Source organism: Tachyglossus aculeatus, chromosome 19 (assembly GCF_015852505.1).
Source record: "Tachyglossus aculeatus isolate mTacAcu1 chromosome 19, mTacAcu1.pri, whole genome shotgun sequence".
Lineage (NCBI taxonomy): Eukaryota > Metazoa > Chordata > Mammalia > Monotremata > Tachyglossidae > Tachyglossus > Tachyglossus aculeatus.
Genome location: NC_052084.1, coordinates 28,287,973 through 28,576,330, shown reverse-complemented (window position 1 = coordinate 28,576,330; position 288,358 = coordinate 28,287,973). Strand labels below are relative to the sequence as shown.

The 288,358-nt window shown below is 44.7% G+C and overlaps 3 protein-coding genes and 1 non-coding gene across 6 annotated transcripts; 1 reads left to right on the top strand and 3 right to left on the bottom strand.

Moving 5' to 3' along the window:
- Positions 1-77,969: 77,969 nt before the first annotated feature.
- Positions 77,970-222,927, bottom strand: COL12A1 (collagen type XII alpha 1 chain). Of its 3 annotated transcripts, none has more exons than XM_038760746.1 (65): positions 222,842-222,927; positions 211,194-211,310; positions 210,079-210,222; positions 209,036-209,095; positions 206,606-206,869; positions 206,285-206,449; positions 203,204-203,377; positions 200,847-201,137; positions 200,054-200,656; positions 196,980-197,252; positions 192,017-192,289; positions 189,796-190,068; positions 176,787-177,059; positions 170,315-170,581; positions 168,889-169,081; positions 166,845-166,966; positions 163,647-163,796; positions 163,442-163,561; positions 161,056-161,220; positions 160,327-160,473; positions 156,503-156,642; positions 155,288-155,417; positions 153,287-153,429; positions 152,664-152,793; positions 151,303-151,442; positions 149,904-150,033; positions 145,445-145,584; positions 145,160-145,292; positions 145,027-145,053; positions 143,904-144,046; positions 141,159-141,288; positions 139,263-139,402; positions 138,963-139,092; positions 136,516-136,658; positions 134,695-134,824; positions 133,329-133,471; positions 132,339-132,468; positions 130,553-130,672; positions 128,955-129,101; positions 127,756-127,872; positions 127,451-127,597; positions 125,118-125,192; positions 123,742-123,881; positions 120,474-120,597; positions 119,956-120,099; positions 115,601-115,765; positions 114,684-114,722; positions 114,427-114,565; positions 108,486-108,628; positions 108,075-108,184; positions 107,164-107,313; positions 104,182-104,259; positions 103,019-103,105; positions 101,331-101,384; positions 100,890-100,985; positions 99,557-99,610; positions 98,925-98,978; positions 93,020-93,073; positions 91,722-91,793; positions 86,729-86,764; positions 86,571-86,637; positions 85,041-85,229; positions 84,057-84,125; positions 81,298-81,468; positions 77,970-79,085 (listed from the first exon to the last, which is right to left on the bottom strand). In XM_038760746.1, exons 1-65 carry the CDS (start codon positions 222,912-222,914, stop codon positions 78,901-78,903), a joined length of 9,375 nt encoding a protein of 3,124 aa, XP_038616674.1. In that variant the 5' UTR covers positions 222,915-222,927; the 3' UTR covers positions 77,970-78,900. The 3 variants fall into 3 exon arrangements, with proteins under 3 accessions (XP_038616674.1, XP_038616676.1, XP_038616675.1); XM_038760747.1 differs by having other exon boundaries at positions 78,892-80,300; XM_038760748.1 differs by lacking the exons at positions 166,845-166,966; positions 168,889-169,081; positions 170,315-170,581; ... (10 more) ...; positions 210,079-210,222; positions 211,194-211,310.
- Positions 129,346-129,418, top strand: TRNAF-GAA. Its single transcript has one exon. It is a non-coding gene; the product is annotated as a tRNA-Phe (tRNA).
- Positions 222,928-251,877: 28,950 nt separating the features above from the next.
- On the bottom strand, positions 251,878-260,705 carry LOC119940846 (cytochrome c oxidase subunit 7A2, mitochondrial). The gene is made up of 4 exons (XM_038761193.1): positions 260,606-260,705; positions 255,925-256,014; positions 254,075-254,159; positions 251,878-252,077 (listed from the first exon to the last, which is right to left on the bottom strand). The coding sequence occupies exons 1-4, from the start codon at positions 260,621-260,623 to the stop codon at positions 252,019-252,021; spliced, it is 252 nt and encodes an 83-aa protein (XP_038617121.1). The 5' UTR covers positions 260,624-260,705; the 3' UTR covers positions 251,878-252,018.
- Positions 260,706-262,875: 2,170 nt separating this feature from the next.
- On the bottom strand, positions 262,876-288,081 carry TMEM30A (transmembrane protein 30A). The gene is made up of 7 exons (XM_038761423.1): positions 287,828-288,081; positions 274,769-274,879; positions 271,505-271,612; positions 269,796-269,883; positions 268,832-268,975; positions 268,010-268,216; positions 262,876-265,294 (listed from the first exon to the last, which is right to left on the bottom strand). The coding sequence occupies exons 1-7, from the start codon at positions 288,077-288,079 to the stop codon at positions 265,101-265,103; spliced, it is 1,104 nt and encodes a 367-aa protein (XP_038617351.1). The 5' UTR covers positions 288,080-288,081; the 3' UTR covers positions 262,876-265,100.
- Between the last annotated feature and the right edge of the window lie 277 nt (positions 288,082-288,358).

Below are 288,358 nucleotides of genomic sequence, written 5' to 3'. Positions count from 1 at the left end.
GACAAACCTACTACGGCTCTTTCTGACAGGAACAGACTCTTACTCTGAAAGTGCTAATGTTCCTTTCAGGCTACTGATAACAGTAACAATGCTAATAATAGTATTTGTTGTGTTTACTATGTGCTAGGCACTGTACTAAATGCTGGAGTGGAATGAAGTAAATCAGACTGTATATAGTCCCTGTCCCAAATAGACTTTAGCGTCTTAATCGCCATTTTACAGATGAGGTAACAGACACAGCGAATTAAAGTGATTTGCCCAAGGTCACACAGCAGACAAGCGGAAGAGCTGGATTAGAACTCAGGTCCTTTTGACTTCCAGGCCCGGGCTGTATCCACTAGGACACGCTGCTTCTCCCTTCTTTGAAATTATTGGTTTCTTCAAGAGCACTCTGAAGTCTGCACTCCCCTCGAAGCTCGGCTTGAGCTTCTGTCTTCCAGTCCCAGCTTTTCTCAACAAAAGCTAAGAAGAAATAAATACTCTGGCCTTTAACGTGAATGATAAATCAGTCAAATTGTTGGACGTCTCTAAAGTTCTGTGGAATTCAAATCAGTTGCTTCCAGACCCACTAGATGTCACTGTGTGTAGGCTTGAAACTGGACAACACGAAATATCGCTGTCCTGTGGGCTTTAAGATGAGGCTACTGATTGTGCGGTTTTCCTCAGTGCGTGTTGATATGGGCGTTAAGATGGAGGTCTGATCGACAATCCTTTCGACATTATGTAACTGTTTAGATTACCCCTTCCTACACTTCCTTATTTGTTTCCCTTCCTTCCTAATACTGTTTCACTTCTCAATCTTGGGTTCCGATCTTTCCAAAGCCTTTGCTTCCAATGGCAGCATGCCAAACTGCCCTGTCTTTCTTTCAGTAGACTACTTTTCCACACCACTGGAAGTTTCGCTGTGCTGTTTCTTTGAACTATTTCTTCTGATCATCTTTTTTATGGTTCCCCCAGTTCATCTCTCTGTAGAGCAGTTGTTTGGGTATCCTGTTGTCCTTCTGCATCACCTTCCACTGACCTCTTGGCTCTCCTCTTCTCTCATCCACCCATCATTTTACCACCGAGATTTTTTCTTTTTTCCCAGCAAACCTACTAACTGTGCCTCATTCTTAATCCCACCCATCTCTGACCTCTTCCTCCCTGGAACAACCTTCCTCTTCACATCTGGCAGACCACTGCTCTCCTCATCTTCAAAGCCTTAGGAATTCATATATCTTTCAAGAGGCCTTCCCTAATCAATCTCTCATCTCCCCACCTTGAATCTCCACAACTGTCACATCAGCATTTCTATATCGCCTATACATTCTCATGCTTCCTTTGAGACACTTTATCATTTCCTTTTATCTGGAATTTATTTTAGTGCCTATCTCTAGACTGTCGGGGTGATTGCCAGGGATTTTGGTTTATTGTTATATTGCATTCTCCCAAGCTCTTAGTACATGCTTTGCATACAGTAAGTGGTCAATAAACACAGTTGAATGAATGATAATAATAATAATGATAAGTATGATACTTGTTAAGTGCCTACTATGTACCAAGTACTGCTCTAAGCACTGGGGTAGACAAGTTAATCAGGTTGGACATAGTCCTTGTCCCTTGAGGCTCACATTCTTAAACTCCATTTTACAGATGAGGTAATTGAAGCCCAGAGAAGTGAAATGACTTGCCCAAGGTCACAGCAGACAAGTGGAAGGGCCAGGTTTAGAACCCAGGTCCTTCTGACTCCCAGACGTGTGCTCTAACCACTAAGCCATACTGCTTCTCAAACACAAAATCACTAGGACCCCGGAACTACCACGGGCTGTCCAGTCTCAAAAAGGGATTGGGAATGTCACACGTTTGTACTGATGCATCCAAAGTTTCTCACGGATTTCCCCGAAGACCACCAAGATGCTTTGTGCGGCTCTGGTCTAAAGGTGAAATGACAACACAGAGTTTAGAGAACTGCATACAGTGAAAGAGAATCAAGATTCTCTTGATCCATTCGAAAGAGAATCAATTTGCATTCTGCAAATTGAGGACTTAACTTCGGTCATTCTGTCTAGGCAACAAAGCTAACTTTGCTCACTCGGAATGAATTATTGGTAAACATTTTCCAACAGTGACTTCTAAGTCTTCCCAAGAATCTCCTGTTACTTTTTCCACATCTTAGCTCACCGTAAAGAGTTCCAGAGGCCTGTGAAATGCTTGGACAACTGATGATTTATTTATTGTTTTGTAGATGAGTACATTCTTGCCTTAAATCAGTCAGAGAGTGATTCAAAATGCTGAGTTATTATGGGCTAATTCAGGTCTCATATTTTAAGAGTGTTGTGTTGGCTCCCCATATGCAGTCTTGTACACACTCGTTTTTGAAATCGAAAACAAAGGTGACTTCTCACATTCTAATCTCCTGGCCTTGGGGAATATATTAAATGAATATTACATTTAAAATGAGACATCAAATCTAAACCCTCTTGTCTCATTGTAGAAAATAAAGCAGCAAATCATGCCTTGACCCAGCCTCGGGACTCACAGTACCACTGCAAACAGTATTTAGATGAGAACAGAGTCTCAGTATTTATCCAGCATGCAGTGGTAAATCTCAGCCTTCATTTTCCTTCAACTTTCCTCTTCTCTCGATATTACGAATCAGAGATTGAGCCGTGGGGACAGAAACAAGTAACTGCCTTCGACCCAAGTCCTGAAAGTCTCCAAATGCCCCCATTTTAAGAGAAGGAACTCTAGATGGGGTATCCAGGCCTTGTGCTTTGGTTGAATTCCTCTATACTATGAGCTCATTGTGGGCAGGGAATGCATCTGTTATATTGCTGTGTTGTCCTCTCCCGGGCACTTAATGTAGTGCCCTGCACATAGTAAGTGCTCAATAAATAAAATTGAAATACGATTGGTTGTTTGGCCCTATAACTGGGGCCAGAAGTAGCAGTAGTAATGAAATATATTAAGCACCTACTAAACCCTGGGCTAAGCAAGAGGGACAAATACCTAGGCAGTGATTCAGACGTGGCCCTGTCTACACAGGATGCACAATCTAAGGGACAAGGGGACAGATGCACAAGGAAAGGATGTAAAATTCAACCAACAAAATGAGGAATGATTAGCAAGATCAATGACAATGATAATACCAATCCAATATCTGCTGGGCAGGAATAGTCCTGACTCTCCTCCACATATATACAGCCAACCAACCTGAGGAGAGCAGGTCTTGTCCCAGCGGTGTCAATGTGGAATGAGCACTGGCTTGGAAGTCAGATGACCTGACTTCTAATCCTAGCTCCACAATTTACCTGCTGTGTGACCGTAAGCAAGTCACTTCACTTCTCTGTGCCTCAGTTCCCTCATCTGCAAAATGGGGATTCAATATCTGCTCTCCCTCCTACTTAGAATATTATCCCCTTGTGGGACCTGATTATCTTGTACCTACCCCACTGCTTAGTGGAGTGTTTGGCACGTAGTAAGCACAAATACCACAATTATTATTATTTGTAGTAGTAGTAGTAGTAGTAGTATATATACCTAAGTGCTGTGAGGATGAGAGTGGGGAGAAATTCTCCATAGGGTTTTAAAGGGGTTGTGCTATAAATGCTTAGTAGAGCACTCTGCACATAGTAAGTGCTCAACAAATATGCTTGATTGATTGACTAAACAGGTGGATGAAAACCTGGAGAGAGGATCAAGTTAAAGTAAGTTTTCCACTCCTTCAGCCCACCTCCCACCAGAAGCCAGGAAATGAGCTCAGAGTTCTTTCTTCCTAAAAAATCAGAGCTCAAACTTGGGGAAATTTAAGGATTGGAACCTACCAATCCCTATTCCAAAAAAGTTATCGACATCGCCGATCTACCCTCTGAATCAAGGCAGAGACCAGGAACAAAACAACAGCCTTCAGCACTTCATCATATTATGAACTTGTTTCCCTGCTGAGTTTCAGGTTTATTTGTTTTTTGACTCTTCTGAAGAATGAAGATATTCTTAAAACATAATAAAATGCCACGAGATCACGAACTTTTGAGAAAACTATTTACAGATGCTTATAACATCAGATCAGTTAGTTTTCAAACTGGAAATGGAAAAAAAATCCCTACATAGAAACCAAAAGGAAGCCATGAAACTTGAAATGGCCTGCCACCACATCTCATCATCAAATAAGACATAAAATTGTAATTTTAGTTTTCTGCTTGTCCTTTGTCATCATTACCAACATAGTGAGATTTTCCACAGGGTCATTTTATTTTTCCCTTCATTGTTTGACTTGAATTCATAATATTGAAGCTCTGATGGCTAGACCATCCCCAAATGACTTCATTTCATTGGATAAACTGAAAAACATCAATCCGCTCCGCAGTGGAAAAGTTCCCTGAGCAAATGCTTAGCAAAAATCAAGATGCTCAAAAGCAACTTTGAAAACAGAATTAGGCACTCCTCTAGACTGTAGGCTTGTTGTGGGCAGGGAAATGTCTGCCAACTCTGTTGTATTTTCCCAGGCACTTAGTGCAGTGTTCCGCACATAGTACAGAGAAGCAGCATGGCTCAGTGGAAAGAGCACTGGCTTTGGAGTCAGAGGTCATGGGTTCAAATCCAGGCTCCAACAGTTGTCAGCTGTGTAACTTTGGGCAAGTCATAACTTCTCTGGGCCTCAGTTCCCTCATCTGTAAAATTGGGATTAAGACTGTGAGTCCCCGTGGGACAACCTGATCACCTTGTAACCTCCCCAGTGCTTAGAACAGTGCTTTGCACGTAGTAAGTGCTTAATAAATGCCATCATCATTATTATTATTATAGTAAGTATGTAGCAAATACCATTGATGATGTATGAGACTAAGAAAGAGGCAGAACTGCTGGCTGGAAGCCAAGGCTGATGAGTTCTGACTCTTTCTTAGTTCGATCTCATCATGATTAGTGCTTCCGAAGATGTTCTTCTATTGTGATCCTGAAGAATAAATTCCTAATGACTCTTTCCTTAGAAATAGTAATTTCTTGGAAGTCCTTAACATTTTCAGAACTCTCTAATGAATAAGGAAATGGCTATACCTTGCAACGTTTCCTATTACCGGCTGGGCCAAAGATATGCAGGTACTTTCCATTGGTCAGTAGGTCAAGTTGTTACATAAAGGAATGGGGGAAAATGCAGAAGAATTTGGAATGGAATGGAGGAGCGGGGTGCAAGATAAGATGATAATGTCATTTTTCCTCTTCAGTGTTTTACAGATCTACCTCATTCTCTCCATCCTAATAGCCTGATACAGGTGCTCATCCCATCACAGCTAGAATACTGTTATCAGGCTCCTCATTGGTTTCTCTGCCTCCATCCTCTCCCCACTCCAGTTTGCCCCTCATTTTGCTTTCCAGATCATCTTCATCTTCTCCCCATTCCTCCCAAACCTTCCCTCTCCATGTCAAGTAAAAACTCTTGAACACTGGCTTTAAGTAACTATCAGCTCTTTCCCTCTTACCTATCCACTCACATTTCCTACTATTTGCCTGTTCTCACCTTGTTTCTCTCAAACAGACCACCTTATGGGGCGCCCCTTTTTATCTGAACCACCTCTAATACCTGGTTCCCTCCCCGTTTAAGTCTGCCAGAGGTTAGCACTACTTATCTTCAAAGCCCCTCCAAATCCCACCTCCTCAATGACCCTTGTTCCGTTTGATTTTCCTTTTACCCAGGATATATCCTCCCAACTACCAATCCAGCACTTTTGTATTTCCTTAGCACTTCTTCACTCTCAAACTTCCAGAGCACTTTTGTACACACTCTTTGATGTGCTTTACTGTTTAAGCACTTCTTCATCCTATGTAAATTATTTTGTGTCTGTCTCTCCCCACTAGATTGTCAGCTCCTGTGGTATTCCTTCATTTATTTTAGGGTATTTGTTAAGCACTTACTATGTGTCAAACACTGTTCTAAGCACAGGGGCAGGTACAAATTAATTGGGGAGATCCCACATGGGGATCACAGTCTAAGAGGGAGAACACTTCAATCTCCATTTTCTAGATTTGAAAACAGAGGCACAAAGAAGTTAAGTGACCTGCTCAAGGTCACAAAAGCAAGCATTTGGTAGAGCAGGTATTAGAACCCAGGTCCTTCAACTCCCTACCCAGTGGTCTTTCCCCTAGACCACACTGCTTCTAAAGAGTACAACAAACCAAGTATTCATAATCCCTGACCTTAAGGAGTTTACAATCTAATAGAGGACCTTAAAATTTAGTGGGGCAGACCTCTGAGGTAAGAGGACTTCAGTCTCTCTTGTCCTTTGCTAAGTGCTCTGCACAAACTAGTACTCAATAAATACTACTGAGTGATTGACTGATTGATGGACTGCTGGCAAACGTAAATGTCCCTCAGCTGCAGTCTTTGGGCTTCCCTACTGGAAAACACAATCTTAACTCTCCCCTAAAACAAAATGTGTTACCCAGTCATCCCATGAAGAGAGTCATAGATCAAAAATGTTCTCTCCAGGTTAGTTTCAGACAAGACTGTAACCTCCATCTTCAGCCTCCTATAATAGGGCAGATAGATTTGTCTAATAAATGAACTTCAAGCCTTGACTGAGTGCATTCTCTCCATTTTGCTCTCTGCTGACAATTTCCAGAAAGGAAGCTAGGAAATTATTCTGCAGTGAGACCACAGGTATGCTGAATAGATAGAAAGATCATGGAAACCAGTTCTGTGGTTTTCTGTACGTTGCCATGTGTGGAAAAAATGGATAATATTTCTGCTGAGTGAATGCCCAGAGTGGTTACCTATATAATTATTTTTAAAATTAAAACGTACTGTTGAAAACATGACATATGGAGACAAGGCCATAGGATATGGGCAAGCTTCTTTACCAACATAAATATGTATATAATATGTACCATGAATAATATAGACCGACAACCGGACTTTTTCAGTAAAAAGTAAAATTGCAAGAAGACTCCTAGCAGAATGTTTACAAATGTCCTAAACTACCAAAACAATACTGTTGAGCATTTGTTATGTGTCAGCAACTTATTTTTAGAGTTTGAGGAATACTTTAATTAGCAATAACTCATAGGAAACAAATGCTTCGGGGGTTTTTTCCCATTCAAACCACACAACAGTTTCACAAAATATTTCACTGGTTCATTTGAATTTAGACAGTCTGAATTGAATTTCAGAAGCCAAATATATTTTTTAATTTGAAATTAGAAGACTTAAGGTTTAGTCTCAATTCTGCCACCCCATCAATAGGTCTACACTCTACCTCCAATTCTCCACTTGTGAAACTGAAAAAACAGCACCTCACAGGATACATTGTTGGAGGTCAGCTAAACGTTTCAGAGAAACACAAAGTAAGTTCCAATTTATAAAATCTGCTCAACATTTTACTGCTATCAAAATATGGCAGAGCATGATGGAGCAGGCTTTTCTCCATTTCTCTTTTCAGATCACGCCTTTTATTGTCAAAATTCAGAAGAGTTCTCGGGCTCAACTCCTCAGTTTCAGACAGGTCTTTGTTCAAGTTGGACAGTGCCTTATTGTTCTCTTTTAAGACTTCTCTCTGCCAAGGCAGAATTTTTCCCTTCGGTGAGTTTGGATTTGATTATTTTTCAGTCTTGGGTTACTACCTCCCATCTTGACCAGTTATAAAGCCTCTTCAGAATAAGCTGGATTTTTCCATTTCACCCACAGGAAATGGGAACAATTTCCCTCAGTTTAAATTGCTCCAGTTATTCCTACTGAGACAGTATTTCTCCACGAGCCATGTCCCTCAAGAATACATGGACAGCAAAGATACATAATCCAGTGGGAGCTTCCCCGGCCTTATCTAGGGAGAGAAGAGAGTCATCTAAGAACACTGAGCATGGATACAAAACAGCATCCTATCCAGGGATCTTATCTGACTCCACTGGAAAGCCATTAAAGGTTTCACCTACGTGCACCTATCTTCAATCCAATTATGAACTAAGCAAAACAATATCTTCTCCAGATTCACCATTAGGGAAACATTAAATTTATTAAGAGCTTACTGTGTGCAGAGCACTTGGGAGAGTACAATATAACAATATAATAGAGTTGGTACACAAAGTTCCCTGACCACAAGCTTACAGTCTGGAGGGAGAAGAAGAATGAGGAGGAGGAGGAAGGGGAAGAAGAGTAGCAGGAGGAGAAAGAGGGGGTGAAGAAGAAAGAAAAAGAGCAAGAGTGAGTGCAAGGAACTGGGGGTAATAAATAAAGTAGTACAAGGTATAATCTTTACATACACATAATCCTGAAGGGATAGTCAACAATGCACTGTCATACCTACATATCAATTAAAATCACGCTATCCAGAGTGTCATCTTTGAACTCAAAGAACAGTTCTCTACATATAGCATCTTAGTATAGCCAGAGGATTTGTGACGTATAGTCTCATTTTCTTTCTCTAAATTATATGTGATATTTTACTTTTTATCAATTATTATTCTTGTCTACCACTGTTATATCACATCCCCATTTAAATATTACAATTATTAAAAATGTTAAAATATTTTTGAATGCTATTACAACCCACTTGCAGGTAAAATGCATGCACTCTTGAAATTCTTGACTTCCCTCCACAATCCTCATCTCTCTCTAATTACCCATTATAGACCTCTCTTCCGAATGCCTACTGAACTTGCTGCTATTTTCGGCCTGCCCAGCTTCCTGTGGTAATAAATTCCATATGCTTGCTACCTATTGGTAAAAGAGAGTTCCTTTTGGTTTGTTTTAAATATATCACCATCAAGTTTCAGTGGCTCTTATCCTGGTATTGTGGGAATTGCTAAACAATTCCTTCTTCATCCATACTGCACTGTGTGGGTTTTTTTTAAATAAAAACTCCAAGTATGTTTTCTTTCAGCATTCATCTGTAAGATTGAAGAATCCCTTCTCAATCTATCCTCCTTCAGAAGACATCCACTCCCTCTCCCTGATTTTCTTGGTTACTTTTCACTATACCTTCATTCATTCTATTATGTCTTTTCAAAGAGCTAGCACAGAGATCTGGAATAGTATTGCCAGGATGGGAATACCACACTTTCACATGGTGACAAAGCCCTATCTTTGGTTTTATTTCATTCATTCTCTGATCAGAGGCAGTTTTCACCATTCAGTCCAACCCTTCTTCCACCCATGCTTCTGCCCCTCTCCAAAGCTTAACACTACGACAGACTCATACCCCATTCTCACTCTGATCCTGAAACAGCACATTCTCAGTACCTTGTGGGCCCCATAATCTAAAGTGGTGGGAGAACAGATATTTCACCCCCATTTTACAGATGAGAAAACCATAGCAGAGAGGAATCAGGCCCCAGGTAACACAGCAGACAAGTGGCAGAGCTGGGATTAGAACTTGTGTTTCCTGACTCGGAGGCCTAGGCTTTTTCCACTAGGGCACACCGCTTCTTATTTTGCTTTGACAACAGTACTGACATCCTCAGATGTTGGAGCTAAAGTCACACCTTCACATTTTTGACTGGATCTCTATTCTTCATCATCCTTGACAGGATATCACTGAAGACTTATTTCCCCTTTTGGAGGACTCTCTTGTCAGTAAGAAAGGTGGAGACAGTACTATTTGGGGACACACTGATACGTGTAATGAACCATTTACTCATGAATAAACGTCCTTGCCTTGGTGGTGGCTAAGCAGAGTACTGGATCTTTCAATCATCGGCATCCCACTATTATACATGTTCCTTAAGTCCACATTCTCTGGGACCATGGAGAATCCATATGGTGTTTCAATGGCCACTAATATTCCCATCCATTTCATAAATCAGCATACCACCATGATCTCCTTGCAGAAAAAAAATATCAGTAACAGTTACATTACTGTATAACATATATCACCCCAAAGATAAACCAAATGAAATGAGTGCAAATGCAAAAAATTAACAAATGCTGTATTTTTCTCCCTCAACAGTGATGTCGGCCTGTTGTCTCTGAGCTTCCTCTATCAGCTCTTCTCCTCCTGGCCCCCTCCTAATAGATCCTGATATTTCCCCATGCCTTTTTAGGCCACGCTCTCCTTTGCTGCTACTGCCCTCATCACTTCTTCCACATCTGTGGCCTGTAGGCCCTAGGAGAGCTGATAAGGGGTCATCAAGCCATTATTTCCCAGTGTTCCCTTCCCTTGGACTCATTTCAGACATCTTCTACAGGCTTTTCCTCCCAGAGGAACCTGAAGGGCCAAAGTAGAAGAGACCATTATTTAGGCCTCTGGATTGGCCAACAGAAAAGAGCTGTGACAATTTACAGTTCTCAATCACCCCCTCCAAATGGATTTTCCCCAAATCCCCTGAGACTCATTTAAAAGCAGTTCCACTGTGTTATTGGACAAAAGCCCAGTGAAGTATACTAGTTCCATTATGGTGCAGATAAAGTGTTTGGTTACACTGAGTGATGAATCATCAATTTAAAAATGGGCAGGAATATGGTTTGAGCCTGGTCATTTGTTCTTTCTAGGAAACACTGGCTTTTCTTACATATTTCATCATTTTTATTATAATGATCTCAGAAAAATGGGCATATTTCAAAGAGTTAAGTTTGAGGATAGAAAAACAAAAGTCCCTTGTACAGAACAAGAGGAGATACTTTCATAGGTGAGAAATGAAAAATTAAGAGTTAGCTTCAGAATGGAGGTTTTTGATGCCATACGCAGGCAGATTCTGAAAAGTCACCGAGAGTTCCCAATGCTTTGCTGGTCACATAGTTCAAATGCCACATTTAATCAATAGGGAAAGAACTATGCCTGTAGAATTTGTTACCAGAGAAAATTAAGCAGGAAGAACATTTCAATAGACAGAGGTAGAGTTTAGAGAATGTCATGATGATAAACCAGGGATGAGTGAATAAAGACAGAAACAGGGATGTTAGAAAAACTAGAGATGTTAGAAACATCTAAAAGGTTTTTAGAAAGACATAGATCAATCACCACCATTGATTGACCATCACCATCACCATCTATGACTCCTTAAAATGGTATTTATTGAAAACTTATGTGCAGAACACCGCACTAAGCACTTTGGAAGGTCCCATAGAATTGCTACAGATGAGAGGTCATTGGTAAGACAGTAAGTGATGTTATTAGGAAAATTTCTAACCCTGTGGGTAAATGTCAAAGATAGCACCCATCATGTACCTTTTCCCAGCATCCTTGGGTTTTATTGTTGGATAGTTTATTGGGATTAATGACAAAGGATGGTAGTGTGACATCCATCCTAGAAGAGTTTTTCATGGCATGACCTTGAACTAATGTGGGTTGACACTGTAGAGCTGCTACTACAAAAAGGCTGTAATTCGCTGGGTTTGTCAAGGGAAGAATTACAGGCAAAACTCATGTAACAATTCAGGTATAATGGGAGGCAGGGTGAACGACCACAGGCCTAGGAGTCAGAAGACCTGGGTTCTTCCACTTGACTGATGTATGTCCTTGGGCAAGTCACTTAACTTCTTGGTGTTTCAATTTCATCTATTAAATGGGGATGAAATACCTGTTCTTCTTCCTTCTTGGACTGTGAACCTATGTAGGACAAGGACTTTGACCCAAATATTTTGTAACTATCCTAATGCTTGGTGCCTTGTAAGTGCATAACAAATATCATTATTATTACTATTCGCCTCTACAGCAGCATGGCTCAGTGGAAAGAGCACGGGCTTTGGAGTCAGAGGTCGTGGATTCAAACCCCAGCTCCACCACTCAGCTTTGTGACTTTGGGCAAGTCACTTAACTTCTCTGTGCCTCAGTTACTTCATCTGTAAAATGGGGATTAAGACTGTGAGCCCCCCATGGGACAACCAGATCACCTTGTCACCTCCCCAGTGCTTAGAACAGTGCTTTGCACATAGTAAGCACTTAATAAATGTCATTATTATTATTATTACAATCTGTACTGATACAACTCTTCTTAGACTACTCACTTCAATTTTAATAACCATAAAAGATTGAGATTGTAGGTGGGCTTAGAAGAGGGACAAAATGGTTAAAGTTTTCAAAAACAGGTTCTCAATCAATGGTATTTATTGCGTACTTGCTATGTGCAGAGCACAGTTCTAATCGCTTGGGAGAGTATGATACAGTATAGTCAGCAGACATCATAATCCCTGCCCACAGTGAGTTTACAGTCTAGAGGGGGAGGTTCTACAAGGAAAAGTTGAAGAAATTGGAATTGTAGTCCAGAAAGAAAAAGAGGCCAAGTCCAAGAAGGGATTTTAGGAAGAGGAACAGTTTTTCTCTGTGTTCACTGAATTTAAAGGGGATCGGTTTAAATTTAAGTGAGAGAGATTGTTAATTTGTTTATGTTACTTAAGCACTTACTTTGTGCCAAACGCTGAACTAAGTGCTGGAGTTATGAGATAATCAGGTAGGGCACAGTCCAGATGCAATATAGAGCTCACAGTCTAAGCAGGAGGGAATTGGATTTAAGCTGCAATTTACAGATGAGGAAACTGAGGCACAGAAAAAAAATTAAGTGACACATTCTAAGTCACACATTAGGCGAGTGGCAGTGCTTGGCAGGCATAAGGGTGATAAAACCCTGAATGGACCTCAAGGGAGGTTGTGGAGGTTTCCTCCCAGGAGATTTTTAAGGGGAGAACAGACAGCCAACTGTACTGGATGGTTTTGTCATTCACCTATCTGGAGTCAGGGGACTGGAACAGATGACCAGCGTGGAGAGAAGCAGCATGGCTTAGTGGATAGAGCAAGAGCCTGGAAGTCAGAAGAACATGGGTTCTAATCCTGGCTCTGCCACTTGTCTGCTGTGTGACCTTGGGCAAGTCATTTAACTTCTCTGTGCCTCCATTACTTGATCGGTAAAATGAAGATTAAGACTTTGAGCCCTGTGTGGGACAGGGACTGTGTTCAATCTGAATAGCTTGTATCTATCCCAGTGCTTGACACATAGCACTTAATATCATCATCATCATTATTATTATGACCTCTCCAATCCCTTCAATATTAGCCAGTCTGCCACTGGGTCCTTAACATGAACAGTAGAAGTGATTTATGAATCTTCAGGCTTATTAATTTCTTAGTTCAAAATGGTTAGAATATGAGAAAAAGGGTCATTTGCCAAACACACAAACTAGGGGGAATGTCTGATTCTAATGAATTCATTACCCTAATAGCAAAAGAATAATATATAGTCTATCTTGGTTCTGAAGGAATTCTTCAATGTGTTACCACTGAACGCTCTCACAGGTTGCCTCTACTTCATTTCAGTAGAGGGGTGGGGGTCAGGAGGGGGAGAAAAGTCACTTTCTAACTTGTTGATAATGAACACATGGTTCTGGTTAAATCCCTAATAATTTGTTTATTTGCAATTTGGATTCCTGATGTGGCCTCTGAGTCAGAATTTGAAAGGTTTCCATTTCCCAAAAAGGTATTTTAATAACTGTCAGTCCCTGCAGCCTGAATTTGTACATGCAACATTCTCACGTTTCTTCAAGCAATCTCATGGGGCCAAGCCGGACACCGAGTACTTTTAGCTGGGAAACCTCACTTCACAGCCACCTCCAAACTAAAGAAAATTGACTGCTCAATTTAAACATACTGGTTGAGAATGAGACAAAGGTAAGTGCTAAACCTGACAACTTCTGGAGGCAGGTAGTGAACAACAACAATGGTAAAATGTAATTCTTTTTAATCCCACTACTGTAACTTTTCCTCATAAAACCTGTGGGAAGCAGCATGGCCTGTGGGTTCTGCACACAGTAAGCACTCAGTAAATACCACTGACTGATCTCATCCAATCTTCCTGATTTGTATCCATATTCTTAGCATTTTCATATATGATAAAGGCTCAAGAAATCTCTGGCTTTTCCCAGCCATATTTCTGAAACCCTATTATTATAATTATCTCCTTCCCACAGGTTGTCAAACCCACGGTCTTCATTTATTAGACTGAAGATCATCTGTCCTTTTCACCAGAAGATTCCATCATCATCCATTCATTGGTTGAGAAATCCCACCAATCTACAGAGGAAATTAAATTACCAGTATGAAAAAAAAAGAATATCAGCTTGGTTTTCTGGTCCCAATTTAATGATGGACAGACTAGCATTGCTACTGAGTGAAATTCCAATGAAAACTCCAATGGCTTTATTTCTTTTCAGTCTTTCCAGAACCAGTCTCAGGAAAGTGTCTGGGAGACCCTGAAACTATAAGGTTTTTATGAGTAATTGCTTGTTTTTCAGTCAACACAGTTACAGTCCACCCAATTTGTCAATCACTAGTACCAGACTGACACTGGAGTAGATGTCATAAAATCTTAGGTCTTTGAGCTTGTTTTAATTTTTCAGGAACAAGTAGCTGTAGCCGCACTCCAGAGAAGAGAAAATGAAAAATGCAGGTTTGGCTGGATGGGAGGAAGGAATTCAGTACCGTTTTTAAACATTATTCTTTTAAAGCCATGGCCAACACTAACCATAATTTCTGCCTGGTACTATAATTTACAAGTCTTGGAAATAGAGTGGTAAGCATTCAAACGGCATGGTATTTCCTTTGAAATGCTCAGTGCGGGACTTAATGAGGGAGAGAGAAAAGTAGGGAACGCAAATCAGAATATTACCTTACCAAAGGAATTGGACAATCCAGTGGGAAGCGGAGAAATAGCACGGGGAAAGTCGTTTCTAAATACCAATGACTTTGACCTGAAATTCCCCATTCCCCTGTGTTGTTTTTCAGGAGAAGGTTATAAACTAGTCAGTAATTATTCCAAGTTTGTTCTCAACTAGAGCTATCTATATATTTGCTGAAAGGAAAACCCTACTCAGAAGAGCCCTGTGAAGTGAAACTATTCAAAAGCTAGCTTGAACTTGAAGAAAGCAAATGGGCTTGAATAATGCAAGTAATAATAATTGTTAATCACTTGCCATGTGTCAAGCACTCTAAGTGCTGAGGAAAATAAAAGATAACCAGGTCAGACATAGTCCCTTTCCCACTTGGGGTGCAAGTCTAAACAGGAGTGAAAACAGGTATTGAACCCCCATCTTACAGATGAGGTGAATGAAGCATAGAGAGGTTAAGTGACTTGCCCACGGTCACACGGCAGGCATGCGGTGCTGCCAAAATTAGAACCCACATCCTCTGACCCCCAGGCCCTCGCTTTTCCTCACTATATCACGAGACAAGAGTATCCAAAGTTCCAACATTTGCGCTCTTTGATGGCATTAGAAGGCATTTTCCTCCATGGGCATGCAGCAACTTGGAAGACGAGAAGTTGATTCTGGCCCAAAGCTCTGATTAAAATGCGGGAAAACTCCGAATGACATTCCTATCGGAGTGAGGTGGAGCGGGAGCCTAGGGGAAGAGTGAAGTAGCAAATGGGTGTCACCATAATCACAATCGCATGATTCAAACTTAGCCAAAGAGTTTCGTTGGAGTAGTCCAAGGTTACTTCAGTGGAAGCAAAACAGCTGGGAAAACAATACACTCGGGATAAGAAATTCTAGAGCAAAATGAAAAACAAAAATAAGCATGAACTGAAGCAAAATTAGAGAGGTCAGAAGCTTGCAATCCCAAGACAGTATCACTTGACAGTAATCACTTTGTACTGCTCAAGCAATCATGGGAGGAAAAAGTGTAGGGAGCACTTAGTACAGTGTTCTGCTCACAGTGAGTGCTCAATAAATATGATTGAATGAAATACAGTTGAATGAGTCAGGAGACTAAGATCCTAGTCCCAGTTCTGCTTTTGTCTGCTAATTAACTTGGACAAATTACTTAACGAGAGAAGCAGCATGGCTCAGTAGATAGAGCCCAGGCTTGGAAGTCAGAAGTCATGGGTTCAAATGCCGGCTCTGCCACTTGACTGCTGCGTGACTTTGGGCAAGTCACTTAACTTCTCCATGCCCCAGTTACCTTATCTGTAAAATGGGGATTAAGACTGTGAGCCCCAAGTGGGACAACCTGATTACCTTGTATCTACCCCAGTGCTTGGCACATAGTAAGTGCTTAACAAATACCAACATCGTTATTATTATTATTATTAGTGTGCCTTGGCTTCCTCAACTGTAAAACGGGGATAATAGCACAAGCCCCCTAGGAAAAATAAAACAATGTGGGAGAGTTTCAGATGACTAAAAGCTATACAGATTCAAGGTACTCAAGGCCCTAGATTCTAATCCCAGCTCTGCCACTTGTCTGCTGTGAGACCTTGAGCATGTCACTTCACTTCTCTGGGCCTCAGTTACCTCATCTGTAAAATAGGGATTAAGACTGTGAGCCCCATGAGGGACAGGGACTGTGTCCAACCTTATTAATTTGTATTTGTTGCAATGCTTAGTACAGTGCCCAGCACATAGTAAGCACTTAAATACCATAATAACAATTTTCTGCTTTCTAATGATCGCTACTTAAGAGCCAGGGATCAAATTAAAGGTTGAATCTGTTTGCGTGTTGCTGCCATTCTTGAAACTAGGGACAATTTCAGGTATTCGAGAAACTTACACAATCACTAGAGTTTCTTATAAAAGTACCATCTGCTGACCCTTCCTCATAGATCTTCATAACTGGAACAGGAATCAATTATCCTCATCTCCCACACAGTGCCGCCCAGCCAAGTTCCTCATCTTGTATCTTTCCTTCTCAGCCTTCCCTCTTCTGTTCCCTTTTACAAGTTAACGCTTAAGGCTCAACTCCTCCAGGAAGCTTTCCCTGAATTCCCCACCCTTTCTCCAACTTGCAAGTCAAGGCTTTTTTCTTTGAAAATGTGGATGTGTTGTGGGGAAGGTCTTCTTAGTCTCACAGCAACACAGTTCCATTGGGTGGGACAAAGGAGAATATGTAACAAGATATGCAAGTAACTCAGGAGGAAAAGACAGGGGTCACTCGCAGCTGACAAGGGCTGAAAATATATTTTAAAGGCAGGGTGAAGTACAATCTCAAATATTGTGACCATATAGTAGGAGATCGTTGGAGACATACAGACAAAACCTAGAGGGTAGAAAGTGGGACAGCAGCAGTGTGGCCTTGTGGAAAGAAAAGGGCCTGGGAATCAGAGAGTGTGGGTTCTAACTCCAGCACTGCCACACAGCTGCTGGGTGACCCTGGGCAAGTTGCTTAACTTCTCTGTGCCTCAGTGAAGGCTTGTTAGGGAAGATGGGATTTTAGGAGGTTTTTGAAGCTGGGAGAAATGTGACCTAGCATTTTGGGAGTGGGAGGGAGGCTGGGGGAATAATGATGATAATAAATAACAACAACAACATTTGTTAAGTCCTTACTATGTGCCAAGAACTGTACTAAGTGCTGGTGTAGATACGATAATTAGGTCCAACATGGGGCTCACTGTCTAAGCAGGGGGGAGAAAAAGTACTGAATCCCTATTTTACAGATGAGAGAACTGAGGTACGGAGAAGTTTAGTGACTTGTCCAAGATCACACAGCAAGTAAGGAGCAAAACCAGAATTAAAAACCAGGTCCTCTGAGTCCTAGGTTTGGGCTCTTTCCACTAGGCGACACTGCTTCTCAAGATAAACTCCTTGTGACAAGGGTCATTCATGTTCACCTACCTTTTTGTATAGAGAGTACCCTCCCAAGAGTTTACTACAGTGGTCTGTACATAATAAGTGCTCAGTAAATACCATCAATTAAAGAAGAGAAGAGCAAGCTACAGTTAAAGATGAGCTAGGGAAGAACAAAGGGGAAAGATGGAGGAAAAACAGGAAGACAGCGCCAGTATGCAACATGGGAAGAGTTGACGGAGAGCCTAGAAATCGATTAAGAATTGTTCTTGTTTGATATGGAAGGAAATGGAAAGCCCTGATATTTTACATCAGTTTCTGAATTATTAAAAAAAAATCAACAAGGTACTCACTGAACAGTCAGTACAGGGTGCAATGAACTCTTTGACATCTACCTCATCTACTTACACATTGAATAGCTTTCTCAGTTCAACAGCTTCTGCAGATATTTGCTATGGGGGTCTCTTCAGTGCCGAGAAATTCTGGCATAAGCTATAGGCAATGTTTCCTCCATGATGTATTCATTGCTCAGTCTAATCTCAGGGAGGACACAGAAGGGAAATGAGGAGGAATTTACTTTCCTGTTGTAGTTGATGGAAATATTGGTTCTTGGTCACATTTATGGGGCAAGGCAGAGACACATGGGAAATCCTTAGCGTTAGGATGGGGTAGGGGTGTCCTGAATTTTCAGGTAATTAACAGTGTTTGGTGAGCACTGTACTAAATTCTTGGGAGAGTACGCTAGTGTTAGGTAGACAATATCCCTGCTCTTAAGGAATTTACAATCCAGCAGGGGAAACAAAGTAAAATACATTACAGGAAGAGGCGAATGTGCAGTTTGTGGAGAATTTTTATTTCCCTGGTTTGATCTAATATAGCCTGAATCCCAACTGGGTAAATCAAGGGTGGGGAAGAAAGACACCAAAGACACCAAAATACCCCTCCTCAGACTTCATAAGCTAGGATTCTTCTGCAAATGCAGCAAAAAAACCAAACACACTACATCCAAAAGGACTGAAATATGCTTTCAATTGTATTTATTGAGCGCTTGTGTGCAAAGCACTGCACTAAGCACTTGGGAAAGTACAATATAACAATAAACAGACTCATTTAGTGCACTGTGCAAGTTAACCTGGTTGAGGAAAACTCTTCAGCACCCAAGTAGACTGAAACTGTTCGGACCTTTTAATCGGAAAGATGCAAGTTGAGAAGGGACCTGAATGAAGCTTATTCAGTCGTGGAGGGTGCAGACAAGGCAAAGCAGAATTTATTGTTCCCCAATTCCCATATCCCCAGGACTAGGGGGCACTCACTGAAGCTTGAAGAGAGTAGGGTCAAACCCAACAAAAGGAAAATCTTTTTTCTCATACTGGGTGGTAAACATATGGAGTCAATTTCCCAAGAAACTGCAGGCCAAAAATAGCAGCAGAAGAGTTAGTATCAATTCATGAATGAGGAAGCGTGTCCTAATGGAAAAAGCACAGGCTTGGGAATCAGGAGTCCGGTGTTCAAATCCTGGCTCCACCACTTGTCTGCTGGGTGACCTTAGCCAAGTCCCTTAACCTCAATTTCCACATCTGTAAAATGGGGATAAGATATTCATTCAATTGTATTTACTGAGCATTGACCCTATGTACAGCACTGTCTGAAGCACTTGAGAGAGTACAATAGAACAATAAACAGAAACATTCCCTGCCAACAAAAAGTTTATAGTCTACAGGGGGAGACAGACATTAATATAAATAAATTGCAGACACGTACGTAAGTGCTGTGTGTTTGGGAAAGGGGATGAATAAAGGGGTCAAGTCAGGGCAGGGCGGGCGGGGGTGGGGGGAGAGGAAAGGAAGGCTTAGTCAGGAAAGGCCTCTTGGAGATGTGCCTTCAATAAGACTTTGAAGTGGGGCAGGAGTAATTGTCGGATTTGAGGAGGGAGAGCATTCTAGACCTGAGGCAGGATGAGGGTGAGGTGTCTGTGGCAAGAGAGGTATATTGAGATTGAGGTATACTGAGAAGGTTGTGCATTAAAGGAGAAAAGTGTGTGGACTTGGATTGTAGTAGGAGAGTAACTTGGTGAAGTAAGAAGTGGCAAGGTGATAGAGGGCTTTAAAGCCAATGATGAGGGGTTTCTGTTTGACGTGGAGGTGGATGGGCAATAGAATGGGATAGATTGGGAGTTCTTTATGGGGCAGGGACCGTGTCGATTATGTTAACCTTGTATCTTTTTCCACATGCTTAAAACATGCCATAATAATCATGAGGAGGGCTAGGACAAGGTATTGACGAGAAAGGTTTTCAGGGCCAAAGCATACATCTGTTATTTAGAAGATGAATGTCTAAGATGGCAGCCATCACACTGTTCCTTCTAACATCCAGGATGGGGTTTCTTTTGTTCTCACATGCACTTACTTGTACCACTCTCGCACATATGGTTTGTTGATTTTTTTTTCCCCCATAACAAAGTGAAGATTTTGCTGACCTCTTACTGTCATCAGGGCTTGTATACTAGGGGATGACTTTCAATTCATCATCCCCACATGATGTCACCCAACCGCAGACAAAGTACCTCATCAGTCAAGGTTAGGTTTAGATGTCGGCCTCAGGCAGAGATTTTTCCCTACCTGGAAGAGTGGAGACATTTGGAAGCTGGTTTGTACTCTAGTGATAAACTTCACTAGGAAAGCAGCATGGTCTAGCAGAAAGAGATGAAGGACCTGCGTTCTAATCCCAGCTCCACCACTTCTTTGTGGTGTGACCTTGAGCAAGACACTTCTCTGTAGCTCAGTTTCCTCCTCTGTAAGATGGGGATTTAGTCCCCCTCCTTCCAACTTAGACACTGTCCCACACTGGGCTCACAGTCTATATCCAACCTACCTTGAATCTACCCCAGGGCTTAGGACAGTGCTTGACATATTAAGGACTTAAATGGACTTAAATACCACAATCATGAAGTATTTATATAAAGGGGTAGTGAAAGGAGGATTCAGACCAGCTGTTTTCTCTCTCCTCCAGGGTTGATGAGGTTGAAGTAACTCCTCCACTTATGTGCTGTGTGACCTTGAGCAAGTCACTTCACTGTACTTCAGTTACCCCATCTGTAAAATGGGAATGAAGATTGTGAACCCCATGAGACAGAGACTGTGTCTAACCTGCTCATATTGCATCTATCTCAGCATTTAGTACAGTGCCTGACACATAGTAACTCAAATACTGTAAAAAAAAAAATGGGCTCCTTTTTTTTGGCTAACATCAAGACAAAATGTACACTGTTTACCTGCTCCCTAGGGATGGCCTGTTGACAGATCAGGCATATTTCTGGGCAAGTTACAGTCCTTATTGATCTCCAGGTGAATAACCAATGGAAGTCTAAGGTAATTGCAAGTACTTTTACTTCCGTGGGAGGGAGAGGGCTGAATTCAAAGATGGGTTCATATAGACCCCAGGAACCCAGACCCAAAGTACACCAAAGGACAGGTCTTGAGGGGAAATAAATAATAATAATGGTATTTAAATGCTTACTATGTGCCAAGCACTGTTCTAACCACAGGGGCAGATACAAGATAATCAGGTTGTCCCACATGGGGCTCACAGTCTTAATCCCCATTTTACAGATGAAGAAACTGAGACACAGAGAAGTTAAGTGGCTTGCCCAAGGTCACACAACAGACAAGTGGTGGAGCTGGGATTAGAACCCACATCCTCTGACTCCCAAGCCCGTTCTTCTTCCACTAAGCCACGCTAATGATGGTATTTAAGTGCTTACTATGTCCTAGGTGATGTACTAAGCCCTGAGGTGGATACAAGTAAATCAAGTTGGACAGTCCTTGTCCCACGTGGGGCTCAGAGTCTCAAACCCCATTTTACAGATGAGGTGACAGGCACAGAGAAGTGAAGTAACTTGCCCAGGGTCACACAGCAGACAGGTGGCAGAGCCAGGTTTAGAATCCATGAACTTCTGACTCCCAAGCCCGTGCTCTCTATCCACTATGCCATGCTGGTAGCGTTCAATGTCACCTTTAGCCAGATTGGTCATAATGCTAACGTGCTGGAACCAGGTTCGACATCTCCAGCAGAAATCATCATGATTCAGTGTCAGACTCTCCAGAAGCAAATGTCAGCGTGCAAAAGGCCTTTCCCCCTTGGGGGTTTCCAGAAGAAAGAAATTATTGGAATTGGAAGGAGAGGACAGAGGAAGGGTGAGGAACGGGTGGAGGAACTCATTACTCAAAGGAATGGCTCTTTGCAAGTTGGCACTTCCCTCAGGCTAAGTCTACCTGCCAAGACCTTATTCGTGTCAGAAGTTATGTTTTTTTTTGTTTTTTTTTTTTTTAAGAGAGGCATCCACATGTGAAATGGAAATACCTGAGGTGTGAACACTTGGAGACAATCTGGAAACAGTGATTGTTCTCTCTTGATCAGAGGCCATGACTTCAACCCACAATTTCTAGCCTATAGTCTTGTCCAGAATGGAAGTCATCTTGGTCAAGACAGCTTTCCCTTATGCCTGGCTTTCACCATTTTGACTCCAACTGCCTGAGAGCTTAAAGCCCTCATCTTTCCTCCGGACCTGTGGGGTCTAATCCATGAGAAGGAGGCTGCAGTCAGCTAGAAGTGGATCACCATCTAATGCCTCCTCAGGCATTTATGGAATGCTACTGTAGAGTCCTGTACTCAAACATTTGTGAGAATATACAAAAAGCAAATGACACCATCCCCCCATCCTCAGGGTTTTACAATCAGGTTGAGGAGACAGGCAATGCCTTCTATCTATGATTTAAGGGAGCAGGAGGAGGAAGAAGGATACAGCAGGTATCAGGGTCAATTTCAGACCGTAAGCAAGGTAAGCCACCCCCTCAGCCACCTCCTCCTAGCACGAGAGAGCATGCCAGGGAGGAACGGCACATAACACAAAAGAGGCTTCACAGTCTTGAGATGTCTCTCTTCTTCCTTATCCAACAGACTAGTAGGCCTGGTTCTCCCCTACCCACGAGAGTCTGTCCTCCGGAGTTCCAAGGGGAAATGGCAAACATAGAACTTAGCCACTCAACCTTTGATCTGCTTTTGCTTGTATAATTTCCACACTGCTATAGAGGTGAGGGGGTCACCCACTGGTTATGACTTGTCAAGAATTTTGTAAGTACTTGAGTCAGATAGTGATGAGGACCTCTGTAAAGTCTGGATGGGCCCTTATGAGATATACTGAAACTCCAAATTCCACTGATTACATTAGCATGTGACTCAAAAGAAAATAAAATCTTCAATATAACCATTTACTCCAGGTTCTGTGTCTGTATTAAGCTTCCAAACCAATCTGTCAATCAAGGGGATTGAATGCTAGCTATGTGCAGAGCTCTGTGCTAAGCACTTGGGAAAGTGCAATCCAATAGAGTTGGAAGACCTGTTAGCTGTCTACATAGAGTTTATTCTGAACAGGGGGAGGCAGACATTTAAAAAAATTACCAGTAGGGGAAATAGCAAACCATAAATATATTTATATAAGTACTCTGAAGATGTCCAAAAAACTATCCCACAGAGTTGGGGACATTCAACTTTCCACAAAGTCTAGACTCTAGTCACAGTATAGTTGGGAGGATCAGACTTGGCTTAATGCTGGAAAACTGGCTTCCTTCTGCAATTATCCTTGTTGTTGGATCATGTTTTTGGACAAAATCCACTTAGCTAACAAGGAAGGTCATTCCATTCGTACCATAAGGATCATAAATAACAGTTCAAAGGTGTGGATGGCAAACAATGTTTCAGATAAAATGCAATCAATAGGATCATATGGTATCTAGTTACCTATTCCAGATCAGTTAATGCAATTTATTGAGTGCTTACTGTGTGCATAGTACTGTACGAAGAACTTGGGGGAGTGATGACCTGTTCTAGACTATAAACTCCTTATTAGAAGGGATCACATCTGCCAACTCTACTGTATTTTCCCAAGGGCTTAGTGCAGTGCTCTGCATATTTATTGAGCACTTACTGTGTACAGAGTACTGTCCTAAGTACTTCAGAGAAGACAGTATAGAGTTGGTAGCCCACACTGAGCTAACAACTCTAAATACTGCTGATTGAAACTATAGGAGGATGGCAAAGATGCTCCAATCTGAGGAAGTTTAAGGAAATATATCTCGAAAAAGACAATTTATAACTACAACTGCATTTCAACTACAGGATGGAGATCTTGCAATCATCCAAAGCCAGTCCCACAAATGAGTATCAGTCTCCTCTGTGAGAATGTAAACTCGTTGGTGGCGGGGAATGTGCCTCTTTTTTTTGTTATGCTTTTCCAAGTACTGAGTACAGATCCATGGGTGTGTCTCCAAATGTGTAGATGACAGAAAGGAGAGGGAGTAGTGGAAAGGAGGGTTTAATTGGGGAAGGCCTCTTGGGGGAGGACAAGGGGAAGGGATCGGTGGCAAGATAGATGGGATTGAGGGTAAGTGAGAGGGTTGGCTTTAGAGGACCCAAGTGTGCAGATTAAGTTATAGAAGGAAATCAGCAAGGTCACGTAGGAGGAGACAAGCTGATTGAAATTAAGGAAGCAGCATGGCCTAGTGGATAGATCATGGGCCTGGGAGTTGGAAGCATCTGGATTAATAATAATAATGGCATTTATTAAGTGCTTACTGTGTGCAAAGCACTGTTCTAAAAATAATAATAATGGTTTTTGTTAAGCGCTTACTATGTGCAAAACACAGTTCTAAGCGCTGGGGAGGTTACAAGGTAATCAGGTTGTCCCATGGGGAGCTCACAGTTTTAATCCCCATTTTACAGATGAAGTAACTGAGGCACAGAGAAGTTAAGTGACTTGCCCAAAGTCACACAGCTGACAGTGGAGCCGGGATTTGAACCCATGACCTCTGACTCCAAAGCCCGAGCTCTTTCCACTGAGCCATACTGCTTCTCACTGTTCTAATCCCCAGCTCCACCACTTGTCTACTGTGACACCTTGGGAAAGCCACTTCATTGTGTCTCAGTTACCGAGCAGCATGGCTCAATGGAAAGAGCACGGGCTTTGGAGTCAGAAGTCAGGGGTTCGAATCCCAGCTCCGCCAATTGTCAGCTGTGTGACTTTGGGCAAGTCACTTCACTCCTCTGTGTCTCAGTTATCTCATCTGTAAAATGCGGATGAACACTGTGAGCCCCCTGTGGGGCAACCTGATCAACTTGTAACCTCCCCAGTGCTTAGAACAGTGCTTTGCACATAGTAAGTGCTTAAATGTCATCATTATTATTACCATAGCTATAAAATGGAAATTAAGACTATGAGTCCCACATGGGACAGGGATTGTATCCAATCTGACTACCTTGTATCTACTCCAGGGCTTAGAACACTGCTTGACACATAGTAAACACTTAACAAATGTCATTATTATCATCATCAGATGGTGAACTAACATGCTCAGGAGGAGTAGACAGATTCTGTATGAGGAGTAAACTTAAATATATGGATGTGGACAGAACAAACAACATTCTTTTTCCATTAAAGACACAATAGCAGGATTGGTGGATGGCATGATTTACCCACTGAAGTTGAAAGATGGACACTTCCAGACAAACTAAAGGAGTTACTTTTTCCACAAAGTAGTGGTAAGCATATGGAATTCATTACCACAGGGAGCTGTAGTGGCAGAAACTATCAATAGGTTCCATGAGAGCTTACATTGATTCATGGCCACTAGAGCTATAAGGGGTCACTAGAGGGAAAGTTAGGGGTGTTAAATAATCCACTTTTAAACATGAGGTTGAATGTTAAATTGGAACATAGTGCTTAAATACCACACATCATAAAATAATGAAGGAAACAGAGAGATTTCTGTACATTTTTACTCTATTTTCCCTACCCTTACCTGGAGAAAATGGACACTAGACGACCTTCTTTTTTTTTTACGATATTTGTTAAGCACTTATCACATGCAGCCTGGATCGGTGAAAAGAGCACAGGCTTTGGAGTCAGGGGTCATGGGTTCATATCCCAGCTCCACCAATTGTCCGCTGTGTGACTTTGGGCAAGTCACTTAACTTCTCTGTGCCTCAGTTAGCTCATCTGTAAAATGGGGATTAAGACTGTGAGCCCCCCATGGGGCAACCTGATCACCTTGTAACCTCCCCAGCGCTTAGAACAGTGCTTTGCACATAGTAAATGCTTAATAAATGCTGTTATTATTATTATTACTGAGTGCTGAGGTAGATGTAAGATACAAACTAATCAGGATGGACACAGTCTCTATCCCACATGGAACTCACAGTCTTAATTCCCATTTTGTAGGTGGGGTAACTGGGCTACAGAAAAGTTAAGTGACTAGCCCAAAGTCACACAACAAAGTGGTGGCGTTGGAATTAAAGCCCAGATCCTTCTTACTGCCAAACTCCTGCTCTAGCCACTAGGCTATGCTGCTTCTTTACCCTGCATCCTCTGCTGAGGGGAGTTGAGCTGTGATCTCTTTCAATCTGATTGTTTCTTTCAGGGAAGAAATAGAAATAACAATAATAATAATAATGGTGGCATTTGCTAAGCGCTTACTATGTGCGAAGCACCATACTAAGCGCTGGAGAGGATACAAGGTGATCACGTTATCCCACGTGGGGCTCACAGTCAATCCCCATTTTACAGATGAGGTAACTGAGGCTCAGAGAAGTTAAGTGACTTGCCCAAGGTCACACAGCAGACATGTGGGGTAGTCCAGATTAGAAATCTGTGACCTCTGACTGCCAAGCCCGTGCTCTTTCCACTGAGCCATGCTACTTCTCTAATAATAATGATGGTATTTGTTAAGTTCTTACTATGTGCCAAGCACTGTTCGAAGTGCAGGGGTGGATAGAGGGTAATCAGGTTGTCCCACATGGGGCTCACACTTTTAATCCGCATTTTACAGATGAGTTAACTGAGGCGCAGAAAAGTGAAGCGACTTGCCCAAGGTCACACAGCCGACAAGTGGCGGAGCCGGGATTAGAACCCACATCCTCTGACTCCCAAGCCCGGGCTCTTTCCACTAAGCCACACTGCTTAATACCTTAGCAGACCCTACTCAATGCTGGAAGGAATTTATCAGAAGCATCCGAAGAGGATTTTCTTGGTCCCCCCCTTCACAAGCGATTAAAAATCAGAATTCAATTTTTTTGTCAGTGACTTTTCCTGATCAAGAGAGGAACTCAGCAAATGTTCATCTGAACATGAGAATTTGCCAGGTCACTTCTTCAACAGCCTTGGCCTGTGAACAGCCAGTCTAAATATATCAGTGACTAATGTTGCATCTGCAAACCAAATGTCATTGTTCTCCAGTGTCTTGGCAAAATGCCTTCTGGTGCAGGGAAGCGCTTTCCACCAATGGAACTGCATCTCCCATAAACATCAGCACCCTGAAAAGCTTATCCTGTTCATGAAAGCTTTGATCTTGTTGAGGAAGTTTACAATGTTGATCCAAAAACAACTCCAAGATACAAATTTAAGAAGGGAAAAGTCAAAGCATTTTATTGACTTCAAATTACCTCCCTTAGGTGCACTTACCAAAAAGTCTGGGTTGGGGGGTGAAATCAATCATATTTATAGAGCACTTGGTGTATGCAGAGCACTTGGGAGAAAATATACTAGAGTTGGCAGAAGTGTTCCCTGTCCACAAAAAACTTCCTGTGTAGATGAAGCTTTGCCTTGTGGATTCCACAAAGCAACTCTTGAAAAAAACTAGATTCCCAAAACATGATTTTCAATGCTTCCCTCGCAACTGAAAGCTGCTTCTCTCCTTGTTCCATTTATTAGAGTTCAGACATAGACGTTGGGCTCAACAGAGTCTCCTCTCCAAGGGGAGCAGGGGAGGGTAGTTATAGTGCAGCTGACTTTAGGATGGAGTAACCTGTCTGTGTCTCTCTAAAAACCCTAAGAGATGGCAACTGGCAGTGAGTCAGGGAAGAAAGCCACAGCAGCCTGCATGACAAGGTTGAAGTTGTGTGTGTGGGTGGCCAGCTATATAATAGGAGGATCAGATGCTACCACTTTCTGCAACTGAAAACCCAGGGTAGAGTCTGTTCCTTTCTAGTCATGCATTATGTTGTCTGACTTCATTTTTACTGAAGCAAGACCTGCTGGCTGAGCTGGAGGAGAAGCACTCGATAAATACGATAGAAAAATAATGATGGTATTTGTTAAATTCTTACTCTGTGCCAGGCACTGTAGAAATGAGAGAGAACAGGTACTTTCACCCTGTTTTACAGATGAGGTAACTGAGGCAGAGAGAAGTTAGGTGTCTTGCTCAAATAATGTAGCAGACAAGTGGTAGAGCCAGGATTAGCTCTATAGAGCTAATCTCTACTGAGCTCCCTTTTTCCTCTCCCCCTCCCCATCCCCCCCGCCCTACCTCCTTCCCCTCCCCACAGCACCTGTATATATGTTTGTACAGATTTATCGCTCTATTTTACTTGTGCATATTTACTACTCTTATTAATGATGTGTATATAGCCATAATTCTATTTATTCTGATGGTATTGACACCTGTCTAGTTGTTTTGTTGCCTGTCTCCCCCTTCTAGACTGTGAGCCAGTTGTTGGGTAGGGACCATCTCTATACGTTGCCAACTTGTACTTCCTAAGCGCTTAGTACAATGCTCTGCACACAGGAAGTGCTCAATAAATATGATTGAATGAATGAATTAGAACCCATATCTTCTGACTCCCAGGGCCCATGTTCTTTCAATTAAGGCGCACTACTGTGAAAAATAGTTTGGAAATGAGAGTCAAGAGGGAAGAAAAGTTACAAGACTTGAGGAGCAAAGGCTGAAATGGGGTATAATAGGAAGAGAAAGGTTAATGTCTTTCTCTCCCACCCCGTTCCCTCACCTAGACTATAAACTTCTTGTGGCGAAAAACATATCTACCACTTCTGTAATATTATACTATGCTAAGTGCCTAGTAATTAATAATAATAATGGCATTTATTAAGCGCTTACTATGTGCAAAGCACTATTCTAAGCACTGGGGAGTTTACAAGATGATCAGGTTGTCCCACGGGGGCTCACAGTCTTAATCCCCGTTTTACAGATGAGGTAACTGAGGCACAGAGAAGTGACTTGCCCAAAGTCACACAGCTGACAATTGGCAGAGCCAGGATTTGAATACATGACCTCTGACTCCAAAGCCCATGCTCTTTCCACTGAGCCATACTGCTTCTCACCGCTCTGCACACAGTAAACTCAGTAAATATGAGGATTTATTGTTTGAGATAAGAAAGTCAATTGAGTAATCCTTGTTTGAGATTATTGTTTGAGATAAGAAAGTCAATTGAGTAATCCTTCATAAACTCCTTTAGGGCTCACATAGAGTCTATCCATTCTATTGCTTTGGAACCACCCAAACACTGAGTATAGTGCAGTCCAAACAGTAAGTATTCAATAAATACCACTGATTGATCAATTGGCCCTACAGACTGTTTCCACTTTTCACTCCACTGCAGCCACTAATCTCCTTTCTGCCTTTACAGTCACCCTACTGGAGGCCAGAAACTACTGAAGCCAGTCTCTGAAAGTCAAACATCCCTACTGTGTTAACCTAGCAGATGATGCACAGAGTTGTTAGACTGATAGGCACCTGAAATCCCATGTTCATTCAGTCAGTCATCCTTACTGAGCTCTTACTGTGTACAAAGCACTATACTAAGCACTTGGGACAGTATGATACAACAATAAGCAGATACATTCCCTGCCCACAAGGAGCTCTGTGAACCAGTCAATCAAAAAACAATGTGATTATATTAAATTAGGCATGGGCAAATACTAAGTTAAAGAGTTACATTCCCCACCTATTAAAGACTTACAATGTACCATGACAGAGAACACGAGCCAACAAACCTGTTACAAGGCAGAAATCCAAAAACATGACATCTAGTATAAAACTTACCCGATACCAACTGAAAGGGTGCTGTCTGAATTAGTGAAGAATGTAGCTTTGTGACTGAATACTATTCAAAGCAGCATTCAGATGGCTTAGCATTTTGAAGTGGGGGGTGGGGTACAGAGAGAAGGAAGGAAGAAAGCTAGACCAGTGACAAGAGAAAGAAAAGCAGAAAGTCAGATGACTCTGGGCAAGCGGGAGAAAAAGGGAGGAGTTTTAATTACCCCTCTAACATCCACAGCTGGAGTTTGAGCCTGACTGAAAACTACAATCACATGCGCTATTCTAGCTTTCCTTCTTCTGGGGAAATGATTACTCTAGATTATGGCCACTGACATCATCCCAGCCCTTCCTAGGGCTAGTGATGCTGTTGGCCAGGTGACAAGATTTCACTGGGCCACAGGAATAGTAGCAAAAGCATTGCTGGGCAATCAGAGCATCATTTCTCCTGAGGACCCCAGTTAATGTGACTGGTGACTGTAGCAATGTCAGGGGATGGTTCTCCTTGGGTTCTGTCTACACCTCCAGACCCAGAGATTCATGACTGTCAAATTCAGGCCTACAGTCCTCATAAGGGACAGTCCTTGGAGCCAACAGTTATGGAAGCTGCCCATTCTCTTTTACCCTCAATCACTGGCATTCACTGAGCACTTAGTCTGTGCCAAACACTGTACTAAGAGCTTGGGAGAATAAGATAGTGTTAGGAGACACAATCTTCACCCTAAAGGAGCTTGCAGCTGAGTTTGTTTCCTCTTTCAAGGGCCTGTCTTCTTCTCTGCTTGCTGGTCATCTCTGTCTCAGAAATAATAACTGTCATTTTGTTAAGCACTTATCAGGTGCCAAGCACTATCTTTCCCAATAAGCCCTGGGGTAGCTATCATTCATTCATTCATTCATTCAATCATATTTATTGCGTGCTTACTGTGTGCAGAGCACTGTACTAAGTGCTTGGGAAGTACAAGTCGGCAACATATAGAGACGGACCCTACCCAACAATGGGGTAACAGTCTCAAATAATCTGTCCCTGTTCCACATGGAAATCAAAATATAAGTAAGAGAGAGAGAAGGCCTCAAATCCCCATTTTACAGATGAAGAAGCTGAGGTACAGAGATGTGCTTGAAAATAAATATTAAGAACTTGAATATATTTAAGAATATTTATATTTATATGCATCATTTATATTGAAATATTTATTAATAAACTTCAAGCACTTACTACAGTCTGTGCACTGGGTTCTACATAAGGTAATGAGATAGGTCATTGTCTCTGTCCCTCATGGGCTTTGCAATCTAATTGATTTCCATTTTACAGAAGAGGAAACTGTTCAAAGGCTTTTAAATGTCAAAATTTTCCAGATTTCAAATGGAGCAAAAAGTCCAGTTTTCCCTTTCAGTGGCTGGGCAGGTTGCAGTCTTCTCTCCTCCCATGAGCTGATGGAAAGGATTTGGGGAAGATATTGACCATGGAGAAGACAGAATGTTAGAGCTGATTATTTCCCTCAGCCAAATTCTGAAAACTCCAAGTATTAATTGGTAAGGTTTACTGAAAAAATATACATGTTTTGACAAACTATGGGACCTTTTAGTCTTGAATTTTTTCAATTTCAGGCCCTGGGAAGAAAAGATAGGAGTCTGCTAGTGAGAGTGAGAAAACTGGAGGGATTAACCCCTCATTTCCCCATCCCCACTCCCTTCTGCGTTATTCTTGCACTTGGATTTGTACACTTTATTCACCCCAGATCCAGCTCCACAACACTTTTATGTATATATCTGTAATTCATTTTAATGTCTGTCTCCTCCTATTAGACTGTAAACTTTTTGTGGACAAGGAATGTGTCTACCAACCCTGATGTATTGTACTCTCCCAAGTGCTTAGTGCAGTACTCTGCACCCAGTAAGTGCTCAATAAATACCATTGTTTGATCAACTGGATTATTAACAAGAGGGAGAGGCAGAAACATACCAGTCTTGAAGCCATGTGGCCTAGCAGAAAGAGCACAGGCCCGAGAGTCGGAGGACTTGGGTTTTAATCCCCACTCTGCCACTTGCCTCTGGGTGACCTTGGACAAGTCACTTAATTTTTCTATGTTTCTGTTTCTTCATTTGTAAAATGAGCAATAAATACCTGTTTTCCCCTTGCTGTCCTTAGACTGAGAGTCCTGGTTGGGGAAAAATCTGTATATGATGACTTAGCTCACAGTAAGCATTTAGCAAGTACCACAGTTATTATTGTGTTTGTATCTTTCTGAAAATATGTATGTGTCTGGGTGTGGCAATATTTCCCACGTTGGCACTTTTGTGCCAACAAAGCATTTCGTTATTCCCCGCCCTCATAGTAGGCATGTACATTTCTTAATACTCTATTTCATCTTTCTATCTGTAACTTAGTTTAGTGATTCCTGCCCACTGGACTATAAACTCAGTGACTTCTTAGGGAGGGCAGGAATCATGCCTACTATTGTACTCTCTGGAGTATTTGTACAGCATAAAAAAATATTGTAGTTTGATTTATCAATGTAAGTGTACGTTTAAAAGAATGTGTATATGGATATGAATCTGCAAATATGCTTTTAGAGCAGCATGGCTCAATGGAAAGAGCCTGGGCTTGAGTTCAAATCCCGGCTCCGCCACTTGTCAGCTGTGTTACTTTGGGCAAGTCACTTAACTTCTCTGTGTCTCAGTTATCTCATCTGTAAAATGGGGATTAAGACTGTGAGCCCCCCGTGGGACAACCTGATCACCTTGTATCCTCACCAGTGCTTAGAACAGTGCTTGAGTTCAAATCTCAGCTCTGCCACTTGTCAGCTGTGTGACTTTGGGCAAGTCACTTAACTTCTCTGGGCCTCAGTTACCTCATCTGTAAAATGGGGATTAACACTGTGAGCCCTCCATGGTACAACCTGATCACCTCGTATTCTCACCAGCGCTTAGAACAGTGCTTTGCACATAGTAAGCGCTTAACAAATGTCATCATTTATTATTTTATTTATTTTTAGGTACATTGTGTATGTGTCTATGTGGAGGTTTTATCTACACCTGTAGGAATGCAAATATTTAGGAATTTGTGTGCATATGAGTATGTGAGGGCTTGTGTCTTTGTGAAGGTATATGCTACAGTGAATTTGTGAATGCTGTGTACTGTTGAGGTCCATGAATATCTTATTCCCTTGCCCGGTTTTCTGCTTATGGTCAGAGATTATATGCCTTCCTGCTCATTTGCAGCCACAAATCGATCAATAAATGGTATTTATTGAGCACTTACTGGGTTCAGAGCACTGTACTAAGTGCTTGAGAGAGTACAATATAACAGATTTGGTAGACATGTTCCGTGCCCTCAAGGCATACTGTCTGGGTCAAGCAGAGAAACTGTCTCCATCCATTCCAAACTTCCTGATCCTGCAAGCCTGTGCCACCTCCCTTCCCTGAGAATACATTAATAGGGTGCCCAACACCCAGACCCCTCCAGAGAGAGCTCAGCCACTCAAAGAATGAGTGCTGAAGTTTGCCTGCAGGGTGTCAGACCGTGGGTGTGAGCCAGACTGTCAAACAGGCAGTGTGGCTCAGTGGAAAGAGCATGGGTTTTGGAGTCAGAGGTCTTGGGTTCAAATCCCGGCTCGGCCAATTGTAAGCTGTATGACTTTGGGCAAGTCACTTAACTTCTCTGCGCCTCAGTTACCTCATCTGGAAAATGAGGATGAAGACTGTGAGCCCCCTGTGGGACAACCTGATCACCTTGTAACCTCCCCAGTGCTTAGAACAGTGCTTTGCACATAGTAAGCACCTAATAAAATGCCATCATTATTATTATTATTATTATTATTATTTACCCCTTCTGTCATCAAGGCCTAGGACTTCTAGACTAGGGGATTGACATCCATCATCTGCATGTTTTGTTTGCTTTGGATCTTATGAAGACAAGATAAAGAGCATCCCAATACACCCGCTTCCCAATTTCCCAAAGTGGCAGGGCATGCAGGGGCACCTACAAGTATTTTCACACAATGTAGCTGGGGATTTTTACTGTTAGTATCATTTATTAAGCCCTTCAATGTACAAAACACCATCATTCCGACATTTACCTCTGCCCTTATAAACTTCGACCATTTTTAGTACTTATGTGTGTGGCCTAGTGGAAAGAACATGGGCCAAAGAGTCAGAGGACCTGGGTACTAATCCCAGTTCTGCCAATTTTGTGATCTCAGGCAAGGCATTTATCTTCTCTGTGCCACAGTTTCCTCAACTTGAAGAATGGGAATCTGATACCTGTTCTCCCTCCTGTTAAGACTAAGAGCCCTATGCAGGACAGCGACTGATTTTCTCGTATCTTTCCCAGCACTTAGAACAGTACTTGACACATAGTAAGCACTTAAATAGAGGGAGGAAAAGGAGGAGGAGGAGGAGGGGGAGAATGAAAAGGACCAGAAGGAAGAGGAGGAGAAGAAGGAGGAGGAGGATATGAAGGAAAAGGAGACATCAATGAGAAAATAAGGAAGATTGAACAGTGGAAGACAGATTTCCAGAGTGGTTTGGGATGGAGGAGTGTGGGGTGTTAGAGGATGGTACTGGAAGAATGTCATATTCCTAAAATTTTCGGCAGGAAGCCAAGGCCTTATTGATGTGTAGATGCTCTCATGGATTTCTGGCAGACTGGTAACGTTTTCTCACACAGGAAATTAATGATCCCAAATGATTTCTGCTGCATTACTGTCGGAGACAGGCGCTTAACTCCTTTCTGGAAAAAGAGAGTTCACACTGAAGCGGAAGAAGAACTGGTAACCTCTCAGGAGAAATGGGATGGGTTTGGAAAGCCAACCCATCTTTAGTGACTCTAGGAAAACGTGGTAATTAATTGAATGGTGGAGGAGAAAAATTCCTCTGAAGTCAGCCCCACACGTTTCCCCAAACTCCCCTAAGCATCCCATAGTTACCGCAAAAGGAAACACGTTAGTTTTGCACATTTTGGCAGCATCTTTCAGTTACTGAGCCAAACTTTCACTCAGAGCTGAGCCTGAAATTGGACCTTTTCTTCCTTTGGGACCCTTGCCTCAGCCTTGATCATGCTGGTGAGGTGGATTTTCTATTAGAAACACAAAGTTTCTGGGATGTCTGGGCTTAAGCAGATGATGTTTTTGTCAAACTATTTCCTCTTACTACTGCGTGTTGCTTCTTTGTCCATGCTCATGTTCTGAAGTTATTTCCCTTATTCTTCCTGGCTTCTTCACTACTACTCCATTACCAGCATCACCATCATTCTCATCATCGATATTTTCCAGGTCTCATTCTCAATCAGAGTCCTGTTGGGAAGAGACAAAACTATACCAGTCTCATAATAATAATAACAATGGCATTTGTTAAGCGTTTACTATGTGCAAAGCACTGTTCTAAGTGCTGGGAGGGGATACAAGGTGATCAGATTGTCCCACGGGGGGCTCACAGTCTTAATCCCCATTTTCCAGATGAGGTAACTGAGGCACAGAGAAGTTAAGTGACTTGCCCAAAGTCACACAGCTGACAAGCGCTTAGCGCTTAGTACAGTGCTCCGCACATAGTAAGTGCTCAATAAATACGATTGATGAAGTGGTGGAGCAGGGATTTGAACCCATGACCTCTGACACCAAAGCCCGTGCTCTTTCCACTGAGCCACGCTGCTCCGCCATCATCAGGGGATGGGGCATACACACCCAAAAATATAACCAGGAACAGCTAAAGAGTTCACTTGCCAGGGGTATAAAACTGAATCAACAGAAATGTAGATAAGCTCTAGAAAGCGAGACTAGAGGAAGTGCAAAGGGAATGTTTGATTAGAGGGCTATGATGGTGAATCAGGGAAGCCTTCTTGTACGAAGTGGGATTCTGGTCAATCCTTGAAGGTGAGGAAAGAGGTGGATTGGTGGAGAGGAACAAGGAAGGCTTCCAGGTAAAAGTAATGACGTAGGAGATGGATTAATGGTAAGAGTTAAGAATGCAGGTTGGCGTAGGTTGGTTGGAATGGAGATCAGCCTGGGGCAATTAGGGAAGGGGGTGCCAATCAATTAATCATATTTACAGAGTGCTTACTTTGGGTAGAGACAATAGATAGAGGCCCTCTAATCACCTAGTCAGCAGGTTGGATCTGATCCCAAAAGGTCCCAACAACCATTATAGCTCTGAGGAAGGCCAAGACATGAGTCCATCAAGAATTGAGCAAGATAATTCACCTCAAGAATAGACTGGAGTTGGAAGCACCTGGAAATGGGGAGAACAATAAAGAGGCTATGACTGTAATCTCATCAGGAGGTGATTAATGATGAAACTAGGGCTGTGGCTAAGGAATTTCCTCTCCTCCTACTCCTTTCCTTGTCACCTTTGCACATGGATTTGCATCCTTTATTCACCTCTCCCTTAGCCCCACAACACGTATATACATACTGATAATTTATTTATCTATATTAATGTCTGTCTATCCCTCTACACTGTAAGTTCCTTGTGGGTAGGGAACATCCCAGCTCCACCAATTCATTCATTCAATTGTATTTATTGAGCACTTACTGTGTGCAGAGCACTGTACTAAGCACTTGGGAAGTACAAGTCGGCAACATATAGAGACGGTCCCTACCCAACAGTGGGCTCAGTCTAGAAGCCAATTGTCAGCTATGTGACTTTGGGCAAGTCACTTCACTTCTCTGGGCCTCAGTTCCCTCTTCTGTAAAATGGGGATTAAGACTGTGAGCCCCACGTGGGACAACTTCATCACCTTGTATCCTCCCCAGTGCTTAGAACAGTGCTTTGCACATAGTAAGCGCTTAACAAATGCCATCATCATCATCATGTCTATCAACTCTCTTATACTGTACACAGTAGTGTGCTCTACACACAGTAAGCACTCAATAAATACAATTTATTGCGTGGAAAGAGTAGTTCTGTGAAGAAATGGCAGAGAAGCAGCGTGACCCAGAGGAAAAAGCACGTACCTGGGTGTCAGAGGATCTGGTTTATAATCCTGGCTCTGCCAACTACTTGCTGCGCGATCTTAAACAATCACTTAACTTTTCTGAACCTTGATTTCTTCAACCATAAAGTGGGGTTTGAAGATCTGTTCTCCCTCCTACTTAGACCATGGGCTCCATGCTGGACCAGGACTGAGTACACCTGATTAATTGCATCTACCAGAGAGTAGGTACACATAGTGTACACATGTTACACTATGTTACACATAGTTAGAGATTAATATCATAAAAAGAAAGTCTTGATAATGGACTCAATTTTGTTGGGTGATTGAAGGTGAGGAAACTGCTGCTATCAGTGATAGGAAAGCAAAGAAGGATGAGGAATTTCATTTTAGCTATGTCAAGTTTCTCAAATTAAGAAGGCCAGCATCCCTTGAGATTATCTTATTTCTTCAGAGAGTAGTACTAATGCTATAGATAAATCAATTAACAAATGGTATTTATTGAGCACTTACTGTGTGCCAAGCACTCTGTTATATAATCATACACAGGTCATGGCTTGTTTTGGGCAGGAATTTGTTTATTGTTATATTGTACCCTCCCAAGAACTTAGTACAGTGCTCTACACACAGTAAATGCTCAATAAATACGATTGATTAACTGAAGTGGCAAAATAGGAAGAGCTGGAATGAAATCAGTCTTCTAACATTGAGCTTATGCACATTTCCTCACAACTCAGCTTGTTGGGATATGTAAGGAAAATGAATGAAAGTGTGAAACCCAAAAACCTGATCCATGGGGAGCTTAAAATGGGTCAAACAAATGCCAGGGGGAGAGAAGAAACTGCTTTTAGGGTGAAATAAAGTGTATCTTCAGATTACTCAGCATCACCACTTGAATCAGTTCTTGATTTAGTGAGGCACTTGTGGCAGAGAAGTTCTTTTTTTAGTATAAAGGAGACAACCACGTGTGAATGTAGAGAGAAGCAGCCAGAAGAGAGGGAGTGGTCCAATATACCCATGAGAGAAGGGAAATGTGTGTAAGAACAAGGATTTTCTGAGATGGGAGGGGATCAAGTTGGACTCTGTCCCCTGATGGAAAGTTATGGATTAATCCTTTCCAGGTGTAAGGGTGGCCAGCTTTCTCCTACAAGGACAGGAAAATTCAGCAGTTTAGTCTAATTGCTCTCATCCGTTCTCTGTTCTCTAGCATCGGCTGTAGTTCCACTGATGTCCATTTAAATTCCCTTTGTTTTCCACTGGAAGGATAAAGAAACTTTTTTCAAGTTTTGTCCTCTCTTTTGGTGAATGCACACACTGGGGGGATGTAGGGAAAGGCATTGAGTGTCCGCCCATCACACAGAGCAGCCGTCTCTGAGGCGATGAAATGGAGCATTTGGAAATGCTCAAAATCCACAAAATCAACGATTGGCTTTTTCTACTTATCAAATAAATGCCCTAAGGAGACTGGCCTATGCTAAATTCGGGAAAGATGAGCCATTTGAAAGTGGGAAGGGGATAGATTTCTCAGGGATGTGTTTTCTGCCCCCTTTACCACAACACGGACTCCTTCCGAAAGGTCTCTGGAGATGCTGAATGGATGGAAACGTTTGGTGAACTTGAACCACACTGACTGAATTTTGTTTTTTTTTATTGTTGTTGTTGTTTTTCAGAAATCCCACTGTGTGGTTTCAATAACAGGGAAGATTTTACCATGTGTCCAAAATAACAGGCCTGTGCTACAGAGGGCAGAGAGAGAAACACATGACTGGCCAGGACGCACATTCATTCTCTGCGTGCCTAACATCACCCCATCAAGCCAGGAGAGGTTCTCTCCTGGAGAGTTGCCTTCTTGTCCGATGAGAATATCTGGTCCAGAAGCTGCTCCAAATTGAAATGTCAGGACAATTTAGGATGTGCCCATTCAACCAGGAGAATATTCCTCATTTGATTTCAAAAGGAAAAGCCTACAAAATTGCTGATCCTGGAGTCTGCATTTCATCGTTATTAACAACTGTAGTATTTGTTCAGCACATACTGGGGTAGATACAAGATAATCAGGTCAGAAGTAGTCCCTTTCCCACATGGGGCTCACAGTCTATGGGGGATGGAGAACAGGTATTAAATCCTTATTTTACAGAAAAGGAATCTGAGGCACAGAAAGGGTAAAAATGGTCAGACAGAAGACACGTGGTGAAGGTGGGATTAGAACTGCAGCCCTCTGCCTCCTCAGGTCTGTGTGCTTTCTGCTAGGCCATGCTGCTTCTCAACTGACAATGGACAGAGTATTGAGTCTGTTCTCTGCTCTCTTTGGTAAAGCCTTGGGATGCAGGGGTAGAGGGAAGGGAGATGCCTTCTGTATATTTACGCTGAAGAAGATGACCCACCTCCCCAGCAACTGAGAAGAGAGAGCTAACCCACCACCATGATTCCCCATGACAGGGGGAAGTCTGAGAAGTAGCGTGGCCTATTTCAGGGAGTGCAGGCCTGGGCGTCAGTGGACCTGGTTTTTAATCCCGGCTCTGCCATTTGACTCCTGGGTGACCTTGGGTAAGTCATTTAGCTTCTTCTGTGCCTTAGTGTCCTCATCTGAAAAATGGGGATCAAATACCTGTTATCCCTCTCTCTAATTATCTTTTATCTTATCCCCAGCACTGAGTACACTTCTGGTTCCATTTTAAGTGCTTAGGAAATACTACAATTGTTTTAAAAAACAAGAGAATAAAGTGGAATACTGGGCTCAAGAAGAAAAAAGCAATTTTAAATGTGCTCTAAATTAACCTCAGTGCATCTCCAAATTATCACATGACTCATTCCCTTGGGGATTTACTGCAATGCTGGAGTAGTCATTTTATGACATGATGAGGATTTTTATTTTTACTTTGTTTTTTAAATAGAGATTTAATTTGCTTTGGTAATTACCGATTTTGCCTTTTGCCTGGGACCCAGGGAAAAGTCATCCCCAACTTATTATCCAAGAAATCTTTGTTTCATCTTCTTATTTCCATACCTGCTTTTTCCATTAACTGTGGCCCTGGGTACCGTGTTTAACATTGGTCCATTTTGAATTTTCATAGCCACTCACATGGACAGCTGCCCAAGAAAGGTCAGGGGTAGCAGGCACGCTGCAACTGCTGCCATTTTAAAATATATTATTCCATAATAATAATTATTCTGGTATTTCTTAAGAGCTACTATGTGCCAAGCACCGTATTAGCTGCAAGATAATTAGGTTGGACGCAGTCCCTGTCCCACACAGTCTAAGTGGGAGGGAGTCGGATTTAATCCTCATTTTACAGTTGAGGCAGCTAAGGCACACAGAAATGACTTGCCCAAGATTACTAAGCAGACAAGTGACAGATCTGGGATTAGAACCCAGGTCCTCTGACTCCTGGCACTGTGCTCTTTCCAAAAAGCCAAGATCCTTCACATGTGATGCCTAGCTTCTCACTGTGAATTGTTCAGTTATTGAACAAGGGCCATCTGGGATTCACAACTAATTAAACAATCATATTTATTGATCACTTATAGCATGCAGAGCACTGACTAAGCTCTTGGGAAAGTATAATGCAACAGACTTGGTAGACACTTTCTCTGTCCACAATGAGTTGACAGTCTATAGAGGGAGACAGATATTAAAATAAATTATGGATATGAACATAAACGCTGTGGGGCTGAGGGTGGGGAGAAAATCAAGTGCTAAAAGCACACAGATCTAATCACCCTCAGTCACTGAATGCATTCCCTGTCATCAGCTTTGTCCTGCATTTCAATATTTTTCTTCCTATATTTGATAATTGATGTTCCTCCCTGTCCATTTCTTTGCCCTATGGTCTCCCTACTCCTCTCCATCGTTAGCCAAATATTTCCGCTTACCGGGAGATGACACACGCTTTGCTATTCTAGGCAGCAAGTCCAGGGAGGAAGTCCGAGTGATCTAGCGTGGGAATCACTAACTCTTCTGAGTCAGCCTCCTAAGAATTCTACCCCGTCACAAACGGAATACCCAAATTGGGCCATGTCTTGGGGCTCAAGACAAAACGGTCTTTCAGCGCCTTGTGTAGTTGATCTTAGCGGAACTCATCACTCTTCCTCAAAAAAAACAACTCGAGCATTCATCCTACTTGAGGCGAGATAACCTTGCCTGCCCTAAGCAGAAATTGTCCTCCAGGAGATGAGACCAGAGTAATGGCCACAGAGAAGTGCTATCTCAAGAGCCATATTTAGGAGCCCTCGGCTCCAACCCCTAAAGAGCAGTTCCCCTTAGCAAGCCCTGCCTCGGCAAACAAATCTCACCAGAGCACTGTAAGATGCATTTGAGGAACGATATTCTATAGAAATGTATAATAATGATAGAGTTTATTCAATTCTGCACTAGCCACTGGGGTGAATTCACGTTACTTTTCATTCATTCAATCGTATTTATTGAGTGCTTACAGAGCAGAGCACTGTACTAAGTGCTTGGGAAGAACAAATTGGCAACATATAGAGACAGTCCCTACCCAATAACGGGCTCAGCGCTTATTACAGTGCTTAGATCAGACCCTGTCCTTGACCGTCAATCTAAGAGGATGGCAGAACTGGTATTGAATCTCCATTTTACCCATGGGGAAACTGAGGCATGGAGAAGTTAAGTGACCTGCCCAAGATCACACAGCAGGCACAGAGGATCTGGGATTAGAGGTCATCTTTCCTGATGCCTGGAACTGTGCTTTTTTCCACTAGGCCCTACTGGTTCCTAGCCAACACACCATGGATCCATCAGGTCTGGAAAAATGAGGCCCAAAAAGTTAAGCTGCTTGCCCAAAGTCACACATCAGTCAGACCACTGGCTAACACCACGTTCAAATCCCTCCAAAAATCCCACTTCCTCCGACGTGGTTTCACTGATTCGTTGCCCAGCACTCTGAGCCAAATCATCCTTTCAGCCACCTCTAACCTATTTATCCCCTCCTTAGCCCTCATTGTCATGATTATTTTATTAGTTAAGTGCTTATTATGCTCAATGTATTTAGTTTGCTCTAGTGAGAAATATTTCATGCCCGTCTTCCCTGTGAGAGTGAAAGTCCTGGGCTGGAAATGCGTTACTTTGTCCTTTCCAAGAGCCTAGTACAGTGCACTGCATCCAGTGGGCAATGCATAGAGCACTGCACTGCTCAATAAATGCTACCACTTCAACAGCACACAACACACATACACACACAAAATACTACACATACTACTACACACACACACAAACACCACATTCCTTGCACACAACACAAGGTCACCCTGGCCACTAGTTGCTCAACCACTCCAGCCCGAAGAGCTTTGCTTCCTCTAAGCGCCACGAGGGCAGAGACCTCTCCTGCAATCTGGCTGGCATTTCTGCCCATGCCCCAGGAGCAGGCGAGAAGCAAGTCTGCTTCCGAGCTAGGAAGGAAGGAACAGCAAGTCTGTGCCCTCCCTTCCTCCTGTACCCACACCCCTTGGAAGAGAACCCGGGACCTCCTCCTTTCAGGCCCGCGGCTCTTCCACCGTACCACGCTGCCTCCCCATTTGTCTGCTGTGGGACCTTGAGCAAGTCACTTCACTTCTCTGCACCTTAATTTCCTCATATGTAAAATAGGCATTAAATCCTACTCCCTCCTATACAGACTATGAGCTCCAGGTAGGACAGGGGCTGTGTCCAGCCTGCTAAACATGTACCCACTCCAGCACTTTAAGCAGTGCTTGGCACATGTAAATATTTAACAGAAGCCGTCATTTCCTTTATTTTTTTTTTTAAGGAATGCCTAGGAGGTGAGGGATGCCAGGAGAATCCAGGAGGGCAAGGAACAGGAATCTCTTGGCTCTTTTTTTCCACAGAAACCATAAAATCAGCTGTGGAGAGAACAGCCTCGAACTCCACCTCCACCTCCAGCTGAGGGAGGGGATATCTATTCTATCTATTCTATTTATTTTATTTTGTTAGTATGTTTGTTTTTGTTCTCTGTCTCCCCCTTTTAGACTGTGAGCCCACTGTTGGGTAGGGACTGTCTCTATATGTTGCCAATTTGTACTTCCCAAGCGCTTAGTACAGTGCTCTGCACATAGTAAACGCTCAATAAATACGTTTGATGATGATGATGATGATGAGAGAATGGAGGGAGACAATGCCCTGGGCCTCTTGGATTTTGGAGAAGGGGTGACTGGGTAGAAACTCATCCCAAAAGCTCCATAACTGAATGAGCAGCTTTTAAAAAAATGGTATTTGTTAAGCATTTACTATGTGCCACGTGCTACTCACAAGCTAATCTGCTTGGACACTGCCCCTGTCCCACATGGCTCTCAAAGTCTTATTCCCCATTTTACAGATGAGGTAACTGAGGCACAGAGAAGTTGTGACCTCATCCAAGGTCACACAGCAGGCGAGTGGCAGAGCCAGGATTAGAACCCATGTCCTTGTGATTCTCAGGCCCATGCTCTTTCCACTAGGCCATGCTGCTTCTTCCGCTTGGACCATGGGGATCGGATTCTCCTCAGACCAGCAGTCAGCCAAACACCCACTTTCACAACACTCACACAGTTTACTGTCAAAGCTCAATAAGTCCTGACAGGCCTCTGATCAGGTAAGCCTCTGTCTGCAGTGAATCTCTAGCCTCAAGATAAGACACGTCTGACTGGGTTGGGAGAGCTGTAATGCCTCTGAATGATAAAATTGGAATTTCTTTTCCTTTTTCTTTTTTTTTTTCCTGGCTTTGTTTTTAGGTCAAAGGCTGCCGTTTGGAACACTGGTTTCATTTTTGTTCGATTATTCATCCACAGGCCCAGTCCTTGTTGTCTGATTATAATTAGTAGACGCCGCTAGAGCCACGTCTGGCTTGGGTAGGCCTGCCCACGCCCCTGCCCTTCTTCCTATCCCGGCTCCCACCAGGGTTCCTCCTGGTCCCACACAGTTCCTGCCCCTACTTCACCCTCGGCCTGATATCTCCCCGGAGGCTACTCTGCCGTGCTTCCCTCCCCCAGCTGCCCGATGACTTCAGTCTCCTTGGCCCCTTTCCTCTTCTGTCTTTCTGGCTCCTTCCATGCACATGAAGAAGCACAGCCTAGTGGAAAGCGCACAGGACTCGGAGTCAAAAGCCCCGAGCTCATAATCTTCTGGAGAAGCAGTGTGGCCCGGTGGAAAACAGCACGGGCTTGGGAGTCCCGAGGACCTGGGTTCTAATAATAATTACGGTATTTGTTAAGTGCTTACTATATGCCAAGCACTGTTCTAAGCACTGAGCACTGTTCTAAGCACTGGCACTGCTATGCCTCTTATCTCCTGTGTGAACTCGGACAAACTGTGAAAATGTGCCTCAGTTCTCTCATCTGTAAAATAGACGTCCAAAATCAGTTCTCCCTCCTACTTAGATTGTGAGAGCCAGGTGGGACAGGGACTGTTTCTGAACTGATTTACTTGGATCTTCCCCAGTGCTTAGAACAGTGCTTGATACATAATAACCACTTAAATAGGATTCATAATAACAATAATAATGGCGATGATGATGATAATAATAATAACAGTAATAATAATGATCCAAATTCTGCCACTTGCCTGCTGGGTGACTGTGGGTGAGTTGATTCACTTCTCTCTGCCTCATTTTCCTCATCTGTGAAATACCTTTTCTCCCTCCAAAATAGACCATGAGCCCTGCGTGGAGCAGGAACTGTAGCTGATCTGAGTGTCATATATGTACCTCAGGGCTTAGCACAGTGCTTAACACATAGTAACATAACAAATAGCAGTATTAATATCTTGCAGTGGGCCTCCCCCTCCTCTCTCTTCCCTATCATTCCTGCTGCAACTCCTGTCTGTTCTGTATCCCAACCTCCACAGCCCATACTCACCTGGGATCCATCTTTGTTCCAATCAGACAGCTCAGATAATAATAATAATAAAAATAATAATAACAATAATAATAATAATAATAATTCCGCTACTTGTTAAGTGCTTACTATGTGCCAAGCACTGTTCTAAGTGCTGAGGTAGATCCAGTCAGGTTGGATTCAGCCCCTGTCCCACAAGGGGCTCACAGTCTCAATCCCCATTTGTCTGATGAGGGAACTAAGGCCCAGAGAAGTGAAGTGACTTGCCCAAGATCATACAAGAGTGGCAGCGTCAGGTTTAGAACCCATGACCTTCTGATTGCCAGGCCCATGCTTTATCCACTTCGCCACACTGCTTCTCTTAGAGAAGCAGAGAAGTTAGATGGAGATGATAGCTTCTAATTTATATAGTTGGTTTACTTAAATGCAGCTCCGTCTACTAGTGGATCTGTCCTTAAATATTACTTTGCCGTAAAGCAGTCACACACACGCACGCAAAAGGAATACGTTTAACAAGGATGTCAAACTGATATAAACTGTGTGTTGTCCGAGAGGAGCTAACAATCTGGTAGATTAGTAGGGCAAGGTCTATATATGCATGCTCTCCTTTGAGATGCAGTATAGGCCTAGTGGTTAGAGCACAGGCCTGGGAATCAGAAAGACCAGAGTTCTAATCCCCACTTCACACTTGTCTGCTGTGGGACCTTGGGTAAGTCATTTCACTTTTCGATGCCTCAGATACCTCATCTGTAAATTGGAGATTAAGACTGTGAACCTCATGTGGGACAGGGACTTTGTCCGACCTGACTACCTTATATCCATCACAGTGCTTAGAACAGTACCCAGGTCACGTAGAAGTGCTTATCAAATAGCACACAAAGAAAGAAACTATGGAAAAATCATAATATTCCCTCAAACATCATCTGTCTTCTTTTCCCTTGGTTTTATGCCCAAGTCACATGATTAGACAAGTAAGGGGAACTGTTTTGAAATCAGGGATGTTTAGGCTTAAGGCCACTGGGTAACCCAGCAGGGCTAGTAAATGGGCCACTGTTAGAAATGGAGAAACTCTGGGCCTCAGTTAATGCCAGGGAATGTCAGACGTTGGCTCGACGGGCAATTAGTCATTCCCCAGCTATTTGGGAGATCCTCGGAAGGGGGCTGGCCCAGGGAAAGAGACGTGTGAGTAACCGAGGGAATAGGTTGTTCTTACAATGACTCAGTCGGTGGTCCTCGTGATCTTGCAGATGTTGAGTCCTCAAGAGGATTGTGACATCGCAATCCAGCAAGGGAGATCCCTGGAAAATGTCCCGAAGAACACAGGGAAAGGGAATCTTTCTGGCCTCATCTGGAATCCGAAGAGTCTTCCCAGAGCCGTCGACCTGTTGGCAAATGAAGCCCGAAACTAACCATATTGCCTGATGGTACTCATTAAGCGTTTACTATGTGCCAAGTACTGGGGTAGATGAGTCAATCAGGTTGGACACAGTCCATGTCCCACTTGGGGCTCACACTCTTATCCCCATTTTACACCTGAGGTACCTCAGGTGCAGAGAAGTGAAGTGACCTGCCTAAGATCACACAGCAGACATGTGGTAGAACCAGGATCAGAACCCAGACCCTTTAGCTTCCAGGCCCGTGTTCTGTCTACTAAGCCTCGCTGCTTCTAGGCAACAGTAGCACAGAAAAGGCCAACCTTCATTCCCACCCTTCTTTGTCCCTCCTACCATCCAGTCCACAGACACTGTGTCCTGAACTCGAGAAGACCGAGGCAGGGAGAGCTGGCTGGGTATCAGCAAAGCCTTTTGGATCAGTTTCCCTCATTTCCCGAGCTGCCACCTCAAAAAATGTCATTGCAGCAAGCATTCGTTCATTGGTGGCTACAAAAGCACACAAACACCAGCTCTGATACCACCCTTCCAATTGACCAGAACAGACGCCGGGTAGAACTGTGAGTCTTCTCTGCGGAAACATCGAAAGATGCCCTCTGTCATCCTCATCAACTGTGGCATTCAATGAGTTCCTACTGTTCTAGGAGCGTTCTGGAACAATCAAAGTAGAAGACTCAGTCCCCGCCCTCAGGGAATTTACAAAGGGAGACAAACCAGCACAAATTGCCCAATATACAATAGGTAAAAGTCTAAGAACATAATTACCAAGGATCAATCAATCAGTGGCATTTATTGAGCACTTGCCACGTGCAGAGCACTGTACTAAGAAGCAGAAGCAGCGTGGCTCAGTGGAAAGAGCAAGGGCTTTCGAGTCAGAGATCATGGGTTCAAATCCTGGCTCTGCCAATTGTCGGCTGTGTGACTTTGGGCAAGTCACTTAACTTCTCTGTGCCTCAGTTACCTCATCTGTAAAATAGGAATTAAGACTGTGAGCACCCCCATGGGAAACCTGATCACCCTGTAACCTCCCCAGTGCTTAGAACAGTGCTTTGCACATGGTAAGTATTTTATAAATGCCATCATTATTATTATTATTATTACTAAGCGATTAAAAGTACAGTAGAAAAGCACTATTGCCTAGTGGGTAGAGCACAGGCCTGGGAGTCAGAAGGACCTGGATTCTAATCCTGACCCACAACATTTGTCTTCTGTGTGATCTTAGGCAAGTCACTTCATTTTTCTGTGGCTCAGTTATCAAATCTGTAAAATAGGGATAAGACTGTGAGCCCCATGTGGGACAGGGACTGTGTCCAACCTGATCAAGTTGTGTCTACTCCCTCTCCCAGCTTATTTCTGAGGGGGAGGGAGAACATGTATTTAGTCCCATTTTAACAGATGAAGAAACTGAGGCACAGAAGAGTTTAAGTAAATTGCCCAAGTTCCTATAGCAGGCAAGTGGCAAAGCCAGGATGAAAGCCCAGGTCTCCTAACTCTCAATCCTGTGTTGTTTACTCTAGACCATGCTGATTCTCTAAGGTCAGGATCGTCACTGAGGTACAAAGCCTTTTAAGGACATTGCAGGAAAATATTAGAGAGAGCTTCCAGTTCCTTGGGGGAAGGTACAAAGTGTAATCCTAGTGCAATTAGATGATGACTGGGCTCATTATTTATATTTTATTACCAAGACACCTCAAGTGAAAAGGAAAACGGTTTCTGATTTCTTCCAGGTTTGTGACACCCAGACCGAGCCTCATTACAACCGTCTTCATTCTCCTGAGTCCTTAATGAGCCCTACACTTTTGCCCTTCTCAAGTAACACCATACGACTTGGGTGTCTTGCAAAAAGATGAAATGGGCAGGGAAAAGACTCAAGTCAGCTCGTGTTCTCCTCACTCTGGTCTAGGCAGATTGCAAATGAGAGAGTTTCGAGTTTATATGATGGAAGACCACCGCTTTCCCCACTTTTAAATCCTTCTTAAAAATCACATTTCCTCCAAGAAGCCTCCCCTGATTAAGCCCTCTTTTCCCCGATTCCCTCTCCCTTCTGTATTGCCTATGCACTTGGAGCTTTACCCTTTAAGCACTTGATAATCACCCCAGTTTTGTACACACTCGTAATGTAGTTTAATAGTTGCCTCCCCTTCTAGACTGTAAACTCGCTGTGGGCAGGGAACATTGGTATCAGACTGTAATACCAATCCTAATAATAATAAAATATGATTATCATTATTAGACTGTAAACTCAATGTAACCAGGGACGATATCTACCAACTCTGTTATATCATACTCTCCCAAGCACTTAATACAGTGCTCTGCACACAGAAAGTGCTCAATAAATATGATTGGTTGATTGACTGATGGAAGAGTTGAATGGGGCAGGAGAGGTGTAGGGAAAATTTTAGGGAGATCACACCTGATGGTTTCAATTTTACCAATGGAAAGGGTGGTAGACTGTGAGCCCACTGTTGGGTAGGGACTGTCTCTATATGTTGCCAACTTGTACTTCCCAAGTGCTTAGTACAGTGCTCTGCACACAGTAAGTGCTCAATAAATACAATTGATTGATTGATTGATTGATTGGTAAGGTCATTAGAGACAAGAGATGGGTGAGACAGGGAATTGAGGGGGAAAAGTCCTAAACAGCTGGAATGGGAGTTAATAAGAATGCAGAAGTAATGTTGCTAGGTGGAGGAGAAGTCAGAGAAAAGCAGTCTGGCATAAAGTTGAGATTGTCAGGGTCAGCCTGATGTCTTGATTTCCACCAGCAAAGCTCTGAAAGTCAAGCAAAATATCAGTGGAAGGGTGATCTATCAGGGGAGACAGAAACTGAAATAAATTACAGGTAGAGGGAAGAAACAAAGTTTAAAGATTTGTACATAGGTGCTGTGGGGCTGGAGATAATAATAATAATAACAATGGCATTTATGAAGCACTTACTATGTGCAAAGCATTCATTCATTCATTCAATCGTATTTATTGAGCGCTTACTGTGTGCAGAGCACTGTACTAAGAGCTTGGGAAGTACAAGTTGGCAACATATAGAGACGGTCCCTACCCAACAGTGGGCTCAAAGCACTGTACTAAGCGCTGGGGAGGATACAAGTTGATCAGGTTGTACCACAAGGGGCTCACAGTTTTAATCCCCATTTTACAGATGAGGTAACTGAGGCACGGAGAAGTTAAGTGACTTGCCCAGAGTCACACAGCTGACAAGCGGTGGAGCAGGGATTTGAACCCATGACCTGATGAGTGATACCCGACTACTCAAGAAGGTTCCAGTGCAGGTGAAATATTATAATAATAGGTAGTGGATGTGTCTGTTATATTGTTGTATTAAACTCTCCCAAGCATTTAGTACGGTACTCTGCACACAGTAAGAGCTCAGTAAATACAACTGACTGACTAATACTAATGGTATTCTCCGCAGCCACTGGCCACTAGATATCCCTCCTGAGATTCCCAGAAGCCAATACCAGGGTTGGGGTTTTTGTTCACTTGTCTTACGGTATTTCTCAAGCACTTAGTGTGGGTCAAACAGTGTTCTAAACACTGGGTAGATACAAACTTGTCAGTCCTATCCTACATGGGGTTCCCAGTCTAAGTAGGAGGGAGAACCAGAATCGAATCCTCATTTGACAGATGAGGTAACTGAGGCACAGAGAAGTTAAGTGCCTTGCCCAAGGTCACACAGCAGGCAAGTGGCAGAGCTGAGATTCGAACTCAGGTCCTCTGGCTTCCAGGTCATCGCTTTATCCACTGACCATGCTGCTTTGTTGGCAGGGAATCCCCTTGTGGAACCCAATCCTCCTTTGATCTCACAAACAGCTCAGTCTGGTGGAAAGAGCACCGACCTGAAAGTCAGAGGACTTCAGTTCTACTCCCGCCTCCCCCACTTACCTTGGACAAGGAACTTAACTTCTCAGTTTTCTCATCTATAAAATGGGGATTCAATACCTGATCTCCTATTCAGACTGGGAGTCCCATGTCGGGCAGGGACTGTATCCGATAACTTGACCCAAAGTAAACCCTTAACAAATACTATTCATTCATTCCTTCCATCATATTTATTGAGCACTTACTGTGTGCAGAACACTGTGTTCAGCGCTTGGGAAAGTACAACAATAAGTAGTGACATTCCCTGCCCACCAAGAGCTTACAGTTCTAGCTTACAATCTAATGGTACTACAGTTATCATTATTATTCCAAAACTCTTCAGGATAGCCAACACTGAGAACATGCCCAAGAGGGAAGGTATGTTTCAGAGTGAACTCAGTGGGATTGAAGAGCTAACCAGGATGTAACCAGGTTGGGCACTTTTTTTTTGGATGGTATTTGTTCAGCGCTTATTACGTGTCAGGCAGAGCTCAGCTAGACAGGAGATAATTAGATTGGAAATTTTCTTCATCCCACATGGGGCTCACAGTCTTCCATCAGAGTTCTCGTCAATGTCCATAGGAGGTGTCCCTGGTGACAGACTCAATGAGTCAAACTAGACTTCGTTGAATCATATGACCTTTGAATGTCCCAATTTCTAACAAGGGTCAAATATGGTAAAGTCCATCTTGTGCCTGCATTACAGTAGGAATGGAATTGGGCCCAGAGTGCAAATTGCTCAGTGAGCAGGATAGGTATGCATGAATAACGTATTAAGATGATCCAAACAAATATCCAGGGGCGTTACTTGACTCTTCTTCCCTCGACTTTGTGGGAATTCTCCAGAGCATTCATTAGTTCTTGGGAAAATTGAGTTGCATTCCTACCTCCTCATCTGGAGAATTCAGCCACCTGAACCCATCTTGGAGTCTCACGTTTTTACCCTCACTTGAACTTTCCATCTCCAGATCTATCAGTCAACTGATGGCATTTATTAAGGACTTATTCTATGGACCACAATACTAAGAGCTTGGAAGGGTACAACATTCATTCATTCATTCAATCGCATTTATTGAGTGCTTACTGTGTGCAGAACACTGTACTAAGCGCTTGGGAAGTCCAAGTTGGCAACATCTAGAGACAGTCCCTACCCAACAGCAGGCTCACAGGCTAGAAGGGGGAGACAGACAACAAAACACATTAACAAAATAAAATAAATAGAATAAATATGTACAAATAAAATAGAGTAAATAATATGTACAAATATACATATATACAGGTGCTGTGGGGTGCTGTACTCTACAACAGAGTAAGTAGACACAATCCCTGCCCTGAAGGAACTCACAATCTAGAATGCCCTGCTACACTTAAATAAATTCCCACTCCCCCAGTGCCCAAGCCACAGGGTTTCTCCTCTTCCCCAATGATTTATGCTCATCAGCCCTTCCTTTAATAAAAGAAGAACATTCCCAAAGAAACAGAACCTACCCTGACAGGGTGGGTCTCCAGGGGCCAATTTTTCTCTGAAATTTATCCCCTAACTAATTGATTTTGATAACCATCTCCCCCTCTAGACTGCCAGAACCTCCCTCCCAACAGGGGTAATTTTTAAACCCTTACTATGTACCTACCACTGTACTAAGTGCCAGGGTAGATAAGAAATGATCAGGTTGGACATAGTCCCTGCCACATATGGGGCTCCCAGTCTAAGTAGGAAAGAATACAATTTATTTCCCCTGTTAGAGATGAGGGAATTGAGGCACAGAGAAAGTAACTGACTTGCCCAAGATCAGCCAGCAGGCAAGTGGCAGGGCCAGGATTAGAAGCCAGGTCCTCTGATTACCAAGCCTGCTGTTTAAGGGACTCGCACTGTTGTTTAGTAAGCGCTTAGAACAGTGCCAGCGCTTAGAACAGTGCTTTACACATAGTAAGCACTTAATAAATGCCATTATTATTATTATTGTTATTACAGAGCACAAACCTGGAAGTCAGAAGGACCTGGGTTCTGGTCCCGGCTCTAACTTATGTCTGCTGTGTGACCTTGAGCAAATCATTCTACTTCTCTGTGCCTCCATTACCTCATCTGTAAAGTGAAGATTAAGACTATGAGTCCCATGTGGGACAGGGACTGAGTCCAACCTGATTAACTTGTATCTACCCCAATGCTTAAAACAGGGTTTGGCACATAGTAAATGCTTAACAAGTACGATTATTATTATTATTATTATTCCACTAGGCCACACTGCTTTCTTTGTGGGCAGGATTAGTGTCTACCGACTATATTTTACTGCTCTCTTTCAAGCGATTAGTACAGCGCTTTGCCTATAGTAAGAGCTCAGTAAATGCTACTGATTGAAAGAGTCCCTATTCTCCCTCAGCCTTGACCTTGTAGACATTACCTGTTTTTTTCCTTTCTTTCACTCCTTCATCCCAGGGGCCTGTTTCTGAGAGGGTGTTCTCCTCAACTTTCTTTCAGTTGACTGCATTTTTCCTTTCTGGTTTCGGAGGGAGAATTTTAATCACTGGAAAAAAACAAAGTGAACCCAGTACGAAGCCTTCGTTTATGACCCGAGATCAGCCCCAAAACCAGAGCAAGGGTTCTGTGAGTCCAGAGGCTCTGTTGTGAAGGAAATCACTTGTTAGACAGTTTCTGCTCTTTGAAAGTTTTCCAACCACAGCCTTCTCCGCCTTCCAACTGGTGTATTCCTTGGAGACCACAAGTAGCAAGCACACACGCAACACTTTCGCAACACTTGCCATCTTTTGAGGATTTCTGCTCCAATAAAATGCAGCCACTCAAGGCTGTGGTTCTGCTTTCTCCCTCTGTAGAGAAGCAGTGTCTCTTAGTGGATAGAGCATGGGGCTGGGAGTCCGAAGGACCCAGGTTCTAATCCTGCTCTGCCGCTTGTCTGTTGTGTGACCTTGGACAAGTAATTTCACTTCTCTGTGCCTCAGCCTCATCTGTGAAATGGGAATTGCGACTGTGAACCCCACGTGGGACAAGAACGGTGCCCAACATCATCTGCTTATATCCACCCCAGCGCTTAGTACAGTGCCTGGTACGTAGTAAGCACTTAACAAATACCATAATTATTGTAATTATTATAATGTGAGACCTTAGGCAAGAACCCAGGTCCTTTTGACTCCCACTAGACTTAACTTGAAAATGCATGTCTGACCTCAGGGGTTGACATATTAATGCCTGTATCCTGCTCCAGACCGTAAACTAGTTGTGAACAGAGAATGTGTCTGTTATATTGTTACAATATCTTCTCCCAAGCGCTTAGTACAGGACTCTGCACACAATAAGCATTCAATAAATATGATTGACTGAGTGACTGACTCTGTTGCAGGATTGTCTAAGGCACTGATAGTACTTAAAACTCAGCCAGTTTATGGACTCATGCTTTTAAAACAGCATTTTTTAAAAATGTTATTTGTTAAGCACTTACTTTGTGGCAGGCACTGTTCCAAGCGCTGGAGTATATAAGGTAATCAGGTTAGACACAGTCCATGTCCCACATTGGGCTCACAGTCTTAATCCCTTTTTACAGATGAGGTAAGCGAGGCACAGAGAAGTGCAGTGATTTGCCCAAGGTCACAGAGCAGACAAGTGGCAGAGCCGGCAATGGGACCCAGATCCTTCTGACTCCCAGTTCTGTGATCTATTCTCTAAGCCACCCTGCTCCTATTCGCTGACAATTGGATTGGGCTGAATTCTCTGGGGAAGTGAGTAAGAAGCATGAAGTAAAAATATAGATATCAGTCACTGATAACAGCCACACACAAAAAAAAAACAGTGGAAAACTGTAGCCCTCAATAACCAAGGCATCAAAAATGCAGTAGAAACCACTGTTACTGATGAAATAACCCAGAAAGAGCACTTCCAAGCTGTTTCAATTAGTTGCTGAAGCATTTGGAGAAATTGGGGGTTGCAAAGTTCAGTGAAAATAATCAAGACTTGGCGAGGGAGGCGAGAATTTAAATAAAAGTCCCCAAGGCCACACCAAGCAAGCATGTCAAGGCCTCCAGCAAGAACCTCAGATGAGAGAGGAAGGGCCTCCAGGTCTGCCTGAGATCTGGTCCCCAAGCAGGAATTATTCAGAGCTGCCAAGGCAGTCCTCCAATCTTGATCAGAGAAAAAGGGATTTCTCACTCAGCCCCAGAACCCAGGATATTTTCAAATGGAAAAATCCTGTGGTCGGCTCCCTGATTTGTCCAGGGAAAAATTCTGCCTCACGTTCCTAAGAAGAAACACAGTGCATGTCAACCATGAATTCCCAGGGACAGAATTTCCGGCTGGACTCAACTGTGTATTTGATGCCTCATCCGAGGGTCTCAGTCTGTCTGCTGAGAGAGGGTCTCCCACCCATCCACACATTCTAGCCCCCACCCTTTGCCCAATTGTCAATCCTGAATGTTTTTAACCAACACCCATAAAAGGAAATTTAGAGCACAGATTTATCTTTAAATGGCCATTCTCAGAAATATCTCCTCTGGTTGACTCTCAACTCTGATCTTCTACATCAGGATGTTCTTGGAAGTAAAATTGCAAGCTCCTCACTAGATTATAAGCTCCCTGAGGAAAGGGAGCATTTCTACCAACACTATCGTACTTTCCCAAATCCATTCCAGTGCTCTGCATAACAGTAAGCACTCCATAAATAACACTGATTGAACAGATCAAAAATGACTGGGAAGTCGGTGGATCGGGACAATTTAGAGAAAGGTTTCTGCGAGCTTCTTCTCACATCCGTGACCCAGGGGCTCCAAATCAAAACAGAAACTGAAGTCTTGATTTTTGTCTGTCAGACCGATGCACTTCACTAAAACCACAGTAATTATTATTATATCTGAGAGAGTCTGAGTCTAGAGCTGGGGTAGAACCAATGTGAACAGGGAAAGAGGCTGGGGCCCAACAGTCATTCATTCAATCAATCGTATTTATTGAGCACATACTATGTGCAGAGTACTGTACTAAACACCGGAGAGAGTACAATATAACAATAAACATACACATCCTCTGCCCGCAGCAAGCTTGCAGCCTAGAGGGGGAGATGGCCATTAATATAAATAAATTGTAGATATGCCCTTAAGTGCTGTGGGGCTGGGATGAAGGATGAATAAAGAGAGCAAGTCAGGGCAATGCAAAAAGGAGTGGGGGGTAGAGGAAAGGAGGGCTTCATCAGGGAAGACCTCTTCAATAAGGCTTTGAAGGAGGGGAGAGTAATTGCCCATGGAATATGAAGGGAAAGCGTTCCAGGCCAGAGGCAGGATGGGGGTGAGATAGATGAGATGGAGGTACAGTGAGAAGGTTCACATTAGAGGAGCGAAGTATACAGGCTGGGTTATAGTAGGAGAGTAGCAAGATGAGGAAGGAGGGGGCAAGTTGATTGAGTGTCTTAAAGCCAGTGGTGAGGAGATTCTGTTTGACGTGGAGGTAGATGGGCAACTACTGGAGGTTCTTCAACGGTGGGGAAATTTGCTGCAGAGAGGGAGATCATCCTGTGCCTAAAGATGGGTTGGAGGCAGGAGTCACACAGGTCTGAGAGAGGGAAGGGAGAGCCCGATGGATAAGCTGTATGCTAGATTTCCAGGACTTGAGGGAACCTGGATGTGAGGGATATCCTGCTCCAGACTATAAGCTCATTGTGGACAGAGAACGTGTCTAACAAATCTGTTATATTGTACTCTCCAAAGCACATAGTATGGTGTTCTGCATACAGTAAATGGTCAATGGGCTTAGCAATGCACTGCCATGTCTGTTCATTGCTCCGTGCCTTTATATTTTTAAAATAATACTTGCCTAGAACTTATTCTGAGCCAAGCATTGACTAAATCCTGGGGAAGATACAGGATAATCAGGGAGGCACTGTCCATGTCCTACATGGGGCTCACAGTCTAATTAGGAGGAAGAAGGATTTACTCCACATTTTACAGATGAGGTAAGAGGCATAGAGAAGTTAAGTGTCTTGCCTAAAGTCACACAGCAGACAGGTGGTGGACCAAGGATTAGAACCCAGGCCCTCAAACTCCCACTAGGCCATGCTACTTCCCCATGCTGCTTAATATTTATTTGTTAAGCACTTACTAAGTGCCAAGCACTGTTCTAAGTGCTGGAGTAGATACAAGGTAGTCAGGTTGTCCCACGTGGGGCTCACAGTCTTCATCCCCATTTTACAGATGAGGTAACTGAGGCCTAGCGAAGTGAAGTGACATGACCAAGGTCACACAGCAGCAGAGTCACCTGTAGATATAAAGTAATCAGGTTGTCCCACATGGGGCTCACGGTCTTAATCTCCATTTTACAGATGAGGTCACTGAGGCACATGGAAAGAGAAGCAGTGTTGCTCAGTGGAAAGAGCATGGGCTTTGGAGTCAGAGGTCATGGGTTGAAACCCCGGCTCTACCAATTGTCAGCTGTGTGACTTTAGGCAAATCACTTCATTTCTCTGGGCCTCAGTTCCCTCCTCTGTAAAATGGGGGTTAAGACTGTGAACCACCAGTGGGACAAGCTGATCACCTTGTAACTTTCCCAGTGCTTAGAACAGTGCTTTGCACATAGTAAGCGCTTAATAGATGCCATCATCATCATAATGCTATGACTTTTTCAGCTAAAAGCTGGAATAACACATTTGTGTCTTCAATTAAAAAAAAAAATACCAAAGAGTAAAAATCTGTCCAAACCCTGCTGAGCCTTGGGCTGGTCTTTTCAAGGCCAAGTTAAATGAATACCTCTATAGCTCATGGCACCAGACAGCAGATGAGTGTTAAACTGTCATCTTAGACCCCGAACAACCTCAGTGAAGAGCAGTGCCTCTCCAAAGCTATTTAAGACCCAAAAAAGACATTGAAATAACATTCATAAAAACGCTGATAAATTCAGAGTTGTGAGGCCCAAGAGCAGGATTGTCCTGAAAATGAGCATAGCAGAGGCTAATATACTGAATGAGGTCCCGGATCTCCGAATGTCTAGGCACTACAATCCATGCTGTTTAAATTAATCTGTTAAACTACATCTGGGTAGTTTTGTTCCATGCACACCCTGAAATAAAATGCTAATGCAAACAGCCACTAAATTCCCAATGTCTGTTAGGGATTAGAAATGCCTTCTTGTTGAAGCAAACATGTCCTCTGGGCTGTATCTCTCCATAATGGCTTTGTGTAAAGCACCCTGGAAAGTGTGGGAAAGAAAAATTCTCAACTTCTACTCCAGAAGCTCCTAAATTCAAAATAATAATAATAATAATGTTAGTATTTGTTAAGCGCTTACTATGTGCCAAGCACTGTTCTAAGCACTGGGGGGGATATAAGGTAATCAAGGTTGTCCCACGTGGGGCTCACAGTCTTAATCCCCATTTTACAGATGAGGAACTTGAGGCACAGAGAAGTGAAGTGACTTGCCCAAAGTCACACATCTGACAAGTGGTGGAGCTGGGACTAGAATCCATGACCTCTTACTCCCAAGCCTGGGTTCTTTCCACTGAGCCACGCTGCTTCTCATGTCTCATTTTCTTCAGATTGCTCAAAAAAGGAGGACAAGACAGCCCAAAATTGACCCTTCTCCCTGGAGAAAAGGGGTCCCCTCCACAACCCAGATCAATGCTCAATCAGTAATTTGATTGATGGTATTTACTGAGTGCTTACTGTGGACAAAGCACTGGACTAAGCACTTGGGAAAGTACAATAGGAATAGAGTTGGTTGACATGATCCCTTCCAGCAAAGAGCAGAGAGGTTCTAAAAATAGGAAATCCAAAGATTAATATCACAGTCCCTCTTTCACGGTGCAGAGGAAGAAATGCATTTGGAATGAGGCAACTAGCTGGTCATTTTCAGAGATCAGTGCTTCAGCTGATATGCAGGCAGCAGATGTGTGAAAACTAGATTTGTCCAGATTTGTAGGAACTAGAAAATAAATAAATAGGAAAAGTTGTTTTGTAACAATGAAACAGGAAAGAACTACAACCAAAATCAAAAGCATTAATGTTGGAAGACACTCGTTTGTCTCCTGCCAATACACAGCCCAATTTTGCATTCCCCAATCTTAGATAAAGTCCCGCAAAGAAACAAGGTTCCTACAAAACAATCTGGCGTTCAGAGAATTGCCAAGAGAAACATACAGGCAGCTCCTGGTTTACGCATGCCGAGGTATTCAACTAAGATAAGCATCAGAAGCAACAATATTTCATATGGCAGCATCTTAGAATGAAACCTTCACGGTCCTTAAAAACTGGCAACTGAAATCACAGAGCGAAAACCTCTCTGAGCTAAAATAATGTGCTTTGCTATTGCTTGGGACTTGGGAAAACACATTGGACTTTCTCCAAGGACTTTCCATCCTCCTCTCCTAATATCCAGTCAGGATCCAAGTGCTTAGTACAGTGCTCTGAACTTAGTACTCCCTCAATGCCATGGATGAGAAATGGGTTGGGGGTGGGAGAAAAGAGAAGAAAAGAAAGGGAGAGAGTTCCCTCCATCGATTAATCTATTGATCAATCAATAGCATTCATTGAGTGACTGCTGTGAGCCCTGTGATAATAATTATAAGAAGAAGAATTTCAGTATTTATTATTACTACAAATGCTGTACTAAGCAATTGCGAGAATACAAAAGAAGTAAAAGACACATTCCCTGTTCCTCAGGAACTTTCAATATAACAGGAAATACTAACAAAACAATTAACAGGAGAAGAGAATGAAAAGATAGATGAAGAATAATTGCTTAAATAGTAGAGTATTTCAATCATTATGTATATAAGTGTTGTGGGTGACAGTGAGTGGGGGTAATCAGGAGAAATATGACCTGCACTGAAGAACAATTAATTAGGGAAATCGTCCTCATGAATTGGGATTTCAGGAGAAGATAGGGAGAGATGTGGCCAGCTGACTTGAAGAGGAGAAAGAAAGAATGAGGAACAGCGAGAGTTAGCTTGGGAGAAATGAAGAGTGCAAGTTTTGGGTGTGGTAGGAGAAGACAGTCGAGAAGAGAAAGGGTGATGATGGCATCCCTTAAGGCTAATGATCAGGAATTTCCACTTGATGTGGCGAGAAATGGACCATCATTTTTGAAAAGTAGCAGTAGGGGATATTACCAAGACTTTTGGCTTTCGAGGAAGGAGGGTTGGTGATGTTGTTTAACGAACTGGGAAAGTTAAGGGGAGGACTGGATTTCAGAGGAAAGATGAAGAGTTTAATTTTAGACACTCTGAGCTTGTGATAGCAGCAGCAGGTAGATGGTGGAAATTTCCTGGAGATGAGGAAATGTGTGGCGAGGTAATAGTTTGGAAGTCCAACTTTTGGTGGTGGTAGCCAAAGCCTTGTAAGTAGTGAGATCCTCAATGGATTAAGGATAAAATGAAAAAGAGAAGAAGGACCCCAATACAGAGCTTCGAGGAATACAGTAAGGTATGGGATGGGAAGTAGAAGAAGAGCCAAAAAAAAAAAAAAACCAACTGAGAAAGGTGTGTCTGAGAGGAAGAAAACTCAGGAGAGGCCCATGTTGGTAAAATCTAGGTCGTGTAACATTTTCGGGGAAAGCAAGTGGTTATAAAGTGTCAAAGATGCCTTAGACATCAGGGAGAATTAACATAGGGTAGCATTCATTCGATTTGTCAAGGAGGAAGTCATTGTTGACCTTGTCCACTGGACAGTCCTCTGATATTCATCCAACTCCCAACCCCACAGCACTTATTCACATATCTCTAGATTATATATTATTAATTTCTTATCTATTCACATTTACATCCGTCTCCCCTTCTAGACTGTAAGCTCACTGGGAGCAGGGAATGTATCTACTAACTCTGTTTTACTGTGCTCTCCCTAGCACTTTAGTACAGTACTCTGCACAAAGTAAGCACTCAATAAATGCGATTGATTGATTGACTGATTAGAGACTGTGAGCTACGTGGCATGAAGTGGACGAACCCCAGATTTTACTGGTTCAAGAGGGAATTGGAGGAGAGGAACTGGAAGAAGCAGGTATAATGAAACCATTCAAGAAGTTTAAGCAAGAATAGGAGCAGGGAGATGAAGAAATACGTTGAAAGGGGCAGTGGAATCTGAAGAAATTAAAGCAGAACAGGGTAAATGCTTAGATTAGCGTGGTAGCAGTTTGGATGGAGAGGAAAGGACAGATTCTAACAATATTGTGAAGGTTGAACTGACAGGATTTAATGATAGATAGAATATGTGGGTTAAATGAGAGAGGGGAGTCGAAGATAATACCAAAGTTATGGATTTATGAAACAGGAAGGAGGAGGATGGTGCCAGCTTTAATTCTGTTTGTTCTGACGATTCTGACACCTGTCTACATGTTTTGTTTTGTTGTCAGTCTCCCCCTTCTAGACTGTGAACCCGTTGTTGCATAGGGACCGTCTCTATATGTTGCCGACTTAGACTTCCCAAGCGCTTAGTACAGTGCTCTGCACACAGTAAGTGCTCAATAAATATGATTGATTGAATGAATGAATGAATCTACAGTGATGGGAAAATCAGAGGAAGGGCAGAGTTTGTGTGGGAAGATAAGGAGTTCCCTGCCCACAACAAACTTTGAGTGCTTACTGTGTGAAGAACACTATACTAAGCTCTCAGGAGAGTACAATACAGCAGAATTGGTAGACACGGTCCCTGCCCATAAGTTTATCATCTAGAGGGGAAGACAGACATTATTATAAGCAAACAAATTAGGGATATAGACTTAAGCACTGTGGGGCTGAAGTTGGGGTGAATATCAAGTACTTTAAGAGAACAGATCCAAGTGTGTAGGCAGTGCAGAAAGGAGAGAATTAGAGGAAAAGAGGGCTTAAACAGGGCTTCTTGGAGGAGATGTGATTTTTATGGAATTTGCTAAATGCTTATTATGCGTCAAACACTGTTCTAAGCACTGGGGCTGATACAAGTTAATAAATATTTTAATAAGGCTTTGAAGATGGGGAGAGTGGTGTTCTCCCACTGCATAAACTCTGAACTCTCTGGGTTATAAATGATCCAGATATCCAGATGTAGATAATGTAATAAAGAGTCACAGTGAATTCCTCCTGTTGCAATAATAATAATAATATTAATAGTATTTGTTAAGCGCTTACTATGTGCAAAGCACTGTTCTAAGCACTGGGGTAGATACAAGGTATTCAGATTGTCCCACATGGGGCTCACAGTCTTAATCGCCATTGTCCAGATGAGCTGAGGCACAGAGAAGTTAAGTGGCTTACCCAAGGACACACAGCCACACCTATAGTGGATTGCGCCACATGGGACTGGGACTGTGTTCAATCTGGTTAACTTGTATTAACCCCAGCACATAAAGCAGTGCTCAGAACATGGTAAGTGCTTAACAGCAATAGTAATAATAATAATAGTGATAGGCTGAAGTCAGAGGTGTGACTAAGGTTGGAAGCATTTGCCACTTTATCTGTTTGTTCTGTTTTCCTCTCAACCTAGAAGATTGAATAGGAGATGATACCTTGTATACATACAGAAGCTGCCTCAGATTAACTCCCATTTTCGATTTGAAGTTCATGAAGGGCAGATGTCAGTGTGATTGGAAGATCATAGAAAGCTACCCAGTCCAGCCTCACTGGATCAAGTTTGTTAGGTGAAAACCAAGAGCAGAAATAGGAAGTGTGGAGGGGGTCGGGGGGCATGCTAAAAGCCACACGGAACAGATAGAAACTCAAACAATGAAAACTTGGTAAAATGTTGGTTCAGCCTAGATTTAGGGGGTTCAGCATGAAAAGCAAGGCCTGGGACAAATTGTTCTTCTGAAGAGATTTGTACCAACAGTGAGCAACCCTCTCAAAGCATCCTTGGCTTTACTGTGGAAATGGGAACAGAAGTTCCGACATCAATTCCAAACTCCATTTTAAAATCTTCTCTGAATTTTCCGCACACGTTTGAGCATTCTTCATATTTGAAGGGAACACTACTGATGTTGAGATCTCCTCATTGATCTCCTCAGCTTCTGTCTTGCCTCTCTCCAGTCTGAATCTGTAAAATGGGGATCACATTCCTGGTCTTCCTTACCTTAGACTGTGAGCCCTAGGTCGGACAGGAACTATGTCCTACCTGATTATCTTGTACCTATCCCAGTGCTTAGTACAGGTCCTGACAAATAATAAACCCTTAACATATTATTGTTATTATAAGTAGAAAGAAGAAGAAGGAGAAGGGAAAGGGGAAAGGGAAGAAGACACAGTTCTTAGAACAATGTGAGGCACATAGTAAAATGCTAAACAATATTGTTATTATATTATTATTATATTATTGTTGTCGATATTATCATTATCAGTTTTTATTTGCCTTACTTCTCCACAACACTGTAAGCTCCTTATGGGCAGGGCCAAGTTTCTTACTTTCATCAGATGCTCCCGAGCACCTTACTACAGTGCTCTGCAGACGGAAGACACTCAATAAATACTCAAGATGATATTGATGATAATACCACGGTTAAGAATGAGAGAAGAGACATAGAGGGAAGCTACTATGGAAGCAGCATGGCCTAGTGGATAGAGCCCGGGCCTGAGAGTCAGAAGGACCTGGGTTCTAATCCCAGCTCCACCATTTGTCTGCTGTGTGATTTTGGGACAGTCACTTCACTTCTCTGTGCCTCAGTTCTCTCATCTGTAAAATGGGGATTAAGACTGTGAGCCCTCTGTGGGACAGGGACTGTGTCCAACCTGATTAGCTTGTATCTACCCCAGTGCTTAGAACAGTGCTTGATTCACAGTAAGCGCTTAACAAATATCAATATTATTATCACTAGTGATTATGACTCTATATTTGTTTAAACAAAATTGTAGCTGGGTTTTAGATTCCTGCTTTCCAGCTCAGTTTCACTGGACATATGCTGGGCTTTGCTACTTCAACCTGGAGGGGAATAAGGAAAAGATAGGGATGGGAGACCAGGGAAGGGAGAAGGCATAATGGGCATTGCGGGGAGAAAGGAAAGGGAGAGGAAAGGAGGGAAGAAAATAGAGAAGCTGAAAAGAGGTTGTGGAATAGGTAGAAATGGGAGAGACAGGAAAGGGGAAAGGGGAGATTCGGCTGGGTAGGGAAAAGTACAGAAACCAAGAGGGAGGCAGGGAACCAAAGATCAATAAAGAAAGGAAAGGAGTGAAGAGAGAGAAAGAGAAAGAGAGAGAGAGAGAGAGAGAGAGAGAGAGAGAGAGAGAGAAAGAGAGAGAGAGAAGAAATGAGGAAAAGCCCCATAAATTAAGAAAGGGACAGAGAATAGAGGGGAAGAAGTTGAACAGAGAGGAAGGTGGCAAAGTCAAAAGGGAAATGGGGCAAGCAGAGAGAAAGAGAAAGAAGAAGAGACTAGCCTCTAGTGATGAACGGATATTTCTGTTAGTTCACCCTGCACTAAATCTTTGCTTTAGCACCTGGGCAAGGCTGCAAGCTACACAGAAAGGCTCAAAGAATCCTGAAGAGCCTCCTTAGGGTAATAGGCTCTGTTCATGCATATTTTCCACATTACTCTTCTCCCAGAGTCTGCGGCTGTGTTGCCAGCTGCACGTGTGGAAGAGTGCATTGGCGTGGTCTATTTGGACAAGATGTTTTTCTTTTCCTCCAGGAAGTTTCATTTCCCTCTATATGACTCTGGCCCATTGTCAGTGTTGCAGAGAAAGATCCGGAATCCGTCTTCTCTGATTGGAGCATTTTAAGAATCATCGCAACTGACATTTGACTCTGGTAACAGCCTGATTGTAGTTAGGTCTTTCCAGTCCAAGGGATGTGATATATAGGACTGTGGAGTTAGTCCTTAATCTTCTATTGGGGCTCTGTGCAGGGGGGAATCGAACGGGCAGAACGTGTCTATCAACTCTGTTGTACTGTGCTCTCCCAAGTGCTTAATACAGTGCTCTGCACACAGTAAGCGCTCCATTAGTACCATGGATTGATTTAGGCCAGGATGACCCAGCCAACATGCCATGGAGAAGCAGCATGGATTAGTGGCAAGAGCACGGGCTCGGAAATCAGAGATCATGGGTTCTAATCCCGGCCCCGCAACCTGTCAGTTGTGTGACTTTGGGCAAGTCACTTCACTTCTCTGTGCCTCAGTTGCCTCATCTATAAAATGAGGATTAAGACTGTGAGCCCCCCCAGGACAAACTGATTATCTTGTATATATGCCAGCACTTAGAACAGTGCCTAACAAATACCATCATTATTATGTGGAGATTCTAATTTTTTATAGCATTTTTAAGTACTTACTGTATGCCAGGCCCTCTACTAAGCACTGGGGTAGATACAAGCTGAAAGCTCACTGTGGGAAGGGAATATTACATTGTTATTGATATTGTTATATTGTATTCTGCCAAATAGCAAGAACAGTGATCTGTACACAGTAAGGGCTCAGTACAAATGACTGACTGAATAATCAGGTTGGACAGTGTCCATTTACCACATGGGGCTCAAAGTCTTAATCCTCATCTTACAGATGAAGTAACTGAGGCACAGTGAAGGGAAGTGATTTGACCAAGGACACACAAGTCACAGAGCTGGGATTAGAAACCAGGTTTCTTCTGACTCGAGGTCTGTGCTCCATCTACTAGACCATGCTGTTTCTTAGTTTGGGTAGCTTCACCTTAAGGTACCATGGTCTATTTGTGTCGGCTTATTGCTAGATGTTTAATGGACTGAAAATAAGGCATAAATCATTTTAGGCATGTTTTTCCCACAAAGCAGGGCCAGAATGGGCACTGTCATATTAAGGGTTGAAGGAGGGGGGTATGGGGCTGGGGGAGTGTGAGTGATGTGTATGTGTGTGTACATACACACATATGTATTTGATTTCTCAGTGCAAAATTTCTCAGTTCTTTAGCACTGTTAACTACAAACATTTCTGGGCACCAAGCCACTATTGTAAGATTCCCAGTGGTTAGTTTACAGGACAGTTCTTTCTTCAAAAATGGAACACAATGCGGGAAGTTTTTAACGTAGGCAGTAATTGCAGCAGTGAATCTGGAATCTGATAGCAATTTGGATCCTCGTTTACCTTCCAGGTGTTCTGTGTTCTACGTGCTAAGGATCAGAATGGTTTCCTCACCCCTATCCTCAGTCCCGGGGCATGACCTAATAGAATGTAGTTTTGGCCTTAGTTATTCATCTGCATAAATGAGTGATTTAGAAATACCCCACTTGCTGGATTACAGGGCTTTCCCAGAAAATGTTGTGGGGACTGTGAGCTCCTTGTAGGCAAGGAAAGATTCTATCAACTCTAGGTTGTTCTGTTTCGAGGCCCAGGTATGTTTGTAATTGACAGTGCTAAAGAACTGAGAAATTGTGGACTGAGAAATCACATACATTTGTGTGCAAGTATACACACACACACACACAAAAAAAAAAAACCCACCACTCTCTCTCTCCCCCTCTACCCCCATCCTTCAAGCCTTAATATTACAGAGCTTATTCTGACCCTGTTTTATGGGAAAGAAGGGCCTGAAATGATCAGTGCCTTATCTTCGGTCCATTAAATATTTAGCAATAAGCTGATGCGTTAGATGATGGTACCTTAAGGTGCAGACACCCAAGACTGAGAAACAGCATGGCCTAGTGGATAGAGCACACTAATCACTTCTATGCCACTTGTCTGCTAAATGACCGTGGGCAAGTCACTTCACTTTTCTTGTGTCTCAGTTATCTCATCTATAAAATGGGGATAAAGACTGGTCCAACCTGATTTGCTTGTAACTCCCCAGTGCCTGGCCCATAGTAAGTCCTTAACAAGTACCATTTAAAAAAAAAAGACTGATGGGATCATTTCTCTACCACGTGGGCCGGCTTCTTTCTGCAGGAGACTCAGAAGCAGCCAGGGAACGCAGCACAGGTTCCTTTGAACATAAGGAAGAGAATCATCTATATTCCCGATCCCAAACAAAATGATTTACAGCTAATGTATAAGCACGCTCTCCGTCCAATTCATATGTCTGCAAAATTAGTCATAAAGTTCCCAGAGATCCTCTTCCAAAAAGATATCTGGCACAATTTACATTTTAAAGCCATTTTTTAAAACTGGGGAAAAGTTAAACCTGTTGTTTGGAAAATATGAGCCATGTCACAAACAGAACCTTTCAACTTAATGGCGATAAAAGTAGATTCAGATGAATTACTCCATGTTTTCTGGAAATCAGCAGAGTTGACACACCAGGAAAGAGTAAAAATCTGGAAAAGATCACCTATTACTCACGCCATCCCCCCACCTTATCTTAGACAGAATTTTAAGTAATGATAAATCCCAAGGATGGAAACAAATCACTTTCTATTGAGCTACGTGAACTGCTTTCCATTCATGTAGATGTTCATTAGGAGATCAAGAACATGTACAGATTACAGATGTTTCAGAGAAGTCTTGGTCGTGTTCTTTGTTCATTCACTAGTGAAAGATGATCCAGGCCAGAGTGGTTTGTAATTTTACTGTTATTTGTTACGGTTCTGAATGTTCAACCTTTCTACTGTCATAAAAATACTGCCTCATCTAAAGGCTTACCCAATTTATTCAAAAGAACCGCCTACTAGTGGAGTACTGTTTCAGCCAAAGATGTTGATACTGTCTAAGATATTTAATAACCCAAAATCCATTGCATAATAATTTCCTTCCACTGATGGCAGTGGTGTCCATTGAGCACTTACTAGTCCAGAGCACTGAATTATGGGCTTGGGAAAGTACAGTACAATAGGGTAGGTCGACAAAATCCTTGTCCACAAGGAGCTCACAGTCTACAGCTGGAGATAGGCATTAAAGTAAATTACAGATAGGGAAATGAGAGAATACTGGGATGGGCTGAATATCATAAGGGTAGCAGAACCAAGTGAATAAAGGACACAAAAGGGAGGGGAAGTTAGAGCCTAATCAAGGAAGCCTTCTTGGAGGAGATGCGATTTTCAGAGAGCTTTGAAGTTGGGGAAAGTGGCGGTGTGTCAGATATGGAGAGGGCGGGAGTCCCGGGACAGAGGGAGGGTGTGGTGAGATAGACAAGATTGAAGTACAGTGTTTAAGCTGGTATGAAAGGAGTGATGTGTAAGGTCTGGATTGTAGTAGGAGATCAGTGAGGTAAGATAGGAGGGGGAGAACTGATTGAGTGTCTTAAACTCAGCCAGTCGTGTTTATTGAGCGCTTACTGTGTGCAGAGCACTGTTCCTAAAGCACTGATGACTCATCGGTTGTTTAGGAAAAACAACATTACTAGAAGAAAGAGAACAGAACTAGGAGTCAGGAGACCTAGGTTCTCATCACAGCTCTGCCACTTTCTAACTGCATGACCTTGGGCAAGTCACTTAACTTGCTGGATCTCCGTTTCCTCATCTTTAAAATAGGGATTAAATACATGTTCTCTCTCCCCCTTAGACTTTGAGCCCAATGTTGGATGGGGCAGTGTCTGATCTGATTATCTTGTATCTACCCCGGTGCTTAGTACAGTGCTTGGCTCATAGGAAGTTTTTAACAAGCACCAATCAATCAATCAAATGCATTTATTGAGCACTTACTAGGTACAGAGCAGTTTCCCTACCCACAAGAAACTTACAGTCTAGAGAGGGAATAATAATCATGTGCTATTCAATCAATCAATCAATCAATTCTGCTTCTTGAGTGCTTACTGTGTGCAGAACAGTTTACTACATGCTTGGGAGAAGACAATACTTATTATTAGTTGGTGAATGGCTAGGAAGTTCACTGGAGCCAGAAAATCAACAGCAGTTGAGTAATTAAATAGTACCCTTCTCACAAGAGGAGAACCACTAGAAAATCATAAAGTAAAGCTGAGGGTCCCTGGTAAAATTATTCATTTCTGGAGTGGTAGTAACACCCTCTGTTGGCAAGAAGTCCTTTTAGACGAGCTATTTATGATTATAGCAGGACTTGTCTGTTGTGTGACCTTGGGCAAGTCACTTTACTTCTCTCAGTCACCTCATCTGTAAAATGGGGATTATGACTGTGAGCCCCGTGGGGGACATGAACTGTGTCCAACCTGATTACCTTGTATCTACCCCAGCACTTAGAACAATGCCTGGCACAAAGTAAGTGCTTAACAAATACAATAAAAAACGCTCATAGGGCTCTTGCAGTGTAACATGGTAACCAATGGACATCTACATTCTCCTTTTAGTTTATTCAATCAATTAATGGTATTTATTGAGTTCTTGCTATGTATAGAGCACTATAAGAAGAGCTTCAGAGAGTACAACAGTATTAATGGACAAAGTTCCCTGCCCACAATGAGCTTAAGGTCTATATTCTACTGTTATATAATAATAATGGTATTTGTTAAGTGCTTACTATGTGCCGAGCACTGTACTACCACTGGGGTAGAATACAAGATCATCAGATTCCACATGGGGCTCACAGTCTAAATCATCATCATCAATCGTATTTATTGAGTGCTTACTGTGTGCAGAGCACTGTACTAAGAGCTTGGGAAGTACAATTTGGCAACATATTAGAGACAGTCCCTACCCAACAGTGGGCACAGTCTAAATAAAAGAAGCATGGTGGCTCAGTGAAAAGAGCACAGGCTTTGGAGTCAGAGGTCATGGGTTCAAATCCTGGCTCCACCACTTGTCAGCTGGGTGACTTTGGGCAAGTCACTTAACTTCTCTGTACCTCAGTTACCTTATCTGTAAAATGGGGATTAAAACTGAGAGCTCCCGGTGGGACAACCTGATCACCTTGTGACCTCCCCAGCAGTTAGAACAGTGCTTTGCACATAGTGAGAGCTTAATAAATGCCATTGAAAAACAAGTAAAAGGGGGAACAGAGATTTAATCCCCAATTTGCTAATGAGAGACCTGAGGCATAAGTGAAGTGATTTGCCCAAGGTCTCACAGCAGGTACATGGCAGATGTGGGATTAGAACTCAGGTCCTTCTGGCTCTTACTCTGCTCCTCTTCAATATGAATAGCTGGATAGTGGCCAATCACCAACCCCTTGGCCCAGAGATTCTGGAATGATGTAATTCAATCCCAGGGCTATTTATGAACAATGGATCATTAACTGCATCACTTTTTAAAAAGCCCTCCAACAGTTGCCAGTAGAACCATGTCTTCTTTTCCCCACAGAATTCCTCCAGGCTTATTCTGAAGGTGGCATGCAGTATGGATAAGGCCCATGGAAAACAGAGAAGACCACAGAGCAAAGATCTCTGAATAATGATGGTCTACATGCCAGAAAGACTACATACTCATTTGATGAGCTGCTTGAGTTCTAGCTGTACTCTGCCAAGGCCGAATTGATTCAAGCTGAGTCCTTTGGAGACTGGGAGAAGACGCTCCTGGAATAAACCCCACAACTAAAATCAAACTTAACTGATAAAAGCTGGGAGAACTTTCAATTGGAGCAGACATTTCTCCACCATACAAGCTGCAGGGTGAGGAACTTAACCTTCTCTTGCTGTGGATTCTAAAAACTATATCGACTTCTCCTTCCATATAAAAAAGTGGGGGAAGCAGTGTGGCCTAGTGGAAAAAGCACAGGCCTGGGTTCAGAGGATCTGAGTGACAATTCTGCTGATTGTCTGCTGGGTGACATTGCACTGATCACTTCACTTTTGTGTCTCAGTTTCTTCATTTGTAAAATGGGGATTCAATCCCTGTTCTCCCACCTCATTTAGACTGTGAGCCCCATGTGGGGCAGGGACTGTGTCTGATGCGATTGTTTTGTATCTACTGCGGCATTCAGTAGAGTGTTTGGCCCCTTAGTAAGAACTTAGATGAAGGCACAAATCCTCCAAGAGATGTTTCCTTACTAGACCTTGATTTCCTCACCTCCCACTCCCTTTGGCATCCCCCTTGTATTTGGATTTGTGCCCTTTATTCAACCCTCCCTCATCCCCACAGCACTTATATCCATATCCGTACACAGCCAGGATTAGAACTCAGGTCTCCTGATTGCCTATTCCATGAAGTTTCCACGGTTATGCTCCTTTTATAGCCTTTTATGCATTAAAAACTGATTGTTGCATAAAAAGCAATATTGATATACCAAGTATCATCGTTATCGAGTGCTTATTGTGTGCAGAGCACTGCACTAAGGATCTGGGAGAGTACTATTCTCATTTTCCTTCTGAGTCCCAAGCCCGTGCTCTATTCACTACACCAAGCTACTCCTCACGCACCATGCTACATTTCTGGTCCATCTCTCCAAAGCCTATGGCTAGTTCTTTCCCTTCTAATCCCTCAGTTCTGGATCCCAGAACTTTCAGAAGGTCCTTCTGTCATAATACCCCCGTACACTTCCCTCACCTGAACAGGAGAGGAGAGTAACAATGAAGTGTCCACAGCAATCAATCTATCATATCTACAGAGCATCTAGCGAGTGCCAAACTCTATAATAAGGTCTCGATAGAGTACAATAGATTTAGAAGACAGAATTCCCGTGCTCAAGGATCATACAATCCAGCAGGAAGACTGACAGAAAATAATTACAGATAGGCAGAAAGCCTAGTGGAAAAAGTTGCAAATGTTCATTTTCTTCTGTGGAAATCTCATCGAGAGCTCTACTGCTGTCTTTCAAGTATTTTATAAGGTTTTATCCTGCTGCGAGTATCTCATAAATGTGAAGTAACCGTGAGTCTATACTTTTGTAATGTATGTTTTCCTGCCAGCAATTCAATCCCTGATTTTTCAGTGGAATCCTTTGTTCCTGTATTTAGGAGCGTTCAAAAAGAAGCTGTCCATAATGGTTTTTCCCAAAGGGATTATTTACATTAACCAGAGATGAAAATGACAAAATGCATGGGAAGAGTCATAAATGTATAGGTACTGGACAGTACTATGGGCTGAAATAAAAACTGAATTTGTAAATGTGCACATATTTGCCCAGAGTGAGGGTGTGATGTATATTCCATTTTCGATTCTTTCCATAGAAAATGATCTCAAAGGGTAGTGCCCTGAGAGCAGCACATTTCACAAGGGTCATTGACATTTACTTCATTTCCCCAGACCATAAAGAAATTGAGTTGATTTTGTTATTTATATCTTTCCAATTGACTGATTGGTCTCTGCTTGTGTGCTGAACTGCACAATTCCACTGGAGAACAGAATATAAATGTTCAAACACTTTTGGGAGGATTTTTGCCAAACCTTTGGTGGGAACCATGGCCTCATTTCAAGAGTTTTCTCTCCCCCCGACCCTCACCCCCCACCCCACATATTCCAGGAAGGGACTTCTGGTTTTGCATGGAAAGAACATGAAATTCGGTGGTTAGAACTGTCTGCCCACATGAACAATATTCAGTTAGAGCTCCAATTTTCTAAGATTCTAGCCCCGCGACCTCACTCCCAAATGTCAGAGGGTCTCTAGTTTGACACCTGGTTGACAAGTGTTCTTCTCCAAGCGATTCAGTTCCTGAATGGGGAAATGATTTCCAGGGTCTGAGGTGTCCATGGTCTGAGAGGCTGCCAGAAATCATTCACTTGGTCATAAGAATGCTCTTGAGTTTTAAACTCACAGAAGCAGCCTCGTTACCCAGACCTCTGTGAGTTTTCTGACACAACAATCCCTAGAAGTCCAAATATACTTGAATCAATAAATGTTTAATGACTAGTTCATTCCAAAGAGCAACATCCTGCTGGGGAAGTATTTTGATGAGCTAATAAGTCGAGTTCCATACTAGTTCGACATGGTAGTTTTCAGTGCTTACGGTTTATATAATAATGATTATGGTACTTTCATTCATTCATTCATTCAATTGTATTTATTGAGCTCTTACTGTGTGCAGAGCACGGTACTAAGCGCTTGGGAAGTACAAGTTGGCAACATAGAGACGGTCTCTACCCAACAGCAGGCTCACAGTCTAGAAGGGGGAGACAGACAACAAAACAAAACATATTAACAAAATAAAATAAATAGAATAAATATGTACAAATAAAATAAATAAATAGAGTAATAAATACGTACAAACATATATACATATATGCAGGTGGTGTGGGGAGGCGAAGGAGGTAAGGCAGGGGGGATGGGGAGGGGGAGAGGGGGATACTTGTTAAATGCTTACTATGTGCCAAGTAATGTAATAAGTGCAGGGACAGTTACAAGATAATCCGGTCAGACATAGTCCCTGTCATACAAGGGGCTCACAGTCTAAATAATAATAATAATTATGGTACTTATTAAACACTTACGATGCACCAAGCACTGTTCTAAGTGTGGGGGTCAAAACAAATTAATCAGTTTGGACACAGTCCCTGTCCCAAATTGGGCTCACACTCTTAATCCCCATTTTCTCTGAGGCCCAGAGAAGTTAAGTGACTTTCACAAGATCACACAGCAGCCAATTGGTGGAACGGGGATTAGAACCCATGACCTTCTGACCCCCAGGCCTATGCTCTGTCCACTACACCAAGCTGCTTCATCTCAGTTTTACAGATGAGGAAACTGAGGCAGAGAGCAATTACGTGTCAGGCCTTGGGTCACATACAAGGATATGTAAATAAAACCACTCTTCATTCTCCTTCCCTCTAGAATGTAAACTCATTGTGGCCAGAAAACGTGTCTCTGGTATATTATGCTCTCCCAAGCACTAAGTACAGTGCCCTGCACACAGTAAGCACTCACAAAATATGATTGATTGAAGGTGACAAAACTGAGGGTGGGACCCTAACCATTTACTCTGCACACAATAAGTGCTCAATAAATACGATTGAATGAGTTTACTGTGTGCTAGAGAGAGTACATTATGGTGGAGTTGGTTGACAGGTTCCCTGCCCACAACAAACTTACAAGTGCCTGCAAGACACTGCAAGTGGTAACAGCCTATTGGCTGCCCTCAGGAATTTGAACGTTGTCACAAAAACACACACCTATGCACACAGACACACACAAACACACACAAACACAGAAGCCAATACAAGTATGCACAGCTTTCCTGATTCAAATTTCAGGCTCCTCAGAGGATACAGGGAGACGTAAATATCAGTCAAATTACAGAAAAACGTACCTCAGGTGAGAGTAGAGTTACTGAGGTGACCAAAGGATTGTGGAAACAGGTAGTAGCGGAGTTCATCTGGGAAGGTATCCTGGAAGAGGTGGGCATTCCACAGGCCTGTGAAGTCAGATAGCATTTGGGAGGAGAGAGGGCATTTGCGAGGGGTGTAGAAGGAGTAATTTGAGCAATGATTATCTTAATCTTATTTTACATTATCTTAATCTCCCACTCCGTTCTGCCTCATCCTGATTTGCTCCATTTAATCACCACCCCCACCCTCAGCCCCATTGCACAAAGAGAAGCAGCTTGACTCAGTGGAAAGAGCCCGGGCTTTGGAGTCAGAGGTCATGGGTTCAAATCCCGACTCTGCCCATTGCCAGCTGTGCGACTGCGGGCAGGTCACAACTTCTCTGGGCCTCAGTTCCCTCATCTGTAAAATGGGGATTAAGACTGTGAGCCCCCCATGGGACAAACTGATTACCTTGTAACCTCCCCAGTGCTTAGAATAGTGCCTTGCACATAGTAAGCGCTTAATAAATGCCATTATTATTATGCTGTACATACCCATCATAGTGACTGTAAGCTCATTGTGGGCAAGGAACATTGTCTACCAACTCTTAATTGCACTCTCCTAAGTTCTCAATACAGTGCTCTGCACACAGTAAGCACTCAATAAATATGATGTATTGATTACAAATGAAGTAAATGAGGCACAGAGATGTTAAGTGCCTTGCCCAAAGTCACCCAGCAAATACTTGGTAGAGCTGAGATTAGAACCCAGGTCTTCTGACTCCCTGGACGGTGCTCTTTCTACTAGACTACTCTCCGTCTCTGCGTCCCTTTTCCAGGGAAAGGGGAGAAAAGGGAAAGGAGAACCTTAAAGAGGGGCAAGACACTCAAAGAAAACTGAATGAAACGAAGCACATAGAAATGCCCTCGGCATATCCATGAAAGGAACTGAAACTGTCAATCTGAGCTGACAGTTGCCATTTTTCAGAGGCAGACTCTGAGCCATCTGAACGGGGAAACTCTCAAATTGATGACTATCTCACATCTGCTCTGATTTGGCAAGGGCCTGATGTTCTAATTAGGGAGTTATCAGTTAATTGCCTTGTTTGTTCTAGTTGAGGGCGAATCATAATCAACACCAAAGTCTTAGCTAGCCAAACACAGTCTCTGTTATCAAACCTCTCAATCACTCTCATGTTTGTTCATGGCTAAGGGCCTCTGGCCACTGAATGGAGAAAGATAAAACTTCTTCCCTTTTGTCTCTTGGGATATTTCCAGACCATGTGAAATTATTCTATTCTCATTTAAAACTGGAGGTTTAAAACCACTGCTGGGTTTTATTTTCTAATTTCATACCCAGAGGTTCATCTCATACCTTATCATCATTATAATTTTAATAATTACTATTACTATCAAACATTCATATTTATTGAGCTCCTACTGTGTGCTGAGCACTGTACCTTATCATCATTATAATTTTAATAATTACTATTACTATCAAACATTCATATTTATTGAGCTCCTACTGTGTGCAGAGCACTGTACCTTATCATCATTATAATTTTAATAATTACTATTACTATCAAACATTCATATTTATTGAGCTCCTACTGAGTCCAGAGCACTGTACTAAACACTAGGGAGAGTAGAATAGAGGGGTCGGTAGACACATTCCCTGCCCACGACAAGGCTGTAGTCTAGGCTATATTCTTGATAAAAATAAATGAATTACGGGTATTTATATGAGTGCTATGGGGCTGAGGGGGAGAGTGAATAAAGTGAGCAACTCAAGGTGTGCAGAAGGAAGTGGGTTAGGAGAAATGAGGGCTTAGTCAGGGAAGGCCTCTTGGAGGAGATGGGCCTCCAATAAGGCTTTCAAGATGGGGAGAGTAATTTCCCATCAGATATGGAGAGGGAGGGCATTCTAGGCCAGAGGCAGGACGTGGGTGAGAGGTCAGCAATGAGACAGATGAGGTTGAGGTACAGTGAGTAGGTTGGTACTGGAGAAGCAAAGTGTGCGGGCTGGATTGGAGTAGGAGATCAGTGAAGTGAAGTAGGAGGGGGATAGGTAATTGAATGATTTAAAGCCAGTGGTAAGGCATTTCCGTCTGATGCACAGGTGGATGGGCAATCACTGGAGGTTCTTGAGGAGTAGGAAAACATGGACTGAATATTTTAGTTGAAAAATGATCTGGACAGCAGAGTGAAGTGTGGACTGGAGTGGGGAGAGATAGGAGGCAGGGAGCTCAGCAAGAAGGCTACTTCATTAATCAAGGTGGGATAGGGTAAGTGCTTGGATTAACCTGGCAGCTGTTTGGATGGAGAGGAAGGGGTGAATTTTAGCAATTATCATTATCATTATTGTATTTGTTAACCACTTATTTTGAATCAAGCACTGGGTTAGATACAAGCAAATCAGGTCGGACACAGTCCCTGTCCCAGATGGGGCGCAAAGTTTAAGTAGGAGGGAGAACAGTTATTGAATCCCCATTTTACAGATAGGGAAACTCAGGCATAGAGAAGTTAAATGACTTGGCCCAAATCACACTGCAAGCAAGTGCAGGTGCTGGGATTAGAACTCTGGTTCTCTCACTCCCAAATCCAGGTTCTTTCCATTAAGACCACGCTGCTTCCCTTTCCTCCACTAATACATACCTTTAGGGCTTCGCCTCCATTTCCTGCGTTGTCTCTATTTCCTCTTTTTCCTCCTCTCTTCTCTAGGAATGAAGCGCTCTCACAGGGTAACCTGCATGGTCAAGCTGACAACTAATTTGAGGAAGCCACTGGGCCAGAAAGCCTCTTCACATCCCCCTGTCAGCTAGGTTTGTAGGGGGTGGAGAGGCAGAGGTAAGAGTTGGGCAGAGGCTGAAGTTAAGCCTAAAAAGACCCTCTGACCCACTCAGTGTGACTTCTGCCCAACTGAGAGATATTTAAAACCTAAATCATTACTCAGTCTCTGAACCAACTTGGCCTAGTGATAGGAACACAGCCTGGGAGTCAGAGGACTTTGGTTCTAATCGTGGCTCTGCCACTTGTCCACTGAGTGACCTTGGGCAAGTCACTTAACTTCTCTTTGCCTGTTTCCTCATTGGTTAAATGAAGATTCAGTACCCATTCTCCCTTCCCTGTTGACTGTGAGCCCCATGTGAACCATTTCAATGGAAGCCCCACCTCACTCTTCCCCAGCCCCACCCCCTGGTCAACCGATCAGGTGACTTCATCATTTAAACTATGAAGACAATCGATCAGGAGCCGATAGGAACTACTTACTTATCTGATCATCTTGAAGAATTCCACCCGATAAACATATCATAGTGCAAAATGTCGTGGAGTCTCTCCCTATCCCATCACTCTGAAATCATTTCTTCTGCTGTCCCTGGCCTCAGCCCCCTGTCCCAAGTTAGGATTAAGAGAAGGGTTTTGTGCTTGGCCTCCAATTCTGTCCATGGGAAGGAAGGAGAGAAAAAAGTACTTTTTCCCAGAGCGTTTGTCAGGCTTTTGTGTATTCCAAGCATTGGTGGAAGGGTGAGGTTTAAGACTTGGCATTTCTCTGTCAAGGGAAACCACCACGAGTGTTGGTATAGAGGACATCAAACACCCAACTCGTTCTAGTCCAGGGAACAAAACTAGGGCCGGGCTATGTCCTGACCAGGTCTTCCAGGGCAACTTCAGATAGGTTCTGCTCCAGTAGAAAAGGCCATCCCTGGGAGACCAGGCAGAATAGTAGCCTACAAAGAATGGAACTACTTACTGATGCTCAAGAGCCCATTGTTGGGTAGGGACCGTCTCTATATGTTGCCAACTTGTACTTCCAAAGCACTTAGTACAGTGCTCTGCACACAGTAAGCACTCAATAAATATGATAGAATGAATGAATATGTACATATGTCACTTATTTATTTATATTAATGTCTGTCTCCCGTCTAGACTATAAACTCACTGTGGGCAGGGTATGTGTTAATTGTCATACTGTACTCTCTCCAGAGCTTAGTACAGCATAGTAAAGAGTTAGTATAGTACATAGCTCATCCTCCCTCCCTTCTCCACAGCACATATGGATGCCCGGATCCTATTCCCCAACAATGCAACAGTTATTTTAGAGAAGCAGCATGGCTTGGTGGCAAGAGCCCGGGCTTGGGAGTCAAAGGATGTGGGTTTGGATCCCGGCTCCGCCACTTGTCTGCTGTGTGACCAAGGGCAAACCACTTAACTTCTCTGGGCCTCAGTTCATCTGTAAAATGGGGATTAAGACTGTGAGCCCCACATGGGACAACCTGATTACCTGGTATCTACCCCAGAGCTTAGAACAGTACTTTGCACATAGTAAGTGCTTAACAAATACCATAATCAATTACTGTATTTTATTATACATTTGTAATTTATTTATATTAATATCTGTCTCCCCCTTGGGATTGTGAGCTTGTTGTGGGCAGGAACGTGTCTGTTTGTTGTTATATTGTGCTCTCCCAAGTGCTTAGTGTACAGTGCTTTGCACACAGTAAGCACTCCCCTTCTAGACTGTGAGCCCATTGTTGGGTAGGGACCGTCACTATATGTTGCTAACTTGTACTTCCCAAGCGCTTAATGAATGAATAAGCACTCTAATAAAGATGGTTGAATGAATGAATGGAAGTAAGTGCTCATTAAATATGACTGATGATTGACTAACTGATGTAATCTCTTCTCCCCTCCTCACCTGCAGTTCGGGCTTCTGGAGTCATTGGTTCGAGAGCTGGTTTGTCGCCATCTGAATGAAGAACCAACTGACAGGGCAACACAGTTTTCATTATGGGGGTTTAGAACCGAGCTGACCTAAGGCCCAGAATGTATCCACCAAGTCTTGAAGTTCCATTCCAACCTAATCACACCCTTAGCCAAACACCAATGGGTACCCCTAAGACATAGTTCAGTGCTTTGCATACAATAAGCACTCAATAAATGCAATTGAATGAATAAATGACAACCCTGCATCCCATGGCATGGGCTTGAATTCCATAAAACCTTCTTTCTCTTTCCCGGAATCATCCAAATACCAACATTGGTATTGAAGCTCTAAAAAACCCACCCCCCAAAACACACAGTTCTGGGAGAGTAACACATCTGAAAAGTCAAGTAAAGTGTCTTAGTCTTTTCAATGCCTTTTTCAGAGTACGTGATCTTCTCCTTCCCAATGTGACCTCCTGCTTGCAGATTTGAGTATTTCATGTTTTGCTAGAATCCTAACCAGTTTAAGCGAGAGGCGGGCCACATCGCTGATCACGAGACTCAGTGTTAAAATCTAGGGTGAGAAACTTTCTCCTTCGCAAGATAGTTTTTAAGATTCGGACCAAGTGGCTGAGAGGGCAGAGCTAGCAAATCAGTTAAGAGTCCGGGAGGGCTGGGTAAGTGTGTGAGAGTTTCTGGTTGTTTGGTGTTTCCTAGGATACCCTGTTGTTTTTAAACCAGGCCCACACCCTCGACATTCCTTACAAATCCTATGGAGTCCCCTCTTTGATTAAGCTTCTACCCTACAAGGCTACCTCCATCACATTGGATCAACCAAAGAGAACTGTGTTTCATGTCACCATAAGTTTAGTTTCGTTTATCGTATTCAAAGGGTTTGAGAGAGACTCCAAAGTGTCAAATCCATTTGCTGACTGAACTGTATTACTAGTGCTTAAAGTCCCCCCAGGCATCAGAGTACAAAGTTAAATTTTCAGTAGTTTTATTGAAAAATGCCTCTTTTGTTTCAGAAATAAATAATATAAGGCAGTGAAATTCACAATTTGCAGTTAAAATATAAAAGCAGCAATTCTATATCCATAGCCTTGCAAACATTTTCCAACTGCTCATGATAACTAAGAAACATTATATTCTGAAAAAAAAATCCATACTAAATATACAACACAAACATGCAATTCCATCTCTGCAGGATTGTCTGCAATTTGGCATAAATGTTAATGTGTCTAAAACAAGGAGTTTAAGGCATTATTAAAACTGCATCGTCGATACAGTGTTTTCAGCTACATTAAGTAAGGTTTGTGGTTTTTAAAGGAGATGTATAAGAGCAGTATATGCCCTGAAATATAACTGAAGAGAGAGATTAAGCGATGAAGTTGATTGTTTTCTTTTGGTTGTCCTAGGCAACGCCAGGATTCGGGTCGTGTCTGAACTTCCAGAAGCATCCGAGAAAGAGGACCTTCCCAGAATAGGGGCCTCTACTATAACTAGCCCTCAGAAAACACGCAGTAGCCCTGGATTGGGAGACAGGAAACACTTCCTGGTGCTAATAGCTGAAGAAATCGGAAGAAACTAGTAGTAATAATAATATGTACTAAGTGCTTACTGTGTGTACAGCACTGTCCTAAGCGCTGGGAGAGAATACATAGCTGGGAACTGGACATGATCCCTGCCCCTAGACTCACAATCTAAGCTTGGAAATAAGAGTAATCTCCCAGCATTTCCAGAGCCAGCCTAGGCCACTTCAGTGAGGGGGCACTCGTCCTGATCGGAAAATGCCAGAAGGAAGCACTCCAGGATATCCAGAATGCTTCTGAAAAATAAAGCCACCAACCGCTCTTTGACACCTCCTCCCTTTCCCCGCTCCGACCCCCTGCCCCAAGAGTGACAAGAAGCATTTTAGGATTTGAGCTTCCTGGGTTTCATGGACAATGATCTCTTCCAGCGCATCGACGGGGAGTGAGCTTCCGGAGGCATGTCAGCACCATAGTCCTCAAATTCATCCTCTCTCCTTTCCGATTCCATCGGCACTATGAAAGGTTCCCTCTCGGGCAGATAGGATCCACTTTCGGGCACATATTGTTCTGGTTGAAAATAGTTGTCCGATTCAACGTTATAGTTATGTCATGCTTTGGAAGCCACATACACAATGAATTAGATTTTCAGTCTACAGAAGGTTAACCCGATCTCGATTTCACAATCATACATACAAACGTGAACAATTTTCTGGGGGAATCGTGGGAGGGGAAAATAAAATAAGGAGAAAGCCCGAAAATAGCTTTAGATGCTAAAGATCCAGCCGATAATAATACAATCATTGCACAAACACCGTGGAAATGGGGTAGGAAAAAAAAACTGTAAACGTTGGACCTAGGCGGATCGCTCATTAAATACCAAAATAACTGCCATGGTTTGGAATTTTTTTTAAAAAAGCACAAATTAGAAGAACAAGCTGACAAAATGGGGCAGGGGAGAATTGGACAGAGAGCTAAAATTGTACTTTTGAGGTGAAAAGTAACTGGACAAGTAATTATTATCACCAGTGGTAATATACAGTACATGTCATTTTCTGGGGCTGTTCCTCTCAACAGATTGAGTTACAGCTGATGGTCAAGGAAGACCAATGACTAGAGCGAAACAGAAAAGATGAAGTTATCAAACTTTGGTATTTAAAATTGCAAGTAGAAAACCCAAACGAGATTACATATACAAAATAGGCCCATGCCCTGAATCAGACACATGGCTACCAAGCGAGAGACCAAGAGGTTTCACACGGGGTTATTCTGGCACTCAGCAAGCAGCAGGCTTTGGTGAGAAGCTTATTGTAAAAAATGTTAACTGATTTTAGTGGACGTATTCCCGTACAAACCATTTACAAGCCACAATTAGTTCATTATTTACAGAAGACATTTCTCTTTTTACCAGGTTAAATTGTTTTCCTCGAAATGGTGTTACCTCCACTGGTTAGTAGTTTTATGGGGCCTCCATCGCAACTGAGGCATCTGACGGTTGTGTATCTGTCTGACTGTTTTTGGTTGTTGGTTTCTACATTATTACTGAAATGCAACAGGCTGAACAAGTCACTTGCATTGTCCATGGTCTCATTCCAGAGTTAGTATACAGGGTCTCCCCTTTCTACAGAGACCAACTTGGTGGTTCATTAACCATATCCGGGGTGAAATTTCCAGGCAGACTCATTCCTACTAAGCACGTGCGCAAACATCTCAGAAACAGGATTTTCATGTATCAAACTGTAAGCAGCACAGCACTGGCGACTTAGAGAATGGGTTACCCGGAACCTGAAACAGGTCAAACATGAACGTTTTTACAAGTCAAGTTGCTGTGCAGATATATTTTATCCTCTAAATATACACTGGTTAAATAGCATGTATATATCTATATAATTTTACACTTTTCTCACTCAGCGGTAAAACCAAGGAGTTTCACGTGGGCCACATTTCTCATTTTGGGAAGAAACGGAAATAGGAAATTTCGGCTTGGTCTGCGTGAGAAATTGATCGTTCAATTCATGGTCCCAAAGGGTGCGGTTGTGTACATGATTCTAGATTTCTATAGATATATACATACATATATAGTCTTCTACACATGCGCTGTATGCTAGTAGCAAATCATATCACCTTAACTACTTGGCAGATGATTAAGAGCACACAAATGAAACCTTTCACAATAACACGCCCTCGATACCTTTTCCACCAAGAAGCCATGCCCGGGTCTTGGTTTTAAAACGGTCTATAATCGGCAGCTGTTGTCGGCCCCGTGATTTTACCGAAAGCCAGATATTACACTAGGGGCAAAAGGGGCCGGTTGCTTTTAATGCAGTTGATGGTAGAGGAAGGTGAAAGAGTTTCAGTTGCCTGCTTTGTGTTACGGGGCATTAGATTCATAGTTTTGATTTCAGGTACTTCTTTTGTATAAATAATCCTGGTATCCTCCCATTTGATTTCTCAAACACCCACTGTCCCACGGGAAAAGAAAAAGTGGGGGTCAGCTGCAGTATTTTTTTTACATACTCAGGAGAAACAAGGGGCTGCCACCCTCACGATGAAGCTAACGGTATCATCAGCAAAAAGAGACGAAAAAATGAACCACTTCAATTTTAAATATAAGACATTTCCCTTCAAATCTAGGGATTGCTAAGAAACATTCCCCAAAGCTATTCACATTTCAATCTGACTCTATGTCGGATTCTAATCAACGCCTCCTCAATAGAGAACTAACATTTCTCCAAATGCTACGGCATGTGAACTCAGACGAATCTAGGGGCAACTCACATACCTGGATATCCTTGCCCATTGTATGGGATGCTTGCACACTGAGATGAATCACAGTATCCAGGCGGGCCAGATGGTCCCCGGATTCCTGAGTTTCCGGGACGTCCCGGGGGGCCAGGGGGTCCTCTTGAGCCTGTGGAACCTGGTGGACCCGTTCTAGACTCTCCTTGGGGACCTAGTTGGGGAATGAAATGAACAAGACACTTTTTTTTTTCACCCTCTGACGAACACCGAGCGAACCTAATGACCACGTAACTGGCATTCGCAGCGTCTAGACTCCGCACAAGTATAACGGTACGGAAATGTTTCCACAAGAAACCACCAGTGTGCACCAGAAATGCCATGTGGCCCCTTTGCCGGTGACTCAACACCGGTTAGTTCCCAAAGTGTGGCCAGATTGAGGTCTTGATTCACGGAAAACTGATTTGGCAAGAGCTGGCCAAATCCCGGATATCGCTAAATTCCGCAGTTGGCTTCCACGCTCAGAAAAGAGGAGAGGTGGCAAATCCCTCCGTTCCCCCCCAGCCCCCACCCCCATTCATTCAACCAGTGTTAAAGGTCCCAGAAGGAGAGCAAATCTTCAAGCTAGGAAAAGGGTCAGTGGAAAAGCAAAGTCCTAAAGGCCTTCCCCAACTCAGCCTTCCCTCAACAGAATTCTCCCCCGGCTCAGTTATGCAAAGAGCCAAAACAGGCCCAGAAGTCCTGTTTGTAGAAAATAAGAACTCTGACAATCTGGAAGGAAAGTTCTACAATATATCAGACAAGCACGCTGAATTTGCAGTTAAAACATAGGCATGCATTAACCTTCCCCGTCTGCAGCATCAGGAGGGATGAGGTAATGTTATTGTTGGACCGGATGGTCCTACAGTTCGCAGAAATGTATAGCTTTGACCAACTCGAGCTCGACTTTGCTGTGAGTCTCTTACGGACCTTCTAATGAAAAAGTCATGTTTAATCATGTAAATTGAAGGCAGAAACAACGAGACAGCTAGCTGCTTCTGCCAAGACATCTTAAAACATCAGTGAGTGGAATTGTGACATAGAGGGCCAACATTTTCCTAAGAACATCTTCTCTCCTAACACTTCGCTGAACAGAGTACCTGGAAGCAGTGGGACCATGTATCTGGACCCCAGGTTTTAATATAATCCTGGCAGGGACAGGAAATCAGAGTATCAGCCAAGGAGATTCTTTCGCCAGGTTGGGGCCTTATGAGTCTTAATGGTCCTAATGAAACCTGCCTCATTAGTCTGCTAACGATGAGGAGATCTGCTACCAAAATGGCCTCACACTTCCATGCAGTGGTGCGGGAAAGCGTTAGACTAAGCTTATACAGAAGGCAGCATGGTCTAATGGGTAGTGCACAGGCTTGGGAGTAAGAAGGACCTGGGTTCTAATTCCGGATCCACCACCTGTCTGCCGTGTGACCTTGGGAAAGTCACTTCACTTCTCTGAGCCTCAGTTGTCTCATCTGTAAAATGGGGATTAAGACTGAGCCCTATGAGGGACAGACTGTGTCCAACCTGATTAGCTTGTGTCTACTCCAGTGCTTAGAACGGTGCTTGACGCATAGATAAGGGCTTAACAAATACCATCACTATTATTATTATGATTAGAAGAGGGGCTTGTTTTCAGGAAGATGACATTGTTGGGCATCCGCCCTGGTCTGACAGTCTGCCTTGGGCTTGCTGGGGCTTGCTGCTCTTGACTTAATCCCTCTCCCCTTCCTGGCCATGCAGACTCCAGGCACAGAATACCATAATAATAATAATAATTGTGGTATTTGTTAAGTGCTTACTGTGTGCCAGGCACCATACTAAGCGCTGGGGTAGATACAAGACAATCAAGTTGGACAGAGTCCTTCTCCCACTGAGGGCTTCCAGTCTTGATCTCCATTTTGCAGATAAGGTAACTGAAGCACAGAAAGGTTAAGTGGCTTGCCCAAGGTCACACAGCAGACAAGTGACAGAGCTGGGATTTGAACCCAAGTCCTTCTGTCTCCCAGGCCTGTTGTTCTATCCACTAGGCCACCTAGCTCCTCAGTCCATCAGGCAGATAGACTGGCACCGGCATCTTGGGTTGGGCTCTGAGGTGAGACATGTAATCCAAAAGCATCCTTCTTGTCATTAGGTCCAACAATAAACTTCCAACCATTTTCCAAAGAATTCTCCCAGGCCCATGCCTTCTCACCTGAATGGATAAAGCCAAGCTGCTGCTCCTGTGACCGAGAAACATCCTCTGAGGGCAGCTCTTACACAGTAACGTTCAACAAGCAACAGCAGGGCGTAGTGGATAGAGTAAGGGCCTGGGAATCAGAAGGTCAAGGGTTCTAATCCCACTTCTGACATTTATCTACTGTGTGACCTTGGGCAAGTTGCTTCACTTCTCTTTGGCCTCGGTTACCTCATCTGGAAAATGGGGATTGAGCCTGTGAGCCCCACGTGGGTCCTGTGTCCAACCTGATTTGCTTGTATCCACCCCAGTGCCTAGTACAGAGCCTGACACATAGTAAGCACTTAAAAATATTATTATTATTATTATTAATTCTGCCACAAAATCACTCATTGGCCTTGAGATTCTAAAACCGGCCTGTAGTTATAGCAGAACAATACACCTCCATGCAGTTTCAGGATTTTTCAAAACCCTTCATGGAACATGATAGTATAACTGGATACCACATCTATTCACACCTCCAGAATCTCCCACGACTCAAAGAAAACTAGGATCGGACGCTTTTTCTTCTCTGTTGAAAGTAGTCAACTTACCAGGTGGTCCAGGTAGACCTCGGGGGCCTTGAGACCCAGCCCCTCTCTCTCCCTTCTCTCCTGGCAACCCTAAATGATGTAGGAGAGAAAGAACCAGCAGGAAATTAATAGTTTTGCAAACATAACCGGTAATGTTGAATTCAAATCACTTCTTTCCTCAGCTGAGGCGGAATCTAATTCTACCCCAGAGTCCACAGTCTGGGCTGTGTCCATGCTGGGACATTTATGTGTGGTCTCAGATCCCCATCCAAGTACGGCGTCTGGCCCCTCGGCCATGAAAATACTTTGAAGAGTGCAAACAGTCCCTAATGGGTAAAATGAGAAACGTACCGGGGAACAGTGTTCCTAGTGTGAGGGGGATTTAACTTCCAGTTGCCATCCCACCACCAAAAAAACCTCAGGCCAAGCAAACGGACAACTTGCCTGAGGGAAAAACATTTCCATTTGATACCCGTCCCTCGAAAAAAGTCATTCAGAGTCCACAAAATTACAGTGCCTCGAGACATCTGGAATCAGATCGGCGGGCAATTTATTTTTTCCCCCCTCCTTCCTCAATGATACTCATCATCCGTAAAATCGAAGTGAACTAGAGTGGCAGGATATGCCATAGGAGGGGTCTGAAAAATCTAGCTTCAGCCCCAAATCACACATCAGTTAAGAGGAAAGTTATGGCGGTTGGAGGCTCTCGCCAAGACATACTTGTCTCATGGACTAAAACTCTGCTCAAAAGAGCCCTTTCCCTTGACCCAGATAGCCGATAACCCTGCCCTGTTTCCCCACAATATGAATCGCTGTAACCTGATCGCTCCCCTAAGATGCTCTTCAACACCGCGGACAGCCTTTACTGGGTTTTCAGAACTTCTAGACTCACTAGAGAAATTTCCATTTTTGTGGGGCTCCTAACTCTGCATTCCTTCCTTCAGCCCCATTTCCTTCACCCACCCCCGCACCAACCCACTCCCTCCCAGAAACAACCCAACCTACCCCGGTCCCCGGGGGGTCCCTGCAGGCCGGGAGTTCCTGGAAAACCTGGTCTGCCTCCAGCACCGGGTTCTCCTCGTGTTCCCGCGCTTCCCGGGGGTCCTGGGGGGCCGGGTGGTCCTGGTTGATTGCGGTTGGAATGGTAATCATTGGGAATCTGATTCAGCATTTGATTGAATCGGCTCATCTGGCCTGGAGTGGAAAGGAGAAATTTCAATAAAAACTATGGAATCGCAATTCCAGACAAGGAAAAACAAATACTTTTGGATATTAAAATATGCTTTCAAATCTCCCTAGTCAGCTGATGCTCCCGTTCAGAATATTTTGAGAAAAGAAGCCTGATACATAAGGCCCTCCAGTGGGAGGGGACTTGCAGAAAACAATCGGGCCTCTCGAAATGAATTCCATAGTCCATCTTCATAAAGCATCTCCATTCCTCTTGTACCACTGGTCAGGCTGTGTTAATGGTGGTGTGGGTCCAAAGAAAAAGGGAACACAGATGCTTCCTCTTTCATGCTTCCCCTCCAGACTATAAGCTCACTGTGGGCAGGGGACATGTCTAACCATTCTGCTGCTTTATACTCAGACCATGAGCTCCATGGGGGACCTGATTATCTTGTTATCTTCCCCAGAGCTTACTTAGTACAATGCTTGGAAAATAGTTAGTGCTTAACAACTACCTCTATTATTATAATTATTATTATTATTCCTCTCCCAAGTGCTTAGTACAGTGCTCTGCACATGATAAGAGCTCAGTGAATACTGCTGATTGACTGATTCCATAGAAAAAGCAAAGCCACTATCCCAAAAGCCACCTCTTTTAGTCTTCCCCTCATCACCGCTGTGATAGGTGCTGGTGAGTTGAGTTGAGAATAGGCCTGGTAAGGCCATGGAGGGAGATGGTTAGGCCATCTATGTGCCCTGGGCAGGGGAATAAGGGGAAATTAACTATAAATCAATCAATCAAGCAAGCAAGCAATGGCATTTATTGAGCACTTAGTGTGTGCAGAGCACTATACTAAGTACTTAGGAAAGTCGGAAGATATATTCCCTGCCCACGAGAGTGGTCAAACAGGCTTGCAAGGACTGGGTTCAACAGGACACACAAACCAGCCCAAACAGTTCCAGAATATTATTATTACTGTATTTGTTAAGCGCTCACTATGTGGGAGGCACTTTACTAAGTGCTGGGATGGATATGAGCAAATCGGTTTGGACACAGTCCCTCTTCCGTATGGGGCTCACAGTCTCAATCACCATTTTACAGATGAGGTAACTGAGGCACAGAGAAGTGAAGTAATTTACCCAAGGTCACACAACAGACAAGCGGTGAAGCCGGAATTACAACCCAGGACCTTCTTACTCCCAGGCTTAAGCTCTATCCACTACACCATGATTTCTTCCTCAAAATCTGTAGGACGACTATAGCTAGCCAGGAGATCATGTTTCTTTGAATCCCAGAGCTTCCTGACTGTAGATCTTGTAAAACAACCAGAGAGGAAAAGGCTATTGGCATAGAAAACAGAACGTTACCATTTATCAATTGTTCACACACTTGTCTTGCAACCGCTCGCATCATGTTCTGGGAAGCAATATCTCCCTTAATTGAAACAAGAACAAGGTTAATAGAATCAAACTTCTAAGATTTAATTCATCAGATAAACAGAAGGTGGATTTTAAGTCATACTTACTCTATCTCCTTTCTCTCCTTTCAATCCAGATGGACCCTAGAAGAGGGAATTTTCATTGTTAGCATTTCAAGGGTCTGAATACATTCCTGGATTTTTATGACAGACCCAAATGAAGGGCTGGAAGAGAACCAGAAAGACCTTCCATGTGCCTGCCTGGAAGATGAACTGATATCAGAACATACTTTTGTCATTCCCAGCCCTTTTCATTGCATCTCCCCCTCTAGACTGTAAGCTCCTTTTGAGCAGAGAATAACTCTACCAACTCTGTCATACTTCACTGTCCCAGTGATTAGTATAGTCGGTAATCAATGAATACTATTGATTGATTAATCAAAGAGGCCCCCTCCATTTCCTGGGTCTTTTATGGAATGTCTCCATGAATGTACCCCACAGATTTTCTAAAATAAACTGTACATTACTGATTCAATTTCTCTCATCAAAACCACGCTCCCTTCCTCGACTGGGGCTAATTGGCAAAGCAACTTCATCATCAACATCATCATCATAAGTTATTGGGCACATACCATATGCAAAGCACTGTGTTAAGGAATCGGGAAATCCCTACCCTCAAGGAGCTTCCAGACCCAGCCAAATGATATGCCTTTTCCATAACCAGTAGAAGGGCAGTTTGCCAATGGTGACCCCCTCTCTGCAAACACCCAACTTCCAAGGCTTCTTACTATATTTTTTAAGCACTTACTATGTGTCAAACACTGCTCTAAGCAGGAAAATAGCAGATAGAACACGGGCCTGGGGATCAGCAGGACCTGGGTTCTAATCCCATCTCTGCCACTTGTCTTTTGTGTATACCTTGGGCAATTCACCTAACTTCTCTGTGCCTCAGTTATCTCATCTCTAAAGTGGAGATTAAGACTGTGAGCCCCACGTGGAACAGGGACTTTATCCACCCTGATTAGCTTGTATCTACCCCAGAGCTTGGAACAGTGCTTGACACAAAGTAAGCACTTAACAAATACCATCACTATTTATACAAGTTAATAAGAATAGAAACAGACCCTGTCCCACATGGGGCTCACAGTCCTAGTAAGAGGGAGAACGGCTATTAAACCTCCGTTTTGCAGTTGAGGAAACTGAGGCACAGAGAAGTGAAGTGACTTGCCCAAAGTCACCCTGAGCTGGGATTAGAACCCAGGTCTTCTGATTCCCAGGTCAGTGGTCTTCCACTCAGCACACTGCTTCTCTGATAAATGCCAGGTTCCAAAGAACAAACAAACTGTGCCCACTCTTTCCCTGACCCTGTCTGTTGGGGAATTTTTTGCGTCGGAGAATCTTAGTTAGGTGACAGCTTCTAGAGAATAAATAACAATAACTGTACACATTCATTCTCCAGGACCTGAAATAATGAAGGCACAATTTCTGGGAAGTTCTGTGTTTTGAATCAGTTATCATGGAAGCGGAAAAGAAAATTCCTAGCTCATTCAAAGGTTTTAAGAGCAACTTCCCATCTGCAATGGAGCCCTTGAGCCCTGCTATCAGCCCGGTACCCGCCAACACTGCTCCCATAATGATCCAACCCCAGACCCCACTGGGGCTTGTCGGAAAATCCACGCCAATCCAAATTATCTCTTATGAGCATTACTTGCATGGCCAGTGGCCTTCTGCCAAACAGGGAATTGTAGTTTGATTGACTAAGGATGGCGATCTGTCAACGCCCACCTCTGACTTCTGGCTCATCCCTTCCTCCTGCCTGGAACTCTCTTTCCCTTACAATTTGCCAGACCACAACTCTCCCCTTTTTCAAAGCCCTTCTGAAATCTCACCTCTTCCAGGAGGCTTTCCCTAAATGATTTTTCTTTTCCCCAGGACATTCTCCCAACTGCGACCTCAGGACTTATACTGAGAAGCAGCGTGGCTCAGTGGAAAGAGCCTGGGCTTTGGAGTCAGAGGTCATGAGTTCGAACCCCGGCTCTGCCAATTGTCAGCTGTGTGACTTTGGGCAAGTCACTTCACTTCTCTGTGCCTCAGTTACCTCATCTGTAAAATGGGGATTAAGACTGTGAGCCCCCCGTGGGACAATCTGATCTCCTTGTAACCTCCCCAGCGCTTAGAACATTGTTTTGCACATAGTAAGCACTTAATAAATGCCATCATCATTATTATTATTATTATCCACTCATAACTGTGAGAAGCAGTGGGGCTTGGTGGATAGATTATGGGTCTGGGAATCAGAAAGACCTGAGTTCTAATCCTGACTCCACTATTTGTCTGCTGTGTGACCTTGAGCAAGTCAATTAACTTCTCTGTGCCTTAGTTACTTCATTTGTAAAATGGGGATTAATATGGTGAGCTCCATGAGGGACACGGACTGTATTCAACCAGATTAGCTTCTATCTACCCCAGCGCTTAGTACAGTGCCTGGCACATATTCAACATTTAATGAATACCATAAAAAAGCCTTACTGTCATGCTTGAGTATATACTGATTTGCATCCTCAAGTATTTAAGTTCTTCTTCCCTCTCCCTGTAAGTGATTTTGCATCTGTCTCCCTTGGTTACATTATAAACTCTTCGAGGACAGAAACATGCCTCCAACCCCTTATTGCGCTCTCCTATGTATTTATATAGTGCTCTAGCACAGTAAACACTCAATGAATACTGATTGATGAATCATCTTTCTAGAATCCACACTACCCCCAATATCTTCTCTTAAAGGCGATGGTGATGTGATCGTCTGACAGTTTAAAAAGCTGTCCAAACTCGGAAAAAACCCAGGGCATAGCTGCATAATTCTACATTTCAGATTGCTTGTTTAACTGAGAGAAATGGTGACTTCAACCAGCACTGCAACATGTGACTACAGAGGGACCCAAAGAGAGACAGCATGCTGAAAATCATAACCGGTTGTTTCTAATAAGGGAAATGAACTTAATATGCTCAAGTTTGCTCCCTGTGAATAGTCATGTGCATGATAAAGGTTTTTCAAAACATATAATTATGATGACAAACACATGGTCTTTCCTGCAAAGTGACTTTTTGTGCACACTAAACATACACACACATACAAAGTTTGGAGAATTTACCCATGCCCTTACTTCAGGGTGCTGCAGGCTATTAAATACTACTGACTGATGAATGATTGTCTTCTTCTATATGCCAAGAAAAGAAGTTCACTCTCCTAGGAAATAGTGGCAATCTTGGCAATTTAAAGAAGGCGAAACATTATCTTCTGTGAGTTGCTCTCATGGAATTTGTTCCTCTCAAAAACCAGATAGCTTTAGCCACAATTAAAATCGAGAGTCTGTTTCAAAGTCCACAATTTAGAAGTGAAGTCACTTTTACCACAATGTCACTAGAGTACATGTTCTAAAGCCTGGAGACATCCCATGAAGGATTTTAGAATAATTCAGTTTTGTGCAAAAACAACGGACAATGGGTTTAAAGGGAAAAACAATGTTGCCCGTTGATGGTTTGATGCATTTTCATTATTTCAGATTAATTTAATGATTAGCTATGTTATGTATGTACGCATATCACATCAAGAATCTGCTCATTAAAACTTCCCTACTATCACAAACCGGTTGAAAGAAACAGCATGCAATCCATTGTCAATCTTTTTTTAAAAAATGACAGATTTAATTGCCTGGTAATCATTTACTTCAGTGGCAATCAGATTCCTATTTCTTTAAGTAAAATGTAGCAGTTTTGCTGGCCTAACATACCTATGGATCCAGCATCATATTCAATTGTGCCTTTCTGGGTGGTGTGGGGCAATGGGGGGGGCTATTTCATTTTTCTATGCAGTTTCTGCTTCATTACCAGCTATTGTCCATTCTCCACACGTCCCTCTCACCAAACTGCCTGTCTTTTTTCATTGTCTCAGTCTGGAATTTTTCTTTTTTTTTTGTTCTTTATGGTATTCGTTAAAGTGTTTACAACGTACCAGGCACTGCATTAAGCGCTGGGGTAAATACAAACTAATCAGGTTGGATATAGTCCAAGTCCCATAGAGGGCTCACAGTCAATGTCTATTTTTTACATGAGGTAACTGAGGCACAGAGAAGTTAAGTGACTTGCCCAAGGTCACACAACAGATACATTGCAGAGCCAGGATTAGAACCCTCGAATTTCATTATGGAGCTTTCACCGGTGGGCTGTCTTTTAAATAATGGTATTTGTTGCCAAGCATTATACTAAGTGCTGGGTGTAATACCCAATCATCAAACCTAAGTGGGAGGGAGAACAGCTATTTGCAGATTAATTTGCAAATCCATTTGCAGATGGAGGCACTGAGGCACAGAGAAGTCAAGTAACTTGCCCACGGTCACACAATAAGCATATAAATTTTTTATTTACATTAATGGCTTGTCTCCCCCTCTAAATGTAAGTTCATTGTGGGCAGGGAGTGTGACTGCTAACTCTGCTGTATTCTACAGCAAGTGCTTTGTACAATGCTCTGCACATAGTAAGCGCTTAATAAATACTGTCGATTGATTGATGTGACAGAGCCAGGAATAGAACCCAGGCCCTCTGACTCTAAGGCCTGTCTCTTTCCACTAGGCATTGCTACTTTTCAAACTACCAAAGCAAACTACTTACCTACAGTCCCTTAATAAATTTAAAATGTCACTGCTACAGAGTCAAAATAAAAAATAGCATCAATCCTTCATCCAGGTTTCTACTGCTTTAGTACCTGTAGTGCTCTAAAATTAAGAGGAACTCCTTCCACATATGCTGCTGGTCCTACTCTTGATGTTTATTCAGTGTAGAAATATGTTTCTTGGCAAAGAGGCCCTCTCTCCTTCCAGAAGAAGCCAGAGACCACAATGTCCACCCCCAGAATATTATAACCAAAGAGAGATACTTTTAACATGAAACGGCTGTAAATTCAGGCTGTGGGTTTAGCAAAGTTTCAATATAGGCAGCCACAAAGCCTGAGTAGGATAAATCTTCCAAAGCCTAGACGACTCTCTGAAAGATCTGAATTTCCGATGAACTGAAGAGCTGGTTTTGGAAATGAAAGGCACCATCTTACCTGTCTCCCATTTTCTCCTGGTTTTCCTGGTTTCCCACTTGGACCTGTTACTCCTGGAGATCCTGGGTTACCCTATAATAAAAGCAGAGCAAGAAAAAGAACTTAGAAGTGAAAATCATAGCATTTCAATTATTAGTCTCTGATAGACCATGTCTTAATTTACAGGTGTTGGTGGAGAGCCTGGCATAGTTATGCAATGACTAGTTATGGAAAAGGCTGAAATGCAATATTAAAAACACTTCAGGAAGCATTACTGCTTATTCTTTCAGTTGTGTTTTTTTTCTGAAATTCAAACTTGGTTTTAAGAAGTGTATTTTTAAGTTGACCCCTTCCTTAAAGCTCCATTTCTTTAATCAAAAACTGAAGTTCTTTTAGTGGGCTCATAAATGCTCTCTTAGTGGGCTCCTCTGTTTTTCATCGGGACCTCACAAACACATAGCCCTGACTAGAAATTCTTCTCTAGATCTGCCTGGAGGCAGAAACATGGGTAAAATGACCTCTTAATATTCCCTTCTGGTTCTTAGAGTCCTACAACACAGGACTCCAAGAGGCCTTCCCTGACTAAGCCCTCCTTTCCTCTTTTCCCTCTCCCTTTTGCATCACCCTGACTCTCTCCCTTTATTCACCCCCCTACCAGCCCCACAGCACTTACATACATATCTGTCATTTATTTATATTAATATGTCTCTCCTTCTAGACTAAGCTTTTTGTGGGTGGGAAATGTGTCTTCTACATTGTCATATTGTACTCTCCCAAGTGCTTAGTATGGTTGCTCTACACACAGAAAGCACTCAATAATATGTTCAACTGACTGACTTTTTTCTTGGTTCCTATAGTTTTCCTCAACCTGGAGGTACTACAGATTTGTCTTGGTTAGGACTGATGGATTCAATTTGATCGATAGAGGCGTACCCCACCCAGTTGTCCTGCATTTTTTGAGACAACACCTTACGTATTAAAGCCAAAGTTCGCCAGCCTGGTCAAGATTAGGCCAAGCCTTACATGATCAAGTGCTGACTATAAGATTCACAGAATGCCAATTTGGGCTTCAATTTCCCAATGGGATTTCAGAAAACCAAAGATAGTTAAAACAACCGCTCCACCTTTCAAACTCTCAGCTGGCACTTCCACTCTTCCTGAGGAAATAGGCTAAGTATTGGCCTAGTTAATAAGCTACAGGTGACATCTTCAGGAAGTCATGTTTCCAAGCTTTGTGAAGGGTGGCTTTCGTATGGAACTCTCCTGGATTTCCCACCTCACATTTCTCCAGCCCCACCGCCCGTCCCATCCATTCTTACCGCTTGTCCCGGCGACCCTCTCGGTCCCATGGGGCCATCTTTTCCTGTGAAACCCTGTTGAAAAAATGGCAGTGGTTACAGGGGGATGTGACATTGGGGGAAGGGGGGCCCAGGAGAGGGTTAGCATTAAGGATGACCTGTTCTCGGGGTAGTCATATTAACATTCTCCACGAGTCTACCTCCATCAAATGAATTTGTATCTGAAAAATACTCTGGCAAATTAACCATATTGTCCATCAGGAAAAGTAACGCCTTCTACTAAGCTATTACCGAGGGCTCGTTCTACAATGCAAAAATTGGTAAAAATGTAATAATAATAATAATAATGATTGTGGTATTTGTTAAGTGTTTACTATATGACAAGAACCTTACTAAATGCTGGGGAGGACACAAGCCAATCAGGGACCCAGTCCTTGTCCCATGTGGGGCTCACGATCCCCATTTTACAGATGAGGTAACCGAGGCACAGAGAAATGAAGTGACTTGCCAAGGTCACACAGCAGACAAGGGGCAGAGCCAGTTTTAGAGTTCGGGTCTTTCTGAATCCCAGGCCCGTGTTCTATCCACTAGGCCATGCTGCTTTTCAACCAAACCAAACAGTGGTCTCTGAGAAGGGTGATATCAAATTCCCTTCCTAAAAGAGATTTCTCCCTTATTTTGTCACCTCAGAGGCCAGACACTGTCCAGCACAGTTCCGCCCAAGAGGTCACTGGCAACAAGCTAGTGATGATGGGGAGCCCAGAGAATTATAACAGGGAGGAAGGAGGGTGACTGACAGTGTGTGATCTCAGTTCCATGACTGACAACTCAGTTTAGGAACCCATTGAATTCAAGTATTTTCTCCATTTTCCCCACTTCAAACTTCAAGGCCCAGAGGTGATTTAATCGAACAGCATGGTCAGCGCTTAGAACAGTGCTTTGCACATAGTAAGCGCTTAACAAATGCCATCACTATTATTATTAACTTAACTCCGTGAATTTCCCCCCAAAAGCAAACAAACTTCCCTCCACTACCTCTGTAAGGAAATATGGGAAGAGAGGAATTTCCTGCTATAACAGTTGATGGGATCGTTGGCCCATCTCTCCATTCCAACGTCTAATACAATTCCAAATGGGATTTGAGGGACAAATATTGAACAGAGAAGTGCTGAATACAAAGAACAGCCTCTCTGTCCAAGCTATGCTGTTACTGAGAAAATCCATAACATTCTTCCCTTTCTCCACGACCAGTTGACCCCTCCCTGGAATGGACTTCCCCATCAACTGCAGAGCACGGGCCCGGGAGGCAGAAGGACCTGAATTCTAACCCCAGCTCCACCATGTCTGCTCTGTGCCCTTCGGCAAGTCACTTTGCTTCTCTGAGCCTCAGTTACCCCATCTGTAAAATGGGGATTAACATTGTGAGCCCCATGTGGGACTGGGACTACGTCCAACCTGATTATTTTGTATCTACAAAGCGCTTAGTACACTGTCTGGCACATCATAAATGCTTACTAGATACCATAAAAAAAAAAAACTGTAGTCCACTACAACCTGTTGAGTGTTTCTGAGTCAAGCTATCTTCAAGCCTTGTTATCGGGCAGGTGGAGATGGAGAGAGAGAGGTACTAGCTTGTGAAAAATCCTGGTTAGCCAAGTCAATTCTTCAGCCAGAGCAGGCTTAGGGAATAACTCAGAGAAGGCTTTCCATAATGATATAGAGGGCTAATCATATTAGCAGATGTCTCACTCCCGGCTTAACCTGTTGTGGACTAAGTTAGCTCAGCTAGAGTTCTCTAGGGAGAGTCTTATAGGCATAAGGGGCTCATCTCTCTGTCTGTCCGTCTGTCTCTCTTTGGCTCCTGATCATTTTAAATTTCTGTCTGTTGGATTGATTTTCTCAGCCCACCAGAACTGCTCTACTGTTCTAGTTACTCAAGCTTTCTGCTCATTAAAGCATCACATCGTAACAAAGTTTTTACTGTACCATTGTCAGCAAATGCTTTGTCAATTATTTCACCAAATAAGGTTTCCTCCACTTTCCCAACAATGAGTTACTGTAACACTTAAAATCCATTCAGCTTATTTAGCCACTCGGGATAATGTCGAGTCCATCGACAATACAGATCCAGCTTTCTTTTTAGTAGGTGGGATTTTTCCACTGGAAAGAGATGCTTAGAGCCTTTGAAAATGAATTTGGAAATGGGTTAAATAGCTCCAGAAACTCTGAACCTATTTTCAGAGTAGCGATTTCACTTGAAAGGGTTGTGTTGTGGAGATTAAAAGTGCCTTTAGTCACTGGGTGTAATGAAAATGTTGCATCTGGATCTAAACTCTTTCCACGGGAAAATTCTGTGGCAAGGATGCCACTACTCTCAGAATGGGCAAGGCTGAGCTGGGGCTTGTCTCGCCCTATTCCTCCAGTTTGGGTTCTGGTCTTGAGTTTTCTGCTCCTTGCCAACGACTTTCCATTCAGAGAAGTGAAATGGGGATGTGTTCAGCACTCCTGCTCGGAAAAGGAGCCTGGATTCCCTCTTTTTGGCATCAATGCCCTTCCTTGTAGACATTCTGTTGTCCTGTGGGTGTAAAGATGCCCGGACTGACAGTGTCGCCCTTCACGGCAGAGGGAGGGGCAGATGAATTCCTTGCAATCTGTTCTTCCCTGGTTGTCCAGGGAGGCTTTGCTTTGGTCTTTGGGTTGAACCACTGTTTGCGGAGTGGATCGCAGTTTGAGACTGTGACCTTTGTCCCTTGAGTCTCCAGGACACTTGGCTCTCTCGTTTCCATTTCCCGCACACCAAGTTCTACACCACATCGTCTGTAGCTATTTCCCAGCTGACCACAGCTATGCTGGACACTCACCCTTCAGTGAGTCCTTATGATGCTCCTGTTCATCATGCTTGGGGGCAAAAATCAGTGGATTTGCACTAACAATGATGATAATGATAGTAATAATAGTTGTGGTATTTATTAGGTGCTTACTATATGCCAAGCATTCCAGTGGAGATGATACAATTAGACTGGATAGAGTCCCTGCCCCTCCCAGAGCTCTCAGCCTTAGGGGGGAGGGAGAACATGTATTGAATCCCCATTTTACAGATGAGGAAACTGAGGCAGGGAGAAATTAACTGATTTGTCCAAGGCCTCACAGCGGGCAAGTGGTATCGCAAAAGATTAGAACCCGTGTCTCATCCAGGGATCAGAACCCTTGGGAAAGTAGCATGGCATAGTGGTTAGGGCACAGGCCTGGGAATCAGCAGGTTCTAATCCCAGCTCCATCGCTTGTCTGTTTTGTGGCTTTGGGCAAATCACTTCATGCTCCTGTGCCTCAATTAGCTCATCTGTAAAATGGGAATTGAGACTGTGAGCCCCACATGGGATAGGGATTGTGTCCCACCCAATTTGTTTGGATCCACCCCAGTGCTTAGTACAATGCCTGGCACATAGTAGGTGCTTAACAAATACTATAATTATTATTATGTCTCCTGATTCCCAAGTGTTTAATACAGTGCTCTGCACGGAAGCAGCATGGCCTAGTGGCAACAGCCTGGGCTTGAGAGCCCATAATTGGTTCATCACTTGTCGGCTGAGTGATCTCGGGCAAGTCACTTAACTTCTCTGGGCCTCAGTTACCTCTTCTGTAAAATGGGTATTGACTGTGAGCCCCACATGGGCAACCTGATCACCTTGTATCTACCCCAGTGCGTAGAACAGTGCTTGGCACATAGTAAGTGCTTACCAAATATCATTATTATTATTATAAATATCATTGATTGATTGATCCCAGTCCTGTGCTCTTTCTGTGAGCCCACGCTGCTTCTCTAAGCATTTATTTGCCACAAATGTCCAGCCGATTCATGAACCAGTAGATAATATGTACATAGTATAACAGGCTCTTTGCATGAAAAAAAGCTTCAGTTGACACCAATCTACAGATCTGCGGTGCTTTTTCCCTTTCGCATCACACCCCGAATTTCCTGTTTACCTCTATCTGCAAGTTTGATCTGCCTGGCACTGAAGATTTCCTTTTGGTCTGGTTCATGAGCTGCTGCAAAGGTGTATACTTCTAGGTTTTGACTTAATCTTGGACCAGGCTGATTCTGCATTGGCAGAGCAAGGTGACAAGAAGAGATACAATTCCCCGGCTCATAATAATAGCTCACAAGGTCGGCAGTCAGTGCCAGGAGGATTCAATGCTTGTTATTTCTGTTGCAATTCAGTCCAGGAGGCCTACCAAGCATTCAGCTCATCCTCTAGACTGTAAGCTCACTGTGGGCAGGGAATGAGTCTGTTTATTGTTCTACTGTACTCTCCCAAGTGCTTAGTACAGTGCTTTGCACACAGTAAGAGCTCAATAAATACAATTGAATGAATGTATGAATTTGTGTGAGCCGGAGCCAAAAGAAAGGACGACTTTTCTAGAAAGGGATTGGTTTGAGCATGCTTCAGGGTTGCTTCCGGCAGCTGTGTGCCTCAGTCAACCTCCCTCTCTCAGTCGGGAACTTGTGTGAACTTGTGTCCTATCTAAGTGGGAACTGATCCAGCTCCATGTCTGACATCCAACTTGCTTCCTGTAGATACAGGCAAAACTGGAATTCTCCTGTAGAGAATTTCTCCCCGAAAATATGAGCCGGCTCAGGTGGAACCCGTCAGGGTGTCAATTAAAGAAAGCAGACAGCTGCTGTTGTCTCCTCGGATGGAAAGGGTTATCCCAGGATTGCCTTGAGGAGATCTCCCTCATCACCCTGTCCTACTGTCACAGTCGAAGCTATGGTAGGAACCAGCGATTGTGTCAAGATTAGGACTCCCTCCCCCCCGCCAGCTTCTAGACACCTAAAAGTTGGGACAGTGGAGTCCCTGTTCAGCCTTTAATGTAAAATTCAGTGAACATGTGTTACATCTTTACCATGCCCAGGAGCTGAATATACTCACCGGTCTAATGTTGGTCATTATCATAATTAACAATAATAACAGTAATAGTATTTAAATAATAATGATAGTATTTGTTAAGTGCTTACCATGAGTCAAGCACTGGTCTAAGCACTGGGGTAGATATAAGCTAATCAGGTTGGACACAGCCCCTGTCTCACATGGGGCTCACAGTCTGAATCAACATTTTACAGATGAGATAACTGAGGCCCAGAGAAATGAAGTGACTCGCCCAAGGTCACACAGCAGACAAGTGGTGGAGCTGGGATTAGAACCCTGGTCCTTCTGACTCCCAGGCATGGGCTCTCGCCAGTAGGTCATACTGTGGCTTTCTGTGCGCCAATGGCTAAGATACAATATAAGCAGATCAGACACAGTCCCTGGCCCTCATAGAACTCATAGTTGAAGGGGTGGGGCAATAAGCATTTAATTCCCATTCTACAGGTGAGGAAACACATATGGAAATGTGTTTTTTCTTCTATTTGTTAAGTGCTTACATTATGCCAGGCACCGCACTAAGCAGTGGGGTAGATACAAGCTAATCAAGTAGGACGCTGTCCATACACTCTAAATCCCCATTTCAGAGACGAGGTAACTGAGGCACAGAGAAGTGAACTGACTTGCCCAAGGTGGCATAGGTGGCAAGTGGTGAGAGAAGTAGCGTGGCTCAATGGAAAGAGCCCGGGCTTTGGAGTCAGAGGTCATGGGTTCAAATCCTGCCTCCACCAATTGTCAGCTGTGTGACTTTGGGCAAGTCACTTAACTTCTCTGTACCTGTTACCTCATCTGTAAAATGGGGATTAAGACTGTGAGCCCCACGAGGGACAATCTGATCACCCTGTAATCTCCCCAACACTTAGAACAGTGCTTTGCACGTAGTAAGCGCTTAATAAATGCCGTCATCATTATTATTATTATTATTATTAGAGCCAGTATTATTCTCTACTTTGTTAGGCGCTTGCTATATGCCAAGCTCCTAGACCCTCGGGCAAACTTACTCTGTCTCCTGGAGGTCCCATTGGGCCTGGAGGTCCTGGAAGTCCTGGAGTCCCCTGAAAAAAATACACAAACACATTTTTCACATATTAATTTTGAGCAAGGGGCAACAACTCCCATCCTGTCTTTTTCTACCACCGGGAAGACGATATGTGGACTGTCAGCTCATTTGCCAAGCTGCTTTTTTTGGGTTTTCTTTAAATGGCATTTGTTCAGTGCTTACTATGGGCTGGGCACCGTACTAAGGACTGGGGTAGATACAAGTTAGCCAGTTTGGACTCAGTTCATGTCCTACTTGGGGCTCACTCTTAATCCCCATTTTACAGATGAGGTATCGGAGGCCCAGAGAAGTGATTTATTTGTCCAAGGTCACACGGCAGACAAGTGGCAGAGCCGGAATTAGAGCTCAAGTCCTTCTGCCTCCCGGGCCTGTGCTCTACTCACTAGGCCATGCCCCTTCTCTCAAAGCCTTCAGGGCTCCAGTCCACAAGACAGATGGGTTCAGGGAAAGAGGCCTGGTTGATAACTCCTCAGCCCCGGAGAGAACGCTTCCTCCGGATGCTCCGGATGCTAAGCCAATCACCACTTGTCTCTTTGCAACTGACATAAAAACCACCCAAGCGGGTTATCTTACCGATCGTCCTGGCAGTCCTGGCTCCCCGGAATCCCCTTTGATACCTTGACGACCCTGAAGGGAGCAAAGACACACCCATTTTCAATTCTGCCAGTGACCAGGGAAAGTATTCCCCATTCAATCAATCCATGCTATTTACTGAGGTCTTATGATGTGCAGAGCACTGCACTGAGCCACTGGGAGAGGGCAATACAGCAGAATTAGTAGACACATTCACTGCCCATAACAAGCTTACAGTCTAGAGTGGGAGACGGGCATTAATATGAATAGATAAGTCATTTATGATAAAGGATGAAGGCCCAGCTCGTCGATTCAAAAATATACACACAACTGATGTGTTGACTGTAAGCTTGTTGTGGTCATATATCAACTCTGCTACATTGTGCTCTCCCAGGTGCTTAGTACAGTGTTCTGCACACAGTAAAAACTCAATAAATACCATTGATTGAAATGCAGGATGCACATCTCTCTGCATGTAAGTTCATAGTACCATGTTATTTCCTGAAGTTTCTGGGCTGATGGTAAATTTCATTCAGTGGAAATGTTATGGCCTGAGGCCTTTCTTTTTCCTTTTAGACCGTAAGCTCCTTTGTGGGCAGGGGATGTGTCTAGCAATTCTACTGTATTTTCCCAAGAGCTTAGTACAGTGCTCTGTACACAGTATTTCATAAATGGCATGGCTTGAATGATCTCCTTTCTTCCTCCTTCCACAAACTTCCAAATTACCCCCCAAAGGACAACATAGACCTAGTTTGGAGAAATTTGGGGAAGAAAGTCCATATCGGGTTTTCTAACCTGTGAACATCCATTATACCAATACATTCAGGCAGGGAGCAGGGATTTTGGGTGACTTCTAGTAAAGTTTTTTGGAAGCAGAGTTTTCCTTGTGACCAGTTTGAGAGGTGTCCCCTGGGAATTTGGGCAATTGAAAGACAGGTTCATCACTGAATGTTAAATACTAAAAACGTAAAAAAAAAAAACAAAAAAGCAACAACCCCCCCTCCCCCGCCCACCCCATATGCAGGTGGTGCTTCTTGGAGTATTGGAAGAGAAGTCTTTAAATCACTGCCTAGACATGTAGAGACCTTGGAGAAAATTGTTTTAAATTTTGCTGACAGACAAGTCCAACGCATACAGAGATGGGTAGCGCTCATTCATTTCATTCAATCGTATTTATTGTGCCCTTACCTTGTGCCCAGCACTGTACTAAGCACTTGGGAGAGTCTAATATAGTGATAAATGGACACATTCCCTGCCCACAGTGAGCTTACAGTTTAGACGGGGTAGGGGGTGGGAAGCGTGCCTAGTTAACTGAGGCACAAAGAACACTTACTTGTTCTCCAGGAATTGATAGGCCATTGGGCCCCTGAGGGCCTGGGGGTCCCTGAGGGCCTGGAGGACCGGAATCACCGCGAGGACCTGGAGGTCCCTGGAAAGGAGGTAGAGAGAAAGAAAGTAACATCAAGTCGCTGTGCAATTTCATCTCCCCAGAACATTCCTACACAGTCAGACTTTGGGTTTCATCACAGAGCAGCTCTGGCAGCCTGCTGTTGAGGGGATTTTGTGTGTTTTTATTCCTCAGCTTCCCAAAGAGAAAAGTAGAGGCTTGGTATTACGCCCAGATAGGTTAAGTGACTTTCTCAACATCATACAGCACAGCGGGGACTTTATCACTCTTGTTTATCAATTATGTTTGGGTTAGGACAAAGCAAATGCACCATTATTTGACACAGATACGATGCTCGCAGTAAACACGATCTGGATTCATACTCACAATTGGTCCGTTGATACCTCTTTCACCTCTGGGACCTTTAGAACCAGGACCTCCCTAAAATAGATTTGTAAAGCATTACTTTGTTGTGAGTCTAGAGTACATAACCAGAGGGAAGCAGACAGATGGTATTTGATATATAAATAATACTGAAATAAGCCATGTATCCTCAGGACACAGTCTCGTATTTCAAAACTCTAAACAAAAACCATCACATGGAAGTAAATATTTCATGACACACAAAAGCGAGGAAACAAACGTTTTGACACTATATTGGTAGCAGCTGAGTCCTTCAGTTCACTGTTTCACTTCTTGATAGTGCACTGCCATAATTGCAATGTGGATTTCTGGTCAGGAAAAATAAAACTGCTTGTAATCAAGGGATAGGAGGAATTCAGCGAAATCATTCGACGTTCCCTCTCCAGCCCCAGGTGAAAAGGAAATATGGGGGAAGTGGGGCCTGAGTTCAATCTCTGGTTAAGCAGATACAAGAGAAGCTCTGGGGAACTGAGTTTGAAAAGGTGAGAAGCAGCAGGGGCCCGTCTTCTGCACAAAATGGAGAATATTGGGAAGGTCCTATCTGTAGCTGTGACTGATGCTGCAATAGGCTCCGAGCTGTAAGATGACCCTCACTCTACTCTTCTAGTCCTGATTTGCTCCTTTTATTAACTGATCCCACCCAAATCCCACAGAATTTACGGACCTGTCCATAATTTATTTATATTAACATCTGTCTCCTCTTCTAAACCGTATGCTCATTGTAAATGGGGAATATGTCTGTTAGATTGTACTCTCCTAGAGCTCTGCACACAGTAAGTGCTCAATTAATATGATTGATTGATTGCCACAGTATCCTATAGCTTTTTTTTTTTTTGCACTTTTCCCAGTCCTTGCCCTTTTTATGTTTTTTGTGTTTGTATTCTTTTAACGTTTCCTTAAGTATCTGCCCCCTTTCCCTTTAATTCTTAGGCTGTGAACCCCTTGAGGACCAGAGACTCTAATTCTCACCCACGTGTTCTTTCCCAGCACTTAACCTAGTGCTGCACACAGTAAGAGCTTAATAAATGCCATTACTACTATTATTGTTATGAGCTACACTAAGCCACACTGGGCCACAGATTGCTTGGCATTTGAATCCCCATTTTACAGATGAGGAACTGAGGCACAGAGAATTGAAATGACTTGCCCAAGGTCACACAGCAGACAAGTGGCAGAGCTGGGATGAGAACCCAAATCCTCTGACTCACAAGCCCATGCTTCTCTATGATTTATGATGCAGTTGGGCTGGCCCTCTGGAAGAAAGACCAGAAGGAAACCCAGTGACCTTTTCATATTAGGAATGAGATTTTATGGTCAGTGAATTTGAAGTGAACTCTGATCTAGTGAATGTTCTTATGTGATGACCTACCATAAATGGCTGTATCCAAATCCCAGCCTGAAGTTTATTTTTGGGTTTTCTACCTGATTCCCTGAACCCATGTATGCCCCAAATCCCTCTGAAACTTAGGACATTCTCTACTTAAAAATTGACGAGCCCAGGAATGAGCTCAGGAAATGGGTTGCTTTCTTGAAAATCTCTTTTTTTTTCAAGGTGCTGACTCTGCAAATGCTCCCATCCTCTCCCTTTCTCCATATGAATTCAGTTTGAAACCTACAGGAGAGACACAAAGTCCTCGATGGCTTTTTCTTACCGCAGGTCCCGGGGGTCCTGGGGGTCCAACACTGTCCTGGGTACAAGTACACGCGTTTGGAAAAGCAGGACACTTCGCTTCATCTCTCTGAAATGTTCAAAACAATTGTTAGCTGCTCTTGGAAGAAGAAAGATTCGATTCGCCTCCGCTCTCCCACACACACAAAGCTGGCCTCTCTCCCTGAGTCTCCGACACTGGGGAATGAGATTCTCCAATAATCTCTCCCCTCACAAAAAAAAATAGACAAACAAAAAAATATATTTGAAATGCCTAATTAAGCTTCTTTCTGTAGGTTTCCTCTAAGATATATTACAAAGACATTTTTAAGCCGAAGACCTTTAGGGAAGACTTCTATAGTGAAAGATGTACCCGGAAATTCACATAAGCATGCACACACACACACAGACCCACTTTTCCCCCACATCCAGGAATGCTAGGGGCTCCATCCCCCCAAGTTTTTCTAGTCACTCCTATTTAGGTTAGTTTCTTCAAGAAGAGTGATTCCCACTGAATCACCTAATACATCCTGTTCCAGTGCAATGCTACCCTTCCAATGCCCCAACACCATGGACATTCTTAGACTCTCGCCCATTCGGCATCCCTCACCTTTCCAAGTCAAAACGGTCACCACCTGCCATAAGTCAACAGCGCTTAGTACAGTGCCTACCACATAGTAAGCACTTAACAAATACTATAATTATTATTATTATTTGGGATGGAGCTGATTGGACCAAATCAACACACATTTCATAACTCTGCACACAGTAAGCTCTCAATAAATTCGATTGAACGAATGAATGAATGAATGAATAACTATCAGGAATGCTGAGTGTTATTAGGACTTGGTCAAATAGGCTGATGGGGGAAACCGAGACTGCAGATGGTGGTTCTTTGCAAGCCTCCTACTCTCTCCCAGGGGACTCCAAGGGCCCCTGGGGCATCCTCAGCTTGAAAGAGAGAGGATCCGGGAAGGGTAACTAGAAACCATAACAACTGATAAGAGTGAAAGTGTTTACATATTCTTGTGCTTCACATTTGGAGAAACGGCTGCTGCTGCCAATATTATTTCCTCTCTTAAACTTCCTACTGTCAGCAGGTCGCAAGCTGGATCTGCTACCAGAGTAGAATGGCTCCTACCGCGCCCCTGCTTCATTTTCACTTACCCTAGATGGGATGTCACAGCAGCGATCTCTACTCGTCCACACTGGGCTACACACGATGTCGAAGTTCTGGATTTGGAACTGCAAAACAAAGGGTCACGAATGATTTGGAGTCACACCAAGGGGACGGGAATATCAAGTAAAATCCCACAAGGGTTTGGTAGTCAATAGCCCTGCTGGTGACATAGATAAAGGAATTGTGACCCTGATCACCGGGTATGCAGATGAAATTAAATAGGGGAAGGGTAAGCACTTTTGGGAAGTCTGGAATAGGTTCAAAAGCGTTAGACAAATTGGGAAAAGGGCTTTAAAAAAACAATGTGAACTGCAATAAAATAAATAATAGTAAATAATGATGGCATTTATTAAGCACTTACTATGTGCAATGCACTGTTCTAAGCACTGGGGAGGTTACAAGGTGATCAGGTTGTCCCACAGGGGGCTCACAGTCTTAATCTCCATTTTACAGATGAGGTCACTGAGGCCCAGAGAAGTTAAGTGACTTGCCCAAAGTCACACAGCTGATAATTGGTGGAGCCGGGATTTGAACCCATGACCTCTGACTCCAAAGCCCGGGCTCTTTCCACTGAGCCACACTGCTTTTCAATAGAGACAGATATCCGTAATTTATTTATTCGCATCCTTTTTTCACCCTACTCTCAGCCACAAGGCACTTCAGTAGATATCTGTAATTCATTTACTTTTATTAATATCTTTTCCCCCTCTAGACTGTAAGCTCCTTTTGGACAGAGAATGTATCTACCAACTATGTTGTATTGTGCTCCCCAAGCACTTAGTACACTGCTCTGCATGCAATTGATTGATTGATCGATTGATGTTGTTCCCTTAAGGAAAAGAACAACAAAATGCAGGTTGAGGAAAGGCCAGCCAGCCATGTGTAGAACAGAAAATAGCCCAGGAATCATAACTGATCCTAAGATAACAGAATTAATCATTTACTTGGCCCCAAGCTAATATGTGAATCAGTGACTTATATCATTATAAAAAGTCTAACATGATGATGGAGGAATCATTAGGATTATGACATGCAAGACTCGTTAAGAATCTCTTCAATGTGCTATGTACTGATCAATCTATCAGTGGTATTTATTGAGAGCTTATTGGGTACTGAGCACTGTACTGTGCCCTTGGGATAAAATAATCCAAACTAGTTGGTAGATAGATACCTTCCCTGCCCACAAAATTGATCAATCAAAGGTATTCATTGAGCTCTTACTGTGTGCAAAGCACCGTACTAAGTGCTTGGGAAAATATAATGCAACAGAGTTGGTAGATAGCTATCCCTGACCACGAGGACTTATCTTGTTAAAAACTTTACTTGAGTCTGAGTTCAGTTTTGATCACCACACCTTAAATAGGATGTGGAGGATTGAAAGCACCACAAAGGAGAGCGTGACCCTAATAGTCCTGTGAGGAAACATTAAAAGAACTGGAGTGGCTTCGCTTGGGAAAGAGAGAGCCGAGGGGATACGTAAACTGTCTTCCAGTCCACACAAGTGATTTCCCCGAGAAGCTGACCTGCTGTTCTCCAAGGATCATGGGACTGAGTTGATTTTTGTTTAAGCAACCTTGGAGGAAGATTAATTTGCAAGTATCAACCCACTCCCAGTCCATCTTATTGACCTGAGAAACTGATCTCCATGTTCAATGAAGACCAAATGAGAGGAAATGGACTTCGATGGAAACGGAGGCATAAGGAAAGGCTTTTTGACCATCAAAGAGACAAAACACTGGAAAGGACTTCAGAGAGAGACTGAGGGGTAAACACAACTAAATGCTCCTGTTTAGCTCCTGTTCCTGTTCTGGAACAAAAGAGATGTTGATTCTGGCCCACCACCAAAGAAAAATGCTTCTCACTGTGTAAAAAGGAGCTTTAATACCTGCTGGGTGCCTGGGAATCTTTCATTGGAGACCAGCCTGAAAACGCTTAAATCCTCTTTGAAGCATGTGTGCATGTGTTTGTGTGTGAATGTGTGTGAGAGAGAGAGATTTTGTGTGTGTGTGTGTGTGTGTGTATGTATATATATATATATATGAAGAAGGACCCCAATTCAATCTGCCATTTCACCCCTGTTTAGATTAGGGCTTTTGATCTCTTTCCTTGGGGCTACACTTTACCCTTTCATTTTACTTACAAGTTTATACAGCCTATCTTCTTTCAGAAGATACTTCCTGTTGCAATCTCCCTTTGCCCCCTTTAAGTTCAAGTTAATTCAAAACTGGTACTGGCCTCCAAAGTTAAACCTAATTATACAAGCCCAGAGCAGCATTATAAGGAGCAACAAGGGAACCAATGAATACAGGGCTGTGAATTCCTTAAGTCAGAGGAAAGGAATTAACTTCTGGCTGCTGGAGCCAATTTGTTTGAAGTAACATTCAACACATCATCCGAGAACATGATGTGTTAAAATGTCTAAGTCATTTTAAATGGCTAATGAAGCTTTATAAGCACACACATTTTATCCTAAAAGTATGTAATAAAATGATAATGAACAAAGGTTTCATCGGGTTGGAAAACAAAAGATTCTTTATTTAGTTTCAGATGATATGACAAATTAATACAGATTTTTGTTAATTCCAATTTTCTCTAGTTTTCCTTTCTGCACATGTTGAGGTGTCTCGGGGTGGTGGTGGTGGGGTGGGGGGGCTATGGGGCAGGAGAAGGGGAGCAGATCTCCATCTGCTCTGGCCTGGATTGTCCATGGAAGGAATGGCTGATGGTTTTAGGATTTTGGAAGTAGAACTGCCCCATGACTTTTTGATTTATGACCTTTGAAAATCAGTATGGAGGACAATCTAATCTCAGATTCATAAGTACGGTTTTGAGTTTGGGGCATCTAACTACTAAGAAGAGTGGGTTACACCGAGTGACCTTTTAGCCAATTTTACAATTTCGGAAGCAAAAGTAACATATTAAAGCTCATTTTGCTTGAAGCAAAAAAAAAAAATTTCAGAGTGACTTACTGTTGCTGTTTTCCTTTCGCCTTTCATGAGTTTTCCAAGTATTTCATAGCCATCAGTCGTGATGTTTCCAGCCTCCTTAATTCCTTTTTCTGCAATCTCATAGCAGTCAATGTAAATCTTAACGTTCTTGGAGGTAACTACAAGATGAACCTGAAAAATCAAAAATGTTATGGCATGAGCAATATCTCCATTTTTCTTCTTTGGGGAGAAAATGGGCTAGTATTTCATAGAGTTTTATATCCAGTCCCAGTGTCTTAAATTCTTTATGAACACACTAAATTAAGTTTTGATCATATTCAAGGCAGAAACAGCTATAATTTAAAAAAATGAGATACACTATATTATAGAACACAGCAGACAAAAATCAATCACTAATAATAATGATGGCATTTGTTAAGCGCTTACTATGTGCAAAGCACTGTTTGAGTGCTTAGCTTAGACTGTGAGCTCTATTTGGGATAGGGACTGTGTCCAATCTAATTCTCTGGCACCTACCCCAGTGTTTAGTACAGTGCCTCAGTTCCTTCATCTATAAAATGGTGATGAAGACTGTGAGCCCCATGTGGGACAACCTGATCACCTTGTAGCCCCCCAACTTAGAAAAGTGTTTCACACATAGTAAGTGCTTAACAAATGCCATCATCATCATCATCATCATCATCATCATCATCATCATCATCACTGGGCTAGATACAACCTTATCAGGTTGGGCACGGTCCCTGTCCCACATGGGGCTCACAGTCTTATTCTGCATTTTACAGATGACATCACTGAAGCACCAAGAGGCGAGGTGACTCGCCCAAGATCACGCAGCAGACAAATCGTGGAGCTGGGATTAGAACCCGGGTCCTTCTGACTCTCAGGCCCGGGCTCTAGGATAGAGTACGCCACATGTACCCATTTTCATTTACCTTGTGGAAACTTCCATAAAACAGGATCTTCACGTCGTCAGTATCAAATGTGACCGTCTGAAGTTCGCCTCTTGTGTCCTTGTTGAAGAATGATAATGTCTTGCTGGAGGCTGTCAATATAAAATGCAGCATAGTCTCAAAAGTCAGTAGTGATCAGCATAGCGTTTCTGCATTTTTCTGATCTCATTAGAGAGGACTGAGCAAAAACACATTCTTGAGAGCCATTGCCCAGATTTCTAGCATTTGGCTGAGGTGAAATCAAATTGGGTGATTCCTTTAGGTACTGAGGCAAAAATGCTCCATGCAAGGACATCTGGGAAGGTTTTGGAGGATAAAAATGGGAACAAGGGTTTAGCCATTTTAACCCACCACCCTCTCTCTGGTTTTATATCTATGTAAAGTTCTACTTACGATCAGCCACCACTCCAACCTGAGGCTTGTAGTCTCTATCCATGATCTGCCAAAGAGCGAATGGCTCACTGGGGGTTTCAGGAAGAAGTCGGAATAGCAGTATGATTGTGTAGGCCGGGGGCAGCCCGTTAGGGTGCAGCTCTCTAGGAAATGAAGAAACAAAGTGCTGCTCATCAAACAACATAGAGAAAATTGAAAAATCTGATTCGGATGAGACAGTTCAGTAAGAAAGACAGAAGAGAGCCAAGGCCCCTTTAAAATCCCAGGATTTCCCTGATTCATTTTTCTTCTCCTCATTTTGCATTTTCCAAGTTCCCATTCCAGCACTTACATCCTCTCAACCTCTCAAAATACTTTGGTCCCTATCAATTTACGTACTCTACTATCCAAGCACCTTTTCCTCCTAACTCTGTCTCCTGCACTAGATTGTAAACTCCTTGAGGACACGAATTGGGTCTTCTTTTTTCTAACGTGCTCTTCCAAACCCTCTGTACGGGGCTTCACACTTTGTGCCAGGCACTGCACTAACCACTGGGGTGAATACAAGCTAATCCTACTCCTAAGAAAAGGGGGTACCTTTCAACTTGAAAATCCTGTTTCGCCTTCCTAAAACGAAGCAGAAACCTTGCCTTATACGTGTCCCGTATAGCAGTTCGTACCCCAAAGATCTTCCCACCAATCAGCATCCCTAGTCCTATACGGGCCCCTCCCCTTCTTCTCCTGCTTTGGTCCCTGCTTTTTGGAAACATAAATCTTCACCTTCAGCACTGCTAGTGCTGGAGTGCTAGGTAATGAATAAGAGCTCAGTCAGAAGGGAACTGAAAAGGAGGAACAAAAAGTTTCAAACAGAGAGACCTCAAGAGCTGATTAATGTTTCTTTGAGGTAAGGGTACAATTAATTCTGAGCTCAGCAGATGGGTGATGAAGGGAGAGGAGTTTAAAGAACTATGTGGATGCAGTTATACTTCTTACAGAAACGAAATTGTATTTTAATGGAGCATGCCATAATCATAACCAGACCCAACTTTTTTTATTCCTTTTTATTTTATTTTTTATTTTATCTGGGTCAAGAGATCCATCCTCTAGCCGGAAGATGACACATCTCACGATTCTGAAAACGTATTTCTGAGTGTTTTGCATTCCCCTCCACTTGCTGAAAGTACATTTTTTCAACAAGAGAAACTTTTGATTTGAATAAAGGAGAAACCTGTTTTTAGTTATCTTACTCAAGGGCAGGCTTGCACTGAGTCAAATAATCAAATTCTCTGCTAACCAACAAATTGCTTTGCTCATGTCCAGCAGATAGTAACCACAGCATGTCACTCCAAAAGAGATCTAGACAACCACAGCTATTAGCTGTTGGGATGACGAAACACTGAAAAAAAACAAAATCCTGGTCTGTCGGAGGAGCCCAAATAGAAAAATCACTAAGTAGGAAAGGAAGGTAATAATTTAGAGTACTAATGTTGCACTTCTCTTCACACATCCATCCTCTAGACTATAAGGTCCTTAAGGGTAGGAATATGTCTATCTACTTTACTGTATTCTTCCAAGTGGTTACTATAGTGCTCTGCCCACATAAAATGTTCAGTAAATGTCACTGATTAATTGAGTGATCCATCCTGCACGATCTCATCAGAGCATGGTGGATTATAACCCTGGCTTCAGGTTGAGCTTTGATGGTATGAAAACTGAGAATGAAAGAAGCAAGGAAAGAATACCTCTCTTTGTCCATCTTAAGGGCCAAGAATGGTCTTCGGTATTTGCAGGTTTATTTATTTAGTTTATTATACTTGATTGTATTGTACATACCCCAATGCTTGGCACAGCATTTGACAAAGTAAGAGCTAAACAAATACCACATTATCATCATTATTAGTATTATTACACTTTTAAGAAAGAAAATGTTCCAGAGGCAGAAAGTGCTATGGAAAACCAGCACAGGGATAAAACCAGAGATCCTCTCAAGAACATAGTTATTTATCAATTAATTGCAGCCTAGTGAAAATAGCACAGGCCTAAGAGTCAGAGGACCTGGATTTTAATCCCAGCTCTGCCACATACTTATTGTGTGACCTTGGACAAGTCACTTACCTTTCTAGGCCTCAGTTTCCTCAACCCCATGTGGGATAGAGACTGTTTCTGACCTGAATCTCTTATATACACTTCGGCGTTTAGTACAATGCTTCATACACGGTAAGCACTGAATAAATGTCTAATAATAACTGTTACTATTAAATAAAACATGCAGAGATAAGTACTTCTTTTCCAGAAGGGTACACATCAAAGTACCAAGACTGAACTGAAATCATAGTATAGCTAGTGAATAAGGAACAAAACAATATAAAAATCTTTAAAGCAGCTAGATCACCTAAGGATTTATACATTAAGGAAAGCGTTGGGCTGGGACAATTTGCAAGTCTACTAAATAACAAAAAAATCCCATCCCTAAAAAGTGTTGGAGATAAGCACTCAATAAGTGCAATACACTGAGTTGCTTTTACTGCCTAAGGTTTAATCTATCAAATCCTGGAAAGGGTAATTCTGACCTACCTAGAGATTTCAGGATAATGGTATATTAGCAAATAATGAATTAAGGGAAAGATATCTGGCTGACCATGAAAACCTCACACCCTGACTAAAGGAGCTGAAGAATTTAAGTGAAAACTACAGTTTTGTCACTCTCACAGATTCCTTAGAGACCAAATAGGGGTTGAAATAAACAAGGGGGACATGCAGAAAAAAAACTCCTGAAAGTGGATGAACCGGTCTTAAACAAAACCACTCCGGCATGCCAAGCAGCTGAAATTAATTCATCACATATGCAATTTGATGGGTAGCAACAATAGGCCAGATCATGTGGCTGAGGGGAACCAGAATTAAGCTGAAGTGGATCAAATAAGAAAACCTGACATTAAAAGGAGAATGGAAATGAGGAAACAGTGGAGAGATGTGGAGTTGGAGTCCACAAAAAGTGCTGTGTTTGGGAAAATCTGTCTCTGTAACAATGGATACAATCATTCTGCATACAATGGATACAATCATTCTGCATTAGTAAGTAAAATCAGGAGGGACAAAGAAACTGAAAGGAAGCATTGCGTATGATCTATTCAGAACATCAGTATTTATTTATTTATTTATTCACACTATTAATGTCTGTCTCCCCCTCTAGACTGTAAGATGGTTGTGGGAAGGGAATGTATCTGTTTATGGTTATACTGTACTCTCCCAAGTGCTTAGCACAGTGCTTTGCACACAGTAAGTGTTCAGTAAATGCACTGAATGAATGAATGAGTGAATGAATGAATCAGCAGTATACTTGAGCAACCTACACTGAACAAGAAGACAACTGCAGAGGTGGAATGACAGGATACAAAACACACTTAGGACTGCTCTAGTAATAATAATGATAATAATTTGGGAATTTGTTGAGTGCTCACTGTTTGCCAAGCACTACATTGAACTCTAGAATCAGTATAAAGGCAAACACAGGGTCTGTCCCAATTAGGGCTCATAGCCTAATTTGGGAATGAAAACAGATATTTTAACCCCATTTTACAGGAGAGGAAACTGAGGCCCAGAGATATTAAGTGACTTGCCCAAGGTCACACAACAGGGCAGTGAGACAGCCGGGACTAGAACCCAGGCCTCCTGACTCCCATTCCCATGGTTTATCCGCTAAGCCATAATACACTCAGATGAAAACACCCAGCATGAGGAAAACAAGACAGAAAGATGAGTGAACAACCCAGTTCAATTGAAAAAATAAGGGCATAGACTTGGAAGAAGGAAACAGAAAAGGACAAGATGGTTTTAGAAGAAAACTTGAATGAGAAAGCTTGAAAGACTAATCGAAACTGATCAAAATGATATAACTGCTTGAATGTCTAAGATGTGCATATCTATTTGGAAGAGGCAGATGGTAATAATAGTAATAATAATAACGATGGCATTTGTTAAGCGCTTACTATGTGCTGAGCACTGTTCTAAGTGCCAGGGTAGATACAAGGTAATCAGGTTGTCCCACGTGGGGCTCACAGTCTTAATCCCCATTTTACAGATGACATCACTGAGGCACAGAGCTGGAATGCCTTTAGGAGAGATAAATTCTACTGATAGGAATTGCTACAAGAGTCAGGATATGGAGGAGGAGAGACCCTCTCTTCTACCCGGAGAAATCATCTGTTTTTTGTTGTTTCATAAAGCATGCAGCGACTGGTTTGGTTATCAGCAAAAACACACATCAGATATGTAATTGGGCTTTACAGTTCTCTCTTCAGCCCCCTCACTCTGGAATGCCAGCTGTCTATGATGGAGAACCTGCCTCAAAACAATAGACCCTTTGGTATTTTTGCCAGGCTTTTTTTGCACAATTCAGATTCCCTTAACCTGCTACAATCTTTCAGTGGTCGGGGCCTAGTTTCTGGATCACAGATCATGTGAAATTCAAACACAGCATTGCCAATTGGCTTGTAAATTTCCCCATTAACTTGCAGGCATCTTGATGGCAGAGATAAGGCCAATCTGATGCTAGAGGAGACTGGACCATGCAGTTAAGAACTACTTTGTTGGGATCTGAAGCCAGTGATCCCACCCCTGGCCTCATTCTAGGAATTCTGCCATCGACTCAATCCCCACTATAGATAGATATGATATATACGTCTCCCAGGTCTGGGCCCTGCCTCTACGGCAACCTTGAGCTGCTTGCTCCGAGGAAGTTGCTTGAGTCCAGGGAGCAAAGAACTCGAGAAGCAACGTGGCCTAGAGGTTAAAAGCACAGGTTTGGAAGTCAGAAGGATCTGGGTTCTAATCCTGACTCAGCCACTTTTCTGTTGCATGACCTTGGACAGGTCACTTCAATTCTCTGGACCTCAGTCACCTCATCTATAAAATGGGGATTAAGATTGTGAGCCTCTCAAGAGACATGGACTGTGTCCAACCTGATTAGCTTGTATCTACCCCAGCGCTTGGTACAGTGCCTGGAACATAGTAAGCACTTAACAAATACCATTTTTTTAAAAAAAGACAAGCCACAGAGACACAGCAGTTCTTGGACAGCTGACAGTCAAGAGGATGGTGGACTAAGAAGGGTAATAATAATTAATGATTGTGGTATTTGTTAAGCACTTACTACGGGCCAAGCACTGGGCAGATAGATGATTATCAGGTCAGACACAGTCTCTGTCCCACTTGGAAGTAGGAGGCAGAAAAGGAGGGAGAAATGGGGTATTAATCCCCATTATGCCAATGAGGAACCTGAGGTTCTGAGAAGTTAAGTGACTTGCCCAAGGTCACATTTCAGATGAGTGGTGGAACTGGGATAAGAACCCTTGACCTCTGACTCCAATTGTTAAGTGCTTATTTTGTGCCAAGTATTGTATTAAGCGCTGGGGTAGATACAAGTTAATCAGGTCAGACATAGCTCCTGTTCCACATGGGGTCACAGCCTACTTTCGGGAGCATGAGAAGGCAATCTCATAGAAAAAAGAGACCTCTAACTTTCACTTGACACTTTTGAATCCTACCAAACTTGTTCAAGACACAATGTTCTAATCAGCGCTTGGAACAGTGCCTAGCACATAGTAAGCACTTAGCAAATACTATTTAAAAAAATAATGAAAAAACTCTGATCAACTTCAAGGTATGAGGGGTCTTAAGGACTATTAAGATACATGCAGATACCATGAAAGCCTTTGTCAACTAGGCTCAGCCAATGCCTTATTTTTCTTTCTAGAACTTCACATTGTACCTGAAACAGTCCTCTGCATATAGTGGATGTTCAAAAGATACCACTGATTGTGTAGATTTGCAAACCTTAACTCAGAGTGAGTATCCACAGACTCCTAAAACAGGTGTTTACCCTTATACTTATGGTACATTTCCCCTTTCCTCCAAGAAGCTAAATAAAGTATTAAGGAAAAACTTTGGTCCCCAAACTTACGATGTAGGTTGATTCACAAAGGCATTTTTCTGGAGCCTATAAGCTGGATAACTGGGGAAAGAACCAGATTCCATTGATACTCCCTGTACAGAAGCAAAGTTCTTCTCTGTTAAGTTATAGGCTTCCAGCATCTTGAAGCCTTTATAGGATAAGAAAAACAATTAGTAAATGCAAGAAAAAATACCTCTTTCCCCTCCAAAATAACCCTTTAATAATATCAATAATATCAAATAATATAATGACGATGTAATTTTTACCTGGTGATGTGTAACCATCCAGATAAATGAGAGGGCAGCCTGAAATGAAAGAAAGTATGCTCTTATTAGCATTTAATGTCAATGATTGGACTATTGCCTTTATAAAAATAATAGTTCTGGTACTTAAAGACTTACTATGTGTCAAGCATGGTACTAAGCCCTGGGGTAGATAGGGGTTATTCAGGTTGTACACAGTCCCTGTCCCACATGTGGCTCACACTTTAAGTAGGAGGGAATAGGATTTAGTCTTCATTTTACAACAGAGGTAACTGACGCACGGAAATGTTCACAGCAGGCGGGTGGCAAAGCCGGTATTATAACCCAGGTCCTCTGACTCCCAACCTGTGCTCTTTCCACTAGACCACCCTACTCCTGTGAGATCCTCAGCGTTCACCCCTCTGAGTGAAACATGATTTCTTAAAGGCTTCAATTCCTAAAAGTACATAGGAATGAGCCCTCTTATGTGTAACTCGTGTTATTCCGTGCTCATCTGCAGCCCAAGGAAATAGCCAGTCTAATGGGGCAAACAGTACAGCTTTGTCACATTGTGAAAAGTTCTCTGCCCCCAGATAGACATCCAAATACAGGACAAGACTTCACATGAAACCCAGGATTTGGGCCTGTGAGTCAAGGATGTACAAAAATACATTTTTTTTTTTTTTACCATAAAAGGATCATTGCATCTTCAAGGCTAAAATTAGCCATTTGGATAGCAACAGGCTCAGCCTAATCTCAATAGGATAGATAGCGCATTCATCAGCTCCAATACGGACTTTTTTAGAACTCTTTGGATCCAAGAATGAACTATAAATACTGCACTATTAAGGTGTCTTTCTAGAGGGAATTTTACGTCTCATAAATGGTCCTGCAACTTAAATTCACAGCAGTGAGCAGAACTCTGCTAACTGGTTACTTACTCGAAGTGGCAGTTTCACAGACAAAGGTGATTAGGTTATCTTCGATCTTCTCAAAAGATTCAAAGTCATCGACGATGAAGACATGGCGTTCGCTTGGCTTGCTGGCAATGTTTGCAAGTTCATTGTAATCCACATCAGCGACACCAACCACAAAGATGCTGAAACCTGCAAGAAGAAGGCATCCACTCAGGAATTCTAGACTGTGAGCCCCTTGTTGGGTAGGGACCGTCTCTATATGTTGCCGATTTCTACTTCCCAAGCACTTAGTACAGTGCTCTGCACACAGTGAGCGCTCAATAAATACGATTGAATGAATTAATACATGATGTTCAGCCGTCATTGACCAATTCCAGTAAGAGCCCACTCATGAAAACTCATTGTAATTCCTTTGTTTTTAGGCCACTCTGTAAATTATTTCTCTTGAAATGGCATGATCTAATGAGAAATATGCACCTGTTCCAGATTTTTCTGCTTCTAGCATTTGATGGATTAGTTTTCCTAAACTGAAATTACAAAACCACTTTGGGCAAGAGAAGCAATTCTTTCTACAACGGATCTACCCTCCCTATTCCCCTGTGTAGTCTGCACTGATCTCAGATTGGGGGGTTGGGGGGTTGTTGTGCCAACCACCCTTTCTTTCCCCCTAAATTAATCCCAGCTTCTCTCCCAGCTCCTTTAGGAGCCTCATTCTCTCTCCCGATTGCCAAGAGTGGTCCTGGAGTCTCTCTGTGTCACACATAGCAGTTGTAGAACGTCTGAATTTATTCATATGCATGTCAATTTCCAGTGACCCTCTGCCTCAAATACCAGCCAAAATAACCACAGAGGTCACTTTAGGAACACCCAGGACTCCCTATAGCCTCTGCTAGGTCCTAAAACTTGACAGTTATGTCTTTTTGTTATGTGCTTATTGTATGACTGCCACTGTACTAAGCAGTAGGGTAGATACAAGATAATCAGGTTGGACTCAGTTCATGTCCCAAATCAGGCTTATGGTTTTAATCTCCATTTTGCAGATGAGGTAACTGACGCATAGAGAAGTTAAGTGACTTATCCAAGGTCACACAGCAGGCAAGAGGCAGAGCCACTTCTTAATCTTGTTCACTGTCTCCACTTAATGCCTTTCCATTTCATAACCATGAATGCCCTGAAAGGCAGTTCTGAACCTCCTAAACTTTTTTCTCTGCACTCACTCTCTCAAGGAGCTAATTTTTTCAAGGCTTTAATACTACTACTATTCCGATTACTAATAACAATAGTCGTGGTATTTGTTAAGCACTTACCATGTCCCAAGCACTCTACCAAACTCTGGGGTAGATACCCTCTACATAGATTGGATACAGTCCCTGTCCCACGAAGAAGTCACAGTCCAGGGAGGGTGGGAGAACAGGCTATACCTTTCCCAGGTCGGCTGGATTTTGGGAATCTCTCCATATGCACCCTAAGTCTTTGGACCCCTGTGACTGCCACCAAGTCAACCTCATTCCCAGGCACCTCTCCGAAGGTAAGGGAATCATTCAGGGAGTAGCCTACCAACTATTTTCCAGAACCAGCTGTAGGAAGCTCACAGAGACAAGGCTCCAACCTCCTTGCCTCCAAATGAGGTCTTTCTCACAATTATCTAGCCCTCTTTTTTATGGTATTTGTTAAGTACTTACTAAGAACCAAACACTGTACTAAACACCATGATAGACACAAGCTGATCAGGTTGGACATAGTCGATGTCCCATGCGGAGCTCACAGCCTCAATCCTCATTTTATAGAAGTGGAAACTAAGGCATAGAGAAGTAAAGTGACTTGGCCTAGGTCACAGAGCCGACATGTGGCAGAGCTGGGATTAGAACCCAGGTCTTCTGACTCCCACTCCGCTCCTCACAAACCCTTCCAAATCCTTCCCTAGATTCTTTAGACTGTAGGCTCATTGTGGGCAGGGACTGTATCTGTTCATTATTATATTGTACTCTCCCAACTGCTTAGTACAGTGCTCTTCACACAGTAAGTGCTCAATAAAAATGACTGAATGAATAGAAGGTACTAACAGCTTGTCCACTGAAAGTCCCCAAGGAGGGTCAGTTGGGGGTTCATCTTCTGGGTTCTTCTTTCTCTTCCTGAGTGTGAGGTTTTGGGTAACATCACATCCCAAAATAGATGTTAGCCAGGTACAGGTAGAAGCCGTTCTACGACACAGGTCTGTTGATTTCCCAACCAGTTCTCTGTCCACAGGCACATCAGCAGGGCTAGTTCTCCATACTGCCCCTCGTTATCGTTCATTTTGCTCTCCAATCCCGTCCTCCAAAACTGAGCTGCAATGAACAATGAAGCCATTCCATTCCAGAAATCTACTGAGATCCTACTTTCTTTCCAGTTGCTACTGCAGGGGGCTTATAAGTGACTTTGATGAAACTGTGCAAGAAGTCAAATGTTTTGCCTATGGTTGGCTTACATTGGATATTCTCTGTCTTGTGGCTCTCCGATTTATATGACGCTCTCCTGTTGCCATGTGACTGTTGGATAGAGTTCCAAAGAATGTGGTGGTCTTCTTGATTCTGTGGTCAGATTCTTTGTTGTGTGTTATTGGAAGGCTTGCTGCCAAGATAGCCGAATGCTGTATTGTGCTAGTACATACGAAATACTATTAGAATCTCCAGAGATGCATAGAAATGTTTGCTCTGGTGGTTGTCAATAGAGCCAGGATCTCTTAAATGTTGGTATATCTTCACTGAAAGGTTCCGTGAGCATAAAATTTGATGCTGACCTCAGAGGCGATTGAAGATCATCAATCCAGTCTTGGTGGTATTGACTAGAATTGGCTAGGTCTAATACATACATGCTAGATAATATTCCTTAGAGTCACCCATTCACGGATCCACTGGAAGATGTCAGTGGGATTTCTTGCTCTGAGAGGGATGCATGTTTTCACAAAGCTGGGAAGCTTCTTCAGATGTGTCACTTTCCAGAATTTGATGGTCAGCTGTCAGGTGTTCTGGATTCCCCTCTGGGATATCCTGGCTTTGTCATTAGCCACCTTTTCCAGCCATCCGTTTCGTCTTAACTTCTGAAATCACCTCCTTCCAGTTAGATTAGAGGTTGGCAAAAGGGGATGGGAAAGATAGCCTCTAGGGAGAAGAATAAGGCCCTAGGGTTCTTGGAGGCCAAACCAGCCTTTGACTCATTCCAGGTGGCTATTGTCAGATCAAACTCTGGCTCAGTGAGTCACCATGATGGCATTCAGGGTTCACATGGGGTCAAACATATTGGGTTTAGTGGCTCCCAGCAGAGAACAATCTCCCTGACTCTCTTCACTACTGCGTTTGAGCTAACAAGCTTTCTTCCTCAAAGCCAAATCAAGTCTATACTGTAAGCTTATTGGGGGCAGGGTGTGTCCATCAGATTGTTATATTGTACTCTCCCAAGCACTTAGTACAGTGCTCTGCACATAGTAGGGGCTCAGTGAATACGACTGACTGACTGACATTTGGAAAGCGTGAAGAAAATGATTGTGGGATGGTGAAGGAACATCAGGGATAATCCTCAAATGTGTAAAATGGAACTTCCCAATCCATATTCCAGAATTGGAGGGCAGAAATGTGTTCAAAGGACGGCATGGAGTTCAGCACCTTTGGGAGGAAGTGCAGGGTTTATAGCTACGTGGAGATTTGAGAAACAGACTCCTTGAGCATTTTGAAGATAATCCTCTGACTCACCCGTAATCACAAGCAAAATTCTGGCAGTCACTGCTCTTATATGCAGATGATCAATTCCTCGTAAAGAACAATCCCATTTTGGCATCACTGGCACGGCCTGCCCTAGAACTGTCTCTAGAGCTCTTTGGCTCAGCCCTTAGAGGACTGGGTCCCAGACCAGACCATGGGCGTGGGAAACAAAGATATTCTGAGCACTGGCTCCACAAACTCAACCTCGCATAGTTCCACTGAGAGAGGAAAGTATTCTCTTTCTTAGAAAATGGTTAGAACCATATATGGCAGCCTTAACCTTTTACATAAATTGACATTTCTAACTAACAGTGAAAATACCAACAGTATGTACTGAGTAGCTACTGTGTGCAGTGCACTGCTCTGGGTCCTTGGGCATATTACAAAAGAAATAAAAGCCGCCCTGTCCTCAAGGAGCTCACAACTGAATGGGCTGACGTATCAACTCTTGAATCTATGGCAATTCAGTGTAACGTTAAGCATCTTCCATAAGTTATGAAATAATTCAACCATAAATATTCATCATACAGACTAAAGTGTGTACAGGGAATTACAACAAGTGGCAATGCTTACTTGAGTGTTTGAAGTATTTAAGGAAGCGGTTAGAGGTTTAAATCAAGCCAAGCTGAAGCGTTTGCTTACCCGACTGTTGGATGACCAGAGAGGCTTTCCTGACTTCGTCCTGAGAGCGGCCATCTGTAACCACAACCAGGACCTTGGGGACAGCTTTCCTCATGCCACTCTCCCAAGTCAACACCTTCTCTTTGATAAACGTAAGGGCTTTTCCTGAAAACAGAATGCCAGACCTTAGGCTGGAAAACCAAGTGTTGACAATTCAAGTTTTTTCCATTCCCGGGAATAGGGCTTAAAGTATGGAACACCGGGAGTTGAGATGATGGTGACGATTATGGTATTTGTTGAGTACTTACTATGTGCCAGGCACCTTACTAAGCACTGGGGTGGCTATAAGCAAATTGGATTGGATGCAGTCCCTGTCCCACATAATAATAACAATAATAATAATAATAATAATAATAATAATAATAATAATAATGGCATTTTTAAGCACTTGGCTTCAGGTATGCAGTTTCTCCGTCCTGAGGCTATTTGATGAGTGACAACTTTCTAAAGAGCATGTATTTTGAAGGTACAGAAGATACCTGTTCGCGTGTTCCCTCCTCGGTATCTGATATTCTGCAAGGCACCAAGAGCTTGGGCCTTATCAGCGTAGGTGTTGAGTTTAAATTCCGATTTTGCCTCGTCGCTGTACTGCACAAAGGAAACCTGAAAGAGAAGAAAGCGTTGCAAGGTTAAACATTCTTCCTCGCTTTGAATCTGCCCAGGACCCTTTGAGATACGTAGGCGTTGGAAGGCACTGAAGATTCAGCAAAACAGCATCCTTCCACTTGTTACCCCCTGACCAAGTCTGAGTCATGGTAATAATCATAATCATAATAATTGTACTTAATAATAATAATGGTATTTGTTAAGCGCTTACTATGTGCCAAGCACTGTTCTAAGCACTGGGGTAGATACAAGGTAATCAGATTGTCCCACGTGGGGCTCACAGTCTTAATCCCCGTTTGACAGATGAGGTAACTGAAGCACAGAGAAGTTAAGTGACTTGCCCAAAGTCACACAGCTGACAAGTGGTGGAGCCAGGATTAGAACCCATGACCTCTGACTCCCAAGCCCGGGCTCTTTCCACTAAGCCACGCTGCTTCTCTTAAGCATTTACTATGTGCCAAGCTCCGCTCTAAGTACTAGGGTAGATACAAGTTGTTCAGGTTGGACACAGTCCCTTTCCCACATGGGGCTCACACTCCTATCCCCATTTTACAGATGAGGTAACTGAGGCCCAGAGAAGTTAAGGGAGTTGCCCAAGGCCACACAGCAGACAAGCCAGGATCAGAGCCCCCATCCTTCAGACTCCCAGGCCGGAGTTCTATCCACTAAGTCTCACTTCCACTTTTAATCACTTTCCTTTAATCACTCATGTCCATGGCGGTAAGCCTAGGCATGGACAGACACAGGCAAAATTATGGGTGAGGGGGCAACAAGGGGGTATGGGGAGAGGCAGACCAAGAATAATTTTGGCCTGAAGAATTTCCAAACCTTTTACATACCAGAGCCTAAATGTGACCCTAATAACTTCATTCTGTATTCTACCATCCAAATACCAATCCAAATATGAGCTATTCTTAGCCACACCATTCTAGCAAGGAGGACAGTGGAAACACTCCCTTGAAAAGGCCGTGATTTATTCAAAAAGCTTCAATGAATGGCTTAGCGGGCAATGGGGCACACTATAATTAAATTATGACCTTAATCTTTTCCCCAATGGCTTATTGTTCTGGATTTCGTGTCACTCATCATAGTTCAAGATCATACTAATTTGGTCACTAATACAGCTGGGAAAATATTACTGGGTCTTCTCCAAGTTCTTTATTTTTCTAATGACTGCTATTTAGGGAGAAGGAAGAAAAAATATCCAGAAACAAAACAGGATGCCAAAACTGAGAAGGGAATTCAGTGAGGAGGGGGTGGAAGGAAATAATGGAACTTTTTCCAGTTTTATGAGGTAAAAACAAATAATGCACTAGGCCTGTGTCCCTTCTAGACTGTAAACTCATCGTGGGCAGGGAATGTGTCTGCTAATTCTGTTGCAGTGTACTCTCTCAAGCTCTTAGTACAGTGCTCTGCACATAGTAAGCCCTCAATAAATGCCACTGATCAATTGATTCTAGGGCATGAAGGAGAAGATGAGAGAGTATCACTGTGAACTGACCTCCCACCCACAAGAGGTGGCTTGTGCAGCTTAAGGGGAAATCGCCAAGTTGAGAAAATGAAAAATTGCCTTTGAGGAAATAATAATCAACTCTGTAATGAAATAAGTACATGACACTTGCAATCCCCCCTCATTCAGTAACAGGCTCATCCACTATTCAACACAGGATTTCCAACTAAGCTGTGAAGCCGCATGGCTCAGTGGCAAGAGACCGGCTTTGGAAGTCGGAGGTTGTGGGTTCTAATCCCAGCTCTACCACTTGTCAACTGGGTGACTTTGGGCAAGTCATTTCACTTCTCTGTGCCTCAGTTCCCTCATCTGGAAAATGGGGATGAAGCCTGTGAGCCCCACGTGGGACAACCTGATCACCTTGTATCCGCCCCTGCCAGCATTTAGAATAGTGCTTGGTACATAGTAAGCACTTAACAAATACAATAATAATAATAATAATTGTGGTATGTGTTAAATGCTTGCTATGTGCCAGGCACTGTTCTAAGTCCTGGGGTAGATATACAAGATATTCGGGTTAATAATAATAATAATAATAATACTGGCATTTGTTAAATGCTTACTATGTGCCAAGTACTGTTCTAAGCACTGGGATAGATAGAAGGTAATCAGGTTGTGCCATGTGAGGCTCACAGTCTTCATCCCCATTTTACAGATGAGGTAACCAAGGCCCAGAGAAGTGACGTGACTTACCCAAAGTCACATAGCTGACAAGCGGTGGAGCCAGGATTAGAACCCATGACCTCTGACTCCCAAGCCTGGGCTCTTTCCAATAAGCCACGCTGCTTTTCGAGTTAGACACAGCCCCTGCCCCACATAGGGTTTACAGTCTTAATCCATGTTTTACAGAGGAGGAAATTGAGGCGCAGAGAAGTGAAGTGATTTGCCCAAGTTCACACAGCAGAAAAGTGGCAGAGCCGGGATTAGAACGCAGATCCTTCTGATTCCCAGGCCCGGGCTCTTTCCACTAGGCCACACCGCTGCTGAGCTCTAAGCCTGTTTGCGTCTTCTCCCTCACTAGCTGCCCACCAGAGTCAGGAGGATTTTCCAGTAATGGAGATGCTTCAGTCATCTTGTCGGCTTTCAGGAGACCCATTAGTGGAAATCCAAAGAACAAAATGTGTAGGAAAGAATGTATGCAGGTTGAGGAGGCAGGAAGAGTGAGGAGAAGAGTAAGAGTAGGAGAAGAAGATAAGGACTTGGAAAAAACAATAGTGAGTAGTAGCCGGGATAGTCAAGGAAAAAAAAACCCACTTGGAAGCCATTCTTGGTACACACATGAGAAAAAACATGCTGCCTGCTTACCAAGTTGCCTACTAAAATGTAGAGATTCATCCCCTTTTAGAATGTGAGCCCCCTTTTAGACTGTGAGCCCCCTTTTAGACTGTGAGCTCACTGTTGGGTAGGGACTGTCTCTATATGTTGCCAACTTGTACTTCCCAAGCGCTTAGTACAGTGCTCTGCACACAGTAAGCGCTCAATAAATACGATTGATGATGATGATCTTTTAAGGGAACAATGTAAAAGAGAAAGATGAGACTCATTTTTCAAGGGCAAATTAATTTGTGCTTATAGCACTATAAAACCCTCGTGTACCGGAGCAAAGATCCACCTTAGGGTTATAAGCTCACCTGAATTCCAGCAGGATTGATTAGGTCAAAGGCCCCCACTGTGTTGAAAATAAATTTCACCACCTTGTTGAAATTGTCATCACCAATACTCCAGGAAGCGTCAGTCAGAAACACAATGTCAGCCTTGGCATCTCTGCAGACTGAAAGACAAAGTCAACGTGAGGGCTTCCTTCTGAACAGATTTACAAGATAAGCAGAGGGTAGCCCTGGTTGGCTAGCTCTTCAGCTAACACAAATGTCTTCCTGTCTTTATGGCACTTATCAGTCGATTAATCATTGGTTATTTACTGAGCGCTTACTATGTGCAGAGCACTGTACTCAGCGCTTGAGAGAGTACAATACAACAGAGTTGGTAGACATATTCCCTGCCCTCAAGGAGCTTACGGCTTAGATTTATGCAGAAGTTAGATGAAAAGGGAGTCATTGTAAGCTAGGGTGTAGCCATTTTGTATCCAAACAATGACTGACCATTGTGTTAAGGGTAATGTTGGCTTCCATCTTGATTTAGTTTAGCAACTAAAAGTGTTCCTTAGGAAAAAAAAAATCACTTTACAATGAGAGAGACTCATAAAATTCTCAAAATTAAGTGAGGTATTTAAAACAGGCTAAACTCCTGGGAACCATTTGTTTCCTTGGGCGATTTGAAGATGAAAACCTGGGATTAATTCTGTTAGATTTAAATGAGAAATCAAGCTACGCTTTAGCTCTACTTTTAACAGGAAATATTACATAATTTTAGACTGATTTGCTTTATTCCAGCGGGCATTTGGGGGATATATCCTGCAATATCCCACTGTAACTAAAAGGAAAATGCTAATCCTTTATATAAAATAGGAAAAATATGAACTCTGGAGCTGGTCATCACAAAAAAATCCAGAACTGGGAATATAATCATATCAGATTCATTTAAACCTAATCTGAAAGGAATGTTTCAGAATCATCTCTAGACAATGCAAGGTGATGAAGGAAGATTTTTCTAGCCATCTCCGAGTCTGTGAGAATGACACTTGTGTCTCAGTCTTGGGAGAATGGAAATGATTTGCAGCACTGTGCAAGTGGGCTGGAGTCCAGACGCTGTCTCTGATCACAGGCCAGGGAATTCCAGAGGCCTGAACCTCAGGATTCAGACTCCAGCTGTAGTCAAATAAATTCACAGCTCCTTCATGTGCCAACCTTCTGTGGCACCAAATATTCCTTCCCATTCAACGTGGGGATGTTGGGAATGCTTCCATCTTTAATTCACATCTAGAAAGCTAGATAAAAGCATCCCAGAGCATTCCCTGGGGAGGTACTCTGGTCCGCATCAGTTTTATCAGTGATGGACAACCATCCTTCCAAGTTCACAGCCGTAGGGACAACCGAGGCACTGCACTTACCTTCCCGAGCTGGTGGAATTGTGGGAGGAGGAGGAGGGGTAGGAGGCTCTGTTGGTGCTTCTGTTGGCTTTAAAACTAAAAGGAAAGAAACAATTAAATGAGTCAAGGAAATTAAAGCACTTAAAGGAAATGAGCCAAGCAAACACAAGGAACAAAGGGAAGCATCCTACCACACAAATTGCCTGTCACGCCAATCTACTAGGGACACTTCAAGTCCAATGAACTACGAATTTTTTTACACCTCTGGTCTTCTTCTCCCAACTACCGCTGAAACATTCAAAACTACTCATGAGCAATTTGGTACGTATCGATTTGCATCCTCTACTCTTTAAGAATTTGTTTTTCCACATCTCCGTCTTTCCAGTCTCTTCAGTCAAACAATCAATCAGTATTTATTGAGAGCTTATTCTTAGTAATGATAAAAATAATAATGGTACTTATTAAGTGCTTACTATATATGTGCCAAGAACCGTACTAAGCGCTAGAGTAGATATGAGATATTCAGGTTAGACACGGTCTCTATCCCACACAGTCCAAGTAGAGAGAGTAGGATTTAATCCTTATTTTACAGATGAACTAACTTGAACACTTACTGTGTGTGTAGGGCACTGTACTAAGCGCTCAGCAACACTGTCTTCCTATTAACACACTGTGTCTTTAGTTTCCTTACATTTCTAGCATTACATTAGTACAGTGCTCTTCACACAGTAAGCTTTCAATAAATATGATTGAATGAATTTCTAGCCTTCCCATCAGTGTCAATATTTCCCTGTTAATGCTTATCTCCCAACGCTCATCTCCTCTGCTCCCCAAAGTGCTTAGTACAGTGCTCTGTACACAGAAAGAGTTCATAAAGATTGTTGATTGATTGAGCCAAATCCCTAGAAGTAAGTTGGCTATAGCATTGGAGATTCAATCATTCAATCAATTAATAAATAAATCAAAGGTATTAATTGAGCAACTATTAGGTGCAAAGCACTGTACCAAGTGCTGAGGAGAGAACAACAGAATCAAGACTCATTTCTTCCCTAAAAGAGATTACTCTCTAATGGGGGAGACAGAAATTATTGACAAATAGTAGAAGCAGTTGGTAGAACAAGGTGAAAACAACATGGTTTAGTGGAAAGAGTATCAGCTTGGGAGTCAGAGGACATGGGTTCTAATCCCGGCTCTGCCAACTGTCTGCTGTGTGACCTTGAGCAAGCCACTTAACTTCTCTGTGTCTCAGTTACCTCATCTGTAAAATGGGGATTAAGACTGTGAGCCCCACGTGGGACAACCTGATGACCTTGTATCTACCCCAGGGCTTAGAGCAGTGCTTGGAACATAGTAAGTGCTTAACAAATTCCATAATTATTATTATTATTAAAACAGGTAGGGGCATAATAGGGTCAGAATGAATTAGCTAAATAAGCAATTGAATATGCCAGTGAATATCTACATATATTCATAAATTCTGAGCATACAATTATCATCCTGGGGCTGACTATTGGGTTGACTTGATTAGGGTGTTGTGAATTAATCAGAGAAGCCTTCCTGGAAGATGGGGGATTTTGAGAGGACTTTGAAGATGGGGAGTGTTGTGAACTGGTGGATTCAATTGGAGAAGGAGTTCCAGGCTAGGATAACAAAGTAAGTAAGGATTTGCTGGCATCAGTAAATTCAACAAAGCTGGAGAAAGTAAAGTTTACCGGCTTTTATGTGGTGAAATTTCAGAATAGGTTTTATTTTCCTGAAAAATTGTGCCTTCTCGCCTAATGAATAGGTAAAATAACAATAACTTTCAAAAAGATTCTGTCCATGAGAAGGCTGAGTCATTTACAGATGAATAGGTCCCAATGAGAAGTAAATCCATAAACAAAAATAGTACAGGGATAATTTGCTAAGAGGTCAGAAATTTTACAGCTGGGCAGTGATAGAGAACAGGCCTGCAAGTCAAAATGTCCTGGGTTCTAATCCCGGCTCTGCCACTTGTCTGCTCTATGACCATGGACAAGTCATTTCACTTCTCTGTGCCTTAGTTACCTTATCTGTACAATGGGGATTAAGACTGTGAGTCCCATGTAGGACAGAGACTGTGTTCAACCTGATTAGCTTGTATCTACCCCAGCACTCAGAATAGTTCCTGGCACATAGTATGCACTTAACAAATACCATTAAGAAAATCAATCAATCAGTGGTTTTTATTGAGTGCTTACTGGGTACAGAGCACTGTATTAAGTGCTTGGGAAAGTAAAATTCAGTCAATTTGGTAGAAACAATCCCTGCTCTTGGGGAGTTTACAATCTAGTGATTTCAAGTCCTTTCAGCCCCTTATTTCCAAACCCACTTACCTGTTCGGTCTTTCACAGAGACTCCAGGACCCTCAAGATTCGGGGTTTGAACAAAAACAGTTACCCCATACTCGGTGTCTGGTGAAAGGTCGGTGAAACAGTGACTGGTTTCTGAACCCCGAACGGTGATTTCTTGTCCTCTTGTTCCTACACAGACACCACAAGAACAACATCAGTGTATCTTCAGGTTGAGGATTCGATACGGTTGACTAATTTCATGAAAACCAGAGAGAGTGCTAGGCCCGCATTTTATGTAGAGGATTCTCCCTTGACCAGAAAAATACTCTAAAAGTCAATCAGCTTACCGTCTGCGGGATTTAGCTTCAGTCGGTATGAAGTAGCTGCACGGTGAGCAGCCCATTTAACACAGAAAGTATCCCATCCTATGTTATAAGGTACCAAGTCAGTGACGTTCAAATACACTGTAAAATTAGGGGAAAAAAAAACCATTGGAACAAAATCCTCAGTGTAATTGTGTCCTTTTTAGAACTAACCCAAGGACTGTACTCTGACTCTGTACGATAGCTCCAGAGAAATCAAATGGAATTCATCACCCTAGGATGGCTTGCATGCATCAAATTAGAACAGTTTTTAAAGGGGTTCAGATCGATATATGGGCAAGAAGCCCATGATAAGTAATTAGAAGAATAAAATTAAGGATGCTAGACTATGTGAGCCATGAGGATGGATGCCAGCTACACCACTTCTCGGATCCCAAAAATTGACTTCTCCTGATGGGATGCTCTAAAAAAATGGGTTGCCCAAGACTTGGGACCACTGTTCTTGCTTACTCCTAAATCTTCTAGACTGTGACCCTGTTGTTGGGTAGGGACCGTCTCTATATGTTGCCAACTAGTACTTCCCAAGCACTTAGTACAGTGCTCTGCACACAGTAAGTGCTCAATAAATATGATTGAATGAACAAATCCATTAATCTCTCCCACCTCTGTCAGTTCTTGGAGATGGAAGAATCACAATGTGAACAGAAAACTAAACAACAAATCTACCACTGAACTCCTGAAGAGCCAACAAAGCTCAGTCACAAATTGATCTGCCTGTGAAACACTTGGAGTCAGTAATGAAGAAAGATTGTCCTGGAAATCTGAAAGCACACACAATTAGAATTAGTAACATTAGCTCAAGCCCCGTGACTTCAAATGTCAATGAACTCTGGAGGACCGCAGGAATCAAGGCACGTTTGCCCTCTCCGAGACGAGTCATCTAACCTTTCCCTTTTGGCAGTCAGCCTACCACCCCCGTGTGACGTGGTAAAAGGAATTCCCAGCTTTTATTTCAGGCCACACAACCTCCTCAGTTGTGCAGATGGCCATATTTGCTAACCAGAACAGTGAGGGAAAGAGAGAATACAGTTACGCACGAGCAATTGCACAGAAATAAATCACGAATGCCAAAGACCAGACCAGATTTCCACAGCCTGGCCCCATATGGTCTGAATAATTACATTCTTTTCCCCTCACTCCCAATAAAAATATTTTTGACGTACATGTGGTGCCTTGATCAATCAGTGGTATGCTGAGTCCAGAATCGTATTGAGCATAAACACTGACATCGTATGTAGTGCTAGGGTTCAGATTATGCAGTGTGTACGATGTCACTTCTCCAACGAACACTTCCATAGGCTCATTGGTACCTTAAATACAGAATATTCAAAGTTACAACAGAAAAAGGCATCACATCTTAAAATTAGCCTCAAAATTCATGCAGCTTCTCAGCTGAGCAGTTTTTGAACACCTTAAAATCACTGACTACAGATTCCTTTATCTTCACATTGGTTTTTAAAACTCTTTTAACTGGGCATATATGTGCATGTAAATATATAGTTATCTGTCCTTTGTATAGGAATTCACTCTCAAGCGTCCGAAATAGCTGACTTGGACGAAATAGCTCAGTTGGGAGAGCGATAGACTGAAGATCTAAAGGTCCCTGGTTCGATCCCGGGTTTTGGCAGAGGGTTTTGGGTCACGATTTAGAGAAGCAGCATGGCTTAGTAGAAAGAGGCTGGGCTTGGGAGTCAGAGGTCGTGGGTTCTAATCCCGGCTCTGACACGTGTCAGTTGTGTGACTTTGGGCAAGTCACTTCAGTTACCTCATCTGTAAAATAGGGATAAAGCCTGTGAGCCCTATGTGGGACACCCTGATTACCTTGTATTTACCCCAGCTCTTAGAACACTGTTTTGAACATAGTAAGCGCTTAACATACGTGATCATTATTATTATTATTACATGGCTGAAAAGGCCACTGTGGGACCCACAGACCTGGCTACATTGTGCAAATAAAATGGTTGTCTTCTGCTGCGCTATCAGGCTTACTGTTTTTTCTTTTGTCTTCTTGTCTTTCATTCCTTACAAAGCTTTTGTTCTCCAACAGCCATACCTTTCTAGATCTGTTCTTTAAAATTGACCATCGGTTTTCAGCTGAGATTTAAGCTCATTGTGGTCAGAGGATGGGTCAGTTTATTGTCATATTGAACTCTCCCAAGAACTTAGTACAGTGCTCTGCACACAGTAAGTGGTTAATAAATACAGTTGAATTCAGCATTAACTGAGGCTTTGTTTTACCTTGTCCTGAAAAAGATTTCCTCTGCCTTCCTGGCTTTCGGTTAGTGGGATTTCATTTCTTGAACCATTATGAATATTTGCTTTCTCCTCAAGTTATTTTTGTGTAATTTTCCAGCTAAATGTCTATATAATTTTGCTTGAGGCCATCATTGTGAAATGTGTTCAAAAATCCAATTGCTCCGTTCTAAATCTGTAACTTTTAAGGACTCCTCCTTTACAAAGGAAACTAGTGAGAGAATCACACAATAAGCATAGAAGAAGAGGTCACAGTGTTAACAGGGAATTATTTTCCTCATCTTCACACCTTCGCAAGTTGATTATAAGCACAGAGGATAGTTTTAAACTTGTTTTCCATTTTACTGCAGTAGAGAATACCTCCTAATTAGGGCCATCCAGAGCCCCAGGCCAGATTTTCATTTATGGGATTCAAAAGGCGAGGTTTCACTGCTTGGTCTTGCGATGGATGGGAATTGAACTCCCTGGCTTGGAGAGAAAGCTCTAGGATCCGGAGACTTGTTCTTACCTACTGGATGATACCTGATTTTGTAACCAAGAGTGGGTGACGGCGAGGGATCCCAAGAGACTCGGAATCGAGTGTACCACTCATCCGTAATGTGGATGTTCTGCGGGGGCAGGAGTCCAACTGCAAAAAGAGAACAGAGGTTACAGTGTTCCAAAATTGGCTTCCCCACGTACTTTCCTAGAACTGGGATGGGGGCGGGAGGGGGGAGGGTGTGTGTGTGTGTCGGTGGATGGGGGTTACTAATGCCTTCCTAAACCCCCAAACAGGTCTTGATGGAAACATTCTGGGGCCCTAGGCCAGGAAAATACCAGAGTCCTTTTGGGACCAAATCCAACCAGAAACCTTAAGCATTTTCGATTTTCCAGTTGTGGCACATCCCAGTTATATTGGCAGTGCGATGTGGGACAGCTTCTTCAGAAAATACTTTAAAGCAAAAATGCCGGTGATAAAATGAATACGTTTTGATGATAAAAGTTAAATTGAATATGAAAGTCATAATATGGAAAATCTAGAGATATGGCTGGAAGGGACCTCAAAGGTCATCTTGCCCTTCCTCTTGCCCTGGTACTATTTAATTACCATTCCTAGCATCCAGCTACCCATCTCAGAGGAAGGCAGTATTAGTTGTGTGGTCTGTGAGCACTGAGGATTGAGTTAACCCCAAGCTAAAGAAGGAGACAACCCAATGGCATGCTTCCCATATCACATTTCCAATGGTTGCCTTGTCCAACACCATCATGAGCAACCCAAGAACCACAGAGAAAATGAGAAGCACATCATGGGAAGTAACCCTTCCCTTAGAATTCCAGATGAAACTTTTAATATGTAGTGGACATAGCCTCTCAGAAAGTTTCCATTTCCATTGAAATCAAAGGTCAGTTCTGCTTTTCTGTCAGTGGACCAAGAGCCCAACTGTGCCCGGAGATTTCATATGGCAAAGCAAAGGAAGCTGGTTATTATCGTGATTGTTATTAATATATATATATATAATAAATACGATTGAATGAATGAATAATATTACTATTGATATTATTATTGTATGTGTTAAGCATGTATCATATGGTTAGAGACCATGCCACGTGATGGATTTGAAACATGTCTGCAGCTTAGATTGGGGAAAGACTTGAAACAACTCCACTCCACAAGCTGCCATCCTTACAGTTTCATGTAGTTATTCAACGACACAATGTGGTGGAGGAAAATTTGGAAACAAGGAACCCCAGGGCCATTAGTCCAGATACTTTTCCCTACCCATTTGCAGGTACACCCCATAATTTAGGAATGTCACTAAAATGTTAATCAGGGTTGGCTACATTGCTATCCCATGCGAAACAAAACCAATATAAACAAAGTAAAAATATGACAACTGAAGATTGATTCTCATGAATACTTAGCAGGAACTCTGGTTTATTATTAAATGAGTAAGTAGACATCTAATTAATGATTGTCAAGAAACATTCTGTGACAATGTTCCTATCTGTACTGTTAAACAGGACTCATCTCCTTTGGCTTATGTGCATCAGTAGAAGGGAAAGGTGATGCAGAGAGTGGCTTTGGACCTGGCTGGACAAAGGGATAAGGTGACGTTCCAAGATTCTCCTGTACAATAGATAAATGGAGCCATTGGGAGCCAGGGGAAGGCGGAACAGGGGAGGATGGAGGGGAAGTTGAAGCAGATTTACAGATTTCAAAAGACCAGAAATCTGTCCTGACTCATCCATTCCCAGTTAACTGGGACTTAACCATAAAATGCAATCACCCAACTTAGATAAAATAAGCAACTTACCAGTCCTGCCATTTCCAGTTAACTGTCCACCATCTCCATCTTCATACACAGCTACAATAGTGATTTTATACGGCGTATCTGCCTGGAGGGGCTGCAGTATCACGTTATTTCTCCTCCCAGGTACAGTGGTCTGAAGGGCAAAAGACAGCAAGTGAGACATTTGTCAGAAAGATTTTTTTTTCCTTTTTCAGACAGAATAACTACCTTAACATAGCTTCTCTGCTTTCCATGTAACAGAAGTAGCCTAGTCTAGTGGAAAGCATATGGGCTTGGGAGTCAGGCAACTCCACTTTCCTGGTATGTGACCTGGGGCAGGTCATTTGAATTCTCTGTGCTTCAGACCACTGTACTAAGCTCTTGGGGAGAGTACATTACAACAGGGTTTACAGACAAGTTCCCTGCCCAAAGGAACTTACAGTCTAGAGGGTGACACAGAAACTGGGGGAGACTTAGTGCAGTGCTCTGTATACAGTAATTAAAATGAATCCAGTCAGCGGTCGCCATTATGAGTGCTCTAAAGTTCTGCCCCAATCCCATGGATTGATGGATGGATAGAAGAATCAAGGTTTAACTCTCCCCCAGCTTCAAAACCTTACTGAAGGCATATTTCCTCCAAGAAACCTTCCCTAAGCCCCCTTTTCCTCTTCTCCCACTCCCTTCTGTGTCTCCCTGACTTGCTCCCTTTATTAACGCAGCCCCACAGCATTTATGTACATTTCTATAATTTATTTATTTATATTAATGTCTGTCTCCTCCTCTAGACTGTAAGCTCACTGTGAGCAGGAAATGTGTCTGTTTATTGTTGAATTGTACTCTCCCAAGCACTTAATAAACTGCTCTGCATACAGTAAGCACTCAGTAAATTCAATTGAATGAAGGAATGAATGAACTCAGATTCAGGTGGCCACCATCCTCAGTGGGACCTCAGCCCCTTCATTCAGCTGGGCCAGGTGTTTCAGAGCTTGTCAACGACCCATGAGAAACACTTACATATTCATCAATGGGATCGCCGACCGTGGGGGAATAGATGATCCTGTAATGCTGAACAGGCCCATTGGCGTGATCCCAGCTTACGGTAAGGCTATTGGTCGTCTCTCCAAAAACCTTCATGTTTTTCGGGCCGCTGCGTGGCACTAAGGAAGGAAGATCTGTGAAGCTCCACATGCTGCTGTGGTGAAAAAGTGCCCATTCATTTTCATAAAGCCCCTGGGAATTGCATTAGGACCTCCGAAGGTATCAACCATCACATCCACTCCACAAGGCAAGGCTTATTTAAGACTCTGTAGAGTCCTGTATAGTGGAAACTCTAGGAAACCAGAGGCCTAAGCCACCCGGAGGATTCACCAGTACATTGGAAGTAAAATTGGGTCCTCCGGGGCACAGAATGTTTATACATGACGTCCGGTGACAGACCATGGTTGATTGCCTAAATTTCTGAAAAGTTAAAGTGACCCTGCATGGAGGCATTGTCATTCGAATTGGTTTTATGTCCGAGAGCACAAATCAGGGCCAAGAGCGTAAATCGATCCAACCCATGGACTGTTGGCATAAAACGTAAAGTTTTACCGTTCACTTCTCCAGTTTCATTATAGACTAATAAAAATCTCAAACTATTTCATGAGTCAGGTGATGATTTAGTGGAATGCACTAAACATTCAGTGCTTCCTGGTCAGGGTTTACCCTCGATTTTCATCCTGGGGAAAATAAGACACTAGACGGAAATGTCACCAGGAGATCCATCTGTCAGAGATCAGGCCCATGGGAGCCAGAGAGAGAGAGACAGAGACCCTTCCTCCCAACCTGGAGGCCTGTCCATACTTTATTCCTAAAATATGCTCACTAAACAGAGTTCTGTGTTCCAGCCTGACACCAGGCTGATTTCTACACTGAGAACAGCAATCATAGAAGGAGGGGGATTGAAAGGGTCAAGCCTGGAGTGACATGATGGAAATCTTCCAAGTCATCTACAGGGTGAATGAGAGGAGTATGAGATTATTGTACACCAGATCCCACAGTATCAGGATGAGGGAGAACCCACTGAAGCTAAGGGGTGGTAGATTTAAAGCAGTTCTTCTTCAGCCAGAAGGTGACAACCACATGATCATAGACTTTGTGCAGCTGAAACTCTCAGCAGACTCAAATGGGGCTTAAATTTGGATCACATGGGAAGGAAGGTTGAGGATACAGAGGGGATAATGGCTTTAGTTTACTCTGATGGTAACCACGGAGCAGAGGGTCGGCCTGGAGAAGCGAAAACTGGATCACACTGATGCCCCCACCCTCTCTACCTTCCCAACCTGGGTTAGACAGAGCATGGGTGGGGATAGCCAACATTCAAAACGCTTATGTCTCTTACGTGTCCTTCCCTGGGCGGGGCTGGGGTTTCCTTCTCCATCGGGGTAGAGGGCCACGATGTCCACAGAGTAGGGTGTGTCGGGGATCAGCCGGTCTAGCTGCACAGTGCGGGAGTTCCCTGGGACCACAATCTGGACAGAAAAGATGCCCCTGGTTTAGCTCCCTTCTACAAGTCCGGGCCCGGGAGGCAAACAAACCCAAAGCAAACCAACTTAGATAAAAACCACCTGACACAAGGACTATAACAGTTGCGTCATGGGACATGGGGAAATTACCTGAAAATGAAAATAACACCACTGCACCTGTGCAAGATGGATATGTTGACTTTACTGTGGTCACGTCTGGTGCTGAGTTCTGGACTGATTGTCAAGGGATAATCAATTCCAAATTTGCACTAGCCAAGAAACTATTGGACCACAAAGCAGCATCTAATCTGCCCAGGCAGCTAAATGCTCAACAACTAGGTGACAAGAGTCCCTGAAGCTCACTGTGGGCAGGGAATGTGTCTGTAATATTGTTGTATTGTACTCTCCCAAGTGTTTTGTACAGTGCTCTGCACACAGTAAGTGCTCGATAAAAATGATTGAATGAATGAACGAATGATCTGGACTTTGGTGTCAGATGATGATTCTGACTCCCTGGAAAATGGTTTTAAGTCAGCAGACTGAAAGGAACACTGAAGCACAGTGAATGGTGGTCACTGTGTCGCCTAAGCACACACACAAAATAATAATGATAATCAATAATTGTAGGTTTTTTGAGTATTTACTATGTGACAGGCACTGAACTAAGTGTTGGGGTGGGTACAAGCAAATAGGGTTGGATGCAGTCCCTGTCCCATGTGGGATTCACAGTATTAATCCTCATTTTACAGATGAGGAGCAGAGAATAATAATAACAATAATAATAGTAATGGTATTTGTTAAGCGCTTACTATGTTCCAAGCACTGTTCTAAGTGCTGGTGTAGATACAGGGTAATCGGGTTGTCCCACGTGGGGCTCACAGTCTCAATCCCCATTTTACAGATGAGGTAACTGAGGCCCCGAGAAGTGAAGTGACTTGACCAAGGTCACACAGCAGCAGAGTCACCTGTAGATACAAAGGAATCAGGTTGTCCCACATGGGGCTCACAGTCTTAATCTCCATTTTACAGATGAGGTCACTGAGGCACATGGAAAGAGAAGCAGCGTGGCTTAGTGGAAAGAGCCCGGGTTTGGGAGTCAGAGGTGGTGGGTTCTAATCCCGGCTCTGCCACTTGTCAGCTGTGTGACTTTGGGCAAGTCACTTAACTTCTCTGGGCCTCAGTTACCTCTTCTGTAAAATGGGGATTAAGACTGTGAGCCCCACGTGGGACAACCTGATTACCTTGTATGTACCCCAGCACTTAAAACAGTGCTTGGCACATAGTAAGCGCTTAATACTATAATTATTAAACGTCTCTTCTGGCTCTAATATTCTAGACTCGGCCTACAGCCGGCATTTTCACTGCAATGCAGCGTGGCTCAGTGGAAAGAGCCCGGGCTTTGGAGTCAGAGGTCATGGGTTCAAATCCCGGCTCCCCCAACTATCAGCTGTGTGACTTTGGGCAAGTCACTTCACTTCTCTGTGTCTCAGTTCTCTCATCTGTAACATGGGGATTAAAACCGTGAGCCCCCCCGGGGACAACCTGATCACCTTGTAACCATCCCCAGCGCTTAGAACAGTGCTTTGCATATAGTAAGCATTTAACAAATACCATTATTATTATTATTATTATGAGGTAACCTGCTACTGAATGTTGCAAGAGAGGACTGAATGATTCTCACAGACCAAATTACTCACGGATTCCGAAGGTCTCGTGCCGCCCAGCGGCGAATAGACCACCCGATACTGCTGCACGGGTCCAGGGGCAGGATCCCAGAGGACGTCCAGGGAGTTGGGGCTGGGATTGTACACTTGGATGTTTCTCGCCAGTCCTCTCACCACTGGACAAAAGAAAAAGCAAACCCCACAGGGCTGTCATCTCCTTGACGACAGGGATCATGTCTTATCAACTCTATTCCAATCAATCAATCAATCAATCGTATTTATTTGAGCGCTTACTGTGTGCAGAGCACTGTACTAAGCACTTGGGAAGTACAAGTTCCACTCTCCCAGACGCTCTGAAAAGCGTTCTACACAGAGCAAGCCTTCAACAAATACTACGAGAAGCACTGGAAAGAGCACGGGCTGTGGAGTCAGAAGTCATGGGTTCAAATCCCGGCTCGGCCAACTGTCAGCTGTGTGACTTTGGGCAAGTCACTTAAGAGAAGCAGCGTGGCTCAGTGGAAAGAGCCCGGGCTTTGGAGTCAGAGGTCTTGGGTTCAAATCCCGGCTCCACCACTTGTCAGCTGGGTGACTTTGGGCAAGTCACTTCACTTCTCTGGGCCTCAGTTACCTCATCTGGAAAATGAGGATTAAGACTGTGAGCCCCGTGTGGGGCAACCTGATCACCTTGTATCCCCCCAGTGCTTAGAACAGTGCCTTGCACATAGTAAGCACTTAATAAATGCCATTATTATTATTATTATTCTCTGGGCCTCAGTTACCTCATCTGTAAAATTGGGATTAAGACCGTGAGCCCCCCGGGGAACAACCTGATCACCTTGTAACCTCCCCAGCACTTAGAACAGTGCTTTGCACATAGTAAGTGCTTAATAAATGCCATCATTATTATTATTATTATTACTGACTGATTGACATCCACCATTTTAGGGAATTTCTGGGAAGATCTTGAGGCCCTTCTTATTCTAGGAGTTTTGATAGCTGATCTATGCCACCTGTCAGTTTGGGTAAAATAGACTGTGGGGGTCACGTTTTGAACCTTTAATTACTCTCTGGAGACAATTCAAATACCATAGCTGGGAGATATGTAACTTCTACCTCTTAAGCAAGGCCTGAGGGGGCTTCTTCGTAAAGCCAGCCGGGTGAATTGGTCAGTCCTCTCCCAGAATGAACATGCAGCAGATTTTCTTCAAGTTTTCAAGCTATTTTCAGTTTCCATCCCTCAACAGGACCTAGGGATTCTCTGCCTCTTCCTCCTGCCCCCAGTGATCACAATCTCACCCTAGCAACTTCATTTTTGAACATAAAGGACTGCTACTAACTTTAATGTATTGTACTCACCCAAGCACTGCTCAATACACGGCGTACAGTACACACAATAAGTGCTCAGTAAATTCCCTTGGCTGATTGACTGATATATATATATGTGTGTATATACACATACATATATATATATATATATATATATATATATATATACATTCGTTCATTCATTCAATTGTATTTATTGAGCGCTTACTGTGGCAGAGCACTGTACTAAGCACTTGGGAAGTACAAGTTGGCGATATTTAGAGATGGAACCTACCCAACAACGGGCTCACAGTCTAGAAGGGGGAGACAGACAACAAAACAAAACACGTGGACAGGTGTCAAGTCATCAGAATAATATACACACACATATACATCAGTCAATCAGTGTATACATAATAAGTGTGGAAAAGTTTACCCCAGAGACATTGGAAAGAGCACAGGTCTTTCTTAGTGGAAGAACACAGGTCTGGGAGTTGGGTTATCTGGATTCTAATCCCAGCTCTGTGACTTACCGACAGTGTGATCTTGGACAAGTCACTTTACTTCTCTGTGCCTCAGTTTCCTCATCTGTAAAATTGGGATTCCGTACCTCTTCTCCCTCCTAAACTGTGAACTCCATGTGGGAAAGGGACTGTGTCCAACCTGGTTATCTTGGATCTACTCCAGCACTTAGTACAGTGCTTGGTAGATAGTAAGCATTTAACAAATATCATTTAAAAAATGAATTTCCCTGCATTGCAGAGACAAGATGGGATTCGGGAAGTTCCTCCAAAAGAACCTAAAATTCTTTCACTTCCGCATCTACACTGGCAAAAGGTAAAACCCAGTCACTCTCCTTGTTCAAAGTTCACATATTCTTCTGCTTGCAACTTGGAAAACCTTTCTCAGTTCTGTCCTGAGTAGATGCCTGTTCACGCGGAGAAGTGTGGATCAGACCTTATCCCGGATAAAGTAATTAGAGAGTTTACTTACATAAAAGGGTGACATACATTTTCATTTATTTTTCCACACACCTTCCAAATTTGATGAGAGAAAGGAAATCGGAACCACGGAGATGAAATGGAATAAATGACACGGCCTTGGGAGGATTGTTGACCCTACACCTAAATTCTAAACAGATGGACAGCTTTAGAAACATCTGATTCCCTACTTACACGTCCTTCCAATGTCTGACGTCCGTCCCCCGTCCCCTTCGGGATACGTGGGGACCACTGTGACGGTGTACTGTGTGTCCGGCAGTAAGTTTCTAAGCACGAGGTAGTTTGTGTTTCCTGGGGCGGTCGTCTGTTGATGAGAAGGAACACAACATGAAGGAAACATCTGTTTGATGCTGAACTCTGCTGGGCTCTCCATCTCTCTCTCCCTTCACCCCCCACCCCCCGATACTTTGGAAAACGAGTGGCAGATTCATGTCGTGTTTAAAGCAGCTGGATATCTTTCCAAGGAGCAATTACCGATTCCTCCTGGCCTCCTGAGTTGGGGGAGTAGAACACTTTGTACTGACGAGGACTGCCCTCAGCATGGTCCCAACGCACGTTCAGAGTGCTGGTGGAAGGATCGTACACTCGCAGGTTCTTGACGGTGTTGAGGGGTTCTGAAATGCAGAGGTTTTTGATCAGGTTTCCGAAATCAGCAGCTGCGGGGGCAAGAGTCCACCAGCTGCCCGACTGGGAAATACCCTCCGCGGGCCTGGAGAAAAGAACTTGGAGCGACAGAGGGTTGCAAAAGAGTGGAGCCAGACAGAATCGAAGCTCAGAGGCAGAGGAGACACTATGCTTCCAGGGGCTGGCAGGGCCTGTGTGATTCAGACAGGCAGTCAGTCGATCAGTCAGTCAATCATATTTATCAAGTGCTTCCCGTTTGCAGAGCACTGTACTAAGTACTTGGAAGAGTACAATAAAATAATGAACAGGCATATTCCCTGCCCCAGAAGGGCAGGAGTCCATAGTTGGGGAACTTTGGGAAGCAGCATGGCCCAGTAGAAAGAGTATGGGCTGGAGGGCTAAGGACCTGAGTTCTAATCATGGCTCCACCATATGACCACAGCGAAGTCACTTAATTTAATCTGTGCCTCAAATTCCTCATATGCAAAATGGGGCTTTGATGCCCACTCTCCCTCTGATTTAGACCATGATCCCCTGCTGGTACGGGGACTGTGTCCTAGCTGATTATCTTGTATGTCCCCCAGAGTTCAGCACAGTATTAGGCTCATAGTAACCACTTAATAAATACCACCACTTATTATTATCATCAGGAAAGCAAAAAATACCAAGGTTGGGTCTTCTCCAGTTAGTAAGTGCTTAATAAATGCCATCAAAAAAAAAAAAAAAAGAAGGTTGGGCTGGCCAGGGGCAGAGAAATGAGAGTGAAGTGGTCAGGGGGAAATAGGTGAGTGGGATAGGAACATGGAAAAGACAGTGTTGGGGAAACAGAAAGAAGAAAGCAGGGAAAGGACAGGGAAGCTCAGAGACTGAGAGAAAGCCTACCAGATCGAATGATGAGTCCAACAGGAAGACTGACAGAGAATCCATGCAGGAAAGAAGATGGCTCAAAGACAAGACAAGGAGACAGAGAAATATCAAAGAATGGAGAGGGAGAGAAGGAGTAGAAGGAGAAGCTGGGGAGGGTGAAGGAGAGAGGCAAAGAAAGCTGCAAGTCATGAGAAAACTAGAAAATTCTGGAACTGTTTCACAGGTCTTATTGGGTATGTTTTCCATTTTATGCTGCTAATAAATCAACCCAGGAACCATATGCCTTGGGTAGCTGGTTCTTACATCCACCTTGCCAATGACCCATGGAAAAAAAAAATAAGAAAAAACCCTTAATCCTTGACTTTTAGTGGGGGAAAATCATTTTCTGTCTAATAAAACAGTTTGATGGCCACAAACAACCACTCAGTAGACTAACACCACTCAAAATGTTTCCTTTTAATAACTGAGCTTAAAATTAATGAAAAAAATATGAAACTGTAAAGCAGAAGCTTAATGGAATGTTCTTCATCGGATCCCTCTTGTCTGAGTGGGTGGATAGGGCTCTTTCATGGAGTTGGGTCCAATGGTTAGGTCAGACCAGCTCTGTCCAAGGCGTAGAAGCTATGTCATCTCTGTATTTTGGTGTTTATTCAGTGGAGTCATAGAAAATTGCTTTCACTCAATGCTCATTCATTCTTTCATTTGTATTTATTGAGCACTTACGGTATGCAAAGCACTCTACTAAGCACTTGGGAGAGTACAATATAACAATAAACAGACACATTCCCAGCCCACAGTGAGCTTACAGTTTGGGGTGGAGACAGAAATCCATTTAAATAAATAAATTACAGCTCTAATAAATAAATTACAGATACTTACTGGTCTTGCCCCTGCCCGTCATACGGCCTCCTTCACCATCTGGATACAAGGATGAGACGGTAATGGTATACGGGGTGTCAGGCTTCAGTCTCTGCAGTAGCACGCTGTTCAATCTTCCTCCTACTGTGGTCTGGGGGGAAACAAGACAGCGGGGTTTAAAGTCTTATTCTGTCCTCCACCCTCAGATGGGTCAGGATTAAGACCTGCTTGGAAGGCGCCAGTGTGAATGTTGGGTTACCTTAGGATTTCTTAAATTACTAGAAGAACACCCCCTGGAAGTGAGTTGCTATCTATACTAACTTGTGCAAAATGCACCTCAATTAGGTAGATGAAGCATTTTGGCTTCCTAAATGGTAGCACATTTCTCTTTTAATGAAAAAAACACCTCTTCCCACCTGAATTTCAAGATAATAAAGAATCTGGAGACTTAATTATCATTACATAATAATAATAATAATGGTATTTTTTAAGCGCTTACTGTGTGCCAAGCACTGTTCTAAGCACTGGGGTAGATACAAGGTCATCAGGTTGGCCCGTGTGGGGCTCACAATCCTAATCTCCCTTTTACTGATGAGGTAAATGAGGCACAGAGAAGTGAAGTGATTTGCCCAAAGTCACACAGCTGATACATAGCAGTGCCAGAATTAGAACCCATGACTTCTGACTCCCAAGCCCATCCTCTTTCCACTAAGCCATGCTGCTGCCATTCACTAGGGAGGGTGAAAATAATGGGAGACAATTCATTCAGTCATATTTATTGAGCACTAACTGTGTGCAGAGCACTGTACTAATCACTTGGAAAGTACAATTCAGCAACAAATGGAGAAAATCCCTACCCAACAACAGGCTCACAGTCTAGAAAAATCCTTCTTATATATTGGTTCGATTTTTCCCCATTTTCTTGCTGAGTTTAGGAACATATTAAAAGGGTTCAGAAAAAGGTTGGAGGATCTTTGAAGAAGTCCCCTGGGAATGGCAGCTCTCTCAAAGATCATCCTATAGACCTGGGGACTCTTCACTAACTAGTTCCAATCAAAGTAAAAATTAAACAGAAAGTTCAATGAGACCAGCCCTGAGAAATGAAGTCTCAAACTCTCTCTAATTATGAGAGATTAATTGTTTGGGTCACTGCTTAACAACGGTTTAATTTAGCTCGCTGTTGAAGGAAAATCTGTCTATTTATTAATGGTTTACTAAATTCCAAGGTTGGTGCCACAGTAGTGAAGTCACATGAAAATAGAGAAGTCCTTAATGGGTAAGCTTTCGGACATCTGGATGTTTTATTACAGGCCAGATGTTTTTAACTTAGCACCTATCTGCTCAAGTGCTCTACATTTCAGAGTAATCCTCAGTGAAATATTGAAACCATCTTTCCCCAAGATTAATTGAACTATGCTGCATATTTCAAGCTATTTTTTAATCACTTCCAGATGTGGGGGTTACTAAAAAAGCAAATCACTAATGTTGTGGCAGGCCATTTTTAGAAAAATCTGAATTGCAGAAATCCTGGATGTGATCAAGGGCTAACAACATTAGAGAGGTTTCTACAAATTAAGAAATTCAATTTAAATTACTTTACAACTGTCATTTGATTTAGCTGGCATTTTGTTTGCTGCTGGCAGTTCAATTCATCCTCTTACCTCCTGAAAACTCCATCTTAACTATCTTTCCCCGCATACGTGGCCTTTCAGGAGATCTTTCTTTTTTCTCTCAGAAAAGGGCTGTCTCTTCTTCAGCCATAATGATGGTATTTGTTAAGCGCTTACTATGCACAGAGCACTGTTCTAAGCACGGGGGAGGTTACAAGGTGATCAGGTTGTCCCACGGGGGGCTCACAGTTTTAATCCCCATTTTACAGATGAGGTAACTGAGGCACAGAGAAGTTAAGTGACTTGCCCAAAGTCATACAGCTGATAGTTGGCAGAGCCGGCATTTGAACCCATGACCTCTGACTCCAAAGCCCATGGTTTTTCCACTGAGCCACGCTGCTTCTCTATTTGCTATAAATTAGCCTCTGCCTATTTTGATTACTAAAATCATTTCTTTCTTTATGTTTCCCTTTCCATTTTGAGCCCAGTTAAACTCGGGACCTCCCTTATCACCACCATTTCTACTCCCTTCCCACCACCATTTCTACTCCCTTCCTCACTAAATTCCCTTTATTTAAATGTATTCTCCACAATAAGACTGAATCACTCTTTTCTAACTTCCTCCTTGATTATCCCATTCTCCTCACATGAAACTTCCCCTCATCTTCTACACCATCACATCACTGGCATTAATGTGGCAGAGTGAAATCATCTTCTTTCCTCCTAAGTCTTTCCCCTGAAATTGCCTTCTGAAATTTCACCTTTCTTCATGAATGGTTTCAATGAACGTTCCCACAATGAGCTTCCCTAACTTCAAATGAAGAATGGGTAGACGAGTGAAAATTGTGAAGACGTACTATGGATGGTGAAGGCAGTCAAACACCATCTCCAGCACAAACCAGAAAAAAATTGATTGATTTGCTGCTGAGATTTTAACCAAATCTCCCTGTCTTTGTGCACTTCTTAATGCACAGACTTAGGAATCTTCCAAAGAAAATGCATGGGCTACTCTTAAATGGCTACTCTGATTCATAGTTATAATCTCAATAGCAAGAAAGCAGCATGGCCTAGTGGAAAGAAGGATGCGATTTATGGAATCGTATTCAATAAATACAATTGAATGAATGAATGAATAATCTGCCACCCAGCAGATTACCGTTTGCTCATTGCCCTCTCCGGACGAGGGCTGATAGGTGATTCTGTATCTCTGCACCCGGCCGCTGGCGGGATCCCACTTGACTGTCAAGCTGTTGGACGTTGCATTGTACACCTGGAGGTTTCGCGGTCCGCTTCGGGGAGCTAAAAGGAAGGAATGAGAGCTCTACTCAAATCACGTCCCCTCCAGGAGGCCTGACTTGACAATAATAATAACAATTATGATGGTATTTGGTAAGCACTTACTATGTGCCAAGCACTGCTCTAAGCGCTGGGGCAGATACAAGGTCAGCAGGTTGTCCCACGTGGGGCTCACAGTCTCAATCCCCATTTTACAGATGAGGAAACTGAGGCACAGAGAAGTTAAGTGACTGGCCCAAAGTCACACAGCTGATAAGTGGCGGAGCCGGGATTCGAACCCACGACATCTGACTTCCTAGCCCGTGCTCCTTCCACTAAGCCACGCTGCTTCTCCCTTATACTCTCCCATTTTTTCTATTTGTAATGTAGAGGGTCAGCTCCTTGGGGACAGGGAGGGATCAGGTCAACAAACTCTATTGTTTTGGCCTCTCCCAAGCACTTAGTACAATGCTCTGTACATAGTAATTGCTTAATAAATGCCAGTGATTGATTATTAAAGTCCCAGTTAGGCCAGAATAAAAAAAAATAGGGCTAGATTTCTCCCAGACCCCCTTACAACATACAAAGAAAGTCAAAGAAAGCTGAACATATCACTCTATAGAACAGTCCACCTGTTCTGTTTTGTTGTCTGTCTCCCCCTTCTAGACTGTGAGCCCATTGTTGGGTAGGGACCATCTCTATATGTTGCCAACTTGTACTTCCCAAGTGTTTAGTACAGTGCTCTTCACACAGTAAGTGCTCAATAAATATGATTGAATGAATGAATGAATTAACAATTTGGGCCAGGATACACAGAAAACAAGCAAACGGATGAGAGAAAAACTTTACGGCATTCCAAATCCCAAAACGTTTACCAACATCTTAAGGCATTTATGACAGCTAATATATAATGCCACCCTCTTTAAATGAGGCCAGTTTTGCCTAAAGTGGAGGGGTGGATTGAATTTGGGGTGGAACATGGTCGGAAAATTCAGGATCCTTACCTTGTGTGGTCGTGGGGATCAAGCGTGCTAGGAAGAAAACGGAAATGTTTAGGATCATTTTTGTTATTTATTCACCGTAACTAAATCACATCTCTCGCGAAGGAATGACCCTTCTGGGATCGCCAAGCTTTACCTGTGCGCTCACTGCCGGTTAAGTCGTTGCTTTCTGACTCATCGGGATAGATGGCTGTGATGGAGATTTCATAGGGGGTGTTCGGGTTCAGGTTTTCAAAAACCAAGCTATTTTCATCCCCGTTCAGAATGGTCTTGAGGGTGGGGGGAAGAAACAAAATCAAACACCTCAGTAAGCTCAGAAGCGAATGGCCTACACATAAAGCAGAATCCTTCGCAAAAGTCCCTCTGGGCGCCCTCCACAACAGGACAACGCAGGTAGCCCGTGGAACTTAAGTCATCTTACCTCCATTTTGTCAAAACTTCCATAGGGTTTCCAGGTAATCCTGTAAAGAGAGACATCTGAAGCTCCGTGATCCCACGTTCCTCGGAAACTGGTTGGTGTCACCTCCGTGAACCTCAGATTGACAGGTGCCGGCACGGGTCCTAGCGTGACCAAAGGCAGGTGGATTTTGGAAAATCAGATAGTGTACTATCTCTGATAACCAGGCTTTAATCAATCAATCAATCAATCAAATTGAAGGCTTACTGTGTTCAGACTACTGTACTAAGCACTTGGGAGAGTACACTACAACAGAGTTGGTATACACTTTCCCCGTCCAGGAGGAATTTTTATTTCTCTTAATGAATTCACTGAAAAGAGACTGTGAAGTAATGGGGACGGTGATGACGATGATGGCGTGTTGGTGATTTGGTCTGCTCGGCTCTTATTCTGTGCTAAGCACTAAGCCGAGGGCTGGAGTAGATACAAGATGAATGGACTAAAGTAGTTTTGTATGCCTGACAAAGTTTTTCATTTGGGAATAAGGAGAGCCATTCAGGGTCAGGTTTCAGAACCGCATCCATTAAATTTGTTTTTCTTGGAGTTCAACACTAAGGTACTTGCGTACAACCCAATGCATCTGAAAAGGTGATGGCTTAGGCCAAAAGCAGGAATCCATATGTTCGTGCTCTTCAGAAATCCAAACGTCCAGGGGCTGCCAATCCCTGATGTCATGAGGGCATGCCTCCACTATGACTCGCCCTGGTAGAAAAGTTGCCTCTCAGCCAGCCTTTTGTTTTAGAACACTGAGACTGACACCGCTATTCCTTTTTTACACCAGGCTGCTCCATTTCCCTCAAAGTTAGCACGGAATTCAAACCTAGAAATTACAGTCTATGAAAAAAAACTGTGGAAAAAATATGGTGTAATGAAAACCGTGCCTAAGTTTTTCCCACTAGATTCCACAATGTTAAACAGACTATGCTGAACCTCAGCCAGGTTTCAGGAAACAGAGCTAAGAGATCCTTGAGACTCCCAGAGATATAACCAACAGCAGTTCTACTTTCCCGCATACTAGAGTTTTCCTTCCAATAATTGCAAACATCTGTCAGAGGACTTGAACTTCGTATTGCTTCTCTGTCAAGTTCTGTCTCGAGGACCAGATGACTGTCATTCAAAATTCAGAGGCCTCCAAAAGCTAGTTAAATGGTCCTAACCACAGAAGCCACTGAAGGCCGGATGAACTTCCAAATGACCAAAATGAGAGTTGCCATCCTCATGAGCAGATTACCAAACTGATCGCAGGCAGTTATCCCCTGATGATACATCTGGATCCTATTAGGGCTCCTTTAAGACACAAACAGTTTAGGAGTAAGAGTATGATGTCAAGAACCTAATTCCCCAAATATTTAGATTGCCATGAGCTCACTCTGAATCACTACTGTAACTCATTTTAGTCTCCTACTGGTTTCCACTTACTATGTACCAATCACTCTACTAAACACAGGGGTAGATACAAGATGATCAGGGCGGACACAGTCCTTGTCCCAAATGGGACCTCACAGCCAAAGGGAACAGGAAAATAGCTAAACCTCATTTTTCAGATGAGGAAACTGAGGCACAGAAAAGTTAAGTGACTGTTTTCCTCTTGGCCTTTTCTCATGATCAGCCTCTTCTTTGCCTCTCTGTGCTGCATAGGAACCGACAAGATACATCAATCCATCTCGTAAACATGCGTGTTATAGTGGAAGGGTGTGCTTGGAGGCTTCAGAGGAATGTACATTTGTACAGATGTGGTAAAAGGCTTAGAACAGTGCTCAGCGCTTAGAACAGTGCTCAGCGCTTAGAACAGTGGTTTGCACATAGTAAGCGCTTAGTAAATGCCATCATTATTATTATTATAGCAAAGGTAGCCTACTTGTCCCTATCCACCTATCGAGGAGCCATGTTGAAAGAAGGCAACAGGCGGTTAGCTCTTCTTGAAAGTGACCCTTAAAAATAATCACAATAATAATAATTGTGATACTTGTTAAGCACTTACTATGTGCCAGGCATTGTCCTGGCATAGTTGCAAGGTGATTGAGTTGGACACAGTCCCTAGCCCACAAAGGGCTCACAGTCTTAATCCCCGTATTAATAATAATAATAATGATGGCATTTGTTAAGCGCTTACTATGTGCCGAGTACTGTTATAATAATAATAATAATAGTATTTATTAAGCACGTACTATGTGCAAAGCACTGTTCTAAGCGCTGGGGAGGTTACAAGGTGATCAGGTTGTCCCACGGGAGGCTCACAGTCTTAATCCCCATTTTACAGATGAGGTCACTGAGGCACAGAGAAGTGAAGTGACTTGCCCAAAGTCACACAGCTGACAATTGGCGGAGCCGGGATTTGAATCCATGACCTCTGACTCCATAGCCCGGGCTCTTTTCACTGAGCCACTCTGCTTCTCTACTGTTCTGTAGTGCTTCTCTACTGCTTCCACTGCTGTAAACGAGGCACAGAGAAGTTATGTGACTTGCCCAAGTTCACAGAACAGACAAGTGGTGGAGCTGGGATTAGAACTCGGGTCCTTCTGACACCCAGGCCTGTGCTCTAGCCACCAGGCCACACTGCTGTCAGTGGCTTTCCCCAAAGGAACTTTAAAAACAAGGCTGAGAATATTTAACTAGTCACCAGATCCAGCAGCAATGTGGTCCAATATATTGGAACAGAGAAAAAAGATTCCGGCACCGAAAGCTTTTGAATTTATTTGCTTTGGGATACAAAGATAAACACTTAATTTTCTAAGGGTTCTCTTTCCCATCCGTTATACGGAAAAGCATCTTGTGCTAACTTGCTTGGTTCTTGTGCTAACCTATTAAAGATTAGAGGCAGATAGACCTGTGCTAACAAACAATCATTACAGAGGTCCTTATCTATGATAAATAATAATGGGCTCCATTCATTCATTCAATCATATTTATTGAGCACTTACTGTGTGTAGAGCACTCTACTAAGCGCTTGGGAAGTACAAGCTGGCAACATATAGAGACGGTCCCTACCCAACAGCGGGCTCACACTCCGTTTGAGGCAAAATACTACAAAGGGAGGTGAAAGGAAGTACTTAAGTCACGGTAAATTTTCTTGCTTCACCTAGAAAAGAGAACTTGTAAATACTACCAGGACTAATATGCAAAAGTGCTATTCCAAAGAGCAATTAAAAGTCTTATGTTGCAGAATATGCATATTATATATGTGAATACTTATATATATGCATACGTAATATGTGTGTATATATAATATGAATATATATATATATATATATATATATTTACACATACATTATCATAATTGTGGTATTTTTAAGTCCTTACTGTGTGCTAAGCATTCTACTAAGCCCTGGAGAAGATCCAAGATAATCACAGGACACAGTCCCTGACCCACAAGGGGCTCACAGTCTAAGGAAAAGGGAGGGAGAACAGGTATATCATCTCCATTTTACCAGTGAGGAGACTCAGGCCCAGAGAAATGAGGCAACTTGCCCAAGGTCACACAGCAGGCAAGCAAAGGAGCTGGAAAGAGAACCAATTCCTCTGATTCTCAGGCCCATTGTTCTTCCCACTAGACAGAGCTGCTTCTCAAGAATCTCAAAGTGTGTGCATATGTAATAGGAACGGTAAATACGAGACAAACTCTCTGATCTTTACTCAGAGCTCTGAGCAGAAGTTTTCCAGGAGGGGAATAGTTTAGATATCCAAGGAAAGTCTTCCTACTGAAGTTGATTCCCTATTTGCTGGTCCAGGGGGACCCACGCAGCTCCTGGAGGGACCGTCTCTATATGTTGCTGATTTGTACTTCCCAAGCACTTAGAACAGTGCTCTGCACACCATAAGTGCTCAATAAATATGATTGAATGAATGAATGAGGAAGGAAGAAAGCTTAGCTCTTTCCTGTCACCTTCTCTGCCTCCTCCTGCTCAGAGTCTGAGAGGCCCAACTTCCCAGGGCCTGTACAACATATGGAAATTCCTGAGGGCCGTGAGGGGCCAGGGGCCGACTGCAGCTAGCCAGGGGTCAGTCGGGGCACCTGGGAACTGGGAAAGAACCCCAACTAGCCTCAACCACTGGCAAGAACCCCATTGTTTCCCTAATTTTTTTTACTGATATTTATTAAACACTTATACTACGATTCAAGCACTGCTCTAAGCACTGGGGTAGGAACAACATAATCAGGTTGGACACAGTCCCTGTCCTACATAGGGCTCACAGTCTAAGTAGGAGAGAGTAAAGTTATTGAAGCCCCATTTTACAGTAGAGGAAACTGGGGACGTTAAGTGACTTGCCCAAGGCCACACAGCAGACAAGTGGTGGAGCTGGGATTTGAACACAGGTCCTCTGACTCAAACCCACACTTTTTCCTCCAGGCCACACTGCCTCCCAGTTTCCCCAGAATCTCTCGCAAGGCAGATCGCTAAAATTAAAGAATTTCGCGACTTACGGGTGGTTTCGTAAGCTGTTACCGGTGGAGATTCCCCTTCGTCATACACCGCCACGACATTCACCGTGTAAAGCGTTTGGGAAAAGAGATCGGTGAGCGGGGTACTCGTCTTAGATTTATCCACTTCCACCTTGAAAGACATCGAATGGTGGATCAGTTAAAAAGGCCAAGGGTTTAGGATTATGGATTTATGCAGAAGGATCACTGTTCCAGCTTGGGGACGGATCGAAGCCCAGTCATTTCCTCAGGAGCGAACCAACAAGCTGTTGGCAGACCACACACTCAGGAGTCTGTTTCTTTTGCTGCTGACGAATCTTAACGGCACAGGGAAAGATCCTGCTTGCCCTCCACTGGAATGAACAACCCTTTTGAATTTGGCTGTGGGTGCAGTAATCATTAATAATAACCATAACTGTGGCATTTGTTAAGTGCTTATTATGTACCAGGCAATCTACTAAGCGCTGAGTAGCTACAAGCTGATCAGGTTGGACTCAGTCCCTGTCCCAGATAGGGACAGGGACTTAATCCTCATTTTAAAGTTGAGGGAACTGAGGCACAGAGAAGTGAAGTGACTTGCCCAAGATCAAGTAGCAGACAAGTGGCAGAGCTGGGATTAGAACCCAGGTCTTTCTAACTCCCAGGGTTGTGCTTTATCTACTAGGCCAAGCTGGTTTCTCTATTGGGTGCCCATGGTTGACATCTCTTCTCCTGTTCCTGTTTCATATTCTATCTGAAGGACATATAACGTGATGGATCCCACAAGTACTCCTTCATAATGTTATCTAAGGCTTGGACTACTTATCTTGGCTAAGGGAAGCCAGCTCATTAAAACGGTGGAAGGCACCTGCATTGGCCAAGCTTCCATCAACTCCCTGAACAGCTGTCTTTCGGGTCCAAAAGATAACTAGAAGAAATAGGATTTTCCTTTGCTGCTGCTCCAAACAGATTACTAGACAGAATGGAACATTGTTTTATTCTGGGACAGCACCACGTACAATCCACTGAATCTGCAGCCTTAGATTCATCAGACCTCACCAGGCCCTCCAGCTCTGAGATTCCATGATTCTCTGAGGTTTCATCTACAGATACATGTCTTTTATGGGGAATAAATCCCTCACAACAAAATATAACGGGCTTGAGGACACAAACTAGGTTACTACATTTTCAGTCTCCAGTCGCATCTTCCCAAAATACAGTTTTCAGAACCGCTTAGCAGCATACACCTCAGAAGAGGAGATCCAGTGTTTGAAAGTTTCCAAGATGTCAGCACTCTCTTAATGAAGGGCCATAAACCAAGAGCTGCTGTCATCAGTTTTAATCACCAGTTTTTAATTAATGCTCTGACTCAGGAGAGAAGCAGTGCCGTTTCCAAACCCTTGCTTAATAATTTCCCTCTTACCTCTTTGACGTCTTCTTCCTCAGACGTCTTGTATCTCACGATGTATTTACGTACTTTCCCAGGAGCAGAATCCCAAAAGACATTCATGGTGCTGTGGGTTACATCTCTGATTTTCAAACCTTTAGCTCCAGGTAAAGGTACTGTGAAAACACAAAAGGAAAAGTCCAGATATGACTCCTAAATGATGGAAAAAAACAAACTCTGAGTAGAGAAAGAAGTAACTGAGAAGAGAAAATGAATGCTCTTTAATGAAATATTTTTATGAAAAATCTTAAAAAATATGCATAGTATTAGTAATATGTTTGCCTGCATTGCCTGCAAAATTTGCTGAAGAAATTCTCGTTGGCATAGTGTTACAACTGAACCAAATAACCTGAACCAGTTTTGAAAGCGGGAAAAAAATGTATCTTGGTAACCAGTCACCCCCTTCTCTTTTTCTTAGGTTAATGTTTCTGATTCTGAAATATTGTAAAGCAGAAATGATCCTCAGGGGGCTGCTGCCTTAGGGGTGCAGATGAAACTGGATACTGGAAAAAGAGGGAGCCCTAAAACGGTCCCTAACATTAGGTGCCAAGGAATCCCCTAGACAAAAGTGGAACAGCAGCTTGCAAACTATTTCCAAAGAAAGACGATTTCTAAAGACCAAAATCTTGACTTTTTCATTGAAAACGTGTCGGCCTGAACTCTTGCACCCAACCAAGAGACTCAAGCTGATTATTTATTTCCAGTCCTTAACCAAAACTTGGAACATCTTTAAAGGGGGCCCACGGACTCTGTCTGCAGTGGATACCCCCTCCTCCCACCCAATCTCAGCACCTCAAACAATTCCAATCTCTCCTTCCCCAGCTGATGAAAGAGTAGCTTTCACAGCCAACAGAAGGAATCCCCTGCCAGTCTTTCCTGATGGGAAGTTTCAGTGTCATTCCCCGAATGCAAATTCAGGGTTGCGGAGTCCACAGGGATATAGACTAAGCAGAAGCGGTGATTTGTCTGGGTTTCCAACACCTTAGCTCCCTGCAATGCCAAAGAGCTGAACTCTACCCCTTTCAAACTTGCTTGTAGGGCGAGATGGCTCATTAACTCAGTTCCCCCATCCACGTGTACAGGCAGCTGATATTTACCATCAAATAAGTACAACTGAATGAATGAATACCACACACATTTTACCATAAATCCAGCTGCCATCAAGGCCTGAAATCTGACAACTCGACCTTCAGGGGAACTCCAAAGGCACAGAGTCTAAAATCATTAAACAACTCCCGATCGCCTCGGGCTTTAAATGAAGACATATAAAACATATACGACATTAGGGTTACGTATATAGTTTTTAAAGAAAAAACATTAAGTGAATGGAGACCTACAGGTTACTTCACGGGTGGTGGTGGGCTCACTGGTGAGATCACCGAACACTGCATTCATAGTTAACGTGTATTCTGTGTTGGGGAATAATTCCACCAGGTGAGCTTCATTCACGTTTGGTCCAACACGCATCTGTACATAAAGAGAGGTTTATTTGCTGGATTTGAAGTAAAAGAGGAAGCCGTATAGTATTTGGGTGACTGTAAGCTTGTTGTGGGCATGGAACGTGTCTGTTTCATTGTTATATTGTACTCCCCCAAGAGCTTGGTATGGTGCTCTGCACACAGTAAAGCGCTCAATTAATACCACTGACTGACTGACTGATGGGATGGCAAGAGGGATTGTATCTGTTATTTTTTATATTGTACTCTCCCAAGTGCTTAGTACAGTGCTCCGCCCACAGTAAGTGCTCAATAAATACCACTGACCACATGGAGAGAGCCTGGCAGAGGGATGCTTTACGAATTTAGCTCTCTAAGAAATGTCCTTTCCTCTTTGATTTATTACACCCCGATTGAGATCACTGTGCCTCATCAGTCAATGAAAAGAGCAGTGTTCTCTCCCCTTTGCCAGCATTCCCTCGGCTAGATGATGGCTCCTCCAGAAGGAGAACAATTTCTCTCACCTCTTTGGCTCTGGCTGGCCGGGTGGCATTGACAGGCTCATAGGTCAGCGTGTAGCCGGTGACCCCACTGAGTGGTTGCCATCGCAACCGCATGGCGGTGGGTCCGATGTCATAGACATTCAGTTGAACCGAGGGGACTGACACTGTCAAAACCAAAAGCGATTCATTCATCACTCCGCCGAGTTCCAGTCATATCTCCGAACTAGTCTGTTTTATTATGTGACTCTCTACTTCTGCTCTATAAACTCAGAACGGAGCATAGGTCTTTCCGAGAAATCACAGTGAAACAAGTAAAAGCATTTACATAACTCTTTTCCAACACCCTGCCCCATCTCCCTACTCTATAGCCACGAGGGTTGGTTCTGAACCAAGCGTTGCAATGCCCATTAGACAGAACACCACACTGGAGCAATCAACATGAAAATGTTCAAGTCCCAGGACATCCAATGAGTTATGTGGTGGCCCAAAAAGAACTTAGCTTCTAGAGTCAGTTCTTAGGGGGCAGGGAATGTGTCTGTTTATTGTTATATTGTACTCTTCCAAGCACTTAGAACAGTGCTTTGCACACACTAAGAACTCAATAAATATGATTGAATGAATGAGTCCCCCACGTCTTGTCTTTATTTCCCATAAAAGGTGAAACCAAACCATCCACCCTGCAGAAGTTCCACCGCCCAATCTGGATGTGATGTTTCTACCTTCGGAAAAAAAAAAAAAAACACTTCAAGTTTCAAATTAGGAATTTAGCATGGAAAAAGATTTGCAGCTGGAGAAGCCTTTGAAAGCTTCTTGGCCTCAGTTTAGAACAGGAATAAATGCATCTCTCAGCCACGGTTGAGTATTGCTCCGAATCTCTACAATCAGCGAATACACGATGGAAATCCCGAGGTGTCCAAAATTACTTTGTTGTAATGAAATCTCATTATATTAGAAGTGGTTTGAAAATACAGATCAGACACCAAACTCCACAGCTGTGTTTGAGCTAGGAAAAACCTCGTGGTAGTTGGATACAATCGGGACCAGAAAATGGAGGCAGCAGACAGACCCTTTCGACACCGTCCCAGTCTCGTAAATTTCTGGCTGCGGGAGGCAAGGATTTCCACCTACTAGCTCGGCCTCAAGGCAGCTCCTCAGGAGATCACAATTTAGTCCTGACTGAACCGGCAAAATGACTCAGAAGTAGGTCATCGCTATCTAACCGGGGGGGAACTTGAAGATCCCCTCTTAAAGATCTCAGGAATTTCCAAAGACTTAGTTTACCGCCTTAAGCAACCCAGATTCCATCACAGTACATAATCAATGGGGAAACGCAATAAAATATTTTCTTACACTGAAACTGGGGGCTCCTTAAAATAGGTCAAAATGTCTTGTAGTTCAAGCCAGTAGATGGGGACTTTGATAAGATATATGGTTGTGTGTCCATATCTCCGATGGGGTTTATTATTGTCTACCAACTATGCTACTTGTACTCTCCCAAGCATTTAGTACAATATACAATAAAGTCGATTGATTGATTGATTGGTTATTACACTGGGTTTTCATCTGCAATCTTAACCTTTTTCCAGCAGTCTGGTATCCAGTCAGTAAGTCTTCTGTGAGGAGGAGATAGATGCAATACAGAAGCCTGAAGTAGTCAGCGTAAAGGGGTAGGACTAGATTGTAAGCTCCTCAAAGGTAGGGATCATATCTTCGAAGGTAGGGATCATGTCTACCCTACTGTGCTCTCCTAAGTGCTTAGGAGAGTGCTCTGCACACAGTACATTCACAACAGATACCACCATTTAATTGATGGACTGAATGTCTAGATATCATCAGGGCAGGGCTTTCCCATCCGTTCCTCCTTCCCAACTGCCATCACTAACCCTTCCGCTAAGGTTCCTCACGTCTTCTCCCGGATCATTCGGGCAGAGAAGATGGGGGAAGCGACTGTCTGATCAGTTCCCTTGAAAACCGCAGTGGGTAGGAAGCGACCTAGATAAGACCTGGAGAATCTGGACTTACAAGTTGTTTCTGTGCCCTTCAGAGGTTCACTGTTTTCATCTTCCACCACGGAGTACAGGTTCACAACGTATTCCGTCTCGGGCTTCAGGTCTTTCAGAACTGCACTGGTTTCCAGACGACTCACATAAAACTGGGAAGGAAACCAATGAACTCTCAAATCCCACGTGGTTTTATTCTGGCTGAAGTTGAAACTTACCAGCTCCTAAGTATAACAGGAGGCTCAACCTGGCATGGTAAAATCCCTGACTAAGGAGGGCAATGAACCAGAAAATTCTATTTTCAAATCCTCATGTTTGAATAAAACTTGTCTCGTAGACAGAGTTCCTCTGGGGGAATCCTCCTCCCATACAATCATCTGAATCCATCACACTCTAACAATTTTTTTTTCTTGGGAGGATAAAAAATACATCTGTTAGTCTCAAAGCACCGAGTCTGGATAATGGGCCTTTATTTGACCTCCATCAATCTTTGATTTATCTGATTAGCCAATGAAGAGAGTTACATTTTTCACACAACAGCAATTAGCTCATGGGATTTGCTCCCAAAGGAAGTTGTGCAGGCTGGAAATACCAACAAGTTCAAGAAAGGATTGAACTGACACATGGCAAGAAGTCCATGACAGGTAAGCTTCTTGAGGGCAGGAATTATGTCTACCAACTCCACAAGTTCTTAAGTGCTCTGCACACAGTAAGTGCCCAATAAATACCATTGATGGATTGATTAAAGGAAAGTTAAGGATGAGAAAGAGTCATGGAGGCATGGGATAACCATGACAATGGCTATCCAGGAGGGCAGTCATTCTTTGGTTCTTTCAACTGTTCTCTGGTGTCAGTCATAGACAGAATCCTGGACAGGCTGAGACCATCGGTCTGCTTCAGTAACGACACTTCTTGCTTATTGTATTACAGCTATCCCAATCAGCTAGGTCTATCCAAAAGGAATTTATTTTCTACCTACGCAAGGTTTATCAAAATTTTAATCTAAGTTTCAGATGAAGTAGTAGAATACAGTGCCCCCAGAAACAAACCAAATCCCTTTCCAACTACCTTCATTCCCTTGAGCTTTTCCACTACAGTCCCTCCCCTTAACACTGAAGTGGTAACCTATGAACCCAGAGCATCTTAAAGCTTTCCAAAGAGCCCCTGCCTGTCTCCCCCAATGAAGGAAAATTGAGGAATTCTTAAGGTTAGAGTAGGAACTTCCCAGCTCACTCACCTCATGGCGTTTCCCTCCAGAAACAGGATAATATTCCACCTTGTACCTATCCACGCTGTCGGAGGGGGCCGTCCAGCTCACTTTGAAGGAACGATGAGTTTGCTCAGAAGTAACTAAGTTGGTAGGAGCTTCTAAATCCCCTGGGCCGTCAAAACCAAGTATGAAAGATTTGCATTATTTTTTTTTAATCACTCTAGACTGTAGGCTCACTCTGGAGAGGGTATGGGTCTACTGACTCTGTTATATTGATACACTGTACTCTTCCATACATTTAGTACAGTGCTCTACACACAATAAGTGCTGAATATATATGATTGGTTGATGACAATGAGGAAAATTATCCTTCATTAAACAGTTTGTGACTTAGAAAAGGGGCAAAATATCAGATGAGTGCATTCTGAAAAGATTATGTTTCTCCATAAACCAGAGATTATGCAATTAATTATTCAATGAATTCAATTAAACCTGGATGGGCTTAGCTGTGAATCCTTCTGTTAATCAATCAATCAATGATATTTTTTGAGCACTGTGCGCAGAGCACTGTACTAAGCACTTGGAAGAGTGCAACACAATAATATACCAGACACAATACCTGCCCACAATGACCTTACAGTCTAGAGGGAGAGAAAGTGGAGAAACTTAGATTTGACCCATGTATTTTTGTCGTAAAAATTATCATCTAATACCCTTTTCTATAATGTATTCATTCATTCATTCAATCATATTTATTGAGCACTTGCTGTGTGCAGAAACTGTACTAAGCACTTGGGAGAGTACAATACACAGTAAACAGATTCCCTGCCCACAAAGAGCTTACAGTCTACGGAGATGACAACAAGGGAGCTATATAGCTTGGGAAGGGGTAAGGAGGGAAATACATTTTACCTTGAAGCTTGACTCATAAACTAGCAAATCTGTGGCCAGGGAACATGCCTATCAACTCTTTTATATTGTACTCTCCCAAGCCCTTAGTGTAGTGCTCTGCACACAGTAAAAGCTCGATAAATATGACTGGTTGAAAGTAAATGGACACCCACACTTTTCCTGATTAAAGATACAAGCATCTCCCCCTCATAGCTTAGCTTCAACTCTCCCATCCTCCAGAAATATGCCCTCAGGGGAGCAAGACAGAAGGAATTAGGGGGGAGGGAGGGTAACCAGGCAGTTACCCTGCCCTCCCTGCCCCTTCTCTTTATCCCCTAACCCAACCCCCCAGTCCCACCTGCTGGGAAAGAACTGCTGTTACCTGGCCCCATCTGTGGATACACACAATCAAATTGTGGGTCAGAATAAGTTAGAATATTTTTTGTGTGGTTTGGGGGGGCATTTATTTGGGGAATGGTCTGTGGACACAGGACAGAGACTAAACTTAAGACCCAATGAGGTCTCTTTAGCAAAGCAAAATTCTCCTTAAATAAGACAAATTGGAGTCATGGACTGGCTGAATTCTTTTTCAAGCCAAAACTGGACAGCTTTTCTCATTCTTAGCCTCCTAAGGCTCTTTGAAATTGGGTCACGGGCAAAGGCACAAAACAATTAGCAAAACTAGCATGAATACAACCGTGGCAAGACTGATATAACTTCGCAGAAAATAGAGCCAAGATGTTTACACCTCCTCCTTTCCATTGAATCAGACTACAACTCTTTGAGCTTGCCCAGGAGAGAAGTCTACAGATGTTGGCTTGCGGAGCTGTTCTTTCTTTCCTGGGAAAGGCCAGTCTGCTGTCCAAATCCCCAAAGAAAACATAAAATCTGAACAGGAAAGTGTGGGAGGAAGAAACTCAGGAAAGGAGAGTTCACTGAAACAGATTCCTGGACCTTAAGGTATTTGTATTGCTAACTGAATCTTCTTAAGTATCCTCTCGAGACTGTAAACTTGCTGTGGGCAGGGAACTGGTCTACCAACCCCTCTATACTGTATTCATTCATTCAATCAATCATCTTTATTGAGCACTTACTGTATTAAGTGCTTGGGAGAGTACAATATAACAATAAATGGACACACTCCCTTGCAAAATGTGAGCTTACAGTCTGGAAGGGGAGAGTATTGTACTCACCCAAATGTTTAGTACAGTGCTTTGCACACACTAAGTACTCAATTAATATGATTGATTGATTGATTAACCCTCCTATCATTCAGCTACCATCTGCAGGAGCAGATGAAATGCAACCAGGGATTAGATGAATTCTAGCTCCTCTACTGCCTTCACCATCACCAAAGAAATCAGGAAAATTTAGGGGAAAGAGTAAAAGGAGAAGCATCGGCTATAATGATGTCCCTGACCTCTATCCAGAGCGCTGCAGGGACAACAAAGTGTGACTCTAATTAGCTCCCCTCTGGACTGTAAGCTCACAATGGGCAGGGAATGTATCTGTTTATAGCATACTCACACAAGCATTTACTACAATGCTTTGAATGCATTAAGAGCTCAATAAATATGATTTCATGATTTCTTTCCCTGCTCAATTGGCTTTGGTCTCAATCATTCAGGCCAACACAGCTCTTTCCGTTTCAGGATAGGAAGGCTAACCAATCCTCAGGAAGTTAGCTCCATTATGGGAAAATCTAAGGAGGTTAGATGATCCATCCTGAACTGTGAGGTTGGATGGGAAAGATGGCCAAGACCATCTTGTTCTTCCAAGCATTTTGGTGCTATTTTCAGAGACAGAATTCTGGGTTGGATGGAGCAGGAATCCGACTTTGTGTGGCACTTATTTTCTTGTTTGTTTTCCTAATAACTATGAAATTTAGTAAGTGCTTACAGTGAGATAAGCACTGGGAAGCAGCATGGCCTAGTGGATAGAGCACAGTCCTGGGAGTCAGAAGGTTGTGGGTTCTAATTCCGGCTCTGCCACTTGTCTGCTGGGTGGCCTGGGCAAGTTCCCTGCACCTCAATTACCTCATCTGTAAAATGGGGATTAAGACAGTGAGTCGCATGTGGGACATGGACTGTGGGCAACCTGATTTATTTGTATCCACCCCAGCACTTAGTACGGTGCCTGGGACATAGTAAGCACTCAATAAATACCATTATTATTATTCAAACTATCGTATCAGTCGCAATCGCTGTGCCACCCAAGACATGATTTGGCCACTATTTATCAGAACTATTTGAGCCCCTTGGGTTGAAAATGATGGCAAGATTGCTACAGCTTAACAGAAAACATTCAAGATGTTTACATGTCCATCGGTTTAACCTCCAGGTACTCCAATCCACTCAGATTGATCTACGTCGGGAGATCAGTGGGTGGACTGACTGACCTTACTATTCCTGTCAGCCAACTCTGGAATGCCATCAGATCGACAGCATCATACTCTCTAAGGAGATAGGGCCACATATAATAATAATAATAATAATAATAATGGCATTTGTTAAGTGCTTACTGTGTGCAAAGCACTGTACGAAGTGCTGGGGAGGATATAAGGTGTTCAGGTTGTCCCACGTGAGGCTCACAAGTCTAAGTCTCCATTGTACAGATGAGGTAACTGAGGCCCAGAGAAGTAAAGTGACTTGCCCAAAGTCACACAGCTAACAATTGGCAGAGCTGGGATTCGAACCCATGACCTCTGACTCCCAAGCCCGGGCTCTTTCCACTGAGCCACGCTGATTCTCAGCCTGTATCAGCCTTGGGTGACTCAGGAGATATTTTAAGGGACGATAACTGCTGCAACTATTTTAAATGGAAAGACAATCATCCAACAGGCTACAAGAAGCTACAAAAAGCAAATGGAGTTGGGAGAGTCAAGCACTTAGTACAGTGCTCTGCACTTAGTAGGTGCTCAATAAATACCACTGATGATGAGAGTTTCAAGGAAAACATACCTGGGCCTCTGACGCTGTTACATAAGTTAGCAGTGAGGTCTTCCACAATCGAAGAGAGGAAGGCAAAATCTGCCACGTTGTACGCGTGGGTGTCATCTGGATCGGTTGCAATGGCCTTCAACTCGCTTTCATCTGCATTTTTAATACCTTCACATGAACAGATGGAGAGTGTCAATGCCTTGAGGACTAGAAATACATCACCTCTTTACTCTGTGCCTTCCAAACAACTAGTGCAGTGTGTTGCGCCACCCTGTACTGCTGGAAGGGCAACTTGGATGGGCAATTTAACAAAATTCTGATCTCCAACCATAAATCTATACCTCGGAATGGACCAGATAGAGTTGTTATATAGAGGGAAAGGTCTTCTCCACTTGAAGAAAAGAAAAAAGATGTCTCTCCGTGATTCAAAATAGCGCTATGAAGAGCCAAACCCAGTTGCTGTGAGAAACAACAGAAATCTTTGAAAATACCCTGACTTCTGAGAGCATGCAATTTCTTTCGTAGCCCAGCTTTTATTTATCTCCTGTGGTTTGTTTCCTTGGATACACACACAAAAAAAGATGGAAAAGATGACACCAATTGGCTACCAAGAACGTATTTGTGTGTGAGAGGAAACTGTAAGGATTGTCCATCTTCCGTAGATTCTTTGCCAAAGAAGCTTGTCATGTAAACCCTGTCAAAAACCCTCAAGTGCACGTTCGATTTGGACTCTAAGGCCCTGGTACTCACCAACAGCAAACAGCTCCACCCCTTCATCCCGCAGCTTCTTCGAAGGTGCCTCGACATCGTCCTGGGATTTTCCATCAGTGATGAGAACCCCGATCTTGCGTGCCCGAGGTCTCATGCCAGCCTGTGGCTTGAAGTTGTTTTGTCGAATGAAATGTAGTGCCATCCCTGAATGTGATTTGGAAAGGGCAATTATTAAGTCGAGGGATTCCCGGGTTATGACAATCATAACCGAATTAAAAACCCCAGTAAACCAGGCCTCAGTGATTCAGAATTCCTGGTATTTCAAACTGAGGGCTTCGTCTCTTTTGCCAACTGTTCTAATAATAATAATGATGGTACCTGTTAAGCTCTTACTATGTGTTGAGCATACATCATACAGTTACCTCATCTGTAAAATGGGGATTAAGACTGTGAGCCCCACATGGGATAACCTGATTATCTTGTATCCCCCCAGCGCTTAGAATAGTGCTTGGCACATAGTAAGCGCTTAACAAATACCATCATTATTATTGTTGAGCACCGTTCTGAGCCCTGCGGTGCATACAAACCAATCAGATTAAATGTAATCCCCGTTCAACACAATCTTAATCTCCATTTTTCAGATGGGGTAACTGAGGCACAGAGAAGTGAAGTGACTTGTCCAAGGTCACACTGCAGACAAGCGGCCGAGCTGGGATTAGAGCCCAGGTTCTTCTGACTCCTGGTCCCTTGCTCTATCCACTAGGCCACAGTGCTCTACTGATGCCAGGTGAAAGCAGGATTGAGTCTAAAGTACAATGTGTTGCATCACAAGGCAGGAACAAAATCCCCGATACTCTAACAAAGCAGAAAAACATTCCTTAAAAAAAGTATGGGTGCACATAAGGTCACAGCAAAACTCAATTACAGGTGAGGAACAAGCAACCTAAAAAAAAATGTCTGGTAATCATAGAGAAGCAGCATGGCTCAGTGGAAAGAGTCCAGGCTTTGGAGTCAGAGGTCATGGGTTCAAATCCCGGCTCCGCCAATTGTCAGCTGTGTGACTTTGAGCAAGTCACTTAACTTCTCTGGGCCTCAGTTCCCTCATCTGTAAAATGGGGATTAAGACTGCGAGCCCCCCATGGGACAACCTGATCACCTTGTAACCTCCCCAGTGCTTAGAACAGTGCTTTGTACACAGTACGCGCTTAATAAATACCATCATTATTATCATTATTATTATAGTCGATCTCAAGCTGAATGCAAGTTAGCACAGTGAAGTTCCATTACTGAAAAACCCCACAGGGGAAAAGGGGTGTATCAATGAGGGTACAACACCCAAGAGTCAGAAAACAATCCTCCTCAACTCTGGTCTGGCTCTTATTAGAACTTGCTGTCTGGTTCTGCTCACCACACTTTAAACAGGATGTGAGCCAACTGGACAGAGTCCAAGGTAGAGTGACTAAAACGATCCCGGTGATGGAGGATAAAACCTGTGAGGAACGGTTAAAGGAATAGTGACTGCTTAACCTAAAGGAGGGCAGGCCAAGCAGCCTCTTAGACTGTCAGATCAATGAAGGGGTTCATGGGGAGGAGGTTGTCCGGCACTTCTTCAGGTCCACTGGGGATCAAACTAGTGGAAAGGGGCTTCAGTTGAAGAGGGAAAGAGTTTGGCTGGACATGGGGAAGGACTTTGAGGCCTTTGAGGTGATATAACTGTGAATGGATAACCAAGGAAGGCTTGGGAGCAGCGTGGCTTCATGGAAAGAGCACGGGCTTGGGAGTCAGAGGTCATGGGTTCTAATCCTAGCTCCGCCACGTATCAGGTGTATGACTTTGGGCAAGTCACTTCACTTCTCTGTAAAATGGGGATTCAGACTGTGAGCCCCAAGTGAGACAACCTGATGACCTTGTATCTACCCCAGCGCTTAGAACATTGCTTGGCACATAGTGAGAGCTTAACAAATACAATTATTATTATTATTATTATTATTGTTATTATTATTATTATTATTATTATTATTATTATTATTCTTGAGAGGCTTAGCCCTGGGGTTAGTTGGGTTCAAAGGACTGGCCCAGATGATCTCTTGAGCTCCCTCCCAGTTCTGGAACTCTGGGATTTTCTGTGTCACAAGAACATGTAGAAGCAGTGCGGGGCTAGTGGGAGAGATTCTTTTAATCCAACTACCCTTGGGACAGATTTCCAAGTAGTCCAAGAACAGACTTAGAAAAGTGACAAGGGACACACATACACATGCACCCCCCTCCCTCAAATGCACACATACACACCCTCCCCTCTTTGGGGTTATAATGAACCTTGCATTTTAAAACTACACCCACCATTTGGGCTATTCTCTAATTCACACAGTACCAAGCCCCATGAGGTTCTACTTGGTGAGGTTTTCCTCAATGAAACCCCATTTACCTGTCAGGGTGTTGCCTCCTTTGTATGGCAAATTCGCCACAGCTTCCAGCAAATTCTTCTTATCCTTATAAGCATTCAGCTGCCATTCCGTTCTGGGATCGCCACTGTATTGGGCCAGGGCTGAAAAACACCCGGGGAACTATTAGTTCACTTTCCTGGCAGGTTCTGGAAAGGCCTGAAGTGTTTGGGTGCAGACAAGACCTACCAATCTGCACCCTTTTAGGGCCGATGTCAAAGACTTCGACGATCCGGGAAATGAAACTTCTGACCGTTTTGAAATTGGGTCTCCCGATACTCCAAGAACCATCCACCAGCAGCACAATGTCAGCTTCTGCTCTGGTGAGGCATTCCAGCCCTGCTCACGGCAATTAGAAGATGCGGGTTAGAAGGAGAAAGCAACTGGGGCATTTCTAGGCTCATTTACTGGCTACCACTGGAGGTTTGGGTTGCCTAGTGATTTTCCCAAGCCGCTATATCACCTGTCCACTTTCCCAAACTCTTTCCCTGGCTTTGAGAAAGACGTTTCTCTTCGCCACACATCTCAGTAATCAGTTCTCTCTCCCCAACATCAACCCTCCATTTCAGAAATAGAGGTTTCAAATGGTGACTTCGGAAAACCGTCTGTCCAGCTTTCACGGCGGGCTTAGCGTGATCGGCTCAGACGGGGCCCAAAAAATAGGCAGCGCAGGGCAATTGAGAGGGGTTTATTTTGGGTTTGTTTGTCTTTCATGACCAAAATAAATGTCTTGCATCATTTCGAGCTCCAAATTCTCCAAGAAACCCACACCCCATCACTCTGACACTAGTAACTGTGAGGTAGAGGGTGGAAAATGATGAGAGGAAGAAGGTAGTGGATTCTCTTTTTCTAAATGAGCTAGATCTAGAGTTTGAAGTGTTCTGCACATAGTAAGCGCTCAGTAAATACGATTGATGATGATGAAGCCTTAAATCCAGTATTATGATAGACTGGGCCTGTTGGGAACCTAGAAATATGGCCCTGGATCATATTCTCTGCTTATTTACTCTATACACATCTAATAGTCCTTCATTATCCCTATTAACTGAGTAAACATCATCATTTGCTCTTTATAGCAATTAAATAAATACAGATGGTGGAGGAAATTTGCACATTAGAAAAAATCAAGAGAAAGAGGACAATTTAGAGGAAGGTACACAAATGAAACACATAAGTTAAGAACTGTAGAAATAACAAGTACAAACATTTATACAAAGACGGGATTCTATGAAAAGAAAATAACTTCCAGGGTCCTCTGTTCGAAAGCTATGGAAGAAAAACACAAATCAGTTAATTGCGTCCTGGTGGAAATGCTGAGACATTTATAAGAAACAGGAAGACTTAGTTTAAATGGTCTTATCAGCCCCTGGAAAACTGCATACTGGAGTTTGGACCACCAGTTGCATAGCTTCTGGCTTCCTGCCATAAGGAGCTTCTGGTCTTTTGGTGGAAGAAATTCCATTGAGAAAAGTCAATCCACATTCGTCCCAGTGGAAAAATCCCGAGGGTTCATCTACGCTCCTCAATTAATCCAATCCTGTGGATCTAGGAGTACTCATTCCCAGATCTGGAGGGTTAAGAACACGGTCCTCTTCTGCACAGAAAACACAGATCTAGGCTTTATCAACATAAACAAATACTTTGCGATCTTTCATAGGTTAACAGCTCAGAACGAAAATCCGTGGTCTTTCTATGGAAGTTCAAACACGTTTCATACCCAACAGAGAAAGGGGTATTAATATCAAAGATTCTCGCTCCATTATTTTGTGATGATTTCACCAGCCGGATACAGTTATGTAATCTGACTCAGGGTGACCTTTGTCTATTAAACACAGCTTCTTTCCAAGGCCAGTAAATTCTCTTGACTTTTAAAACTTTACATTCTTTTGGACTCCCTTAGTAAACACCTCTTCAGCAACTGTCACTATCTAGTGAAGAAAAATGTCAAAGGTATTTACATTTTCCCTGTGGCCTAATAGAAAATGAACAGGTCACATGATCCAAGTTCTAGTCCCTCACAGTCCTGCCACTTTCCTGCTCTTTGCGACCCTGAAAAGTCGATTTTCCTCTCTGTAACTCTGCTTCCTCATCTGTAAAATGAGGATAAAATACCTGTTTTCCCTGCCTTTAGGCTGAGAGACCCATGAGGAACAGAAACTCTGTCCTATTTCCTTATCTTGTTTCCACCCTAGCACCTGTGCTTGACATAAAGCTAGCACTTAATACCATCACATAAAAAAACTACATTTCTAAAAGAAAAGAAAAAGCTGTCACGGTAAGTGACCAAATCATTTGACTGTGTCCAACCTGATTAACTTCCATCTACACCAGCAGTCAGAACAGTGCTTGATGCATAGTAAGCGCTTAAATATATCCACTGCCCTGGGAAAAAACAAAGTGGATAATACTGTGTTTGTGGAATGATGCTAAAGGGGACTTCTAAATAAGAATGAAAGAGATTTTAAAAGCAGTGAGTCCTCTGACAGCATCATCAAAAGCATCAAATCGCGCTTCCAAATCAGGTTTGAATGGAACGCAAATATACTAAGTTATGGAAATGAAGCTTTTAGTCAACTGAATAACAGTCGCAGCTTTTCAAGAAATGATCGGCATAATTTTTTAAGGGGCAAGAAGCTCGTGGCCTAGGAGAAACAATAATAATAATGACAACAACAACAACAATAATAATAATGGCAATCGTAGTATTCGTTAAGTGCTTACTCTGTGCTAAGCACTGCGGTTGATACAAGTTATTCAGGTTCCACATGGGGCTCACAGAGTAAGTGGAAGGGAGAACAGATCTCTGTAGATGAGAGGATCTGAGGCACAGAGAAGGTAAGCGACTTGCCCAAGTTCCCACAGGAGGTGCATGGCAGAGCAGGATTAGAACCCAGGTCCTCTGAGTTCCTAGCCCTGCCCTTTCCACTAGGCCATGCTGCTTCCCAAGTAGGTTTTAGAGGGGAAAGTCAGGGGTTAGATGGTCCATTTTGATGATTGCCTAGGAAAGTAACCATCAGCATTCCAGGAAGCATTCCATTGCTCCCGTCATAGACGCAGTCCTGGCTGGACAGACCATGGGAATGACCTAGGTTGGCACTAATAATAATAATTAATAATAATCGTGGTATTTGTTAAGTGCTTACAATGTGTCAAACACTGTTCTAAGCGCTGGGGTAGTACAAGTTAATAGGCTTGGACACAGCCCCCGACTACATGGGGCTCACAGTCTTTTACAGATGAGGTGACTGAGGCACAGAGAAATTAAATGACTAGTCCAAAGTCACACAACAGAGAGGTGGCAGAGCATGGACTAGAACCCAGAACCTTCTGACTCCAGGGCCCGTGCTCAATCCACCAGGCCAAAGTGCACTGTGTGCACATGCTTACCCATGGATGAAATCGGGGGCACGGTTGAATCCGAAAGCGTTGTCATCTCCTGTCCGATCAGCGGCAAACTCTCCCCTCCATCAAACATTCCAAACACATTGACTTTATAGGTCGTGCCTGCCCTGCAGTGTTTAAACACAAACACACCGTGTTTTAGTTGGGGACAAGGGTAGATCCTTCTCTTTTCATAATAAAGGGCCCGCTCTTTTAAATCCCAATTTCACCACGCTGAAACAGGGTCCACTGTTCTGTGACAAGAGATTTCGAGGGAGAACCTCCTCGTGGATCTGAACTGGATCTGAACAAGGAGGTAGGGGCACGGGTGTGGATCTCAATTACCACTGGTCACCCCACCAACCAGGAGGCCGGGGTGGTCTCCAAACCCCACTGTGTAGGAGAAAACACCTGGAAAGATCCGCAGGGCTGGGAGCTCGTAACGCCACTGGCATCAACTCCCTCCTCACCAGACCCCCATGCCTGGGTACATAATTGGCACTACAGTGCCTCAGTCCAGCCCTCTTTAAGGAGCGGGCAATGCCCTTGATCCAGACTTGCCCGCTACGTGAAGCGGATGAGCCCGTTAGCTTATGTAACTGCGATATTGTTTGCTGCAAAAAGGCGTCTTCCCAGGGTGGTTCTAAGTAAGAAGGTTCAAGCCAGAAACCCGAAGATCGAGCGCGTAATTCCATCCCGCACAATGGTCCATTCATTTTATCGTAATGAATGGGCCACTCCATTCAATCCCAACTTCCTTGTTGTGGGCTAAAGATCCTAGAGCTGGCAACACTGACCATTTTACCCTTCCCCCCTCCCCGGCCCCACTGGCATCCAGTTCAAAGTCCTGCCTTCACCCATGTCCCAGAAGGGAAGTGGATCGAACCCCAGATTTCAGGGTGAGTCACTGGCCCTTATCAAAGAGAACAGTGGTGGGCCGGGCCTCCTGTGTGGACGTCCAGAAGGAGACATCCTTCCGGGCTGCCCTGGAAGTCAGAATACTGAAAGCAGGCAGGGCCGCAGGAGCTAGCGGTAGTAACAATAATAATGATGATAATTTTGGTTTCTGTTAATCGCTTTACTATGTTCCAGTCACTGAGTGGTGGGGGGAAACAAGATAATTAGAAGAACCACAGTCCTTATTGCACATGGGGCTCGCAGTCTAAGGGGGACGGAAAACAGGCATTTACTCCCCATTTTGCTGATGAGGAGACTGAGGTGCAAGGAAATTAAGTGGCAGGCCCAAGGTCACATGGAAGAAAAATATTTATTTATATTAATGTCTGTCTCCCCCTCTATACTGTAAGATCGTTGTGGGCAGGGACCGTGTCTATTATTATACTGTACTCTCCTGAGTGCTCTGCACACAGTAAGCGCTTGATAAATATCAATCAATCAATCAATCAATCATATTTATTGAGCGCTTACTGTGTGCAGAGCACTGTACTAAGCGCTTGACTGACTGACCAACAAGTGGAGGGGTAGGGAATAGAAGCCAAGTCTCTTGGCACCCCACCCTGTGCTCTTTCATCCAGGTGATGTTTTCCTTCTACTCTTGGGAAGAGGTAGCTCAGTGGAAAGTGCATGGGCTTTGGAGTCAGAGGTCACGGGTTCAAATCCCAGCTCTGCCAATTGTCACCTATGTGACTTAGGGCAAGTTGCTTAATTTCTCTGTGCCTCGGTTCCCTCATCTGCAAAATGGGTATTCAGACTGTGAGCCCCCCCCGTGGGACAACCTGATCACCTTGTAACCTCCCCAGAGCTTAGAACAGTGCTTTGCACGTAGTAAGCGCTTAATAAATGCCATCATCATCATCATCATTACTGTTCTTGGGAAGAGTCGTAAGAGGTGAATTCGATCCTGAAAGGGTCTAGCTTAGGCCTGAATTCCACCTTCTCAGTTCGCGGCGGGGCCCTAGGGAGCCTGCGATGAGGTCGGCCTATGCGCACGTTTAAGATCTGAGGTGATGCAGCCCCAGGAGGGGAGTCTTTCTCCTGCTTGAAGCCCAGCCTCACTCTCTGAGGAGAAGGCCGAAGGGGAGACACATACCTGAGTTCCTCCAGAACGACCGTGTTGTCGTAGGGGCCCACGACGAGCTCCCCCAGCCTCCGGTCCTCGCCGGTAGGATGGAAGGTGACCTTGTAACCCTTCACCTCGCCCGGAGCTGCTTCCCAAGTGACTCTGAAACTCGACATGGTGGAGTCGGAGGTTTTGAGGTTGCGGGGGGATTTAAACTTGGACACTGCAGAGACAAGGAAGGAAATGAAATCCCCGGAGGTGTCGTTTCAGCTTCCATTCATTTACTTAATTGCAATAATAATAATAATGGCACTTATTAAGCGCTTACTATGTGCAAAGCACTGTTCTAAGTGCTGGGGAGGTTACACGGTGATTAGGTTGTCCCACGGAAGGCTCAGTCTTAATCCCCATTTTACAGATGAGGTCAATGAGGCCCAGAGAAGTTAAGTGACTTGCCCAAAGTCACACAGCTGACAATTGGCAGAGCTGGGATTTGAACCCATGATCTCTGACGCCAAAGCCTGTGCTCTTTCCACTGAGCCATGCTATTGTGCGCTTGGAAAGTACAATACAGCAATAAAAAGGGACAATCCCTGCCCACAGTGGGGTCACAGTCTAGAAGGGGGGGAGACAGACATTAAAAAAGTAAACAGGCATCAGTATAAATAAATAAAATTTTGGATATATGCATATATGCATAAGTGCTGTGGGGCGGGGGGGGGGGAAGAGCAGAGGGAGCGAGTCAAGGTGACGCAAAAGAGAGGAGGAGCTGAGTAAATGGGGGGTTAGTCTGGGAAGGTTTCAGAGGAGATGTGCCTTCAATAAAGCTTTGAAAGGGATGGGGGGAGTCACTGTCTGTGGAATATGAAGAGAGAGGGCATTCCAGGACAGAGGCAGGACAGGGGTGAGTGAGACAGATGAGATATTCCCATATTGCATCTCTCTAAGGCAGCTTGGAAGTTTAGCCAAGGCTGTCCTGGCCTGCACAAGAAGACAAGTGTCATTTTTTCTGAAACGATCCTGAACCGCCCTGAGGGAGGTAGAAAGGCAGTGGGGGGTAGCAGGGAGGTCACCTTTGACAGGAGCATTTGTACTCGGCCTTCCACCCTGCCGGACCACCAAGCAACATCACGGGTAACCTCCGCCCCCCTCCGCCCCCGGCCCCTACATGCCATCTTGGGGCTTCAATCCCAGCCTGCCTGGCACCAGTGAGAAGGGCACCAGCAGAGTGTAAGCTCACTGTGGGCGGGGAATGTGAGTGTTTATTGTTGTACTGTACTCTCCCAAGTGCTTATTACAGTGCTCTGCACACAATAAGCGCTCAATAAATATGATTGAATAAATGAACGACCCCCACAGAAGTAGAAGATTGGGACAGCGGAGGTGGCTGCTGTGACTCAAACTCCTGGAACACTGAAGAGCCCATCACTCCCACCCCATCCCCAGACACACCCACCTGTGGTCCCTGAGCCTTGGCGGGGTCTACCTTCCCCGGCCTGATAGATCGGAAGGACCGTGATGTCATACGTGGTCAGGGGCTGGAGCCGCTTGAGCACCGTGGACGTCACGGTGGGCGGGACTTTGGCCACCATGTGCCTTCCCCCTCCGTGGGGCCGATACACGACCCGATAGTTGATGACTTTCCCGGGGGCTGGCTGCCAGGTGACCCTCAGCGTATTCTCCGTCTCGTCGTCCACTCTCAGACTCTTGGCGCCTTGAGACACTGTCGGAGGGAAAATCAGATTTTAAACACCCCAAGTCAAACGAATGAATGGAACCTAACCACTTGGGTCCATCCCCCTGGCCCCTAGGTCTCATGTTGCTTACTTATATTGATCAGTCGATCGTATTTATTGGATGCTTATTGTGTGCGGAGTGCTGTACTGAGGATTTGGGAGAGTACCGTATAACAGAGTTGGTAGACATATTCCATATCTGTTTGCAATTGATTTTAATGTCTCACTCCTCCTCCAGTATGTAAAATCCTCGTGGGCTGTGATCATCTATACCTACATCTCGATATTTTAGCACTTAGTACAGTGTTCTGCACACAGTAAGTGCTCCCACCCTGTAATTCACTCATAATCAGAGAAGCAGGGGGTGTTGGAGGACCTGGGTTCTAATCCTGTTTCTGCCACTTGTCTGCCGTATGATCTTGGGCAAGTCACTTAACTTCTCAGTACCTCAGTTTCCTCATCTGCAAAATACCTGCTCTCCCTCTTAGTCTATGAGCCTCATATGGGACAGGAACTATATCCAACCCAATTATCTTGTATCTACCCCAGTGCCTAGCACAAGTTTTGGCACATATCACATTTAACAAATACCACAGTTGCTACCTTTATTAAAAGACAGCATTAAGAAGTCTGCTTCCCCCTTGTTTTCCCATTTTGAAATTGAAAATTGGAAGTTTGTGCCTCTATTCTGGAGGCAGGAGGGAGAACGGAGGGGAAGATCCAGTAGCATTCTAATGAATTTAGAAAAAAAAATCATCCATTCTCCAGCAAGCTTTTAGAAACCTTTTTATAATTTCCTCTGGGAAAGACTAATTCAGCTTTCAGAGACTATCACCTCGGCCCATGGTGGGAGAGCAGTAGCAATTAATGGGGGACATTTGAGAAGGTGGGATTTGTTCCCAAATCCCACCTTCTCAACTGTCCCCCATTAATTTCCCAGCATCCTGAATCATATGATCCCTTCAGCCAACTCTTACTGGACTTATTTACACTCTCCTTGGCACTCATGTATATAATTCCCCACAGTTTATTGATTTCAACACTGTCATATATGTATTTATGTCCATCTCCTGCATTTGAGTGTAAGCTCCTTGTGGACAGAGAACATAGTTGGATAATGATAATAATAATAATGATGGTATTTGTTAAGCGCTGACTATATATGAAGCACTGTGCTGAAAACTGGGATAGAGACAAGATCATCAGGTCGCACATGGTGCTCCCAGTCTAAGCAGGAGGGAGAACAAGTATTGAAAACCCATTTTGCAGATGACGGAACTGAGGCACAGAAAAGTGAAATGGTGTGTCCAAAGTCACAGAGCAGGTAGGTGGCAGAGCCAGATTAGAACCCAGGGCCTCCGTCTCCCAGGCCTGGACTCTTTCCACTAGGCCATGCTGCTTCCCTGTTAATCTGAACTGCCCAATGAACAGTGCATTACAATGTTCAATAAATATTGCTCCTAGTACTACAACAATAATAATAGTAATAATGATTATGGTATTTGTTAAGCACTTACTATGTGCCAAGCACTGTTCTAAGTAGGTACAGGGTAATCAGGTGGTCCCACAAGGGGCTCACACTTTTAATCCCCATTTTACAGATGAGGTAACTGAGGCTCAGAGAAGTTAAGTGGCTTGCTCAAGGTCACACAGCAGACATGCGGTCCTCTGACATTTCCACGAGTCCATGCTGCTTCTCCGGATTCATCCATTCAATCGTATTTTATTGAGCGCTTACTGTGTGCAGAGCACTGTACTAGGTGCTTGGAAAATACAATTCAGCACCAAAGAGAGACAATCCCTGCCCACAACGGGACTACTATGATTTTTTTAGATTGTGAGCCCCTCAAGGGACAAGGACCAAGTCTAATTCCCACGTGGGTATTCTCTCCCACTGCTTAGAATGGTATTTTGTACAAAGTAAGCGCTTAAGAAATACTATTACTTCAACTACTACTACATTGCCACTGAAACAGCAACCACATGACAGGTTAAGAGATGAGAAAGACGGGACCATAAAACTCATTACCCGGAAGAGGGAGGAGCTGCTTTGACTGACCTCCTAGGGCAAGTTAACAATTCCTCGTGAAGACAGTCCTGATCAAAATCAAACCAACCTCTCTAATTGACCTCTGTCTCGATCGTGTTTGGCTCTTGGAAATCCCAGTGAAGCGGTTTGTGGGCAACAAATGAGTCCCAAGGAGGAATAACACTCCCCAGAGTCGTTTAAAGATTTTGAAGCCATTGATCCTCCTGCACTGTTTATAAAAATCTCACTTTATCCAGTTCGAGGAGCTGACTGTTTGAAAGGGTGGACACATTCCTTCACAGGAATAGATTTTTAAACTGCATGGATCAATGCCTAGGAATTTTTTCCCAATTTTAGAAAAAGGAGCAAAGGGAAGGGCAGCTGAAGATAAATAGAGCAATAAATTCTGCTTTGAAGTGAAGAATTCGGAGGTCACAATTCCAACCCATAGTAAATTTGGGCAGTCTTCTAACCTTGGATAAAATATTAGAGCTCCTCAGTGTCACCCATCATGTTTTGGGAAGGCCTTTTCAACCCTGCTGCTGTAGAGGAGCAACAGAAAGAAGAACACACAGCCTGAGTCTCGATTTCCGTCTTCGTGGAAACTTCCCCTGTGGTTTCTGGGGCAGTTTCCACTGAAGCGATAATGATAATACAAGCTAATCAGGTCCCACATGGGGCTTACAGTCTACATAGGAGAGAGAACAGACACTGAATCCCCCATTTTGCAGATGAGGGAACTGAGGCACAAAGAAGTTAAGGGACTTGCCCAAGGCCACAGAGCAGGGTAGGTGGCAGAGCTGGGATTAGAACCCGGGTCCTCTGACTCCCAAATCCATGCTCTTTCCACTAGGCCACACTGAGCGAAGCCCTGACTCCATCCCAAACCAAGTGGACTTGACCTTTCTGTGATCTCAGATCTCTGGTTCTCCCTCCACTTTCGACTTTCTCTGAGTGACCACAGACTTCATCTCCAATAATGGAAATAATGGTGGTATTGGTCAAGCACTAATTATGTGCCAAGCGCCGTACTAAGCGCTGAGGTAGATATACGATCATCAGGTCGGATACAGTCCCTGCCCCTCAACAGGTTCACAATCTAATTAGGAGCGAGACGAGAAATCTCAATTTTACAAATGAGGAAACAGAGGCCCAGAGAACTGAAGTGACTTGCCCAAGGTCACGGAGCAGGCAATCAATCAATCAATCAATATTTATTGGGTGCTCACTCTGTGCAGAGCACTGTACTAAACACTTGGGAGAGTACAACAGAATTAGCAGGTACATCCTCTGCCCATAACAAGGGCTAGAGTGGCGGCCTACAGGCAGATGTTGGAGGTAGGATTAGAACCCAGGTCTTATAATTCCCTGGCCCATTCTCTTTCCATTAGGCCACCCTGCCCACCTTTCTCTCGCCCCTCACCCCACTGTTCAGTACAGTCCAAGCTCACTGTGGGCAGGGAATGTCTGTTATATTGTTCTATTGTACTCTCCCAAGTGCTTAGTACAGTGCTGTACACACAGTAAATGCTCAATAAATACAAATGACTGGCTGACAAGCACCAAGTACATTGCTCTGCACACAGTAAACGCTCAAAAAATATGATTGATTGACTGGACCCGAGAGTCCACTCCCTATCACTGGCCAACAAATGATGGGAGATGGGCTACCACCCTTCGCTGTGGGGAAGCAGCATGGCAGAGTGGATTGAGCACGGGCCTGGGAATCAGAAGGTCAAGGGTTCTAATCCTGCCTCCTCCACTTTGCTGTGTGACCTCAGGCAAGTCACTTCTCTGTGCCTCAGTTACCTCATTGTAAAATGGGGCTTGAGACTGTGAGCCCCACATGGTACACGGACTGTGTCCAACTCCATTTGGTCAGGGACTGTGTCTAATTCGATCTGGTTGTACCCAAGCACAACCTAAGTAATCCCTTCCCTTGTAGCAAACCCCACCGAATCACTGACTGGACTCAAGCCCTTAGGTTTATTCATTCGCTTTTCCCTCCTCAGAGAAGACCCAGACCAGAGAGGACCATGATTAACTTGAGTTGGCCACCTATGAGATTCAAAAAGAGAACAGTCAGCTCCCTCCACCATGACCTGCCCATAAAGCAAATTCTTTCCCATCCTTGCAATGCCTGAATAATCACAAAACCAATCCAAATTCCGACTTTCCCGGAGAGGTAGGTTTTCAGCCACACACATCTATGCCTGACTCAAGTATGTCCCATTTGAAGTCTTTCCAACACAAGCATCCACTCCTAAATCCTGGAAGATACTAGTCCCAGTTGACGCAATGGCGAGATCCACTCCATCAGCCAATCGTATTTATTGAGCGCTTACTTTGTGCAGAGCGCTCGAAGCCTGCCTCGGCCCTAGATTTCAGTTTTCTATTGCATCAAGCGAAACTTGGCATGGGAGCGAAGTATATGACTGGCGATTTGCGAGGCGGCCAGTATTTTCTAGGTACAATATTTAATTTACCATGGAAACCAAATGCGCGAGCGATATATGCTTTTCTGTGAAAGTACATAGGCCTGTAGAGAGTCTGGGTATGTCTGACAAGAGCCAAAATGAGAACTATTTGTCTGAATTTTCTGGTTTGAATCAGTAGAGCCCCCCCACCAACCTCAGCCAAACCAGACCTAAAAGATTTCACTCCAGAATTAAAGTAAAGAGGAAGGGAGACGGGGGGTTAGGGTCCCTTAAGGCAAATCCTCAACTCTCTCATCCCTGCTTCACCCAACAAGCCTCTCTGGCTTTCAACAGAAAAGTAGGGAGGTATCCCCCTGCATAAAATTCCCTACTCCTGCTAAAGGGAAGGCTATTTTTTTAATGGTATTCGTTAAGCGCTTACTACGTGCCGGGCACTTTTCTAATCGCTGAGGTGGAAGCATTGTCAGGTCAGGAATGAAGGGAGGACCTCACTTTAACCCATACCCTTTCACCCAGATCATCAAATTGTGAAAATGGTCTGGTTTCCTAACCCATATGGCCGTCACTGCCATGGAGGCAGCTGCTGTATTCTAATCTTGGCCCCACCACTTGTCTGCTGTGTGACCTTGGGCAACTCACTTCACTTCTCTGGGCCTCAGTTACCTCATTTGTAAAATGGGGATCGAGACTGTGAGCCCCACATGAGATAAAGACTGTGTCCAACCCGATTTACTTGTATCCACCCCAGCGCTTAGTACAGTGCCTGGCACATAGTAAGCACTTAACAAATACCATCATTATTATTATTTATTAAGGGTAGCCCCGAGGGGGAATTGGCCCAGCATGAAGTGAAGGAGGAAATTTAGAATCCAAAAATTCTACTGTATGTACTCTCCCAAGCACTTAGTACGGTGCTCTGCACATAGTAGGCACTCAATAAATGCCACTGATTGATTCATTCATTCAATCGTATTTATTGAGCGCTTACTGTGTGCAGAGGACTGTACTAAGCACTTAGGAAGTACAAGTTGGCAAATTATAGAGATGGTCCCTACCCAACAATGGGCTCACAGTCTAGAACATTTGATAGAAATTTGCTCAACCCAAAGAGACAGTGTGGATAACCCAGACCAGGAAATGGACCTGAATTATCATAGTTTGGACTGCTGACAAAACCCAAAATATCCAAACAGTTTATATTCTCTCTTCACCCTTTGCTATTCAGAAGCAGCCTGAATCGACATGTGGGAGAGGATTATGTTGCCAACTTGTAAGTGCTTAGTACGGTGCTCTGCACAGAGCAAGCGCTCAATAAATACGATTGAAATGAAACTATGTCCAACCTGATAAGTTTATATGTATCCCAGTGCTCAGTGCAGTGCGCTTGGCACATTGTAATCGCTTAACAAATACCAATTATTATTATTATTATTATTATTATTTTTAATAATGATGGTACTTGTTACGCACTGACTTTGTGCCAAGCACGGTTCTAAGTAACAGGGTAGATAAGAGGTACTCAGGTTGGACACAGTCGCTGTCCTACTCAGGGCTCATACTCTTAATCCCCATTTTACAGATGAGGGAACTGAGGCCTAGCGTCCTCTTGCTTGCCCAAGGTCACACAGCCCGATGAAAAAGCTGAGACTTCCCCCTCCTCTCCCATTGTCTACAGGCCTGCACCCCAAAGGGAATGGAGATCCAAGAATGCCAAATGTTACCCACATTCGGTGGTGGCTTCCCCGTTGATGGGGTCACCCTCTCCGCTGCTGTAGGTGGCAAACACCGAAATTTTATATTTGGTTTCCGGCTGCAGATTTTCGATCACGGTGTGGATCGCGTCGCTGGGGAGCCTTTTCTCTCCAGTCTCCAGGTCGTCGTAAAGAGATCGCCATGCCACTCTGTAGCCACGCACCATCCCCGGGGCCGAGGTCCAGTAAGCGCCGATCGAGGTGTCCGTGATGTCTTTAGTAATCAGGTCTTGTGCCGAACCACGCTCTGAAAGACGCCGGCAAAGGGAAGATCAAAGCCTGATTAGTCATAGATTCATTCAATCCATTCAATTGTATTTATTGAGCGCTTACTGTGCGCAGAGCACTGTACTAAGCGCTTGGGAAGTACAAGTCGGCAACATATAGAGACGGTCCCTACCCAACAATGGGCTCACAGTCTAGAATAAATGAGAACAGTCATGAGAAGCAGCGTGGCTCAGTGGAAAGAGCCTGGGCTTTGGAGTCAGAGGTCAGGGGTTCAAATCCCGGCTCCGCCACTTGTCAGCTGGGTGACTTTGGGCAAGTCACTTCACTTCTCTGGGCCTCAGTTACCTCATCTGTAAAATGGGGATTAAGACTGTGAGCCCCACGTGGGACAACCTCATCACCGTGTAACCTCCCCAGCGCTTAGAACAGTGCTTTGCACATAGTACGCGCTTAATAAATGTCATCATTATTATTATTATAATTATTATTAACAGTCCCCTGTAGCTGCCTCTAACTGCGGTGTTTGTTAGGCGCTTACTATGTGCCAAGCACTGTACTAAGCACATGCTAATCAGAATGGACACAGTGCCTGTCTCATGTGGGGTTCACAGTCTTAATCCTCATTTGACAGAGGAGGTAACTGAAGCACAGAGAAGTAAAGTGACTTGCCCAAGGTCACCCAGCAGACCCGTGGTGGAGTCAGGATTAGAGGGCGTCCACTCTATCCACTGGATCACGCTGCTTTCTTGATGTGAGGCAAATCCCTACTGCCCAGATACCAGCTCTAAGACGTCTTAGCAGAAGCAGCGTGGCTCATTGAAAAGAGCACGGGCTTTGGAGTCAGAGGTCATGGGTTCGAATTCCGGCTCAGCTGTGTGACTCTGGGCAACTCACTTCACTTCTCCGGGTCTCAGTTAACCCATCTGTAAAATGGGGATGAAGACTGTGAGCCCCCAGTGGGACAACCTGATCACCTTGTAACCTCCCCAGTGCTTAGAACAGTGTTTTGCACATAGTAAGTGCTTAATAAATGCCATCATTCTTATTATCATTATTATGTTTGTACACTACTTTTCCTCCCAAAAGCTGAATTTCCTAGGACTCTCCCCTATGGCACTTTGCTGTTGCACAGTTCTGCCAACCAATCAATCAGTCAGTGGTATTTAATGAGCACTCACTATGTTTAGAGTAATAATGATAGTAATAATAACAACAATTAATAATATTAATGATGGCATTTATCAAGCACTTATTACACGCAAAGCACTGTTCTAAGTGCTGGGTAGGTTGCAAGGTGATCAGGTTGTTGTCCCATGGGGGGCTCACAGTCTTCATCCCCATTTTGCAGATGAGGTAACTGAGGCCCAGAGAATCAATCAATCAATCAATCGTATTTATTGAGCGCTTACTGTGTGCAGATCACTGTACTAAGTGCTTGGGAAGTTGGCAACATATAGAGACAGTCCCTACCCAACAGTGGACTCACAGTCTAGAAAGTGAAGTGACTTGCCCAAAGTCACACAGCTGACAGTTGGGGGAGTTGGGATTTGAACCCGTGACCTCTGACTCCAAAGTCCGAGCTCTTTCCACTGAGCCACGCCGCTTCTCTCTGTAGGGCTTGTTTAAGCACTTACTACATTCCAGGCACTGTTCTAAGCACTGGGGTGGACACAAGAAAATCGGGTCTGACACAGTTCCCCTGCCCTACGGGGCTCACAGTCTCAATCCCCATTTTCCGTATGAGGGAACTGAGGCCCAGAGAAGTGAAATTCATTCAATTGTATTTATTGAGCGCTTACTGCGTGCAGAGCACTGTACTAAGCACTTGGGAAGTACAAGTTGGCGACATATAGAGATGGTCCCGACCCAACAACGGGCCAAGATCACACAGCATGGAAGTGGAGGAGCAGGTTTAGAACCCATAACCTTCTGACTCCCAGGACTGTGCGCTATCTGTTACTCCCAGCTAATTCCCATCTTCAGCTCCCCCTCTGACCCTAGCTTTCCAGTTCTCAAACCTCACCCCAAGGAGCACAGAAAGCATCCGGAATTCCAGGCCTTGTTGAAGGCTCTCAACGTTTTGGTCATCTGGAAAGGCAGAAGGGCTATCTACCTCCCAGGGCAACCGAACGCTGGCCAGACTCAAATCGCCTAATTCTTCTGGAAATATGAAAAGTGATTAGTCATCAAAATAAATGACCTGACCTTTCCCGCCAGATCAGAAACGTCTGTTCCCCCATCTCGATTCTATTTTTCATTCAACAAAAAATAGACACGCCGTCCAAGTGGAAAACTATGGAAACCTCATCTCCACAGGAGGCCCAGCTGTCTTCCAATAAAGCTCTGACTTTCCATATTTTAATGTAATATAAATACACAAGACACTTTATATTGGCTTCTTTAAATTGGGCTCCTGCCACAGTATGACTTCAGTATGAAACGATCTGCTTTCACAGCGTAATTCTCGGTGAAGAACTGAATGCTAAAGCAAATTAGGCAGAGCAAAGAGTACTAGAACCAAGTTCCTCACAGCAATACAGTTGACTGTTGTGCCTGCATTAAACAATATATTCTTGCAAGGAATGACCAAATTATCACCATTAACTAACAAAAAAAAAAAGAAGTGGGGGAACATTGGAGGGAAAACCCTATGGAACAACCCTGATCATTTGAGGAGTAATAAAAAAAATGTCTGGGCTAGAAACCAAACCCCAAACCACTCTAAGAAACTCAAACAACATAAAGAAGGACTTTTTTGCTGACGGGACATCCTATCTGTGGAGGACAATAAGACTTTTTTAATATTTTGCACAGCAACCCATACTGACTCAATTTTCACCCAATGTTTGGAAATCCACACCCATTAGAAGAGGTATTCCTTTATTCTGTTCATTCGTGAAACAATCCCTGAGTATTTTCACAGTTTCTTTACCTGGTTTGGTAAACATGAAGAATATGGACACCCTGAGAAGGGCCATGAAAAATGCTGGAAAGATCAGAAACAATTCCTCTGAAGGAAAGGCCGAGGAATTAGGATGATTCTGCCACATCAAGGCAGGCCATATCAACCAATGAATCAATGGTATTTATTGAGCTCTTACTGTGTGCAGAGTATTCATACATTCATTCAATCATATTTATTAAGTGCTTACTCTGTGCAGAGCACTATACTAAGTGCTTAGCACTGTACTGAGTGTTTGCACTGTACTAAGTGCTGTACTAAGCACTGGGAGAGTACAATACAACCGAGTCGGTAGACAATTTTCCTTCCTGCAATGAGTTTACAATTTAGAGGGGGAGACAGAGATTAATATAAATAAATGAATGACAGAGATGTACATAAGAACTGTGGAACAGGGATTGGGGATCAGTAAAGGGAGCATGGAAAAGAAAGCCTGCAGGGAAGGCTTCTTGGAGGAGATGTGCCTTCAATAAGGCTTTGACCATGAACAGAGATGCAGGAAGAGAGAATACAAATGAGAAGGTAACTGTTGCCCCACAACTTTGCCAAAGCAAGTGTGAGCAATAAATGCAGAAAGGGAAGAGTTTGTCAAGACAATGTTCAGAGGACTCTGTCAAAGCCACAACATTTTGGGCAGGAAGAGAAAGCTTCTAAAGTGTTAAATATTCATTGGCCGCAGCCTCCCAGAAGACACGTAGAGCTCATTCAGGGTTTCTCCCTTGGACAGCAGGCTTAGCCAGTCTACACAATATTTGTGGTAAAGCTAATTGAACTAAAACTCTTTCAAAACTATTTAAATAGATATTTCCCTAGAATGGTAATCAACAGTTCCTTTGGGAGAGGGTTACTGAGAGCAGAGAAGTGAAGTCAGACCATGGAAGTCATGCAGGGGATAACTAAAATGGTGTCAATTTTCTTTTTATTTTGTTATAACGCGTGTTCGATGTGCTAACTTTCTTTAGGCCGAAGTGATATGATCTGGGGTAAGTCACTTAACTTCTCTCTGCCTCGTCTTCCTCATCTGTAAAATAGATCCTCCAGCTTAGACTGTCAGCCTTATGTGGGACAGGGCTTATGTCTGATCTGGTTATCTTGTATCTCTACCCCACTGCTTAGTACAGTGCTTGGCACATAGTGAGCTTTTAACAAATACCACTATTATTATAATTATTATTGGTGAAAGCAGATTATTTAATCTCATGCCATGCTACGTGAGGTCAGCATGACTTTTTTGATGCTCACGGCATTACCTCGTTTTCTTGAACGATGATTAAAACATGATTTAGAAATATAGTACATCGCATTACATTGAAATGGCTAAGCGCACATCTAGAAATAGAGTAAGCGATCTGGGACTCGGGACAGAAGTTACTGAAATTGACGTCTGGGAATTTGGTGGCAGGGAGGACGTGTTGTAGATACATGGAGGCTGTGAGGTTCTTACGGATGGAGAGAGCAACAGAGTGAGTTACTCAAAATGGCAAATAGGCTACCAGAAGGAATGAGAATCATCGTTCAGTCATCAACAGAGATAATGATATCTCGATTCAATCAATGATATTTATTCATTACTTTATTCATTTTTAATGGTGTTTGTTAAGCGCTTACTTTGTGCCAGGCACTGTACCAAGTGCTGGGGTAGCTACCAGTTAATCAGTTTGGACACAGTCTCTGTCCCACGTAGGGCTCACAGTCTTAATGTCATGCATTCATTCTCTACTAAAGGGTACTACCAGGAAGTCATGAAAACTTCTAGTGTAGATGAAGTTTGGCTGTTTTGAGCTATGTGATGGGATGTGCTGTTTTCCTGTTCATAACTGACTTTAAAATCTCCCCAGGCTACTCATTGAGAATTTCTTCTTCACTGAATGGAATGAATACTAGTGCCCTAAACAGAAGAGATACCAATACCTGTTTGACTTAATTTTCCCATTTTTTTCTAGGGTTTTTCAGTCCATTTTCCAACCTGTTTTATTATTCAATTGGCAGCATGGCCTTGAGGACAGAGCACAGACAGGGGAATTTGAGGACCTGGGTTCTGAACCCAGCTCTGTCACTTGTCAGCTGTGTGACCTTGGGCAGGCCATTTAACTTTTCTGTGCCTCAGTTACCTTCTGCACAAGGGGGACTAAGACCGTGAGCCCCATATGGGACATGGACTGCATCCAACCTGACAGGCTTGTATCTACCCCAGTGCTTACTGCAGTACCAGGCACATAGTAAGCCCTTAACAAATACTGTTAAAAAAATGATGGTGGCATTAAAAATTATATGCAATTACATTCAACATGCAGATGAATATGATAGCACTTGCATTTTCATGCACCAGACTTCAACCCAGCACTTAGAACAGTGCCCCAGTGCTTAGAACAGTTTCCCAGTGCTTAGAACAGTGCTTGGCACAGAGTAAGTGCTTAACAAATACCATAATTATTACTAATGTCACAAATGCTGTTCTAGAATTCACCAAGAGACCAAGTAGGGGAAATGGATTGTAAGGGGAGGACAAGACCAAACCTCATCTCTGAATAAAGAGTAAAAGCAGAACAGAGGTAACTTTGCCAAGGAAATTAGCTGTCCCAAAGACAGCTTTTCTCCTAGCCTATTTTCATTCTGATTGGTCAGGCTGCCAATGGCAATTATATGCAAAGGCGAGAACACACAGATTGTCAGGGGTTACCTTTTTTTCTGAAGAGAAACGTTTCCAGAAACATTTTCCAAAGACTCATCCAAAGCAATAACAACTGGATTATTCTACAAATAATCATGGTTTAAAGGAGATCACAACTCTAATTGAACTCTGGCAAAACAGGTTGCTTTGCTTACAGCTCTACTTCTCAATAGCTCCAACCTAAGCCCCCTTCTTTCCCACCTGGTTTCCACAGAGGAACTAGGGGAGAAAGAGGTATAGGGAGAGAGAGGTGGTGGGGGAGAGGGGGGTTGGAGGAAGAGAGCAAAAGAGAGGGAGAGAAATAGAGAGAGGGAAAGGAAGAGAAGCGAGGGAGAGGAAGAGGGAGAGGAGGAGTGAGGGAGAGGAAAAGAGAAGGAAAGGAAGGGGAAGAGAGAAGGAGAGCAAGAGAAAGAGGGTGGAAAGTAGAGAGGGAGAGATAAAGAGGGAGAGAGAAGGAGGGGATGGAGGGAGAGGAAGAGAGAGAGGGAGAGGGAGAAGGGAGGAGACATAGAGAAAGAAGGAGATGGGGAAAGGGGGAGAAGAAGAGAGAGAAGGACAGAGAGATGGAGAGGGCAAGAGAGGGAAAGGGAGATGGAGTGAGAAGAAGAGAGAGAGGGAGAGAGATGAAAGCCTCTCAGGCCTCCAAACAGAAAACAAACCCCTGAACATAAAAATTCAACCCAACTCCACTGGGACAAGTGGATTAAATGAAGACCTGACTCCAAGAAGACTCTTCATTCAGGACAGGCAGTTACTTCTCTCCCCAGGTAAGGAGAACAGTATAGCCTTCTCCTGTAGTAGGTCGAGAGATTTAAGCCCAGAGTTGCCTACCCAGATGAGGATGAATTTCAATTTTTAGAGCCATGTTTTTCACATAAAGAATGAAGAAACTCTGTCCGGTTCAAGTAACGGCCCTTCATTTCCTAGTCTTTTGTCTCTCCCTAAAAATCAAATTATTGTCAGGCTCAACTATAATTGCACCTCAATTATAATTGGTGACCGTGCAAAAACCATCTATCGCTGGACTGACTGCCAAGCATTTATTCAGAACTATATTAAAACGGGAACTGTTGCCGAACCCTCTCCAAGAGCAATCTGCTCTTGACATTAAGGCTCATTCCCCGAATTACCAAGCTTTTCCCTCCTGAAGGATCAGAAACCTCTTCCTGAAAAGAACTCAGTTCATCTACTTTCTTCATCTGGAACGGAACGTGCAGTGGAGTTTGACAGATCGTGTGTGCGGCCCTCCCTGTGACTAAATGAAAAGTCAGGCAGAACCTTTTCACCCCTGGATCCTCCATTTCATTTTTTGATTTAAAGTTAGTCAGAACCACATTCCATAGCCTAGGATTTGGATTTGTTAGTGGCGTAGGGGGGAACCAAGGGGAGAGAGCAAACAGTCCACAGAAGCTGAACTCGACCTAACCTTCTAAAATCCCATCTCCTCCAGGAAACCTTCCCTTTCCTTCTCTCCACATTCTGTCTCATTAACTGCCACTTCAGTCTCTGTAGAGACCGGGCCTGGGAATCAGAACCTAGGTTCTGATTAGGACCTGGGTTCAAATTCCATGCTGCCACTTATCTGCTGTGAGATATCGCTTCACTTCTCTATGCCTCGTCCCCTCATCTGTAAAATGGGGATTAAGACTGTGAGCTCGATGTGGGACATGGACTGTGGCTGGCCTGATTAGCTTGTATCTACCCCAGCGATTAGCAAAGTGCCTGGCACATTGTAGGCACTTAACAAATACCATTAAAAAAGCGTTCCCACAGCCCTCATAGCAATAGCATGTCTGAATACAGTTTATATACTCTATTACTCCCCTTAGCTTGTATTTTACTTGAGTGTCTGTCTCCCCAGATAGATTCTAAACATCTTGATGGCAGAAATCTTGTCTACCACCTCTTATGAGCACTCCCAAGTGCTTAGTATGGCACACACAATAAGATGATGACATTTATTATGCAGGTACTATGTGCCAAACGCTGAAGTAAATGCAAGGAAATCAGAGCCAAAACAGTCCCCGTCCCACACAGGGCTCGGAGTCTAAGAGAGAAGGAGGACAGGTGTTTTATTCCTGAGGTACAGATCAGGAAACTGAGGCACAGGGAGGCTAAGCTACTTGCCTAAGGCCACACAGCCGAGATAAGAACCTAGGTGTCTTGACAACTATCCTCTGCTCCTTCTACTAAGCCACACTGTTTCCCAGAAGGTATTCAACACCTATTAAAGCGCTGAGCAGTGTTTTGCACACAGTAAACCCTCTATCAATACCACTGATTGATTGATGATTATCATGATGGTGATGATGAAGGTTGAGGTGGACCCTCCTTCCCAGAGGTGAGGCTCAGTGTTGGCTCCCCTGCAGTGAAAGTGATTGTTATAGGAAGAACCTAATGGCGAATTATCCTTCAATCAATTGTATTTATTGAGCCCTTACTGTGTGCAGAGCATTCTACTAAGCATCCACAATGAGCTTACAATCTAAAGGGGGAGTCAGACATTAGTATAAATAAATACACTACAGATACGGATGTAAGTGCTGCAGGCTGAGGGAGGGGTGAATAAAGAGTGCAAATCCAAGTGCAAGGGTGACACAGAAGGGAATGGGAGAAGAGGAAATGAGGGCCTACTTGGGGAATCACCAAAAAGGAGTCACCAGTTACCACCTGAGGGAGAGGAAATGAGTAGCATTTTCCTTCCTCAGCAATAATCAGGCACGGTACATTGATCTGGGTTGTTTTTTCCTGAAAACGGACACGGGAATGATGGTTTGATGATCGGGAAGACTCCTAGAAATGTCAGGCCACCCTTGGAATGCGTAATTTCCCAAAATTGCATGAGGCAGCATTCAACCTCCAGGACAGACACAGAGCCCTTGTTATAAGAGCCGGGATCCGCATTGCACTACTCCACATTACCCGGAGTTCCTGGGATATGCTCAAACCTTCATTGTAGGGAAATGTCAATTGAGTTGGCTTGGTTTGGGCCTGTAGGAGGTCATTCATTACCAGGACATTTTCTGTTGCCATAGTAACTGATTAAAATGACGATCTTCTGAAGAAGCCACAGTTCCTTCCCTGGCAAAAATCAAAACTCGAAAAAAAGAAAAGAAAAAAGAGGCGGGAGAAGAAAATATCCCAAAGTGGGAAAGTGTGTTCATTTCGATAAATCCCTATGAACACAAAGTTAGCGTTATTCCTTTAAACGCAGAGTCAGGCTCCTCATTCATTCATTCAATCGTATTTATTGAGCGCTTACTGTGTGCAGAGCACTGTACTAAGCGCTTGGGAAGTACAAGTCCTCTCATTCTGAGCCACAGCAAAAGTGATAGAAGCTTTTCTCAAGAAAAAAAAAATTTAGATTTTGTTGGATGCTGGGATTTAGTCCCTCATTATCTCTGCACCCTCGTCTGCAAAATCGATATGAGTTGTTGGCGGTTGAAGCTTTTAAATGTCTGCTTCTAAAATTGCAGTGGACGGCCCACCTTCCTCCGTCAGACTTTTCCAAATGCAGGTGCTAATAAATCCCAACTCCCAGCTACAAGGGAATTAGCCAATATACGTTCAGGTTTCAAGAGCCTTACAAGATGAATTATGTTTAGGAATAGTTGTCGACCGAACCAAAAAGAGAAAGTCTCGTTTTTCTTTTAGAATGAAAAACTCCAGTGAATTTGAGCTAATCTATAAAACAACCAAAACGCAGAGTATTCTTGCCATCTGACTCTCTGCCTCTGGGGAGGAAAAGGAAATTCCTACCAGGTCTGCTCTTGCCACCTCCTCTCCCGAGAGAAAATAGATTAGGAAAACAGAAGCTCGCTTGAACAGTGAACTGCTAGCTATCGACTAACTTTCTACACTCCGGGCTTACTGTATTTTCCATCATGTCCTATTCCTAGCATATGGCATGTGGTTTTGGCTCGCTCTATATCGTAAAACGAAATGGAAGAAGCAGGGGTGAAAAGATTCCGATCGTTTTAATTTAGTCACAACTATGGCAGCACACGTGATTTGTTGTCAGAATATAAAATCCCAGTGGGCGAGGAGCCATCGAACTCTTCTCTGGTTCCTTATCAGAGGCTGACTCTTAAGATGAACTCAACTCTCTTGTCACTCACAAGCCACGTTTCACTAGGGGTCTAGTTTTCTGTGTTATTTTTTTAAAAACATCTGCCAGTAATCACTCTCCAACTTAGCCCGGCAGAGGAGAGGAAGGAGTGTGGGGGATCGATGAGCCAGATAGATCGCAAAGATTGCTGACTTTAACATCCTGGATAGAGATCTGGCCAGCAAACCCTGAATACTGTATGGAGTCACAAGGCTTTTTGCTGTCCTTGGCCAGTATAAAACATCTTGGTCCTCTGGAATTTGTTTGGGGCTGTAACGGCAGCCAACTGTGCAGTGCGGAGATTTTGTTGAGCGATTAGACAGATTTATTTGACCATCTGGCTTCTCATCTGGTTTTTTTAGCTGGAGAGAAGGGATCAGAGTGGCAAAGAAGAGGGACCAAAAGATGAGGAGGAAACAGAAAGGAATCCTGGCTGATAAGAAACTCGAAACCAATGTAAACATCGGTTCTTTCAAGGACATTCCTGAAGTGAAGGGGACAGCAGATCCGAACCACGAATAGTTTAGAGGGAAGGAAGTAGGGATGGAAGCTGGGAAAAAAAGGGAGGGATGGAGAGAAAGAGGAAAGGAGGGAGGAAGGTGGGGAAGGTACGGAAATGGTTGTCTTTTAGGGAACTTGTGGTTAAGGCAAGCGCTGAAGGAAAGTGGGGGAAAGGAATAACCATCAGTGGCAAAGGAAAAGACAAACTTTTTAGTTTAGTGTCAGTGTGTTTGTGTGCTTTCTCAGTTCAGCCTGGATCCCAATGCTCCATGTCAGCCCTTAGGCAACCAGAGTCTGATGTCCAGCTACTCTCAGCCGTTTGCCCCTTAAACCCTCCTCAGCTGGACCCCCTGCTTTAAATTCCAATCTTAATTGAAAGAGAAGCAGCATGGCCTAGTGGAAAAAGCACGGGCCTGAGAGTCGAGGACCTGGGTTCGAATCCCAACTCTGCCTCTCATCTGCTGTGTGACCTTGGGCAAGTCACTTAATTTCTCTGTGCCTCAGTTAGCTCATCTGTAAAATGGGGCCTGAAACTGAGCCCCATGTGGGATGGGGACTTTGTCCAAACACAATTATCTTACCCAGTGCTTAGTATAGTGCCCGGCACATAGTAGACACTTAAAAATACCACAGTTATTATTACTGCTATCATTCATTCTTCAGCTCTGTCATCCAAGCATTTTTTTCCCATCAGAAAACTGCCAATGTTTCCTCCCAGAAAAGCTCCCCATTGTGAGATTTGATTTGAATCAATCCCATACTTAGCAATGTCAGGACTATCAAAGGAAGACTGAATGCCACTTCCTTAATGGTGATTGCTCGGAGTGGTGTTTTTCCGGGATGTTCACCCCCCTCATTTTTCTGCCCTGTTTTGTAGTCTCTCGTTTTTAAACACTTCTGGCTTCTGACTTGATAAGGGACTCTCTCATTGCTAGGTAATTTCCTCAATTACAGTGTGGCCTAGTGGATAAAGTACGGATCTGGGAATCAGAGAAGCTGAGTTCTAATCCCGGCTCCGCCACTTACCTGCAGCACGACCTTCGTCAAGTCACTTCACTTCTCTGTGCCTCAGTTTCCTTATCTGTAAAATGGGGTTTCATACCTGTTTTCCATCCTACTTAGACTGTGAGCCCCATGTGAGACACGGACTGTATATGGCCTGATAGACATGTATCTTTCCCAGGACTTCATTCATTCATTCATTCAAGCGTATTTATTGAGTGCTTACTGTGTGCAGAGCACTGTACTAAGCGCTTAGGAAGTACAAGCCGGCAACATATAGAGACAAGTCCCTACCCAACAACGGGCTCACTTAAAACTGTGCTTGCCACAAATTAATTGCTTAACAAATACTATAAATTTATAGAGATATATAAAGATATATATTCTTTCTGGTTCCATTTTTTTCAAATTTTTCACTTCTCATGACTGGGACTGTCAAGAATATTACATTTTAAATGGAACTTTTATGCCATAACATTAATTCCCTTTTTTTCCTCAATCACCTAATTTGCCTTGAATGATCTCTGAATCGTCTATTTCTGCCCAATTACATGCTTCTGACCCAATTCATTCATTCAATTGAATTTATTGAGCGCTTACTGTGTGCAGAGCACTGTACTAAGCGCTTGGGAAGTACAAGTTGTTAAGATATGACATACGCCAACAAGTTGCCAACAAGTTGCCAACAATTAGCACAGTTGCTCTTGGCTGATTGGCTTTAAAGGCAATATGAAACTCAGTTCATGTAAATCTACTGCCGTTACTAACTTGTGATAGGAGTTAGTTCATCTTGTGCAACTTAACTGCCTTACTGGGGCTTCACTGACTGAAGAACTCAAGCCAACTTTAATAGTTTAAGATGAGCTAAGGCGCCAGAGATCATGCGTTCCATGTCACCACAAATTACACCTTTAATCTCAGCCAACCACCTCAGTATGTATTCTGTTGGCAAAATAGGCAAAAGAGTGTGGATGTCGTTGAGTAAGCCATCCCCATACTGGAAAAACGAATCTCATTTTTACCGTTCCCCTGCAGTTAAATCTCTGAGTCAAATTTACAGAACCCTACTTGAAAGGGCACAGGACTGGAAAGTCAGAAAACCCGGGTCCTCATCCCAGTTCCACCACTTGGCTGCTCAATGACCTCTGGCATCTATAAAATGGGGATTAAATAGCTGTTCTTTTTCTCCGTTAAACCGTGAGCCCAGGGTAGGGCAGGCTCTCTGTCCAATCTGTTTGTACTGGATTTACCCCAATACTATGAACTGTGCTTGGCTTAACAGATACCTCAAGATATCAGAGTTTATCAGAGTTTAACAGAGCTTAACAGATACCGCAATTATTATTTAATCTCACAGACTCCTCCATCTCCCAGGAGAAAGTTCTCACCCCAAAGGCGATGAACCCTGAGGTCACGCTGGGTGGGTTCTTCAAAACTCTTGGGTGCAGAATCCCAAAGAAACAAGTGAAATCCAATGCTCAAAATTTCTTCTGAAAAAGAAAAGTCCTTACCTTCAAGGGTCGTTCCCTCCCCGGTAAGGGTTTCTCCTGCTCCGGACGCATACAAGGCAGTCACAGACAGTGAGTACGTGGTGCCTTGGTCTAAGCCCCTCAGTAAGGTAGAGGTCATTTCTCCCCTCACAGTCACCTCCTGAGTGTCACCTCCAGTCACTGGAATATACGTTATCAGGTATCTTTTGACTTTGCCAGGGGCTGCACTCCAAGATAATTTCATAGTTGAAGTTGTAGGGTCAGAAACCTTCAGGTTTCTTGGATTTCCTCGGACTACCCAAGGTAAAAAAGAAAGAAAAAGAACAAAATATATAATTATTGAGTGGAAACATGTCTAGAAACACAACCGTTTGTCTTTTTACCCCTCTTGACTGCAAGCTCATTGTGGGCAGGGAATGTGTCTGTTATATTGTGTTCTGTTGTATTGCACCCTCCCAAGCACCTTAGTACAGTGTTCTGCACACAGTGAAAGCTCAATAAATATCACTGATTGATTATACTCTCCTAATTGCTTACTACAGTGCTCTATGCACAGTAAGTGTTCAATAAATACGATAGATTAATTGGTTGATTTTTACCTTGAATGTTTCTTATGTTTTAACTTTTTCACCCACGGGTGACAAAACCTAGGGAATTTTTACTCTAGCTATTTGTCCAGCCAGAAAATATCCATAGATTCAAGAAGGGTTTGGGTAAATCCATGGACAAGAGGTCCCTAAAAGGTTATTAGAGGAGAAAATAAGGGTGCTAGATGATGATGATGGTATTTGTTAAGTGTTTGCTATGTGCCAAGCACTATTCTAAGCCCTTGGGTAGATGCAGTGTAATTGGGTTGGACCCAGTCCCTGTCCCACATGGGACTCACAGTCTTAATCCCCATTTTACAGATGAGATAACTGAAGCACAGACAAGTGACTTGTCCAAGTTTACACGGCAGACGAGAGGCGGCAGAGCCAGGATTAGAACCCAGGTCTTTGGGTCTAGTTAAAGAATGTCCATGATGAATTGGAAGACGGGGCATCTAAGGATATAAGACAAGTGATCCATATCCACGAGGTTGGATGCAAGATGGTCAGCCATTATTCTGTTTCCTCGCTGCCATCGCTGGAGACCGAATAGTGGTATATATCAATCAATCAATCAGTGCTATTTATTGCACACTTATTATGTGCCCGGTACCATTCTAGGGACTCGGGAGAGTACACTATAACAGAAACAGCGGACACATTCCCTACCCATAATGAACTTACAGTCTATATGGACCATTGGTTTGCCTCAATCAGGCATCTTTTGCTAAACCAAAATTTTATTAAAAGCCAGTTTCATAATTCTTGTGATAATTCCCTTTAACTAGAACTATAAAAAAGAGGGGGAAGGGAGATCCATAGAAACTTTGAGTTACTTTCCTACATTTACCCTAATTATGACCACCCTGGATCATAAAGTGAGCGATGCTATCATCACTACGGTATCTAAAACTGTTGGAGCTAATATATCGAGATTATAAGAAAATGAACAACGCAACCCGGGGTCCAGAATTTTGTCTCTATCAGTGGCAGCAAAGGTTGCCAGGAGGAATAGTGTGATGGCTGTCTTTGACATCCAACATTATGACCCTTCTAATATCTCCCTCTAATTATGCCTCACGGATCCATTATCTGTAAATCTATACAGTCACACCTTAAACATTTTTACAGTCTTAACATTTCCCTCTACTAGACGACGCCATCCAGAATGGCTGGCCTGACACGCAATTGGGGTTGTGATGAGTCGCACAGTGAAAGTTATGCCTAGATTCTGCAAAATTACGGCAGCATGATGAAAAGAATAGTACCATGGGAAAAGACAAGAAAGCAACTCCCCAGAACAACTGACTCCTGTGAACAATTTCCACTGGATCCCAGCCACCATGAATCAACCTGTAGGGTGGGGTTTCCAGGGCAACCTAACATTCTGGCCCACTGCTTCTTCTTCTCCCCTGCCTTCTCCCCAGTAAAGAATGCAAATTTCATTCTCGTTAAGGCCTGACTGAAAGCCGCAGAGAAGGTCAGCGCGTCCTGAGCCGCGTTTCTGGGGCCTTAGCTGCTGCTCGAGCTTTCTCGACCAAGGCTTCACATCCCCTGAAGAACCAATCCACCTGGCCATGGAGCTGCCCCTCACCTAGATCGTTCAATAGCATTTCATTCCCCGGTCCCCGGGGATGCACCATGGGGACATATACCTTCTTCCGTTGCCGCGTAACCAGACAGTGGAACTCCAGGCCCCGAAAAGTACTCGGGAACAACAGACACTTCATATCTTGTGTCTGGGGTCAGATTCTCTAGTGTTCTCCTTCTTTCATTTGCTGGGACTGTGACTTCTTGTCTTTCTCCACCTGAAACAGGCCGGTACAGCACCCGGTATCTTAAGACCTTCCCTGGGGCTTGGTTCCAAGAAATCTTGAAACTGTCCGTGGTTTCATCCGTAACCTTTAAGTTCCGAGGCGCTCCTTTAACTGCAAGAAATGATAATTTTGTAAATATTTCCTTTTGGTTGATCTCCTCCTGAAATGTCCCAAAGAGCTTCTGTTGTTTACCAAACAAGCTGGAATGTGTTTCTGCTCCCCCCAGAAGTGATATAATAGCCTAGGTGTTGGAAACACCACCCCGACATTTGGTAATAGCGCTGCTGGGTCTGAAAATTGGAGCAAATGCAGTAATACCAATAAAGAATCGGTGGGGCTTCGTATTTGTCCATAGGATCTCCTTAGTTTTAACCACGTAAAAATGTCTTCTAACAAGAAAATATTTTTTCTTCTTTTGCTAAAACTTAAAATGGCCATCACATCCTTCTAGACTGTGAGCCCGCTGTTGGGTAGGGACTGTCTCTATATGTTGCAAACTTGTACTTCCCAAGCACTTAGTACAGTACACAGTAAGCACCCAATAAATATGACAATGGATGAATGAACATCCAAGGAAAAGAGCTTTCTAACCCGCTCCCTGCTAAAAGGGCTGCATATCAAGGGAAATGGCATGGCCTAGTGGAAAGAGCACGGTCTGGGACTCACTGGACCTGGGTTCTAATCCTAGCTCTGCCACCTGCCTGCTGGGTGACCTTGGGCAAGTCGCTTCACTTCTCTGTGCTGCCTCAGTCTCCTCAACTGTAAAATGGGGAGTCAATATAATACCTGTTCTCCCTTCTACTTAGCCTCTGAACTCCATGTGGGACAGGGGTATGTCCAACCTGGTTATCCTGTATCTACCCCAGTGTTTAGTACAGTGCTTGGCCTATGGGAAATGCTTAACAAATACCATAATTATTATTATTAACTTAATCACAGTGTCCGAATAATGTTGATAGGCTACGTACTGAGTAAGATTCTGGATGGAATTTGACCTAGAATTTATGATGATGCTGTGGCCAGGGATTACTTCTAACAGCTCTCCCAAGTGCTTAGTCAAGTGCTTAGTACAGTGCTCTGCCCTCCGTAGGCACTAAAGAAATACCAATGATTGATCGATTGATGCGTGCTAGGTGGATTCGCTACTCTTGGATCAGACCAATTGTTCATCCAGACTATTATTATTCTGTCTCCTAAAATGACATTAGGACTTTTAGATGTGGCGATTACCCTTCTTGGCATCTGTTTTCATGGTTAGAGATGGATCATCTAGCATGATCATCTGACTTTTCCCTCTAATTCCCTCACTTGCCCGCTAATGATAATAATAACTTTGGTATTTGTTAAGTGCTTACTATATGCCAGCCACTGTACTAAACGCTGGGGAGGGACCAATCGCCTAATGTGGCCAGTGGGGCCATGGATTTAATAATAATAATATTGGTATTTGTTAAGCACTTACAATGTGCCAAGCACTGTTCTAAACGCTGTGGAGGTTACAAGGTGATCAGGTTGTCCCACGAGGGGCTCACACAATTTTAATCCCCATTTTACAGGTGAGATAACTGAGGCCCAGAGAAGTTAAGTGACTTGCCCAAAGTCACACAGCTGACAGTTGGCAGAGCAGGGATTTGAACCCATGACCTCAGACTCCAAAGACCGGGCTCTTTCCACTGAGCCACGCCGCTTCTAGGACAGGTTCTTAATATAGTCTAGAGTAAACATGGTAAATAAATAATAATAATAATAATAATTGTGGTATTTGTTTAGGGCTTACTATGTGCCAAGCATTGTTCTAAGCACTGGGGTAGTTGGGTTGGATACAGTCCCAGTACCACATTACTCCATTTTAATCTCCATTTTACAAACGAGGTAACTGAGGTGCAGAGAAGTGATGTGACTTGCCCAAGTTCACACAGCAGACAAGTGATGGAGCTGGAATTAAAATGCGGGTCTTTCTGACTCCCAGACTGGTGCTCTCTCCATTAGGCCACACTGCTTCAGAGTCCATTTGACCCATGATAATGAATCATGTGGGACATCCAGGAATTGAATTCTCATCAGGAATGAACTTGTATCTACTCCAGCACTTAGAACAGTGCTAACCCCATAGTAAGTGCGTGTTAGTATATTATATCAGTATAATAATTCCCTAGTCTTCAAAGAACAGCACCTAAAGTCTAAGCCTCAACCAAGGTTAACCACCATCCAGTCCCTTGAATGTACCCAGGGCAGAGGAGAAAGAAGACGGAAAAAGATTCCTGCAAGCTGGAGTCAGACAGGCTGAAGAAATAAGTGTCGAGGTTCAAATCTGCTCAACCAGGCCCCCAGAAATCAGCAGAAACACTGGTCATTTTCAAAGAGAAATCCAGTTGGGCTGGATGGTTGCCAAAGATTGGTTTCCCCAGCAACAGGACACCAACACACAGCAGTTGAACTCTAGGATATTCATCTTGGATGACTGAATGGTGATGTTTCACTTTTGTCTCTGTTATACAACTAATAAGACGTGGTGGTTGGGAAGCAGTCCGTGCCCAGAAAGATGGCAGTTGTTTGGGCGATTCTCCAGAAATTTCTCTGGCATGATTTGGCAGGGGGTGCTAGGGAAGAGCTGGTCAGAAGGAAAGATGTAGGCGTAGGATTTTCTCTCTACAAAGGCAAATTCTGCTCTTTACTTACTTAACGTTCCCCGCCCTGTCCCTGATTGTGAATTTAAATGTGCCTGTGTTGAAGGAATTTGTTTCACCTTCTTACTGAGCACTTATCACCTTGTTCCTACTACAATATATACAATGCTGATGGTAGAAACCATGCGAGCAACTGCAACTAGGTTTAGTCATTCTCAGATCACTACCTGAAAAACAGCAGCATTTCCTCCTCTCATGACTGCACAAATACGTAGCTATTAAATGCTATTCGTGGTAAGTGAAGAGCAGGTAATCAAACAACAAGCAGCGTGGTTTAGTGGAAAGAGAGCGGGCTTGGGAGTCAGAGGACATGGGTTCTAATCCCAGCTCAGCCACTCATCAGCTGGTAACCTTGGGCAATCCACCTAACTTCTCTGTGCTTCAGTTACCTCATCTGTAAAATGGGGATTAAGACTGTGAGACTTACATGGGATAACTTGATTTCCTTGTATCTACCCCAGTGCTTAGAACAGTGCGTGGCACATAGAAAGCACTTAACATATACCATTATCATTATTATTATTATTATTAATGGTAGTTATTGAGCACTTACTGTGTGCAAAGCACTGTAAATCATCTATTCATAGTATCATATAGTCTAATCCCCTACCTACATGCAGCACTAAAATAACCCAGATAAGATAAATCAATTCCCCTTCGGCAAACCCTAGAGAGAGGATTCCATGTCTACCAACTCTATTACATTTTACTCTCCCAAGCCCTTTGTACAGTGCTCTGCACACTGTAAGCGCTCAATGAAAACCAATGATTGATCAGTTGATTCATTACCTCCTCCTTTAATCATTCTGAGCCTAATATCTGGGTAAGGGAAGGTCATCTTCCCTAAATTTCTATGTTTTATTTTCATCCTATTTAATCTGATTCGGTCTGCAGTAATCACAGAGAACAGCTGTTCACTCTTTGCCCCCTGCCTGAAACTGCCTCCCACTTCAAATCCACCACATCACAACTCTTTCATTTTCAAAGATCATCTGAAGTTCCATCTCCTCCTGGAGACATTCATCTTTAATCCCCACCTTCCGAGACAGCCTCAAGCAGTCAGGATTATACACCTTCCCTTAGCTTTTGTAAATATCCTTGGTGCAGTTTAACTTACAATTATTTATCTAAATCAGGCTTCCTTACTGAGTCCAACCTGATTGTACTGTACCTATCCCAGAGCTTAGTACAGTGCTTAGCACATAGCACTTCACAAATGCCTCAGTTTTATTATTTCTAGCTTTTTCTCTTATTCTCCAACTATTTGTGAACAGACTGTATCTGTCAGTTTTCTCTGTTGGACTGTAAGCGCCTTGAAAACAGGGGCTGTGTCTCTTATTCTGTTGTATTCTGTCAATCACTGGTATTTATTAAGCTCTTACTATATGCAGAGCACCGTACTAAGCGCTTGGGAGAGTACAAACTAATGGAATTAGCAGACCCATTCGCTTTCTATAATAAACTCAAGCACTGAATTCAGTGCTCTAGATGAATCAATCAATTAACGGTACTTATTGAGTGTTTACTATCTGGACACCACTGTACTGAGCACTTGGGAGAGCACAATTCAACAGAATTAGCGGACGTGGTGGAGGCTCATAAAATTCTATTTATTGCCTGATTGTTCAGTATCTCTGCACCTTAACCTTTCATACACTCAAAGATAATAATAAGAATAATGATGGCATTTATAAAGCACTTACTGTGTGCAAAGCACTGTTCTAAGCGCTGGGGAGGTTACAAGGTGATCAGGTTGTCCCACGGGGGGCTCCCAGTCTTAATCCCCATTTTACAGATGAGGTAACTGAGGCACAGAGAAGTTAAGTGACTTGCCCAAAGTCACACAGCTGACAATTGGCAGAGCCGGGATTTGAACTCCTGGCCTCTAACTCCAAAGCCCATGCTCTTTCCACTGAGCCACGCTGCTTCTCATAAAGATGTTACTATGCCCTCAGCTTTCTCCTTCTTCACACTTCTTTCTCCTCAAAATGCTGAAAAACGACAGTGGCTGAACTTCATCGACATCCTGGCACCTACAAGTAGATGACTGTCCAAAGGATCTCCATTCAAACAGCAAAGAACTATGAAAATATTGGTAAAAATGAGTACTTTACCTTCCAAAGTGGTTTCTTCTCCAGATAAAGGAACACTGAAACCATCTTCATATTCAGCAGTGACATTGACCACGTACAGAGTTTCTGGATGTAAGTTATTCAGAATGACACTAGTGCTGGAAGCTGGTTCTACTACAGTCGTTTCCTCCGTCCCCACTGCCTCTTTGTATTTAATGTGATAGGAAAATACATTCGCTCCCGCTGGAGACCAGTTGGCTTTGAAACTGTAAGACGTCACATCGGAAAAGCTCAGATCCCTCGGAGGCACGTAAGCTAAGAATAGAGAAAAGATATTTGAATAAGTTAAGTATACTGAAGTCAAATCGGGAAATGCAAAATGAGTCAAATGTTTCCCACCACTAGTCAACTTCTCTGGCATTCATGGGACATTCAGTAACATACCCCATTTGCTCTCAGATCTAATAAACCCACAATTGAGAAGCAGCATTGCCTAGTGGATACAGCCCGGGCCTGGGAGTGAGTCTGAAGGACCTGGGTTCTAATCCCAGCTCTGCCACTTCTCTGCTGTGTGACCCTGTGCAAGTCACTTCACTTCTCTGGACGTAAATTACCTCGTCTGTAAATTGGGGATTAAGACTGTGAGCCCCGCGAAGGAAAGGGACAGTGTCCAACCTGATTAATATGCATCTAAGCCACCACTTAGTACAGTAGCACACAATCAGCACTTAAAAAATACCATTTAAAAAAATTAATGCGACAATATAATCTGAATAAGCAGACTGGAATGAACCAGTTTACATTCCACACTATTTACTGTCTTAGGGCAGGAAGGTAAAATTTGACCCCCTTGGAATTTACAAGACTTTGTTGAAATTATTTCTGTTCTCCAGGGACAATTTTAGGTGTGAACAAAGCAGGAGGAGGCCAGGAACCACCATTTCCAGGAACCCCAAAGGCCAGAGAAGGAGTGGTGGTAGCAGAGATAGTATTTATTGAACTCCCACTTAGTGCAGCAGTGCTCTGTACCACGTGCTTGGGAAGTGCCAAATGAAGAAGTAACACATTTCCCACGCACAGGGAGCTGACACTTTAACAGGGGAGACAAATGAGAGAGTATTTAAAGGGATAGTCAAAATAAATAATTGAACGTACAACTGAGTACATGTATACACAAGAGAGCCGGGGATGGATATGGATAAATTTATCAAGAGCTTGATGGACTTTCATTGCCTATTTCTCTATAGTCCGTGCTTTCATTCACTCATTCAATTGCATTTAATGAGCGCTTACTGTGTGCAGAGCACCGTGGTAAGTGCTGGAAAGAGTACAATATAACAATAAATGAACACATTCCCTGCCCAGAATGAGCTTACAGTCTAGAGGTGGTATTTGTTAAGGGCTTCCTGTGTGCTAGGCAATGTACTAAACGTACAGTGTACAATGTACAGCGTGAGTGTAGGGAACCAAAACCTCTATGGCTTGGGTCAGTGAGGGAGTGGATTAAGAATGGGAATAACTGGAGCAAGAGTTAGTTCAGCTCATTTTTCCCCTCCCTATTTTCTGTTGCCCACTTTCCCAGTATTAAAAAATGATAATTAGAAATAGGGCTGCCAAAATGTTAGGGCAAGCCCTACTGATGTCATCCCAAACATCTCTTGTTATGGGTCAAGCACTTTTCTAAGCGCCGGAGTAGACAAATTAATCAGGTTGGACACAATCCCTAACCCACTTAGGATTCACAGTCTAAGTAGGGGGAGAGCAGGCACTGATCCCAATTCACAGATGAGGAAACCAAGGCGCAGAGAAGCTGAGTGACTTGGCCAAGGTCACATAGCACGCAAGTGGCAGAGCCAGGATTAGAACTCAGGTCCTCTGACTCCCAGGCTTGTGGACTAGGCCCTGCTGCTCCTCAATCAATCCTCAATAGCATTTATTGAGCTCTTACTGTGTGCAGTGCACTGCATGGTACCATGCAGAGCACATAAACCTCTTCCTGTCTTTCAAGTTAATGGGTATTCCACAACCACAGAAGAATTAACTAAATAACCCTGCAAGCTCTATGAGGGTAGGGGTCATGCCTTGTACATCTGTATATTTCCCAAGCACCTACAAGAGAGCTCTCAACTTCTCGGTGCCTCAGTTTCTTCATCTGGGAAATGGAGATGAAATACCTGTTTTCCCTTCTACTGAGACTGCAAGGCCCATCTGGGACAAGAAAAGTGACTGACCTGATTATCTTTTATCTACCCCAGAGCTTAATTCAATGCTTGGCACGCAATACAGGCTTACTAGATGTAACAGTCATCATTATTATTATTATTATTATCAGCTCGGTACACAATAGGTGTTCATTCATTCATTCATTCAATTGTATTTATTGAGCGCTTACTGTGTGCAGAGCACCGTACTAAGCACTTGGGAAGTACAAGTTGATCAGTACAGTGCACTGTACTCAATAACACTCAGCACAAGTGACCTGCAAAGAGACATTCAGTATAGGACTAGGCCCTCAGTCAGAACCAAGAATATTGATTTTTTTCTTTGGTTTTCTGTCTCCAGAATGAATAACCACCTGATTCAATATTTTAGTAATAAATATTAAAGTCATTTAAATTGACTTTAAAATAATTGAATCAATCAATGGCATTTCTTGAGTGCTTACTGCGTGCAGAACACTTTATACTAAGCGCTTGGGGGAGGACAATACAAAAGGGCTAATGGCTAGTAGACCAGTTCCCTGTTTACAAATTCAAACTAATTTTAGGACAATGCCCAAGCCTCGCATTATTCCCACGGAAGCCACCACCTAACATAGTCAAAAGAAATCACACGTTTGCCAGTGAGGCACTTGGTAGAACCTTATTAATTTCCAATTATTCATATTAATGTCTGTCTCCCCCTCTGGACTGCAAGCTCATTATAGTCAGGGAACGTGTCTGCTAATTTCTCTTGCATTGTACCCTCCCAAGTACTTAGAACAGTGCTCTGCATGTAGTAAACACTCAATACCATTGATGAATTGACTGATTGATTACATCTTGCTGGTTATAAACAAACTCTTCAGACATTCACACACGTTCTTGCTTTCTCTGTCTCGCGGGCGAATTACTTACATTTTTTCTTTATAGCCTGCAGTTCCTGTTCAATTCGAAGGCAGATAGATTGGGTAAGTTCAAACGATATCCTCTGGAAAGCATCAAAATCCTCCACCGTGTACACGTGCGTTTCGGCCGGAGGAGAGGCGATGGTTTCCAATTCAGAACGCACAGCATCCTTCACTCCCACCGCAAAGATTTCGACATCTGAATTCCTCAGCTTTATAGCCGGTTCTTTAAAAGCATCCGATGATTTTCCATCAGTGATAAGAATCATGACCTTCGGCACGTTGCTTCTCGACCCCTTGCTGGCGACGAATATTTTCTCTCTCACATAGGTCATAGCTTTGCCTGTATTTGTCGAGCCCCCTCGGTAGGGGAAGGTGTTGATGGCCTCAATTATATCTTCGACTCTGGTGAATTTTTTCAACGTGAACTCTGTGTGGGGATCTCGGCTGTACTGAACGAGACTTATTTGCACCCTGTTGGGTGAGATCTCAAAACTCTTCACTAACACCTCCAAAAAGGCCCTCACTTTAATGAAGTTTCCGATTCCAATACTGTAAGAGCCGTCGACCAAAAACACGATGTCTGCTTTTATATCCACACCTCGAGAGCATTCTGTGGAGAGAGAGCACACCGCTTGTAAATCGGCACAATTTACCCCATCACTCTAATCTATTCGTTGAGCTCACCGACAACAGCATTGTCCTCAAAAAAGATGCTAACGCTCTCTGGCCTCTTTCAGAATGTTCTCTTAAGGAGGCAAGCTAAGAGATAAGACCTCAGAGGCTGCCATCAAATCACTCACCCACTTGGACTTTCATTGGCTGGGTTTTTTCCATGATGGAAATGGCCTCACTGGACGTCAGGCCTTTCATGGCGTAGACGCTGATCTGGTATTCGGTGTCCGAGGAGAGATCCCTCACGTTGAGAGAAGAAGTATGGGGGCCGACGCTCAGCATGTGATGCTTACTTCCTGCGATCATGGGAGTGAGCTGCACTCTGTAGCCAGTTACTGGACTGGGGGATGGATCCCAGCTGAGTTTCACAGACTTGGATGAGATTTCCGAAGCAATTAAATTGGAGGGAGGCTCCACCGCTGGAAAACCAAAGACGGGATCCAGATTAGATGCGACAGAGCTGTTTTTCCTAAAGCAAACTTTGCTTTCCTCCAGAATCAGCAGCAGATTACAATTTAGGGGCTTGTTTTCATTTTTCATCACTCTAAATTTCAGGGCATCCGAGTCAGCCCCCCCACCTACTAAACGAGCCCCAACAAGCCATACCAGCCATCCAAGGGGGCCAACATTGCTGTTTTGGAATTTAATCAGTCAGTCAAAAAAGTTGAATAGAAAGCAGCATCCCAGCAGCTGGGGGAAATGCTGAGGGAAAAAAAGGACTGTAAAGAAGGAAAGTGTATCACAGAGAAGGAGAATGTGAAGAAAAGATAAAAAGAAAAAGGAGAATAGGGAGGAGGAGGACGTAGAAGAGGAGGAAGAGAAAAGATAAAGGAGGAGGTGAAAGACAAGAGAAGGAAGAGAAAGGAAGAGGAGGGAGGAGGAGAAGGTTGAAGAAGAGAAAAAAGAGAAGAGGAGGGCAAGAGAAGGATAAGACAGAGAAGTAGGAGGAAGGGGAAAAGGTGAAAAAGATAAGAAAGGAGGAGGAGAAGAGGTAAAGAAAAAGGAAGAGGAGGGAGAGGGGAAGAAGGAGGAGGAGGAAGACAATACTTGTTACATTAGTAGGCACTTGTGCTTGCTGGAAATAGAGGAATGTTTCTGTAATGCACAAGTATTACCCTATGTAATATACAAAATTAATATTGACTGTTTCACTGAAAACTATAACATCAGTGGCTCATAAAACACAACAGCAGCAAAATTTTTTATTATGTGTTCTGGAGGGATAGATGTTTCTGGTTTATCAAAAGACCGGGTCAGCGAAGGGGGAGACAGACATTAATATCAATAAATAAATGACAGATATGTACACAAGTGCTGTGAGGCTGGGAGGGAGGATGAATAAAGGAGCAAGTCAGGGTGACACAAAGGGAGTGGGAGAAGTGGAAAGGAGGATTTAGGCAGTCAATGAGGCTTTGAAGGAAATTCGGTTCCACCACCAGACTTAAGCCGCTGTCGGAAGGAGGGCAATTTGCAGCCCGGATCTGGCCAAGATGGCCCTGTTACAGCTCCCTGTGGAGAAGGCTATTTTCTCATAAGCATAAATTTATTTCTATGGCAATAAGTCATGCTTCAGAGGTGATACGTGCATATCTGAAGGGAAGCAAAGGTGAAAAATGAACAAATTATCCAATGCTAGGAGTCAGGGGGCCTCAGATCAACTCTGTCACTTGCCTGCCATATGGTGTTGGGTAAGTCACCCAACTGTGCCTCAGTTTCCTCATCTGTAAAATAAGAATTAAATAGAAGCAGCGTGGCCTAATGGTTAGAGCTTGGGCCTGGGAGTCAGAAGGACCTGGATTCTAATCTCTGCTCCGCCACTTGTCTACTGTGTAATTTCGGGGAGTCATTTAACTTTTTTTGTACCTCAGTTCCCTCATCTGTAAAATGGGAATGGAAACTGTGAGCCGCATGTGGGACACGGATTGGGTCCAACCTGATTAGCTTGTATCTAGCCCAGTGCTTGGTACAGGGCCTGGCACATGGTAAGCAATTAACAAATACCATAAATAAAAAAACATACCTATTCTTCCTTCCTCTTAGAATGTGAGTTCTGTATGAGGAAGGGACTCTGTCAGATATAATCATAGTGTACCTAACCCAGCACTTCACACAGTGCTTGACACATAGTAAGTTCTTCACAAATACTCAAATGATTATTATTATTATCATTATTATTATCATCACCCATCACGGAGAGGGCTCAGGCATTATAAACTCCTTCAGCTGGGTGACTGATAGGTGATCAATCGATTAATACCATTCTACTGGGAGAGTTGAAAAATGCACTTACTACCGTTTACTGGTTGGTAAAAATTCCAGGTACCACAGTTTTTTAACTGCACTTTAATTCAGGGCCTTGAGAACACATTCCAAAGATTCTCTCTCTCTCTCCTACAGACTGTAGAGTCTATGCAAGTCAGAAAGAGTCAACAAAGGCAAAGCGAAAAACAGATTTAGTGGCTAAATTTCCCCAAGGTCAACTCACCTTCCTCTCCACTAACCAGGTCACCTAGCTGTTCGTCCACCCCTGAGCACACTTGGGAGATGATTTCATTCTGGATATCCACAATAGCATCGAAGTTGGCCACATTGAAAACATGCTGCAGTGAAGGGGTGGAAGCAATCTGTTTCAGCTCTTTTGCGTCTGCAGCTTTGATACCTAAGGGAAGAATGTGATAACAATCCATCAGCCTACCAGCACAAGACTGAGCTCTGACCGGGACATTAAGATAGGTAGGGGCAGTTGGTTTCATACTTTGATTCCGGAAGATCTGCTTTCAAATCTTAAGAGACTAGTCAAAATGATTTCCTCTACACTTGCCATCTAATTGTTCAGATCCACGACCACACTTTGCAACTGGGGCTGACGGCATTCTGATGGGACCTTGTGGCCTCTCCTCTCGTCACGTCTCAGAGCCATCTTGAAAGCAAGGACAATGATCCCAGCAATGGAGGAGAGTGAACATTCCTCTCCCACCCTACCTCGGATAAGTCCATAGGGACAGAGGGCAAGAGCCGCCGTAAAATCCGTTGGAGTGGAAGATGACACTTCTGATGGAAAGATTTTATCCATGTCTCTACAAAGGTCCATTTTACCCTATGCAACCCGGAAAATTGCTCCTTGGTGTGTTTGGCACTTGAAATATCTTGGACTGCTGAGAAACAGCATGGTCTAATGGGAAGAGCACAGGCCTGGAGAGTCAGAGGACCTGGGTTCTAATCCCCGCTCTGTCAATTGCTTGCTATGTGGCCCTGGTCAAGTCACTTGAAGTCTACAGGCCCTCTGGACCTTTAGCTCATTGTGGGCAGGGAATGTTTATGTTTATTGTTATATTGTACTCTCCCAAATGCTTAGTACAGTGCTTTGCACACAGTAAGCAATAAATGAATAAGACTTTCTGACAACTTCTTTGTGCTTTAGTTTCCTTGCTAGTTAAATGGAGAATTAAATAGCAGTTCTCCCTCCTACCTATACTGTGAGCCCCATGCAGGACAGGGACTCAACTCTGATTCATTCAATCGCATTTATTGAATGCTCACTGTGTGCAAAGCACTGTACTAAGCACTTGGGAAGTACAAGTTGGCAACATATAGAGACGGTCCCTACCCAACAGCAGGCTCACAGTCTAGAATCTGATTATGGGTGTTTGACCCATAGTGCTTAGCAAATTCCATTAAAAAGTCTTCATTCTACTTCCTGATGTCAGGATTTTCCTAAAGTTTTACTGGAGGAGAATAAATTTTCTCCAGATGGGAGCATGTTCAGGGATCTGTTTAGGTAATGTTGCCTCTCACAATCCCCATCTATGCTGCTGAGGTTGTGATTCATTGCATTTTGAAAATCTCTCTTCTACCCCCAATGCTGACATCTCCTTTTCAGCTCACCCTTACTTGGGAATTTTGCTATTGTCCATTGTCCTCACATGGCCTACCCAGGAAAATTATTGAGATGAGCACTGACTCAGAGTTGGTGAGTAGGACAAGGGCCCTTGGCAATCTTATCCTGCTTTTCAGTGTTGGGAGTGGTTTGTAGGTGATTGTGTAACTGCTTAAGATGGAGGTCATCTCACACTCGTAAAGAAAGTTGTAAAATCTCCCAGCGTCGTAAACGTAAAGCTTGATGCCCTGTTGTTTCCAAACTCTCAGGTGATCTCTCACAGGACCTTAAAGTCTTCTTAATTTGGTTTCCTCCTTCATATGTGGGATGCTATCCTGGCTTGGTAGCAAAATCAGTGGAAATATTAAATTCTGTGCTGCCTGTGAATATTTGAGGAATGTGTAATATTTTCTCACTGCCAAGAAGTTCCCTTCTGACTTCACTAACTCTGCAAAGTAGCTCATAATGTTCTTCAGGTCTTCTGGTAGATGCACCTTTAGAACACAGGTAGCGCACAACAATTTCTGGATGACTGTCTCAAAGACTTCTGATGATGCTCATAGCCAGAATTGGAAGCTTCTTGATAGAACAAAAGTATAATTGCTGTTTCCAGCTTTTTGGCCTTGGTCACATCTTCAAGCATCGCAGTGTAGGATTGATTAAACAGGATTCAACCTACCACACAGCCTTGTTTCACTTTACTGGTGTTGGGTACCTTCAAGGTTAATGTGACTAAACATACTATGGAATAGCCTTAGAATCTTGTTGAACTCCTCAAAGAAGCCAAATTTGCTTAGGAATCACCAGTATTCGGACAGTGCCCAATCCTTTCTCAGGGCTGTATCATAGAAAGATTTGGACTTTGCTCCCTGTTCTTCCGTCTTTCTTGTGGCAAAGTTCTATCTGCTGGAGTCCACTGAGAATCGAGGAGCCATATTTGATGATTTACTTCACCTGTCTGCCTAGAAGCACTCGGTTTAAGGGTTTTTTTTGACAATGACACCATTAAAGTACGCTGGTGGTTTCCACAGTCAGCCCTGACCCTTCTTTCTTTGTGGCGTCTGAGATTCAGTTACATCATTTCAGTGTCCCCCGTGTTGAGGGACGTGGCTAAACATTAATTACCAGCTCCCCTCCTGGCTTGTAGACATGGCTAAATCCACATTGGAATTTTTTGAGCTCGTCATGAGATATGTGGGAGGATCACATAGGAAAAGAGCTGAGTGGGAAACGTGCTTAAGGAGAAAGCCGAGTGGTCATTGCTGTGGTTGACCCGCAAGTGGAGAATCCAATGGGTGGGCTCAAACAATAGCCCCACCAGCCTCTGGGGAGCCATTTTATCTGCCTCCCCGCCAAGGCTATCCTCTGGATACACATGTGGGGCCTAGTGGGTAGATCATGAGCCTGGGAGCCAGACGGACCTGGGTTCTAATCCTGACTCCACCACTTGTCCGCCATGTGACCTTGAACAAGTCACTTAACTTCCCTGTGCCTCAGTTCCCTCATCTGTAAAATGGGGATTGAGACTGTGTGCTCCATGTGGGACAGGGATTGGGTCTAACTCAATCATCTTGTATCTACCCCAGAGCTTAGAATAGTGCCTGGCAAATACTAAGCATTTAAAAACTACCACAGTTATTATTATTATTATTATGCTCACCCAACAGACAAGCAGCCAAGGACACTTACCCAAAGAAAAGACTTCAACGCCCCGATTGCGGAGCTCACGGGCCGGAATCTCCACCTCATCCTGGGATTTCCCATCCGTGATGACAATCGCCACCTTGGGGAAACCGACCCTGGCTCCAGCGGCATCGGTAAATGTATTTTTAATCAAATAATCGATCGCATCACCTGTGGAGAATGGAAAAAAAAAGTGACCACTGGTTCTCCTCCGGATTGATCGGCAGCTGGAAGCACTGAGAAGGAAGCTGATGTGGCGGGGAAAAGGGGGAAGAATCAAAATATCTGGTTGAAAAACAAAGTGCAATCTTGTTTATTTGAGGATACCTGTCATAGTGTTGCCTCCTTTGTATGGGATTTTTTTTATGGCAGCGAGAAGATCGTTCCTCTGGTAATACTGATTTAAGTTGAATTCGGTTCTCGTATCAGAACTGTACTGGACAACGCCGACTCTTGTCTTCTCCTCTCCAACGTCGAAGGCAGATACAAGGGCAGAGATGAAGTCCAGGATGTATTTGAAATTGTTCCTCCCCACACTCCAGGATCCATCCACCAGGAATATTAAATCTGTCCAGGCACTGACGGAGCATTCTGGAATATGAGGTAGAATGACATTTCAAAATGTTGAGTCATTTCCCAGTAAATGATTAACACCATTCCACATTCCAATGTGTTTTTTAAAAACGACCACCTACAGCCCGTCACTATTTCCATTTGCACGGAGGGATGTACACCAGAAGTAGTTCTAAACTAAACCAATCATTCATTCATTCATTCAGTTATATTTATTGAGCCCTTACTATGTGCAAAGCACTGTATTAAGCACTTAGGAGAGTACAATACAACAGTCAACAGACACATTCCCTGCCCACAACAAGCTCATCTGAGTTGAAGGATCGATCCAGAGGGTAGGGACCGTCTCTCTATGTTGCCGACTTGTACTTCCCAAGCGCTTAGTACAGTGCTCTGCACACAGTAAGTGCTCAATAAATACAACTGAATGAATAAATTTCCTGTGAATTAATCCCTCCCTCCCTGGAAACTCACAGGAACAATTAAGAGATATGGCAGTATAAAGCTGCTGATCATGTTTAAGGTCAAAGAGGATGAGTTGAACTAGGAGAGATTTAGAGGTTCCCAGAGGTAAGTGTCTGGAGTCGGGGGTCAAAGCACTGATGGGTCCCAGGAGCAGGAAACTAATAATAATTGTGGTATTTGTTAAGCACTTACTATGTGCCAGGCACTGTACTAAGCGCTGGGGTGGATACAAGCAATTCTGGTTTGGCACAGTCCCTGTACCATGTGGGGCTCACAATCTCAATCCCCATTTTACAGATGAGGTAAACAAGGCACAGAAAAGTGGAGTGACTTGTCCAAGGTCACACAGCAGAGAAGCGAAGGAGTCAGGATTAGAACCCGTGACCTTGTGACTCCCAAGACTATGCTCTATCCGCTACGCCACGCTGCTTCTCCTAAGTGTCCCAAAACAAAGTTCACCCCTCCTCCCATCTTTGCTCAAACCTGGGTGATGGGGCAGTTTGATATTCTCCATTCCAGCCATGGATGCCGAGAGGACCCTCCTGATGAAGAACAGCTCTTGGGGTCACTAACTGAATCCACAGCCGGTTTACAAGCCAGATCGCATTTTGAGGGCGGGCAGCGAGTTTTCCAAACCCATTGGCAAGGTTGGTTTATAAAGAGAAAAAAGTCTACACCTCAGGGCTTGCTCTGAAGCGGGCTGGCGACATTTCCTCTTCACTCCGTTTCAGATCAGGAAAGCTCAGCAAGAATGAAGCACAAGGATCCGTAGAGGGAAACCTTGGGAGACGACTGCTTTTGTTTATTTTTATTCTACCTCATAAATTCAACTTTTATAAGGCGACAAAATTAGAAATCCGGGAAACCCTGAGCATTTGTCGCAGCGTATCAGGCAGAGTCGAGTGTAGCAAGAGGAAATCATTGCTGCCAAAAGCTAGACTAAACTTGAATAATTTTTTATTTGATTGCAAATGTGCAGACATATCAGATGTGTCTTCATAAGGTATGAAAATTAAGAAACACAATGAGAAAATACACACACACACACACACACACACACACACACACACACACTCAAAGAATATTCAAATCTTAGATTCCCTGAGATGGTCTAGCCCCGTGCCTCCAGGTAGGGGAATGATATATCGAAATATCCCGAGTTCATGTTGGCTTTTTAAATAAAGCTCTACATTTCTGCCAAGCTTTGATCCTTGGGTCTGTGCTGTTTGTGCCTAGACAGTTTTTCCCCAGCCTGTATAAGTGCTGCTCATTTTTCATGCTCCACCCTCATCCATTCTCACTCGCATCTGTCTTCACTAAAGACATTTTCCCAATTAGTCAAAGTTGCTTGGAATTCCATTCCTGTCTCATAAAGGGCTGGCGACCGACCCAGTTTTCTGTCATCTGCAAAGTGTCCTTGGTTTTAGGTTTTTGTCACCAATAAAGCCTAGTGGTTAGAGGCAGGCCCCTAAGCAGTCTGTGTGGAATAGCTCTCAATCCATCCCACGCCCACTCAGAGTAATCCAGACCTTAAGATGGTTTAGAAGCTACCTAAATGGAAACAGCTTCAGAGCTTTCTAGGGTGTTTGTGGATTAAAACAAATTTACTGGTACTACGGTGCTACCTAAGATTGAAAAAAGGAAATAACGAAGTGCAAATGGTCCTCTTGAGCTTCCATAGTTCTACAAGCCTCCTAGGCCATGAAGCTAAATACTCACTTTGGATCTCAGGTTGACCCGGCTTCTTCTCTCCTGGTTTCGTTGGACCGCCAGTCTGAACTGAATAAAACATGAAGAAGAAGGAACCCAGAATTAGCGACAAGACAGTCAACTCGGCTTTCATTCGGTCAGTCAGTCGATCGTATTGAGACATTACTGTGTGCAGAACACTGTACTAAGAAATTGGGAGAGTATGACAATATAACAGACACGTCCTCTGCCCACAAGGAGCTTATAGTCTATAGTGGGAGGGGCACAGACATTAATATAAATAAATAAATTTCCTAAAATGGTCACAGCCAGAGGCAGCCTGGCAGTTTCATTCACTCAGTTGGATCTGGGCTAAAAACAGCATGGCCTAGTGGAAAAAACACAGGCCTGGGAGTAAGATGAAATTGAAGTACAGTGAGTAGGTTGGTGGGCTGGCGTTAGGAGAGAGAAATGTGCACGGTAGATTGTAGTGGGAGAGGAGCAAGGTAAGGATTGTTAAAGCTGATGATAAGGAGTTCCTGTTTGATGAAGAGATGGATGGGCAACCATTAGAGGTTTCTGAGGAGTTGGGAGAGAGATATATGTAAAACAAATCTTTGGAAAACTCATCTGGAGAGGGGAGAGGCAGGAGGCAGGGAAACTGATGCAATAGTCAAGGTGGGATATAATAAGTGCTTGAATCTGCTTGGTAGTAGTTTGGATGGAGTGGATTGGGGCGGCGGGGGAGGGAATTCAACAAATGTTGTGAAGGTAGAACTGACGGGATTTGGTGGCTGACTGACCATGTGGGTTAAAAGAAGGATGAGTCGAAGATAATGCCAAGGTTGCTGGCTTGTGAGACAGTGAGGATGGTGGTCTTGTCAAGATGACGAGTCCAGAGGTTGCCTAGGTTTCCCAGACACTTCCGCCAATTACCCCTCTCTCCTCATCTTCAGCCCCCCAGGGGCGGGGCAAATAATGGGACTCTGGAGGATTCCCAACTGACATTGTTCTGTGTTCCATTAGAAAATGAAATAAATCTTCCCAAAGTTACAAAGCATATGTTTGCTTACTTGTGAGTTGCCCTAAAACAGGTGAACTTTCTTCCACTTCATCATAGGAGCTGATTGTCACAACGTATTCCACCTCAGGCGTGAGGTCTGATAATAAGGTTTCAGTAGAACTAGGTGCAAGGGTAAATTCTTTAGTAGGTCCGTCTGCAAAACAATATGAAAGGCAAAGGTTTTAATGCCAAGGTCATGATTTTGATTCACGTCATGCCAGAAAACCAGAATAAAGATCTCTCCAAAGTTATTCCAAATCTGAACACAACATAGCTATATCCAAATAGTATCTCTAGGTCAATCACAAATGTCTCAGTTGTCTGATCTGAGGTTGCCTACAGACTAAATCGGCATTAAAACCCACCATTGACACTAGTTGAGATGCAGGACGGAGCCTTAGTTTTGTCCTTTAGTTGGTCAGATTTAAGCCTTGATTTCCAGGCAAATACACCCATGGAGCCCCGCAAAAATCCGGCTCTTCAACGACCAGAGATCCAGACTTCAACCCACTTTCACCTTCCCACTTCTGCCTGGCTTCCCCTAGGCTCTGTCTTCACCCTACTCTTTGACACCAGATCGTCACCATCTAGTAATGTTTACCGAGTGTCGGTGTGTGCTTGCCACAGGTCTGAGGTTCTACAAGTCAAGTCTCATTTACTCCCCACTTTAAGCTCCTCAAGGACTAGATGAATGAATAAGAAAGGCCAAGAAGTGGAACTAGAATGTTTGAAAGGGGAAGAGGTCCTTGACTCTGCTCTCCTACTTCAGTTTGGGGCATGGCACCAAAAGGCATTTTCCCTTATCGCTCAAATCGGCCACCGAAACAGAAGAATAATTTTCAATAGAGAATCAGTGTGGCCTAGTGAATAGAGCACGGGCCTGAGAGTCAAAGGACCTCTGTTCTAATCCCGGTTCCTCCACGAGTCTGCTGTGTGACCTTGGGGAAGTCACATCTCTGTGGCTCAGTTCCCTCATCTGTAAAATGGGGATTAAAACTGTGAGCCCCATGTGGGACAGAAGCTGTGTTCAACCTGATTCGCTTTTATCTACCCCACCGCGTAGAACACATAGTAAGCGTTTAACAAATACCATCACTACTATTTATTAAAAACTCAGAAACTTACCAGCTGATGGACCCAAGGTTATCCTGTAACCCACTATAGGGTTAGCTGGTCGTGTCCATGACATATGAACAGTATTTTCATCTATAATTTTAAAATTCAAGTCTGAAGGTGGATCGACTGAAAGAGAGAGATCACACTAGTTACATCCTGTGAAGGTCTGACAAGTCACTTGAACGATAAAAATGAAAATGGTGTCGAGCAAAGCTTTCTAAAATTGTCTTTGCATAAATTTGTTTCCAACGCATATCGAGATATGTTGTTGGAAAAGGATAAAATAAAAGCCGACGAAATGTGACGACACATCGAAGAGTGTACGCGTTACAGAGGACAGCACAGAACGTATGTTGTCTTGAGTTGCTAGGTCATTCGAGAATGGCCAACAAAATCAAGGACAGTGGATACACATTTGGGTACATATACGATGAGTTCACAGAGAGCAACCACGAGGGCAAACATTTCACATACAATTAAAAGAACTCGGATACATGCTGGGTGCAATTCAAATAAGCATGCTAAGTCACAGCTTGCTTACAACCCTAGACCATCATATTTCAAGCATTTACCCAGAACTTCCTTTCCACAAGTTGTCAGAGAATTGCCAGGCTTTTAGAAGCAGGCATCGGCCTTCTGGTTTCCCTACTCTCTAGGTTTCAATAAGCTCTGGAACTGTGGCAGAGATGAAGAGAAGGCGCTAGTGATTCGTAAAAAAAATCCCGGACTGTTCACTATATGAGAGAGCAATCATAAATTTCCTTTGGAAATATACATCTGAATGTATATGCCTCGCATTTATCCGTAGGTTTTGGTATTCCAAAATGTGGGGTAGTACTTACATACTGTGTTCTGATAATTTACGGCACTAGTGACACTTAGGAAACCAACATCAGAAAGTGATGATTCCACCCCCTTCCACCAAAGTGCTATTGGCTTTTTCCCGTGGTGTAAGTCAACTGCGTCGGTTCTAGCATAGGCCCCATACGGGAAGTGGCATTTTAGCGGTAAAACGCCAGTATGGGCTTTGAACGAAACACTGGTTAATTATGAAAAGACAACATCGATGGATGTTTATGGACATTTATTTAACAGAACTTGAAGGAAACAGTGAAGAAGGCGTCAGTGATCTGAACGAATGACTATGAATAAAAACTTGCAGGAGCTGGTGACAGGAGTAATTGAAAAGTACAGAAAGAAACAGTTTTCATACATCGTTTCGCAGCCTCATGCAAGTATAAATGAAATGTTGACTTAGATTCCCACAACGGACAAAAGGCTCCACGTAGAGTGGTCAAGGCACAAAGACGTTTCAGAAAAACTTGGTGATGAGAAATACTTTATAATGATATTCTCTCTAAAATGCTCATGCCCAGACATGCAACATTTTACGGGCTCACTGCCGTAGGGGGATTAACGTCAGGTAAAATTTCAGCCATACTTTCCTCAAATACTTCAGACCGTCTGAAAAGCATTCCTGGTGAGTCAGAGCAGGTCGATACAGAAAGATTGCAATCTTTTGGACATCTGGACAAAGCGAGTAACTCTGGGAGCCAAGACACGGGATCGGAGTGCTGTTAGGACTTAGTGAAATATTAATGAGCTATTTAAATGGGAAATGGATAAATTATGACAAACTGTCGCACTGAACCGTAGGACGACATGGCTTTTTTTTGATTCACTGGACCTGCTAGCACAGGATCGGAATAAATGCAATTTTTATTACTACCCTTACATGGGAAGTGAGATTAGACAATTAATTGACATGCACGATAGGGTTATTTTTCAGCACACCGGGTTTCTGGAACCCGACTGTCAGCATAATGGAAAGAATTCCTTGGTAGACAGAGCATGCGGAAGGGATGCGAATTGTATGACGGAGATTAAGAATATCATTATAAAATATCTGGATAGCAATGGCTCAGGACAAATTTAATGCAAAGGCAGACACAACCGGCCTGAGCATGCTTTACAAAAAAAAACAAAAAAAAAAAGAAAAATCAGCGCATGGAAAAACGGCACCACCAACCTTGGATGTTAATTGGCCGGATGTAGCCGAGACCTTAGGCTGAAGCTACTTTGAAGCAAGACCGGCGGCCCGCCTTGCGGATATCCAAATGACTGGAGTCCAGATAAACTGAAATCTGGCTGTGGGGAAAATCTTGAACATTTCAAAGGATTCGAACGTGCTTGTGAGACGCGGATGGAGTGTTCAGAAAGGCAAACGGAAGGGATCCCCGACCGACCTAGAGAATCTTCTGTCTCGCGCAGTAGCCTCGCCTTTTGGAAGCTCTAGTGTGATGACGCAAAATGCCCGGCTCCCAGTGGGGAATGACCGAGACTGTTGCCTGGGTGACCCCTGAGAGTCAACCTGAGGCGAAATGAAAGTCTTCCGTCGGGAAACTCATTTGCGATACAGAACCGCATTGCCATTCTCGTGAGCACGGTGGCAAGAAAGGTCGATCGATAGCAGTAGAGATGGAGATGGCGGCACTTTCCACACTCACCAATGCTCCGAAAGGTTCGGCTAAAAATGCACAACGAAGATTCGACTTCTTACCCTTTGCAACTCAAGTGGAGCGGTTTGAAGTAACCGAGAATGAGAACTCGGTCCAGAGAAACCGAAGACCAAGGGAAATTAGGAACATGAGGTAAATGCTCTGATGCTTTATTTACTCTACTGATTATTATAGAATAATCAGGGACAGTAATGCCTTAAATAAACTTCGTACCAATAGAGTAGAGGGTGTTTCATATTCTGGATTTCACTGTAACTGCAGTCTTGGAAAACCCCAATTTTTATGCAATCACTTTTTCTAAATCTCTGAGCCAAGGGGAAACGGGAGCAGAGACCTTTCTTGGATGAATAATTCCAAGCATGGGGGGGAGTTTGGGAGAGTCCTACTGTCTTCATCCCCGCCCCCTCAATTTCTACTGCCAACTCTGTTTCCTCTCCTCACAAACTCCCCACACCAGTCCCCTTCCCCTCATTCCCTTGACATTCTCAGCACTTGCTAAGAACTCTGTAGCTGGAATGGATCTCAATGACCTCCACTCCATCCTGGGGTGAGAAAGGGAAGAAGTGTGGCCTAGTGGAGAGAGCAAGGGCTTGGGAGTCAAAAGGATCTGGGTTCTAACTCCAGCTCTGCCACTTGTCTACCGTGTGACCTTGAGTAAGTCATTTCACTTCTCAGGGCCTCAGTTCCCTCATCTGTAAAATGGGAATAATAAAAACAATAATAATAATGATGGTGTTTATTAAGCACTTACTATGTGCAAAGCACTGTTCTAAGCACTGGGGAGGGTACAAGGTGATCAGGTTGTCCCACAGGAGGCTCACAGTCTTCATCCCCACTTTACAGATGAGAGAACCGAGGCCCAGAGAAGTGAAGTGACTTGCCCAAAGTCACACAGCTGACAGTTGGCGAAGCTGGCATTTGAACCCATGACCTCTGACTCCACAGCCTGGGTTCTTTCCACTGAACCACGCTGCTTCTCTGATTTAGATGGTGAGCCCCATGTGGGACAGGGACTCTGTCCAACCTGAGGAACTTGTATCCATGTGTCAGGCACATAGTAAGCGCTAAAAAAAATACCATTTAGAAAATAAAAGGGACTCCTAATGGAAATTATGGAGATACAGAGCTTGTTTTTAGGCCAGCCTTCTGACACAGTTCTTAGAATGTGAGCTCACTGTTGGATAGGGACTGTCTCTATATGTTGCCAACTTGTACTTCCCAAGCGCTTACTACAGTGCTCTGCACACAGTAATCGCTCAATAAATATGAATGATTGATTGATTGATTGATTGATCAAGCCAGACAGAGCAGGCACATACCTGGGCATAGGGAAAACTGGCAACCCGTCAACCTTCTCAAACTACTCCACCATTCCTTTATCAGCGTGGCTCAGTGGAAAGAGCCTGGGCTTTGGAGTCAGAGGTCATGAGTTCAAATCCTGACTTCGCCAATTGTCAGCTGTGTGACTTTGAGCAAGTCACTGAACTTCTCTGGGCCTCAGTTCCCTCATCTGGAAAGTGGGGATTAAGACTGTGAGCCCCCCGTGGGACAACCTGATCACCTTGTAAACTCCCCAGTGCTTAGAACAGTGCTTTGCACATAGTAAGTGCTTAATAGATGCCATCATTATTATTATTATTTATCACTCAGGCTTTATGGCCACTGATGATGTGATTCTTGTAGAGCTCACCCACTTTGAAAAGTTCTAGTTCCTAACGAACCTTGGGTGATTCTTCCTTCCCCCTTTTCCCCAAATCAACCTCCTGTTGGGCTGAGTTTAAATATAATTTCTCAAACCTGATCCTATTGGGAATGAGTCATCCTGATTGCTAAAGTTTGGCATGTAAAAGAAAACCATATCTTGGCAAATGGATAGCTTGCTGTGCATTTTACTTATAAGAGGGTCTTTTACGGCTGTGAAATGAAGCCAGTACTTAACCCTTAATGAGTGCAAATACATTTTAGATAGCTAAAGAATTTCATTTAGTGATTCACTTGATGAGTTAATAGTGTCTTCTTGATTACATCCAATCAATTCTGATTTAAAAAAAGTCTAATTATAAATCTCTTTGCTCTGCAAAACTAAATTGCTACCACTATGCCTAGTTAAAAATTCAATAAATTATTTGGCAAATATTTTCATTTCAAATATTTCACATTCTACCCAGGTAGACTGTAAGCTCACTGTGAGCAGGGACTGTTTCTACCAACTCTATTTTATCATACTTTCCCAAGCACTTACTACAGTGCTCTGCACACAGCAAGCACTCAATAAGTGTAATTGATTGATTGATGAGATTAAAGGAATTGTGAAAGTCTCTCATATAATCACCTTCTGGAATATACTCAGTTCTATTTAAGTATAAGTAGATCCACTGAACCACCATTTAGATGTTTTATAATAACCAAATAAAAGATACACGAGTACACATTATAGGCCAAGTCCCCCAAAAGCTAATAGTCATCATATGTAAACTCAATGGGGGAATTCTCAGTGTTCTCCTATTTAATGATAGAAAGTTAAAAACAGTCCAAAATGTCACATGCTTGGCAAACCTACCTGTTTTCCTGAATTTAAGTTAAATGGAAAAACCTATCCGTTGATTTTCCTTTAGCATAATCCTCAACGGTCATTCATTCATTCATTCATTCAGTTGTATTTATTAAACAGTTACTGTGTGCAGAGCACTGTACTGAGAGCTTGGGAAAGTACAATGCAACAATAAATGATAAACAGTCAACAGCTGCACAGTCAACAACATCCTCAACTGATCATGAGTTCTTAATCCTTAATGAGAACTCTAAAATCTAAATGAGTTCAAGACTCTATGCTTCTCATAATTCTTTGGTTATGATACTGAATTCCATGTTTCTCATCGACACATACATTTTTGCATGGATTCACTATATTGCTTTACATTCAATTCATAACAGCGGGTAAAACAGAGAAACCGATAATTTTATGTAGTCAACACTGCTTATGTCTGAACATCTACCAAAAGAAAATGATTAACTGACTCCCCTCCGAAGCTACTATCTCCTGGTAGGGTGTCATTTGATGCTGTTAGCCTCTTTGGCGATTAAATAATAATAACAACAATAAATAGCAATAATAACATTTTAATTGAACTGGTCCCGGGCTCAAAACTGGGGACTGGTGACCCAATTCTCATTACCATCTCTTCTCTGCAAGAATTTCTCACTTCCCTCCTTGAGCCCAGGCACCTATTCCTTCAATCAAGCACCTATTCCTTCAATCAGGCGCCTATTCCTTCAATCAGACGCCTATTCCTTCAATCGTGCTTGGCTATTGTAAGAGAAGTACTTTCATTCATCCCCCTGGAGTGATACTTTGGGGGCCAGGATCAGACCCCCAGTATTAGATATTAAAATAATAACATTTTAATTGAACTGGTCCCAGGTTCAAAACTGGGGACTGGTGACCCAATTCTCATTACCATCCCTTTTCCGCAAGAATTTCTCACTTCCCTCCTTGAGCCCCAGAACTCTCTTTACTTGGGTCTATTCAAGCACTTAGTACCCTGCTCTACACATAGTAAGTACTCGATAGATACGGTCGATGGATTGATTGATCTTAAAGACGTTGGCTATCCCTCTGCTCTCCCTCTGCTCTAGGCTTTCCATTCCCTCAAATTTTCCATTCCTTTCAGTGAAACGGCTTAAGGCTTCTGATTGTCCAAAAAATTAGAAATCGCTTCGTGCAATGGAACATTTTTAAATCTTGTTCAGTAGGATAAAAAGTGTACTATGACTGCTGAATACAATGAAAAGCCCATGTAGCTGGGATTTACACCTTTGAAAAAGAAAGCAAGCCAGGGCTTAGAATGGCCTTGCCATATGGATTCATTCAATTAATTAGACTCATTTGCTCTACAAAGCTGCATTTTAACTCTACAACACGTGCTTCCACTTCATTCGCCACAAGATGACAATAGTACAGACACCCGTCTACTTGCTGTACTACAAAAATGAAAAGACCCAAGGCAAGGGAAATAAATCCAACTTGACCCACTTGTTGAAAACAGTTTAACCTAACCTTACTCAGGCTCCAAAACCCAGGAATAACACAATAGCCCCAACACAATTAATAATACATACTAAAAAAAAAAATCAGGCGCTTATTCCTTCAATCGTGCTTGGCTATTGTAAGAGAATTACTTTCATTCATTCCCCTGGAGTGATACTTCGGGGGCCAGGATCAGACCCCCAGTATTAGAAATTCCCCAACTGCGATTCCAATTCAGAATGGAGGCTTTTATCTGCATCAGTCCTCTAGTCTGGAGACCCACTGTGGCAGGGAATGTGTCTGCCAACTCTGCTGTATCATTCCCTCTCAAAAGCTTAGTTCAGTATTCTTCCCAAAATAAGCACTCAACAAATACAATTGTTGAATTGAGTACATCGTGGCATAGCTCTGTACAGTCTCCCGTAACAAAGAGCACATTAAAGAGTGTTGTGTGCCCTGATCCGGCTTTTCATCTACACAGAATCAAAATCGGATTATTTTTCTACGCTGGACAAGTGGCCTTAAATAATAATCATAATGATAATAATAATAATGATGGTATTTGTTAAGTGCTTACTATGTGCAAAACACTGTTCTAAGCGCCGGAGTGGTTACAAGGTGATCAGGTTGTCCCACGAGGGGCTCACAGTTTTCATCCCCATTTTACAGATGAGGCAAGTGAGGCCCAGAGAAGTTAAGTGACTTGCCCAAAGTCACACAGCTGACAGTTGGCAGAGCCGGGATTTGAACCCATGACCTCTGACTCCAAAGCCCTGGTTCTTTCCACTGAGCCACGCTGCTTCTCTGGAGCAATATCTTCGCTGTTTTCTCACCCCAAAACGCTGATGATTAGAAATGAGCTATTTAAGAATGGAAATGAATGCAACGATCAACAGTCACCCATTGGGATGATAGCCGTGGCTTTTGCATATCATTTTGTTCACCAGACCTCTTAACTGATCGGCTATTTGACTAAATTCTTGTCTTCCCCAATATGCTCCTGTTTGTTCGGATGAATCGCATCCGCAGGGAAAGGCTAGTTAGCAGTTCCCAGCACTATTTTCCCGGGTGAGCTACGTGGATCTGCAGTCCCACCCCTGCTTGAAGACTTCATTTCTTCCAGAAATGAAGGGCCAAGGGGTGGGGAGGTGGGGAGAGGGTCCTCCCAAATCCCTGCTCCAAGCAGGGGTGATAGGGGAAGGTGGTTGTCACCAAGATCCTCCCCACTGCTAAGTGAAACTCATTGTCTTCTTCGAAGATCCCTCCTCCCAACTTTAAAAACCCAGCGTCCCATCGATTCCTAATTAACAACTGATTGCTATTTGTAAACTCCTGGAGAGCAGGGATGGTGTCTACCAGCTAACTCTATTGTATGCTACCCTCCAAGCACTCTGTATAGTGTTTTGCACACAATAAGCTCTCAGTAAATACCACTGATTGAAGTACCAATCCAAAAACTAGGAGCTCAAATTCTGCCACAAAGTTCCGCCCTGAATCTGACTACCCAAAAAGCTCTCCATCAAAGTCAAACTATCCATCAACATTAAACCATTACTCTGCTCCCAAATGCTCTCCATCAAAGTCAAACTATCCATCAACATTAAACCATTACTCGGCTCCCAACTGCTCAGTGCAACAGCTCTTTCCATTTACTTTCTGTGCCCGGAAGAAAATCTCCCCAAATCTACCAGTCAATCAATCAATCGTATTTATTGAGCACTTACTGTGTGCAGAGCACTGTACTAAGGGCTTGGGACGTACAAGTTGGCAACATATAGAGACAGTCCCTACCCAACAGTGGGCTCACAGTCCACAGAAACAGGCTAATTCCATGGTCACCAGAGATCATACTGCCCTCCTTAAAGATCCAAGATGCAGAGGAATGAGTCGGAGAGATAGGCATATCGATAGAGAATGAGGAGAAACAGAAGGGAAAGCCAATGTCGGGATAGGATAAGGAACAGGAGAGGGCTAGCCTACTTGGATACCGGAAAAATCCCAGCAGGCTGGGCCGATTTGGGCTGGACTGGGCTTCTAGCAGCTCCCTAGAGTCTAGGAGCTCAGAGAAATCATTTAAAAGAAATAGGGAACGTTTCACCCCTCCGACTTCCCCATTCTTCCCCCACTCCACCCCACTCCCCGCTTTCTGCCATTCATGTCGGGATTTCTTGGTGACAGTTTCAGAGCCAGCCCTGGCCCAGAAATGGACCGCTAAGACCTCAGAGGAAAGATCAATGGATCAGCCAGGAATTAAAAAAAAATAGCACTCACCTTGGGATTAAACACACAATATCAACAGGCTACATGCAAATTAGAGGAAGAAAACTGGGAGAAGGTGAGTGTTGGGTTGAAATACAGGTAGAGTGACAGCTCAGAATATTTGAGAATGAAGAATTGAAATTAGAGGAGAACAGCATTTAGGTGATGATGAATGCCATAAACCTAAGGGAGACAAGTGGTGTTCTTCTCACTCTTCTTTTATGACCACCCAATAAACAATCCCGTTTTGATTTCCCCACCATTTCCAAGCTACTTCCCTTTCTATGAATTATCTAGATTTTTCTGACTTTAACTTCTGACTTTTCTGGCTTTCATTTTGTCTAAGAGTTAGCCAAATGGAGACTCTGCTAGTTTGGATGAACTGACTCCTCCTCTGTTTTACCTGGCTTTCCAAGTACATTGGGATCAAATCCTTTCCTGCAGCTCGAGATGAGGAACCTTAAAAGAAATCCCCAGATGACAGTGAATTCAAAAAGGTAAGTGACCGGGAAAGATTTGCTGGTGTTTCATCAATGGGGCAATTCCCCAAATTGGCCTGAAGTTTCACAGTTTGGAAAGACGAGGCAATCCCCTACCACTTTTGTGAAAACCGATGGAAGAAGTACTCTGGAGGAAAGGCAGAATGGTTTCCTCCTCCAGCGCAAGTGAAATAAGGATGAAGAAAAGCTAATCATGGCCTTGCAAAGCTACCTAGATTCCTGGAAACTTTCTCTAAGTCCGGTACAACCACAATGTAGAAATTTCCTACAGACGCCGGCCAAAGCAAACCACAGCAAACCACAGCAAAGCCTAGAACTCTTCCGAGAACAACAGAGGATTCTCTTTCTCCCTTAGTCCCCAACCGGCAACCGAGCGCCTTCTTGATCTAGATGATTCCACAATAAAATTCCCGCTGAAATACGAGGAGAAATTGCTTTTTAAGAGACGTAAGTGAATTTCAAACCAGCAGCCTCTCAGGGGAGGGAAAAAGTGCCAGTGACGTATACCCCAGGGAACTAGAGGGTCTTGATGGAAAAGAGCCAGTGCTCTCCGAGGCTGAGCCACCATTTCCATTTGGGCAATGTGCATAGGTCTGGACCAAAATGGAGTTTTCTGGGAATTCTGGATGCTAATGGAGTAACAGATTCTTCCCAATGGGAAGCCTCTAGAAACATACTCACCTCAGCTCACCAAGTTGGGGAAAAAGCCCTTTAGGAACAAATGAAATGCCTCGGTCGCCATTGGCCACTTTTAAGCGAAAAAACATTTGCATTTGGGGAATCACGAATGGCAGGAGCGGCGGCCATGGGTCTTTGAAAGGCTTTGGGAAACCCGAGAGGATTTTCATTCTCCTCCAGTCTGTATTCTCCCAAACGTTTCGTTCGTCAGAGGGGGACGAGTAGGAGGGTGAAGACATATCTAGGGTGAGGACACACCAGCCCCGACCCTGCAGGTGGAAGATCCCGGGTGCCGATGGGTCCCGCCCTTGGTTCAGAAGGATCCCAGGTCATCATTCGGGAAGTTGAAACTGAAGATGGGTTGGGCCGGACTTTGACAGCGTCAGTGGGGTTGGAGCCGATCTCTCCTCGGCATCTAGACTGGGCGGGCCGGGATGGGGAAGCAAGGAGGTGGGCGGATCCAGGAGGGGAGAGAGGCAGGAGGAAGCAGGGATGAAGGGAGAAAGAGGGAGGCAGAGGGGCGGACGGGGCGGTCGGGGTGTGTCACAAGAGGGGTGGGATCAAAGACAGTTGGGGGGAACCGGCAGAGAGGAGAATGAAAGAGGACAGGGTGAAGGAGGAGAGGTGGGGGAGGTGAGGAGGGATCGGGGTCTCGACAGGAGCAGATTCCTGGGAGCCGAAAGCTGGACCTCGAGACCCACTGGGAGATGGACGGAGCCAGGGGGCAGGCGGGGCCCATGGCCGACGTGGAAAGGCTAGAGTCTGGTGTCTTGGTCCTCTTAAGAATAATAATAATAATGGCATTTATTAAGCTCTTACTATGTGCAAAGCACTGTACTAAGCACTGGGGCGGTTACAAGGTGATCAGGTTGTCCCACGGAGGGCTCACAGTCTTAATCCCCATTTTACAGATGAGGTAACTGAGGCCCAGAGAAGTGAAGTGACTTGCCCAAAGTCACACAGCTGACAAGTAGAAGAACCGGTATTTGAACCCATGACCTCTGACTCCAAAGCCCGGGCTCTTTCCACTGAGCCACGCCGCTTCCCCTCCTCTTCCCCAGGAGGGGGGCGGACGAGAGGGGGAAACCGGGAAACCGCCAGCCGCCAACACTAGAAATCACGGTCTTCCCAACCCTCACTCTGTGAGATCCCACCCTCCCCGCAGCCCACCGTGCCGGCCCGGTTGCCGGAGCAGGATTCCCACGGAGACACACAAACACACTCGCCGCCCACCACCCCACGGTCAGAGAGCTTTATTGGACCGAGCCCGGGCGGGAGGAGCAGAAGCACAAGAGGCAGAGGAGAGGGGCGGAGGGGATCCACGGGTCAGGACTGGCGCCGGAACCGGGCTGGGGGCCGACGAGATCCGGAGCTCGAGGGATCAGGCCGGGCATCCTCGGCCGCCTCGAGCTGGTCCGGACCGCTGGATCACGGTGGCCGTCTGGTCGAGCCGGTGACCGCCAGCACCGCGGGGTCGGAGCGAGCGTGGACGGGGCAGCCCGGAGGCGAGAGCCAGAGGCTGCCCAGGCCCGGGGAGAGAAGAGCAGGGACAAGGAGGGACAGAGGGACACTGAGGTGACAGAAGACGGACCTGAAGAACAGTCACGGAGGAAGGCCCGGGGGACAGCGGCCGGGCAGAAGAAGCTGGACCGACCTCGCCTCAAGGCTCCTTACCTTCTGCCTGAGCGGGAACCAGGAAAAGCAGACCCCACAGGGCGGCCACCGCGGAAGACAGCCTGACCTTCATGTCCACCCCTCCGACTCACGGCACCATGAACGGATCTGGGGGAGGGAAAGAGTGGGGTGAAAACAACAAGCAGCTGTGAGTCGATTAGGCAAGCGGCCCAGAGGAGGGAGACACCCCCCTTCTCCGCCACAGCCGCCCCCACCCCGGCCCGCGGGGGAGGTCCTTTCTCCTCTGTCCTTGGCCTCCCTCCAAGGCTCCATCTGATGGAGGACGGGGCCTCAACGGGCCAAGCCAGGGGTCTCGGTTCCAGGGCAAGCGGAAGCCCGTCCCGATTCCCCAGGGGGTCGGCCTGCTCCTTCTCCTACCGGAGGGTCTGGGCCGAGCTGTGTCTGCATGACTTCATCCCTCTGAGAGAGGCCTAGCTCAGAGGTCATTTATCCCCGCCGACTAAATGCCTCTTCCAGCTGGGGATCTCGTTCGGCTCCGACCACCTCGCGGCCGCAAGCCCCTCGTCGGCTGCTCTCCGGACGACCCAGGGAGGCCGGGACCCCTCATTCTTGCCCAAACCCCACTCCTTGGGCCTTGGATGGGCCTGCAGATGTGTGCCTCATCTCTGACCGGGGTCTGGGGGCCTCTACGATACTCAGCGTGACCTAGTGGGAATTGGAGGACCTGTGTTCTAATCCCGGCTCCGCCACACGTCTGCCCCGGGACCTCGGGCGAGTCACTCCACTTCTCTGGGTCTCGGATCCCTCATCTGGAAAATGGGGATGAAGACTGTGAGCCCCATGTGGGACAGGGATTGGGCCCAACCTGATTAACTTGCGTCTATCCCAGCTCCCAGAGCAGTGCTTGGCAAATAGTAAGCGCTTAACAAATACCGTAATTATTATTAGGATGGGAGGGGGACAGAAAAGGGCTGAAACGTGATCCCTCCAGCCAGCAGGGAGGGGTGGAGGTCCCCATCTGATGAAGCCATCACCCGGGGTTGGGGTCGGAGAGCAATAACGAAGGGAGTAGAGGCAGCAGAGGTTCCTTCTCCGTCTGCCAGGGCAGCGTCTGCTGAAAGTTTCCACGATTCCCGATGATCGACAACTGGCTACAATTAGGCCTCTTTTATCTTGGGGCCAGGCTGAGGGGAAAAGGCAGAATCATCTGGTTTCTTACTTGCCCCAGTGCTGGCAACTGGATGCTCATTTTGGGTTTTTTTTTTTTTTTGTCTTTTTCCAGAAAAAAAAAATAAGAAAAGAGCCCGCTTGAGTCGGGTGGCTTGAAAGAGGCTCCCCAGCAAGAAAGGAGGCCGGGAGCCAAGTGTAAAAAGAGAGAAGACATCGTAAATTATCGTCGGGCCAAAAGCCAGGGAGCGGGAACGGCTCAAGCGGGGGAGATGGTTGTTTGGGCCGCGGCAGGGGATTCGGGACTGGCCCGGGTCCGTGTTTGGCAGGACCCAGGTGGCCGCCCTGGCTCAGAGGCCAGGCCTGGAGATGCGGGCTACTACAGGGCGCCCTGGCATCGCAGCTCGACATCACGGGGGCGCGGGAAGCCACGGAGCAAGAGGAGAAGGGCCCTGGGGCTGCAGCTGCCCTCCAGGGGAGCTTGGCATTGCCCGGCAGGGATAGCAAGACACTGCCAGCCAGGGGAAGCTTGCCGCTGCCCACCAAGGGATGTTGGACACTGCCCGGTAGGGGAAGCTGGCCGCTGGAGTTTGACGGTGCCCTGCAGGGAGAGTTGGACACTGCCCGACGGGGAGCTTGGCACTGCCCTTCAAGGAGAGCTGGATGCGCCTCGGGCAACAGGAGGGAGACCCCGAGGGTCATCGGGGGGCAAACCAGGGCGGATGAGGGATGAGGGCACTTGGGAGGGGGAGCTTGCCCTACTGGCACATGCCCACTTCTACATTTTTCCAAAAAGAAAAAACGTCTTCCGTCCCAGACAAAACATTTACGTGCATGCCTGGCAACACTTCATTAAGGGGTCGGAAGCCCTGGGCTGGAAGCCCAGGGCCCAGATAATAATAACAATAATAATAATAATAATAATGGCATTTGTTAAGCACTTACTATGTGCCAAGCACTGTTCTAAGCGCTGGGGCAGTTACGAGGTGATCAGGTTGTCCCTTGGGGGGCTCACAATCTTAATCCCCATTTTAAAGGTAGGTAACTGAGGCCCAGAGAAGTGAAGTGACTTGCCCAAAGTCACACAGCTGACAGTTGGCAGAGCCGGGATTAGAACCCATGACCTCTGACTCCCAAGCCCGGGCTCTGCCTTCTGAGCCAAGCTGCTTCCCTGCTTCCCAGATGAGACGACCGTTCTCTCCCCGCATCTTCTGCCCTGAATGAAAGGAAGCTGGGGGGTTGGGGACTGGGAAATGACCATCATGGTGAATCTGAGCTGGGGGCTGGAATCACAATAATAGTAGTAACAATTGCGGTATCTGTTGAGCGCTTATTTTGTGCCAGGCACTGCTCGAAGCGCTGGGATGGATACAAGCAGATCGGATTGGACACAACCCCTGTCCCGCAAGGGGCTCAAAGTCTTCATCCCCGTTTGACGGATGAAGAAACTGAGGGTCAGAGAAGTGAAGTGGCTGGCCCCAGGTCACACAGCAGACACGTTGTGGAGCAAGGATTAGAACCCACAACCTTTCTGAGACCCGGGCAGGGGCTCTAAACAGCTATGCCACGCTCCTTCTGGAAGCTGGGAATTGGAAGCTCGGCGGGGGGCTGGGGAATTGGGGCTGGGGACTTGGAGCCCTGGCTAGGAATTAAGGGTGGGGGGCTTCCAGGAGGGGAATTGGGGCTGGGGGCTTGGAGCCCTGGCTGGGAATTAAGGGTGGGGGGCTTTCGGGCTGGGGGCTTGGGTCCGTGGCTGGGAATTGGGGCTGGGGGCTTGGAGCTCTGCCTGGGAATTAAAGGTGGGAGGCTGCAGGGCGGGGAACTGGGGCTGGGGACTTGGGGCTGTGGCTGGGAATTGGAGCTGGGGGCTTGGAGCCCTGGCTGGGAATTGGGGTTGGGGGCTGAAGCCGTGGCTGGGAATTAAGGGTGGGGGTTGCCGGGCTGGGAATTGGGGCTGGGGGCTTGGGGCCGTGGCTGGGAATTGCAGCTGGGGGCTTGGAGCCCTGGCTGGGAATTAAGGGTGGGGGCTTCCGGGCTGGGAATTGGTGCTGGGCCCACTGTTGGGTAGGGACCGTCTCTATATGCTGCCAACTTGTACTTCCCAAGCGCTTAGTACAGTGCTGTGCACACAGCAAGCGCTCAATAAATACGATCGATCGATTGATTGATTGATTGGGGCCCTGGCTAGGAATTAAGGGTGGGGGGCTGCGGGGCGGGGAATTGGGGCTGGGGACTTGGGGCCGTGGCTGGGAATTGGAGCTGGGGGCTTGGAGCCCTGGCTGGGAATTAAGGGTGGGGGGCTTTCGGGCTGGGAATTGGGGCTGGGGACTTGGGACAGTGGCTGGGAATTGGGGCTGGGGGCTTGGAGCCCTGGCTGGGAATTAAGGGTGGGGGGCTTCCAGGCGGGGAATTGGGGCTGGGGGCTTGGAGCCCTGGCTGGGAATTAAGGGTGGTGGGCTGCCGGGCTGGGAATTGGGGCTGGGGGCTTGAAGCCCTGGCTAGGAATTGGGGCTGGGGACTCGGAGCCCTGGCTGGGAATTAAGGGTGGGGGCCTTCCAGGCTGGGAATTGGGGCTAGGGGCTTGGAGCCCTGGCTGGGAATTAAGGGTGGGGGGCTGCCGGGCTGGGAATTGGGGCTGGGGGCTTGGGGCCCTGGCTGGGAATTAAGGGTGGGGGGCTTCCAGGCAAGGAATTGGGGCTGGGAACTTGGGGCCGTGGCTGGGAACTGGAGCTGGGGGCTTGGAGCCCTGGCAGGGAATTGAGGGTGGGGGGCTGCGGGGCGGGGAATTGGGTCGGGGGGCCCGGGAGCCTGGCCCGCCCCGTCGGCGCTCCCCGGGGCCTGAGCTGTCCCGGGCCCGGGGGTGGGGGGGACCCGGCGGGCACCCACCTGCTGCGACGCGCTGCGCTGGGCTGGGCTGGGCTGGGCTGGGCGGCCCGAGGCCCCGGAGGCCCTGCAGGAGGAGGAGGAGGAGGAGGAGGAGGAGGAGGAGGAGGAGGAGAGGAGGGGTCCGGGCCGGCGGCTCCAAATGAGGCGGAGCGGGGGCCGGAGGCGCTTTATAGGGAGGGCGGGGGCTGCCCCGGGAAAGCCCGCAGGACAGCCGGGGAGGGGCGAAGGCAGGGGAGGGGAGGGAGGCCGGGGGAGGGGAGGGGAAGGGACGGGACGGGACGGGAGGCGAGGGGCCGGGCCCCCAACCCCCGGACCCCACCGGACCCCACCCTCTGTCCAGCCCTCTGTTCATCTCCCCCCGGCTGCCCGTCCCCCCCGTCCCCCTGTCCATCCCTCCCAGGCTGTCCATCCCCCCTGTCCGGCTGTCCATCCTCCTGTCCATCCCCCGTCCGGCTGGCTGTCCATCCCTCTCTCCATCCCCCCTGACCGGCTGTCTGTCCCTCTGCCCATCCCCCCCCCCCCCCGGCTGTCCATCCCCCCGCCTGTCCATCCCTCTGTGCGCCCATTCCCCCCCCCCCCCGGCTGTCCATCCTCCCGTCTGGCCATCCCTCTGTCCGTCCATCCCCCTCCCCCTGCTGTCCATCCTCCCCGTCTGCCCATCCCTCTGTCCGGCTGTCCATCCCTCTGTCCATCCCCCCATCCGTCCGTCCATCTCCCCCCTTCCGTCCATCCCTCTGTCCATCTCCCCCCGGGTCTGTCCATCCCCCCATCCGTCCCTCCTGAGGTGTGTCCATCCCTCTGTCCGTCCCCCCCTACACTCCCCCCCATCTGTCCATCCCCCTCATCCATCCCTCCCACGGTCTGTCCATCCTCCCGTCCATCCCCCCCAGGCCCCCTGGCTGTCCATCCCTCCATCCATCCCACCCGATCCGTCGGTCCAGCCCCTGTGGAGCAACTGTGAGCCGAGCTGCCCCGCCGGGCCCTCCCCAAGGCCTGCTGCCTGGGGGCTGCTTGTCGCCCTGACACTGGCTCCAGCAGTCCGAGAGCTTGTCATCTGTCTGGTCGCCTGACTGGCCGGCAGCTCTCCCCCTGTCCATCCACCCATTTGTCCAGCCATCCATCTTTCTGCCCGTCCTCCTATCCATCGGCCTGTCCGTCCACCCATCTCTCCTCCTATTCACCTTCCTGTCCACCTGTCTGCTGCCTGCTCCTCTGTCCACCCATCTGTCCACACATTTGTCTGCTGCCTGCCCATCTGTCTGTCTGTCCATCTGCCTGCCCACCCTTCTGTCTGTCCACCTGTGTGCCTGCCTGTTTGCCCACCTGGCCACCCACCTGACCACCTGTAATAATAATAATTGCGGTATTTGTTAAGTGCTTCCAATGTGTCAAGCACCATACTAAGCACTGCAGTGGACACAAGCAACTTGGGTTGGACACAGTCCCTGTCCCACCTGGGGCTCGCTCTCATTCATTCATTCGTATTTATTGAGCGCTTACTGTGTGCAGAGCACTGTACTAAGCGCTTGGGAAGTACAAGTTGGCAACATATGGAGACAGTCCCTACCCTACAGCGGCCTCACAGTCACACTGTCTCAATCCCTATTCCACACAAGAGGTCACTGAGGCACAGAGAAATAAACTGACCCGCCCAAGGTCCCACAGCTGACAAGTGAGAAGCAGCATGGCTCAGTGGAAAGAGCCCGGGCTTTGGAGTCAGAGGTCACGGGTTCAAATCCCCGCTCCGCCACTTGTCAGCTGGGTGACTTTGGGCAAGTCACTTCACTTCTCTGGGCCTCAGTTCTCTCAACTGGAAAATGGGGATGAAGGCTGTGAGCCCCCGGTGGGACAACCTGATCACCTTGTAACCTCCCCAGCGCTTAGAACAGTGCTTTGCACATAGTAAGCGCTTAATAAATACCATCATCATTATTGTTATTAAGTGGAGGAGCCAGGATTAGAACCCATGATGGGTCTGCCTGTCCACCCTCCTGTCTGTCTGTCTGTCTGTCTGTCCACTTGTCTGTTCATCCACTAATTCCTGGACTTTTGATGAAGTGCTGTTCGAAGCTCGGGGCACTGTACTAAGCGCTTGGAAACATGCGATGAGAATCTCGCACTCAGCCTCAGCCCTCCAGGACTTCACCACCTAACGCCTGCCTGCCCGCCCACCCGCCCACCCATCCGTCGGTCCGTCTAGCCACATTTGGGGGCAAGTCACTGTGATGTCTGTCTGGGTGCCCACCCGTGCCCAGTTGGATAGTAACAGAGATAATCTTTGGTAATCACGTGCCAAGCACTGAACTAAACCCGGCAAAAGAATCCACCGTCCTCCGTCCTCGAGGGGCTCAGCACCCTAAGAATATAGGAATACTGATCGATTGATCGGTGGACTGATTAAATAATGAAAACTCTAAATCGGAAAAGCCTAAAAGGGGAGAACAGCTACAGAAAATAAAAGCAAGAAAAAGCAGCCGGGTGCCCACCTTCCCAACATTCTGTGGAGTTTTGTGCTGAGAACAGTGCTTGGCACATAGTAAGGGCTTAACAAATGCTATTATTATTATTATTATTATTTTGCGCTGTGGTGGTGGCGAAAGCCAGGAGGGGAAGGTGGATGTGCCCACGGATCAGTCTATCCTCTAGTCTGCGTTCCTGTCTGCAGTAAATCTGTCCCTCTTCTGCCTGTCTCTCTCTCTCTCTCTCTCTCTCTCTCTCTCTCTCTCTCGCCCACGTCCAGCCTCTGGCCTGGAACACCCTCCCTCCTCATATCCGACAGACAATGACTCTTCCCCCTTTCAAAGCCTTACTGAAGGCCCAACTCCTCCCAGAAGCCTTCCCTGACTAAGCCCTCCTTTCCTCTTCTCCCACTCCCTTCTGCGTCACCCTGACTTGGTCCCAATTTTTCCCCTCCCCTCCCAGCCCCGCAGCCCTTATGTCCAGATCTGTCATTTATTTCTATTAATATCTATCTCCCGCTCCTGACTGCGAGCTCGTGGGCAGGGAATGTGACTGTTCTCTCATGTACTCTCCCGTGCGCTCAGTACAGTGCTCTGCACCCAATAAGTGCTCAATAAATATGACTGACACACTTGTCTCTCTGACTTACCCTCTCCCCACCTGCCTGTGTGATTACACGTCCCCCTCTGGACTGTAAACTCAATGTGGGGAGGGAACACAGTCTACCAACTCTGTTATATTGTACTCCCCGAGTGCTTACTACAGTGCTCTGCACACAGTAAGTTCTCACTGATGATTGATTGATTGATTGACAACTTCCTTCAAGCCCGAAGGTCTGCTACAACTCTGTCCATCAAAGGCAGAACAACATGGGTTAGGATGGAGCCACGGAGAACATATCTACCAACTCCTTTCATTTGATTCATTTCAATTCATTCAACGCCCCTCACTCAGTATTTATTGAGCACTATCTGTCTTTGGGCAAGTTACTTAACTTTTCTGTGCCTCAGTTCCCTCATCTGTAAAATGGGGATGAAGACTGTGAGCCCCACGTGGGACAACCTGATAGCCTTGAATACCCCAGCGCTTGGAACAGTGCTTGGTACATAGTCAGCGCTTAACAAATACCATCATTATCGCTATTATTATTACTAAGCGCTTAGAAAGTACAATTCAGCCACAAAGAGAAACAGTCCCCGTCCACAACGGGCTCACAGTCTAAAAAGGGGGAGACAGACATCAAATCAAGTAAACAGGCATCAATAGCACCAATATATTGTATTGTACTCCCCCAAGCGCTTAGTACAGTGTGGCTCAGTGGAAAGAGCACAGGCTTTGGAGTCAGAGGTCATGGGTTCGAATCCCAGCTCCACCACATGTCTGCTGTGTGACCTTGGGCAAGTCACTTAACTTCTCTGAGCCTCAGTTCCCTCATGTGGAAAATGGGGATGAAGACTGTGAGCCCCCTGTGGGACAACCTGATTACCTTGTAACCTCCCCAGCGCTTAGAACAGTGCTTTGCACATAGTAAGCGCTTAATAAATCCCATTATTATTATTATTACAGTGCTCTGCACACAGTAAGCGCTTAAGAAATCCGTTTGAATGAATCGAATGGATGAATGAATAAATACCACTGACTGCTTGGCACATAGTAAGCGCTTAACAAATACAAGCAGCGTGGCTCAGTGGAAAGAGCCCGGGCTTTGGAGTCAGAGGTCATGGGCTCAAATCCCGGCTCCGCCAATTGTCAGCTGTGTGACTTTGGGCAAGACACTTCACTTCTCTGTGCCTCAGGTACATACCTTTAAAATGGGGATTAAGATTGTGAGCCCCCCGTGGGACAACCTGATCACTTTGTAACTGCCCCAGCGTTTAGTAAGTGCTTAATAAATGCCATTATTATTATTATTATTATTAAATACCATAATTATTATTATGATTGATTGAAGTCTTCTTTCAACCCCAAAGGTCTGCTGAAAGTCTGTCCGTCGGTCTGCCTCCAGGGCAGGATGGGGACAGGAAACAAAAGGGAACAGAGGGCAGGGCAGGACAAATAATCCAAATTACTGGTGATGATGATGGGCCCTGAGCTATCGGTCACCGCCTCAGGAAAGATCTCAGAGTCATTGTTGACTGTTCCTTTAAATCATCGGGTCGAGGGGCAGCTGCCCAAAAAAGGCCAGCTGAAAGCTGGGAATCATCAGGAAGGGCTGGAAAACAAAACAAATGGCCCATTTAGCCACTGTAGGAACAACGGTAATAAAAATAGTAATAATAATGAAGGAATTTATTAAGCCCTTCCAATGGGCCAAGCACTGGCGGCAGCCGGGGAGGAGGGGGGAATGCAAGGTAATCAAATAGGGCATGGTCTCTGTGCCTTATGGGGCTCACGGCCTAAGAGGGTGGGAGGGCAGTCATTTCATCCCCATTTTACAGAGGAGACACCTGAGGCACAGAGGAGTTAGGTGGCACCCAAAAGTAAAACATTATGTGCAGTTCTGACCGTCACGTGTTAAGAGAGACATGGCAGAGTTGGAGAAAACAGAGAGGGACCACCAAGATGGGCAGGACGAGGGAGCATCCTCCAATTATGTAAACTGAGGGGACAGGAATAAAGTTTACTGAATTATGAATGGGCTAGGCAGGGTAAGTTGGGAATTATTTTCCCCAGATTCCACAGCATGAAGACCTGTAATATATGTATATATGTTTGTACATATTTATTTCTGTATTTATTTATGTATTTATTTATTTAGTTTACTTGTACATATCTATTCTATTTATTTTATTTTCTTGGTGTGTTTGGTTTTGCTCTCTGTCTCCCCCTTTTAGACTGTGAGCCCACTGTTGGGTAGGGACTGTCTCTATATGTTGCCAACTTGTACTTCCCAAGAGCTTAGTACAGTGCTCTGCACACAGTAAGCGCTCAATAAATACGATGGATGACGATGAAGACAAGGGAACACCCACTGAAGTCTGAGGGGTGATATTTAGGTACGCCAAGCGCTGGGATAGATAGGATATAAGCAGATCGGACACAGTCCCCACCCCACATGGGGTTCACGGTCTAAGAGGAAGGGAAACGGGTGTCTCAACTCCATTTTTTTTTTTTTACAGATGGGGAAACTGAGGCCCGGAGACGTGTAACCCAAGGTCACACGGGAGGCAAGTGAAAGAGACGGAATTAGAACCCGGGCTCTATCGATTAGGCCGTGCTGTTCAACGTGGACACAACGTAACGCTTCCTCACCCAAATGGTGGTGAACGCGTGGAAACAGTTCCCTCAGAAAGTTGTACAGCTGATCCCATCAGCAGGTTCGAGAGGGATTTCGATCAATCCCTTCATGGGAAGCATAGAAAGTGAAATCAGGAGAGTTGGATGGTCGACAATATCCGGGAGAATGGAAGGTAACGAATCAGTGGTCTTTGCTGGGTGCTTACTCCGGGCAGAGCTCTGTACTAAATGTTTCAGAAAGTGCCATAGAGCAAGCTCTCACGGAGGTGACAATCTTGCAGAGCTCTGTACTAAATGTTTCAGAAAGTGCCATAGAACAAGCTCTCAAGGAGCTTACAATCTAGCGGGGGAGGCAGAATCTAAAGCAAAGTACGGGTAGGGGAAGCAGCCACGTGTAAATATACATACATGAGGGCTGTGGCGATCCGAAGTGCTGCGGTGACACAGTATAGGAGGAAACAAGGTGGGGAAATTAATCAATATCGTATTTATTGAGCACTTATTGGGTCCAGAGCCTGATGCTAAGCGCTTGGAAAGGTACAATCTAACCGCTGGTAGACACGTTCCCTGGCTACCGGGAGCTTACGGTCTAGAGGGGTTAGTCAGGGAAGGCTTCCTGGAGGAGATGTGAAGTTTGTAGGGCTTTGAAGATGGGGAGAGTGGCTGTCTGTCAGATCTGAAGAGGGAGAGAGGTCCGGGAAAGAGGAAGGGCGAGAGCAAGAGCATCCTGGTGCCGCCTCTGGAGGAGAGAATCCAGGTCCGGACGGATGGCTGCCGTGCCAATGCCGTCTCTAAACCTCAAACTCGTTACGGGCAGGGAACGAATCTGCTAATTCTGTTGTTTTATACTCTCCCAAGAGCTTAGTACAGTGCTCTGTACTCAATAAATACCACTGATTGATAGATGAGAAGCAGCGTGGCTCAGTGGAAAGAGCCCGGGCTTCGGTGTCAGAGGTCATGGGTTCAAATCCCGGCTCCGCCACTTGACAGCTGTGTGGCTTTGGGCAAGTCACTTTGCTCCTCTGTGCCTCAGTGACCTCATCTGAAAAATGGGGATGAAGACTCCTGTGGGACAACCTGATCACCTTGTAACCTCCCCAGTGCTTTGAACAGTGCTTGGCATATAGTAAGCGCTTAATAAATGCCCTTATTATTATTATTATGTGTTTTTAACAGGGCAAGAACGGGACAGGTTGGGCAGGGTGTGGCAGTTGAGGTAGAGATGGGAAAATCTAAGAATGTGAAGCAATGGTTAACCATTAATGATCCCTGGGTGGAGATGAACCATCCAGGACTACTAAATTACCCTTTCACACCTTAGAATGGCGGATAGATAGAAACCCATCATTCGTGGAGCCGTGGGCAGTGCAGAGATCGGGGAATGACAGGGTTTGGACAAGGTGTAGGCCTGCTCTGTCTTTGGCCCAGAGTGGGCCTTCAGCTAAATGCTTGGTCCAGTGGAAAAAGTGAGAGCCACAAGACCTGGTTTCTCATCCTCGATCCACCACTTGCCTGCTGTGTGACCTTGGACATGTCACTTGACTCCTCTGTGCCTCAGTTCCCTCATCCGTAAAACGGGATTCAATCCCTGCTCTCGGACGGTGAGTCCGATCTGATTACCTTGCGTCTGCCCCAGTGCTCAGTACGGGGCTCAACACCTAGTAAGAGCTTAAAAGATACCGCAATCATCATTATCGTGATTATTATGTCATTATTATGAGAAGCAGCTTTGTCTAGTGGAAAAAGCAGGGGCCTGGGGGTCAGAGGACCTGAGTGCTAACCTCAGCTCTGATGTTATTGTACCTGCCGGGAGACTTGAGGCAAGTCACTTCTCTGTGCCTCAGTTCCCTCATCTGCAAAATAGAGATTCAATACCTGTTCTCCCTCCTATTTAGACAGTGAGCCCCCTGTGCGACCTGATTATTTTGTCTTTTCCTCAGCGCTTAGAACAGTGCTTGACCCATAGTAAGCGCTTAAATTCCACAATATTACTCGTAGAGCACTCCCCCAGAGACAAGAGGAGCGCTTCCGCAATCCCAGCAATGGAAGAGTGATTGAGGGGATAGGCTCCTTGCTTTCCCTTATTCCTTGGAATTGCTTTGTCCCTCTCTGGCCCTACCCGCATCCCGTGACCCTCCTGGGGACTGGACCAAAAATAGGGATTGAGATTTTGAGCCCCATGTGCCCACTGTTGGGTAGGGACCGTCTCTATATGTTGCCAACTTGTACTTCCCAAGCGCTTAGTACAGTGCTCTGCACACAGTAAGTGCTCAATAAATACGACTGATTGATTGATTGATTGATTGACAGGGATTGTGTCCAACCCTATTTGCTTGTATCCGCCTCAGCCTTTAGTACAGTGCCTGGCACATAGCAGCGTGGCTCAGTGGAAAGAGCCCGGGCTTGGGAGTCAGAGGTCGTGGGTTCTAATCCCGTCACCTGCCAGCTGTGTGACTTTGGGCAAGTCACTTCACTTCTCTTTATTACTCTAGTTATTTATTTATTTAGTTTACTTGTACATATTTATTCTATTTATTTTATTTTGTTAGTATGTTTGGTTTTGTTCTCTGTCTCCCCCTTTTAGACTGTGAGCCCACAGTTGGGTAGGGACTGTCTCTATAGGTTGCCAACTTGTACTTCCCAAGCGCTTAGTACAGTGCTCTGCACACAGTAAGCGCGCAATAAATACGATTGATTGATTGATTGATTGATTCTCTGGGCCTCAGTTCCCTCATCTGTAAAATGGGGATGAAGACTGTGAGCCTCATGTGGGAGAACCTGATTACCTTGGATCTCCCCCATCGCTTAGAACAGTGCTTGGCACATAGTAAGCGCTTAACAAATGCCATTATTATTATTATTATCATTATTATTATTAACTATTATTATCCTTAGGAAGACTCGGCCCAGGACCATTTGCTGTCGCACAGTGCCCCCTCGTGGCCAATTCTAGGAGCTGCAGGTAGAGAGCCAGTGTGGGTAAGATTGTCTGATCAATCAATCAATCAATCAATCGTATTTATTGAGCGCTTACTGTGTGCAGAGCACTGTACTAAGCGTTGGGAAGTACAAGTTAGCAACACATAGAGACGGTCCCTACCCAACAGTGGGCTCACAGTCTGATGTTGTAATAATAATAATAATTGAAAAATGGTATTTGTTAAGCCCTTACTATGTGCCAGGCACTGTTCTAAGCGCTGGGGCTGATATAAGATAATTGGATTGGACCCAGCCCCTGTCTCACATAGGGCTCACAGTCTTAATCCCCATTACTACAGTGCTAAGCACTTAGTACAGTGCTCTGCACACAGTAAGTGCTCAATAAATACGATTGAATGAATGAATGTGCAGAACACTGGACTAAGCACTGGACTAAGTTGGCAACATATAGAGACGGTCCCTACCCAACAGTGGGCTCACAGTCTAGAAGGGGGAGACAGACAACAAAACAAAACATATTAACAAAATAAATAGGATACGTACAAGTAAAATAAGTAGAGTAATAAATATGTACAAACATATATACAGGTATATACATATGTACAGGTATTATACTTCCCAAGCGCTTAGTACAGTGCTCTGCACACAGTAAGTGCTCAATAAATATGATTGAATGAATGAATGTGCAGAACACTGGACTAAGCTCTTGGGAGAGGACAACTGAACAATAAACAGTGACATTCCCTGCCCACAATGAACTCACAGTCTAGAGCGGGGGGAGACGGACAGCAGTACAAATCAATCAATCAATCAATCGTATTTATTGAGCACTTACTGTGTGCAGAGCACTGTACTAAGCGCTTGGGAAGTACAAGTTGGCAACATACAGAGACGGTCCCTACCCAACAGTGGGCTCACAGTCTAAAAGGGGGAGATGGAGAACAAAACCAAACATACTAACAAAATATTAATAATAATAATAATAATAATAATGATAATAATGGCATTTGTTAAGCGCTTACTATGTGCAGAGCACTGTTCTAAGCGCTGGGGGGGGGTTACAAGGTGATCAAGTTGTCCCAAGTGGGGCTCACAGTCTTAATTCCCATTTTACAGATGAGGGAACTGAGGCTCAGAGAAGTTAAGTGACTTGCCCAAGGTCACACAGCAGACATGTAGGGATTCGAACCCATGATCTCTGACTCCAAAGCCCGGGCTCTTTCCATTGAGCCACGCTGCGCCTCTATAAAATAAATAGAATAGATATGTACAAGTAAAATAAATAAATAAATAAATAAATAGAGTAATAAATATGTACAAACGTATATACATAAATGACAGATTCATTCCTTCATTCACTCAGTCATGTGTACTAAGCGCTTACTGGGTGCAGAGCACTGGAATAAGCGCTTGGGACAGTACAATACGGCAGGAAGGAATGACAATCCCTGACCATCATCATCATCATCATCAATCGTATTTATTGAGCGCTTACTATGTGCAGAGCACTGTACTAAGCGCTTGAGCACCGTACTAAGCGCTTGCTTAGTACAGTGACCAGGACGAGCTCACAGTCTAGGTGGGGGAGACAGACATCAGCACAAATAAGCTCCGTCTTGGGAGTCGGAGGACGTGGGTTCCAATCCCGCCTCCGCCACTTCTCTTCTGTGTGACCTTGGGCAAACCACTTCACCTCTCTGGGCCTCAGTTCCCTCATCTGTCAAATGGGGGTGAAGACTGTGAGCCCCACGGGGGACAACCCGATGACACTGGATCTCCCCCGGCTCTTAGAACAGTGCTTGGCACAAAGTAAGCACTTAACAAAAGCCACCGTCATTATTATTATTATCATATAGGCATCCCAACGAATAAATATAATGACCGAAATGGACATATCGGACATATGGACACATCGGACATATGGACACATCATATGGACACATCTCTCCCAGAACGCCCCACCTCCATCTGCAATCGTTTTGATAGTGGATCCATAGAGTTTTCTTGGTAAAAATAGGAAGTGGTTGACCATGGACTTCTCTCAACTCGTCAACTTTATTATTAGTATTGATAAAATCATCCTCCCCCTGCCCTTTCCCATCACTGTGAACAATGCAAGTGGTTGACCAGGGACTTCTTCCAACTCGTCAACTTTATTATTAGTATTGATAAAATCATCCTCCCCCAGCCCTTTCCCATCACTGCGGACAAGGCAACTACCCTCCCTGTCCCGAATTAGTCACATCCTTGAATGGAGACCCATTAGAGAAGCAGCGTGGCTCAGTGGAAAGAGCCTGGGCTTTGGAGTCAGAGGTCATGGGTTCAAATCCCAGCTCCACCACTTGTCAGCTGTGTGACTTGGGGCAAGTCACTTAACTTCTCTGGGCCTCAGTTACCTCATCTGTAAAATGGGGATTAACACTGTGAGCCCCACGGGGGACAACCTGGTCACCTTGTAAATTCCCCAGCGCTTAGAACAGTGCTCTGCACATAGTAGCTCTCTTCCTCCCTTCAAGGCCCTACTGAGAGCTCACCTCCTCCAGGAGGCCTTCCCAGACTGAGCCCCTTCCTTTCTCTTCCCCTCATCCCCCTCTGCATCCCCCACATCTTACCTCCTTCCCTTCCCCACAGCACCTGTATATATGTGTATGTGTTTGTACATATTTATTACTCTATTTATTTATTTATTTTACTTGTACCTATCTATTCTATTTATTTTGTTAGTATGTTTGGTTTTGTTCTGTCTCCCCCTTTTAGACTGTGAGCCCACTGTTGGGTAGGGACTGTCTCTATATGTTGCCAACTTGTACTTCCCAAGCGCTTAGTCCAGTGCTCTGCACACAGTAAGCGCTCAATAAATACAATTGATTGATTGATAGTAAGCGCTTAATAAATGCCATTATTATTATTATTATTATTATTATTATTATTATTATTATTATTCTCTCCCATGCCTCTGCTGCCCAGCACAGGTGAGTTTTGACTCGTAGCCGATTGCCTTCCACTCGCTAGCCACTGCCCGAGTTAGGAATGAGAATGGCTATGCTTCTGCTTGACTCTCCGTCCCATAACCGAGGCTGGTAGAGTACATTATTATTGTTGTCGTTATTATTATTATTATTATTATTATTATTATTATTATTATCATTACTAGAAACGTACCAAGTGCTATCCTGGGGCAGGTTGGCGGAGGGTAATACCAGATTACCCGGCTTAAAACCAAACCCAGCTCCATCCTCTCTTGTCCTTCTCCAAATCCCTAAAGACCATCCCTCTGGGGAGAAGAACGGATTGGCCTTTTCCTGCCCTAAACTCTGTCCAGCCCCTGGTTTCTCTTCACTGAGGCCTCCTTTCTTTCTCTGTCAGCCCAGGTTTCAGCTCAGGAACTTGAGCATCACACTCACGGACAAAGGGCAGCTAGACTCCAGTGATATCACAAATTCTCCTCCACGAGCTTTCCAGATAATAAGTGCTTAAATACATTATTATTATTATTATTATTATTATGAGGCAATAAGGAGTTTCTGCTTGAAGTGGGGAAGAAATGGCTAGACACGGGAGGTTTTTATGGACGTGTGCTGAGCGACGCTTTAGGAGATGATCCCGTGAGCAGGTGAATAGACTGAAGAGGGGAGAGGCTGGAGGTAGGGAGACCAGTGATAAAGTATTCTGATAAAGTAATATAAAGTATTACTTTATATATAAATAAAATGAAAAATAAAATAACAACGATAAATAATAAATTTATTATATTTAATAATAAATTATATTTAATAAATACAAATAAATAAAATAAATTATATTTAATAAATAAATAATAAGTGAATAAATAAATACTAATGAAATAATAATTAAATAAATAAATAAATAAATAAATAAATAAATAAATGAATGAATATAAATGTTAGGGGAAGCAGCGTGGCTCAGCGGAAAGAGCCCGGGCTTTGGAGTCGGAGGTCATGGGTTCAAATCCCGGCTCCACCACATGTAAGCTGTGTGACTTTGGGCAAGTCACTTCACTTCTCTGGGCCTCAGTTATCTCATCTGTAAAATGGGGATTAAGACTGTGAGCCCCATGTGGGACAACCTGATCACCTTGTAACCTCCCCAGCGCTTAGAACAGTGCTTTGCGCATAGTAAGTGCTTAATACATACCATTAAAAAAATATATATATATAAAGCCTGATAAAGTATTCTGTTCAGGTGACGATGAACCAGGATAGTGGACGTTTAGATGGGGAGGAAGGTTCTGGGAGATGCAGTGGAGGAAAACCAGCAGGATTTAGGGAAAGACCAGGTGTGTGGTGTTAAAAGGCAGAAGAGAGTTGGTGATAGTATCAAGGATGTGAATATCTGGGACAGGGAGGATAGTTGCATTGTCCACAGTGATGGGAAAGGGCAAGGGGAGGATGATTTTATCAATACTAATAATAACCGTGGTACTTTTTAAGCGCTTGTTTTGTTCCAGGCACCGTTCTAAGCACTGGGGTAGATACAAGGTAATCAGGTTGGACACATTGATCCCCATTTTACACATGAGGTAACTGAGGCCCAGAGGAGTGAAGTCACTTACCCCAGGTCACACAGCAGACACGTGGCGGGGCCGGAATTAGAACCCGTGACCTCTGACTAGCCACTGACACCACAAGCCACTTTCTCCTCGAGGAGAAAGCACAGGATTTTGGCACCAAGGGCCTTGAATGAAGAGAGGAAGACAAAACCAGTCACAAGCTGGAATTCTTCACTCACACGAAGGACACCACAAATTAAACGGATTTCCCTGAGGCCCCAGCTGAGTTCTCTAAATAAATCCACCCTGGCTTTTCCAGCCCACCCTAAAGATGCTGTGGAGAAGAGAGAAATGTCCCGCAACCCCCGGGGTTCAAAGGAGTAATGACGCCACTGTTTTCCATCCCATCTCCCAGCGTCTGGGTACACAATGTGTGATGCAGAAGGCATCCTGGAAATGTTTAAACAATTTACTCTCCCTCCTCTTGTCTAGCTCCTGCACAAGTGTCAGACCCATTAAAGTGGCGAGCACACAAAGTTCTCCCTCCCCTCTTTGCAAACCCAACGTGGTGAATCACTTTGAAACTTTGAAAACACCATTTCGGGAATGATGATAGTAGAGGAACATTTCACAAGATGCTGACTTATCAGGTCCTGACGTCGATTGGGTCCCTTTTTTTTTTTTTTTTGCTTGAGGTAGCATTAGCTTTAGGACAGATCCTTCTTTGACCTGAAAAGAGATAAGATGAACAACAGATCTCTGACCAAAGGCACGCTGCTTAGGGCTTATATCTGTACCCTTCCTCCCTGTATGCGTACCACGCGTGTCTGCCTGTCTTGCCAATTTGATTGTAAAGTCCCTGCTGACAGGGACTTTTCCTTCTTTCATTGAACCCCCTCTAGTACAAGTGTCCATTAAACTAATAATACTACTAATAATAATGATGGCATTTGTTAAGCGCTTATTGGTAATAGTATCAAGGATGTGATGTGATGTGATGTGCTTTGCCAAGCACTGTTCTAAGCACTGGGGGGGGATACAAGGTGATCAGGTTGTCCCACGTGGGGCTCACAGTCTTCATCCCTATTTTACAGCTGAGTTAACTGAGGCCCAGAGAATTTAAGTGACTTGCCCAAGGTCACACAGCTGACAAACGACGGAGCCGGAATTCGAACCCATGACCTCTGACTCCCAACCCGGGCTCTTTCCACTGAGCCATGCTGCTTCTCAGTACAGTGCTCTGTATCTAGTAGACACCTACATGAGCTTACTTTCTGCTCTCTCAACTTCCAGTCTCTCCTCAGTCCATGCAGTCCATATTTACACTCTGTTGCCCGGATGATTTTTTTTCTTCTTTAATGGTATTTAAGCGCTTACTCTGTGCCAGGCACTGTACTAATCACTGGGGTGGATACAAGGAAATTGGATTGGACACAGTTCCTGTCCCTCATAGGGCTCACGATCCTAATCCCCATTTTACAGATGAGGGAACTGAGGCACAGAGAAGTGAAGTGACTTGCCCAGGGTCACTCGACGGACAAGCGGCAGAGCCAGGATTAGACCCCAGGTCTTTCCGTTGCCCATGCCGCTTTCTGCAAACTTATTCTGAGACTATCTCCCGACTCCTCGAAACCTCTGACAGCTATCCATTCCTGCACCAAGCAGAAACTGATAATAATAATAATAATAATAATAATGGTATTTGTTAAGCGCTTACTATGTGCAAAGCACTGTTCTAAGCGCTGGGGAGGTTACAAGGTGATCTGGTTGTCCCACTGGGGTGGGCTCACAGTTTTAATCCCCATTTTACAGATGAGGTAACTGAGGCCCAGAGAAGTGAAGCGACTTGCCCAAAGTCACACAGCAGACATGTGGCAGAGCCGGGATTTGAACCCATGACCTCTGACTCCAAAGCCTGTGCTCTTTCCACTGAGCCACGCTGCGATAATAATAACGATGGTCTTTGTTAAGCGCTTACTGTGTGTGAAGCACTATTCTAAGTGCTGGGGGGGATACAAGGTGATCAGGTTGTCCCACATGGGGCTCATAGTTTTAATCCCCATTTTACAGATGAGGTCACTGAGGCACAGAAAAGTTAAGCGACTTGTCCAAAGTCACACAGCTGACAAGCAGCGGAGCCGGGATTAGAACCTATGACCTCTGACCCCCGAGCCCGGGCTCTTTCCACTAAGCCACACTGCACATTTCAAGCAGTGTCTAGACAGTAAACTCTCTGTGAGCAGGGAATGTGTCTACCAACTCTGTTGTACTCTCCAGAGTGCTTATTATAGTGCTCCGCACACTGTAATTGCTCAATAAATGCCACTGATTCATTCATTCATTCATTGGGAAGCAGTGTGGCTCAGTGGAAAGGGCCCGGCCTTAGGAGTCAGAGGTCAGGGGTTCAAATCCCGGCTCCGTCGCTTGTCAGCTGTGTGACCTTGGGCAAGTCACTTCACTTCTCTGGGCCTCAGTGACCTCATCTGTAAAACGGGGATTAAGACTGTGAGCCCCACGTGGGACAACCTTGTATCCTCCCCAGCGCTTCAGAACAGTGCTTTGCATATACTAAGTGCTTAACAGATGCTATCAGTTTTCATTCGGTTGTATTTACTGAGCGCTTAATATGTGCAGAGCACTGCACTAAGCGTTTGAGAAAATACGACAATAAACAGACCTCTCCCTTCTCCTTATCTACTCTTCTCCTACTATGCCCCACCTCAGACCCTTCATTCCTCTCAAGGCATCTGAGTCTCGTTCTCTGCTCTTTCACAGCCGACCTCTTCCTCACAGCCTCCCTCCTGTCTGGAACTCCCTCCCACTTCACATACAGGAGACCCCCAGTCTTCCCAGTTTTAAACCCCTTCTGAAATCCCATCTGTCCTGGGGTACCTCTTCTAATCCGGCTCTCAGTTCCCCTCCTAAAATCCCAACTGTCCCTTCAAAACTCCCACATCACCTAACCACTTGGATACTTACGTTCTCTCCTCTTTCACAGCCGACCTTTCCCTCACAGCCTCCCTCCTGTCTGGACCTCCCTCCCACTTCAAGGAGAGGAGACCCCCCAGTCTCCCCAGTTTTAAACCCCTTCTGAAATCCCATCTGTCCTGGGGTACCTCTTCTAATCCGGCTCTCAGTTCCCCTCCTAAAATCCCAACTGTCCCTTCAAAACTCCCACATCACCTAACCACTTGGATGCTTACGTTCTCTCCTCTTTCACAGCCGACCTTTCCCTCACAGCCTCCCTCCTGTCTGGAACTCCCTCCCACTTCAAGGAGAGGAGACCCCCCAGTCTCCCCAGTTTTAAACCCTTTCTGAAATCCCATCTGTCCTGGGGTACCTCTCCTAATCCGGCTCTCATTTCCCCTCCTAAAATCCCCCCAACTGTCCCTTCAAAACTCCCACATCACCTAACCACTTGGATACTTACGTTCTCTCCTCTTTCACAGCCGACCTTTCCCTCACAGCCTCCCTCCTGTCTGGAACTCCCTCCCACTTCAAGGAGAGGAGACCCCCCAGTCTCCCCAGTTTTAAACCCTTTCTGAAATCCCATCTGTCCTGGGGTACCTCTCCTAATCCGGCTCTCATTTCCCTTCCTAAAATCCCCCCAACTGTCCCTTCAAAACTCCCACATCACCTAACCACTTGGATACTTACGTTCTCTCCTCTTTCACAGCCGACCTTTCCCTCACAGCCTCCCTCCTGTCTGGAACTCCCTCCCACTTCAAGGAGAGGAGACCCCCCAGTCTCCCCAGTTTTAAACCCCTTCTGAAATCCCATCTGTCCTGGGGTACCTCTTCTAATCCGGCTCTCAGTTCCCCTCCTAAAATCCCCCCAACTGTCCCTTCAAAACTCCCACATCACCTAACCATTGGATACTTACGTTCTCTCCTCTTTCACAGCCGACCTCTTCCTCACAGCCTCCCCTCCTGTCTGGAACTCCCTCCCACTTCAAGTAGATGAGACCCCCCAGTCTCCCCAGTTTTAAACCCCTTCTGAAATCCCATCTGTCCTGGGGTACTTTTCCTAATCCGGCTCTCATTTCCCCACCTAAAATCCCCCCAACTGTCCCTTCAAAACTCCCACATCACCTAACCACTTGGATACTTACGAGTCTCGTTCTCTCCTCTTTCACGGCCGACCTTTTCCTCACAGCCTCCCTCCTGTCTGGAACTCCCTCCCACTTCAAGTACAATCTCCCCAGTTTTAAACCCCTTCTGAAATCCCACCAGTCCTGGGGTACCTCTCCTAATCCGGCTCTCATTTCCCCTCCTAAAATCCCAACTGTCCCTTCAAAACTCCCACATCACCTAACCACTTGGATACTTACTTTCTCTCCTCTTTCACAGCCGACCTCTTCCTCACAGCCTCCCTCCTGTCTGGAACTCCCTCCCACTTCAAGTAGCTTTTAGGTTGTAGCTTCAAGTAGCTTGTCTGTCTCCCCCTTCTAGCCTGTGAGCCCGCTGTTGGTAGGGACCGTCTCTATATGTTGCCAACTTGTACTTCCCAAGCGCTTAGTACAGTGCTCTGCACACAGTAAGCGCTCAATGAATACAATTGATTGATTGATATTTATTTTATTTTCTTAATATGTTTTGTTTTGTTCTTTGTCTCCCCCTTCTAGACCGTGAGCCCGCTGTTGGATAGGGACTGTCTCTACATATTGCCAGCTCGTACTTCCCAAGCGCTTAGTCCAGTGCTCTGCACACAGTAAGCGCTCAATAAATATGATTGATTGATATTTATTTTATTTTCTTAATATGTTTTGTTTTGTTCTTTGTCTCCCCCTTCTAGACCGTGAGCCCGCTGTTGGATAGGGACTGTCTCTACATATTGCCAGCTCGTACTTCCCAAGCGCTTAGTCCAGTGCTCTGCACACAGTAAGCGCTCAATAAATATGATTGATTGATATTTATTTTATTTCGTTAATATGCTTTGTTTTGTTATCTGTCTCCCCCTTCTAGACCATGAGCCCGCTGTTGGGTAGGGACTGTCTCTACATATTGCCAGCTTGTACTTCCCAAGCGCTTAGTCCAGTGCTCTGCACACAGTAAGTGCTCAATAAATATGATTGATTGATTGATTGATTAGTCCAGTGCTCTGCACACAGTAAGCGCTCAATAAATACGAATGAATGAATGATTGAATGAGAATGGGACCTGGAGGAACCCAAGAGTAGGGGAGCGAAGGTTTCTGGGCGCAGTCAGGGTAACCGCAGCCAGGTCCCCTCGGCTCTCATTCATGCCCACATTTTTGTCCACATCCACATCCATCCAGGGCCAGTCTCTCCCTCCGTTTACGTCTACTCCCTCACCCCAGCCCTGGATTGAAGCTTCAGAGCAATCAATCAATTAATCGTACTTATTGAGCGCTTACTGTGTGCAGAGCACTGGACTAAGCGCTTGGGAAGTCCAAGTTGGCAACATCGAGAGACAGTCCCTACCCAACAGTGGGCTACCAGTCTAAAAGGGGGAGAAAGAGAACAAAACCAAACATAGTAACAAAATAAAAGAAATAGAATAGATATGTACAAGTAAAAGAGAGTAATAAATATGTACAAACATATGTACATATATACAGGTGCTGTGCGGATGGGAAGGAGGTAAGATGGGGAGATGGAGAGGGGAACGAGGGGGAGAGGAAGGAAGGGGCTCAGTCTGGGAAGGCCTCCTGGAGGAGGTGAGCTCTCAGTAGGGCCTTGAAGGGAGGAATCAATCAATCAATCAATCAATCGTATTTATTGAGCACTTACTGTGTGCAGAGCACTGTACTAAGCACTTGGGAAGTACAAGTCGGCAACACATAGAGACGGTCCCTACCCGACAGCGGGCTCACAGTCTAGAAGGGGGAGACAGAGAACAAAACCAAACGTACTAACAAAATAAAATAAATAGAATAGATATGTACAAGTAAAATAAATAGAGTAATAAATATGTACAAACATATACATATATACAGGTGCTGTGGGGAAGGGAAGGAGGTAAGATGAGGGGGATGGAGAGGGGGATGAGGGGGAGAGGAAGGAAGGGGCTCAGTCTGGGAAGGCCTCCTGGAGGAGGTGAGCTCTCAGTAGGGCCTTGAGGGGAGGAAGAGAGCTAGCTTGGCGGATGGGCAGAGGGATTGGGGGCATTCCAGGCCCGGGGGAGGACGTGGGCCGGGGGTCGATGGCGGGACAGGTGAGAACGAGGTACGGTGAGGAGGTTAGCGGCGGAGGAGCGGAGGGTGCCGGCTGGGCTGGAGAAGGACAGAAGGGAGGTGAGGTAGGAGGGGGCGAGGGGATGGACAGCCTGGAAGCCCAGGGTGAGGAGTTTCTGCCTGATGCGCAGATTGATTGGTAGCCACTGGAGATTTTTGAGGAGCAACCCTAAGCGGAGGCAGTCGCGGCAACCCTACCCAACACACTTTGGTCAATCCCCGCTAAGGATCCCAGGATGGTGGCCCTGAGCCTGGCCTCTCGGTTTTGTTCTCCGTCTCCCCCTTTTAGACTGTGAGCCCACTGTTGGGTAGGGACTGTCTCTATATGTTGTCAACGTGTACTTCCCAAGCACTTAGTACAGTGCTCTGCACACAGTAAGCGCTCAATAAATACGATTGATGATGATGATGACGACTGTCTCTATATGTTGCCAACTTGTACTTCCCAAGTGCTTAGTACACAGTAAGCGCTCAATAAATACAATTGATTGATTGATTGATTTATCCTCCGATCCCCAACCCCCTCAGCACCGGTGTTTTCTCCCGACACTCCCTCCGCGTCTTCCTCTTCACCTCAGCCCATGACTCACGGCTTTTTCCACCCTTTGTCTCAACCTCGTCGGACAGTAGAAAGCTAGAGGAATATGGTACGTGTTTGCAAAACCGCGTAAGCCTTGACCGTCCTTTCTCTCTGTCTCTTCCCGCCGGCCCGTCTGACTCTGAACGCGCATGCTCTTGAAGTTGTCCACACCTCTTCTCAATCAATCAATCGTATTCATCGTATTTATCGAGCGCTTACTCCTTTTTGGAATCTCGTCTCTTCCCGAGAGGAGCAGCCCACGCCTCTTCTCAATCAATCAATCATATTTATTGAGCGCTTACTCCTTTTTGGAATCTCGTCTCTTCCCGAGAGGAGCAGCCTACACCTCTTCTCAATCAATCAATTGTATTTATCGAGCGCTTACTCCTTTTTGGAATCTCGTCTCTTCCCAAGAGGAGCAGCCCATGCCTCTTCTCAATCAATCAATCGTATTTATTGAGTGCTTACTCCTTTTTGGAATCTCGTCTCTTCCTGAGAGGAGCAGCCCACACCTCTTCTCAATCAATCAATCGTATTTATCGAGCACTTACTCCTTTTTGGAATCTCGTCTCTTCCCGAGAGGAGCAGCCCACGTCTCTTCTCAATCAATCTATCGTATTTATCGAGCGCTTACTCCTTTTTGGAATCTCGTCTCTTCCCGAGAGGAGCAGCCCACACCTCTTCTCAATCGATCGTATTTATCGAGCGCTTACTCCTTTTTGGAATCTCGTCTCTTCCCGAGAGGAGCAGCCCACGCCTCTTCTCAATCAATCAATCGTATTTATCGAGCGCTTACTCCTTTTTGGAATCTCGTCTCTTCCCAAGAGGGGCAGCCCACGCCTCTTCTCAATCAATCAATCGTATTTATCGAGCGCTTACTCCTTTTTGGAATCTCATCTCTTCCAGAGAGGAGCAGCCCACACCTCTTCTCAATCAATCGTATTAATCGAGCGCTTACTCCTTTTTGGAATCTCGTCTCTTCCCGAGAGGAGCAGCCAGACTTCCTGCTGGAAAAGGGGCTCCAAAAGGCCACGGGGCTGGGATTTTTTGGAAGCGGCGACGGTCTTGGCAACCGAACAGGCCGATCTATTCTATTTCTTTCTCTATTTCTACCGATCCGTCTGGGCCTCTTGACCACCCGGCCGGGCTCTCTTTCAGACACAGTCGAGGGAGGGTGGAGGAGAAATACAAATCCTTTGAATCCCCCCAAACTCAGGGCTGTCTGCTCCGCTGAAGGGCTACCATCCTTCTAGACTGTAAGCCCACTGTTGGGTAGGGACCGTCTCTAGATGTTGCCAACTTGGACTTCCCAAGCGCTTAGTCCGGCGCTCTGCACACAGTAAGCGCTCAATAAATACGATTGATCGATCCCCCTGCACCGCTACCGACCGGAGTGGGATCCTGCCGGCTGCATTTTGCAATTGAGAAAACCCAGATAAGCCAGTTGGCTTCATCATGAGAAAAAAGAAAAAAAAAAAAGAACAACCACGCAGGATTTTCCACTGCGGAGAAGAGCTTAGAAAAAAAGCAGTTGCGCATTTCCATGGATTACACCGCGGTCCGATGTCAGAAGGGAGTTTTTCCAATGTACTTTCTGGGAGTTGGGACCGAGACCAAAAACGTTCCCTGGCTGTGGAACAGCATGGCCTAGTGGAGACAGCCCAGGCCCGGGAGTCAGAAGGTCACGGGTTCTAATCAATCAATCAATCAATCGTATTTATTGAGCGCTTACTGTGTGCAGAGCACTGTACTAAGCGCTTGGGAAGTACAAGTTGGCAACCTATAGAGCCCAACAGTGGGCTCACAGTCTAATCCCGGCTCCTCCACTTGTCTGCCATGTGGCGTTGGGCAAATCACTTCACGAGGCCTCAGTTACCTCATCTGTAAAACGGGGATTGAGACTGTGAGCCCCACATGGGACAGGGACTGTTTCCAACCTGATTTGCTGGCATCCACCCCAGTGCTTAGTACAGTGCCTGGCACATAGTAAGCGCTTAACAAATAATAATGATGGTATTTGTTAAGTGCTTTGTGCAAAGCACTGTTCTAAGCGCTGGGGAGGCTACAAGGTGATCAGGTTGTCCCACGGGGGGCTCACAGCTTTAATCCCTATTTTACAGATGAGGTAACTGAGGCCCAGAGAAGTGAAGTGTCTTGCCCAGAGTCACACAGCTGAAAGTTGGCAGAGCCAGGATTTGAACCCATGACCTCTGACTCCAAAGCCCGTGCTTTTTCATTCATTCATTCAATGGTATCTATTGAGCGCTTACTGTGTGCAGAGCACTGCACTAAGCGCTTGGGAAGCACAAATACATAATTATTATTATTATTATAGTGCAATAATAATCAATCGTATTTATTGAGCACTTACTGTGTGCAGAGCACTGTACTAAGCGCTTGGGAAGTACAAGTTGGCAACATATAGAGACAGTCCCTACTCAACAGTGGGCTCACAGTCTAAAAGGGGGAATGATGTGCATCTAGCTTTATTTCTATTTATTCTGATGACTTGACGGCTGTCGGCTGTGTGTGGCTCAGTGGAAAGAGCCCGGGCTTTGGAGACAGAGGTCACGGGTTCGAATCCCGACTCCGCCAACTGTCAGCTGTGTGACTTTGGGCAAGTCGATTCACTTCTCCGGGCCTCAGTCACCTCATCGGTAAAATGGGGCTCAAAATTGTGAGCCCCATGTGGGACAACCTGATTACCTTGTAACCTCTCCAGCGCTTAGAACAGTGCTTTGCACATAGTAAGCGCTTAATAAATGCCATCATTAATATTATTATTGACACCCGTCCACATGTTTTTTTTTTTTTTTGTCTGTCTCCCCCTTCTAGACTGTGAGCCCGTTGTTGGGTAGGGACCGTCCCTGTTGCCGACTTGGACTTCCCAAGCGCTTAGTGCAGTGCTCTGCACACAGTCAGCGCTCGATAAATACGATTGATTGATTGATAGATAAATACGATTGAATGAATGTGCTGCATTCTCTGCTGTCAGAGCCGACTCTCCCCCTCTATGTTTTCCCATCCCTCTCTCCCACCCCAGTCCCTTTCTCCAGTAAACTGGTTCCCAGCTGGAGAAGGGGGATGACTCCTGATTAGCTGGAAACTCACGACACACAAGCGCTTAGTACAGTGCCCTGCACACAGTAAGCGCTCAATAAATACGATTGATTGATCGACACACAAGCAGGATTTTCCAGAGACAGAGAACCCTCCCCGCGTCAACACTGCGACCTTGAAAGGGAGATTTTAGCCTCACGCTTATCTCCAACCCCAAAAGCATAGAGGTGGGACATCACCAAACAAGGATGTCTCTCTGTGAATGGCCCCCCTCAACACAAACCAAAAACAAGACAAAAAACCCGGCCAATAGACGCAGGATATTTTTAGAAATTCTCCACAGGAAGAAAAACCGCATCTCCGCCCATTCCCGGTCAACGGCATCTGACAACCTCAATTTTCCTTGCCCTAGGCCTAATCCAAACTGAGTCCAAATTTTTTTTTTGGTAATTTTCTCCGACCACTGGCTTGATTTCCAACGAAAGAGGTTAAGGTCGGCCAGGACTGAGGGATGATTCCCTTTGGTGCAAATCAATCAATCAATCAATCGTATTTATTGAGCGCTTACTGTGTGCAGAGCACTGTACTAGGCGCTTGGGAAGTACAAGTTGGCAACATATAGAGATGGTCCCTACCCAAGGGTGGGCTCACAGTCTAGAAGGGGGAGACAGACAACAAAACACATATTAACAAAATAAAATAAATAGAATAGATATGTACAAGTAAAATAAATTTGAACCCATGACCTCTGACTCCCAAGCCCAGGCTCTTTCCATTGAGCCACGCTGCTTCACTGTACTAAGCGCTGGGATAGATACCTAGTTAATGAGATTGGACATAGTCCCTGTCCTACGTGGGGCTGTCTTAATTCCCATTTTACAGAGGAGGCAACTGAGGCCCAGAAGATGAGTGACTTGCCCAAGGCCACAGCAGATAAGTGGCAGAGCTGGAATTAAACTGCCAGCAGCGTGGCTCAGTGGACAGAGCCTGGGCTTTGGAGTCAGAGGTCATGGGTTCAAATCCCGGCTCCACCAATTGTCAGCTGTGGGACTTTGGGCAAGTTACTTCTCTGGGCTCAATTCCCTCATCTGTAAAATGGGGATGAAGACTGTGAGCCCTCCGTGGGACAAACACATCACCTTGTAATCTCCCCAGCGCTTAGAACAGTGCTTTGCATGTAGTAAGCGCTTAATAAATGCTATCAAAAAAACCCACAACAGCTTGCCTTATGGACACCTTTGCCGGCAAAAGGGAATTCTGCCCTGATACATCAAGAAAAAGCACAAATCCAAGTGGGCATCCTTAGGGAGACTGCTGGGTTTCACCAATAGGGCATCAAAACATAAATACAATTTATTTTTTGTAAATAATTTTTTTAAAATTTTGTAAAATTTTGTTTGTAAATTCGTAATCTTGTAAAAAAATTATTTTTGGTATAATCAAAACCGAAGATCCTCAAAGCCACGGTGCGGGGACCGTGTCCACTGGCTCTATTGTACTTTCCCAGGGCTTAGTGCAGTGCTCTGCAGAATAGGCGTTCAACAAATAGCGCCTGACAATGCTGCCGACCATTCTGTACGACCGCTAACAACGGAGAGCTGTCAAACCGTGACCATTTGCTCAATGAACCCAACTGCTCCTCTATAAAATGGGAATTAAGACTGAGTGCCCCGTGTGGGGCATGGACTGTAGCCAACCTGATCAGCGGGCATTTACCTCAGCGCTTAAAACAGTGCCTGGCCCATAGTAAGTGCTTAACAAACGCCATAAAAATTAAAAAAAAAAAAGACACGAGGTCAATGCATACTTTAATCATAAGTTTAAGCCTGGATTTGTGTTGAAGACATTTGATCCAGTTTCGAATTTAAAGAGACACCGAGTTGAAAAAGTCCCATTTTTTTCTGCTATCCTATGAGCGCAGCTGATCACCGACTGGACCCCAAATCCCGAAACGGGGAGAGACCCCAGTCTCTTTCCACCTTCTTCCTCCTCCCCAGCTCCAAAAACGACTTCCTAAATACCATCAAACTAGAGGCGGAGCAAGGTAAAACCCGCTTTATTTCATTTTCGGCTGGTACAGATGAATAAATATTGATCCCGAACGTGAATTCGGCTCATTATCCCAGACGACTGATCCCTGGACAGGTGCGTGGGACGGGGCTCCCGGGAGGTAAACGTCTCTCAACTCTGTTTCTTGGGCATGGAAGCTACCCCCAGCAGATAGAGAGCATAAATTGTTCCTGAAACGGAGGCAGAAAGAGAAAAAGGAGAGTTACGTGATTGGCGTGGAAATGCATGTGTGCGAATTCAATACCCCAGGAGAAAGTCTGCAAGGTGTACACTGCACCTAAAAAATAAACTAAATTACCTAGTGACTGAAAAGATAGCTCTCAGTGCTAGCCCCACCTACAGCTAGTGGTTTCTAAATCTCGGCCCCTCCCATCAATCAGTCGTATTTATTGAGCGCTTACTGTGTGCAGAGCACTGTACTAAGCGCTTGGGAAGTACACGTCGGCAGCATATAGAGACAGTCCCTACCCAACGGTGGGGCTCATCCCCCGAGACCCATCTGTGAACGCCGATTGTTGGGTTCGAACCATTTAAGAACATGAAGGTTTCCAGTGTGAAAACGCAGTGGGGAAAAAATACCACTTTACGGGCAGGAGCATCAGAAATGACCGACTTGAGTTGATGGCACTAGGGAAACACGAATGTGCAGATGCAGTAATACGATTTATTTAGTGTAATGGCAATGTATTCTGTGTTAATGTTTTGTTGTCTGTCTCCCCCTTCTAGGGGGTCAGCTCCTTGGGGACAGGGAGGGATCAGGTCAACAAACTCTATTGTTTTGGCCTCTCCCAAGCACTTAGTACAGTGCTCTGTACATAGTAATTGCTTAATAAATACCAGTGATTGATTATTAAAGTCCCAGTTAGGCCAGAATTAAAAGAAAATAGGGCTAGATTCCTCCCAGACCCACTTACAACATACAAAGGAAGTCAAAGAAAGCTGAACATATCACTCTATAGAACAGTCCACCTGTTCTGTTTTGTTGTCTGTCTCCCCCTTCCAGACTGTGAGCCCGCCGTTGGGTCAGGACCGTCTCTAGATGTTGCCAACTTGGACTTCCCAAGAGCTTAGTACAGTGCTCTGCACACAGTAAGCGCTCAATAAATACGACTGAATGAATGAATGGGAAACCTCATTCCTACCAGATTCTCCCCACACAGTGGCTGAATCACAAGTGCCCTGAAGTGAGATCCTGAAATCCCATGGGGCCCGGATCCTTGACGATGATCTTGTCTTTTGACTAAGTCACGGGAAAACTCCACTTTCAACAGACTTCGGTTCACCCAACTTGGACTTCCCAAGCGCTTAGTACAGTGCTCTGCACACAGTAAGCGTTCAATAAATACGACTGAATGAATGAATGAATGGGAAACCTCATTCCTAACAGATTCTCCCGACACAGCGGCTGAATCACAAGTGGCCTGAAGTGAGATCCAGAAATCCCATGAGGCCCGGATCCTTGACGATGATCTTGTTTTTTGACTAAGTCATGGGAAAACTCCACTTTCAACAGACTTCGGTCTCCAACTTGTACTTTCCAAGTGCTTAGTACAGTGCTCTGCACACAGTAAGCGCTCAATAAATACGATTGAATGAATGAATCTCTCGCTGAGCAGAGCTGGGAGTGAGGGCAGACAAGCTGAAAGACTTCAGCCTCCCACGCGTCCCTTTTCTCTCGGTCGCTCTCCTCCGGCCCTGAAATGCTGCCATTCTTTTACCTCTTCCCTAAGACCCCGGAGCCACACCCTGCCCTAAATTGGGGCTCAGGGAATTCCGGCAAACCGGATCTGAACCAAATAATTTCCCCGTCGGCAGTCTCACTTGTCCTCCAATACCCCCAAGGGGGAGAAATGGCTTCCCCCATTTTATAGGTAGGGAAATAAAGGTCCACCGGGGTTCCCTCGGCGATTCCTTATTGCGTTTTCACCTCACGCCAATGACAAATTGGGGAATGTCTTTAGGCCGCAGAGCGAGTTTTCCCCATCCCGAGGTTTTGCAAGAGAGAGAACCGGATGCAAGAGCCGTGGCTCTGCCGGGAAAAATCCTTCAGGATTCATTTTGATTGAGGGCTAGATGAAAGGCCGCCCCTCCTCGCCCAGCACTCGAGGGCAGGGATCACCTCTCCCCACGGATCCAGTCCATGAGCGGTCCCCGGCATCGTGCTTACCCCCAACAGTAAGGACCATTGTGGCTCGGTATAGCAAGGCGTCAGCCACTCCGCCTTTGAGGTGCACGGGAATCCCGTTGTCCTCCTACACAAAGACACAAACGGCCAGCGTTACACTAGCAGTCGGGCCTGCGGTGGGTACTGCTTCTCCAATACGCTGAAAAGACAAATCCATTAGCTGCGAATTTAAATGAGATTCTCCGCTATCTCTCCAGATCGCCAGGGTTAAGTATTGAAAGCCATTCCCCGACATTAAAGACCATGACCATACCACAAGTTTCAGGCTAAGGCCTTATTGTTCCGATTAGTTGCGACCTTTACATGCGTTTCTGAATATGCAACATCGGTGGTATCCTAAATTAACTCGGGACTAAAATATGAGCGCCAAAATGGCAACAGAGTACCAGTGCAGACATTTATGCAGAATTCACAGGATACCTTCGCTGGTCACGAAGGTTTGGTTTATATGCTTTGTTTTGTTGTCTGTCTCCCCCTTCTACACTGTGAGCCCGCTGTTGGGTAGGGACTGTCTCTAGATGTTGCCAACTTGAACTTCCCAAGCGCTTAGTCCAGTGCTCTGCACACAGTAAGCGCTCAATAAATACTACTGAATGAATGAATGAATTTATTACCCTATTTTACTTGTATATATTTATTCCACTTATTTTATTAATATGTTTTGTTTTGTTGTCTGTCTCCCCCTTCTAGCCTGTGAGCCCGCTGTTGGGTAGGGATCGTCTCTATGTGTGGCCAACTTGAACTTCCCAAGCGCTTAGTCCAGTGCTCTGCACACAGTAAGCACTCAATAAATACAACTGAATGAATGAATGAATTTATTAGTCTATTTTACTTGTACATATTTATTCTACTTATTTTATTAATATGTTTTGTTTTGTTGTCTGTCTCCCCCTTCTAGACCGTGAGCCCGCTGTTGGGTAGGGACCGTCTCTATATGTTCCCAACTTCAACTTCCCAAGTGCTTAGTCCAGTGCTCTGCACACAGTAAGCGCTCAGTAAATACAATTGACTGACTGAATGAATGAATTTATTACTCTATTTTACTTGCACATATTTATTCTCTTTATTTTATTTGGTTCATATGTTTCATTTTGTTGTCTGTCTCCCCCTTCTAGACCGTGAGCCCGCTGTTGGGTAGGGACCGTCTCTAGATGTTGCCAACTTCAACTTCCCAAGCGCTAAATCCCGTGCTCTGCACAAAGTAAGCGCTCAATAAATACAACTGAATGAATGAATTTATCACTCTATTTGTACATATTCTACTTATTTTATTAATATGTTTTGTTTTGTTGTCTGTCTCCCCCTTCTAGACCGTGAGCCCGCTGTTGGGTAGGGACCATCTCTAGATGTTGCCAACTTGAACTTCCCAAGCGCTTAGTCCAGTGCTCTGCACACAATAAGCGCTCAATAAATAAGATTGAATGAATTTATTACTCTATTTTACTTGTACGTATTTATTCTACTTATTTTATTAATATGCTTTGTTTTGTTGTCTGTCTCCCCCTTCTAGACCGTGAGCCCGCTGTTGGGTAGGGACCGTCTCTAGATGCTGCCGACCTGAACTTCCCAAGCGCTTAGTCCAGCGCTCTGCACACAGTAAGCGCTCAATAAATACGATTGAATGAATGAATGAACCCCCCCCCCGGCCCTCAGACTAATCCTGGGCACAGGGTTGGGGAGATTGAAGGAGACGGGAGACGGTTGGCCCGTCACGGCCCTGGCCCCGCAATCACATGGGCTTCGGATGCGGTCTATCAATCCACCATCCCCCAGACCGAGGCTAACATACGTCCACGGCTTCCCCCGAACCACGCTCTTGGCCACTACGGTACCTGGAATAGTTTTTGCTTCTCTCGAACCTTGTTTTCAAACTGTCTGCGGGAGGCGGTGCTTATGGTCCTCTGGCTCAGCTGGCGAAGGGCCTGGGTGAGAAAATCCGGGAGTCGCGTCCTTTATTTATTGGAATTTCACCCCCACCCAGTAACTCCCGGGAGACTTGGGAGAGGAAACCAGGGCACCAATTTCCAACTCCCGGGGTGAGTAAATGTCAAGAAAGGTTTGTTTTGGGGTTTTTTTTTTAAGTGATATTTGTTAAGCAGGTCATTTCTCTGTATTTCAGTGACTCCATCTGTAAATACGACTGAATGAATGAATATTGGGTAGGGACTGTCTCTATATGTTGCCGATTTGTGCTTCCCCAGCTCTTAGTCCAGTGCTTTGCACACAGTAAGCGCTCAATAAACATGGTGGAATGAATGAATATTGGGTAGACTTTTAGACTGTGAGCCCACTGTTGGGTAGGGACTGTCTCTATGTGATGCCAATTTGTACTTCCCAAGCGCTTAGTACAGTGCTCTGCACATAGTCAGCGCTCAATAAGTACGATTGATTGATTGATTGATTGATTGATGGGGACCATCTATCTGTTGCCGATTTGTGCTTCCTAAGTGCTTAGTACAGTGCTCTGCACACAAACTTGTACTTCCCAAGCGCTTAGTACAGTGCTCTGCACACAGTAAGCTCTCAATACGACTGAATGAATAAGCACTCAATAATACAACTGAATGAATGAATGAATACTGGGTAGGGACCGCCTCTCTATGTTGCCGAATTGTATTTCCCAAGCGCTTTATACGGTGCTCTGCACACAGTAAGTGCTCAATAAACACGATGGAATGAATGAATATTAGGTAGGGACCGTCTCTATGTGTTGCCAAATTGTATTTCCCAAGCGCTTACTACAGTGCTCTGCACATAGTAAGCGCTCAATACGATTGAATGCATGAGTGAATATCGGGTAGGGACCGTCTATGTTCCCGAATTGTATTTCCCAAGCGCTTACTACAGTGCTCTGCATAGTTAAGCGCTCAGTAAACACGATTGAATGAATGAATATTGAGTAGGGACCGCCTCTATATGTTACCCAATTGTATTTTCCAAGCGCTTACTACAGTGCTCTGCACACAGGAAGCGCTCAATAAACACGATGGAATGAATGAATGGATATTGGGTAGGGACCGCCTCTCTATGCTGCCGAATTATATTTCCCAAGCGCTTACTACGGTGCTCTGCACATAGTAAGCGCCCAATACAGGCAATTGATTGAATGAATGAGTGAACACTGGGTAGGGACGGCCTCTCTATGCTGCCGAACTGTGTTTCCCAAGCGCTTACTACGCTGCTCTACACACAGAAAGCGCTCGATAAACACGATGGAAGGAATGAATGAATGAATATTGGGTAGGGGCCGCCTCTCTATGTTGCCGAATTGTATTTCCCAAGCGCTTACTACAGTGCTCTGCACATAGTAAGCGAACAGTACATACGATCGAATGAATGAGTGAACACTGGGTAGGGACGGCCTCTCTATGTTGCCGAATTGTGTTTCCCAAGCGCTTACTACAGTGCTCTGCACACAGTAAGCGCTCAGTAAGCGCTCAGTAAACACGATTGAATGAATGAATATCGGGTAGGGACGGCCTCTCTATGTTGCCGAATTGTGTTTCCCAAGCGCTTACTACAGTGCTCTGCATAGTTAAGCGCTCAGTAAATACGACTGAATGAGTGAATATTGGGTAGGGACCGCCTCTCTGTTACCGAATTGTATTTTCCAAGCGCTTAGTACGGTGCTCTGCACACAGGAAGCGCTCAATAAACACGATGGAATGAATGAATGGATACTGGGTAGGGACCGCCTCTCTATGCTACCGAATTGCCTTTCCCAAGCGCTTACTACGGTGCTCTGCACATAGTGAGCGCCCAATACAGGCGATTGATTGAATGAATGAATGAGTGAACACTGGGTAGGGACGGCCTATGTTGCCGAATTGTGTTTCCCAAGCGCTTACTACGGTGCTCTGCATATAGTAAGAGCTCAATAAACACGATTGAATCAATGAATGAATATTGGGTAGGGGCCGCCTCTCTATGTTGCCGAATTGTATTTCCCAAGCGCTTACTACAGTGCTCTGCACATAGTAAGCGCTCAATACATACGATTGAATGAATGAGTGAATATTGGGTAGGGACCGCCTCTCTATGCTGCCGAATTGTGTTTCCCAAGCGCTTACTACGCTGCTCTACACACAGAAAGCGCTCGATAAACACGATGGAAGGAATGAATGAATGAATATTGGGTAGGGGCCGCCTCTCTATGTTGCCGAATTGTATTTCCCAAGCGCTTACTACAGTGCTCTGCACATAGTAAGCGAACAGTACATACGATTGAATGAATGAGTGAACACTGGGTAGGGACGGCCTCTCTATGTTGCCGAATTGTGTTTCCCAAGCGCTTACTACAGTGCTCTGCGCTCAGTAAGCGCTCAGTAAATACGATTGAATGAATGAATATTGGGTAGGGACCGTCTCTCTATGTTGCCGAACTGTATTTCCCAAGCGCTTACTACAGTGCTCTGCACATAGTAAGCGCTCAATACATACAATTGAATGAATGAGTGAATATTGGGTAGGGACCGCCTCTCTATGCTGCCGAATTGTGTTTCCCAAGCGCTTACTACGCTGCTCTACACACAGAAAGCGCTCGATAAACACGATGGAAGGAATGAATGAATGAATATTGGGTAGGGGCCGCCTCTCTATGTTGCCGAATTGTATTTCCCAAGCGCTTACTACAGTGCTCTGCACATAGTAAGCGAACAGCACATACGATTGAATGAATGAGTGAACACTGGGTAGGGACGGCCTATGTTGCCGAATTGTGTTTCCCAAGCGCTTACTACAGTGCTCTGCATAGTTAAGCGCTCAGTAAATACGACTGAATGAATGCATATTGGGTAGGGACCGTCTCTCTATGTTGCCGAACTGTATTTCCCAAGCGCTTACTACAGTGCTCTGCACATAGTAAGCGAACAGTACATACGATTGAATGAATGAGTGAACACTGGGTAGGGACGGCCTCTCTATGTTGCCGAATTGTGTTTCCCAAGCGCTTACTACAGTGCTCTGCGCTCAGTAAGCGCTCAGTAAATACGATTGAATGAATGAATATTGGGTAGGGACCGTCTCTCTATGTTGCCGAACTGTATTTCCCAAGCGCTTACTACAGTGCTCTGCACATAGTAAGCGCTCAATACATACAATTGAATGAATGAGTGAATATTGGGTAGGGACCGCCTCTCTATGCTGCCGAATTGTGTTTCCCAAGCGCTTACTACGCTGCTCTACACACAGAAAGCGCTCGATAAACACGATGGAAGGAATGAATGAATGAATATTGGGTAGGGGCCGCCTCTCTATGTTGCCGAATTGTATTTCCCAAGCGCTTACTACAGTGCTCTGCACATAGTAAGCGAACAGCACATACGATTGAATGAATGAGTGAACACTGGGTAGGGACGGCCTATGTTGCCGAATTGTGTTTCCCAAGCGCTTACTACAGTGCTCTGCATAGTTAAGCGCTCAGTAAATACGACTGAATGAATGCATATTGGGTAGGGACCGTCTATGTTGCCGAACTGTATTTCCCAAGCGCTTACTACAGTGCTCTGCACATAGTAAGCGCTCAATACATACGACTGAATGAATGAGTGAATACTGGGTAGGGACCGCCTCTCTATGTTGCCGAATTGTGTTTCCCAAGCGCTTACTACAGTGCTCTGCACACAGTAAGCGCTCAGTAAATACGAGTGAATGAATGGATATCGGGTAGGGACCGCCTCTCTATGCTGTGGAACTGTATTTCCCAAGCGCTTACTACAGTGCTCTGCACATAGTAAGCGCTCAATACATACGATTGAATGAATGAGTGAATACTGGGTAGGGACCGCCTCTCTATGTTGCCGAATTGTGTTTCCCAAGCGCTTACTACAGTGCTCTGCACACAGTAAGCGCTCAGTAAATACGACTGAATGAATGGATATTGGGTAGGGACCGCCTCTCTATGCTGTGGAACTGTATTTCCCAAGCGCTTACTACAGTGCTCTGCACATAGTAAGCGCTCAATACATACGACTGAATGAATGAGTGAATATTGGGTAGGGACCGGCTCTCTCTGTTACCGAATTGTATTTTCCAAGCGCTTAGTACGGTGCTCTGCACACAGGCAGCGCTCAATGAACACGATTGAATGAATGAATGAATACTGGGTAGGGACCGCCTCTGTATGCTGCCGAATTGTATTTCCCAAGCGCTTACTACAGTGCTCCGCACATAGTAAGCGCCCAATACAGGCGACTGATTGAATGAATGAGTGAACACTGGGTAGGGACGGCCTCTCTAGGTTGCCGAATTGTGTTTCCCAAGCGCTTACTACGGTGCTCTGCATATAGTAAGCGCTCAATAAACACGACGGAATGAATGAATGAATGAATGAATGAGTGAATGACGCCTCGTCCCCTTTCCCCGCTGGGTGACCTTGGATAAGTCGCTTCCCCGGGCGCCCGTCCGGACAACCTGATTGGCTGGCAGGGTGGTGGGCGCTTAGGACGTCGCCCGTCACCTAGTGAGCGCCCCCCACCCAAAGGGCAGCACTGGGACGCGGATTCCCCTCCTCACCAGCACGTTCCGCAGCATGTCGACGCTCCCCAGCGGCCCAAGGACGCCCGCCTCACTCCACCAGAACCGGAAGAGGATCCCGGCTGACGTCACGGGCTCCCTTGCGCACGCGCCGCGGGAAGGGCGGGCTCCGATGGCTCCTTTGCGCACGCGCAGCGGGCGGCCTCCGGGATGCGGGGGCGCCGATGTCTCCTTTGCGCATGCGCAAAGAAGGACTCCGGGAGGGGGCGCCGATCATCATCATCATCATCATCATCATCAATCGTATTTATTGAGCGCTTACTGTGTGCAGAGCACTGGACTAAGCGCTTGGGAAGTACAAATTGGCAACGTCTAGAGACAGTCCCTACCCAACAGTGGGCTCACAGTCTAAAAGGGGGAGACGGAGAACAAAGCCAAACATACTAACAAAATAAAATAAATGGAATAGATATGTACAAATAAAATAAATAAATAAATAAATATAAAGTAATAAATATGTACAAACATATACGCATATGTACGGGTGCTGTGGGGGCCGATGGTTCCCTTGCGCATGCGCATTACTAGCGGGAGGGGCGGGCGCCGCGAGCTCTTTTGCGCACGCGCCAAGGGTTGGCTCCTGGCGGGGGAGGGAGGGGGTGCGCCGCGGGCTCTTTTGCGCACGCGCCGCAGGTTGACTCCGAGGGGGGGCGCCGGGGGCTCCTTTGCGCCTGCGCATTTCAGTTTACCCGCGGGAAGGGCGGGCGCCGCGAGCTCCTGTGCGCACGCGCAGCGGGTTGCCTCCTGGAAGGGGGGGAGCCGCTGGCTCCTTTGCGCACGCGCAACGGGTTGACTCCGGAAGGGGGGGTGCCGATGGTTCCCTTGCGCATGCGCGTTACCAGGAGGGCGGGCGCCGCAAGCTCTTTTGCGCACGCGCCGCGGGTTGCGTTCCGGAGTGGGGGGGCGCCGCGGGCTCCTTTGCGCACGCGCCATGGGTTGCCTCCGGCAGGGGAGATGCTGGTGCTCCTTTGCGCACGCGCCGTGGATTGCCTCTGGGAGGGGAGGGGAGCCGCGGGCTCACTCGCGCATGCGTATTGCCCGCAGGAGGGGAGCGCCCCAGACGTCAATCGATCAGCCGGCGCCGTCGAGGGCGGGACTTCCGGTCGGCGGGGCTGCGGCTGCGCAGTAGAGCCAAGCCAGCCTGAACAGAGCGGGGGGGGGGGGGTAGAGCAATAATAATAATAATAATGATGGCATTTTTTAAGCGGTTAGTATGTACAAATCACTGTTCTCAGCGCTGGGGTAGCTACAAGGTAATCAGGTCGTCCCACTTGGGGCTCACAGTCGTAATCCCCATTTTACAGATGAGGTGACAGGCACAGAGAAGTTGAGTGACTCGCCCAAAGTCACACAGCTGACAAGTGGTGGAGCCGGGATTTGAACCCATGACTTCTGACTCCAAAGCCACTGAGCCATGCTGCCTCTCATTCCATTCCACTCATTCAGTTGCATTTATTGAGCGCTCACCGTGTGCAGAGCACTGTACTAAGCGCTTGGGACTTAGAATAACAGAATAAACAGAAGCACTGCTAACATGACACCCAAACACTCCCTGCCTGGGCAAGGATTCTCAGATCAGAGCGGCAGCCTTCTGGTGTCAGAGATCCCCTGTTCCTCTTCCCTAAGAGTATGGCTTGACAACCCAACTGCACAAAGATTGCATTGTATTTGGCTCTTCTGAAAAAAAGTAAAAGAAAAGCTTACAAACCCCTGCTTTGCACATAGTAAGCGCTTAATAAATGCCATAATTATTATAAGGAAAGAAGGGTTTCAGAACAGAAGGTGAGAAAGGCCAGGGACAGCAACAGATGCGGAAAGGAAATCGAGGCGGGTCCTGACGTCCCCTGCCAAGTCTGTGTTCTTCACTTCTTTCTTGTGACAGGAAAACAGAAAAAACAATAACCACAGTAATGTTAGGGGCTCGCTTCATACTGTGTACTTAAAAATCCAAACCAGACCATCCATTGTTCATGGATGCACGGGACAAATGAGAAGCTTTTTTCTAAAGCCTAATAAGACACAGGATGTTTTTTCACGAAGATGATTGACATATTTCTTTGTGAAAGGCTTTGTAGGAATTTAGCACAATAGTACAGAACAGATTTCACTCAATTGCGGAAGTAATATTTACTGATTATATCTGGTTGACTTTGAACTATGTTCTACCTTTAAAGCTGAAACCATTTTGTTCTTTCCATAATCCCCCTGCCCGAGTGTAGCCTAAATACTTTTACATAATCACCACGGCAGAACAAATCCAGTTCACTTTTATTAAGCTGTAACGGATTCTAACGAAAAATTAATCTCTTCATATAACCGAGGGTACAGAGAAGTTTTTTCACTAGCCCAATGAACAAATTCTATTCCAACTCGACTCGTACTGGTTAGATGATCCTCCGTGAGGAGGTTGCTGCTGAAATATTTAAAACTGCTTTCTCATTTCCGTGACATTTCCCGGCTTTGACTATTTCAAAGGAAGTCTTTCACGCTTCTAGGTGCTTTCTGCACATTAACCCACGATGAGTTTACTGGATTTGTGGACTCTCTACAATCCGAGATACTGGATGAGAGTCTTTTGCAAGTTGTACAAACCATCTGGGTACACCAGAGACCAGCAGAAAACTTGGAAGGCGGGGAGCTCTCCCCGGCCCTACTTTGGGGTGCAGGCTCTGCAGAGTCACCCCATTTTTAGGCAGCAAAGGTCAGATTTAAGCACGGAGAGGTGGAGCCCGGGTGAACCGACAAACTCCTGATACCATGACAATCTCGTCACCCGGGAGAGCTGTTGGAAAAGGACCCCGTGGGTCCTGATCACCCCACCTTCCTCCCTCCTCATTCCCCCACCTAGCTTGAGAGATGAAACTCTCCTTCCTAAAACGAGTCTCAAAGAAGCCCCCCAAATGACGTCAAGCCTAGAAAAACAGACCGCCTCTGCGATAATCACATCTCAGGGCCCTTGCAAGCCATCTTCTCCGCTGAACAAAGTCACCTTTGCACCACAGGGTCTCATCCTGTTATACACACACACACATACACAGGTATGTACATGAAGCAAGAAGACGTGTGGCACTTTTAACCCTCCTACTGTTAAATTTAGTTAAACAAACTAGACCCAATACCCAGATTTGAGACTTAAAAGATATCCATACAATAAGTACATATTTTCAACAGACACCTTGTGTGTTATTACCGGACCTGTATTGGAGGGTAATTTCAATCGACAAAAACATAAGCAATCTGAAAGCAATTTAAAACATGCACTTTCATGCAGGCGGAATAATTTACATTCGTTTCAAGTACAAGTTCCCTAGCACGTTCCCCCGTTTATTCAATGTTGACTATCTGGATTGGATAATCCCTACCGTTACCTCTAACCATTTGATCAGATGCTTAATCTAGAATCCCCAGAAGCGAGCGGGGGATTTTTTTGTGGTGTTTGATTTTGTTTTGTTTTTCAAAAGAACTCCGGTCCCAGGAAGACCCACGCAAGCAACTGGGATGGAACTGCAGATCACACCCGCAGTGTGACCTGAAATTAGCTTTTCGGGTCAAACTCGGGTCATCGTCCTCAAGGGAGGCTTTGACCTTGGGTTGTAACCTTGCCGGCTCCAGGACCTAACTGGGGCACGCGCTCTCCAACAAGGCGTCGGCTTTAAGCTCCCGGCCCGGGCAATGATACTGAATTTCCTCGCGGCAACGGGCCCCGGACTCTAAGGCAGGACTTGGAGCGGTCTCGCTTTCTCGACCCGTTTAGACGGCTCTTCTCTCAGTGAAGGTTGTACTCGGGGGCTGTCACGCCTCATTCGGAGCGAGCTGGAGGCCGCTGCCGTCGCAATGGGATCCAAAAGGAAACGACTCACCTTCCCAGTTGGCCGGGAAGCTACCGTTGGGCCGACCTCCTGGCGGGCCTCTGCCCTTCGGGACAGTGGGCGAGTCCTTTTTTAAATCAGAAACGGGCTTGACCTTAACGCCTATGAACGGGACGTAGGAAAGGTGGGAAGTGGTTTATTTAGCCTTGGGCCTTCTCTACCTTCCCCCGGCCTCCTGAATCCCAACAGGCTAACGAGTCCGGTTCTCAAACCTTCCGCTCCCCTCTCTTTCTCCCACACCTTCTACGTACACGACACCAGACAGGGATTAGATTATAACCGACGGAGCACAAACACTCAAGCAGCAGATGCATTACCGGGGAGGGAGGGGGGCGTTTTATATATGCACCACGGGGCCACATTAGAAAGCCATCTCGGCAGGCTCGGCGTCGAGGTGATCGACGGAGCCGCTGTCCGTTTACGTCCCTGCCGCATTTTCACCAGTCACGTCCTCAGGACGGGAAGCCAGGGGCCGCGGGGCTTCAGGAAAAGGCTACGTGGCCTTGGGAATGACGTGCAACCCGGGCGTTTAGTGTTTGGGAGCTAGGTTGGGTTGGGACTGGCCTTGATGCACATGCAGTGGATTTGGTTTCAGGAGAGAAAAATCAATTGGGAATGTCGGCGCTGTTATTTCTGTTCCCGTATTTGTGATGAATGAAGAGCAGCACCACGCCCAAGAAGAAGCAGATGGAGCCGACTGTGATGTACGCAATTCCCAAAAATGGATTTTTGCCTCCCATCCACGACACGGTACTCAGGATCATCCTTTTTCGGCCGTCGAAACTATGGACGGGGTAATCTGGGGAGGGTATCGGAAGGCCGCTTTTCAAACGCGAGCCGCCGCCGCATTAAAACGTCATTCGAGGACTCCTCGCGCAGCCCGCTGGCTCCTATTTAACTGGCCTACTCACTGATCGCCACGGTCATGACCTCTAGGACTTACTCACTGGGCTTCGTCCTTGTCTCGCCGAAAACCTCTTGCTCTTCTCCCCGGCCTGGGGGCTCCCTCCTCCTTCACATCCAACAGACCCCCCCAAATCCCCCATCCTCGAAGCCCTATTAAAAATCCCATCTCCTCCACGGAGACTTCCGTGACTAATCTCCCACCCTCCTTCCCTTCCTTTTGCGTCACTTGTACACTTGAGACCCGAGCCCTCAATTGCTCATGCCATCTCCTCACCCCACGGCACTTGTGTACTTCTCTATCCTCGGGAATTTCCCCTACTGTAATTTACTCCAGTGTCTGTCTCCCCTGCTGTACTGTTACCGCCTACGGGGCAGGGCCGGTGTCCATTAACTCTAGCGGACTCGCCCAAGCTCTCAATACAGCGTGAGTGAGCGCTCGATAAATACAGCGGATGGCTCGCCTTCCTAAAGCACATACGAGGGGCTATTGGAAAAGTGAGCGTTTTTCAGGAGCCGAGATGGACGGTGTTTTAAGGATCCAGGTTCTCGGTGTTCTTACTCTGCACTAGGGTGGGTCTTCCTGACCCAACAATTAGACCAGGGAGACTCACTGCTCCTCCTGGTAAACTGGCAGAGAGGCAAGTATGGGTTCTAATTCCGGTTCTGCCACTTGCCTGTTGTATGACCTGGGATAAGTCACTTACCTTCTCTATGCTTCATTTACCTCACCTGTAAAATGGGGATTAAACACCTGTGCTCCCTCCCTCTTAGACTGAGGGTGCCACGCTTGACTCATTACGAGACGACTCGTTATAGGCATCTGAAAGGGAAGAGTGCCTCACTGATTTGCTGGATTTCCTCAGAAAACTTACGGCTAGAAGGGTACCAATGGACAGGATCTACTTGTGTTTCTCCAAAGGCAAGTCTCTCTCCTGCTTCATACATTTCCAATGGATCGCCACGCTTCCCACCTCTGAAACCTTACTCAGTCCCCTCCTCCAAGAAGCCTTCCCTGACTCACCTTTCATATCCTCATCCTATTCTCCCTCCCTTCTTCTTCCTCTGTGAATTTGGATTTGTACCTCTTAAGCACTTGATATTCAATCCACACCCAACCTCATGGCACTCAAGTACAAATCCTTAAACTCTATCACTTCCCCATCTATAAATTATTTTAATGTCCATCTCCCCCTCAAGACACAAACCTCCTTGTGGGTAGGGATCCCATCTACCTACTCTACTGTAACGTACCCTCTCAAGCGCTTAATACAGTGCTCTGCACATGGTAAGTGCTCAATAAAAACCACTGATTGATTGAAAATACAGTTCCCCTTCACTTTACAAGAATCAGATGGAAGAACACTTATCTTTGTTTGTCTCTAAGTAAAATGACATTATGTCATGACCTAAAACCATATCTAAATATATAAAATAAAACTTTCAACTACGAGGTTACCGCTTTTAAGTAAAAAATTTTCTTCACTTGTAACTGCACATTCGTGATTTGAGAATTGTGCCCTTTTGTGAATATGTTCCCTTATTTTGCCCTATAGACTGGGATTTAATAATCCACTTGGAACCAACGGAGCAAATGCAATTACTTAACTATTTAAAAGAAATGATTTCTCATTTTTTTAGAAAAGGTATTCTGATGATTAATGAGAAATAACAAGACTTTTTATTGGTTTAACTCTATTCTCTCGAGAACTTATCTCCCTCCTGGTATGGAATGATCAGACTGGCTCATTAAACTGGCCCTGGGAAATCACATGGACGTAACCTCATCAAAAATGCTAAATAGTTAAAAAGCAAAACGGTGGAGCTTTTGAATGACAATGAGGCCAAGTCTCCCAGTAGGTAGGCATGTTCTTTGGTAGCCAGCTGGGCCCCTGGGGAAGAGCTTGAACTCTTCATCCACTGCAATGATGCCCTGCTGCGGAGAGAGTTAATTAATGCTCTTCCCAGGAATCCTAAGCCTTCCTCCAGAGAATGGCCCTGGGTACACTGGGAGAGTGGGTCTTGGCATCAAATCTGGTCCTTTTCCACTGACTCATTGGCTTCGGCTCTCACCTACAGACACTACGTGATGGAGTTAATTTGCAAAGTGGGATTTACGCCATTTGCCCGGGCAACCGGTACGGAGCCCTGACGCAGAGACGATCCTGTCCGTTCTTCCCCCAGCCCGTTCCCAAACGTCCGTCTGAAAACAGTGTTTATCACACCCTTTTAACCTTGGAAGATGCTACCGGGAGAAGCAGCGTGGCCTGGTGGACAGAGCACGGGTCTGGGAGGAGGCCCGGTTCCGTCCCTCGTCTGCTGTGTGACCTGAGGCAAGTCGCTTCGCTTCTCTGGGCCTCGGTGACCTCATCTTTAAAATGGGGATTAAGACTGTGAGCCCTATGTGGGACAGGGACTGTGTTTAACCTGGTTATCTTCAATCTACCCCAGTGCTTCATACAGTGCCTGGTACACAGAAGGCGCTAAAAAACCACCACAAAAATCAATGAACAAAACATTGAAAATGCTGTCTCACTACCTGCATCCTGAGAAACGAGGCCGCTTCCCGCCCCACCACCCCGTTTCTCGAAACGCAACCACCAAAGGATACTGTACGTGACTTTCAGAGAGTACTGGCCCGCAGGTAACGTGGGCTGCAAGCCGCTCTTCTTCTCGATCAGTCGATAGAGCTTACGGAAAGTGGGCAGGGCCGCCGTGCGCATCCACACGATAAAGTCCTCGTTGATAAACCCGTTGTTGTCAGGATCGCGATCCAGCATGTACACGGGCTTGGGCCAGTTGACGGGCTTCGTTGTATCTAAAAAATAACGCAGTTAAAAACAAGGAACTCATAAGGCAACGTTTCCCGGCCGAACTGTTTTAGAGCACCAAAGAAATTAGGCTACTCATTTCACGTTTGGAGCGTGGCTCAGTGGAAAGAGCCCGGGCTTTGGAGTCGGAGGGCATGGGTTCAAATCCCAGCTCTGCCAACTGTCAGCTGTGTGACTCTGGGCAAGTCACTTAACTTCTCTGTGCCTCAGTTCCCTCATCTGTAAAATGGGGATTAAAACTGTGAGCCCCTCGTGGGACAACCTGATCGCCTTGTAACCTCCCCAGCGCTTAGAACAGCGTTTTGTACATAGTAAGCGCTTAACAATTACCATCATCATTATTATCTATTAGAAGTCGACCAACGGCCGGCCGATTAAGTTCTGCATTCAGTTTCTAGGAAAGTCCACCGAACTTAATAGAGTGTTTTCAATCCGTTGCAGAGCCCGCAGGCTACGTACTTTACACTTATTGTTCATGTCAGAGAGCTAACCCTATAAAAAGGCCGAAAACATTCTACAATGCCCTAGAAAGTGGGACAAACTCTTTGATCTTCACCTTTTCTGGAAGACACACCTTCTATTTGGATCATTATGGAGTTTACCTTTAAAAAGTGCTGACAGGTTATGTGTTGCTCCAGAAGGATTTCTGAATTTCACATTTTTATCTGTCCACCAAGCAATACCTCTGTTTTTTAATGGAATGGCAGACATCGTATCATTGTCAATGCGGAACAATTCCAACGTATCTAAAAATGAAACGATGAAGAAATTGTGATTATTTAATGGCTAAGAACCCACAACAGGCAAGCTGCTGTTTACCTGATTGCTACTGGCACAAACTGCCAGGGAGCGCCTTGGATATAAGCACCAAAACAAAACAGGCAAAATTGACATGAGAAAAAAAAAAACACGTTGACTGACGACCAAAAGAAACAACCCGGTCTCTCTGCTTTTCTTTTTCTTCTCCTCTAAGACCTTCCAAGAACTTTCCAAGACTTAGGAGCTGGGGATAACGCCTTTAAAACCTGATAAAGTACTTTACAAATCAGGGTAAAGGTGGCAGCGGAAGGAGCATACAAAACCCATTTTTCACTCAAAAATAAAAAAAGGTTCCCATTTAGATGTCTTAATTTGCTTTTATAAAAAGGCCCCAAAACATACCTCGAGGTTCCCTTGTGGGCAGGGAAAGTGTCTACTAACTCTGTTATAGTGTACTCTCCCGACAGCTTAATACAGTGCTCTGCACACAGTTAGTGCTCAATAAATGACTGATTGATCGACTGAACCAATTCCTTGGGTTGACCTGTCTCCCGTCCCCCAAAAAACAACTTTGTTCATTATTAGTATATTTTTGTCCAGTGATCACCCAACAAGTAAATCTCAAAGTCCAAAAGGACAATTCCAAACCTACCGCTCTAATGACAGTAGCATTCTAGGGACTATCACTTTTCATAGTAAAAAAACTGTGGCACCTTTTTTACTGCATAACACACTATCAAAACCTTAAATGACCCAAACTGGAAAATGACTTGACAGCATAAAGAATCGCATAAAAAAATATCGTACCGTTAAACATGCTATTGGCAATAGCTCCGCAAGGAGCAATGGCTTTATCCTCATTCCTGCGATAGGGCTCACACTCCTTACTGGGATTCTGAAAGAAAAGTCGGTTAGGACCCGGAGTGAAATAATAGCCGGTCGCTTCGGTGTCTGACGGACTAGGTTTGGGCCGATTCCCTGATTTCTAACAACCACGGTTGAAAGGATTAAAATCTGTAAAGCTTACAAATTCTCTAAGCGGCCCGCTGACGGGAGAGTAAGATTTTTCTCCCGTTTACTTCTGACTACCTCCTTCTCCCTGCTGGTGGGGGGACTTGGTGAACAACTATTTTGTGGTTGCCCTTTGTTTTTGAGAACGCGCCCCGGCCTCTGCTCCCTGCAGGCATGCTGCCCTCCCTACGGTAATGCTGTGTTACGGTCCTAAGAGACTTCAGATTTGTTCAGACCCAAGAGGGACAGCGACGTTACATTCAGCTTGAACAGGCAGAGGCAAACGCTTGGCAAGTGACCTCGGCAGTATTTCCTATCAGAAGCGTCACGGACTGCCCTGAGAAAACGGCAGTTTCATGCTCTTCATACCCTAACTCCCCTTTCTGTCATCCCTTGAATGACGGGAGCTTCGACGGTATACTCCTTCCCTGTGAAGCATGATATAAACACGTAGGAAGTAAGATTTCAAACAGCCCCAGAGGACTAGCAACAACGGCGCTATGAGAAACCACAAAAGGTTTTAGACAGCTGATGAAAAATAAGACTACAGGAAACAATCCTTGAGGCAAAGTAACGATGTCCAGTCTCCCCGCGATTAATCGGTTCTGGAGGGGACACGTCCTTTATAATCATTCTGCAACAGGATCAAATAGTGACACTGAGGGAGACATTTCTGTTTTCTTTGTTCTCTGGCAAAACTCCCACTATCCGGAACAGCAGGTAACTGTCGCTTCTCTGCTTAACCGGAACAGAACTGGCGGGCTGGGAGGGAATGATCCCTCTACCCTGCAAGTTCCTTCTGGGCAGGGAATGTGTCTACCAAGTCGTACTGAACTCTCCCAAGTGCTTAGTACAGTGCCCTGCACACAATAAATACCACTAACTGACGAACTGAAACATGGCCACGGGCACAGAGAAACAAGCCTGCTGTCACCCTTCTCCCACCCCTGGCCCTCTCTGACTTCCCACTTGAGGGTGTCCCCTCCCCTCCCGAGCCAGCAGACCTTGGTCTGTTGTGGATGTCAAAGGGGCAGAAGGGGGAGGCTCTGGGGACCCCCCCCCAGCCCATTCTCTGGTCCGAGCACGGCCCTGAGACGCTGGCTCCAGGAAGGTGGCAGCCCAGAGAAACCAAAATGGGCACCCACCTATACACGACCCATCTTTTGGCTGCTGTTGCACTAAAAAGTGCCTTCAGGAGTGGCCAGCGGTAGCCACGGTGACCAATAGGCCTGTAGCAGAAGGGTCATTTGAAAAAACTGCACTGATGCCCTCTGACCTATTCTACAACCCCCCCCACCCCCCAATCTCCCTCCTCCCAGTCCTCCCAGCCCAGCTCCCAGTGGCAATATCCATCAGTCTCCAGTCCTCCCATTAGACTGCCTTCTCCGGGCCATTAACCGGGAGCTCTGGGGCTGCTGGAGACCTGCAATCAGGCAGAAGCCTCAAGAGCGACAAGTTGTCTGAACGCTGTCACCTTCTTTGTTCCTTCAGCGGCATTTACTTACGGTTAAGGAGCTATTGTCGCCATTGAGTTGGCTATCGTCTCGAGATTTCACGTAACGGCGATGATTTTGATAGAAATTGGACAATCCGTAATACATAAACACATTGCCCTGAAGGAAGACATCGAAAGAGGTTTTACTAATGTGGAAAATATCAAACCGGTACAAAAAACTATTATTACATTTGGCACCGTGCCCCACACCTACGTACAACTTTCAAAATGCTTGTTCTTCAGGAGCAGTTGCCAATTTTCAGGCACTCTCCAGATCTCAATTCTCTAGGAAGACATGGATTTATTTATTTTTTCTGAGTCACAAGCTAATTTCATCCCGGGCAACAGAGTGCCGGGCAATTCATTAAACTGATAAATACGTATACAGAATGATTTTCGGATCTGTAAGCATTTTAAGTGACATTAAAAGACTCTCTAAGCCCCACCTGGGGCAAGGAACTGTCTCGACCTGATCGACACTTTTTGTCCCTGCACTTAGTACAGCGCTTGGCACACAGTAACTGCTTACCAAATACCACAATTATTAGCAGACCAACGGTCCGCTGGAAGAGCCATACGGCTGTTCATTTCAGGACCTCGCTTGTGGCTATGGATGTATCACGACAAGGTCGTTCCTCGTATTTAATGGTAATGCCACCGGTGGTGAGATCCTTATGTGACCGACAATCCGCTGCAGTATGCGTGCACACGGACATAATCCCTTTTAGGCCTGATGTTTGCTAACTGTCGTTCGAGTTTGGAGTTATTTTCTAATGGGAACTTCCTGATCCCTCTCGGCTGGATGGTTCCTTTATTTGTTGTTTGCTTTATATTGGTTATGGGCTTCCGGGATAAAAGCCGCCAGGCACAGTCCTCTCCGGGGGGCCTCTGGAGAGAATGAAGCGGGCGGTTTTAGAGCACTGTTAACAAAACCCTTCCCTATTCGGGGTGAACGGTGCCTACCTCTAGAGTTGCTCACACAACTGAGGTGCTCCCAAATGTCTTTTCTGCCTTCAAACCCGCCTGCTCGTGTATGCCCTTTAATTAAGGCAGGGCGTGCACGGGTTGTGATGCCCTCACTAAGACACGGGTATCATCTGTCCAGCCGGCATTGCCAATTGTGAGTCGCCCTGAGCCGACTTAGCTCGATTCCTCAGCGACTGAAAAGCTGCACTATCCACAAGGGTAAGAGTGTAATCTGTCCCTGGGAAACAGACTCTTCTCAGGAGGAGGCAGGGTTGTGGTTCATTCAGCCTCCGTGGGTGTAGCATTCATTCCCGCCGTAAGCCCGCCCGGCTTACCCAGACTGGAGTTCGTTGTCCGGACTATTTAGGTGGCTCTGCCACTCCCCAGAAATATGGGTGGCTTGGGAAAAGGGAAATTGGGAGGGAAAACTAATAAAGATAGACCCAGTCTCTCCCAATCGATCGATCAGTGGTATTTACTGAGCAGTTACAACATGTAGAGCATCTGGGAGAAGGCGATGGAATTAGAGGACACGCTCCCTGCCCAAAATGAGGTCACAGTAGAGAGGGGGAGACAAACATTAAGAGAAATCCTTTGTAATATATAATTTAAAGATATGTATGGAAGTGCCCTGGGGTTGGGGCAATATCAAAGGTTCAAAGGTCACAGATGACGCAGAAGGGAGAGAAGACAGGGGAGCTTGTTGTGGGCAGGGAGTTGTGCCTGTTTACTGTTCTACTGTACTCTCCCAAGTGCTTTGCACACAGTAAGCGCTCAATAAATACAACTGAATGAATGAAAACAGGGCCTCCCCTTCCCTGGGCCTTTGACGAGGCAGATCCTGGACGGCAATTATCCATTCAATTCAATCATATTTATCGCGCTCCTGTGTGCAAAGCACTGTACTAAGCACTTGGGAGAGTACCATATAGCGACGAACAGAAATGGGGTTACTTTTCTACTGGAGGAGACGTGACTGGGCACCATTCTTCTCACTGAACCCCAAGTTCTGACTCATCTACCTGCCACGTTTGCAATCTGGGTCAACTGCATGTCTCTCCCATTAGGCTCTAAGTCTTCAAAGACAAGGACCTGGGTCTTTTCGCTTCTCCTGCACGTTCCCACATGCCTAGTACAGTGCTCTGCACAACACACTCAATCAGCATCGAAGACGATGTTGATTCCAGCTTGCACCATTTCCCGTGGTGATGAGGGCTATCTGCTGCGTGAGGAGGAAGGCGGGACTTTCTCCTAGCACACAGAGTAACCCAGTTTTTGACAGAGACTGTACCAGCAATCCTGGGATTTGTACGTAGACCTAAAACTTTCAGAAAACACTAAAAAACAGAGAAGCAGCACGGCCTAGTGGGTAGAACATGGGCCTGGGCGTCAGAAGGCCCGGGGTTCTAATCCCGGCTCCGTTGTTTCTCTGTTGTGTGACCTCAGGCGAGTCGCTTAACTTCTAGTGCTTCAGTTATCTCGAGCCCGGAGGAATTGCTGGGATTAGAGCCCGGGAACTTCCGACTTCCAGGCCTGTGGTAGGTCATGCTGCTGTGGGTATAAACCACAATGGTAAAGAAACACTTAACAGAGGGCTCTGCACATAGTAAGCACTCAAACACCACTAACTGATGCGTCTCCTTTTTCTTTCCTTGGGGAAAATGGACAGTGATAATAGAAAGCTCAGCTCTGATTTGAGACCAGTAAAAGAAAGCCCCGGTATGGGATGCTACCTCTGGAGAATGAATAAAGTCGCGGGTGGGCTCAAAGTGGAAATGAATACCGGCAAGAAAGCCCTATTTGCAGCCAAAGGTCCTAATGCATCTCTTTAAAGTACAACTGGTTCATTACTAACAATGAGGTCATAATAGCAAGAATAAATAAGTGGTCACTCTGAGGGCAGCCAAGTAGAAATAACTGCAGGGCTGCTTTGGATCAGAGCTCAATGTTTGGGGTACAGCAGATAAAAGGCCAAAGCTATTAGTTAAATGAGAGTCCCAAAAAGTGGCAACCTTTCTCCAAAGCGAAGACCCAAAATCAGAATTTACAAACTATTTTTTCAACGGCTCCAAGTCAATAGTAGCTTTTCACCTATGGACCGATTAATCATTCAATAGTAATTATGCACCCCTGAGGTGTGCTATCCTCTAGGAGCTTAGGATTTATGAAGGGTATTTTATGTACGACTCCTCGTCTTCAAAGGGAAGCTATTAATACACAAATCCAAGTCTCATGACCTAGCTTGTGAAAAGGGACACATTTAAAGATCTTTTGCTTTTTTAGTAACACACTTCCTTGAAAGGCAGACCTCAAAAGCTTGTTCCAGGGTAAAGTTAATGTTGCAGATGCAAGATGCTGTTTGATTCCAAGACAAACACTTATTACAGGGACTATCAGCTTCTGTTCCTGTGTAATCAATCTGAAAAAGAAAAGCAAAATTACCATCCACTTGAGGAAAACATTTATCCACAGAAACATTTTCTAAATGATGAAAAAATATGAATCTACAGAATAAATCCTAATCTTCCTGATTCTCTTTTCTGGAACAAACTTCCCAGTGAAAACAGTCTAATGGTCTATGTGGTCCCTAAAGGCAGAAACAGTGACTGCCATCTCATCTTTGTGAGTAAATCATTTTCTCCACTTTACTAATAGACAGGCCACTAAATACTTATGCAAAATGAAAGGCTTGCGTCAAATGACTTGCACTTTGAAGATATAAAGTACATCAATCTACATTTTTGTGCTGAAGGCCACTTTTCATCCAGTTTCCCCCCACCTTACAAATACTCAGGTTATTACTTATGCCATTTCACTTAAACTTTAGCTGTATTTTATACTCAGGAAATATTAAGACTTTTTTTAAAAAAAAGACATTTATTAAGCGCTTAGGTGGATACGACTAATCGGCTTCTAATTCTCTTTCCACTCCACTCACCCCCCCACTTCTTTCCAGTCTCTCCCACACAATCACACTGCGGCACTAATGAGGGCTGGACGTACGTGGCCCCGATTTCCATGGACTCCTGAGCTCGGTCCCTTTGAGAGTAGGAGGTGAGGGAAGATTAAAAAAACCAAAACAAAACCCAAAACAAGGGGTGCAAAAGCCAGAAAAAAATGTGGGAGATGTAGGAGTAGTGACAGCTTTTTTTTTTCTCCGTGGTATTTGGAGCAGATACAAATTCATCAGGTTGGACTCGGTCCCTGTCCCACATGGGCCTCACGGTTTCAATCCCCATTTTTGCAGAGGAGGTAACTGAGGCCCTGAGAAGTGCCCAAAGGTCACCCAGCAGATAAGTGGAGAAGCTACGATTAGAACCCGGGTCCGTGTGACTCTCAGGCCTGGGCTTTATCCACTAGGCCTGCTGCTTTGCTGTTAAACTATCAGTGTTTTGCCCCACACAGAGAGCGAAGCTAGGCTTCACTCCCTCATCCCCACCTTGAGACTCTCCCTGTCCGTCGACAGTGGCCAGCTTCGGCTGTGGCTAAGGAGCCGTCCGAAACTCCAGTGCCCAGCGCAGAGAGTCTGGGTGAGACCAGGAGGCTCTAAGAGCACAGCCCAATCCTCACCCTCCATCCTTCCCATTGTTCGACACCCCCGGGGTGGGATTTCTCCGGGGATCCACCTACCCTCCTCACCTTGCCCAAACCCTGGGCCACTATTACGGGACTGGAGCTTGGAGGGAAGCAAGCCTGAAAACATGCTCTTCTCCCTTACCAGCCTTTATTCCCAGGTCTTCTGTAATATGCTTTCACTTAGCCCCACATCTAATTTGCTGGGGGAGAAGGCCTTGGGTTAATAATGACAGTAAGCGCTCAATAAATACGATTGAATGAATGAATGAATGGAATAATGAAAGTTCAGTGGGCAGACAAATGATTCCATCAGCAGCCAGACACGGGCCCACCCCACCCAACCCCCTAACCCATTCTCCCCCACCCCCAGTCCCCAACATTTAAGTCTGGAAAAGAGCCACACTCTATTACATTATACACTGCTTCAAGATGTCACGCATTCTACATGAATGGTAATTTCTAACGGCAGAATTCTAAAAGACCCTTTCTTCCATGTGCTGAAATAATTCAAGAAAAATGATCACACCTGGGTAGTTTGGTAAACTCAACATTTGCTTGCGAATCACAAGATCAGTTTTCTATTTCTTTTTCCAGCTAGGCACTCGCAATTTGACAGTAAGTGAAAAATCTTCTGAGCTGCAGTTTTCCTATCTGTCCCCTAACTACGTCTCCAAGATATTAGTTCATTTTGAATCATCATTTAAGTGCATTTTAGAGAAAGGTGCTAGAGCCATATATTTTCACAGCTCCCCCCAAATCTTTCAGTGTGTACTGAAAACTTTTTTTCCCAAATAATATGGATTAAATGTGGTTCATTTAGACGTCTCAACTGCAAACCCCAAAATAGCCTAAAAGCAGGAGTAGGTGACATTTTGGGGGAATGCCAAGAAATGCTGAATCAGAGTGCCGTGACGGGAATCTGAGAGGACAGGTATGCTTTTACTAGGTGGTCCGCAAAAAGGACTGTACAACCCCTCTTCTGCAATGATTTTTTTTAAATTTCCCATGAGAGTTGCAACCCTTTGGTTCGAAGATGACCTGGCTTATGGTAAGACTGTATCTGTGGGTGCTGGGAAATGATCCAACGTCGGTGCTTGCTCATAGTGTTTTGCTTTGGGACCAAGTAAACCCTTTAGAGCAGTTAACCTCCTCCAGACTCGGACTAAAGAATGAGAAACCTGGCAACACAGAGTCAAAATAGCCTCCGTCCTCTTCACGTCCCAGCCCTAAAGATTCTCACGGAAGAACCTGCTCTTAGGCTGGAGGGCTGGGGGTGGTTGCCAGTGCCAACTGGCATCCTGTGTCCCCTTTGCTGATCGTGCCAGGGGTGGCGGCTAATCCCTGCCTTAGGGGGATACAAAAACAAATGACTTAAATTACATAGGGACCACACGACTCAACGAAGGTGTTCATTTTGTCCTTAAACTCAAAAAGCCAGCCAGAGAGAGAGATCATCACGTTTTGAATGAGAAAGGGCTTTGTGCTACCAGGACTGGGAGTTCTTGCCATAGAAAAGCCTCCAGCGTTGTGCTAATTGATCCCAGCAGTCAAAGGTGTGCAGGGAGAGGCAGGTCGCCTTTAGTGTAGAGGGACTGGGGCTTTGGGAAATACAGGTAACATTCCAAACCTGTTTGCTGCCCAAAGAACCCTCTATTAATTTAAAAACAAATGTTGCATCGGATCACCTTTACTTTACTGCTCATCAGCTACGACCTTATGGATTACCAATTATTAATCAACTAAGCGCCCACTGTGTGCAGCATTAAGCTCTTGGGAGAGTACAACAGAATTACAGACATGAACGCTGCTGCCGGATAGCAGTAAAGCCTAATTTATGCAATCTCTGTGATTGAAGATTTATAATTTGGCAGGGAACGTCTATGCTATTTCTGCTGTACTGTACTCCCCCACGGGCTTAGTACAGTGCTCTGCACATAGTAAGCGCTCAATCAATCAACTGAATTTACTGAGCAGTTACTGTGTACAGATCACTGTACTATATGCTTGGGAGAGTACAACACAATAATAGAGACATTATTTATTAGAACGTAAATACCACCTATAGAACTAGGTTTTCTCTCAGCCCGTTTCCACTAGGAAAGAGCAAAAGTGGCACTAAAGTCATTTTTAGTACAGAAGTGTCAAATAGTACGCAGAGTGGAACATGGCTAGAGTTTAGAACCCTACCCTACAAGTCTAAATCCTAAAGAAAGATGACTAAGGCTTAAATAGACTGGTTTATTGGATAACACTTGTGAATCTTGAAAGTCTGTTTCAAGATTTTTGCCTTCCAACCAATTCAGTTTTCTTCTTCTGCCTCATCTTCACAGTCTACAGAACAAGCTGCAATGAAAGATGGTTGAAGAAAGGAAGTTTGGAGAACGTGCACTTTTTTAGCTTGCGTGAAAACAGTTGGCATGCTTCCACATCTGTCTAGAAGCCAGCCCTAAAGAAAATCAATTGAAGACCTGTCCAGGCAGATCGGTAAAATGCTGAGTAATAAAGTAAACCCTCAGAAGCAAGATTAAGAAAATTAAGCCTAAAACAGCATTCCTATTCACCTTTTCTACACAACCATGCAAAAGTGGTTGGGGGCCTCTGATGCTCAGACGCAGAGATTAGGTTATAAATGGAAAAATGGAAGAGGAACTTCCCCCTAAGGCTGCTATAGTACCGTCGGATAAAACACTGAGGAAGCGTGGAGTGACCAGCCGGCTTCTAGGGGCGATGGGCAATGAGTGAAATGGTGTGGCCTAGTGGATAAAGCACAGGCCTGGGAATCAGAACAGCCTCTGGTTTCTAATCCTGGCTCTGCCACTTGACTGCTGTGAGACCTTGGGCAAGTCACTTTCAAGAAATCTGATTCGGCTGTCACCTTATTAAGGACCCTCAAACGTGACCTAAAGTTTAGCTTCACTTACTGAATGGTTTCCCTTCGGAGATCAGCTCATTCATTCTCCTCAACTGATTTTAGATTTTAATCAATAAGCTTTGAAGAACAGATCTGCTTCATTACTACACAGGGGAAGAACCACTTCCCTCTTGCCCCTTTCCGAGATAACTCAGTTCTCAGAGTAGCAGCCTGGCTCCAAATCTGCTGTGTGATCTTGGACAAGTCACTTCACTTCTCTGTGCCTCCGTTACCTCATCTGTAAAAAGGGGATTGAGACTGTGAGTCCCACATGGGACAGGGACTGTGCCCAACCCTATTTGTTGGTATCCACCCTAGTGCTTAGTATTGTGCCTGGCACATATTAAGTGCTTAACAGATACCATAATCATCATCAAAGTTTAGTCCTGAGTTTTTCTTCACATGAGGTTCTTCAAGACCACAATTCAAGCATGAGGGAACGGAAAGTAGGACGCCCCTTGAATCGGAGTGAAGAAAGACTATTTCTGCTAAGTGTTTCTGAAGGCAAGAACTAGAATGCCCAAGTAGTCCTACGTGATTAGGGAAGGCATTATCGGCTGCCCCATAAGACGTCCACAGTGACTATTTGCCAGTTGTCCAAGGATTATATAAAATGTAAAATATAATATTTTTGTTTTGTTTTGTTGTCTGTCTTCCCCTTCTAGACAGTGAGCCCATTGCTGGGTAGGGACCGTCTCTATATGTTGCCGATTTACACTTCCCAAGCCGCTTAGTACAGTGCTCTGCACACAGTAAGCACTCAATAAATACGACTGAATGAATAATCGATGTAATACATATTATATAACATGGAGAAACAATACTAAGATATGGCTGCTAAATTGTAACTTTGCAGAACAGTGCATTTTTGCTATCCGAATTTTTACTTACAATGACAATCTCACATCAATATGGACTTCAAGGATTGGCACCTCAGGCTCCAGGCAACCCCTACCTCCTTCCTCTCCCTGACCTTAAGGCGCTCAGACTTGAGATACCTACGGGCTTAGCTGGTTTTATTCCTTCAAAATCTTGGAGAATGGCATTGGGAAGAAAATTAGAAGCCATCAACTTGAAAATGAAAGAGAAAAATAAAAGTGACGAGATCACTTTGCCCCACACACCTAGTGAAAGGGGAACAAAGGCACGGAGAAATACAGAAATAAAAGTCAAAAGAGTGATCGCGTCTCCCAGTTGCCGAGGGCTTCCTTTGGCTTGTGAGGGTCTTTTTTAGAAATGATGGAAGCTGGCTGGGGTGGCGGGGAGGGGGTTAAGGCACCCTATTTTTTCACTTCCTTAAATCTCTCGTCTTACCTAGACGGAACTGTCTTAACCGACCTCAGCTGTGTCCTCGGGGGAGGCGGAAAGGAGAGGTGGGGAACCAAGAGCTGACCCCTTTGCCCGTTTCGAACCCTGCTTCAGCAACCACATGGCGAGAGAGGCAGGATGTGGTGTAACTGGGGTGCAGGGACTGGGGGAGGGTGAAGCGCAGGGCTGAGCGGAAAGTGAAGAACTTAGACGGGAGATCTGAACGCGACCTCGGTGTCCGGAGGAGGGGACCACGGCCCCAGACGAGATGACACTAAGGAAAGCGAGGAAACGACGGCTGGGGGCTGGCAGCGAGTGAACAGCCAATGCCCCAACTCTCCATAAGCACACATGTGCTTCAATTATTATTACATCGGTACACTCTGACAGACGAGAGAGGAAAATACAGGGAAACCCACGTGGAAACACCCATCCAGACCCAGGATGATACCCAAGTAAAATGAAACACATAGATGTTCAGCAAGCGATAAATCAATAGCATTTTTCCTCAGTGTCTACTGTGCATAGGACACCTGGGAGAACATAATACAAATGAAAGACACAGTCCTTGCCCTCGAGGCATTTAAAATCTAAAGCAGGAGACGAAGTGACATAAATTATTTACGAACCACTGGAGCAGGAGGGAAAACAAAGGGTAAATGGCGCGCGTGTAAAAAAAATGAATAAATAACTGGAGTCAGTCAGTCGGTCCATTTATTGAGCACTTATTGTGTGCACAGCACTGGACTAAGGCCTTGGGAGAGTAAAGTACAACATTCATTCATTCATTCAATTGTATTTATTGAGCACTTACTGTGTGCAGAGCAGTGTACTAAGCGCTTGGGAAGTACAAATTGGCAACATATAGAGACGGTCCCTACCCAACAGTGGGCTCACAGTCTAGAAGGTAAACAGTAAACAGATACATTCCCTTCCCTCGAGTTTAGTCTAGAGGGAGCATGTAAACTGGTATAGTGTATGCTTAACTGCTATTAAGGGTAACTGTAAGGGGCGACAATCCCTAGAACGGTGGAATTTAATTGGGGAAGGTCTCCTGGAGGAGTTGGGTTTTTCAGATCTTGGAAGATGGGGAATGCTCTGGACTATGAACTCGTGGGCAGGGAATGTGTCTGTTGGTTGTTGTACTGTACTCTCCCAAGCGCTTAATAAAATGCTTTAGCATACAGTAAGTGCTCAATAAACACGACTGACTGAATGAATGCTGTGGTCTGGTGGATTTGAAGGAAGAGGAAGTTCTTGTGTATGTGCGTGGGGGAGGAATAATGGGTCAAAGTAGGGAGGAGAGTCAAAAGAAAGGTACATTCAGCAGGTTAGCTTTGAAAGAAGAATAATTGGGGAGTAATAGGTGAAAGGGGAAGCCACGCGAGAGGGAGCACTCGGGCAAAAAGGGTCCTGAAGCCAGTCTGGAAGCTCCCACTCACAAGTAACTCCCACTGGTTCACAGAAAAGAATATCGGACGGTCACTGAATACTAAAAGCATATTTAGGCAAATCACTTGGGTAGAAAGAAAAGCACTCGAGAAACCCTAGGCGCTTTCTTAGGAAGTGATATAAACTTAAGGATTACTAAGAATACGGCTTCTCTTCACCAACCACTAGAGCTTGGACCCTGCAAGTCCTGTGCTTGGCAGAAGCCTAGCTGGTAGGAGCAAGGGATTACAATCAAATGGGGTGAGTCCTTGGCTTCAATTACATATCACCAACCCACTCGGTCTACTGATTCTCCAGAATATAAGTCGGTTGTGATCGGGGAACGTGGCTATCAACTGTGCTGCGTTATACCCTCCCGAGTGTTTAAGTATACGCTGCGCGCACCGTAGGTCGATAAATACCACTGACTGACTGGTTCACTGAGGCTCATCTTCACCACAGTCCAGATATCCCCTACACACAACAAACTCTGCCCGCTCTAAAGGATCGAACGGCTTCGCTTTCTCTTCCGGGGAGGCCACTTGCCTTGATCGCGCCACAAATCGTTCGCTCGATTTCAGTCGGAGGCCACCGTGACTGACTCCTCCTGTAACGTCCGCCTTCTCACCGTTACCTCAATCTCGTCCATCTCGCCACTGACCTCTTGGCCATGTCCTGCCTCTGTCCTGGAACGCCCTCCCTCTTTATATCCGACAGACAATTAATTCCTCTCCCCACCAGCTTCAAAGCCTTACCAAAAGCACATCTCCTCCGAGAGGCCTTCCCTGACCAAGTCCCCTTTTCCTTTTCTTCCACTCCCTTCTGAGCCGCCTTGACTTGCTCCCTTTCTTCATCCCCCCTCCCAGCCCCAAAGCATTTATGCCCGTATCTGTCATTTTATTTATTTATGCTAATGCCCGTCTCCCCCTCTAAACCGTACGCTCCTTGTGGGCAGGGAATGTGTCGGTTATATTGTCGTACTGCACTCTCCCATGCGCTTAGTCCAGTGCTCCGCACACAGTAAGCGCTCAATAAATATGACTGACTGACAGAATCAGGGAAAATTCAGTGAGGCACGGGACCTGGACACGGTAGCGGGAACCTGAGTGACACGTGGAGAACTGGAAATGGCAGACTCGATGCAGTCAAGGAAAACAGTGGATTCTCCACCCTGTAAGCTATTGTAGTTGAAATGGCAATTGGATTACTAATTATGGGGGGCCGTTTTATGATTAGCAGAACCGTGGGCGACAAGAACTCTATTACGATCCTCAAAACAGGGGCAGAGTGAGTGATACTGTTTACAATCGATAAACACCGGAATAAACACTTTCAAAGCAAGGCCTGCCTTCAGTTACAGAGAGGCACCCATATTCTCCCATATTGACTTCTAGCCTTGATATGACTTGAGAAACCCTAACTACTAAATGTATAATAGAGGTCGATACGTGAACAAATGACACAGTCTCCGTCTTGTTAGAAGAACAAAGACAAGCAGGGAATAAAGCAGGATAACGGTGCGTCTTGGCAAATCATGGTGGCACTAGGGACACCAGAGGGTCCCCAAACTGTGATTTCCTCCACTGAAGAGAGCTACAATCCTCTTGTCAGAAGCAGAATTGATTCTGGTCACTTGAAGTGTCACATCAACCCACTTCCTTCCATCACACTGCTCTTGCTATCTAGACTGTCAGCTTGCTGTGGTCAGTGAGCGCGCCTGCCAACTGTTATATTGCCCCCTCTCAAACGCTTAGTCCAGTGCTCTGCACACAGTAAGCGCTCAATAAATACCTATTCCTTCCACCGCACTGCTCCTGCTCTCTAGACTCTAAGCTCGTTGTGGGCAGGGGACGTGTCTGTCGACTCTGTTGTAATGTACTCTCCCGAGCGCTCAGTACAGCGCTCTACATATATCAATCGCTCTATCGCTGATCGGTTAACTGCAAAGCACACATCTTTGAAGCACTCTGTAAACCCAAGTAGCTTCGGAACCTCCACTCGGTGACCTTAACACATTATAGACAATGCTGTTCTCCAAGTACGGCCATCCAGCCTTTCCTCAGCGTTGAAATCTGGGGCGAAGGATTAAGGTATATACGGGAACAATTAAAGCTTTACAAACTACAGGAAGTTTTACAACATGGCTTCGTTGAAGCCCATGCCGTACTACCAAATTAACTGATCTGCTCCTCAAACTAGAACAGGCTTAGGAGCTAACAATCTGGTAAAATCTGATCTAGTTGTCTTAGAGGAAAAAAAAAAAACCACCACCGCCTAGAGGTCTCCAGTTTCTTTATCCGATAAAACCAGGACGTTAATCTCGGAATTCTGGACCGGTTCCAAGTCAGGCGATTACATTCTGAGGATTTGAAAGGTTCCCCCTGTAATTCTACTTAGTTCCTTTCCCCTCTACCTGCCCTGAGGCAGGTGAAGAGATCCCGAAGAGCAGTGTGGCTCAGTGGAAAGAGCGAGGGCTTGGGAGTCCAGAGGTCGTGGGTTCGAATCCCGACTCCGCCACTTGTCAGCTGTGTGACCTTGGGCAAGCCACTTAACTTCTCGATGCCTCAGTTACCTCATCTGTAAAATCGGGATTAAGACTGTGAGCCCCCAAGTGGGACCACCTGATCACCCTGTAACCTCCCCGGCGCTTAGCACATTCATTCACTCATTCAATCACATTTACTGGGCACTTACTGTGTGCAGAGCATGGTACTAAGCACTTGGGAAGTACAAGTTGGCAAGCACTTAATAAATCCCACAATTATTATTATTATTATTCTCTGGGCCTCAGTGACCTCATCTGGAAAATGGGAGTGAAGGCTGTGAGGCCCCCGTGGGACCACCTGATCCCCTTGTCACCTCCCCTGCGCTTAGAACAGTGCTTTGCACATAGTAAGCGCTTAATAAATGCCATCATCATCATCATCATCAACCTGATCCCCTTGTCACCTCCCCAGAGCTTAGAACAGCGCTTGGCACATAGTAAGAGCTTAATAAATGCCATCGTCATCAACATGATCCCCTTGTCACCTCACCAGCGCTGGGCACATAGTAAGCTCTTAACAAATGCCATCATCATCCACCTGATCCCCTTGTCACCTCCCCAGCGGTGGGCACATAGTAAGCGCTTAATAAATGCCATACTCATCAACATGATCCCCCTGTCACTTCCCCAGCAGTGGGCACATAGTAAGCGCTTAATAAATGCCATACTCATCAACATGATCCCCTTGTCACTTCCCCAGCAGTGGGCACATAGTAAGCGCTTAACAAATGCCATCATCATCAACGTGATCCCCTTGTCACCTCTCCAGCGGTGGGCACATAGTAAGTGCTTAACAAACACCATCATCATCAACATGATCCCCTTGTCACCTCTCCAGCGGTGGGCACATAGTAAGCGCTTAACAAATGCCATCATCATCCACCTGATCCCCTTGTCACCTCCCCAGCGCTGGGCACATAGTAAGCGCTTAACAAATGCCATCATCATCCACCTGATCCCTTTGTCACCTCCCCAGCTCTGGGCACATAGTAAGTGCTTAACAAATGCCATCCTCATCCATCTGATCCCTTTGTTACCTCTCCAGCGCTGGGCACATAGTAAGCGCTAAACAAATGCTATCCTCATCAACATGATCCCCTTGTCACCTCTCCAGCGCTGGGCACATAGGTAAGCGCTTAACAAATACCATCATCATCAACATGATCCCCTTGTCACCTCTCCAGCGCTGGGCACATAGTAAGCGCTTAATAAATACCATCATCATCATCCACCTGATCCCCTTGTCACCTCCCCAGCACTGGGCACATGGTAAGTGCTTAACAAATGCCCTCCTCATCAACATGATCCCCTTGTCACCTCCCCAGCACTGGGCACATAGGATGCGCTTAACAGATGCCATCATCATCCCCTTGTGACCTCCCCAGCGCTTAGCACAGTGTTTGGCACATAGTAAGCGCTTAACAAATATCATCCTCATCAACATGATCCCCTTGTCACCTCCCCAGCGGTGGGCACATAGTAAGCGCTTAACAAATCCATCCACCTGATCTCCTTGTGACCTTCCTGGTGCTTAGCACAGTGCTGGGCACATAGTAAGCGCTTAACAGATGCCATCACCATCCACCTGATCCCCTTGTCACCTCCACAGCGCTGGACACATAGTAAGCGCTTAACAAATGCCATCACCATCCACCTGATCTCCTTGTAATCTCCCCAGCGCTTAGCACAATGCTAGGCACATAGTAAGTGCTTAAATGCCATCCTCATCAACACGATGCCCTTGTCACTTCCCCAGCGGTGGGCATATAGTAAGCGCTTACCAAATGCCAAGCTCATCAACATGATCCCCTTGTGACCTCCCCACTGCTTAGCACAGTGCTGGCCACATAGTAAGCACTTACCAAGTGCCATCCTCATCCACCCGATCCCCTTGTCACCTCCCTGGCGCTGTGCACATCGTAAGTGCTTACCAAATGCCATCCTCATTAACATGATCCCTTTGTGACCTCTCCAGCGCTTGGCACAGTGCTGGGCACATAGTAAGCGCTTACCAAATGCCATCCTCATCCACCTGATCCCCTTGTCACCTCCCCAGCGCTGGGCACATAGTAAGCGCTTAACAAATGCCATCCTCATCAACACGATCCCCTTGTCGTCATCCCCAGTGCTTAGCACAGTGCTAGGCACATAGTAAGTGCTTACCAAATGCCATCCTCATTCACCTGATCCCCTTGTCACCTCCCCGGCGCTGGGCACATAGTAAGCGCTTAAAAAATGCCATCCTCATCCACACGATCCCCTTGTGACCCCCCCAGCGCTTAGCACAGTGCTGGGCACATAGTAAGCGCTTACCAAATGCCATCCTCATCCACCTGATCCCCTTGTCACCTCCCCGGCGGTGGGCACATAGTAAGCGCTCAACCAATACCATCCTCATCCACATGATCCCCTTGTCACCCCCCCAGCGCTTAGCACAGTGCTGGGCACATAGTAAGCGCTTACCAAATGCCATCCTCATCAACACGATCCCCTTGTCGTCGTCCCCAGTGCTTAGCACAGTGCTAGGCACATAGTAAGTGCTTACCAAATGCCATCCTCATTCACCTGATCCCCTTGTCACCTCCCCGGCGCTGGGCACATAGTAAGCGCTTAACAAATGCCATCCTCATCCACACGATCCCCTTGTCGTCCCCCCCAGCGCTTAGCACAGTGCTGGGCACATAGTAAGCGCTTAAATGCCATCCTCATCCACATGATCCCCTTGTGACCTCCCCAGCGCTTAGCACAGTGCTGGGCACATAGTAAGCGCTTACCAAATGCCATCCTCATCCACCTGATCCCCATGTCACCTCCCCGGCGGTGGGCACATAGTAAGCGCTCAACCAATACCATCATCATCCACATGATCCCCTTGTCACCCCCCCAGCGCTTAGCACAGTGCTGGGCACATAGTAAGCGCTTACCAAATGCCATCCTCATCCACCTGATCCCCTTGTCACCTCCCCAGCGCTGGGCACATAGTAAGCGCTTAACAAATGCCATCCTCATCCACATGATCCCCTTGCCGTCCCCCCCAGCGCTTAGCACAGTACTGGGCACATAGTAAGCGCTTACCAAATGCCATCCTCATCCACATGATCCCCTTGTCACCCCACCCCAGCGCTTAGCACAGTGCTGGGCACATAGTAAGCGCTTTAACTATGGTTGTACATATTTATTACTCTATTTATTTATTGATTTTACTTGTACGTATCTATCCTATTTATTTTATTTTGTTGGTATGTTTGGTTTTGTTCTCTGTCTCCCCCTTCTAGACTGTGAGCCCCCTGTTGGGTAGGGACTGTCTCTATGTGTTGTCAATTTGTACTTCCCAAGCGCTTAGTACAGTGCTCTGCACATAGTAAGCGCTCAATAAATACGATTGATTGATTGATTAACAGACGCCGTCATCATCCCCTTGTGACCGCCCCCCCCCGCCTCCCGCGCGCTTAGCCCAGCGCCGGGCCCACCGTACTACACGCCCCCGCTAAGCGCTTAGCCCAGCGCTTCTCACACAGGAAGAGCTCACTAAATACGACTGATCGATCGACGGATCGATCGGTTATCAGGGCTGCGGTGGGTGGGCGGGGCCGGACCTCGATCTGCCGGATGTTGTTGGAGGTGACGAAGATGCCGATGCCGATGGGGATGAAGATGAGGCCGATGACGAAGAAGGCGGGCAGCACGGTGCCGGCCGTCAGGATGGGCTGCCAGGCGGGCAGGCGCTGCTGCTTGAAGGCCGTGTTGTCCGGCTTGCGGCTCTTGGCGGGGCCGGTTCCTCCTCCTCCTCCTCCTCCTCCGCCTCCTCCGGGCCCGTCCGCCGCCTCCTCCTTCCCCACGAACGGCATGGCGGCGGCGGCCGACGACGACGACGACGACGACGACCGCCGCCTTCTCCTCACAGCCGCCGCCGGAAGTGGGCCGGCCCCGTCCGCGAGACCGGAAGTGGGCGGGCGGGCCCACCCTCCGACCCGGCGCGAGACCGGAAGTGGGCGGGGCCCGCCGCGCTCCTTCGTTCACTCATAAGCAAAACGATGATGGCGGCCTTTATGAGGCGCTTGCTATCCTTCATTCCATAATAATAATAGTGATGGCTTTTATTAAACGCTTACCTGGCATTTATGAGG

Coding starts and splice junctions, on each gene's coding strand:
- COL12A1 (XM_038760746.1), bottom strand. CDS start 222,914: ATGAAGGTCAGGCTGTCTTCCGCGGTGGCCGCCCTGTGGGGTCTGCTT. Junction 156,643..160,326: donor TAACAGCGTCAGAGGCCCAG/GTATGTTTTCCT, acceptor TTGACGGCCCAG/GGGATTTAGAAGCTCCTACC. Junction 85,230..86,570: donor GTGTGAACAATTGATAAATG/GTAACGTTCTGT, acceptor TTTCCACTCCAG/GCCAGATGAGCCGATTCAAT.
- LOC119940846 (XM_038761193.1), bottom strand. Junction 254,160..255,924: donor AGAAGCAAAAACTATTCCAG/GTACCGTAGTGG, acceptor GTCTTTGTGTAG/GAGGACAACGGGATTCCCGT. Junction 252,078..254,074: donor AATGGTCCTTACTGTTGGGG/GTAAGCACGATG, acceptor CCTCCGTTTCAG/GAACAATTTATGCTCTCTAT.
- TMEM30A (XM_038761423.1), bottom strand. CDS start 288,079: ATGCCGTTCGTGGGGAAGGAGGAGGCGGCGGACGGGCCCGGAGGAGGC. Junction 271,613..274,768: donor CCCTGGAACAAGCTTTTGAG/GTCTGCCTTTCA, acceptor GTCTTCCTTCAG/GGCAATGTGTTTATGTATTA. Junction 269,884..271,504: donor GCGACAATAGCTCCTTAACC/GTAAGTAAATGC, acceptor CTTTTCTTTCAG/AATCCCAGTAAGGAGTGTGA.